The sequence below is a fragment of the Pristiophorus japonicus genome, chromosome 22 (genome assembly GCF_044704955.1).
Source record: "Pristiophorus japonicus isolate sPriJap1 chromosome 22, sPriJap1.hap1, whole genome shotgun sequence".
In the NCBI taxonomy this organism is placed as follows: Eukaryota; Metazoa; Chordata; class Chondrichthyes; family Pristiophoridae; genus Pristiophorus; species Pristiophorus japonicus.
In genome coordinates this window covers 70,281,902-70,504,532 of record NC_091998.1, presented here as the reverse complement: position 1 = coordinate 70,504,532, position 222,631 = coordinate 70,281,902, and the positions used below count along the sequence as shown (strand labels likewise).

The following is a 222,631-nucleotide window of genomic DNA, read 5'->3' as shown; positions in this document are numbered from 1 at the left end:
TGTAATGTGGGAAACGTAGTGGCCAATTTACACACCACAAGATCCCACAAGCATCAGTGTGATCATGACCAGGATAATCTGTTTAATGATGTTGATTGAGAGATGAATATTGGCCACGGAAACCAGGTAGAACTCCCCTGCTCTTCACAATAGCGCCATGAGATCTTTTACGTCCACCTGAGAGAGCAGATGGGGCCTCGGTTTAACGTCTCATCTGAAAGATGGCACCTCCGACAGTGTAACACTCCCTCAGTACTGCCCCTCCGAAAGAGCGGCACTCATTCAGTACTGCCCCTCCGACAGTGTGGCACTCTCTCAGTACTGCCCCTCCGACAGTGCAGTGCTCCCTCAGTACTGCCCCTCCGACAGTGTGGCACTCCCAGTACTGCCCCTCCGATAGTGCGGCACTCCCTCAGTACTGCCACTCCGACACTGCAGCGCTCCCTCAGTACTGCACAGGAGTGTTTGTTTGGAATGTGGGCTCAGGTCCCTGGAGTGGGACTGATACAGGGCTATGGGGTATTGTTGAAACTACAGTCTGGTGTTTTATTTGATCCGTTACCTTATTCTGACTCCATTTTGATTCTCTCCAGTATCTGCACATGAAATGGCCCCTGTTGGACGTACAGGCGGCTGGCTGCCTCAAGGACTCGCCATCTCCCGTGCACCTGGTGAGTAGCGGCAAACGATCCCGTGTCGGTGGGAGCAGCGAGCGATGTGATTGGCCTGCCCCGTCGGCGGGGGCAGCGAGCGATGTGATTGGCCTGCCCCGTCGGCGGGGGCAGCGAACGATGTGATTGGCCTGTCCCGTCGGTGGGAGCAGTGAGCGATGTGATTGGCCTGCCCCGTCGGCGGGAGCAGTGAGCGATGTAATTGGCCTGCCCCGTCGGCGGGCGCAGCGAATGATGTGATTGGCCTGTCCCGTCGGCGGGAGCAGTGAGCGATGTGATTGGCCTGCCCCGTCGGCGGGAGCAGCGAGCGATGTAATTGGCCTGCCCCGTTGGCAGGAGCAGCGAGCGATGTGATTGGCCTGCCCCGTCGGCGGGAGCAGCGAGCGATGTGATTGGCCTGCCCCGTCGGCGGGAGCAGCGAGCGATGTGATTGGCCTGCCCCGTCGGTGGGAGCAGCGAGCGATGTGATTCGCCTGCCCGTCGGTGGGAGCAGTGAGCGATGTGATTGGCCTGCCCCGTCAGCGGGAGCAGTGAGCGATGTGTTTGTCTGGAGCAGCCCATTCATTCCAGGGGGGAAGGATCCGGAGGAAAACTGTGGCCGACAGTTCGTGTGAGAAAGTGTGAGGTCATCCACTTTGGACCTAAGAAAGATAGATCAGAATATTTTTAAATAAGGTGAAGCTCGGAACTGTGGAGGAACAGAGATTTCAGGGTCCAAGTACAGAAATTACTCAAAGGCTAATGGAATGTTGGCCTTTATTGCAAGAGGGCTGGGATACAAAGGGGCAGGTGTTATGTTGCCGTTTATATAAAGCTCTGGTCAGACCACATCTGGAGTAACTGCGTCCAGCTCTGGGCACTGCACCAGAATATCACCAGGGTTAAAATGGCACCATTAAAGGGCTGAAAGAATTGCATAGACTCTGCCTGTGTTCCCTCGCGTTTCAAAGATTAAGGAGGGTTGTAATCGGGGTGTTTACGATGAAAGAATTTGATCGGATAAATTGAGGGAAAGTGTTTCCTCTGGTGGGGAAGTCCAGGACAAGGGGCAGAACCTTAAAATTGGAGCCCGGCCGTTCAGGGGTGATATGTGAAGGAGTGCGTCCTGACAAAGGGCCGTGGGAATCTGGAAACTCTCCCAGAAAGCTGCTGAGGCCGGGGGTCAATTGAAAATTTCAAAACTTAGGTTGATGTTTTTTTTAGGTAAGGGTATTGAAGGATACGGAATCAAGACGGGGAGATTGAGTTAAGATGCAGATCAGCTTCCCCTCTCTCTCTCTCCCTCCCCCACCGTAGGAACAGGAGGAGGCCATTTAGCCTCTTGATCCTGCTCCACCATTCAGTGAGCTGAGACTGACCTGTGGCCTTTGTCCCAGAGAGGGAGTGCAGCGAAGGTTCACCAGACTGATTCCTGGGATGGCGGGACTGTCTTGGGTCGACTAGGCCTGTATACGCTGGAGTTTAGAAGAATGAGAGGGGATCTCATTGAAACGTATAAAATTCTGACGGGGTTGGACAGACTGGATGCGGGAAGGATGTTTCCTCCGGGCTGGCAAGTCTAGAACAAGGGGTTACAGTCTCAGGATATGGGGGAGGAAATTTAGGACCGAGATGAGGAGAAATGTTTTCACTCAGAGGGTGATGAATCTGTGAAATTCTCTACCACAGAAGGGTGTGGAGGCCAAGTCACTGAATATATTTAAGAGGGCGATAGATAGATTTCTAGACACAAAAGGTATCAAGGGGTATGGGGAGAAAGCGGGAATATGGTGGTGTTATAGAGGATCAGCCATGATCATATTGAATGGTGCAGGCTCGAGGGGCTGAATGGCCTACTCCTGCTCCTATTTTCTATGTTTCTATGTTTATCTCTTTGCCCCTCGCAGGAGATCACATGGCTCTGGGTGGTGTGGACTGTAAAATGTTGCCTCTCTCTCGCCCCCCCCTTCTCTCTCGCCCCCCCTTCTCTCTCGCCCCCCCTCTCTCTCGCCCCCCCTCTCTCTCGCCCCCCCTCTCTCTCGCCCCCCCCTCTCTCTCGCCCGCCCTCCCTCTCGCCCGCCCTCTCTCTCGCCCCCCCTCTCTTTCGCCCCCCCCTCTCTTGCCCCCCTCTCTCTTGCCCCCCTCTCTCTCGCCCCCCTCTCTCTCTCGCCCGCCCCTCTCTCTCTCGCCCCCCCCTCTCTCTCTCGCCCCCCCTCTCTCTCTCGCCCCCCCCTCTCTCTCGCTCCCCCCTCTCTCTCGCCCCCCCCTCTCTCGCCCCCCCCCGCTCTCTCGCCCCCCCTCTCTCTCGCCCCCCCTCTCTCTCGCCCCCCCCTCTCTTTCGCCCCCCCCTCTCTTGCCCCCCCTCTCTCTCTCGCCCCCCCTCTCTCTCTAACCCCCCCTCTCTCTCTCGCCCCCCCTCTCTCTCTCGCCCCCCCTCTCTCTCGCCCCCCCCTCTCTCTCGCCCCCCCCTCTCTCTCTCGCCCCCCCCTCTCTCTCTCGCCCCCCCCTCTCTCTCTCGCCCCCCCTCTCTCTCTCGCCCCCCCTTTCTCTCTCGCCCCCCCCTCTCTCGCTCGCCTCCCCCCCTCTCTCGCCTCCCCCCCTCTCTCGCCCCCCCTCTCTCTCTCGCCCCCCTCTCTCTCTCTCGCCCCCCCTCTCTCTCTCGCCCCCCCTCTCTCTCTCGCCCCCCCTCTCTCTCTCGCCCCCCCTCTCTCTCTCGCCCCCCCTCTCTCTCTCGCCCCCCCCTCTCTCTCGCCCCCCCCTCTCTCTCTCGCCCCCCCCTCTCTCTCTCGCCCCCCCTCTCTCTCTCGCCCCCCCTCTCTCTCTCGCCCCCCCTTTCTCTCTCGCCCCCCCCTCTCTCGCTCGCCTCCCCCCCTCTCTCGCCCCCCCCCTCTCTCGCCCCCCCCCTCTCTCGCCCCCCCCCCCTCTCTCTCTCGCTCTCCCTGTTGGATTTACACAGAGCTGCCTTTAATTGGTTCCCGCAGGCTGGGATGATCAAGTGTGAGGGATTCTGGTTCATTTCCAGCTGTTGTTGATCTATGGAGTGGTGTTTATCATTCGTGTCTGTTGCTGCTTGTGAAGTGATTGGAGACCCTGTAGTCGACCTGTCGAACATTGGGCCTCTGCCCACTGCAAGATAGCAAAGAGAGAGGGTGATATAGAGGGATGGAGACAGAGGGGCTGGGTGGGAGCTGGGGGGAAGGGAGAGAGAGCTGATGGGAAAGGGAGAGGTGTTTCTGGTCAGTGGGCCGAGAGGTGACCTGACGTTGGGTACTTGCTGACTGCCGTTTCTTGTCCCTATTTGTGTCCTGCAGACTAACAGGTTGCCTTTGGTGCAGCATCCTCACCACATGCACCCGCTCACTCCCCTCATCACCTACAGCAACGAACACTTCTCGCCCGGGAATCCCCCGCCTCACCTGTCGCCCGACATTGACTCCAAGACCGGTGAGTCCGTTATTCCGCCTCCAGCTTTAGCTTTCCCGCAGCCCTGACGCCATCTTGATTCTCCACTTTCTTTCTCATTCTGGCAGGGCTCCCACGGGTCCCTCCGCACGTGGAGCTGGCTCCGTATTACCCGCTGTCTCCGGGCGCCGTGGGACAGATCGCTCACCCGCTGGGCTGGGTCATGCCGCCGTAAGTCGCTTTGTTACTTTGCATTTTTGCCTGCTGTCAGCAGCTATTTTGCCTTTGTCCCGTCGTCGGGGGTTGGAGTGATGGGTTGTATTGACTGCGATCATGTTCCACGCCCCCACTTGGGCACGCACCATCCCTCCAGGCAACCGGGGGGCGGGGGGGCGGTTATTGGGTCAAATCCAGGCTGACACTCCCAGTACAGTACTGAGGGAGTGTCGGAGGGGCAGTACTGAGGGAGCGGCGCACTGTCGGAGGGGCAGTACTGAGGGAGCGGCGCACTGTCGGAGGGGCAGTACTGAGGGAGCGGCGCACTGTCGGAGGGGCAGTACTGAGGGAGTGTCGGAGGGGCAGTACTGAGGGAGCGGTGCACTGTCGGAGGGACAGTACTGTGGGAGCGCCGTGGTGCCAGGGGGGGAAATGGGGGTCGGGGAGGGAATGGGGGTTGGGAGAGGAATGGGGGTTGTGGGAGTTAGGGAGTTGGGGATCGGTGGGGAATGAGGGAAGTGGGGGGTCGATGGGGAGTGGGGAGAATAGGAGTCGGGGGGTATGGGGGTCAGGGGAATGGGGGCCGCGGGAGAATGGGGGTCAGTGGGTAGTGAGGGTCGGGAGAGTGGGGGGAATGGGGGTCAGTGGGGGTGGGGGTCGGGAAGGGCGGTCGTGCTGGGGGTGGGGTGTGTGATTTATTGCCTCTGTCTCTGGCGTGATGCAGGCCTGGACTCTGGCCGCTCACTGATGTTGTTGTGTCCCAGGCAAAGTCCGCCACTTTACCCGATTGCAGCAGCAAGTTTCCGGCCTACCTACCACACCGCACTGGCTGTCAACGCCTCCATGTCCAGGTGGGTGCAAGGTTCTAGATTTTGTCTTTTACTTGTCAGTCCTCCACTCCAGCCGGTGAGTGCAGCTTTACTGTCCCCTGCGCACAGTGCGGGGAGAGTGTAGCTATACTGCCCCCTGCGCACAGTGCAGGGAGAGTGCTACCACTGAGCCTAGGCTGGCACCCGAGAATGTTGGAGAAATTAGAATCGGAGGACTGGGACCGAGAGCTGGAGGAGGTTTGGGTGGGTCGAGCCCATAGGGTGGGGTACCTGGAATGGGTGGGAATCAGCGAGGTGAGGAAGAGACGTTAAACCAGGCCCCGTCTGCTCTCTCAGGTGGATGTGAAAGAGCCTATTTTGGAGACGAGTCGGGGAGATCTCCCCCAAGGCAAGGATGCAGAGCTTTTAAAGCAAGAGCCAAGATGGTTTTGGGCTTCCCAAGTTTAGCTGGATGAAGTTCTGGCCAATCGAATGAGCGTCACACTGACCAACAGAAGACATTGTTTCTCTATCCTGTTCACGTACCTTCGTGACTGACCTCTCTTCTCTGGCAGGTTCTCTCCTCACATGGTCCCACCACCACACACGTTACAAGCAACTGGAATTCCTCATCCGGCTATAGTAACGACGGGCATCAAACAGGAGCGAAATCACAGCCAATCCAGCCCCAGCGATGCCTCGTAAGTACTGCCATTCCTTACTTGCTAAGATAAGTTTCTAAAGTTAAGCGGTAAATGGAATCATTTGCGCATTCTATCCATTGGCCCAGATTTGGGGGTTCATGGGTCAAGGGGGATGTTAAAGGTCAGATGTAAAAAAGGCTGAAGTCTCCGTTGCCATGATGGTGGCCATTCTCTGAAAGGAGGATTCTTTCCCTCCAATGGACTACCTGATACATTGGGTCCATTGGGATTCTGTACAATGGGAGTGAATGGGAAGGGGTTGGGTCCATTGGGATTCTGTACAATGGGAATGAATGGGAAGGGGTTGGGTCTATTGGGATTTTGTACAATGGGAATGAATGGGAAGGGGTTGGGTCCATTGGGATTTTGTACAATGGGAATGAATGGGAAGGGGTTCGGTCCATTGGGATTTTGTACAATGTGAATGAATGGGAAGGGGTTGGGTCCACTGGGATTGTGTACAATGGTAATGAATGGGAAGGGGTTGGGTCCATTGGGATTGTGTACAATGGGAGTGAATGGGAAGGGGTTGGGTCCATTGGGTTTCTGTACAATGGGAGTGAATGGGAAGGGTTGGGTCCATTGGGTTTCTGTACAATGGGAATGAATGGGAAGGGGTTGGGTCCATTGGGATTCTGTACAATGGGAGTGAATGGGAAGGGGTTGGGTCCATTAGGATTCTGTATAATGGGAGTGAATGGGAAGGGGTTGGGTCCATTGGGTTTCTGTACAATGTTCTTGTTCGTGCTCTGGTAAGTGAAGGAGAGTGTGCGGATCGAGATGAGTGCTGGAGGGGATGAGCTGGGTTTATGGATCCCTGGATGGAAGGTCCCTCCTTGCCTTGGCCTCCTCATCTTGATGCGCCCCTGTGTTTGTTTCAGGAAAGCCCTTGCGGTGAAGAAGGAGGACGAGAAGAGGAAGCCTCACATCAAAAAGCCGCTGAATGCGTTCATGTTGTACATGAAGGAGATGCGGGCTAAGGTTGTGGCAGAGTGCACACTGAAGGAAAGTGCCGCGATTAACCAGATCCTGGGGCGCAAGGTGAGTCATAGCCAGGGCCTCGTGGATCACAATGGGGGCTGGGCATGGAATCTGGTTGGATTTCCGACCAATGACAGTTGCCTACTGGCCCCTGGTCACTCCTACACATTATCACTTTTAAGATGTTTTACAATTAATTTTGTTTCCCTATCGTAAGTTGGAGACCGAGGGGAAATCGGAACGGGAAGTTTGGGCTGTGGTGGGTAGGGGATAAGTTTACTCAGTTGCTGTCCCATGTTGCAACACTCTTTCTGTACATTTTCAGCTCCCATATATTTTACAGTTTAAGATGCCTTGTGAATCTCGGTAAGCTTTCAGTAAAGTGCCCCGGGTAACACAACAACTGCTGTGTAAAATGATTAGATGCTTCTATAGGGTTGTTCTTTCACGCCCCCCCCCCCCCCCCCCCATCCCGGTAAACTGTAGACTTGCCTTGGGTTTAAAGTATGAAGCAACGGTGATATAATACACACAGTAATAGTAAGGATCCTCTGTGTTAGCCGTGGCCCAGTGGGTCTCTCTCTCGCCTCTGAGTCAGAAGGTTGTGGGTTCAAGTCCCACTCCAGAGACTAAAGCACAAAATCCAGGCCGACACTCCTGAAGGAGTGCTGCACTGTCGGAGGGGCAGTACGGGAATGCCCAAAGTGGAGGAAGAGCATCCGGGAGGACGCTGAGCACCTCGAATCGCGTCACCGAGTGCATGCAGAAATCAAGCGGAAGGAGCGTGCGGCAAACCAGTCCCACCCACCCGTTCCTTCAACCACTGTCTGCCCCAACTGTGACAGAAACTGTAATTCCTGCATTTGGACTGTTCCGTCACCTGAGAACTCACTTTGAGTGGAAACAAGTTTTCCTCGATTTCGACGGACTGCCTATGATGATGATGATGATGATGATGACTGGAACGGTAAGTTAGTGGTTAAGTTACGGGACCAGTAATCCAGAGGCCTGGACTAACAATCTGGAGACGTGAGTTCCAAACCCAACACGGCAGCTGGGAAAGTTAAATTCAGTTGATGAATAACACGCCAGTACCAGTAATAGTGACCATGAAACTATCGGATTATCGTAAAACCCATCTGATTCACTATTGTCCTTCAGGGAAGGAAATCTGCCACCCTTACCCGGTCTTGGCCTATCTGTGACTCCAGCCCCACAGCAATGTGGCTGACTATTAACCACCCCTGAAATGGCCCAGCGAGACACTCCGTTGTAACAAACCGCTACAAGAAACAATAATAAGAATGAAACTGGACGGACCACCGGGCATCGACCTCTGCACCGGCTCCGCACATGACAATGACACACCCAGCCCAGGCCACCCGGCAAAGCCCTCCTCGCCAACATTTGGGGACGTGCCACAATTGGGAGAGCTGCCCCACAGACTGGTCAAGCAACAGCCTGACATAGTCATACTCACAGAATGAGACCTTTCAGCCAATGTCCCAGACTCCTCCATCACCATCCCTGGGTATGTCCTGTCCCACTGGCAGGACAGACCCACAAGGGGTGGGAGCACAGTGGGATACAGTCGGGAGGGAGTGGCCCTGGGAGTACTCAACATTGACTCCAGACCCCATGAAGTCTCATGGCTTCAGGTCAAACATGGGCATGGAAACCTCCTGCTGATTACCACCTCCTGCCCTCCCTCAGCTGATGAATCAGTTCTCCTCCATGGTGAACACCACTTGAGAGTAGCAAGGGCACAGAATGTACTCTGGGTGGGGGACTTCAATGTCCATCACCAGGAGTGGCTCGGTAACACCACTACTGACCGAGCTGGCCAAGTCCTGAAGGACATAGCTGCCAGACTGGGCCTGCAGCAGGTGGTGAGAGAACCAACTCGAGGGAAAAACCTACTTGACCTCGTCCTCACCAATCTACCTGTCGCAGATGCATCTGTCCATGACAGCATTGGTAGCAGTGACCACCGCACAGTTATGGTGCAAATATAAGGCAGTAATAGTAGGGGATTTCAATTACCCTAATATTAGCTGGGATAGAATTAGTTTAGCTAGTATGTTGCAAGCCCAATAAGGGAGGGGGCAGTTCTGGACTTAGTTTTAGCGAATGAAGCTGAGCAAGTGGCCGGGGTATCAGTGGGAGAGTATTTTGGCGGTAGTGATCATAATTCAGTTAGATTTAGGGTAGTTGTGGAAAAGGACAAAGATAGACCAGGAATAAAAGTTCTCAATTGTGGGAAAGCCAATTTTACCAAGCTGAGATGTGATTTAGCCAAAGTGGACTGGAAACAGCTATTGGAAGGTAAACCAGTGTCAGAGCAGTCAAGGAGGGGGAAAGGGATAGACCGAGTAATTACTGGCCGGTCAGCCTAACCTCGGTGATGGGAAAATTATTGGAGAAAATTCTGAAGGACATTTAGAAAGACACGGATTAATCTGGGACAGTCAGCACGGATTTGTTAAGGGAAGGTCGTGTCTGACTAACTTGATTGATTTTTTGAGGAGGTAACCAGGAGGGTCGATGAGGGCAGTGTGTATGATGCATTGTATATGGATTTTAGCAAAGCTTTTGATAAGGTCCCACATGGCAGACTGGTCACAAAATTAAAATAGGATCCAGGGCTAAGTGGCAAGTTGGATCCAAAATTGGCTGAGTCAGGAAGCAAAGGGTAATGGTTGATGGGTGTTTTTGTGTCTGGACGGAGGTTTCCAGTGGGGTTCCACAGGGCTCAGTACTGGGTCCCTTGCTTTTTGTGGTATATATCAATGATATAGAGTTGAATGCAAGGGCTATGATTACAAAGTTTGCAGATGATACTAAAATCGGGCGTGTGGTTGATAATGAAGAAGAAAGCTGCGGACTGCAGGATGATATCGATCAACTGGTCAGGTGGGCAGAACAGTGGCAAATGGAATTTAATCCGGAGAAGGGAATACACATTAAATGGTAGGGCACTGAAGTGTAGAGGAACATATGGACCTTGGATTGCAGGTCCACAGATCCCTGAAGGTAGCAGATCAGGTGGATAAGGTGGTTAAAAAGGCATACAGAATGCTTGCCTTTATTGGCTGAGGCATAGAATACAAGAGCAGGGAGTTATGCTTGAACTGTATAAAACACTAGTTAGGCCACAGCTAGAGTACTGCATGCAGTTCTGGTCACCACATTACAGGAAAGATGTGATTGCACTCGAGAGGGTACAGAGATTTACGAGGATGTTGCCTGGACTGGAAAATTTTAACTATGAGGAAAGATTGGAGGGGCTGGAGTTGTTTTCTTTGGAACAGATGAGGCTGAGGGGAGATCTTATTGAGGTTTATAAAATTAGGAGGGGCCTAGATAGAGTGGATAGGAAGGGCCTAGTTTCCTTAACAGAGGGGTCAACAACCAGGGGGCATAGATTTAAATAATTGGTAGGAGGATTTGAGAGGATTCGAGGGGAAATTTCTTCACCCAGAGGGTGGTGGGGGTCTGGAACTCACTGCCTGAAAAGGTGGTGAAGGCAGAAACCCTCACCACATTTAAAAAGCACCTGGATGTGCACTCAAAACACCGTAACCTACAGGGCTACGGACCAAGAGCTGGAAAGTGGGATTAGGCTGGGTAGCTCTTTGTCAGCCGGCGTGGACACGATGAGCCGAAATGGCCTCCTTCGATGTTGTAAATTTAGTTGATTCTATGATTCTGCAGACGAAGTCCCGTCTTCATAATGAGGACACCCTTCACCGTGTTAGCACTACCACCGTGCTAAATGGGATAGATGCAGAACAGACCTAGCAGCTTAAAACTGGGCATCCATGAGGTACTGTGAGCCATCAGCAGCAGCAGAATTGTATTCCACCACAATCTGTAATCTCATGGCCCAGCATATCCCTCACTCTACCATTACCAGCAAACCAGGGAACCAACCCTGGCTCAATGAGGAGTGCAGAAGAGCATGCCAGGAGCAGCACCAGGTGTACCTAAAAATGAGGTACCAATTTGGGGAAGCTGCAACACAGGACTACATGCCTGCGAAACAGCGGAAGAAGCATAGTATAAACAGAGCTAAGCGATCCCACAATCAACAAATCAGAACAAAGCTCTGCATTCCTGCCACATTCAGTCGTGAATGGTGGTGGACCATTAAACAATTAATGGGAGGAGGAGGCTCCATGAATATCCCCATCCTCAATGATGGCGGAGCCCAGCACGCAAGTGCAGAAGACAAGACTGACGCGTTTGCAACCATTTTCAGTCAGAAGTGCCAAGTGGATGATCCATCTCGGCCTCCTCCTGAGGTCCCCACCATCACAGAAGCCAGTCTTCATCCTCTACGGCTGAGCGCACTGGATATAGCAAAGGCTATAGGACCTGACAACATTCCGGCTCTCGTGCTGAAGACTTGTGCTCCAGAACTAGCCGTGCCTCTAGCCAAGCTGTTCCAGTACAACTACAACACTGGCATCTACCCGACAATGTGGAAAACTGCTAGGTCTGTTCTGCACAAAAAGCAGGACAAATCCAATCCAGCCAATTACCGCCCCATCAGTCTACTCTCAATCATCAGCAAAGTGGTGGAAGGTGCTGTCGACAGTGCTATCAAGGAGCAACCTGCTCACCAATAACCTGCTCACCGATAACCTGCTCACCAATGCCTAGTTTGGGTTCCGCCAGGACCATTCGGCTCCAGACCTCATTACAGCCTTTGTCCAAACTTGCACAAAAGAGCTGAATTCCAGAGGTGTGGTGAAAGTGACTGCCCTCGACATCAAGGCAGCATTTGACCATGGCACCAAGGAGCGCCAGTAAAACTCAAGTCAATGGGAATCGAGGGGAAATGTCTCCTTGGCTGGAGTCATACCGAACACAAAGAAAGGTGGTTGTTGGAGGTCAATCATTCCAGCCCAAAGACATTGCTGTAGGAGTTCCTCAGGGCAGTGTCCTAGGCCCAACCATCTTCAGCTGCTTCATCAATGACCTTCCCTCCATCAGAATGGGGATGTTTACTGATGATTGCAGTGTTCAGTTCCATTCACAACTCCTTGGAAAATGAAGCAGTCCATGCCCACATGCAGCAAGACCTGGACAACATTCAGGCTTGGGCTGATAAGTGGCAAGTAACATTTGCATCATACAAGTGCCAGGCAATGACTATCTCCAACAAGGGAGAGTCTAACCACCTCCCCACACGTTCAACGGCATTACCATCGCCAAATCCCTCACCATCAGCAGCCTGGGAGTCAACATTGACCAGAAGCCTAACTGGACCAGCCATATAAATACTGTGGCTACAAGAGCAGGTCAGAGGCTGGGTATTCTGCAGCGAGTGTCTTGCCTCCTGACTCTCCAAAGCCTTTCAAGAGTGTGATGGAATACGCTCCACTTGCCTGGATGAGTTGCTGCTCCAGCAACACTCAAGAAGCTCGACACCATCCAGGACAAAGCAGCCGCTTGATCGGCCCCCCATCCACCACCTTCAACATTCACTCCCTCCACCACTGGCGCACCGTGGCTGCAGTGTGTACCATCTGCAAGATGCACTGCAGCAACTCACCAAGGCTTCTTCGGCAGCACTTCTTTAAGTGCATGAGAACACCACCACCTCCAAGTTCCCCTCCCAGTCACACACCATCCTGACTGGGAAATATATCGTCCGTTCCTTCATTGTCGTTGGATCACAATCCTGGAACTCCCTCCCTAACAGCACTGTGGGAGCACCTTCACACAGACTGCAGCGGTTCAAGAATGCGGCTCACCACCACCTTCTCAAGGGGCAATTAGGGATGGACAATAAATACAGTCCCTGCCAGTGACACCCACATACCGGAACAAATATATATTTTTTTTAAGTATTGAGGGAGTGCTGCACTGTCGGAGGGGCAAGACTGAGGGAGTGCTGTACCATCGGAGGGGCAGGACTGAGGGAGGGACATCATTGAGAGAGCACTGCACTGAGACTTTTGGATGAGATGTTAAACTAAGGCATTTAAAGAAGAGATAGAGTGCTCTCCCATCTTAGCTAAGATTTATCCCTCAACCAAAATCATTGAGATGCCCACATATTCCACCCCTCTCCCTGGCGTTTTTTTGGATGCATGGCCCCTTTGATGGGCTGCACAGGTGAAATTTCACATTTAAGGAGCCGGTCCCAGGCTGCGCTGGACTGGTAGACACCTTGTAGACCACAAGGCTACACAACTAGAGGGACCATTGCTTCCTGGCAACTTTCTGAGGCTGAACCCAACTGTTTGCAACCTTAACGTGCTATTTGACACTGAGCTGAGCCTCTGACCCCATGTCCTCTCCATCACCAAGACCACCTCCATAACATCGCCTGACTCTGTCCTTGCCTCCGATCATCTCCAGCTGAAACCCTCATTCATGCCTTTGTTACCTCTGGACGTGACTATTCCACGCTCTCCTATCCGGCCTCCCACCTTGCACCTTCCATAAACTGAGCTCATCCAAAACTCTGCTGTCCGTATTCGAACTCGCACTAAGTCCCTTTCAGGCTGTGCTCGCCGATCTACATTGGCTCCCAGTCTGGCAACGCCTCCATTTTAAAATTCTCATTCTTGTTTTCAAATCCCTCCTTAGCCTCGCTGCTCCCTATCTCTGCAATCTCCTCCAGCCCAGAACCCTCCCAGATCTCTGCGCTCCTCCAATTCTGGCCTCTTGCCCATCCCCCGATTTAATTCCCCCACCATTGGCGGCGGTGCCTTTGGCTGCCTGAGCCCCAAGCTCTGGAACTCCCTCTCTAAACCTCTCCATGTCGTTACCTCTCATTAAAAGCTATCTCTTTGACCAAGCTTTTGGTCACTTGTCCGAATATTTTGATGGCTCGGTGTCAAATTTTGTTTGATAATCACTTCTGCGAAGCACATTGGGACATTTTACGACATTAAAGGCACTATATAAATGCAAGTTGTTGTTACGTTTGTATTTCGTTTGAACTTGGGGCAGGTTTCTGACTGCAGCTGGTCTTAGTACACCAGTCTGTGTTAATTGGAAGTCGCCTTGTATCATGGGTGTGGCATGCTGGGCCCAGACTGCACCTGTACTGGGGGGGGAGAGGGGTGGGGGCGGGAGTGAACGGATGGAGACCGATTTGTGTGCTTTTCCTGGTGAACTGTCTCGTTGTGTCCCCTGACAGTGGCACGCTTTAACCAGAGAGGAGCAGTCAAAATATTACGAGCTTGCGAGGAAAGAACGGCAACTCCACTCTCAGCTGTATCCAGGATGGTCGGCAAGGGACAATTATGTGAGTATCCAGCTCGTGCTCCCCCCCCCCCCCCCCTCGCCGTTCCCCCTTTGTTGTGTATGCAATAACTCAATAGACTGAACACTGTAAACTAACACAGGTACAAACCTGGCTCTGCTTTATTAGGGCCCAAAGTGATTACATTACAAGATGGCTGGCCTTTTATACCTGGGCCACACACACGTGCGTACAGCCCAATGACCTCCGACAGTGACGACATCTGGTGGCTAGTAAACCCAAGCCTACATACATGAAAATATCCCCCTTTAAGATATTAGTAACAGTCTTTTTACAAATTGAGATGGTCCGGGGCTTTCTGCTCCCGAGTTGATCGTCTCAGTTCAACTCCAGCCTTGGGCGAGTGTTCTGAGTCTGTTATGACTGGGGGCTGGGGCCGATCTGATGGGAGTGGCAATGACCATGTCAGTGATTGAAAGTCCAGATTTATTGATGACAGCGGAGTCCTCTGATGACTGAGGGGAGGTTGGTTGGTCACTGATTGTGTCTTCCTCAGACTGTTCCGGTTCATCCGTGTGCCACAGCTTTATCTGATCGACATGTTTCCTGCATGTCTGCCCATTCTTGAGCTTGACGATAAACACTCTGTTACCCTCCTTGGTCGTAACAGTACCGGCGATCCACTTGGGACCTTGACCATAATTCAGTACATACACAGGATCATTGATAGAAATATCGCGTGACATAGCAGCGCGATCATGATCCCTTGCTGACTTTGACGTCTGTATTCGACACAATTATTCAAGTCAGGGTGGACAAGAGAGAGCCTGGTCTTGAGACCTCTCCATCAATAGTTCAGCAGGGGAGACTCCAGTAAGCATGTGGGGTCTTGTCCTGTAACTAAGCAATATGCGTGACAAGCGAGTCTGCAGTGAACCTTGAGTTACACATTTCATATTCTGCGTGATGGTTTGGAACGCACGCTCTGCTTGTCCATTGGATTCGGGTTTGAATGGTGCTGACCTCACATGTTTGATACCATTGAGTTTCATGAACTCTTGAAACTCCATACTGGTGAAGCAAGATCCGTTGTTGCTTACAACGATGTTGGGCAGACCATGTGTAGCAAACATGACATGAAGGCTCTCAATGGTAGCTGTGGATGTGCTGGATGACATGATTATACACTCTATGCACTTGGAATATGCATCCACCACAACTAAAAACAGCTTTCCCAGGAAGGGACCTGCAAAGTCGATGTGGATCCTGGATCATGGTTTAGATGGCTACGACCATAGACTCAGCGGCGATTCCGCTGGTGCATGCAAGTGTTGCACTGATGCACACTTGATTCCAGAGCGGAGTCAATTCCAGGCCACCATACCTGAGACCATGGCTTTCATCATGACAATACCGGGATGCGTGCTATGTGGATCATGCACAAATTTCTCTGCTTTTCTTGGGCATAACAACATGATTACCCCACAGTAAACAATCTGATTGAATGGATAGTTCGTCTTTGCGATGGATGTAAGGTTTGGTCTCCCCACATTTGCTTGGATATGGCAGACTAATCATCACTAAGGATACAATGTTTCACAACCGATAATATCGGGTCCTGGCTGATCCAGGTCTTAACTTGTTGGGCCGTGACAGGGGTTCCTTCACTTTCAAAAGCATCCATGACTAACAGTCGGTCTGCCGGTTGTGGCGTCTTCACCTCCGGTGTGGGCAACGGCAGACGGTTCAATCCATCGGCACAATTCTCAGTGCCAGGTTTATGGCGAATGACATAATCATAGGCAGATAATGTCAGCGCCCACCTCTGGATGCAGAATGATGCGTTGGTATTGATACCTTTGTTTTCCGAAAACAATGAAATGAGTGGCTTGTGACCTGTTTCCAGTTCAAACTGATGCATCGTTTTAACCCCATACACAGGCTAGTGCTTCTTTCTCTACCATGCTGTAGGCTCTTTCCGCCTTTGACAAACTTTTTGAAGCATATGCAACAGGTTGTAATTTGCCGGACTCATTAGCTTGTTAGAGCAAAGCAGATTAGTGGCTTTCTCAAAAGCTCTGTCTTGAGATGCACCCCAAACCCAGTTGTCGCCTTTGCTAAGCAGCATGTGCAGTGGCTCTAATAAGGTGCTCAATCTAGGTAAGAAATTACCGAAGTAGTTGAGTAGAGCAAGGAACATTCTGAGGCTTGGGTGCATTTTTGATGGCCTTGGTTTTCGAGTCCGTAGGCCTGATACCGTCAGCAGCAATTTTCCTCCCCAGGAATTCAACTTTCGGTGCCATGAAGACACACTTCGAGCATTTCAGTCTGAGTCCCACTTTGTCCAGATGACGTAGAACCTCTTCCAGGTTGTTCAGATGTCCTGTGACCAGTATGTCATCTTGGAACATGACGGAGTCACGACCTGTGACCAGTATGTCATCTTGGAACATGATGGTTCTGGGAACGGACTTCAGTTGACTCTCCATGTTCCTCTGAAATATGGCTGCAGCCGAGCGAATTCCAAAAGAGGACCTGTTGTAGATAAACAGTCCTTTATGAGTGTTGATGCACTCTTTGACGTGTCGACCAACTCCTGTGTCATTTAGGCTGACATCAGATCCAGTTTTGTGAACGACTTCCCCCCGGCTAGCGTTGCAAACAGGTCATCAGCCTTCGGTAACGGGTATTGATCCTGTTTCGAAACTCGGTTGATCGTAACCTTACAGTCTCCACAAATCCTGACAGTGCCATCACTTTTCAACATGGGAACAATGGGGCTGGCCCATTCGTTAAATTCGACTGGTGATATGATCCCTTCACGCTGGAGTCTGTCCAGTTCGATTTCGACCCTCATCATGTACGTAACTGCCCGAGCCTTATGATGGACGGGTCTTGCATCCAAGTCCACGTGGATCTGTACCTTGGCTCCCATGAAATTGCCAATGCCTGGTTCAAACAGCAAGGGGAACTTGCTCAGCACTTGAGCACATGGAATATCCTCCTCCGACGACTACGCTTTGATCTCGTTCCAGTTCCATTTGACTTTTTTTCTAACCAGTTCCTGTCGAGCATCGTTGGACCATTTTCTGAAACAATCCATAACGTAAATCGTGAACCGCACCATCATACGACACCTTGATTACTGCACTGTCAATCACTGTTATGAGTTCTTTAGTGTACGTACGCAACTTGGCATTGACTGGACTCAGCTTAGGTCTCACAGCCTTAGTACCCCACAGCCTGTCGAATGTCCTCTGGCTCATTATTGCTTGACTCACACCCGTATCCAATTCCATCGATATTGGCACACCATTAAGTTTTACATTAATCATTATCGGTTGGCTCTATGTTAGGAATGAATACAGTCCATACACTTCCTCCTCTGGTACCTCGGATTGCATCTCCAGATCCGCGCTAGACTGGTCATCATTCTCCACATGGTGTGTTGCAGCAAGCTTGCTCAGTTGCGGACATATGCCCTGGAGATGCCCCACTCTCAAACAGCCTTTACAAATATACTGTGTAAACTGACACTGATGATGCCGATGATTTCCCCCACAGCGCCAACACGGTGATATCGGATTCATTCCCGTTGGCGGACTTTGAGCAGCCACAGGTTTTGTGTATGCAGTCGAGTAGGCCCTGCCATATGCAGCTCTGCCAAACGACGATACTATCTTGTTTACAGTACTTGCCGAGTTCCGATTTTTCAATGATACCTGCTTTAAGCTTTTGTCTGTCGTCATGCATGATTGGGCAATTGTGATGGCCTTGCTCAAATCCAGCATCTCCACTGCCAGTAGCTTACCCAGGATCACCACATGGTTGATGCCGATTACAAAAATCCCGCAGCATGTTTGCCAACGCAGTTTTGGACTTGCACGGTCCAGCTAGATGTCTTAGGTTGGTAATGAATTCCGATACATCCTGGCCCTCAGAACGAACGTGCATATAGAATCGATATCGAGATGATGATGCCTTCATGTGGTTTGAGATGGTCACGTACCAGAGCACGTAATATTTCATAGTCCTTGTCCGTTGGACTTAAGAGCGAGAGGAGATTCTTTGAGTCCATAGATTTTCGGACCGCGAGGAGGACCGCCTGACGTTGAACTGCGTTGGCCTTTTTCTCCATTTTGTTGGCCACGAAGTACTGGTTCAAGCGGGCTACAAAGTCTACCCAATCTTCTCCCTCCAGAATTCCAATTGTGCTCATTTTTACATGCGAAGGTTCTTGTTACCTTGTCGCCAAATGTTGTGTATGCAATAACTCGATAGACTGAATACTGTAAACTCAAAACAGGTACAAACCTGGCTCTACTTTATTAGGGCCCAAAGTGAGTACATTACAAGATAGCTGGCCTTTTATACCTGGTCCACGCACACAGCCCAATGACCTTCGGCAGTGGCGCCAGTGGCTAGTAAACCCAAGCATACATACATGACATTCCCCCTCCCTGTTCCCTCTCGCTGTTCTCCTCTCTTCCCCCCCCCCCCCCCACCCCATCCCCGGCCTCGCTGCGCACATCCTCTTCCCCCTCGCCATTGTCCGTTATCTGTGGAAGTGTGCGCGACTGACCTGGGAATATTTGTTTGACAGGGGAAGAGGAAGAAGAGGAAACGGGACAAGCAGCAGACAGAGACGGAGAGTCGAGGTGAGTTCTCTGCTCCCTGGGGCTCAGCATGGTTCCGTGTGTGTGGCTGAGGACTGGTATAATCGAGAGCTTGTTCACTTGGTGTCTGAGCTGGAGCAAACCAGCGCTGTGCAACAAGCTGGCTACAAAACAGAGAGTAGGGGTTAAAGGCAATTCCTGAGTTTGGGAACTGGTGTTCCACAAGGGATCGGTGCTGGGACCTTTGCTGATCACCATTTACATTAATGATTTGGACTTGGGAATAGGAAGTACAATTTTAAAATTTGCGGACAGCACCAAATTGGGGTGTAGTTAATACAGAGGACTGAGTTAATACAAAACATAGGAAGACATTAATAAACTTGCAGAATGGGGGTGTAATTGGCTAATGAACTTCCATGTAAATAATTGCAAGGTAATACATTTTAGTAGAAAAAATAAGGAGCCCACAAATTCCTTATTTTTAAGTGTCTAAATGGGGGCACGGAACAGAGATCTGGAGGTGCAGATAAACAGGTCACTAAAAGTAGTGATGCTGCAGGTTAGTAAGGCCATAAAGCTGACGATACAAAGATGGGAGGAAAAGCAATGTGTGAGGAGGACACAAAAAATCTGCAAAAGGACATAGACAGGCTAAGTGAGTGGGCAAAATTTTGGCAGATGGAGTATAGTGTTGGAAAGTGCGAGGTCATGCACTTTGGCAGAAAAACATCAAAGAGCGGGACCTGGGGGTCCTTGTGCATGAAACACAAAAGGTTAGTATGCAGGTACAGCAAGTGATCAGGAAGGCCAATGGAATCTTGGCTTTTATTGCAAAGGGCATGGAGTATAAAAGCAGGGAAGTCTTGTTTCAGCTATACAGGGTATTGTTGAGGCCACACCTGGAATACTGCGTGCAGTTTTGTTTTCCATATTTACAAAAGGATATTCTTGCTTTGGAGGCAGTTCAGAGAAGGTTCACTAGGTTGATTCCAGAGATGAGGGGGTTGACCTATGAGGAAAGGTTGAGGAGGTTGGGCCTCTACTCATTGGAGTTCAGAAGATTGAGAGGTGATCTTGTCGAAACATATATGATTATGAGGGGGCTTGACAAGGTGGATGCAGAGAGGATGTTTCCACTGAAAGGGGAGACTAGAACTAGAGGGCATGATCTTAGAATATGGGGCCGCCCATTTAAAACTGAGATGAGGAGAAATTTATTTTCTCAGAGGGTTGTAAATCTGTGGAATTCGCTGCCTCAGAGAGCTGTGGAAGCTGGTACATTGAATACATTTAAGACAGAGATAGACAGTTTCTTACCCGATAAGGGAATAAGGGGTTATGGGGAGCGGGCAGGGAAGTGGACCTGAGTCCATGATCGAATCAGCCATGATCTTATAAAATGGCGGAGCAGGCTCGAGGGGCCGTATGGCCTACTTCTTGCTCCTATTATGTTCTAAAGCACTGGGTTAAGAGCATAGAAATAGGAGCAGGAGTCGGCCATTTGGCCCTTCGAACCTGCTGCGCCATTCAATAAGATTATGGCTGATCTTCTACCTCAACTCCCCCTCCTCACACCTCCATATCCTTTGGTTCCCTTAGTAGCCAAAAATTTATCGATCTGTCTTTCCTGTACTCAATGACTGAGCATCCACAGCCCTGTGGGGTAAAGAATTCCACCCAGGGAAATAAGCCCTTGCTATTTACTATATCCAGGCCACTCAACATTTTATACACCTCAGTGAGGTCTCCTCTCAGCCTCCTCTGTTCCAAGGAGAGCAAACCCAACCTATCCAATCTGTCCTCATAACTAAGATTCTCCATTCCAGCCAGCATCCTAGTAAATCTCCTCTGCACCCTCTCCAGTGCAATTACCTCCTTCCTATAATACGGCGACCTGAACTGCATGTAGTACTCCAGCTGTGGCCTAACCAGTGTATTATATAATTTAAGCATAACCTCCCTGCTCTTGTATTCTATGCCTTGGCCAATAAGGGCAAGCATTCCGTATGCCTTCTTAACCACCTTATCCACCTGGCCTGCTACTTTCAGGGATCTGTGGACAAGCACTCCAAGGTCCCTTTGTTCATCTGCACTTCTAAGTGGCCTACCATTTAAAGTGTAAACCCTTTCCTTATTAGCCCTCCCCAAGTGCATCACCTCACACTTCTCTGAATTAAATTCCATTTGCCACTGCTCTGCCCACCTGACCAGTAGATTGATATCCTCCTGTAGCCCATGACTTTCCTCTTCATTATCAACCACACAGCCAATTTTAGTATTGTCTACAAACTTCTTAATCATACTCCCTCTATTCAAATCTAAATCGTTGATGTATACCACAAAAAGCAAGGGACCCAGTAGTGAGCCCTGTGGAACCCCACTGGAAACATCCTTCCAGTCACAAAAACATTCAGCAATCATTACCTTTTGCTTCCTACCTCCAAGCCAATTTTGGATCCAACTTGCCACTTTGCCCTGGATCCCATGGGCTTTAACCTTCGTGACCAGTTTACCATGTGGGACCTTATCAGAAGCTTTGCTAAAGTCCATATACACTACATCGTACGCACTGCCCTCATCGACCCTCCTGGTTACGTCCTTGAAAAATTCCATTAGGTTAGTCAAACACGATCTTCCCTTAACAAATCCGTGCTGACTGTCCCTGATTAATCCTTGCCTTTCTAAATGCAGATTTATCCTGTCCTTCAGGATTTTTTCCAATAATTTTCCCACCACTGAGGTTAGGCTGACAGGCCTGTAATTACTCGACCTATCTATTGTAAGTGGTTTCCCTTCGGTGTTTCCGACATCCCCCCACATTACACTAGTTCTAGGCCTGGTAGTGATTACTGTACTGAACAGATGAATGAGTCATCGTCAAATATCTCGGTCCCAACCGGCAATGTTTTATTAAAGCTAAACACACACCTGCACCCAGTAAAACCACACAAATTGTAAAACAAACAAATGCAGTATAATACACAATGTGGCCTGTCTAACAGGCCCCTAACGCGAAGTACCCACGTATAAACCCCCCCTCTTTAAACCCTTAAGAATTTGGTTGGGAGAATGCATGCTACCCCCTCACACCGTGGCAGTGATCTTAAAAGATGTGTGCAGAAATGCTCACCGATTTCACTGGCTTACTTGCTGCTGATTCCGATGAAAAGGTGTCTCTTCTGGTTTCTTCTCTCCATCACAATACGGAGGATTGGATTCTTGTCGGGGTGAGGCAAGAGAGAGAGCTGTGTCCACGTGGCATGCTTTTATATCCCAAGTTCGTTTCCCATTTCAGGCTGAATAAAGTTTGTATTGAGGCTTCCTGTGGGTGTGTCTTCTACTTTTACCCAATAAAGTTCCTTGTTTTCGAGGCTTCCTGTGTTTGAGTCCGGTGATGGGTTTTCGCTTCCAGGCAGTCTGGGCTTAATGGCGCTCTCTTGTTCTGGTAACTCATCCAAGAAATCATTGATTGACGAGGTCACCTTGCCTAACAATGGACTCCATTAGCCCACCTCCTGCCTTATGTTGGCCATTGTCATTCCAGACTCCCTGCCCATCATTCTAAGTCCAACATGGAGCCACACCTGGGCCCCTCCCACAAACAGTTTCCAGCTTTCTTTCTGCGGTGAGAAAAATATTAAACGCTATGTCCAGACAATGTCCAATAAATCCTTGGGGGTTTGATGCGTCTAATCCTTACAGTTCCTCCTATGATATTTCAAGAGTCTTATCAAACATATAACATCCGCTGGTGAGCAAGCATCGTGGTTCCCAACTGATCCTATCTCCTTTTACTTTTAAAACACCCCGAATATACATCTCCGAAATACAACTGTGCGCATACATACAGAAAGTTACATTCAAGGTTCGTTAACTACGGCCTCCCATTGACTCTGGAGTGCCTGACTTCTCCTTTTACAAGAAAAACACAACAGGATTATCGCAATCAAAAACTGTACAATGACGAGAGCATGTGAGCATATCCGGATCCACGGAGGAACCTCCACACACTTGCCAAGGTCCCACCAGGGCAGGGCATTTACCCCTTTAATTCTTTCCCGTGTCCCGGTTCATCTGTTCCAGTGTGAAATGTTTTTGGGATAGCTCGAGTGCCTTTAATAACGTTCTTCCGTGATCCGGCAGAAAAGGAATATGGTAGCCGAACTTGGTAATGTACTGTTGCAGGTTCGGGATCGTGGCGTTTACCGTAATGTGTACCGTGGATGACTCTGTGATTGGAATATTACGTTCCTGTGCCACTTGAACTTCGGCGTGGGGTTTGAAGCAGAAAGTGCTGGTGGTGACCGGACACCAAGTGTCCCGGTGCACTCGATACCGGTCCACACTCGCGGTTACGCAGTATGTCCCATCGCCCGTATACGCTACCTGAGGTGGAACGTGGCTCTGGGCCCTCACCTCCATGGTGCAGTTGATGGGCTCTTGACTCTCGGATTCAAACCGGCACTCTGGCCGATCGAACGCGTTCAAATGCTGGGGCACAATATGACGTGTGCACTCCTGCTGTGGCACCCCTTGAGGTCAGTGCCGGTCATGGCGTGCTCCCATTTTATAACAAATGGTGGGACTGCATGATACAGCATGTGCACCCCTTCCCGTCTGACCCCAATGTTCTCCACCCGGTATACCGGCGCTGGTTGTGATGTCCCGCCCATTACCGGCATATGCAACACTATATATCCATGATTATGTGGTTGGACCGACGGCAATCCCCTGGGACTGGGTAGGCTTCGGAGGCTAGATGGAGCTGAGACGGACTCATTGACTTACTGTGCAGGCTGAGCGCTGCGAGGTGCCCGTTGCTGATCCATGACGGAGCGTGACCTTGCTGGAGGTCCTCTAAATTACTGCACCCCTCGCTCAGCAACCAGGCACCGTACAACACGCACACTTTCTTTCATGCTGCCTGCGTCGAGGCATTCCTGTCCTCCTGTATTAATGCATTTACAGTCTTTGCGTGTGTCTCCAGCTCTGCAATAACCTCCTTTAAATGAACAGTCATTGCCCGGTCTTCCTCTAACTACGGCCACCTCCCCCAGGATTTTCCGCAGCTGGTCCTTTAAACCACTGATCTGCATCTGCAGCTGCACATTGTCCATTTTGACGAGAGATGTACCCGCACTAAATGCCGTCGCGACATCATTGAACACCCCTCGCCTCTGCTTCCCCGGACCAATGTTATCCCTCACTCCCATATCGTCCAATCTTTCCCGACTACCATCCCCGTAACTGAGTTCAAAGAACTGGCGGAACATTTCTTTAATAAGCACCTCATACAGCTGCTCAGTTTCTTTTGGACACCACTCGGGCAGAAGTGCCCCGGTTAGGTTTAAAATGACTGACACGACCGCGTAATGCACACCCTGGAATAAAACCTTTGCAGTCAGGACTAACACTAAGCCATTCCCTGGCCTGGTGTAGTGGCTGGACACCTAACTTCTGTCATCTGTACTGGTGGACAGGGGCTTTCTCTTGTGAGCGACAAGCTCTGTGGCATTTATTGTGTTGGGAGGGTCTGGGATCACGCAGGAGTCCATAATCCGATCCCATCTAATCCCAGCCCCGGCGTCCTGCCATTGCCTCGAAAAGGCAATCGACACACCTGCAGGGCAGATCCGCTCCGACCCCCACATACACACACACATTTCCTGTTCCCCCTCCCACCACTTGTCCCAGCATACTTCCACTCCCCCCTTTGACCCCGTGATCTGTCGGTACGTTTCGTTCCCCAGTCCGCTGTCTGGTTCCCCGTGTCCTGACTCAATGTCCTGAGCCACCACTGTCCCAGGGGAATGTGTCCCTTGCACTTCAAGCATACGCGCTTACCCTCGGTCACCCCAACCCGTGTGTCTGTGACCTTCAGTCTGGGACACGGTATGGAAGCCACGCCGTATGTGAACCCGGCGTGGCCGGAGTATTTCGTCGAATTCGACCCCAGCCACCCTGGCCACCTTCCCTCGTGGAAGTCGGCTGCCATCCTGTCCGCGTCCCCTGTCCTAGCCCCCTGTGCCATGGTGGGTCCGTTCCCCCCAGTACATCCATAGAGGCGTCCCCCTCCTGCTGTACCCTGTTCCGGCTAAGCTCCAAAGAACGATTACTAGGGTTGTCTCCATTTTTCTCTCGACTCCCTGTGAAGATATAAACAACCACCTTTCTGTGAGAGGGTATACCTCCACAGGTCTGGCTTCATCAAAAATACAGTCTGTAAAACATGAAACTGAGAAGGAAACTATATACATCGCCACCCGTCTCTGGGTGGCCCCGCTAGGTCTCTACGACCGTGGGCCTTTTCCGGCTCCTCGACGGTGTGTCAGGAGGTGACCCCGGCGTTCTCGGACGTGAGATCCTGCTACTCCTCCTAACCACCACCAGCACGGGCTCCTCACTGTCCCAAACTACGGGAGGGAGACCCGCGTCACCACGCGGTTTACAGTGCCTTGGTGCATCGTTCTGTTTCTTGTTCTTTCCCCCGGGTTAAACAACTTGCTCTGGTTCACATGGAACCACTTTGTGCGCCTCGGAAGCTTAACCGCGTACACCATGGGACTGGCCTTATCTACGATGCTGTAGGGTCCCATGTACAAAGGCTCAATCGTGCCCACCCGAACGTAATTGCGGACCATGACCTGATCCCCTACCTTCGTGGGTTCTCCGGGACTGGAGCAACAACTGCTTCCCCATGTTGCTGGCAGCCTGCCAATGAATCTGTTTCAAGTGCTCGAACAGATTCTTGACAAACTTGTCCCGGTTTACCTCTCTCACCTGCCCCGCTGTGAGAACTGGCATCAGAACATGGGTGGGCGTGCGCACGACCCTACCAGTCCTGAGCTCATGCGGGGAATACCCTGTGCTTCTGGAGAGGCTGGCTCGGACCCCCATCAGGACAAACGGCAGGACCTCAACCCACTTTTTCGGGGACTGTCCTGTTTCCTTCTGCAGCCTTTCTTTGATGGTCCGATTAAGTTGCTCAACAACCCTGACTGAGGGTTGTGAGCCACATGCCATTTCCCTTCTACCCCTAGCACTTTCAAGGTAGCCTGCATGACCTGACTGTGAAGTGGCTCCCCTGGTCGAACACCACGATCTGCGGCAGTCCCCACCTAGAGAACACTTCCCTCACCAAGATCCTTGCCATCGCCAACGCTGTGGCTGATCAGCAAGGGAAGGCTTCAACCCACTTTGAGAAAATGTCCACTAGGACCAAGCAGTACTTGTAACAGCCCCCCGCTTTGCGGTGGGCAATGGCCCGATGTAATCGACCTGTACTGACTGCCATGGTCCCTCTACCCTTCTCGTGTGTCCCATGGGAACATTTCTTTTCTGGGGATCGGGGTTGTTCGTTGCGCACACCAGACAGTCCGCTCAAAAATCGTGAACATCCTCCTTCAGTTGTGGCCACCACCCTGCCTGTTCTACCATCTGCCAAGTAGTCTCTGGCCCTGGATGTCCCACTCCTGGGCCCCCGTGGGCTGTCTGGAGGAATTCCCTCTGGTGCTGTTCTGGGACTACCCACTGATCTCCCCTAAAAAACATTCCCTCCTTTTAAAGTAATGCCAGCTACCCCGAATGGCCCTCTACCTTTTCTCCCCTAGCCAGCTGCTCCAGGACAACCTTGAGGACGAGATCCTGTGCCTGGACTTTCCTCAAGTCCGGGGCCAATGCTACCCCTACCCTCCCTTGTGTTCCCCCTTTGTCCCGGATCGCTGCTATTGGGCTGGACCCGTAAGGGTTCCAAAACTCTCCTGTTTTGGCTCCCTCCTTGGCTGACTCATCGGCCTTTTGGTTGCCTTCCCCTGTGGGCTCTGTCTTGGAATGGGCCTTTACTTTATGAATGTAATGGCCTCCCTGAGTTCCCGTGGCCTCTAAGATCCTTTGGTTGCTAAGGGCTTCCAGTCTGCGGATGTGAAACCGTTAAGAGACCAGATGGCCAAGTATTTGGTGCACGAATTGCACGTGAACATGGAATCCGAGCAGACGGTGTATGGGGTCGGGAACTCGTCGGTGTGGGTAATGACGTACACCACCGCCTACAGTTCGGTGTGCTGAGCCCTCAGGGTGCTCGGGAGTTTAATGGCCCTTGCAATGCCTGCCATCGGGTCATAAATCCCACACCTGATGAAACGCTCCCCTGCTACCACCAAACTAGATCCGTCGACATATATTTCGTGGCCCGTGGGGTGTAACCCAGCCCAAAAATCCTATGTCTATGTCCCATACTCCCTCTAATGAACACTTATGGACCGTCCCTGCATAGATCAGGTTAGCTGCCAGCTTGGGCTCACACAGGCATTGCGCACTCAGATTCATCTGTGAGAGCAATAAGATCCAGCGAGCAACTGCTCCCTGTGCTGTCCTTTATCTTCCCATCTAATAACATCTGAGTGGGGGTAAAGTGGGTCAGTCGAACGATCTGAGATGACCCCATGAAGAGCTGGGAGTGCTTCACGACCCAATGCGTGGCAAGGGGATGCCTCTTGCAATTGGAGTACCCCCGTTCTACATCTGTGAGCACGCTTGAGGAGTAAGCCATGGGCCGCAGCTTGCTGTGCCGCTCCTGGAGCAGCACCGCGCTCAAACTGTCCCCGCTGGCTGCTACTACGGAAAAGAAGTCCTCCCACCATTGATCGCCCCGAGTGCGGGTGCAGGTCTCCCTTGGGACGATTGAACGCGGCCGTGCAGTCCTCATCCCACTCCCATCTGAATCCCTTGCGGAGGAGCCGAAGTAGAGGGGCTGCCGTGGCGGCGTAATCCTCGATAAAATGCCTGCAGTACCCGGTGAGCTCCAGGAAGGATTCACCCCTGTCACGGTCGTGGGGGCTGGTAACTCCTGTACCCCCTTCCATTTGGCCTTGTCTATAGCCCTTTCCCCAGCCCGTACCGTCAGCCCGAGGAAGTTGACTTCCTTCTGACCGATTTGAGCTTTCTTGGGATTGACCTTGAACCCAGTGTTCTTCAATAGTTCCAGCAGCTCGGCCAGCAGCGGACTATGCTCCTCCCCTTGTCTGAGAGCAAAAGCAAATCGTCCATATACTGCACCAACTGCTGGGGTCTGCTAAAACCCTTTAAACTGTTGGCCATACACTGGTGAAAAATGCAGCGGCTGTTGTGGAAACCCTGGGGAAGGCACGTCCAGGTATACTGTTGCCCTTTAAATGTGAAGGTGAACTTGTACTCCTCTCTTTTGAGGGGAATTGACCAGAACCCGTTCGATATATCCAGCATCGTGAATGTGGTCGCGGATGCTGGAATGCTCCCTATCAGCCGCGACAGTGGGCGCGCAAGCTGGGATGTTCATGTTGAGCATCCGATAGTCGATGGTGGCCCTCCATAGAAACATAGAAAATAGGTGCAGGAGTAGGCCATTCGGCCCTTCGAGCCTGCACCATCATTCAATATGATCATGGCTGATCATTCACCTCAGTACCCCTTTCCTGCTTTCTCTCCATACCCCTTGATTCCTTTAGTCGTAAGGCCCATATCTAAATCCCTCTTGAATATATCTAATGAACTGACATCAACAACTCTGCGGTAGGGAATTCCACAGGTTAACAACTCTCTAAGTTTCTTCTCATCTCAGTCCTAAATGGCTTACCCCTTATCCTTAGACTGTGTCCTCTGGTTCTGGACTTCCCCAACATCGGGAACATTCTTCCTGCATCTAACCTGTCTAATCCTGTCAGAATGTTATATGTTCCTATGAGATCCCCTCTCATCCTTCTAAACTCCAGTGAATACAGGCCCAGTCGATCCAGTCTCTCCTCATATGTCAGTCCTGCCATCTCGGGAATCAGTCTGGTGAACCTTCGCTGCACTCCCTCAATAGCAAGAAGGTCCTTCCTCAGATTAGACAACCAAAACCAAGGCCCTGTACAACTGCAGTAAGACCTCCCTGCTCCTGTACTCAAATCCCCTAGCTATGAAAACCAACATGCCATTTTCCGCCTTCACCGCCTGCTGTACCTGCATGCCAACTTTCAATGACTGATGTACCATGACACCCAGGTCTCGTTGCACCTCCCCTTTTCCTAATCTGTCACCATTCAGATAATATTCTGCCTTCCTGTTTTTGCCACCAAAGTAGATAACCTCACATTTATCCACATTATACTGCATCTGCCATGCATTTGCCCACTCACCTAATCTGTCCAAGTCATCCCGCAGTCTCTTAGCATCCTCCTCGCAGCTCACACCACCACCCAGCTTAGTGTCATCTGCAAACTTGGAGATATTACACTCAATTCCTTCATCTAAATCATTGATGTATATTCACGTCAATACATTATCCCCAGTACCATGTGCTTTAATTTTGCACATCAATCTCTTGTGTGGGACCTTATCAAAAGCCTTTTGAAAGTCAATACACCACATCAACTGGTTCTCCCCTGTCCACTCTACTAGTTACATCCTCAAAAAATTCTAGAAGATTTGTCAAGCATGATTTCCCTTTCATAAATCCTTGCTGACATGGACCGATCCTGTCACTGCTTTCCAAATACGCTGCTATTTCATCCTTAATAATTGATTCCAACATTTTCCCCACCACTGATGTCAGTCTAACCGGTCTATAATTCCCCGTTTTCTCTCTCCTTCCTTTCTTAAAAAGTGGTGTTACATTAGCTACCCTCCAGTCCATAGGAACTGATCCAGAGTCTATAGAATGTTGGAAAATGACCACCAATGCATCCACTATTTCTAGGGCCACTTCCTTAAGTACTCTGGGATGCAAACTATCAGGCCCTGGAAATTTATTGGCCTTCAATCCCATCAATTTCCCTAACACACTTTCCTGACTAATAAGGATTTCCTTCAGTTCCTCCTTCTCACTAGATCCTCTGTCCCCTAGTATTTCCTGAAGGTTATTTGTGTCTTCACCAAAGTATTTGTTCAATTGGTCTGCCATTTCTTTGTTCCCCATTATAAATTCACCTGATTCTAACTGCAAGGGACCTACGTTTGTCTTCACTAATCTTTTTCTCTGCACATATCTATAGCAGCTTTTGCAGTCAGTTTTTATGTTCCCAGCAAGCTTCCTCTCATACTCTATTTCCCCCCTCCTAATTAAACCCTTTGTCCTCCTCTGCTGAATTCTAAATTTCTCCCAGTCCTCAGGTTTGCTGCTTTTTCTGGCCAATTTATATGCCTCTTCCTTGAATTTAACACTATCCTTAATTTCCCTTGTTAGCCATGGTTGTTGAGCCACCTTCCCCGTTTTATTTTTACTCCAGAACGGGATGTACAATTGCTGAAGTTCATCCATGTGATCTTTAAATGTTTGCCATTGTCTATTCACCATCAACCCTTTAAGTATCATTCGCCAGTCTATCCTAGCCAGTTCAAGTCTCTTACCATCGAAGTTACCTTTCCCTAAGTTCAGGACCCTAGTCTCCAACTTAATAAAGAATTCTACCATATTATGGTCACTCTTCTCCAAGATTGCTAATTAGTCCTTTCTCATTACACAACACCCAGTCTAGGATGGCCTGCCCTCTAGTTGATTCCTCGACATACTGCTCTAGAAAACCATCCCTAATACACTCCAGGAAATCCTCCTCCACCATATTGCTATCAGTTTGATTAGCCCAATCTATATGTAGATTAAAGTCGCCCATGATAACTGCTGTACCCTAATTTCTTGTTTGATGCTGTCCCCAACCTCACTACTAATGTTTGGTGGTCTGTTTACAACTCCCACTAGCGTTTTCTGCCCTTTGTTATTCCATAGCTCCACCCATACAGATTCCACATCATCCAAGCCAATTGCATTAATTTCCTCTTTAACCAGCAACACTACCCCACCTCCTTTTCCTTTCTGTCTATCCTTCCTGAATGTGGAATACACCTGGATGTTGAGTTCCCAGCCTTGGTCACCCTGGAGCCATGTCTCCATAATGCCAATTATATCATATTTATTAATAGCTGCCTGCGCAGTTAATTCGTCCACCTTATTACGAATACTTCTCGCATTGAGGCACAGAGCCTTCAGGCTTGTCTTTTTAACACACTTTGCCCCTTTAGAATTTTGCTGTAATGTGGCCCTTTTTGCTTTTTGCCTTGGGTTTCTCTGCTCTCCACTTTCTTGCCAGGGACCATGATTCCCACTCTCAATCCCCCTGCTTCTCGCTACCCTATACGCTGTCTTAATATCCTTCAGTTGCCCTCCAGCCTGTTTACTTTACCTGCTAGACGAGGGTCTCCTCCCGGCGACCAACTCCTTGAGCTTGGCCTCTGTAACCTGACACTGCAGGTACTCCCCGGTGTTACGGGAGATTTCCTCCTGAGTGTGCCTCTCCTGCTTTTCTTCGCTCAATACATCTAAAAGCCTCGATCCTACCACGGCCCTTGTGGCTGACTGCCCCTCGGACTCTGAGCTCTGCCTTAAGCCACCAACTTGCTCCCTAAGCAGTTGGACTTGCTTCTGCAGACACAGGAGCCAGATGGCCTTTTCTTTTGCCTTTTTATGCCCCTTACTCCCCGTCCACTCAGCGGCTTTGTCCTCCGGACTCTCAGCCCGCAAAAGGTCTAGTACCCACTGTTGTGTTACCTTAACTTTCCCAAAGTTACATTAGGAAATCCTAATCCTCTTTGCTGATCTCTTGGCCTTAATATCTTCCATAACTCTCTGTTCAGTACACCCAGGTCCTGCCGCAGTCACCAATTCTGTAAGTGGTTTCCCTTAGGTGTTTTTGACGCATCCCCATGTTACACTAGTTCTAGACCTGGGAGTGATTACTGTACTGAACAGATGAATGAGTCACAGACAAATACCTCAGTCTCAACCGGCAATGCTTTATTAAAGCTAAACACACACCCTGGTGTGTAAAACAAACAAATGCAGTACAATACACAGTGTGGCCTGTCTAACAGGCCCCTAACGCGAAGTACCCGCGTATAAACCCCCCCTCTTTAAACCCTTAAGAATTTGGTTGGGAGAATGCATGCTACCCCCTCACACCGTGGCTGTGATCTTAAAAGATGTGTGCAGAAATGCTCACCGATTTCACTGGCTTACTCGCTGCTGCTTCCGATGAAAAGGTGTCTCTTCTGGTTTCTTCTCTCCGTCACAATACGGAGGGTTGGATTCTTGTCGGGGCGAGGCAAGAGAGAGAGCTGTGTCCACGCAGCATGCTTTTATATCCCAAGTTCGTTTGCCTTTTCAGTCTGAATAAAGTTTGTTTTGAGGCTTCCTGTGGGTGTGTCTTCTGCTTTTACCCAATAAAGCTCCTTGTTTTCGAGGCTTCTTGTGTTTGAGTCCGGTGATGGGTTTTCGCTTCCAGACAGTTTAGGCTTAATGTCTCTCCATTGTTCTTGTAACTCATCCAGGTATCACTGATTGACGAGGTCACCTTGCCTAATAATGCACTCCATTAGCCCACCTCCTGCCTTATGTTGGCCATCGTCATTCCAGACTCCCTGCCCATCATTCTAAGTCCAACATGGAGCCACACCTGGGCCCCTCCTACAAACAGCTTCCAGCTTTCTTTCTGCGGTGAGAAAAATATTAAACACAATGTCCAATAAATCCTTGGGGATTCGATGCTTCCAGTCCTTATACCCTTTCTCCCTTCTTGAACAAGGCTACCGCATTAGCAGTCCTCCAGTCCTCTGGCATCATGCCTGAATCCAAAGAAGACTGGAAAATGATGGTCAAAGCCTCTGCTATTTCCTTTTTTGCTTCGCTCAACAGCCTGGGATGCATTTCATCCGGGCGTGTGGACTTATCCACATTCAAAGTCGCTGAACCCTTTAATACCTCCTCTCTCAATATATTTATTTCATCCAGAATATCACACTCCTCCTCGATAGCAATATCTGCATTGCCCCTTTCCTTTGTGAAAACAGACGCAAAGTATTCATTAAGAAGCATACCCACATCTTCCGCCTCCACACAAAGATTACCCTCATGGTCCCTAATAGCCCTTTATTTAGTTATCCTCTTGCTCTTAATATATTTATACAACATCTTTGGGTTTTCCTTGGTTTTACTTGCCAAGAATTTTTCATGCTCTCTCTTAGCATTCCTAATATCTTTTTTAATTTTACCTCTGAACTTTCTATATTCCTCCAGAGATTCTACAGTATTTAAATGTTGGTATATAACATAAGCTTCCCTTTTTTCTTTATCCTCCACTGTAAGTCCCTAGACATCCGAGGAGGCACTAGAATTATTTTTCCCACCCTTTTTTCTTCAAGGGCACATGTTTAGCCTGAGCCTTCCGGATCTCCTCCTTGAATGCCTCCCACTGTTCTGACACTGATTTACCCACACGTAGCTGTTTCCAGTCCACTGTGGCCAAATCACTCCTTAACTTAGCAAAATTAGCTTTTCCCCAATTTGGGATTTTTATTCCTGGTCGATCCTTGTCCTTATCCATAACTACCTTGAATCTGAATTATGGTCACTGGCACCCAAGTGCTCCCCCACTAATACCCCTTCAACCTGCCCAGCTTCATTCCCCAAAACTAAATCCAAGACCGCCCCCTCCCGTGTTGGGCTTGTTACATACTGACTAAAAAAATTCTCTTGAATGCATTTTATACACCTTCTATATACACCCTCTATATGCACCCTCTATACCCTTCACACTAAATTTGTCCCAATCAATATTGGGAGAGTTGAAATCCCCTACGATTACTGCCCTATGGTTTTTGGACTTCACAGAAATTTGCCGACATATTTGCTCTTATATCTCAAAGTCTGTGGAGAGAGGGTTCAGGAGCTTGTGCGAGGGAGTTACGTGGAGCTGGGTGTCAGTTCCTGTGTTTAGTTTCGATGCTTGTGTCTTGCTGCACTAACCCTCTCTCTTTCTCTCTCTCTCCCCTTCTCTCTCTCTGTACCCCACTCTCCCCCTGCGACCCGCTCGCTCCTCCTGCGCCCCGCTCGCTCCCACTTCTCTCTCTCTCTCTCCCCCTGATCGATCTCTCTCTTCCCACAATCTCTCCCTCTTTATCCCCTGATCTGCCTCTCTCTCTGCCCCCCTCTCTCTCTTCCCCCTCTCTCTTTCCCCCTGCTCCCTCACTCTCTTTCCCCCCTCCCTCTCTTTCCCCCCTCCCTCTCTTTCCCCCCCTCCCACTCTTTCCCCTTTCCCTCTCCTTCTCCTCCCTCTCTCGCGCCCTCCTCCTCCCCGTCTCTCGCGCCCTCCCCCTCCCCGTCTCTCGCGCCCTCCCCCTCCCCGTCTCTCGCGCCCTCCCCCTCCCCGTCTCTCGCGCCCTCCCCCTCCCGGTCTCTCGCGCCCTCCCCCTCCCCGTCTCTCACGCCCTCCCACTCCCCGTCTCTCGCGCCCTCCCCCTCCCCGTCTCTCGCGCCCTCCCCCTCCCGGTCTCTCGCGCCCTCCCCCTCCCCGTCTCTCCCGCCCTCCCCCTCCCCGTCTCTCCCGCCCTCCCCCTCCCCGTCTCTCGCGACCTCCCCCCCCCGTCTCTCGTGCCCTCCCCCCCACCGTCTCTTGCGCCCTCCCCCCCACCGTCTCTCGCGCCCTCACCCCACCGTCTCTCGCTCCATCCCCCCGTCTCTCGCTCTACCCCCCCCCCCGTTTCTCGTACCCTCCCCCTTCCCCGTCTCTCGCTCCCTTTTCCCCGTCTCTCGCTCCCTCCCCCCCGTCTCTCGCTCCCTCCCCCCATCTCTCGCTCCCTCCCCCCCGTCTCTCGCTCCCTCCCCCCCGTCTCTCGCTCCCTCCGCCCCCGTCTCTCGCTCCCTCCCCCCCCGTCTCTCGCTCCCTCCCCCCACGTCTCTCGCTCCCTCCCCCCGTCTCTCGCTCCCTCTCCCCATCTCTCGCTCCCTCCCCCCCGTCTCTCGCTCCCTCCCCCCCCGTCTCTCGCTCCCTCCCCCCCGTCTCTCGCTCCCTCCCCCCCGTTTCTCGCTCCCTCCCCCCCGTCTCTCGCTCCCTCCCCCCCGTCTCTCGCTCCCTCCCCCCCGTCTCTCGCTCCCTCCCCCCCGTCTCTCGCTCCCTCCCTTCCGTCTCTCGCTCCCTCCCCCCCGTCCCTCGCTCCCTCCCCCCCCGTCTCTCGCTTCCTCCCCCCCGTCTCTCGCTCCCTCCCCCCCGTCTCTCGCTCCCTCCCTCCCCCCCGTCTCTCGCTCCCTCCCCACCGTCTCTCGCTCCCTCCCCCCGTCTCTCGCTCCCTCCCCCGTCTCTCATGCCCTCCCCCCCCCGTCTCTCGCGCCCTCCCCCCCCCGTCTCTCGCTCCCTCCCCCCCCGTCTCTCGCTCCCTCCACCCCGTCTCTCGCTCCCCCCCCCCCCACCCCGGTCTCTCGCTCCCCTCCCCTTCTCTTGCTGCCCCCCGTCTCTTGCGCCCTCCTCCCCCATCTCTCGCGCCCTCCTCCCCCGTCTCTCACTTCCTCTGCCCCCGTCTCTCGCTCTCTCTGTCCCCTCCCCGTGCATTCAGTTTGTGACGTCCATTGGTAGTCACTGCAGGTAACTTCCTCTCCCTCAAACCACTAATCAAACTGTGATTGGTCTCTGGTTTTACCACTCCAGGGTCAGAGTGCACCATTGGCGCACGACCCAGCAAACTGTACCACTGGGGCTTGACCCTCCCGGGCTCTACCAATGGGACTTGACTGCCCCCCCTGGACTGTACCACTGGGGCTTGAACCCCCGGACTGTACCACTGGGGATTGACAGTCCCCCCTCCCCTGGTCTGTACCACAGGGGCCCGACCCCCCCCCACTGGGCCTCGAACCCCTGGACTGTACCTCCACCCCCGACTGTACCATTGGGGCTTGAAACCCCCCCCCCTCCGCTTCATGGGATTATACCACTGGGGCTCGCCCCCCCACAGGACTGTATTATGGGGCTCAAGCCCTCCCAGACTGTACCACTGGAGCTCGACAAACCCCTCGCCCCCTATCTCGGTGGAGGCCGCCACACATTCCTTGGTTAGCCATTCATTAGGATGTATTATTGCTGTGTGCGCGACGGTGTGTGACAGGAATGAAACGCAGTGTGTACTGTTCAGTGTGTGCAGTTGGTGATGGTGTGAAACGCGGTGTATACTATGCATGTCAGTGCGCCTCTCTCGGTTCTGAGCTTCCCTCTGATGAACCCTCCTTCTCTTCCAGATCTGTCCCTCCCAGTGTCGCGTCGGAGGCTGAAGTGCGCCCAGTACCTGCGGACGGATGGGAGCTGTGCCCTGCCCGTGTCTGCTGCTGGCAGTGTCTTGGACTCACCACCTTCCCCATCCACCCTGCACCTGCTGCCGGACCCCCGGGCCTCCGAGCAGGCCCAGCCCCTGGCGCTCACCACCAAATCTGAGCCCACATCCAAGCTCAGCGCCCTGCCCGCCACCATCCCAATGCCAGGGGGTGCCACCTCGTGTGCCAGCCTCGCTGAGAGCAGCCCCTCACCCAGCGCACGCCACCTCTCCTACACTGCCATTCCCACCTTCCTGCTGACTCCGCCCTCCTCGGTGGAGGCCGCCACGCATTCCCATCATGCTTTGCCCGCCATGCAGACGCAGCCATTGTCCCTGGTGACCAAATCGGCGGAGTGACCCTGTGACCCCGTGTACAGCCTATGTCTCAGACCCCAGTCCTTCCACAGAGTTTTTAAAAGATGTTCTTCGATGCTGGTCAATATTTGACCCAATTTTTATATTGAAAACTGTAATATGTTTTTTAGTTTCTGCGCTGGAGTGGGTGGGGAGGGGAGGGGAGGCGTCTCCATGATGACGGGTGTCTCTCTCTCTCTCTCTCAGTTTGAACGCCCCAGCTTCATTCCAGTACATGTGTTTGAGGTGATTTGTGGAGGTGCCCTTCAATATTCCCTTCGAGCTGCGCGGCTGTGCTGGCTGCTCACCGCCCTTCACATAGTTGATTCTGCGCATGCACAAACATTTGAATGGGTCGTGCAGGAGGCAGTGCTGCTCATGGAGTTGTGTTGGTGCCCCTCGAATCTCACCTTCCCTGAGTGTGAGGGTTGGGTTTAATATTCTGGGGGGGAAGGAAGGAGGGGCAGGGTGGGGGGAAGGGAAGGAGGGGCAGGGTGGGGGGAAGGGAAGGAGGGGCAGGGTGGGGGGGAAGGGAAGGAGGGGCAGGGGTGGGGGGGAAGGGAAGGAGGGGCAGGGTGGGGGGGGAAGGGAAGGAGGGGCAGGGTGGGGGGGAAGGGAAGGAGGGGCAGGGTGGGGGGAAGGGAAGGAGGGGCAGGGTGGGGGGGAAGGGAAGGAGGGCAGGGTGGGGGGGATGGTGGGGGGCAGGAGAGTCGGGGGGGCTGGAGGAGGGGCGGATGAGGTTGGAGGGGTGGATGGGGGAGGAGGGGCCGGGGGGAGGGAAGGAGGCTGGAGAGGCGGTGGGGCGAGGGCCGGTTGCGGGGTAGGGGAGGGACGTGGGGGGGAGGGGGGGGACGTGGGGGGGAGGGGGAGGGGTGTTGGGGGAAGGGCCTAAAGGGCCTAAAGGGGAGGGACGTGCAGGGGAGAGGTGTAGGGAGGTGGGGATGGGGGAGAGGTGTGGGGGGCGGGGCGTCTGGGGAGGGAAGGAGGAGGCGGGGAGGGATGTGGGGGTGGGGTGTAGGGGAGGGAAGGAGGCTGGAGGAGGCGAGGGGGGAGGGGCATGGGGGGTGGTGAGCTGGGATGGGGAGGGTGTAGCGGGAAGGGAAGGAGGCTGGAGGGAATGGGGGGAGGGGCGGAGTGGAGGATGGGCCTGGATGGGGGAGGGTGGTGGGGGGGGGAAGGAGGCTAGGCTGCGGGGGGAGGGTTTGGAGGAGGGGAGGGAGGAGAGAGCCCTGCTCATCTGTTGCACTAGCGAGACAATCATGCTGCCACTGAAACTGACACTTCTCCCTCCCAGCCGGCAGCTCCTTGTTTTTTAAAATGAAAGAAGTGTTTGACACGTGAACAGGTTATAAATGCGAAGTTTCTGGGTGAAGCTGAACCTTGACGATGAGGCCCCTGACTGCCCAGCATGGTACTGAGCCAAGCAGACCCACGCTGGGTCCACTGGTCTTAGCCTGCAGTGGACAATCACCTTTGCTGCTGCATTGGGTCGGGGCAAAGAAATCCCGTTTTCCAGAGATGTCGGGGATCGGGCTTGGTGGCGATGCCCCCATAGTCGAATAGCCTGTCGCCACTTTCCACGCTCACAGAATGTGTAGTGATGAGCAACAATGCACCACTTCCCAGTGTGAGTCACTGCTGTGTTGAGGGGCACCCATCACCCGTCATGTTGGGTGGCTCAGTCCTAAGAGTGGAATTCCCAAACTGAGGCAATGCTCCTTTCCCACTTTGAGCACAGAATTTGTCTTTAATATAGCTCGTCAATAAGAAGGACATTGGGGGAAGGTGAATAGGGTCCAACCGACCCCCACCTGATCCTCCACTTCCTGTCCACTCGTCTGCAACAGCCTCTCCTCCTGTTGTGCTTTTTAAATTTTTGCTTTGATTAAAAAAAATGTATAAATTTTTCTGCATAAACATATTGTATATGAAAAATTCTTTGTATTTAGGGTTTTTACAGATCTAACGTTAGCGTTTTACTGTTTGTGGGAAACAGAAGTTTCTAGAATGTGTGAGATGTGTAAATAAACAGGCAACACGTGTAAATTTTGGGGTTGGGGGGAAAGTGAAGATTCTCTGAATAAAATAGAGTTTCCCTTTGCCTTTGATCTCCGAGCCCGAGAGTTAGTGATTGTGGGCTTAACCCTGGAGTCTCCAGGAATTAAACTTTCATCTCAAGGTCAGAAGAAATCACGGGCATAAAAAAAATTACATGTTCATTTTTTTGAACACTTTTAAAATTATTGTTATAAGTATTGGAGAATTGGGGGCGGGGGAAGGCTGTTTGACCGGGTGGGGCAGTTAGAGGTGGGAGGTCATGTGATGAAACCTCCAGGAATACGTCCCATCAGGGTTGGCGACCAGAGTGAGGGGGCAGGAACAGAGTCTACCATTCCGGAATGATCCTTCCTGTTTCGGTGAGGGGGGGGGGGGGAGGAATCGCGGTGTCGCCGTGTTCAAGGGGAGTGGTTTCTGTGTCGCTGTGTGCAAGGAATGGGGACTTGGTGTCTGAGGGGCGGGATTCTTGGTGTTCCCCCATCTGAAGCTGTGTTGACTCTGAAGGTGGCAGCGGGAGGGAATGTCCGGCTCGCCCCATGTCAGTGGTCAAAAGGATGAGGAGAGGCAGGCCACATGGTTTCACAGGAGGTAGATTGCACTCAACGAACCACCTTTGTCCATTGAGGATATTACCCGTCGAGGTGAACTTTAGTCGATTTAATGGACCTCGACGTTAGTAGGTCTTTGACCGAGAACTACGAGGAAATGACGTCATGGGTTGAGACATGGACGCGAAGGGAATCAAATGGGTTGAATCAGCCTGTATAAGGGGAACAACATCTACAAGGAAAGAGTTAACTACTGGATACAGAAGGAAGAGTCTGGGTTTGCAGATGACCCCAAAGGGGGATGGCCATGAACAGTGGTGAACAAGTGGTGCCTCTGTGGGCAAGTTGAGAGGCTGGGCAAGCACGTGGCAGATGTTGTTAATGAAGAAATCGTGAAAGTACGAAATAGGGAAAGGAAACACAGTGGAGAGAACAAATCGAATCTTAGAATATATCGGTCGCGGGATTGAGACACGTCCCAATAAGTGATTGTTTGTACATCCACACATACATTATTCTTGTTTCTCTCCAACCTCCCACAACAGGACAATGAGATTGGGTTGTGAGGGCCCTGGGGATGTTACATTGGCTTCAAGGTGACCTAATTGTCAAGGGAGCAGATACCCTGGATCCCAGAAAGGAAGAGGAGAAGCATCGATCATCAGTGTCCTGATCTACCAGAGCTCTCAGAGTGCACCAACTGAATCGCCCCCAACAATCCTGCAATCCTTACATTCACCGTCCAATTGCCTTCCTTCAGTCTCGCCTCACGAGTCTCTGATGGGTCAGAAGTGGGTTTGTTCGCTGATGACTGCACAGTGTTCAGTGCCGTTCGCAACTCCTCAGATAATGAAGAGATCCATGCCCACATGCAACAAGACCTGGACAACATTCAGGTTTGGGCTGATCAGTGGCAAGTAACATTCGTGCCACACAAGTGCCAGGCAGTGACCATCTCCAACAAGCGAGAGTCTAACCACCGCCCCTTGACATTCAACAGCATTACCATCGCCAAATCCCCCACCATCAACATCCTGGGGGTCACCACTGACCAGAAACTTAACTGGACCAGCCACATAAATACTATGGCAACAAGAGCGGGTCAGAGGCTGGGTATTCTGCGGCAAGTGTCTCACCTCCTGACTCCCCAAAGCCTTTCCACCATCTACTAGGCATAAGTCAGGAGTGTGATGGAATACTCTCCACTTGCCTGGATGAGTGCAGCTCCAACACTCAAGAAGCTCGACACCAACCAGGACAAAGCAGCCCGCTTGATTGGCCCCCCATCCACCACCTTCAACATTCACTCCCTCCACCACCGGCGCACCATGGCTGTAGTGTGTACCATCTACAAGATGCACTGCAGCAACTCGTCAAGGCTTCAGCAGTACCTCCAAAACCAGTGACCTCCAGCACTAGAAGGACAAGGGCAGCAGGCACATGGAGGGGTACCAGGAGGTAGTGGTGTTCCCAAGTCCCACACTATCCGCTGGGTCAAAATCCTGGAACTCTATCCCTAACAGCACTGTGTGAGTACTTTCACCACACAGATTGCAACGGTTCAAGAAGGTGGCTAACCACAACCTTCTCAAGGGCAATTAAGGATGGGCAATAAATGCCGGCCTTGCCAGCGAAACCCACAACCCATGAACGAAAAAAAAATGATTGATGAATTCCTGTCAGCGAGTTCAAAGTGTCCAGGCTGGTCGGAGTGTGTCACTGCTGCCTGCCTTTGTGCTGAATTCCGAAGCTTGCCTCCTGAATGGTGAGATGATCAGTGTGAACAGCTGGAAGCTGTTGCGGAGACCTCCGTTCCTCATGTCTCTTGCAGCTCAAGGGCCCTTGTGTTATCTCCATTCTGCTAACCTTCCGGCTTTCTTCTGAACTGTTCCTTTAATGTGGAGTCATAGACCAGCCTCTACTCTTCAAACACTTTCTCGGGACTGATGAAGGGGAAGTCATAACGGGGAACAAAGAAATGGCGGACCAATTGAACAAGTACTTTGGTTCGGTATTCACTGAGGAGGACACAAACAACCTTCCGGATATAAAAGGGGTCGGAGGGTCCAGTAAGGAGGAGGAACTGAGGGAAATCCTTATTAGTCGGGAAATTGTGTTGGGGAAATTGATGGGATTGAAGGCCGATAAATCCCCAGGACCTGATGGACTGCATCCCAGAGTACTTAAGGAGGTGGCCTTGGAAATAGTGGATGCATTGACAGTCATTTTCCAACATTCCATTGACTCTGGATCAGTTCCTATGGAGTGGAGGGTAGCCAATGTAACCCCACTTTTTAAAAAAGGAGGGAGAGAGAAAACAGGGAATTACAGACCGGTCAGCCTGACATCGGTAGTGGGTAAAATGATGGAATCAATTATTAAGGATGTCATAGCAGTGCATTTGGAAAGAGGTAATATGATAGGTCCAAGTCAGCATGGATTTGTGAAAGGGAAATCATGCTTGACAAATCTTCTGGAATTTTTTGAGGATGTTTCCAGTAGAGTGGACAAGGGAGAACCAGTTGATGTGGTATATTTGGACTTTCAGAAGGCTTTCGACAAGGTCCCACACAAGAGATTAATGTGCAAAGTTAAAGCACATGGGATTGGGGGTAGTGTGCTGACATGGATTGAGAACTGGTTGTCAGACAGGAAGCAAAGAGTAGGAGTAAATGGGGACTTTTCAGAATGGCAGGCAGTGACTAGTGGGGTACCGCAAGGTTCTGTGCTGGGGCCCCAGCTGTTTACACTGTACATTAATGATTTAGACGAGGGGATTAAATGTAGTATCTCCAAATTTGCGGATGACACTAAGTTGGGTGGCAGTGTGAGCTGCAAGGAGGATTCTATGAGGCTGCAGAGCGACTTGGATAGGTTAGGTGAGTGGGCAAATGCATGGCAGATGAAGTATAATGTGGATAAATGTGAGGTTATCCACTTTGGTGGTAAAAACAGAGAGACAGACTATTATCTGAATGGTGACAGATTAGGAAAAGGGCAGGTGCAAAGAGACCTGGGTGTCATGGTACATCAGTCATTGAAGGTTGGCATGCAGGTACAGCAGGCGGTTAAGAAAGCAAATGGCATGTTGGCCTTCATAGCGAGGGGATTTGAGTACAAGGGCAGGGAGGTGTTGCTACAATTGTACAGGGCCTTGGTGAGGCCACACCTGGAGTATTGTGTACAGTTTTGGTCTCCTAACCTGAGGAAGGACATTCTTGCTATTGAGGGAGTGCAGCGAAGGTTCACCAGACTGATTCCCGGGATGGCGGGACTGACATATCAAGAAAAACTGGATCAACTGGGCTTGTATTCACTGGAGTTCAGAAGAATGAGAGGGGACCTCATAGAAACGTTTAAAATTCTGACGGGGTTAGACAGGTTAGATGCAGGAAGAATGTTCCCAATGTTGGGGAAGTCCAGAACCAGGGGACACAGTCTAAGGATAAGGGGGAAGCCATTTAGCACCGAGATGAGGAGGAATTTCTTCACCCAGAGAGTGGTGAACCTGTGGAATTCTCTACCACAGAAAGTTGTTGAGGCCAATTCACTAAATATATTCAAAAAGGAGTTAGATGAAATCCTTACTACTAGGGGAATCAAGGGGTATGGTGAGAAAGCAGGAATGGGGTACTGAAGTTGCATGTTCAGCCATGAACTCATTGAATGGCGGTGCAGGCTAGAAGGGCCGAATGGCCTACTCCTGCACCTATTTTCTATGTTTCTATGTTTCTAAGTTACTGTGATTCCCTCCTCTTTCCCACACAAGAAGCAAGAGTTAAATGTTGCAAGAGTAAGGAGCCTCCCACCCTGTCCTGCCTCTTGAAGGTCCGAGTCTCGCTGGGCGAGAGCTCTCTGGGTGCTGGTTTACCATGTTACCCGTTTCAGTGGGTATAATGTTAAAAACTGTGCACTATCCTCTATCACGATGCACGATCCTCTGTCTCCCTCTGCACTATCCTCTGTCTCTCTCCGCACTATCCTCTGTCTCTCTTTACCATCCTCTATCTATCTCTGCACTCCCCTCTGTCTCTCTCTGCAATATCCTCTGTCACTTTCTGCATTATCCTCTGTCTCTCTCTGCACCATCCTCTGTCACTCTCTGCACCAGCCTCTGTCACTCTCAGCACGATCTTCTGTCTCTCTCTCTGCACTATCCTCGCTCTCTGCACGATCCTCTGTCTCTCTCGGCACTATCCTCTGTCTCTGCACAATATTCTGTCTCTCTCTGCACAATCCTCTGTCTCTCTCTGCACGATCTTCTGTTTCACTCTGCACTATCCTCTCTTTCTCCGCACTATCCTCCGATTCTATCTGCACGATCTTCTGTGACACTCTGCACTATCCTCTGTCTCTCTTTACCATCCTCTGTCTCTCTCTGCACTACCCTCTGTCTCTCTCTGCAATATCCTCTGACTCTCTGCACTATACTTTGTCTCTCTCTGCACGATCCTCTGTCACTCTCTGCACTATCCTCTGTCTCTCTCTGCACTATCCTCTGTCTCTCTCTGCACTATCCTCTGACTCTCTCTCTGCACTATCCTCTGTCTCTCTGCATTATCCTCTGTCTCTCTGCACCAATCTGTCTCACTGCAATATCCTCTGTCTCTCTGCACTATCCTCTGTCTCTCTCCACAGTATCCTCTGTCTCTCTCTGCACGATCTTCTGTCTCACTCTGCACTACCCTCTGTCTCCCTGCACTATCCTCTGTCTCTCTCTGCACTATCCTCTGTCTCTCGCGGCACTATCCTCTGTCTCTCTGCACTAGCCTCTGTCACTCTGCACGGTCCTCTATCTCTCTCTGCACTACCCTCTGTCTCTCTCTGCAATATCCTCTGTCACTTTCTGCACTATCCTCTGTCGCTCTGCGCTATCCTCTGTCTCTCTGCACCAATCTGTCTCACTGCAATATCTTCTGACTCTCTGCACGATCCTCTGTCTCCCTGCACTATCCTCTGTCTCTCTTCACTATCCTCTGTCTCTCTCTGCATTATCCTCTGTCTCTCTCTGCACTATTCTCTGTCTCTATCTGCACGATCTTCTGTCTCTCTCTGCACCATCCTCTGTCACTCTGCACTATCCTCTGTCACTCTCTCCACTATCCTCTGTCTCTCTCTGCAATATCCTCTGTCTCTCTCTGCACGATCATCTGTCTCTCTCTGCACTACCCTCTGTCTCTCTCTGCACCATCCTCTGTCACTCTGCACTATCCTCTGTCACTCTCTCCACTATCCTCTGTCTCTCTCTGCAATATCCTCTGTCTCTCTCTGCACGATCATCTGTCTCTCTCTGCACTACCCTCTGTCTCTCTGTACTATCCTCAGTCTCTCTCTGCACTATCCTCTGTCTCTCTCTTCACCATCCTCTGTCTCTCCCTGCACTATCCTCTGTCTCTCTCTGCACTATCCTCTCTCTCTGCACCATCCTTTGTCTCGCTGCACTATCCTCTGTCTCTCTCTGCACTATCCTCTCTCTGCACTATCCTCTGTCTCTCTTTACCATCCTCTGTCTCTCTCTGCACTATCCTCTGTCTCTCTCTGCACTATCCTCTCTCTCTGCACCATCCTTTGTCTCGCTGCACTATCCTCTGTCTCTCTCGGCACTATCCTCTGTCTCTCTCTGCACTATCCTCTGTCTCTGCACCATCCTCTGTCACTATCTGCACTATCCTCTGTCACTATCTGCACTATCCTCTGTCACTCTCTGCACTATCCTCTGTCTCTGCACTGTCCTCTGTCTCTCTCTGCACTATCCTCTGTCTCTCTCTGCACTACCCTATGTCTCTCTCTGCAATATCCTCTGTCACTTTCTGCACTATCCTCTCTCGCTCTCTGCAATATCCTCTGTCTCTCTGCACCAAACTGTCTCACTGCAATATCCTCTGACTCTCTGCACTATACTCTGTCTCTCTCTGCACGATCCTCTGTCACTCTCTGCACTATCCTCTGTCTCTCTCTGCACTATCCTCTGTCTCTCTCTGCACTATCCTCTGTCTCTCTCTGCACGATCTTCTGTCTCTATCTGCACTATCCTCTGTCTCTCTGCAATATCCTCTGTCACTTTCTGCACTATCCTCTGTCTCTCTGCATTATCCTCTGTCTCTCTGCACCAATCTGTCTCACTGCAATATCCTCTGTCTCTCTCCACACTATCCTCTGTCTCTCTCTGCACGATCTTCTGTCTCACTCTGCACTACAGTCTGTCTCCCTGCACTATCCTATGTCTCTCTTCACTATCCTCTGTCTCTCTCCGCACTATCCTCTGTCTCTATCTGCACGATCTTCTGTGACACTCTGCACTATCCTCTGTCTCTCTGCACTATCCTCTGCCTCTCTTTACCTTCCTCTGTCTCTCTCTGCACTACCCTCTGTCTCTCTCTGCAATATCCTCTGTCACTTTCGGCACTATCCTCTGTCGCTCTGCACTATCCTCTGTCTCTCTGCACCAGTCTGTCTCACTGCAATATCCTCTGACTCTCTGCACTATCCTCTGTCTCTCTCCACACTATCCTCTGTCTCTCTCTGCACGATCTTCTGTCTCACTCTGCACTACCCTCTGTCTCTCTGCACTATCCTCTGTCTCTCTTCACTATCCTCTGTCTCTCTCTGCATTATCCCCTGTCTCTCTCCGCACTATTCTCTGTCTCTATCTGCACGATCTTGTGTCACTCTGCACTATCCTCTGTCTCTCTTTACCATCCTCTGTCTCTCTCTGCACTATCCTCTGTCTCTCTCGGCACTATCCTCTGTCTCTCTGCACTAGCCTCTGTCACTCTGCATGGTCCTCTATCTCTCTCTGCACTACCCTCTGTCTCTCTCTGCAATATCCTCTGTCACTTTCTGCACTATCCTCTGTCGCTCTGCGCAATCCTCTGTCTCTCTGCACCAATCTGTCTCACTGCAATATCCTCTGTCTCTCTGTACTATCCTCTGTCTCTCTCCAAACTATCCTCTGTCTCTCTCTGCACGATCTTCTGTCTCACTCTGCACTACCCTCTGTCTCTCTGCACTATCCTCTGTCTTTCTCTGCACCATCCTCTGTCTTTCTGCACTATCCTCTGTATCTCTCTGCAATATCCTCTGTCACTCTCAGCACGATCTTCTGTCTCTCTCTCTGCACAATCCTCTCTCTCTGCACTATCCTCTGTCTCTCTACACTATCCTCTGTCTCTCTGCACTATCCTCTGTCTCTCTCTGCACTATCCTCTGTATCTCTCGGCAGTATCCTCTGTCACTCTGCATGATCCTCTGTCTGTCTCTGCACCATCCTCTGTCTCTCTGCACTATCCTCTGTGTCTCACTGCACTATCCTCTGTCTCTCTCTGCACCATCCTCTGTCTCACTGCACTATCCTCTGATTCTCTGCACTATCCTCTGTCTCTCTGCACTATCCTCTGCCTCTCTCTGCACCATCCTGTCTCTCAGCACTATCTTCTGTCTCTCTGCACTATCCTCTGTCTCTCTCTGCACTATCCTCTGTCTCTCTGCACTATCCTCTGTCTCTCTTCACTATCCTCTGTCTCTCTCTGCATTATCCTCTGTCTCTCTCCGCACTATTCTCTGTCACTATCTGCACGATCTTCTGTGTCACTCTGCACTATCCTCTGTCTCTCTTTACCATCCTCTGTCTCTCTCTGCACTATCCTCTCTCTCTCTCGGCACTATCCTCTGTCTCTCTCTGCACCATCCTCTGTCTCTCTGCACTATCCTCTGTCTCTCTCTGCACTATCCTCTGTCTCTCTCTGTACCATCTTCTGTCTCTCTGCACTATCCGCTGTCTCTCTGCACAATCCTCTGTCTCTCTGCACCAATCTGTCTCACTGCAATATCCTCTGACTCTCTGCACTATACGCTGTCTCTCTCTGCACTATCCTCTGTCTCTCTGCACTATCCTCTGTCTCTCTGCACTATCCTCTGTCTCTCTGCACTATCCTCTGTCTCTCTCTGCACCATCCTCTGTCTCTCTGCACTGTCCTCTGTCTCTCTGCACTATCCTCTGTCTCTCTCTGCACTATCCTCTGTCTCTCTCTGCACCATCCTCTGTCTCTCTGCACGATCATCTGTCTCTCTCTCTCCACTACACTCTGTCTCTCTGTACTATCCTCTGTCTCTCTCTGCACTATCCTCTGTCTCTCTCTGCACTATCCTCTCTCTGTGCACCATCCTCTGTCTCGCTGCACTATCCTCTGTCTCGGCACTATCCTCTGTCACTCTGCACTATCCTCTGTCTCTCTCTGCACTATGCTCTGTCTCTCTCTGCACTATCCTCTGTCTCGCTCTGCACCATCCTCTGTCTCTCTGCACTATTCACTGTCTCTCTCTGCACTATCCTCTGTTTCTCTCTGCACTATCCTTTGTCACTCTCTGCACTATCCTCTGTCACTCTCTGCACGATCCTCTGTCTCTGCACTGTCCTCTGTCTCTCTCTGCAATATCCGTTGTCACTTTCTGCACTATTCTCTCTCCCTCTGCACTATCCTCTGCCTCTCTGCACTATCCTCTGTCTCTCTCGGCACTATCCTCTGTCTCTCTCGGCACTATCCTCTGTCACTCTGCATGATGCTCTGTCTCTCTGCACGATCTTCTTTCTCTCTGTGCTATCCTCTGTCTCTGTCTGCACCAATCTGTCTCACTGCAATGTCCTCTGTCTCTCTCTGCACTATCCTCTGTCACTCTCAGCACGATCTTCTGTCTCTCTCTCTGCACTATCCTATCTCTCTGCACCATCCTCTGTCTCTCTGCACTATCCTCTGTCTCTCTCTGCACTATCCTCTGTCTCTCTCGGCACTATCCTCTGTCTCTCTCTGCACAATATTCTGTCTCTCTCTGCACTATCCTCTGTCACTCTGCACAATCCTCTGTCTCTCTCTGCACGATCTTCTGTCTCACTCTGCACTATCCTCTGTCTCTCTGTACTATCCTCTGTCTCTCTCTGCACTATCCTCTGTCTCTCTCTGCACTATCCTCTCTCTGTGCACCATCCTCTGTCTCGCTGCACTATCCTCTGTCTCTCTCGGTACTATCCTCTGTCACTCTGCACTATCCTCTGTCTCTCTCTGCACTATGCTCTGTCTCTCTCTGCACTATCCTCTGTCTCTCTCTGCACCATCCTCTGTCTCTCTGCACTATTCACTGTCTCTCTCTGCACTATCCTCTGTTTCTCTCTGCACTATCCTTTGTCACTCTCTGCACTATCCTCTGTCACTCTCTGCACGATCCTCTGTCTCTGCACTGTCCTCTGTCTCTCTCTGCAATATCCGCTGTCACTTTCTGCACTATTCTCTCTCCCTCTGCACTATCCTCTGCCTCTCTGCACTATCCTCTGTCTCTCTCGGCACTATCCTCTGTCTCTCTCGGCACTATCCTCTGTCACTCTGCATGATGCTCTGTCTCTCTGCACGATCTTCTTTCTCTGTGCTATCCTCTGTCTCTATCTGCACCAATCTGTCTCACTGCAATGTCCTCTGTCTCTCTCTGCACTATCCTCTGTCACTCTCAGCACGATCTTCTGTCTCTCTCTTTGCACTATCCTCTCTCTCTGCACCATCCTCTGTCTCTCTCTGCACTATCCTCTGTCTCTCTCTGCACTATCCTCTGTCTCTCTCGGCACTATCCTCTGTCTCTCTCTGCACAATATTCTGTCTCTCTCTGCACTATCCTCTGTCACTCTGCACAATCCTCTGTCTCTCTCTGCACGATCTTCTGTCTCACTCTGCACTACCTTCTGTCTCTCTGTACTATCCTCTGTCTCTCTCTTCACCATCCTCTGTCTCTCTCTGCACTATCCTCTGTCTCTCCGCACTATCCTCTGTCTCTATCTGCACGATCTTCTGTGACACTCTGCACTATCCTCTGTCTCTCTGCACTATCCTCTGTCTCTCTTTACCTTCCTCTGTCTCTCTCTGCACTACCCTCTGTCTCTCTGCATGAGCCTCTGTCACTCTGCACGAGCCTCTGTCACTCTGCACGGTCCTCTATCTCTCTCTGCACTACCCTCTCTCTCTCTGCAATATCCTCTGTCATTTTTTCTGCGCTATCCTCTGTCGCTCTGCGCTATCCTCTGTCTCTCTGCATCAATCTTTCTCACTGCAATATCTTCTGACTCTCTGCACTATTCTCTGTCTCTCTCGGCACTATTCTCTGTCTCTCTCTGCACCATCCTCTGTCTCTCTGCACTATCCTCTGTCTCTCTCTGCACTATCCTCTGTCTCTCTCTGCACTATCCTCTGTCTCTCTCTGTACCATCCTCTGTCTCTCTGCACTATCCTCTGTCTCTCGCTGCACAATCCTCTGATTCTCTGCACTATCCTCTGTCTCTCTCTGTACCATCTTCTGTCTCTCTGCACCACTCTGTCTCTCTCTGCACTATCCTCTGTCTCTCTCTGCACAATCCTCTGATTCTCTGCACTATACTCTGTCTCTCTGCACTATCCTCTGTCTCTCTCTGCACCATCCACTGTCTCTCTGCACTATCCTCTGTCTCTGCACTATCCTCTGTCTCTCTCTGCACTATCCTCTGTCGCTCTCTGCACCATCCTCTGTCACTCTCTCCACTATCCTCTGTCACTCTCTCCACTATCCTCTGTCTCTCTCTGCACTATCCTCTGTCTCTCTCTGCACTATCCTCTTTCACTCTGCACGATCCTCTGTCTCTCTCTGCATTATCCTCTGTCTCTCTCTGCACCATCCTCTGTCTCGCTCTGCACTATCCTCTGTCTCTCTCTGCACCATCCTCTGTCTCTCTCTGCACCATCCTCTGTCTCTCTCTGCACTATCCTCTGTCTCTCTCTGCACCATCCTCTGTCTCTCTGCAATATCCTCTGCCGCTCTGCACTATCCTCTGTCTCTCTCTGCACCAATCTGTCTCACTGCAATATCCTCTGACTCTCAGCACGAACTTCTGTCTCTCTCTGCACTATCCTCTATCTCTCTCTGCACGATCTTCTGTCTCTGTCTGCACTATCCTCTGTCTCTCTGCAATATCCTCTGTCACTTTCTGCACTATCCTCTGTCTCTCTGCATTATCCTCTGTCTCTCTGCACCAATCTGTCTCACTGCAATATCCTCTGTCTCTCTGCACTATCCTCTGTCTCTCTCCACACTATCCTCTGTCTCTCTCTGCACGATCTTCTGTCTCACTCTGCATTACCCTCTGTCTCTCTGCACTATCCTCTGTCTCTCTGTACTATCCTCTGTCTCTCTCTGCACTATCCTCTGTCTCTCTCTTCACCATCCTCTGTCTCTCTCGGCACTAGCCTCTGTCACTCTGCACGGTCGTCTATCTCTCTCTGCACTACCCTTTGTCTCTCTCTGCAATATCCTCTGTCGCTCTGCACTATCCTCTGTCACTCTCTGCACTATCCTCTGTCACTCTCTGCACTATCCTCTGTTACTGTCTGCACTATCCTCTCTCTCTGCGCTATCCTCTGTCTCTCTCCGCACTATCCTCTGTCTCTATCTGCACGATCTTCTGTGACACTCTGCACAATCCTCTGTCTCTGTCTGCACGATCTTCTGTCTCACTCTGCACTACCCTCTGTCTCTCTGTACTATCCTCTGTCTCTCTCTTCACCATCTGTCTCTCTCTGCGCTATCCTCTGTCTCTCTCCGCACTATCCTCTGTCTCTATCTGCACGATCTTCTGTGACACTCTGCACTATCCTCTGTCTCTCTGCACTATCCTCTGTCTCTCTTTACCTCCTCTGTCTCTCTCTGCACTACTCTCTGTCTCTCTCTGCAATATCCTCTGTCACTTTCTGCACTATCCTCTGTCGCTCTGCACTATCCCCTGTCTCTCTGCACCAATCTGTCTCATTGCAATATCCTCTGACTCTCTGCACTATACTCTGTCTCTCTCTGCACGATCCTCTGTCACTCTGCACTATCCTCTGTCTCTCTCTGCACTATCCTCTGTCTCGCTTGGCACTATCCTCTGTCACTCTGCACGATGCTCTGTCTCTCTGCACGATCTTCTGTCTCTCTGTGCTATCCTCTGTCTCTATCTGCACCAAACTGTCTCACTGCAATATCCTCTGACTCTCAGCACGATCTTCTGTCTCTCTCTGCACTATCCTCTGTCACTCTCAGCACGATCTTCTGTCTCGCTCTCTGCACTATCCTCTCTCTCTGCACCATCCTCTCTCTCTCTGCACTATCCTCTGTCTCTCTCTGCACAATCCTCTGTCTCTCTCGGCACTATCCTCTGTCTCTCTCTGCACAATATTCTGTCTCTCTCTGCACTATCCTCTGTCACTCTGCACAATCCTCTGTCTCTCTCTGCACGATCTTCTGTCTCACTCTGCACTGCCCTCTGTCTCTCTGTACTATCCTCTGTCTCTCTCTTCACCATCTGTCTCTCTCTGCACTATCCTCTGTCTCTCTCTGCACTATCCTCTGTCTCGCTTGGCACTATCCTCTGTCTCTCTCTGCACGATCTTCTGTCTCTCTCTGCACTACCCTCTGTCTCTCTGCACTATCCTCTGTCTCTCTGTACTATCCTCTGTCTCTCTCTCTGCACTATCCTCTGTCTCTCTCTTCACCATCCTCTGTCTCTCTCGGCACTAGCCTCTGTCACTCTGCACGGTCGTCTATCTCTCTCTGCACTACCCTCTGTCTCTCTCTGCAATATCCTCTGTCGCTCTGCACTATCCTCTGTCTCTCTCTGCACCAATCTGTGTCACTGCAATATCCTCTGACTCTCAGCACGATCTTCTGTCTCTCTCTGCACTATCCTCTATCTCTCTCTGCACGATCTTCTGTCTCTGTCTGCACTATCCTCTGTCTCTCTGTACTATCCTCTGTCTCTCTCTGCACTATCCTCTGTCTCTCTCGGCACTAGCCTCTGTCACTCTGCACGGTCGTCTATCTCTCTCTGCACTACCCTCTGTCTCTCTCTGCAATATCCTCTGTCACTCTGCACGGTCGTCTATCTCTCTCTGCACTACCCTCTGTCTCTCTCTGCAATATCCTCTGTCGCTCTGCACTATCCTCTGTCTCTCTCTGCACCAATCTGTGTCACTGCAATATCCTCTGACTCTCAGCACGATCTTCTGTCTCTCTCTGCACTATCCTCTCTCTCTGCACCATCCTCTCTCTCTCTGCACTATCCTCTGTCTCTCTCTGCACAATCCTCTGTCTCTCTCGGCACTATCCTCTGTCTCTCTCTGCACAATATTCTGTCTCTCTCTGCACTATCCTCTGTCACTCTGCACAATCCTCTGTCTCTCTCTGCACGATCTTCTGTCTCACTCTGCACTGCCCTCTGTCTCTCTGTACTATCCTCTGTCTCTCTCTTCACCATCTGTCTCTCTCTGCACTATCCTCTGTCTCTCTCTGCACGATCTTCTGTCTCTCTCTGCACTACCCTCTGTCTCTCTGTACTATCCTCTGTCTCTCTGTACTATCCTCTGTCTCTCTCTCTGCACTATCCTCTGTCTCTCTCTTCACCATCCTCTGTCTCTCTCGGCACTAGCCTCTGTCACTCTGCACGGTCGTCTATCTCTCTCTGCACTACCCTCTGTCTCTCTCTGCAATATCCTCTGTCGCTCTGCACTATCCTCTGTCTCTCTCTGCACCAATCTGTGTCACTGCAATATCCTCTGACTCTCAGCACGATCTTCTGTCTCTCTCTGCACTATCCTCTATCTCTCTCTGCACGATCTTCTGTCTCTGTCTGCACTATCCTCTGTCTCTCTGTACTATCCTCTGTCTCTCTCTGCACTATCCTCTGTCTCTCTCGGCACTAGCCTCTGTCACTCTGCACGGTCGTCTATCTCTCTCTGCACTACCCTCTGTCTCTCTCTGCAATATCCTCTGTCGCTCTGCACTATCCTCTGTCTCTCTCTGCACCAATCTGTGTCACTGCAATATCCTCTGACTCTCAGCACGATCTTCTGTCTCTCTCTGCACTATCCTCTATCTCTCTCTGCACGATCTTCTGTCTCTGTCTGCACTATCCTCTGTCTCTCTGCAATATCCTCTGTCACTTTCTGCACTATCCTCTGTCTCTCTGCATTATCCTCTGTCTCTCTGCACCAATCTGTCTCACTGCAATATCCTCTGTCACTTTCTGCACTATCCTCTGTCTCTCTGCATTATCCTCTGTCTCTCTGCACCAATCTGTCTCACTGCAATATCCTCTGTCTCTCTCCACACTATCCTCTGTCTCTCTCTGCACGATCTTCTGTCTCACTCTGCACTACCCTCTGTCTTTCTGCACTATCCTCTGTCTCTCTCTGCAATATCCTCTGTCACTCTCAGCACGATCTTCTGTCTCTCTCTCTGCACTATCCTCTCTCTCTGCACTATCCTCTGTCTCTCTGCACTATCCTCTGTCTCTCTCTGCACTATCCTCTGTATCTCTCGGCACTATCCTCTGCCACTCTGCATGATCCTCTGTCTCTCTCTGCACCTTCCTCTGTCTCTCTGCACTATCCTCTGTGTCTCGCTGCACTATCCTCTGTCTCTCTCTGCACCATCCTCTGTCTCTCTGCACTATCCTCTGCTTCTCTCTGCACCATCCTCTGTCTCTCTGCACTATCCTCTGTCTCTCTGCACTATCCTCTGTCTCTCTGCACTATCCTCTGTCTCTCTTGCACTATCCTCTGTCTCTCTGCACTATCCTCTGTCTCTCTTCACTATCCTCTGTCTCTCTCTGCATTATCCTCTGTCTCTCTCCGCACTATTCTCTGTCACTATCTGCACGATCTTCTGTGTCACTCTGCCCTATCCTCTGTCTCTCTTTACCATCCTCTGTCTCTCTCTGCAGTATCCTCTGTCTCTCTGCACTAGCCTCTGTCACTCTGCATGGTCCTCTATCTCTCTCTGCACTACCCTCTGTCTCTCTCTGCAATATCCTCTGTCACTTTCTGCACTATCCTCTGTCACTCTGCGCAATCCTCTGTCTCTCTCCACACTATCCTCTGTCTCTCTCTGCACGATCTTCTGTCTCACTCTGCACTACCCTCTGTCTCTCTGCACTATCCTCTGTCTCTCTCTCTCTGCACCATCCTCTGTCTTTCTGCACTATCCTCTGTATCTCTCTGCAATATCCTCTGTCACTCTCAGCACGATCTTCTGTCTCTCTCTCTGCACTATCCCCTCTCTCTGCACTATCCTCTCTCTCTGCACTATCCTCTGTCTCTCTGCACTATCCTCTGTCTCTCTCTGCACTATCCTCTGTATCTCTCGGCAGTATCCACTGTCACTCTGCACTATCCTCTGCCTCTCTCTGCACCATCCTCTGTCTTTCAGCACTATCCTCTGTCTCTCTGCACTATCCTCTGTCTCTCTCTGCACTATCCTCTGTCTCTCTGCACTATCCTCTGTCTCTCTTCACTATCCTCTGTCTCTCTCTGCATTATCCTCTGTCTCTCTCCGCACTATTCTCTGTCACTATCTGCACGATCTTCTGTGTCACTCTGCACTATCCTCTGTCTCTCTTTACCATCCTCTGTCTCTCTCTCTGCACTATCCTCTCTCTCTCTCGGCACTATCCTCTGTCTCTCTCTGCACCATCCTCTGTCTCTCTGCACTATCCTCTGTCTCTCTCTGCACTATCCTCTGTCTCTATCTGTACCATCTTCTGTCTCTCTGCACTATCCGCTGTCTCTCTGCACAATCCTCTGTCTCTCTGCACCAATCTGGCTCACTGCAATATCCTCTGACTCTCTGCACTATACGCTGTCTCTCTCTGCGCTATCCTCTGTCTCTATGCACTATCCTCTGTCACTCTGCACTATCCTCTGTCTCTCTCTGCACTATCCTCTGTCTCTCTCGGCACTATCCTCTGTCACTCTGCATGATCCTCTGTCTCTCTCTGCACCATCCTCTGTCTCTCTGCACTATCCTCTGTCTCTCTCTGCACCATCCTCTGTCTCTCTGCACTATCCTCTGTCTCTCTGCACTATCCTCTGTCTCTCTCTGCACTATCCTCTGTCTCTCTGCACGATCATCTGTCTCTCTCTGCACTACACTCTGTCTCTCTGTACTATCCTCTGTCTCTCTCTGCACTATCCTCTGTCTCTCTCTTCACCATCCTCTGTCTCTCTCTTCACCATCCTCTGTCTCTCTCTGCACTATCCTCTGTCTCTCTCGGCACTATCCTCTGTCACTCTGCACTATCCTCTGTCTCTCTCTGCACTATGCTCTGTCTCTCTGCACTGTCCTCTGTCTCTCTCTGCACCATCCTCTGTCTCTCTGCACTATTCACTGTCTCTCTCTGCACTATCCACTGTTTCTCTCTGCACTATACTTTGTCACTCTCTGCACTATCCTCTGGCACTCTCTGCACGATCCTCTGTCTCTGCACTGTCCTCTGTCTCTCTCTGCACTATCCTCTGTCTCTCTCTGCAATATCCGCTGTCACTTTCTGCACTATTCTCTCTCCCTCTGCACTATCCTCTGCCTCTCTGCACTATCCTCTGTCTCTCTCGGCACTATCCTCTGTCTCTCTCGGCACTATCCTCTGTCACTCTGCATGATGCTCTGTCTCTCTGCACGATCTTCTTTCTCTCTGTGCTATCCTCTGTCTCTATCTGCACCAATCTGTCTCACTGCAATGTCCTCTGTCTCTCTCTGCACTATCCTCTGTCACTCTCAGCACGATCTTCTGTCTCTCTCTCTGCATTATCCTCTCTCTCTGCACCATCCTCTGTCTCTCTGCACTATCCTCTGTCTCTCTCTGCACTATCCTCTGTCTCTCTCGGCACTATCCTCTGTCTCTCTCCGCACTATCCTCTGTCTCTATCTGCACGATCTTCTGTGACACTCTGCACTATCCTCTGTCTCTCTGCACTATCCTCTGTCTCTCTTTACCTTCCTCTGTCTCTCTCTGCACTACCCTCTGTCTCTCTGCACGAGCCTCTGTCACTCTGCACGGTCCTCTATCTCTCTCTGCACTACCCTCTGTCTCTCTCTGCAATATCCTCTGTCATTTTTTCTGCGCTATCCTCTGTCGCTCTGCGCTATCCTCTGTCTCTCTGCATCAATCTTTCTCACTGCAATATCTTCTGACTCTCTGCACTATTCTCTGTCTCTCTCGGCACTATCCTCTGTCTCTCTCTGCACCATCCTCTGTCTCTCTGCACTATCCTCTGTCTCTCTCTGCACTATCCTCTGTCTCTCTCTGCACTATCCTCTGTCTCTTTCTGCAACATCCTCTTTCTCTCTGCATGATCCTCTGTCTCTCTGCACTATCCTCTGTCTCTCTCTGCACTATCCTCTGTCTCGCTTGGCACTATCCTCTGTCTCTCTCTGCATGATCTTCTGTCTCTCTCTGCACTACCCTCTGTCAATCTGCACTATCCTCTGTCACTCTCTGCACTATCCTCTGTCACTCTCTGCACTATCCTCTGTCTCTGCACTGTCCTCTGTCTCTCTCTGCACTATCCTCTGTCACTCTGCACAATCCTCTGTCTCTCTCTGCACGATCTTCTGTCTCACTCTGCACTTCCCTCTGTCTCTCTGTACTATCCTCTGTCTCTCTCTTCACCATCTGTCTCTCTCTGCGCTATCCTCTGTCTCTCTCCGCACTATCCTCTGTCTCTATCTGCACGATCTTCTGTGACACTCTGCACTATCCTCTGTCTCTCTGCACTATCCTCTGTCTCTCTTTACCTTCCTCTGTCTCTGCACTACCCTCTGTCTCTCTCTGCAATATCCTCTGTCACTTTCTACACTATCCTCTGTCGCTCTGCACTATCCTCTGTCTCTCTGCACCAATCTGTCTCACTGCAATATCCTCTGACTCTCTGCACTATCCTCTGTCTCTCTCTGCACGATCTTCTGTCTCTCTCTGCACTACCCTCTGTCTCTCTGTACTATCCTCTGTCTCTCTGTACTATCCTCTGTCTCTCTCTGCACTATCCTCTGTCACTCTGCACAATCCTCTGTCTCTCTCTGCACGATCTTCTGTCTCACTCTGCACTTCCCTCTGTCTCTCTGTACTATCCTCTGTCTCTCTCTTCACCATCTGTCTCTCTCTGCGCTATCCTCTGTCTCTCTCCGCACTATCCTCTGTCTCTATCTGCACGATCTTCTGTGACACTCTGCACTATCCTCTGTCTCTCTGCACTATCCTCTGTCTCTCTTTACCTTCCTCTGTCTCTGCACTACCCTCTGTCTCTCTCTGCAATATCCTCTGTCACTTTCTACACTATCCTCTGTCGCTCTGCACTATCCTCTGTCTCTCTGCACCAATCTGTCTCACTGCAATATCCTCTGACTCTCTGCACTATCCTCTGTCTCTCTCTGCACGATCTTCTGTCTCTCTCTGCACTACCCTCTGTCTCTCTGTACTATCCTCTGTCTCTCTGTACTATCCTCTGTCTCTCTCTGCACTATCCTCTGTCTCTCTCTTCACCATCCTCTGTCTCTCTCGGCACCAATCTGTCTCACTGCAATATCCTCTGACTCTCAGCACGATCTTCTGTCTCTCTCTGCACTATCCTCTATCTCTCTCTGCACGATCTTCTGTCTCTCTCTGCACTATCCTCTGTCTCTCTCTTCACCTGCCTCTGTCTCGCTCGGCACTAGCCTCTGTCACTCTGCACGGTCGTCTATCTCTCTCTGCACTACCCTCTGTCTCTCTCTGCACTATCCTCTGTCTCGCTCTGCACTATCCTCTGTCTCTCTCTGCACCATCCACTGTCTCTCTGCACTATCCTCTGTCTCTCGCTGCACTATCCTCTGTCTCTCTCTGCACTATCCTCTGTCGCTCTCTGCACCATCCTCTGTCACTCTCTCCACTATCCTCTGTCTCTCTCTGCAATATCCTCTGTCTCTCTCTGCACTATCCTCTTTCACTCTGCACGATCCTCTGTCTCTCTCTGCATTATCCTCTGTCTCTCTCTGCACCATCCTCTGTCTCGCTCTGCACTATCCTCTGTCTCTCTCTGCACCATGTCTGTCTCTCTCTGCACCATCCTCTGTCTCTCTCTGCACTATCCTCTGTCTCTTTCTGCAACATCCTCTTTCTCTCTGCATGATCCTCTGTCTCTCTGCACTATCCTCTGTCTCTCTCTGCACTATCCTCTGTCTCGCTTGGCACTATCCTCTGTCTCTCTCTGCATGATCTTCTGTCTCTCTCTGCACTACCCTCTGTCAATCTGCACTATCCTCTGTCACTCTCTGCACTATCCTCTGTCACTCTCTGCACTATCCTCTGTCTCTGCACTGTCCTCTGTCTCTCTCTGCACTATCCTCTGTCACTCTGCACAATCCTCTGTCTCTCTCTGCACGATCTTCTGTCTCATTCTGCACTTCCCTCTGTCTCTCTGTACTATCCTCTGTCTCTCTCTTCACCATCTGTCTCTCTCTGCGCTATCCTCTGTCTCTCTCCGCACTATCCTCTGTCTCTATCTGCACGATCTTCTGTGACACTCTGCACTATCCTCTGTCTCTCTGCACTATCCTCTGTCTCTCTTTACCTTCCTCTGTCTCTGCACTACCCTCTGTCTCTCTCTGCAATATCCTCTGTCACTTTCTACACTATCCTCTGTCGCTCTGCACTATCCTCTGTCTCTCTGCACCAATCTGTCTCACTGCAATATCCTCTGACTCTCTGCACTATCCTCTGTCTCTCTCTGCACGATCTTCTGTCTCTCTCTGCACTACCCTCTGACTCTCTGTACTATCCTCTGTCTCTCTGTACTATCCTCTGTCTCTCTCTGCACTATCCTCTGTCTCTCTCTGCACTATCCTCTATCTCTCTCTGCACGATCTTCTGTCTCTCTCTGCACTATCCTCTGTCTCTCTCTTCACCTGCCTCTGTCTCGCTCGGCACTAGCCTCTGTCACTCTGCACGGTCGTCTATCTCTCTCTGCACTACCCTCTGTCTCTCTCTGCACTATCCTCTGTCTCGCTCTGCACTATCCTCTGTCTCTCTCTGCACCATCCACTGTCTCTCTGCACTATCCTCTGTCTCTCGCTGCACTATCCTCTGTCTCTCTCTGCACTATCCTCTGTCGCTCTCTGCACCATCCTCTGTCACTCTCTCCACTATCCTCTGTCTCTCTCTGCAATATCCTCTGTCTCTCTCTGCACTATCCTCTTTCACTCTGCACGATCCTCTGTCTCTCTCTGCATTATCCTCTGTCTCTCTCTGCACCATCCTCTGTCTCGCTCTGCACTATCCTCTGTCTCTCTCTGCACCATGTCTGTCTCTCTCTGCACCATCCTCTGTCTCTCTCTGCACTATCCTCTGTCTCTTTCTGCAACATCCTCTTTCTCTCTGCATGATCCTCTGTCTCTCTGCACTATCCTCTGTCTCTCTCTGCACTATCCTCTGTCTCGCTTGGCACTATCCTCTGTCTCTCTCTGCATGATCTTCTGTCTCTCTCTGCACTACCCTCTGTCAATCTGCACTATCCTCTGTCACTCTCTGCACTATCCTCTGTCACTCTCTGCACTATCCTCTGTCTCTGCACTGTCCTCTGTCTCTCTCTGCACTATCCTCTGTCACTCTGCACAATCCTCTGTCTCTCTCTGCACGATCTTCTGTCTCATTCTGCACTTCCCTCTGTCTCTCTGTACTATCCTCTGTCTCTCTCTTCACCATCTGTCTCTCTCTGCGCTATCCTCTGTCTCTCTCCGCACTATCCTCTGTCTCTATCTGCACGATCTTCTGTGACACTCTGCACTATCCTCTGTCTCTCTGCACTATCCTCTGTCTCTCTTTACCTTCCTCTGTCTCTGCACTACCCTCTGTCTCTCTCTGCAATATCCTCTGTCACTTTCTACACTATCCTCTGTCGCTCTGCACTATCCTCTGTCTCTCTGCACCAATCTGTCTCACTGCAATATCCTCTGTCTCTCTGTACTATCCTCTGTCTCTCTCTGCACTATCCTCTGTCTCTCTCTTCACCATCCTCTGTCTCTCTCGGCACCAATCTGTCTCACTGCAATATCCTCTGACTCTCAGCACGATCTTCTGTCTCTCTCTGCACTATCCTCTATCTCTCTCTGCACGATCTTCTGTCTCTCTCTGCACTATCCTCTGTCTCTCTCTTCACCTGCCTCTGTCTCTCTCGGCACTAGCCTCTGTCACTCTGCACGGTCGTCTATCTCTCTCTGCACTACCCTCTGTCTCTCTCTGCACTATCCTCTGTCTCGCTCTGCACTATCCTCTGTCTCTCTCTGCACCAATCTGTCTCACTGCAATATCCTCTGACTCTCAGCACGATCTTCTGTCTCTCTCTGCACTATCCTCTATCTCTCTCTGCACGATCTTCTGTCTCTGTCTGCACTATCCTCTGTCTCTCTGCACTATCCTCTGTCTCTCTGCACTATCCTCTGTCTCTCTGCACTATCCTCTGTCTCTCTCTGCACTATCCTCTGTCTCTCTTCACTATCCTCTGTCTCTCTCTGCACTATCCTCTGTCTCTCTGCATTAGCCTCTGTCTCTCTTCACTATCCTCTGTCTCTCTCTGCATTATCCTCTGTCTCTCTCCGCACTATTCTCTGTCACTATCTGCACGATCTTCTGTGTCACTCTGCACTATCCTCTGTCTCTCTTTACCATCCTCTGTCTCTCTCTGCACTATCCTCTGTCTCTCTGCACTAGCCTCTGTCACTCTGCATGGTCCTCTATCTCTCTCTGCACTACCCTCTGTCTCTCTCTGCAATATCCTCTGTCACTTTCTGCACTATCCTCTGTCGCTCTGCGCAATCCACTGTCTCTCTGCACCAATCTGTCTCACTGCAATATCCTCTGTCTCTCTGCACTATCCTCTGTCTCTATCCACACTATCCTCTGTCTCTCTCTGCACGATCTTCTGTCTCACTCTGCACTACCCTCTGTCTCTCTGCACTATCCTCTGTCTCTCTCTGCACCATCCTCTGTCTTTCTGCACTAACCTCTGTATCTCTCTGCAATATCCTCTGTCACTCTCAGCACGATCTTCTGTCTCTCTCTCTGCACTATCCTCTCTGCACTATCCTCTGTCTCTCTGCATGATCCTCTGTCTCTCTCTGCACCATCCTCTGTCTCTCTGCACTACCTCTGTGTCTCACTGCACTATCCTCTGTCTCTCTCTGCACCATCCTCTGTCTCACTGCACTATCCTCTGATTCTCTGCACTATCCTCTGTCTCTCTGCACTATCCTCTGCCTCTCTCTGCACTATCCTCTGTCTCTCTGCACTATCCTCTGTTTCTCTCTGCACCATTTTCTGTCTCTCTGCACTATCCTCTGTCTCTCTGCACTATCCTCTGTCTCTCTCTGCACTATCCTCTGTCTCTCTCTGCACCATCCTCTGTCTCTCTGCACGATCACCTGTCTCTCTCTGCACTACACTCTGTCTCTCTGTACTATCCTCTGTGTCTCTTTACCATCCTCTGTCTCTCGCTGCACTATCCTCTGTCTCCCTCGGCACTATCCTCTGTCACTCTGCACTATCCTCTGTCTCTCTCTGCACTATCCTCTGTCTCTCTCTGCACTATCCTCCGTCTCTCTCTGCACCATCCTCTATCTCTCTGCACTATCCTCTGTCTCTCACTGCACTATCCTCTGTTTCTCTCTGCACTATCCTTTGTCACTCTCTGCACTATCCTCTGTCACTCTCTGCACTATCCTCTGTCACTCTCTGCACGATCCTCTGTCTCTGCACTGTCCTCTGTCTCTCTCTGCACTATCCTCTGTCTCTCTCTGCAATATCCGCTGTCACTTTCTGCACTATTCTCTCTCCCTCTGCACCATCCTCTGTCTCTCTGCAACATCCTCTGTCTCTCTGCACTATCCTCTGTCACTCTCAGCACGATCTTCTGTCTCTCTCTCTGCACTATCCTCTCTCTCTGCACTATCCTCTGTCTCTCTGCACTATCCTCTGTCTCTCTCTGCACTATCCTCTGTATCTCTCGGCACTATCCTCTGTCACTCTGCATGATCCTCTGTCTCTGCACCTTCCTCTGTCTCTCTGCACTATCCTCTGTGTCTCGCTGCACTATCCTCTGTCTCTCTCTGCACCATCCTCTGTCTCTCTGCACTATCCTCTGCCTCTCTCTGCACCATCCTCTGTCTCTCTGCACCATCCTCTGTCTCTCTGCACTATCCTCTGTCTCTCTGCACTATCCTCTGTCTCTCTGCACTATCCTCTGTCTCTCTCTGCACTATCCTCTGTCTCTCTCTTCACCATCTTCTGTCTCTCTCGGCACCAATCTGTCTCACTGCAATATCCTCTGACTCTCAGCACGATCTTCTGTCTCTCTCTGCACTATCCTCTATCTCTCTCTGCACGATCTTCTGTCTCTCTCTGCACTATCCTCTGTCTCTCTCTTCACCTGCCTCTGTCTCTCTTGGCACTCGCCTCTGTCACTCTGCACGGTCGTCTATCTCTCTCTGCACTATCCTCTGTCTCTCTTCACTATCCTCTGTCTCTCTCTGCATTATCCTCTGTCTCTCTCTGCACTATTCTCTGTCACTATCTGCACGATCTTCTGTGTCACTCTGCACTATCCTCTGCCTCTCTCTGCACCATCCTCTGTCTCTCTGCACTATCCTCTGTCTCTCTGCACTATCCTCTGTCTCTGTGCACTATCCTCTGTCTCTCTCTGCACTATCCTCTGTCTCTCTTCACTATCCTCTGTCTCTCTCTGCACTATCCTCTGTCTCTCTGCACTAGCCTCTGTCTCTCTTCACTATCCTCTGTCTCTCTCTGCATTATCCTCTGTCTCTCTCCGCACTATTCTCTGTCACTATCTGCACGATCTTCTGTGTCACTCTGCACTATCCTCTGTCTCTCTTTACCATCCTCTGTCTCTCTCTGCACTATCCTCTGTCTCTCTGCACTAGCCTCTGTCACTCTGCATGGTCCTCTATCTCTCTCTGCACTACCCTCTGTCTCTCTCTGCAATATCCTCTGTCACTTTCTGCACTATCCTCTGTCGCTCTGCGCAATCCACTGTCTCTCTGCACCAATCTGTCTCACTGCAATATCCTCTGTCTCTCTGCACTATCCTCTGTCTCTCTCCACACTATCCTCTGTCTCTCTCTGCACGATCTTCTGTCTCACTCTGCACTACCCTCTGTCTCTCTGCACTATCCTCTGTCTCTCTCTCTCTGCACCATCCTCTGTCTTTCTGCACTATCCTCTGTATCTCTCTGCAATATCCTCTGTCACTCTCAGCACGATCTTCTGTCTCTCTCTCTGCACTATCCCCTCTCTCTGCACTATCCTCTCTCTCTGCACTATCCTCTGTCTCTCTGCACTATCCTCTGTCTCTCTCTGCACTATCCTCTGTATCTCTCGGCAGTATCCACTGTCACTCTGCACTATCCTCTGCCTCTCTCTGCACCATCCTCTGTCTTTCAGCACTATCCTCTGTCTCTCTGCACTATCCTCTGTCTCTCTCTGCACTATCCTCTGTCTCTCTGCACTATCCTCTGTCTCTCTTCACTATCCTCTGTCTCTCTCTGCATTATCCTCTGTCTCTCTCCGCACTATTCTCTGTCACTATCTGCACGATCTTCTGTGTCACTCTGCACTATCCTCTGTCTCTTTACCATCCTCTGTCTCTCTCTCTGCACTATCCTCTCTCTCTCTCGGCACTATCCTCTGTCTCTCTCTGCACCATCCTCTGTCTCTCTGCACTATCCTCTGTCTCTCTCTGCACTATCCTCTGTCTCTATCTGTACCATCTTCTGTCTCTCTGCACTATCCGCTGTCTCTCTGCACAATCCTCTGTCTCTGTGCACCAATCTGTCTCACTGCAATATCCTCTGACTCTCTGCACTATACACTGTCTCTCTCTGCACTATCCTCTATCTCTCTCTGCACGATCTTCTGTCTCTCTCTGCACTATCCTCTGTCTCTCTCTTCACCTGCCTCTGTCTCGCTCGGCACTAGCCTCTGTCACTCTGCACGGTCGTCTATCTCTCTCTGCACTACCCTCTGTCTCTCTCTGCACTATCCTCTGTCTCGCTCTGCACTATCCTCTGTCTCTCTCTCTGCACCATCCACTGTCTCTCTGCACTATCCTCTGTCTCTCGCTGCACTATCCTCTGTCTCTCTCTGCACTATCCTCTGTCGCTCTCTGCACCATCCTCTGTCACTCTCTCCACTATCCTCTGTCTCTCTCTGCAATATCCTCTGTCTCTCTCTGCACTATCCTCTTTCACTCTGCACGATCCTCTGTCTCTCTCTGCATTATCCTCTGTCTCTCTCTGCACCATCCTCTGTCTCGCTCTGCACTATCCTCTGTCTCTCTCTGCACCATGTCTGTCTCTCTCTGCACCATCCTCTGTCTCTCTCTGCACTATCCTCTGTCTCTTTCTGCAACATCCTCTTTCTCTCTGCATGATCCTCTGTCTCTCTGCACTATCCTCTGTCTCTCTCTGCACTATCCTCTGTCTCGCTTGGCACTATCCTCTGTCTCTCTCTGCATGATCTTCTGTCTCTCTCTGCACTACCCTCTGTCAATCTGCACTATCCTCTGTCACGCTCTGCACTATCCTCTGTCACTCTCTGCACTATCCTCTGTCTCTGCACTGTCCTCTGTCTCTCTCTGCACTATCCTCTGTCACTCTGCACAATCCTCTGTCTCTCTCTGCACGATCTTCTGTCTCATTCTGCACTTCCCTCTGTCTCTCTGTACTATCCTCTGTCTCTCTCTTCACCATCTGTCTCTCTCTGCGCTATCCTCTGTCTCTCTCCGCACTATCCTCTGTCTCTATCTGCACGATCTTCTGTGACACTCTGCACTATCCTCTGTCTCTCTGCACTATCCTCTGTCTCTCTTTACCTTCCTCTGTCTCTGCACTACCCTCTGTCTCTCTCTGCAATATCCTCTGTCACTTTCTACACTATCCTCTGTCGCTCTGCACTATCCTCTGTCTCTCTGCACCAATCTGTCTCACTGCAATATCCTCTGACTCTCTGCACTATCCTCTGTCTCTCTCTGCACGATCTTCTGTCTCTCTCTGCACTACCCTCTGTCTCTCTGTACTATCCTCTGTCTCTCTGTACTATCCTCTGTCTCTCTCTGCACTATCCTCTGTCTCTCTCTTCACCATCCTCTGTCTCTCTCGGCACCAATCTGTCTCACTGCAATATCCTCTGACTCTCAGCACGATCTTCTGTCTCTCTCTGCACTATCCTCTATCTCTCTCTGCACGATCTTCTGTCTCTCTCTGCACTATCCTCTGTCTCTCTCTTCACCTGCCTCTGTCTCTCTCGGCACTAGCCTCTGTCACTCTGCACGGTCGTCTATCTCTCTCTGCACTACCCTCTGTCTCTCTCTGCACTATCCTCTGTCTCGCTCTGCACTATCCTCTGTCTCTCTCTGCACCAATCTGTCTCACTGCAATATCCTCTGACTCTCAGCACGATCTTCTGTCTCTCTCTGCACTATCCTCTATCTCTCTCTGCACGATCTTCTGTCTCTGTCTGCACTATCCTCTGTCTCTCTGCAAAATCCTCTGTCACTTTCTGCACTATCCTCTGTCACTCTCAGCACGATCTTCTGTCTCTCTCTCTGCACTATCCTCTCTCTCTGCACTATCCTCTGTCTCTCTGCACTATCCTCTGTCTCTCTCTGCACTATCCTCTGTATCTCTCGGCACTATCCTCTGTCACTCTGCATGATCCTCTGTCTCTGCACCTTCCTCTGTCTCTCTGCACTATCCTCTGTGTCTCGCTGCACTATCCTCTGTCTCTCTCTGCACCATCCTCTGTCTCTCTGCACTATCCTCTGCCTCTCTCTGCACCATCCTCTGTCTCTCTGCACCATCCTCTGTCTCTCTGCACTATCCTCTGTCTCTCTGCACTATCCTCTGTCTCTCTGCACTATCCTCTGTCTCTCTCTGCACTATCCTCTGTCTCTCTCTTCACCATCCTCTGTCTCTCTCGGCACCAATCTGTCTCACTGCAATATCCTCTGACTCTCAGCACGATCTTCTGTCTCTCTCTGCACTATCCTCTATCTCTCTCTGCACGATCTTCTGTCTCTCTCTGCACTATCCTCTGTCTCTCTCTTCACCTGCCTCTGTCTCTCTCGGCACTCGCCTCTGTCACTCTGCACGGTCGTCTATCTCTCTCTGCACTATCCTCTGTCTCTCTTCACTATCCTCTGTCTCTCTCTGCATTATCCTCTGTCTCTCTCCGCACTATTCTCTGTCACTATCTGCACGATCTTCTGTGTCACTCTGCACTATCCTCTGTCTCTCTCTGCACTATCCTCTGTCTCTCTCTGCACCATCCTCTGTCTTTCTGCACTAACCTCTGTATCTCTCTGCAATATCCTCTGTCACTTTCTACACTATCCTCTGTCGCTCTGCACTATCCTCTGTCTCTCTGCACCAATCTGTCTCACTGCAATATCCTCTGACTCTCTGCACTATCCTCTGTCTCTCTCTGCACGATCTTCTGTCTCTCTCTGCACTACCCTCTGTATCTCTGTACTATCCTCTGTCTCTCTGTACTATCCTCTGTCTCTCTGTACTATCCTCTGTCTCTCTCTGCACTATCCTCTGTCTCTCTCTTCACCATCCTCTGTCTCTCTCGGCACCAATCTGTCTCACTGCAATATCCTCTGACTCTCAGCACGATCTTCTGTCTCTCTCTGCACTATCCTCTATCTCTCTCTGCACGATCTTCTGTCTCTCTCTGCACTATCCTCTGTCTCTCTCTTCACCTGCCTCTGTCTCTCTCGGCACTAGCCTCTGTCACTCTGCACGGTCGTCTATCTCTCTCTGCACTACCCTCTGTCTCTCTCTGCACTATCCTCTGTCTCGCTCTGCACTATCCTCTGTCTCTCTCTGCACCAATCTGTCTCACTGCAATATCCTCTGACTCTCAGCACGATCTTCTGTCTCTCTCTGCACTATCCTCTATCTCTCTCTGCACGATCTTCTGTCTCTGTCTGCACTATCCTCTGTCTCTCTGCAAAATCCTCTGTCACTTTCTGCACTATCCTCTGTCACTCTCAGCACGATCTTCTGTCTCTCTCTCTGCACTATCCTCTCTCTCTGCACTATCCTCTGTCTCTCTGCACTATCCTCTGTCTCTCTCTGCACTATCCTCTGTATCTCTCGGCACTATCCTCTGTCACTCTGCATGATCCTCTGTCTCTGCACCTTCCTCTGTCTCTCTGCACTATCCTCTGTGTCTCGCTGCACTATCCTCTGTCTCTCTCTGCACCATCCTCTGTCTCTCTGCACTATCCTCTGCCTCTCTCTGCACCATCCTCTGTCTCTCTGCACCATCCTCTGTCTCTCTGCACTATCCTCTGTCTCTCTGCACTATCCTCTGTCTCTCTGCACTATCCTCTGTCTCTCTCTGCACTATCCTCTGTCTCTCTCTTCACCATCCTCTGTCTCTCTCGGCACCAATCTGTCTCACTGCAATATCCTCTGACTCTCAGCACGATCTTCTGTCTCTCTCTGCACTATCCTCTATCTCTCTCTGCACGATCTTCTGTCTCTCTCTGCACTATCCTCTGTCTCTCTCTTCACCTGCCTCTGTCTCTCTCGGCACTCGCCTCTGTCACTCTGCACGGTCGTCTATCTCTCTCTGCACTATCCTCTGTCTCTCTTCACTATCCTCTGTCTCTCTCTGCATTATCCTCTGTCTCTCTCCGCACTATTCTCTGTCACTATCTGCACGATCTTCTGTGTCACTCTGCACTATCCTCTGCCTCTCTCTGCACCATCCTCTGTCTCTCTGCACTATCCTCTGTCTCTCTGCACTATCCTCTGTCTCTCTGCACTATCCTCTGTCTCTCTCTGCACTATCCTCTGTCTCTCTTCACTATCCTCTGTCTCTCTCTGCACTATCCTCTGTCTCTCTGCACTAGCCTCTGTCTCTCTTCACTATCCTCTGTCTCTCTCTGCATTATCCTCTGTCTCTCTCCGCACTATTCTCTGTCACTATCTGCACGATCTTCTGTGTCACTCTGCACTATCCTCTGTCTCTCTTTACCATCCTCTGTCTCTCTCTGCACTATCCTCTGTCTCTCTGCACTAGCCTCTGTCACTCTGCATGGTCCTCTATCTCTCTCTGCACTACCCTCTGTCTCTCTCTGCAATATCCTCTGTCACTTTCTGCACTATCCTCTGTCGCTCTGCGCAATCCACTGTCTCTCTGCACCAATCTGTCTCACTGCAATATCCTCTGTCTCTCTGCACTATCCTCTGTCTCTCTCCACACTATCCTCTGTCTCTCTCTGCACGATCTTCTGTCTCACTCTGCACTACCCTCTGTCTCTCTGCACTATCCTCTGTCTCTCTCTGCACCATCCTCTGTCTTTCTGCACTAACCTCTGTATCTCTCTGCAATATCCTCTGTCACTCTCAGCACGATCTTCTGTCTCTCTCTCTGCACTATCCTCTCTGCACTATCCTCTGTCTCTCTGCATGATCCTCTGTCTCTCTCTGCACCATCCTCTGTCTCTCTGCACTACCTCTGTGTCTCACTGCACTATCCTCTGTCTCTCTCTGCACCATCCTCTGTCTCACTGCACTATCCTCTGATCCTCTGCACTATCCTCTGTCTCTCTGCACTATCCTCTGCCTCTCTCTGCACCATCCTCTGTCTCTCTGCACTATCCTCTGTCTCTCTGCACTATCCTCTGTTTCTCTCTGCACCATTTTCTGTCTCTCTGCACTATCCTCTGTCTCTCTGCACTATCCTCTGTCTCTCTCTGCACTATCCTCTGACTCTCTCTGCACCATCCTCTGTCTCTCTGCACGATCACCTGTCTCTCTCTGCACTACACTCTGTCTCTCTGTACTATCCTCTGTCTCTCTCTGCACTATCCCATGTCTCTCTCTTCACCATCCTCTGTCTCTCTCTGCACTATCCTCTGTCTCTCTATGCACTATCCTCTGTCTCTCTCGGCACTATCCTCTGTCTCTCTGCACTATCCTCTGTGTCTCTTTACCATCCTCTGTCTCTCGCTGCACTATCCTCTGTCTCCCTCGGCACTATCCTCTGTCACTCTGCACTATCCTCCGTCTCTCTCTGCACCATCCTCTATCTCTCTGCACTATCCTCTGTCTCTCACTGCACTATCCTCTGTTTCTCTCTGCACTATCCTTTGTCACTCTCTGCACTATCCTCTGTCACTCTCTGCACTATCCTCTGTCACTCTCTGCACGATCCTCTGTCTCTGCACTGTCCTCTGTCTCTCTCTGCACTATCCTCTGTCTCTCTCTGCAATATCCGCTGTCACTTTCTGCACTATTCTCTCTCCCTCTGCACCATCCTCTGTCTCTCTGCAACATCCTCTGTCTCTCTGCACTATCCTCTGTCACTCTCAGCACGATCTTCTGTCTCTCTCTCTGCACTATCCTCTCTCTCTGCACTATCCTCTGTCTCTCTGCACTATCCTCTGTCTCTCTCTGCACTATCCTCTGTATCTCTCGGCACGATCCTCTGTCACTCTGCATGATCCTCTGTCTCTGCACCTTCCTCTGTCTCTCTGCACTATCCTCTGTGTCTCGCTGCACTATCCTCTGTCTCTCTCTGCACCATCCTCTGTCTCTCTGCACTATCCTCTGCCTCTCTCTGCACCATCCTCTGTCTCTCTGCACCATCCTCTGTCTCTCTGCACTATCCTCTGTCTCTCTGCACTATCCTCTGTCTCTCTGCACTATCCTCTGTCTCTCTGCACTATCCTCTGTCTCTCTCTGCACTATCCTCTGTCTCTCTCTTCACCATCCTCTGTCTCTCTCGGCACCAATCTGTCTCACTGCAATATCCTCTGACTCTCAGCACGATCTTCTGTCTCTCTCTGCACTATCCTCTATCTCTCTCTGCACGATCTTCTGTCTCTCTCTGCACTATCCTCTGTCTCTCTCTTCACCTGCCTCTGTCTCTCTAGGCACTCGCCTCTGTCACTCTGCACGGTCGTCTATCTCTCTCTGCACTATCCTCTGTCTCTCTTCACTATCCTCTGTCTCTCTCTGCATTATCCTCTGTCTCTCTCCGCACTATTCTCTGTCACTATCTGCACGATCTTCTGTGTCACTCTGCACTATCCTCTGCCTATCTCTGCACCATCCTCTGTCTCTCTGCACTATCCTCTGTCTCTCTGCACTATCCTCTGTCTCTCTGCACTATCCTCTGTCTCTCTCTGCACTATCCTCTGTCTCTCTTCACTATCCTCTGTCTCTCTCTGCACTATCCTCTGTCTCTCTGCACTAGCCTCTGTCTCTCTTCACTATCCTCTGTCTCTCTCTGCATTATCCTCTGTCTCTCTCCGCACTATTCTCTGTCACTATCTGCACGATCTTCTGTGTCACTCTGCACTATCCTCTGTCTCTCTTTACCATCCTCTGTCTCTCTCTGCACTATCCTCTGTCTCTCTGCACTAGCCTCTGTCACTCTGCATGGTCCTCTATCTCTCTCTGCACTACTCTCTGTCTCTCTCTGCAATATCCTCTGTCACTTTCTGCACTATCCTCTGTCGCTCTGCGCAATCCACTGTCTCTCTGCACCAATCTGTCTCACTGCAATATCCTCTGTCTCTCTGCACTATCCTCTGTCTCTCTCCACACTATCCTCTGTCTCTCTCTGCACGATCTTCTGTCTCACTCTGCACTACCCTCTGTCTCTCTGCACTATCCTCTGTCTCTCTCTGCACCATCCTCTGTCTTTCTGCACTAACCTCTGTATCTCTCTGCAATATCCTCTGTCACTCTCAGCACTATCTTCTGTCTCTCTCTCTGCACTATCCTCTCTGCACTATCCTCTGTCTCTCTGCATGATCCTCTGTCTCTCTCTGCACCATCCTCTGTCTCTCTGCACTACCTCTGTGTCTCACTGCACTATCCTCTGTCTCTCTCTGCACCATCCTCTGTCTCACTGCACTATCCTCTGATTCTCTGCACTATCCTCTGTCTCTCTGCACTATCCTCTGCCTCTCTCTGCACCATCCTCTGTCTCTCTGCACTATCCTCTGTCTCTCTGCACTATCCTCTGTTTCTCTCTGCACCATTTTCTGTCTCTCTGCACTATCCACTGTCTCTCTGCACTATCCTCTGTCTCTCTCTGCACTATCCTCTGTCTCTCTCTGCACCATCCTCTGTCTCTCTGCACGATCACCTGTCTCTCTCTGCACTACACTCTGTCTCTCTGTACTATCCTCTGTCTCTCTCTGCACTATCCTCTGTCTCTCTCTTCACCATCCTCTGTCTCTCTCTGCACTATCCTCTGTCTCTCTATGCACTATCCTCTGTCTCTCTCGGCACTATCCTCTGTCTCTCTGCACTATCCTCTGTGTCTCTTTACCATCCTCTGTCTCTCGCTGCACTATCCTCTGTCTCCCTCGGCACTATCCTCTGTCACTCTGCACTATCCTCTGTCTCTCTCTGCACTATCCTCTGTCTCTCTCTGCACTATCCTCCGTCTCTCTCTGCACCATCCTCTATCTCTCTGCACTATCCTCTGTCTCTCACTGCACTATCCTCTGTTTCTCTCTGCACTATCCTTTGTCACTCTCTGCACTATCCTCTGTCACTCTCTGCACTATCCTCTGTCACTCTCTGCACGATCCTCTGTCTCTGCACTGTGTCTCTCTCTGCACTATCCTCTGTCTCTCTCTGCAATATCCGCTGTCACTTTCTGCACTATTCTCTCTCCCTCTGCACCATCCTCTGTCTCTCTGCAACATCCTCTGTCTCTCTGCACTATCCTCTGTCACTCTCAGCACAATCTTCTGTCTCTCTCTCTGCACTATCCTCTCTCTCTGCACTATCCTCTGTCTCTCTGCACTATCCTCTGTCTCTCTGCACTATCCTCTGTCTCTCTCTGCACTATCCTCTGTATCTCTCGGCACTATCCTCTGTCACTCTGCATGATCCTCTGTCTCTGCACCTTCCTCTGTCTCTCTGCACTATCCTCTGTGTCTCGCTGCACTATCCTCTGTCTCTCTCTGCACCATCCTCTGTCTCTCTGCACTATCCTCTGCCTCTCTCTGCACCATCCTCTGTCTCTCTGCACGATCACCTGTCTCTCTCTGCACTACACTCTGTCTCTCTGTACTATCCTCTGTCTCCCTCGGCACTATCCTCTGTCACTCTGCACTATCCTCTGTCTCTCTCTGCACTATCCTCTGTCTCTCTCTGCACTATCCTCCGTCTCTCTCTGCACCATCCTCTATCTCTCTGCACTATCCTCTGTCTCTCACTGCACTATCCTCTGTTTCTCTCTGCACTATCCTTTGTCACTCTCTGCACTATCCTCTGTCACTCTCTGCACTATCCTCTGTCACTCTCTGCACGATCCTCTGTCTCTGCACTGTGTCTCTCTCTGCACTATCCTCTGTCTCTCTCTGCAATATCCGCTGTCACTTTCTGCACTATTCTCTCTCCCTCTGCACCATCCTCTGTCTCTCTGCAACATCCTCTGTCTCTCTGCACTATCCTCTGTCACTCTCAGCACAATCTTCTGTCTCTCTCTCTGCACTATCCTCTCTCTCTGCACTATCCTCTGTCTCTCTGCACTATCCTCTGTCTCTCTCTGCACTATCCTCTGTATCTCTCGGCACTATCCTCTGTCACTCTGCATGATCCTCTGTCTCTGCACCTTCCTCTGTCTCTCTGCACTATCCTCTGTGTCTCGCTGCACTATCCTCTGTCTCTCTCTGCACCATCCTCTGTCTCTCTGCACTATCCTCTGCCTCTCTCTGCACCATCCTCTGTCTCTCTGCACCATCCTCTGTCTCTCTGCACTATCCTCTGTCTCTCTGCACTATCCTCTGTCTCTCTGCACTATCCTCTGTCTCTCTCTGCACTATCCTCTGTCTCTCTCTTCACCATCCTCTGTCTCTCTCGGCACCAATCTGTCTCACTGCAATATCCTCTGTCTCTCTCTTCACCATCCTCTGTCTCTCTCTGCACTATCCTCTATCTCTCTCTGCACGATCTTCTGTCTCTCTCTGCACTATTCTCTGTCTCTCTCTTCACCTGCCTCTGTCTCTCTCGGCACTCGCCTCTGTCACTCTGCACGGTCGTCTATCTCTCTCTGCACTAACCTCTGTCTCTCTTCACTATCCTCTGTCTCTCTGCACTCTCCTCTGTCTCTCTTTACCTTCCTCTGTCTCTCTCTGCACTACCCTCTGTCTCTCTGCACGAGCCTCTGTCACTCTGCACGGTCCTCTATCTCTCTCTGCATTACCCTCTGTCTCTCTCTGCAATATCCTCTGTCATTTTTTCTGCGCTATCCTCTGTCGCTCTGCGCTATCCTCTGTCTCTCTGCATCAATCTTTCTCACTGCAATATCTTCTGACTCTCTGCACTATTCTCTGTCTCTCTCGGCACTATCCTCTGTCTCTCTCTGCACCATCCCTGTCTCTCTGCACTATCCTCTCTCTCTCTCTGCACTATCCTCTGTCTCTCTCTGCACTATCCTCTGTCTCTCTCTCTGTACCATCTTCTGTCTCTCTGCACCACTCTGTCTCTCTCCACTATCCTCTGTCTCTCTGCACGATCCTCTGTCTCTCTGCACCAATCTGTCTCACTGCAATATCCTCTGACTCTCTGCACTATACGCTGTCTCTCTCTGCACTATCCTCTGTCACTCTGCATGATCCTCTGTCTCTCTCTGCACCATCCTCTGTCTCTCTGCACTATCCTCTGTCTCTCGCTGCACTATCCTCTGTCTCTCTCTGCACAATCCTCTGTCTCTCTCTGCACAATGCTCTGATTCTCTGCACTATACACTGTCTCTCTGCACTATCCTCTGTCTCTCTCTGCACCATCCACTGTCTCTCTGCACTATCCTCTGTCTCTGCACTATCCTCTGTCTCTCTCTGCACTATCCTCTGTCGCTCTCAGCACCATCCTCTGTCACTCTGTCCACTATCCTCTGTCACTCTCTCCACTATCCTCTGTCTCTCTCTGCAATATCCTCTGTCTCTCTCTGCACTATCCTCTTTCACTCTGCACGATCCTCTGTCTCTCTCTGCATTATCCTCTGTCTCTCTCTGCACCATCCTCTGTCTCGCTCTGCACTATCCTCTGTCTCTCTCTGCACCATCTCTGTCTCTCTCTGCACCATCCTCTGTCTCTCTCTGCACTATCCTCTGTCTCTTTCTGCACCATCCTCTTTCTCTCTGCATGATCCTCTGTCTCTCTGCACTATCCTCTGTCTCTCTCTGCACTATCCTCTGTCTCGCTTGGCACTATCCTCTGTCTCTCTCTGCACGATCTTCTGTCTCTCTCTGCACTACCCTCTGTCTCTCTGTACTATCCTCTGTCAATCTGCACTATCCTCTGTCACTCTCTGCACTATCCTCTGTCTCTCTCTGCAATATCCTCTGTCTCTCTCTGCACTATCCTCTTTCACTCTGCACGATCCTCTGTCACTCTGCACAATCCTCTGTCTCTCTCTGCACGATCTTCTGTCTCACTCTGCACTTCCCTCTGTCTCTCTGTACTATTCTCTGTCTCTCTCTTCACCATCTGTCTCTCTCTGCGCTATCTTCTGTCTCTCTCCGCACTATCCTCTGTCTCTATCTGCACGATCTTCTGTGACACTCTGCACTATCCTCTGTCTCTCTGCACTATCCTCTGTCTCTCTTTACCTTCCTCTGTCTCTCTCTGCACTACCCTCTGTCTCTCTCTGCAATATCCTCTGTCACTTTCTACACTATCCTCTGTCGCTCTGCACTATCCTCTGTCTCTCTGCACCAATCTGTCTCACTGCAATATCCTCTGACTCTCTGCACTATACTCTGTCTCTCTCTGCACGATCCTCTGTCTCTCTGCACTATCCTCTGTCTCACTCTGCACTATCCTCTGTCTCTCTCTGCACTATCCTCTGTCTCTCTCTGCACTATCCTCTGTCTCTCTCTGCATGATCTTCTGTCTCTCTCTGCACTACCCTCTGTCTCTCTGTACTATCCTCTGTCTCTCTGTACTAGCCTCTGTCTCTCTGTACTATCCTCTGTCTCGCTGCACGGTCGTCTATCTCTCTCTGCACTACCCTCTGTCTCTCTCTGCACTATCCTCTGTCTCGCTCTGCACTATCCTCTGTCTCTCTCTGCACCAATCTGTCTCACTGCAATATCCTCTGACTCTCAGCACGATCTTCTGTCTCTCTCTGCACTATCCTCTATCTCTCTCTGCACGATCTTCTGTCTCTGTCTGCACTATCCTCTGTCTCTCTGCAAAATCCTCTGTCTCTCTGCACCAATCTGTCTCACTGCAATATCCTCTGTCTCTCTGCACTATCCTCTGTCTCTCTCCACACTATCCTCTGTCTCTCTGCACTATCCTCTGTCTCTCTCTGCACCATTTTCTGTCTCTCTGCACTATCCTCTGTCTCTCTGCACTATCCTCTGTCTCTCTCTGCACTATCCTCTGTCTCTCTCTGCACCATCCTCTGTCTCTCTGCACGATCACCTGTCTCTCTCTGCACTACACTCTGTCTCTCTGTACTATCCTCTGTCTCTCTCTGCACTATCCTCTGTCTCTCTCTTCACCATCCTCTGTCTCTCTCTGCACTATCCTCTGTCTCTCTATGCACTATCCTCTGTCTCTCTCGGCACTATCCTCTGTCTCTCTGCACTATCCTCTGTGTCTCTTTACCATCCTCTGTCTCTCGCTGCACTATCCTCTGTCTCCCTCGGCACTATCCTCTGTCACTCTGCACTATCCTCTGTCTCTCTCTGCACTATCCTCTGTCTCTCTCTGCACTATCCTCCGTCTCTCTCTGCACCATCCTCTATCTCTCTGCACTATCCTCTGTCTCTCACTGCACTATCCTCTGTTTCTCTCTGCACTATCCTTTGTCACTCTCTGCACTATCCTCTGTCACTCTCTGCACTATCCTCTGTCACTCTCTGCACGATCCTCTGTCTCTGCACTGTCCTCTGTCTCTCTCTGCACTATCCTCTGTCTCTCTCTGCAATATCCGCTGTCACTTTCTGCACTATTCTCTCTCCCTCTGCACCATCCTCTGTCTCTCTGCAACATCCTCTGTCTCTCTGCACTATCCTCTGTCACTCTCAGCACGATCTTCTGTCTCTCTCTCTGCACTATCCTCTCTCTCTGCACTATCCTCTGTCTCTCTGCACTATCCTCTGTCTCTATCTGCACGATCTTCTGTGACACTCTGCACTATCCTCTGTCTCTCTGCACTATCCTCTGTCTCTCTTTACCTTCCTCTGTCTCTCTCTGCACTACCCTCTGTCTCTCTCTGCAATATCCTCTGTCACTTTCTACACTATCCTCTGTCGCTCTGCACTATCCTCTGTCTCTCTGCACCAATCTGTCTCACTGCAATATCCTCTGACTCTCTGCACTATACTCTGTCTCTCTCTGCACGATCCTCTGTCTCTCTGCACTATCCTCTGTCTCACTCTGCACTATCCTCTGTCTCTCTCTGCACTATCCTCTGTCTCTCTCTGCACTATCCTCTGTCTCTCTCTGCACGATCTTCTGTCTCTCTCTGCACTACCCTCTGTCTCTCTGTACTATCCTCTGTCTCTCTGTACTAGCCTCTGTCTCTCTGTACTATCCTCTGTCTCTCTGCACGGTCGTCTATCTCTCTCTGCACGGTCGTCTATCTCTCTCTGCACTACCCTCTGTCTCTCTCTGCACTATCCTCTGTCTCGCTCTGCACTATCCTCTGTCTCTCTCTGCACCAATCTGTCTCACTGCAATATCCTCTGACTCTCAGCACGATCTTCTGTCTCTCTCTGCACTATCCTCTATCTCTCTCTGCACGATCTTCTGTCTCTGTCTGCACTATCCTCTGTCTCTCTGCAAAATCCTCTGTCTCTCTGCACCAATCTGTCTCACTGCAATATCCTCTGTCTCTCTGCACTATCCTCTGTCTCTCTCCACACTATCCTCTGTCTCTCTGCACTATCCTCTGTCTCTCTCTGCACCATTTTCTGTCTCTCTGCACTATCCTCTGTCTCTCTGCACTATCCTCTGTCTCTCTCTGCACTATCCTCTGTCTCTCTCTGCACCATCCTCTGTCTCTCTGCACGATCACCTGTCTCTCTCTGCACTACACTCTATCTCTCTGTACTATCCTCTGTCTCTCTCTGCACTATCCTCTGTCTCTCTCTTCACCATCCTCTGTCTCTCTCTGCACTATCCTCTGTCTCTCTATGCACTATCCTCTGTCTCTCTCGGCACTATCCTCTGTCTCTCTGCACTATCCTCTGTGTCTCTTTACCATCCTCTGTCTCTCGCTGCACTATCCTCTGTCTCCCTCGGCACTATCCTCTGTCACTCTGCACTATCCTCTGTCTCTCTCTGCACTATCCTCTGTCTCTCTCTGCACTATCCTCCGTCTCTCTCTGCACCATCCTCTATCTCTCTGCACTATCCTCTGTCTCTCACTGCACTATCCTCTGTTTCTCTCTGCACTATCCTTTGTCACTCTCTGCACTATCCTCTGTCACTCTCTGCACTATCCTCTGTCACTCTCTGCACGATCCTCTGTCTCTGCACTGTCCTCTGTCTCTCTCTGCACTATCCTCTGTCTCTCTCTGCAATATCCGCTGTCACTTTCTGCACTATTCTCTCTCCCTCTGCACCATCCTCTGTCTCTCTGCAACATCCTCTGTCTCTCTGCACTATCCTCTGTCACTCTCAGCACGATCTTCTGTCTCTCTCTCTGCACTATCCTCTCTCTCTGCACTATCCTCTGTCTCTCTGCACTATCCTCTGTCTCTCTCTGCACTATCCTCTGTATCTCTCGGCACTATCCTCTGTCACTCTGCATGATCCTCTGTCTCTGCACCTTCCTCTGTCTCTCTGCACTATCCTCTGTGTCTCGCTGCACTATCCTCTGTCTCTCTCTGCACCATCCTCTGTCTCTCTGCACTATCCTCTGCCTCTCTCTGCACCATCCTCTGTCTCTCTGCACCATCCTCTGTCTCTCTGCACTATCCTCTGTCTCTCTGCACTATCCTCTGTCTCTCTGCACTATCCTCTGTCTCTCTCTGCACTATCCTCTGTCTCTCTCTTCACCATCCTCTGTCTCTCTCGGCACCAATCTGTCTCACTGCAATATCCTCTGACTCTCAGCATGATCTTCTGTCTCTCTCTGCACTATCCTCTATCTCTCTCTGCACGATCTTCTGTCTCTCTCTGCACTATCCTCTGTCTCTCTCTTCACCTGCCTCTGTCTCTCTAGGCACTCGCCTCTGTCACTCTGCACGGTCGTCTATCTCTCTCTGCACTATCCTCTGTCTCTCTTCACTATCCTCTGTCTCTCTCTGCATTATCCTCTGTCTCTCTCCGCACTATTCTCTGTCACTATCTGCACGATCTTCTGTGTCACTCTGCACTATCCTCTGCCTCTCTCTGCACCATCCTCTGTCTCTCTGCACTATCCTCTGTCTCTCTGCACTATCCTCTGTCTCTCTGCACTATCCTCTGTCTCTCTCTGCACTATCCTCTGTCTCTCTTCACTATCCTCTGTCTCTCTCTGCACTATCCTCTGTCTCTCTGCACTAGCCTCTGTCTCTCTTCACTATCCTCTGTCTCTCTCTGCATTATCCTCTGTCTCTCTCCGCACTATTCTCTGTCACTATCTGCACGATCTTCTGTGTCACTCTGCACTATCCTCTGTCTCTCTTTACCATCCTCTGTCTCTCTCTGCACTATCCTCTGTCTCTCTGCACTAGCCTCTGTCACTCTGCATGGTCCTCTATCTCTCTCTGCACTACCCTCTGTCTCTCTCTGCAATATCCTCTGTCACTTTCTGCACTATCCTCTGTCGCTCTGCGCAATCCACTGTCTCTCTGCACCAATCTGTCTCACTGCAATATCCTCTGTCTCTCTGCACTATCCTCTGTCTCTCTCCACACTATCCTCTGTCTCTCTCTGCACGATCTTCTGTCTCACTCTGCACTACCCTCTGTCGCTCTGCACTATCCTCTGTCTCTCTCTGCACCATCCTCTGTCTTTCTGCACTAACCTCTGTATCTCTCTGCAATATCCTCTGTCACTCTCAGCACGATCTTCTGTCTCTCTCTCTGCACTATTCTCTCTGCACTATCCTCTGTCTCTCTGCATGATTCTCTGTCTCTCTCTGCACCATCCTCTGTCTCTCTGCACTACCTCTGTGTCTCACTGCACTATCCTCTGTCTCTCTCTGCACCATCCTCTGTCTCACTGCACTATCCTCTGATTCTCTGCACTATCCTCTGTCTCTCTGCACTATCCTCTGCCTCTCTCTGCACCATCCTCTGTCTCTCTGCACTATCCTCTGTCTCTCTGCACTATCCTCTGTTTCTCTCTGCACCATTTTCTGTCTCTCTGCACTATCCACTGTCTCTCTGCACTATCCTCTGTCTCTCTCTGCACTATCCTCTGTCTCTCTCTGCACCATCCTCTGTCTCTCTGCACGATCACCTGTCTCTCTCTGTACTACACTCTGTCTCTCTGTACTATCCTCTGTCTCTCTCTGCACTATCCTCTGTCTCTCTCTTCACCATCCTCTGTCTCTCTCTGCACTATCCTCTGTCTCTCTATGCACTATCCTCTGTCTCTCTCGGCACTATCCTCTGTCTCTCTGCACTATCCTCTGTGTCTCTTTACCATCCTCTGTCTCTCGCTGCACTATCCTCTGTCTCCCTCGGCACTATCCTCTGTCACTCTGCACTATCCTCTGTCTCTCTCTGCACTATCCTCTGTCTCTCTCTGCACTATCCTCCGTCTCTTTCTGCACCATCCTCTATCTCTCTGCACTATCCTCTGTCTCTCACTGCACTATCCTCTGTTTCTCTCTGCACTATCCTTTGTCACTCTCTGCACTATCCTCTGTCACTCTCTGCACTATCCTCTGTCACTCTCTGCACGATCCTCTGTCTCTGCACTGTCCTCTGTCTCTCTCTGCACTATCCTCTGTCTCTCTCTGCAATATCCGCTGTCACTTTCTGCACTATTCTCTCTCCCTCTGCACCATCCTCTGTCTCTCTGCAACATCCTCTGTCTCTCTGCACTATCCTCTGTCACTCTCAGCACGATCTTCTGTCTCTCTCTCTGCACTATCCTCTCTCTCTGCACTATCCTCTGTCTCTCTGCACTATCCTCTGTCTCTCTCTGCACTATCCTCTGTATCTCTCGGCACTATCCTCTGTCACTCTGCATGATCCTCTGTCTCTGCACCTTCCTCTGTCTCTCTGCACCATCCTCTGTCTCTCTGCACCATCCTCTGTCTCTCTGCACTATCCTCTGTCTCTCTGCACTATCCTCTGTCTCTCTGCACTATCCTCTGTCTCTCTCTGCACTATCCTCTGTCTCTCTCTTCACCATCCTCTGTCTCTCTCGGCACCAATCTGTCTCACTGCAATATCCTCTGACTCTCAGCACGATCTTCTGTCTCTCTCTGCACTATCCTCTATCTCTCTCTGCACGATCTTCTGTCTCTCTCTGCACTATCCTCTGTCTCTCTCTTCACCTGCCTCTGTCTCTCTCGGCACTCGCCTCTGTCACTCTGCACGGTCGTCTATCTCTCTCTGCACTAACCTCTGTCTCTCTTCACTATCCTCTGTCTCTCTGCACTCTCCTCTGTCTCTCTTTACCTTCCTCTGTCTCTCTCTGCACTACCCTCTGTCTCTCTGCACGAGCCTCTGTCACTCTGCACGGTCCTCTATCTCTCTCTGCACTACCCTCTGTCTCTCTCTGCAATATCCTCTGTCATTTTTTCTGCGCTATCCTCTGTCGCTCTGCGCTATCCTCTGTCTCTCTGCATCAATCTTTCTCACTGCAATATCTTCTGACTCTCTGCACTATTCTCTGTCTCTCTCGGCACTATCCTCTGTCTCTCTCTGCACCATCCCTGTCTCTCTGCACTATCCTCTCTCTCTCTCTGCACTATCCTCTGTCTCTCTCTGCACTATCCTCTGTCTCTCTCTGCACTACCCTCTGTCTCTCTCTGCACTACCCTCTGTCTCTCTGCACTCTCCTCTGTCTCTCTTCACCATCCTCTGTCTCTCTCTGCACTATCCTCTGTCTCGCTCCGCACTATCCTCTGTCTCTCTCGGCACTATCCTCTGTCACTCTGCACGATAGTCTGTCTCTCTCAGCACTATCCTCTCTCACTCTGCATGATCGTCTGTCTCTGTCTGCACTATCCTCTGTCTCTCTCTGCACTATCCTTTGTCTCTCTCTGAAATATCCTCTGTCACTTTCTGCACTATCCCCTTTCTCACTGCAATATCCTCTGACTCTCTGTACTATCCTCTGTCTCTCTGTACTGTCATCTTTCACTCTCTGCACTATCCTACCTCTTATATCTCAAGTAAATGAATGTGACTGAGTACTGTAGACTTGAGTAAGTGTGAGCTTAGTTCTTTTATTCTGACTCCAGAGTGCTGGCAGAGCATGGGAGTCCTGCTTACATACCATGCTTCCAAGGTGTGCTGGGATCCCTTGGGACTCCAACAGATGCGCCCTCTGGTGATGGGAGAATGCTGGTTACAAAGTGTTGCATAGTTAACATCCCCCAAAAGTCAACAGTACACTTCTTTACAGGGTGAGATGATCTGGGGCTTTCCGCGCCCTAGTCAATCGTCTCAGTATAAACACAGGTGAGTTGGTTGGGCCTTCGCTGGGCTGCTATGGAGCTGGCCTTGCTGGGCTGCTGGGGATAATGAGTTCCACTTCGTGGTGAACCGTGATGTCGGTTGCCACTTGTGTGTGTATCGGAGGGTCGAAGTTGGTGGTGTCTTCTTCAGGTTGCTTGTAGCTGTCTGTGAATCGCAGTTTTGTTTAGTCCAAATGCTTTCTGCAAGTTAGTCCATTTGCAAGTTTGACCTCAAACACCCTACTCCCTTCTTTGGCTACGACAGTGCCAGCAAGCCATTTGGGACTATGTCCATAGTTGAGTACAAATACAGGGTCATTGACTTCAATATCGCAGAACAAATTTACGCGATAATGGTACATGCTTTGTTGATGCTGCCTGCCCTCGACATGATCATGGAGATCAGGGTGGATGAGAGAAAGCCTTGCTTTGAGTACCCTTTTCATGAGCAGTTCGGCGGTGGGAACCCCGGTGAGCGAGTGGGGTCTTGTGCGGTAACTGACCAGGACTCGGGACAGGCGGGTCTGCAGGGAGCCTTCCAACACGTGTTTCAAGCTATGCTTGATGGTTTGGACTGCCCGTTCTGCCTGGCTGTTAGATGCAGGCTTGAACGGGGCAGATGTGACGCGCTCGATCCCATTGCGGGTCATGAATTCCTTGAATTCAGCACTGGTAAAGCATGGCCCATTGTTGCTGACAAGGATATCAGACAGGCCATTCGTGGCAAACATGGCTCATAGGCTTTCGATGGTGGCAGTGGACGTGCTTTCAGACATTATTACACACTCAATCCATTTTGAATAAGCATCCACAACAACCAAAAACATTTTGCTTAGAAACGGGCCAGTGAAGTCAATGTGGATCCTAGACCACGGTTTGGAGGGCCATGACCACAAACTTAGCGGTGCCTCCCTGGGTGCATTGCTCAGTTGAGAGCAGGTGTTGGATTGGTGCACGAAAGACTCCAAATCTGAGTCTATGCCAGGCCACCACACATATAGCTGGCTATAGCTTTCATCATTACTTTGCCTGGGTGGGTACTGTGTAGGTCGCGTATGAACGTTTCCCTGCCTTTCTTATGCAAAACCACGCGATTACCCCACAAAAGACAGTCTGCCTGTATGGACATTTTGTCTTTGTGCTGCTGGAACGGCTTGATCTCTTCATGCATCTCCACTGGAACACTGGACCAGCTCCCATGGAGGACTCAGTTTTTTACAAGGGACAGTAAAGGATCCTGGCTGGTCCAGGTCCTGATCTGGCGGACTGTAACGTGTGACTTTTCATTTTCAAATGCATCCATCACCAAGAGCAAGTCTGCAGGCTGTGCCATTTCCACCCCGGTGGTGGGCAATGGTAGCCGATTGAGAGCATCAGCGCAGTTCTCCGTGCCTGGCCTGTGGCAAATTACATCGTTATATGCAGACAGCATAAGCGCCCATCTTTGGATGCGAGCAGAGGCATTGGTATTAATAACTTTGCTCTCTGAGAATAGCGTTATGAGCGGCTTATGGTCAGTTTCTAACTTGAACTTAAGCCCAAACAGATACTGGTGTATTTTGTTCACCCCGTAAACACATGCCAGAGCTTTTTCAATCATGTTGTAGGCGCTTTTGGCCTTGGACAAACTCCTGGATGCATAAGCGACCGGTTGCAATGTTTCTGATTCGTTTGCTTGCTGTAACACACACCTGACCCCGTACGAAGACGCATCGCAAGCTAACACTAAACATTTACATGGGTCATATAGACAAGCAGTTTGTTGGAACATAACAGATTTCTGGCTTTCTCAAAAGCAGTCTCGTGATTTCCCCCATACCCAGTCATCTCCCTTGCGTAGCAACATATGTTGAGGTTCTAGCAAGGTGCTTAACCCGGGTAGGAAATTACCAAAATAATTGAGGAGTCCCAGGAACGACCACAGCTCCATCATGTTTTATGGTCTCGGCGCGTTCTTGATGGCCTCCATCTTGGCGTCGGTGGGTCTGATGCCGTCTGCCGCGATTCTTCTCCCTAAGAACTCGACCTCTGGCACGAGGAAAATACACTTCAAGCATTTCAACCTGAGTCCCACACGATCTAGCTGACTTAGAACCTCTTCCAGGTTCTGCAAGTGCTCGATGTGATCAATATGTCGACCTGGAAAACCATGGTGCACGGAACGAACTTTAACAAACTCTCCATGTTCCTTTGGAAAATAGGCGCGGCCGATCGAATCCCAAACGGGCATCTATTGGAGATGAACAAACCTTTGTGCGTGTTGATGCAGGTGAGGCCATTTGAACATGCCGCCAGCTCCTGCCAGCGTCGCAAATAGGTCGTCTGCCTTGGGTAGCGGGTACTGGTCCTGCAGCAAAAAACGGTTAATCGTTACTTTATAGTCCCCACAAGTTCTGACTGTGCCATTGCCCTTGAGAACCAGAACAACCGGACTGGCCCACTCGTTGAACTCAACCGGCATGATGATGCCCTCTAGTTGCAGCCTGTCCAGCCCGATCTCCACCTTTCTTGCATCATGTATGGCACCGCACTTGCCTTGTGGTGGATGGGTCGTGTACCGGGAACCAATTGGATCTGCACCTTTGCCCCAGAGAAATTTCCGATGCCTGGCTCAAACAACGACGGGAATGTCATGTATTCAACTGTCATTGTAACCCATGTATAAACTGACCTAAGTTGTTCACCGTGAGAACATTGACCACTAGGTGGTGAACTTGTGGGAGACACTGCTAACCTGAACTTTCAAGTATAAAAGGGGAAGCTCCACCCACCTTCATCACTTCAGCGCTGGCTAATAAAGGTAACTGGTCACAGAGTGACCTTCTCTCAAGTATGGGCCTCGTGTGCATTTATACTGTCTCGTAAGGACATATTATTGGCGATGAGAAACTGGGATTTAAACCACGCGAGCATGGCCACTAGCAGCACAGACGAGAGGTACTGTGTCGGTGATGATTGGGATGATTTTATTGAGAGACTACAGCAAAGTTTTGTCACTAAGGAATGGTTGGGACAGGATTCGGCCGACAAACGCAGGGCTCATGTCCTGACGGTTTGTGGATCAGGGCGTACTCCCTGATGAAGGACCTTCGAGCGCCAGAGAAGCCGGCGGATAAGACTTTTGAAGAGCTCAGTAACTTGATCGGGGAACACTTTAAACCAGCGAGCAGCATGCACATGGCGAGACACCGGTTTTACATGCACCGGCGGCGAGAAGGGCAAAGCGTTCCAGACTTCGTGGCAGATCTCCGGCGACTGGCGAGCCTATGTAAGTTCCCAGATGCATGCAGAGCGGAGATGCTGCGAGACTTTTTTATTGAGGGCATCGGGCATGCTGGGGTTTTCAGGAAACTGATTGAGACCAAAGACTTGACCCTGGAAAAGGCGGCTTTGATGGCCCAGACATTTATCTCAGGGGAGGAAAAGACCAGAATGATGTTTGACAAAAATCTTGGTTTAAATGCAGCAAATGGACAGGGAGTCAACATTGTTAACACAGCACACAGTTCTCCAGGCAGACAGGGGCCATTGGACATGCCCGAGCATGTAGTCGAACCCAAGGGGGAATTCAACAGAGACAATGGCTAGCTGAATGACGATTCATGCCATCGCAAGGGACAATGTAGCCAGTAATGGGGCCATCAACACCTGTCAATGGTGCGCTTAAGGATAGTTACAGAGACAGTCACAGACGATCGACTGGTAATGGACCTTTTGTTTCCAACAACGGCTCATGCTGGAGGTGTGGAGGCAAACACACAGCCAGAGCTTGCAGATATCAGCAATATACCTGCAGAAACTGCAACGTCAGCGGTCACTTGGCGCGTATGTGCAGCCAGGTTGATGTACGAGGAGGAAGGGCCCGATGTAAGCCCTACGAAGCCAAATGGACACTGGGTAAATCACTGGAAGCTGAAGTTCAGCGAGTTCATGTGGAGCACATATACAGTTCATACACCAGGACGCCACCGATAATGATGAAAGTGCTCCTCAATGGCATCCCGGTATCAATGGAGCTAGACACGGGGCCAGCCAGTCACTGATGAGAATCAAACAGTTCGACAAGTTGTGGGCACCCAAGGCCAGGAGGCCAAAATTATTGCCAATTGACACACAGCTACGGACATATACAAAGGAGATCATTCCGGTGCTAGGCAGCGCCACGGTAGTCGTGACCCACAAAGATTCGGAGAACAGGTTGCCACTCTGGATTGTACCAGGGGACGGTCCCGCACTGCTAGGGAGGAGTTGGCTGGCTGTCATGAACTGGAAATGGGGCGATGTCAATGCAATTTCTTCTGTGGAGCGAATATCATGCTCACAGGCCCTGGACAAATTTGACTCATTATTTCAACCCGGCATTGGTACTTTCATGGGGACCAAGGTAGTGATTCACATAAACCCGGACGCCAGGCCAGTACACCACAAGGCCAGAGCGGTGCTGTACGTGATGCGGGAAAAGATAGAAGGCAAATTGGTACTCCTGTTGAGGGAAGGCATCATCTCGCCAGTCGAATTCAGTGACTGGGCGAGCCCAATTGTGCCGGTGCTCAAGGTGGATGGGTCGGTCAGGATATGTGGTGATTACAAGGCCACCATCAATCGGGTGTCACTCCAAGACCAGTACCCGCTACCGAGAGCGGAGGACCTGTTTGCGATGCTATCCGGTGGAAAACTTTTTTCAAAATTGGAACTGACCTCAGCTTACATGACCCAGGAGCTGGCGAGTGATTCGAAGAAGCTGACCACCATCACGACACACAAGGGGTTGTTTGAGTACAACAGATGTCCATTTGGGATTTGCTCGGCCACCGCGATCTTTCAACGAAATATGGACAGCCTCCTCAAATCGATTCCAGGGACAGTGGTTTTTCAAGACGACATCCTCATCACGGGTCGCGATACTGAAGAACAATTCCGCAACCTGGAGAAGGTGCTACGCAGACTGGACCGGGTAGGTCTACGACTGAAAAAGGCGAAGTGCGTCTTCCTAGCTCCAGAGGTAGAATTCCTGGGGATGAGGGTAGCAGCAGACGGGATCAGACCTACAGCATCCAAAAGAGAAGCGATCCAGAGAGCACTCAAACCCCGTAACACGATGGAGCTGCGTTCATTCCTGGGGCTCCTGAACTATTTTGGTAACTTTCTTCCCAAATTGAGCACACCGTTAGAGTCGCTACATGTGCTCCTACGCAAAGGTCGTGAATGGGTCTGGGGGACAGCCAGTAAAGGGCTTTTGATAGAGCACGCAATTTGTTATGCTCCAACATTCTGTTAACGCTATATGACCCATGTAAGAAACTTGTTTGAACGTGCGACGTGTCATCCTATGGGGTCGGGTGTGTGTTGTAGCATGTTAATGCCAAGGGTCAGTTACAGCCGGTAGCTTATGCCTCCAGAAGTCTGTCCCAGGCAGAACGGGGCTACGGGGCTACGTAGAAGAGGAAGCGCTTGCATGTGTATATGCTGTAAAAAAAAATGCAAAAGTACCTGTTTGGCAGGAAATTTGAGCTGGAGACAGATCACAAACTATTAACGTCCCTTTTGGCCAACAACAAGGCCATAAATACAAATGCATCAGCCCGCATACAGAGGTGGGCACTCACGTTAGCCGCCTATGACTATACAATTTGGCACAGACCGGGCACCGAAAACTGTGCCGATGCGCTCAGCAGGCTCCCACTAGCCACCACTGAGGGGGCAACCGAGCATGCTGCTGAGATGGTCATGGCTGTTAAAGCTTTCAAAAGCGAAGGCTCACCTGTGACAGCCCGTCAGATTAAAGTCTGGACAAATAGAGACCAGCTACTGTCTTTAGTCAAGAAATGTGTCCTGAAAGGGGACTGGGCAGCCATGTATGGGGCATGCCCTGAGGAATTCAAACCATTTCACAGGCGCAAGGATGAACTCTCGATTCAGGCCGATTGCCTACTATGGGGAAACCGAGTAGTCATGCTCCAGATGGGCAGAGAGATGTTCATCAGAGAATTCCACATTGAGCACCCGGGCATTGTCATGATGAAGGCAATTGCCAGGTGACACGTTTGGTGGCCAGGGATAGATGCAGACCTGGAACTTTGTGTTCGCAGGTGCAACACGTGTGCCCAGCTGGGCAATGCGCCCAGGGAAGCCCCCCTTAGCCCCTGGTCCTGGCCCACCAAGCCATGGTCATGCATCCATGTGGACTACGCAGGTCCTTTCATGGGAAAAATGTCTTTGGTTGTAGTAGATGCCTACTCCAAATGGATCGAGTGTGACATTCTCAAGTCAAGCACATCCTCTGCCACGGTAGAAAGTCTACGGGCAATGTTCGCCGCCCATGGTCTACCAGACGTCTTGGTCAGCGACAATGGCCTGTGCTTTACATAATTGAATTCCAGGACTTCATGGCAGGAAATGGTATCAACCATGTCAGAATGGCACCATTCAAGCCGGCCTCAAACGGCCAAGCAGAACGTGCAGTGCCGATAATCAAATAGGCGATGCTCAGAATCCAAGGGGGTTCTCTACAAAGCCGCTTATCACGCCTCCTGTTGGCCAATAGATCCCAACCACACTCACTCACGGGGTCCCACCCGCAGAGCTGCTAATGAAAAGGACGCTCAAAACCAGGTTATCCCTTATACACACCACCATGAAAGAAATTGTTGCGAGCAGGCGCCAGTCACAATGTGACTACCACGACAGGAATGCATTGATGTATCGATGTCAATGACCCTGTCTTTGTCTTCAACTACGCTGCAGGGCCTAAATGGCTCGCAGGCACTATGATTGCCAAAGAGGGGAATAGGATTCTGGTAGTTAAAATTACCAATGGACAAATCTGCTGCAAACACGTGGATCAAACAAAAAGGAGGTTCAGCAACCCCACAGAAGAAGCAGAGGAAGAACACGATGTAGAGTTCACTCCTCCACAGGTGACCGAACACCGGAACCAAATGGAGGAGAGCCCAGTCACTGTGGGCAGTCCAGATAGGCCTGAGGCACCGCAAACAGCAGACACTCAGGCCAGTGCCCAACAACCGGAGCCCCAACTCAGGCGCTCTACAAGGGAGCGTAAACCACCAGAGAGACTTTGGGGGGGAGTAATGTCATGTAATCAACTGTCATTGTAACCCATGTATAAACTGACCGAAGTTGGACACCGTGAGAACATTGACCACAAGGTGGTGAACTTGTGGGAGACACTCCTAACCTGGACTTTCAGGTATAAAAGGGGAAGCTCTACCCACCTTCATCACTTCAGTGCTGGCTAATAAAGGTTACTGGTCACAGAGTCACCTTCTTTCAAGATGGGCCTCGTGTGCATTTATACTGTATAGTAAGGACATATTAGGGAACTTGCTCAAAACCTGGGCACATGAGACGTTGTCGACACAGTTTGGGACTATCTCCTGGTACAATCCATAATGGTATTTCGTGCACCGCTCCATCATAGGAGACTTTTACTGCTGCACTGCCAATTATAGGGATCAGCTCTTTGGTGTAAGTTCTCTGCTTGACATGAATAGGACTCAGCTTGGGCCTTTGTGCCTTGTTGCACCACAGCCTCTCGAAGGCCTTTTTGCTCATGATAGACTGACTCGAACCCATGTCCAATTCCATGGATACTGTAATTCTGCTCAGTTCAACTTTTAACATGATTGATGGACATTTTGTGGTGAAGGTGTGTACCCCGTACATTTCTGCCTCCTCGGTTCGAGTCTCTAGTTCAGTTTAATCCGCCATGGATCGGTCTTCCTCTGCAACGTGGTGGTTTGCAGGGTTTGCAGCTCGTCTGCACATTTGCTGGAGGTGTCCCATTGTTCCACAGCCTTTGCATGCATAGTGTTTGAAGCGGCATTGATGGGCTTGATGATTACCTCCGCAGTGTCAACAAGATGTTAATTGCCTCGCATTCATACTTGATGGTGGACTCTGAGTCATCTGAGGTCGTGCAGCTGCAGGTGTGTATGTTCTGCCATTTGCATTCCTGCCTGAAAACGACGTTACTTTGTGTACAGTACTTGCCGATGCATCTTTATGCTGCGAAATTTGTTTGGTTTTATCACTGGTGGACATAAATGCCTGGGCTGTCGTTATGGCTTTGCTCAGCTTTGGTGATTCAACAGTGAATAGTTTGCAAAGCACAAAAAAGTCTCTTAGCATTTGCTCCAGGAATCCATCAAATTCACAATGTCCTGTAAGGCGCCTTAGTTCGGCGACGTAACTCACCACTTCCTGGCCTTCAGACCGTTGACATGTATAAAATCGATCACTTGCCATCAGAATGCTCTCCTTCGGATTTAGATGCTCCTGGACCAGTGTACACAGTTCTTCATACGATTTGGTTGTTGGTTTCACTGGAGCAAGAAGATTCTTCATGAGGCCATAGGTTGTTGCCCCGCAGACGGTGAGGAGGATCACCCTTTGTTTGGCAGCGTTCTCATTCCCTTCCAGCTCGTTGGCCACGAAGTATTGGTCGAGTCGCTCCATGAAGGCTTCCCAATCGTCACCCTCTGAGAATTTCTCCAAGATACCAACAGTTCTCTGCATTTTCACGTGATGGTTCGTTATCTATTACTCATCGCCAGTTGTTATGTCTCAAATAAAGCAATGTAACTGAGTACTGTAGACTTGAGTAAGTGTGACCTTAGGCTCTTTATTCTGACTCCAGAGTGTTGGCACAGCATGGGAGGCCTGCTTATATACAGTGCTCCCAAGGGATGCTGGGATCCCTTGGGACTCCAACAGATGCGCCCTCTGATGGCGGTAGAATGTTGGTTACAAGGTGTTGCATACATAACACTATCTCTCTGTGCACTATCCTCTGTCACTTTTTGCTTGTGCACCTTCACCACACGGACCAAGGAAGAAGGACCACCACCACCATTTTCTTGGGGCAACTAGGGAAGGGCTATAAACGCTGACCTGGCTAACAATGCCAACATCCTGAGTGAATTAAAAATAAATGTGTTAGCTGCATAAATTCATCTGAAATACTTGGCAGGTCGATTTGACTAAATAGATCATTTTATCACTTCCCTGTCCATTGCCCATTTCCCTCCAAACATTATTATTTCACACACACATTAACCTTCACTACGATAAATGTCAGCCTGGTTACACCATGGGGTCACTGGGTCATGCTCTCCAATCTGGGTTCTTGATAGGTTGGAAATGCAGCAACATAAACTCAGAAAATATCTCCCCCAACCCCCACCCTAAGGGAAACAAATCCACCGCCTTTTGAGGCTGCATCAGAGTTAGGTACGTGTTGAGTGCTCAATTCGAAAGAAAGAGGTCTTGGGGAATCTCCAATAGATCGTCTTAGTCATAGCTCAGTGGATAGCACTCTCCCCTCCAAGTCAGAAGATTGTGGGTTCAAGTCCCACTCCAGAGACTCGAGCCCCATAATCCAGGCCAACACTCCCAGTGCAGGAAGGAGGGAGCGCCGCATTGTCGGAGGGGAGGTACTGAGGGAGCACCGCACTGTCGGAGGGGCAGTACTGAGGGAGTGCCGCACTGTCGGAGGGGCAGTACTGAGGGAGCGCCGCATTGTCGGAGGGGCAGTACTGAGGGAGCGCCGCACTGTCGGAGGGGCAGTACTGAGGGAGCGCCGCACTGTCGGAGGGGCAGTACTGAAGGAGCGCCGCACTGTCGGAGGGGCAGTACTGAGGGAGCGCCGCACTGTCGGAGGGGCAGTACTGAGGGAGCGCTGCACTGTCGGAGGGGCAGTACTGAGGGAGCACCGCATTGTCGGAGGGGCAATACTGAGGGACCTCATTGTCAATGCTTACTCTTGTTGATAGGAGGCTCCTGAGATATGGGAAGTGGTCCACGTTGTCCAGGGTCGCACCATGGATCTTGATGACTGGGGGACAGTGTTGTGCGGTAAGGACAGGTTGGTGGAGGACCTTTGATTTGCTGATGTTTAGCGTAAGGCCCATGCTTTTGTACGCCTCAGTAAATACATCAACTATGTCCTGGAGTTCAGTCTCTGTGTGTGCGCAGAAGCAGGCGTCGTCCGCATACTGTAGCTCGACAACAGAGGTTGGGTGGTCTTGGACCTGGCCTGGAGATGGCGTAGGTTGAACAGCTTCCCACTGGTTCTGTAGTTTAGTTCCACTCCAGCTTGTCGACTGCGAGGTGGAGCATGGCAGCGAAGAAGATTGAGAAGAGGGTTGGGGCGATGACACAGGCGTGTTTGACCCCGGTCCGGACGTGGATTGAGTCTGTGATGGATCTGTTGGTAAGGATCACGGCCTGCATGTCGTCGTGGAGCAGGCGGAGAATGGTGACGTACTTTTGGGGGCGTCCGAAACGGAAGTGCCAGTGCAGCCTTTGGCCGCCTGAGGAAGAGAGTGTTTGAAGATCAGGACCTCAAAACTGCCACCAAGCTCATGGTCTACAGGGCTGTAGTAATACCTGCCCTCCTGTATGGCTCAGAAACATGGACCACGTACAGTAGACACCTCAAGTCGCTGGAGAAATACCACCAACGATGTCTCCGCAAGATCGTACAAATCCTTTGGGAGGACAGACACACCAACATTCTCGACCAGGCCAACATCCCCAGTATTGAAGCACTGACCACACTTGATCAGCTTCACTGGGCAGGCCACATAGTTCGCATGCCAGACACGAGACCCCCCAAGCAAGCGCTCTACTCGGGACTCCTTCACGGCAAATGAACCAAAGATGGGTAGCGGAAACGTTACAAGGACACCCTCAAAGCCTCCCTGATAAAGTGCAACATCCCCACTGACACCTGGGAGTCCCTGGCCAAAGACCGCCCTAAGTGGAGGAAGCGCATCCGGGAGGGCGCTGAGCACCTCGAGTCTCGTCGACGAGAGCATGCAGAAATCAAGCGTAGGCAGTGGAAAGAGCGTGCGGCAAACCTGTCCCACCCTCAACGACTATCTGCCCCACCTGTGACAGAGATTGTGGTTCTCGTATTGGTCTGTACAGCCACCTAAGAACTCATGTTAACAGTGGAAGCAAATCTTCCTCGATTCCGAGGGACTGCCTATGATGAAGCGCAGACAATGCTGTAATGAAGGAAACGAGGCAGCCGATTTGCACGCAGCAAGCTCCCACAATCGGCAATGAGATACTGAGGGAGCGCCGCATTGTCGGAGGGGCAGCACTGAGGGTGCGCCACACTGTCGGAGGAGCAGTACTGAGGGAGCACCGCACTGTCGGAGGGGCAGTACTGAGGGAGCGCCGCACTGTCGGAGGGGCAGTACTGAGGGAATGACGCACTGTCAAAGATGCCATCTTTCGGATATTAAACTGAGGCCACGTCTTTCCTCTCAGGTGGATGTAAAAGATCCCCTGCACTTTTTTGAAGAAGCAGTCAGAAAGGGTTTAACCGTCCCTACCCTGATTGTGCTGATAGCTCTGCTTAAGATGAACTACTGCAGCACAGACTGGGGATGGAATTCATTGCTCAGGAGCCGGTTGCTGCCAGTTTCATAACATAGGCAGTGTTGCACTGTTGTAGTGCTGCCTTCCTTTGTTGAGAGGATGGAGATTGGAGAGCAGATATTGTGGGTGCTCAGGCTGTGCAGTCCAGTCCAGTGCAGTGCTGACTCCAGTCCGGGTTCTGCGGCCGCTGCTACCACCTGCTGGTGCGACAGGAGAACTTCGAATTAATCCCGGAAGGAGAATCGCTGCGGCGACCTTTGTCTCTCCCCGTGCCCGGTTGGGCGCAGCTCTCCCGCGATATTGGCCGTCGCCCAATCTGCGCTGCGTAGCTTGATTGCTACTCACTGCGCATGCGTCCTGGCGCTCATTCTGTCGATGCGCGGGGCCGGCGATGGCGAAGAAACGGATCAACAAGGTAAGCGAGGCCGAGGAGGAGCCGGCCCAGCCCCCAAACCCACCTCCCCGGGCCCCCAAAACCCTCCCCGGGCCACAACCCCCCCCCCCCATCCCTGGGCCTCAACCCCTCCCCCCGGGCCCCCAAAACCTTCCCCGGGCCACAACCCCCCCTCCCCCCGGGGCCACAACCCCCCCCTCCCCCCGGGGCCACAAACCCCCCTCCCCCCGGGGCCACAAACCCACCCCAACCCCCCACCCGGGGCCCCCAAAATCCCCCCCCGGGCCACAGCCCCCCCCCCCAACTTCCAACCACCCGAACCCCCCACCTGGGGCCCCCAACCCCTCACCCGGGGCCCCCAATACCCCCCCCAGGCCACAGCCCCCCCCAACTTCCAACCACCCGGGGCCCTCAACGCCCCCCCAACCCCCTCCGGGGGCCCCCAACCCCCCCTGGGGCTCCCAACCCCCCCAGGCCACAGACCCCAAATCCCAGGCCGGCCCAGTGATCCCGCCCCTCTTCCATTCACACCCTAGAGGCGAGCAGAGGATCAGAGGGCGAGGTCAGGGGTCACGGTGGAGGGATGGGGGGACTCGGGGTCGGAATTGGGGGAAAGTGGCCTGCGATGGGGCGAGTGGTTTCCCCCCATTCTCTTCACCCACCGTGCCTTCAGCTGCCTGGACCCTAAGCTCTGGAATCCCCTCTCTAAACCTCCCTTCTCCTAAGGGACCTATGTACCCATCCAAATCTCTCCCCTTGTAATCTAGAGGCCTGACTAATAATCTGGGGAAGGTGAGTTTAAATCCCACGGTGGCAGTCTGAGAATTTTGAATTCAGTTTTTTAAATCTGGAAACGGGTCCGGTAGCATTGTGGTTATGTTAGTGGGGAGTAATCCAGCTGTCTGGACTAATTATCCAGAGACGTTAGTTCAGGTCCCACCACGGTGGCTGGAATTTAAATTCAGTTAAATAAATCTGGAATAATAAGCTAATATCAGCAATGCTGATCATGAAACTATCTTGGTAGTCTGTCGTATCCAACAAAGACGTTGATGTGCTAATCACCAATGGCATGTGTCTTCAAGTGGCTGTATAGGCAAATTCTGGATGCACATAGTCTCTTGCACGTCGGACAAGGGAAGTTCGATGTGCCTGATGCTGACAGTGCTGCCACCTGATGTCGTCTATCTCTAGTGTCCCGCAGGCGTTGACATCGGCTTTCTTCAAAGATCTGGCAGGCAGTCCTCGTGAGGGTTCGCCACTGGATTTTATTAGCTGCTGTATTCTCGAGGTCTTTTGGTCGGATGCCACAGTACTGGAGGTTAGCCTTGATGCAATCTTTGTCGCGCTTGCGGGGGCGCCCCTGGTGTCTTTGACCTTCACAGAGCTCGCTGTGAAGAAGCTGACGAGGGATCCTTGACTCATCCATTTTGGTGACATGTCCAGCCCACTGGAACTGGGCTCGCATGATCATCACCTCGAGGCTAGTTGCTTGTGCTCTCTCCAGAACCTCAAAGTTTGACACCCAGTCTTGCCAGCGTATGTGGAGTATAGATCTGAGACTGCGCATATGAAAAGCTTCCAACTTTTTGATGTGATGCCTGTAGGGTGTCCAGGTCTCACATCCATAAAGGAGAGATGAGAGAACGACTGCTCTATACACCAACAGTTTAGTTGACAGTCGGATGTGGTGGTGACTCAACACCTTAGTGCGCAAGCGACCAAGTGCCTGGCTGGCTATACAGATCCTTGCATCAGTCTCCTTGTCCAAGGACCCATCACTTGATACGGCGCTTCCAAGGTAACTTGAAGCTGTCCACTGACTTTAGTTGTATACTGCCGATGGAGACTGTGGGAGCAGGTGCTGTGGTGCCAGGGGCAGGCTGATAGAGAACCTCGGTTTTACTAAGGCTGATGGTTAGGCCAAACAATTCTGTTGCCTCAGCAAATTTGCTGAGTATGAATTGTAGGTCACTCTCCTTGTGTGCCATAAGGGCGCAGTCATCAGCAAAGAGTGCCTCTAGGATGAGTCGTTTCCGTACTTTGGTCCTTGCAGCAAGGCGGCGGAGGTTGAACAGTGAACCATCTCATCGATATTTCAGGTAGACCCCAAACTCCAAGTCTTTTATGGAATAGTTCAAGACGCAGGTAAAGAATAGGTTGAACGGAACTGGAGCGAGTACACAACCTTGTTTCACTCCATTTGAGATGGCAAATGGGGCCGCGGTTGTGCCGTCTGAGAGCACTTCACCTGTCATGTTGTCATGAAACAGCTCAATGATGTGGACAAACTTCCTTGGGCACCCAAGTTTCGTCAAGATTGACCACAGCGCTGCTCTGTTGAGAGTATCAAAGGCCTTAGTGAGGTCAATAAATACAGCGTACAGGTCCATGTTCTGCTCAATGCACTTCTCCTGCACTTTTGTGAGTGCTGTGCTCCGACCAGGTCGAAAACCACATTGTGTTTCTGGAAGATTTACTTCTAAGACACTAGCTATGAGTCAGTTCAATACTATGCGGGTGATGATCGTCCCAGCAATGGACAGAAGCGATATTCCCCTGTAGTTGCCACAGTCTGCTTTGTTGCCCTTGTTCTTGTAGAGGGAAACTATCATAGCGTCACGGAATTCCTGTGGCATGTCTTCATCTTCCCAGATGCTAGTTATTATGTCATGAAAGGCCTCGAGAGTTGCTGGGCCTGCTGCCTTGTAGATTTCAGCAGGGATTCATTTCATCCTTTCCTGGAGCCTTTCCAGTACTCATCTGGTTGATGGCTTTCTTTACTTCGTCCATTCTGGGAGGAAACATAGAAACATAGAAAATAGATGCAGGAGTAGGCCATTCAATGAGTTCATGGCTGAACATGAAACTTCAGTACCCCCTTCCTGCTTTCTCGCCATACCCCTTGATCCCCCGAGTAGTAAGGACTTCATCTAACTCCCTTTTGAATATATTTAGTGAATTGGCCTCAACTACTTTCTGTGATCAAGATCTTCTTTGATAGGTTGCTGGGCTATGGAGTCAAGTGCTTCTTCATTCACTGTTGAAGGTCGATTAAGAAGCTTACTGAAGTGTTCTATCCACCTCTGATTTATGCCAGTCCTGTCTTTGATCAAAGTGCTGCCATCTGCTGAAAGGAGTGGAGTAGTGCTGGGTTTTGATGGTCCATAGACTGACTTGATGGCGCTGAAGAACATCTTGGGATTGTGAGTTTCAGCATAATGTTCCACTTCCTCTGCTTTCGTCTGCCACCATTTATCTTGCATCTGGTGAAGGTCTCGTTGTGCCTTGCTCTGCATGTGTCTGTAGCAGTCCCTCTTGGAAATTGAGGAAGTGTCATTTTGCCATTCTCGGTATGCTTTTTCTTTTCATCCAGCGTCTTGCAGATCTCAACGTTGTTTTCATCGAACCAGTCTTGGTGTACCTTCTTTTTAAGTCCAAGAGTTGTCTTTGCTGAGTCTGTCACCATCTGTTTGAGCTCTGTCCACTTCTGTGTGGTGTTGCCGATGAGCGGTCCGTGAGACATCAGCCTGTTATCGAGGTCATCCTGGAACTGCTCACAGTAGCACTGATGTTTCAGCCTAGCTGTGTTAAAGGCACTTCTGCTCGGTTTTGGACGCTTGCGCTGAAGTGGAGCAATGTACAGCTGGAGAGTGGATCTGACTAGACGGTGATCTGTCGAGCATTCTGCTCCCCGCATGGCTCTTGTGATTTTTTACATCCTTGATGTCACCCCTTCTTACAATGACATGGTCTATCATGTGCCATTGCTTAGACCTGGGGTGCATCCAAGTTGTTTTGTACTTGTCGGCCTGCCTGAATAGAGTATTTGTGATAGTCAAGTCGTTCTCTGCGCACGTACTCAAGAGGAGGAGGCCATTACTGATTAATTTTCCTGTGCCGTGCTGCCCAATGACTCCCTTCCAGCGCTTGCTGTCTTTTCCAGCTCGTGCGTTGAACTCATCCAGGATGATCAACTTGTCCCCAGCAGGTGTGGACCTGACCAGTCTGTCTAGATCTTCATAGAACCTCTCTTTCATTTCATCGGAGCTTGGAAGGGTGGGTGCATAAGCACTTATATTGGTGATGTGGCGCTTGGCATTCAGGGGGAAACGCAGTTTCATAAGTCTTTCGTTAATCTCTTCAGGCAGATTCGGAAACTGTTGCATAAGAGAAGTCTTCACTGCTATGCCAACTCTGTGGATCCTATTCTCAATCTCTGCCTTGCCTTTCCAATAGAAGGTGTAGCCGCTACCTAGTTCACTCACGCAGCCCTCCTCTGCAAGTCTTGTCTCGCTCAGAGCCGCTATATCGATGTTATAACGCTGCAGCTCTCTTGCAATAAGGCAGTCCTTCTTTCCGGTCTTGTAGTGTCAGCTCTGTCTAAGAGTGTGCGAACGTTCCATTGTCCGAGAAGAAGTTTTCTTGTGTTATGAATTTTTCGACTGTTGCTGTATTTTCGACTACAGAATGGGTTGAACTGCCAGCCATGGTATACTGGCCAGTTGATAGAAGGGCAGGCAATGTTTGGGCCACCTTTTCTAGGCCCCTCCCTTATAAAGGGTGAGCAGTGCTGTCCGAAGAGGGCTGCTCAGTCGCCGGGGTGCTGCCGGGTTCTTCTGCTGCCCTGGATACAGAGTCGAATGACCACTTGCCCACAGGCCGCCTACGTGCAGGTTTGAGGCTACGACTCCCAGTGATCACCTCCCCATGTCGCTTCTCCCCTCCCCCATCGCTGCAGGACTTGGTATGCTGGATGATGGTTAGCACAAACCTGTGCAGAGATGCTTTTAAAGTGGGAAGGCCGGTGCACAGGGGCAGTCCCACACTCTCCTCCGCAGAAGCCGGGTTTCAGTGGCCCAAGATTTGGTACAACTGAAGACTTCGTTGGCTGCAGTGGATGGCCATGACGCCTTTTGTGCTCTGCCATGCCCTATACACTCCACAGTGCATTGCTGTTCCACCTTCATGGCCGTTGGATCAAATGTGATTTCCTCCGCCCAATCCACCGCAACAGACTTCACATGCTGGGGTGAGCAGGTCCCGAAAGTCACCGAGGGATAATACCCATCGGCTATCCTCATCTGGTTTAGCCTGCCTGTCGAAGCAGTTTACCGGGGTGTGGCCGCTGTGCATTCTACAGCTACTTGGAGCCACAGATGAGAGTTGGATGCCAGGTGGGGACCAAGGCAGAGGAACTACTCCGAAGAGTAGTGTAGGGGTGTCTGGGAGGGGTAGCACCTGGGGTGTAGGGGTGTCTGGGAGGGGTAGCACCTCTGACAGTGGACTTGATGAAACTATCAGATTATCATAAAAACCCAGGGAAAGAAATTTCGCACTTACCCGGTCTGCCCAATATGTGACTCCAGACTCGCAGCAATATGGTTGACTCTTAACTGCCCTGTGAAATAGCCTAGCGAGCCACTCAGTTGTACAAAACTGCTACGAGAAACAACAATAATAATAAAACCAGACGGACCACCCGACACCGGCTTCGGACACGACATTGGCACACCCAGCCCAGTCGACCCGACAAAGTCCTCCTCACGAACATCTGTGGACTTGTGCCAAAATTGGGAGAGCTATAAGGCAGACTAGTCAAGCAACAGTCTGACATAGTTATAGTCATACTCACAGAATCATACCTTTCAGCCAATGCCCCAGACTCCTCCGTCACCATCCCTGGGTATGTCCTGTCCCACTGGCAGGACAGACCCACCAGGGGTGGGAGCACAGTGGTATACAGTCGGGAGGGAGTGGCCCTGGGAATCCTCAACATTGGCTCCGGACCCCATGAAGTCTCATGGCTTCAGGTCAAACATGGGAAAGGAAACCTCCTGCTGATTACCACCTCCCGCCCTCCCTCAGCTGATGAATCCATTCTCCTCCATGGTGAACACCACTTGGAAGAAGCACAGAGTAGCAAGGGCACAGAATGTACACTGGGTGGGGAACTTCAATGTCCATCACCAAGAGTGGCTCGGTAACACCACTACTGACCGAGCTGGCCAAGTCCTGAAGGACATAGCTGTCAGACTGGGCCTGCAGCAGATGGTGAGAGAACCAACTCAAGGGAAAAACCTACTTGACCTTGTCCTCACCAATCTACCTGTCCAGATGCATCTATCCATGACAGCATTGGTAGCAGTGACCACCGCACAGTCCTTGTGGAGACCAAGTCCTGTCTTCACACTGAGAACACCATCCATCGTGTTGTGTGACACTATCACCGTGCTAAATGGGAGAGATTCAGAACAGATCTAGCAGCTCAAAACTGGGCATCCATGAAGCGCTGTGGGCCATCAGCAGCAGCAGAATTGTATGCTACCACAATCTGTAACCTCATGGCCCGGCACATCCCTCACTCTTCCATTACCATCAAGCCAGGGGACCAACCCTGGTTCAATGAGGAGTGCAGAAGAGCATGCCAGGAGCAACACCAGGGTTACCTAAAAATGGGGTGCCAACTTGGGGAAGCTGAAACACAGGACTACATGCATGCTAAACAGCAGAAGTAGCATACTATAAACAGAGCTAAGTGATCCCACAATCAATGGATCAGCTCAAAGCTCTGCAGTCCTGCCACATCCAGTCATGAATGGTGGTGGACCATTAAACAACTAACTGGAGGAGGAGGCTCTATGAATATCCCCAACCTTAAGGATGGCGGAGCCCAGCATGTGAGTGCAAAAGACAAGGCTGAAGTGTTGCATCTTCAGCCAGAAGTGCGAGTGGATGATCCATATCGGCCTCCTCCTGAGGTCCCCCAATAACACAGAAACCAGTCTTCAGCCAATTCGATTCACTCCACATGATATCAAGAACCGACTGAGTGCACTGGATACAGCAAAGGCTATAAGCCCCGACAACATCCCGGCTGTCGTACTGAACACGTGCTACTGAACTAGCCGCGCCTCTAGACAAGCTGTTCCAGTACAGCTACACCACTGGCATCTATCCGACAATATGGAAAACTGCCCAGTTATGTCCTGTTCACAAAAGCAGGACAAATCCAATCCGGCTAATTACCGCTCCATCAGTCTATTTTCAATCATCAGCAAAGTGATGGAAAGTATCGTCGACAGTGCTATCAAGCGGCATTTACCATTAAGCTGCTCACCAATGCCCAGGTTGGGTTCCGCCAGGAGCACTCTGCTCTGGACCTCGTTACAGCCTTGGTCCAAATATAGACAAAAGAGCTGAATTCCAGAGACGAGGTGAGAGTGACAGCCATTGACATCAAGGCAACATTTAACTGAGTGCGGCATCAAGGAGCCCTAGTAAAATTAAAGTCAATGGGAATTGGAGAAAAGTCTCCACTGGCTAGATTCACACCGAGCACAAAGGAAGATGGTTAGAGGTCAATCATCACAGTCCCAGAACATAGCTGCAGGAGTTCCTCAGGGCAGTGTCCTAGGCCCAACCATAGAATCCTAGAAATTTACAACACGAAGGAAGCCATTTCGGCCCATCGTGTCCGCACCGGCCGACCAAGAGCTACCCAGCCTAATCCCACCTTCCAGCTCTCGGTCCGTAGCCCTGTAGGTTACGACACTTCACGTGCACGTCCAAGTATTTTAAAAATATGGTGAGGATTTCTGCCTCTACCACCCTTTCAGGCAGAGAGTTCCAAACCCCCACCACCCTCTGGGTGAAGAAATTTCCCCTCATATCTCCTCTTAAACCTCCAATTACTTTAAATCTATGTCTGCTGGTTGTTGACCCCTCTGCCAAGGGAAACAGGTCCTTTCTATCCAGGCCCCCCATAATTTTCTACACCTCAATCAGGTCTCTCCTCTGTTGCAAAGAAAACAGACCCAGCATCTCCAATCTTTCACCATAGCCAAAATTCTCCAGTCCAGGCAACATTCTTGTAAATCTCCTCTGCACTCTTTCCAGTGCAATCACATCTCTCCTGTAATGTGGTGACCAGAACTGCTCACAGTACTCCAGCTGCGGCCTAACTAGTGTTTTATACAGTTCAAGCATAACCTCCCTGCTCTTGTATTCCATGCCTCGACTAATAAAGGCAAGTATTCTATATGCCTTGTTAACCACCTTATCTACCTGGCCTGCTACATTCAGGGATCTGCGGACCTGTACTCCAAGATCCCTTTGTTCCTCTACACTTCTCAGTGTCGTACCATTTAATGTGTATTCCCTTTCCTTGTTAGACTTCCCCAAATGCATTATCGCACAGAATTCCATTTGCCACTGTTCTGCCCACCTGATCAGTTGTTTGATATCTTCCTGCAGTGAGCAGCTTTCTTCCTCATTATCAACCACACGGCCGATTTTAGTGTCATCTGTAAACTACTTAATCATACCCCCAACATTCAAGTCCAAGCCATTGATATATCACAAAAAGCAAGGGACCCAGCACTGAGCCCTGCGGAACCCCACTGGATACAGACTTCCAGTCACAAAAACACCCATCAACCATTACCCTTTGCTTCCTGCCTCTGAGCCAATTTTGGGTTCAACTTGCCACTTTGCCCTGGATCCCATGAGCTTTTACTTTTGTGACCAGTCTGCCATGTGGGACCTTAACAAAAGTTTTGCTAAAATCCATATACACTACATCATACACACTGCCCTCATCGACCCTCCTGGTTACCTCCTCGAAAAATTCAGTCAAGTTCGTCAGACATGACCTTCCCTTAATAAATCCATGCTGACTGTCCTTAATTAATCCATGTCTTTCCATATGAAGATTTATCCTCTCCCTCAGGATTTTTTCCAATAATTTTCCCACCACCGAAGTTGGCTGGTGGGCCTGTATTTATTCATTCCTTTTCTCCCTTTTTAAACAAATGTACAACATGAACAGTCCTCCAGTCCTCTGACACCACACCTGTAGCTGGAGAAGACTGGAAAATGATGGTCAGAGCCTCTGCTATTTCCTCTTTTGCTTCTCAACAGCCTGGGAATTTATCCACCTTCAAAGCTGCTAAGTCCCTTAATACTTCCTTTCTCACTATGTTTATCTCATCTAATATTTCACACTCCTCCCTCATTTCAAAGTATGCATCGCACCGCTCTTTTGTGAAAACAGATCCAAAGTATGCATAAAGAATCATACCCACATCTTCTGCCTCCACACACACATTTCCTCTTTGGTCTCTAATAGGCCCCACTCTTTCTCCTGTTATCCTATTGCTCTTAATGTATTTATAAAACATCTTTGGGATTTCTCTGATTTTTATTTGCCAACATTCTTTCATGCTCGCTCTTTGCTTTCCTGATATCTTTTTTTAATTGCACGCCTGCACTTCTTATACTCCTCTAAAGTTTCTGCAGTGTTGAGTTCTTGATATCTGTCATAAGCTTCCCTTTTATTATTTATCTTACGCTGTATGTCCCTTGAAATCCAGGGAATCTAGATTTTTAGCCCCAACCTTTTTTTTAAGGGAATATACTTGCTCTGTACCCTCAGGATCTCCTCCTTGAATGCCCCCCGCTGCTCTGACACTGATTTACCATCAAGTAGCCGTTTCCAATCCACTTTGGCTAAATCCCATCTCAGCTCGGCAAAATTGGCTTTACCCCAATTGAGAAATTTGTTTCCTGGTCCACCTTTGTCCTTTTCCAGAACTACCCTAAATCTTACTGAATTATGATCACTAGCACCAAAATGCTCTCCCACTGATACCCCTGCCACCTGCCCCTCTTCATTTCCCAAAACCAAGTCCCGAACCACCCGCTCTCTTTTGGGCTTGTTACATACTGGCTAAAGAAGTTCTCTTGAATGCATTTTAGGAATTTCGCACCCTCTGTACCATTTACACGACGTTTTTCCTGGTTAATATTAAGGGCTTTGAAATCCCCCACTATTACAGCTCTATAGTTTTTTCACTTCGCAACAGTTTGCCCACATATTTGTTCTTCTATCTCCCTCTGACTGCTTGGGGGTCTATAGTACACTCCCAGCAGTGTGATCGCCCCTTTTTTGTTCTTCAATTCAACCCATATGTCCTCGTTTGATGATCCCTGTAACATACCATCCCTTCTCACAGCTGTAATTGTTTCCTTAATTAATACTGCAAACCCCCCTCCTTTTTTACCCCCTCTCTATCCCGTCTGAAAACCCTGTTGCCAGGAATGTTGAGCAGCCATACCTGCCCTTCATTCAGCCCTGTGTCAGTAATAGCTATAATATCGTACTCCCAAATGTGCTCTCAGCTCATCTGCCTTATTCCCTATACTCCTTGCATTGAAGTACATACCGTTTAGTGATGTGCCAAACTCCCTTGTTTATTTTCCAGACCTTGTTTCCTCTGTCTTCCAAATTCACTTTTCATCTTTCTGCTGCCCAATTCCTGCTTTGCTTCTCTCCCCACTGAATCCATTCTCCAGTTCCCATCCCCCTGCCAAGCTAGTTTAATCCTTCCTCAACAGCACTAGCAAACCCCCCCCCTCCCCCCAGGTGAGGATATTGGTCCCAGCTCCGTTGACGTGCAACCCATCCAGCTTGTACAGGTCCCACCTCCTCCAGAAACGGTCCCACTGCCTCAGAAATCTAAAGCCCTCCCGCGTGCACCATCTCTACAGACACGTATTCATCTGCTCTATCCTACTATTGCTGTACTCACTAGCTCGTGGCACTGGTAGTAATCTGGAGATTACTACCTTTGAGGTCCTGCTTTTTAATCTTCTAGCTCGCTAAACTCTGCCTGCAGGACCTCATCCCTCTTTCCACCTGTGTCATTGGTACCGATATGTACCCCGACCTCTGGCTATTCACTCTTTCCCCCCCAGAATGTCTTGCAGCTGCTCGGTGACATCCTTGACCCTGGCACCAGGTAGACAACATTCCATCCTGGAGTCACGTCTGCAGCCGCAGAAACGTCTGTCCCCCTGACTCAAATCCCCTACCACTATTGCTGTTCCATTCTTCTTCCTCCCGCCCCCCCTCCAGTGCAGCTGAGCCACCCGTGGTGCCGTGGACTTGGCTCTGGCTGCACTCCCCAGAGGCTCCATTGCCCTCACCAGTACTCAGAACAGAATACTGGCTGGAGAGCGAGTTTTTTTTTGCCAATTCTTGTCAGATCAACTCCAGCGCCAAAGATCACTTTGCGCTATTTACACTTGATCTTAGCCAAAAGGCCGAGAGGGGAAGCTGCACCGTTCCTGGATACACTGCAATACCAGGTCGGTGCGTGGAGTGGACGGAGCAAGCCCCTTTTCCATCTCCCTGTTCCAAAAAACAATTCAATATTTGGTCCCCATAGGGGATATTAAACTGATAAGAACAGATACTACGCGAGATGGACTCTGGGGACTCCTACACTACCTGCCTAGTCGTCGTCTTCTGTCTGCTGGTCACCCACTGCCTCTCTGCCTGCACATATTTAAGCTGCGGGGTGACCACTTCTAGAATCGTGCTATCCTTGACATTCTCAGCCTTGCGGATGCATCGCAGTGACTCCAGCCGCCGCTGAAGCTCCAAAACGCGGAGTTCAAGTTGCTGCAGCCGGTGACACTTCCTGCACATGTGGTCGTCCAGGCTATGCGAAGCATCCGGGACTTCCCACATGGCACAGGATGTGCACTCCACGGGACTGAGCTGCCCTGCCATGCCTTTAGTTAATAGACTCAGAACGACCCAACAGAAATAAACTTTAAAACTTAGTAAAACACACCCAGCAGCCACTCACCAATCAGCTCTTGCCCTCTATTTTATAGACTACGAAATACTTAGCAGAAAAGAACTTAAAAACTTATCCTCATTAATTAAATTTTTTTTTTAAGTTTAGAAATATCTCTTGTCTATGTTTACTTTGTAAATCGTGGCTCTTAAATTACACCAATGCCCCAAGGTTAAAAACAGAGAAATAGAGAAATACTCACCAACCAACCAGCTAATCACTTATCTGCTTTCCTGAGATGTCACACCTCTCGGCTCGTGCTGCTTCTGGCTCTGGGCCTCGCTCCTCCCGCCGCTGGGCTGCTTTCTTCTTTGGCCTCGGGCACTGCTCCTTTATCCTCCCGCCGCTGGGCTGCAGTGGGAGGATAAAGGATCTTTAGCTGCTTCATCAATGACTATCCTCCATCATGATGTCAGAGTGGGGATGTTCAGTGCCATTCGTAACTTCTCAGATAATGAAGCAGTCCATGCCCACATGCAGCAAGACCTGGATGACATTAAGGACACAATGGGCCGAATGGCCTCCTCCTGTGCTGTAAATTTCTATGACCAGAAATTGAGCTGTATCAGCCACATAAATACTGTGGTTACAAGAGCGGGTCAGAGGCTGGGTATTCTGCGGCGAGTGTCTCACCTCCTGACTCCCCAAAGCCTTTCCACCATCTGTGAGGAACAAGTCAGGAGTGTGATTGAATACTCTCCACTTGCCTGGATGAGTGCAGCTCCGGCAACACTCAAGAAGCTTGACACCATCCAGGACAAAGCAGCCCAATTGATTGGCACCCCATCCACTACCTTAAACATTCACTCCCTCCACCACAGGCGCATCGTGGCTGCAGTGTGTACCATCTACAAGATACACTGCAGCAACTTGTCAAGGCTTCTTCAGCAGCACCTCCCAAACCCACGACCTTTACCCCCCCTAGAAGGACAAGGGCAGCAGACGCATGGGAACAAGGCGCGCAAGTCGAACACCATCCTTCATCGTCGCTGGGTCAAAATCCTGGAACTGCCCCGTAACAGCACTGTGGGAACACCTTCACCACACGAACTGCAGCGGTTCAAGGCGGCGGCTCATCACCACCTTCTCGAGAGCAATTGGGGATGGGCAATAAATGCCGGCCTGGCCAGCGACACCCACATTCCATGAGCAAATTTTTTTTTAAATTCTGGTCTCAGTGAAATTGACTCTGGAGCTGTCGGATTGTAAAAACTCAACGGGTTCACTAATGTCCTGTAGGCAGGAAACCTGCCGTCCTTACCCGGTCTGGCCTATATGTGATTCCAGTCCCACAGCAACATGGGTGACTTTTAACTGCCCTCCGCAATGGCCAATTGGTTCTATCAGACTGCTTTGGTTCTAGAAGGCCCATCAGCACCTTCTCATGGCAACTAGGGATGGGAAATAAATGCCGGCCTTGCCAGTGACTCCCACAACCTGGGAAACGGTACAATTCTCAGTGCATTATAAGCCACCAAATGGTGGAGATCTGCAAACCGTTGAGAGAGATATGCAAGGTCAAGGAGGCAATAGCACCGGGTGATTCTCTCTCTTCCCAGATAGACTAAAATTAAGGTCATGGTGACCGTTTTTTGGAATGGATTCAGAACTGCTGCTGAGACCTGTGTGTGGTTCTTGTCCAACAAGGAAAGCAGAATTGCTTCAATTAGTTCTGAGAGATGAAGTGGGGCAAATAACTGATGAGAGTAGGAGAAGATTTGTGACCACAACATCGGTTCAGTGTAAGAATGGCAAAGGCCAAGGTACGGGTGTTGGACTGGGGCCATGGGAAAAAGCCTCTTTTGTAGTAAAGGGGCCTTTAGGGCAGAGTGACTATAATATGTGACCGAAGGCTGCACTGGCACACTGAAGGTGGTGTTGTATTTCGTTATCGATGTCTGCCCTCGCTTACAGAAAAACTCCCAAAGTATGGAAAGTGGTCCACGCTGTCCAAGGTTTCGTCGTGGATCTTGATAATTGGGGGGCAGGTTGGGAGAGAACCTTTGCCTTACAGATGCTTAATGTAAGTCTCTCATACGCTTCAGTGGAGGTGTCAATGATGGTTTGGAGTTCGGCCTCTGAGTGTGCACAAATGCAAGCGTCATCTGCATACTGTATTCAATGACAGAGGTTGGAACAACCTTGGTTCTGGACTGGAGGCAACGGAGGTTGAACAATTTCCCATTCATCCTGAGACATAGACTATGTACAGCAGGCACCTCAAAGCACTGGAGAAGTACCACCAACGCTGCCTCTGCAAAATCCTGCAAATTCATTGGCAGGATAGGCGTTCTAAAGTCAGTGTTCTCTCTCAAGCCAACATCCCCAGCTTCGAAGCATTGACCACGCTCAATCAACTCTGATGGATGGGCCACATTGTCCGCATGCCTGTTGCAAGACTCCCGAAACAAGCGCTGTACTCCAAGCTCCGTCACGGCAAGCGAGTCCCAGAAGGACAGAGAAAACACTTCAAAGACACCCTCAAAGCCTCCTGGAAAAAATGTAACAGCCCCACCGTCTCTTGGGAAACCCTGGCCCAAAACCATTCAAAATGGAGGAGAAGCATTCGAGAAGGTGCTGAACACTTCGAGTCTCTTCGCCGGGAACACGCGGAAGCCAAGTACAAACAGCGGAAGGAGTGTACGACAAACCAAGCACCCCACCCACCCGTCCCTCCAAACACCACCTGTCCCACATGTGACAGAGTCTGTAGATCCCGCATGTACTCATCAGCCACCTTAGAACTCACTTTAGTGTGGAAGCATCATCGTCATAGACAGTCCCTCGAAATCGAGGAAGACTTGCTTCCACTCTAAAAGTGAGTTCTTGTGACTACAGTCCAATACGGGAATTACAGTCTCGGTAACAGGTGGGACAGACAGTCGTTGAAGGAACGGGTGGGTGGGACCGGTTTGCCGCACGCTCCTTCCGCTGCCTGCGCTTGGTTTCTGCATGCTCTCAGCGATGAGACTCGAGGTGCTCAGCGCCCTCCCGGATGCACTTCCTCCACTTAGGGCGGTCTTTGGCCAGGGACTCCCAGGTATCGGTGGGGATGTTGCACTTTATCAGGGAGTCTTTGAGGGTGTCCTTGTAACGTTTCCTCTGCCCAGCTGGGGCTCGCTTGCCGTGTAGCAGTTCCGAGTAGAGCGCTTGTTTTGGGAGTCTTGTGTCGGGCATGCGGACGATGTGGCCCGCCCAACGGAATTGGTTGAGTGTGGTCAGTGCTTCGATGCTGAGGATATTGGCCTGGTCGAGAACATTGACGTCATCCTCAACTGCGTAAGCAGAAGCAGAATGGCGGAGCAGGCTCGAAGGGCTGAAAGGCCTACTTGTGTCCCTATTTCTGATGTTATGAGCAGTGGGTGTGGGACTAATTGGTAGCTCTTTCAAAGAGCCAGCACAGGAATGAGGGCCAAATGGTCATGTGCTGTGCTGTGCCATTCTATGGTATTGGGACTTTTTTCACTGAAGGAGATAGTGAAGATTTATTTTTTTTAGAGATTTATAAAGTGCTGACAGTTTCTGCGGATGGACGGAACCCCTCCAGCCTGAGTAATGTTACCGCGCATGTGTGGACAATTGCGACGGTGCTGGCGCGCATGCGTTTACGGAGCGGCAGGGGATCAGTGACCTCAGCGCGTTGTGCGGCGCGGTGGGGCATACGGCCGGCGGGGATGGCGAAGAGGCGGATCCTGAAGGTGAGGGGCCGCGGGTGAGGGGAGTGAGAGCCGGGGGGAGCGGGCCCGAGGTTTCGGGCTAGGCTCGGCCCGGCCGCCGCCGCCGCTTCCCGGCCAGCCTCTCGGGGCCCGAGCCCGGCCCGACGGCACCGAAGCGGGCAAACAGGCTCGGCTGGGCAGCCGCCTGAGGGCCGAGGCAATGGGCGGCCGGAGCAAGGCTGTATCGGCAGGGGGAGGTTGGATGGAGAGAGGTTGGAGGGGGGGGAAGAGAGGTTGGAAGGGGAGAGAGGTTGGGGGGGAAGAGGTGGGAAAGAGAGGTTGAAGGGGTGGGTGGGGGGAGAGGTTGGAGGGGAGGGTGGGGGGAAGAGCGATTTGGGGAGGTTGGGGGAGGGGGACGAGAGATTTGTGGGAGGGTTGTGGAGGAGAGAGAGATTTTGCGGGTGGGGGGGGCTTGGGTTGGGCCTCCAGTTTAGAATTGGAGTTTGATTGCGAAGAATGTTGTGCTTGAGAGCATCGAGATGAATGCACAGCCTTCCATTGTTCCAGAAATCACTCCAATGCCCCAGGAATGTGAACCCTTCACTCCTGTGCCTGCCTTGAAACTGCCAATTAACTTTCTGAAACTTCCTCCTTCATCCGCCCAGCATGCGGCAGACGTAGCAGACCGGAGATTTTTAATCTAGTATCCAACTCCTTAAACCTCCTTTGAATCTATAGCTTGTGACCCAGTAGAATGGCACAACTGGATACCCTCGAGCTGGGTGTGGAGTGAATGTGTGTACCATCGTGTATCCAGCAACACATCAGCATCAAGTGCCAGAGAATTGAGGTTGTGTGGCAGAAGAGCACTGTGCTTGCACAGCAGTTGGCCACAGAGAGGATGAGGGATTGCTGGATCGGACTGTGCAGAACAGGGTCTCCCAAACAACGATGCTGGATAGTCCTGGACACAGGGATAGCATAGAGAGAGAGAGAGACACACACACACACACACAGACGCGTGGTGATCATCTACAGGGGCGGCAGAAGGAAAGACTTGCATTTATTTTGAGACTTTCACAACCTCGGGATGTCTCCAAGCTGTTTACAGCCAATGAAATATGTTTGAAGTCACTGTAGTAGTTTGCAAACAGCAAGATACCAAACAGCAATGTGATAATGGCTAGATAAGCTGTGTCTAAGTGTTGGTTTGTTGGTTCTGACGAAAGGTCATCGACCTGAAACTTGAATTCAGTTTCTCTCCACAGGTACTGCCTGACCCGCTGAGTATTTCCAGCATTTTCTGTTGATATTGCAGATTTCCACCATCGGCAGTATTTTACTTTTGTAAGCTGTTTCTCAGTGTTGATTTGAGGGATAAATATGACCATGGGGAACTCCCCTGCTGTTCATCAAAATAGTACAAATGGGATCTTTTATGATAAATAGATTCCTCTTAAAATGAAACAAAGTTAAAAGTGAGGCAAATGATAGTGAGGGCCAATGATAAGTAAAGATCAGGAATAGAGACCAAGCTTTTGGTTCACTGTCTTAATATCTCCTCCTTTGGCTTGGTATCACATTTTGTCTGATTATGCTCCTGTACTGTGGGACGTTTTACTATGTTAAAGGCACTATATCAATGCAAGTTGTTGCAGGGGGAAGGGACAAGGGAAATTAGAAGGCTAAAATAGAACCTAAGCAAAGTCTAGCAGAAAATAAATATGTTTTTTTATAAGTATATAAAAAGTAAAAGAATATTTAAAGATTGAATAGCCCCCCCCCCCCCTCCTCATGGTTGAAAGATGGAGTTTAGTTGTCGAGGTTGAAGATATGGTGGCGATATTAAATATTTTACTCCAGAATTTTACAATTGTTATGGATAATGGTAGGGAGGGATTTGGTTGTGAAATATTACATAGTATGTAAGAAGTCAAACGAGAGAGGAATCAGTGCAGGATCCAGTAATGCGAAATGAACCAGAGCAGGTAAGAGAAATAATCGTCGGGGGATATCCAGGCAACAGCGATCGTCATGGGACATAGAAAATAGGTGCAGGAGTAGGCCATTCGGCTCTTCGAGCCTGCACCAACATTCAATATGATAATGGCTGATCATTCACCTCAGTACCCCTTTCCTGTTTTCTCTCCATACCCCTTGATCCCTTTAGCCGTAAGGACTCCCACTTGAATATATCCAATGAACTGGCATCAACAACTCTGTGGTAGGGAATTCCACAGGTTAACAACTCTCTGAGTGAAGAAGTTTCTCCTCATCTCGGTCCTAAATGGCTTACCCCTTATCCTTAGACTATGTCCCCTGGTTCTGGACTTCCCCAACATCGGGAACATTCTTCCTGCATCTAACCTGTCCAGTCCTGTCAGAATTTTATATGTTTCTATGAGATCCCCTCTCATCCTTCTAAACTCCAGTGAATACAGGCCCAGTCATCCAGTCTCTCCTCATATGTTAGTCCTGCCATCCCAGGAATCAGTCTGGTGAACCTTCGCTGCACTCCCTCAATAGTAAGACTGTCCTTCCTCAGATTAGAAGACCAAAACGCAACACAATATTCCAGGTGAGACCTCACTAAGGCCCTGTACAACTGCAGTAAGACCTCCCTGCTCCTATACTCAAATCCCTTAGCTATGAAGGCCAATTTGCCTTCTTCACCGCCTGCTGTACCTACATGCCAACTTTCAATGACTGATGAACCATGACACCCAGATCTCGTTGCACCTCCCCTTTTCCTAATCTGCCGCCATTCAGATAATATTCAGCCTTCGTATTTTTGCCACCAAAGTGGATAACCTCACATTCATCCCACATCTGATCATGCAACGTCAGTACCCCACTCCTGCCTTCTCTCCATACCCCTTGATCCCTTTAGACGTAAGGGCCACATCTAACACACTTTTGAATATATCCAACGAACTGGACTCAACAAACTTTTGTGGTAGAGAATTCCATAGGTTCACAATTCTCTGGGTGAAAAAGTTTCTCCTCACCTTGGTCCTATATGATTTACCCCTTATCCTTAGACTGTGATGCCTGGTTCTGGATTTCCCCAACATCGGGAACATCCTTTCTGCATCTAACCTGTCCAATCCCGTCAGAATTTTATATGCTTCTATGAGATCCCCTCTCATTCTTCTAAATTCCAGTGAATATAAGCCCAGTCGATCCAGTCTTTCTTCATATGTCAGTACTGCCATCCAGGGAATCAGTCTAGTGAACCTTCGCTGCACTCCCTCAATAGCAAGAATGTCCTTCCTCAGATTAGGAGACCAAAACTGCGCACAATATTCAAGGTGTGATCTCACCAAAGCCCTGTACAACTGCATCAAGACCTCCCTGCTCCTATACTCAAATCCTCTCACTGTGAAGGCAGACATGCCATTTGCTTTCTTAACTGCCTGCTGTACCTGCATGCCTACTTTCAATGACTAGTGTACCATGACACCCAGGTCTCGTTGCACCTCCCCTTTTACTAATCTGTCACCATTCAGATATTCTGCCTTCCTGTTTTTGCTACCAAAGTAGATAACCTCACACTTATCCATATTATACTGCATCTGCCATGCATTTGCCCACTCACCTAACCTGTCCAAGTCACCCTGCAGCCTCTTAGCATCCTCCTCACAGCTCACACTGCCACCCAGCTTAGTGTCATCTGCAAACTTGGAGATATTACATTCAATTCTTTTGTCTAAATCATTCATGTATATTGTAAATAGCTGAGGTCCCAGCACCGAACCTTGAGGTACCCCACTGCCTGCCATTTTGAAAAGGACCCGTTTATTCCTACTCTTAGCTTCCTGTCTGCTAACATCTAAGCAATAGCGATAACATCATGAGATTTAAAATAATGATTAACAATGAGACAATAGATTAGTAAAAAAACTGATTTTGAGGGGATGAGAATGGAATGAGGGAAACTATTGACAAAGAGAGAACGCAATAAATCTACAAAAGGATATAGACAGGCTAAGTGAGTGGGCAAACATTTGGCAGATGGAGTATAATGTGGGAAAGTGAGGGGCTATCCATTTTGGCAGGAAAAATAAAAAAGCAACTTATTATTTTAATGGAGAGAAATTACCAAATGCTGCAGTACAGAGGGACCTGGGAGTCCTTGTGCATGAAACACAAAAAGTTAGTGTGCAGGTACAGCAAGTAATCAGGAAGGCAAATGGAATGTTGGCCTTTTTTTGCAAGGTGCATGGAGTATAAAAGCAGAGAAGTCCTGCTACAACTGAACAGGGCACTGGTGAGGCCACACCTGGAGTACTGCGTACAGTTTTGGTCTCCTTATTCAAGGAGGCATTACTTGCATTGGAGGCAGTTCAGAAAACGTTCACTAAGTTGATTCCGGAGAGGAAGGGGTTGACTTATGAAGAAAGGCTAAGCAGGTTGGGCCTATACTCATTAGAGTTTAGAAAAATGAGAGGTGATCTTACTGAAACATAAAAGATATAAAGTGGATGCAGAGTGGATGTTTCCATTCATGGGGGGGATTAGAACTAGGGGGCATAGTCTCAGAATAAGGGGTTGCCCATTTGGAAATGAGATGAGGAGGAATTTCTTCTCTGAAGGTCGTAAAGTTGTGTAATTCTCGGCCCCAAAGAGCTGTGGACTTGGGATCATTGAATATATTTAAGGTGGAGATAGACAGATTTTTTAGCGATAAGGGAGCGAAGAGGTATGGGGAGCGGGCAGGGAAGTGGAGCTGAGCGCAAGATCAGATCAGTCAATGGGCTGGATTTTCGAAAAGTTTGTGACCGGATTCTCACCGCGATTTGACTCTCCGCGGCGAAAACCCTGTCGCAAACCTGGGCGGGATCCTCGGCTACCTGTTTGCGGCGGCGGCAGGGAGAGGTGCGCCGACGCGCAACGATGCGGATTGCGTTTGTGTCGGACTTTCAGCTCTCTCCCAACCTGTATGTCACGCCCAGAAAAACGACAGGTCAAACCTGTCTGTGTAGTCCTGCCAGCAGCGGTAAGTATGAAAACTTGCAAAAAAGGTACGTTAAAGTTTTTATTTATTTACTTTTTTCTCAGTGACCATAATTCAGTCAGATACAAGTTAGTTGTGGGTAAGGACAAGGATAGACCAAGAATAAAAGTCCCAAATTGGGGAAAAGCTAATTTTGCTAATTGGAGGAGTGATTTGGCCACAATGGACTGGAAACAGCTACTTGTGGGTAAACCAGTGTCGGAATAGTGGGAGGCATTCAAGGAGGAGATCCGGAAGCTCAAGCCAAACATGTGCCCTTAAAAAAAAAAAAGGGTGGGAATAACAATCCGAGTGCCCCTGGATGTCTTGGGTCACATCGCACGTAAAGGTTGCAAAGGCAGTTAGGGAATGGGTGACCATCAGGAAGAGCAGGAGTGGGAAGGTAGTGCAGGAGTCCCCTGCGGTCATCTCCCTCCAAAACAGATATACTGATGGGGGAGATGGTTCATCAGGGGAGGGCAGCAGCAGCCAAGTTCGTGGCACCATGGGTGGCTCTACTGCACAGGAGGGCAGGAAAAAGAGTGGGAGAGCGATAGTGATAGAGGATTCTATTGTAAGGGGAATAGATAGGCGTTTCTGCAGCTGCAATCGACACTCCAGGGTGGTATGTTGCCTCCCTGGTGCAAGGGTCAAGGATGTCTGAGCGGCTGCAGGACATTCTGGAGGGGGAGGGTGAACAGCCATTTGTCGTGGTGCATATAGGTACCAATGATATAGATTTAAAAAATGGGATGAGGTCCTACAGGCTGAATTTAGGGAGCTCGGAGTTAAATTAAAAAGTAGGACCTCAAAGGTAGTAATCTCAGGATTGCTACCAGTGCCACGTGCTAGTCAGAGTAGAAATAGCAGGATAGTTAAGATGAATACGTGGCTTGAGGAATGATGCAAGAGGGAGGGATTCAAATTCCTGGGACATTGGAACCGGTTCTGGGGGAGGTGGGACCAGTACAAACCAGACGGTCTGCATCTGGGCAGGACCGGAACCGATGTCCTAGAGGGAGTGTTTGCTAGTGCTGTTGGTTTAAACTAATATGGCAGGGGGATGGGAATCTATGCAAGGAGACAGAGGGAAGTAAAATGGGGGCAGAAGCAAAAGATAGAAAAGAGATAAGTAAAAGTGGAGGGCAGAGAAATCAAAGGCAAAAGTCAAAAAGCGCCACATTACAAAATAATTTTGAAAGGACAAAGAGTGTTTTTAAAAAAAAACAAGCCTGAAGGCTCTGTGTCTCAATGCGAGGAGCATTCGTAATAAGGTGGATGAATTAACTGCGCAGACAGCTGTTAATGGATATGATGTCATTGGGATTATGGAGACGTGGCTCCAGGGTGACCAAGGCTGGGAACTCAACATCTAGGGGTACTCAATATTCAGGAAGGATAGACAGAAAGGAAAGGGGGGTGGGGTAGCGTTGCTGGTTAAAGAGGAGATTAACGCAATAGTAAGGAAGGACATTGGCTTGGATGATGTGGAATCTGTATGGGTAGAGCTGCGGAACACCAAAGGGCAGAAAACGCTATGGGAGTTGTGTACAGACCACCAAACAGTAGTAGTGAGGTTGGGGATGGTAGCAATACGGTGGAGGAGGATTTCCTGGAGTGTATAAGGGATGGTTTTCTAGACCAATATGTCGAGGAACTAACTAGAGAGCTGGGTGTTCTGTAGTGAGAGGATTAATTAGCAATCTTGTTGTGCGAGGCCCCTTGGGGAAGAGTGACCATAATATGGTAGAATTCTTCATTGAGATGGAAAGTGACACAGTTAAGTCAGGGACTCCGGTCCTGAACTTGAAGAAAGGTAACTTCAATGGTATGAGACATGAATTGGCTAGGATAGACTAGCAAATGATACTTAAAGGGTTGACGGTGGATAGGCAATGACAGACATTTAAATATCACATGGATGAACTTCAACAATTGGTGTAAAAATAAAATGGGGAAGGTGGCTCAACCGTGGCTAACAAGGGAAATTAGGGATAGTGTTAAATCCAAGGAAGAGGCATATAAATTGGCCAGAAAAAGCAGCAAACTTGAGGACTGGGAGAAATTTAGAATTCAGAGAAGGACAAAGGATTTAATTAGGAGGGGGAAAATAGAGTGAGAGTAAGCTTGCAGGGAACATAAAAACTGACTGCAAAAGCTTCTATAGATATGTGAAGAGAAAAAGATTAGTGCAAACAAATGTAGATTCCTTGCAGTCAGAATCAGGTGAATTTATAATGGGGAACAATCAAATGACAGACCAATTGAACAAATACTTTGGTTCTGTCTTCACTAAGGAAGACACAAATAACCTTCCGGAAATACTAGGGGACCGAGGGTCTAGCGAGAAGGAGGAACTGAAGGAAATCCTTATTAGTCAGGAAATTGTGTTAGAGAAATTGATGGAATTGAAGGCTGATAAAGCCCCAGGGCCTGATAGTCTGCATCCCAGAGTACTGAAGGAAGTGGCCCTAGAAATAGTGGATGCATTGACAGTCATTTTCCAACATTCCATAGACTCTGAATCAGTTCCTATGGAGTGGAGGGTAGCCAATGTAACCCCACTTTTTAAAAAGGAGGGAGAGAAAACGGAATTATAGACCGGTTAGCCTGACATCGGTAGTGGGGAAAATGTTGGAATCAATTATTAAAGATGTAATAGCATTGCATTTGGAAAGCAGTGACAGGATCGGTCCAAGTCAGCATTGATTTATGAAACTGAAATCATGCTTGACAAATCTTCTAGAGTTTTTTGAGGATGTATCTAGTAGAGTGGACAAGGGAGAACACCCGGTGGATGTGGTGTATTTGGACTCAAAAGGCTTTTGACAAGGTCCCACATGAGATTAGTATGCAAACTTAAAGCTTATGGTTTTGGGGGTAATGTATTGATGTGGATAGAGAACTGGTTGGCAGACAGGAAGCAAAGAGTAGGAATAAACGGGTCCTTTTCAGAATGGCAGGCAGTGACGAGTGGGGTACTGCAAGGTTCAGTGCTGGGACCCCAGCTCCTTTACAATATACATTAATGATTTGGATGAAAGAATTGAATGTAATATCTCCAAGTTTGCAGATGACACTAAGCTGGGTGGCAGTGTGAGCTGTGAAGAGGATGCTAAGAGGCTTCAGGGTGACTTGGACAGGTTAGGTGAGTGGGCAAATGCATGGCAGATGCAGTATAATGTGGATAAATGTGAGGTTATCCATTTTGGGGGCAAAAACACGAAGGCGGAATATTTGAATGGCGGCAGATTAGGAAACGGTGAGATGCAACGAGACCTGGGTGTCATGGTTCATCAGTCATTGAAGGTTGGCATGCAGGTACAGCAGGCGGTGAAGAAGGCAATGGTATGTTGGCCTTCATAGCTCGGAGATTTGAGTATAGGAGCAGGGAGGTCTTACTGCAGTTGTACAGGGCCTTAGTGAGGCCTCACCTGGAATATTGTGTTCAGTTTTGGTCTCCTAATCTGAGGAAGGACGTTCTTGCTATTGAGGGAGTGCAGCGAAGGTTCACAAGATTAATTCCTGGGATGGCTGGACTGTCATATGAGGAGAGACTGGATCAAACTGGGCCTTTATTCACTGGAGTTTAGAAGGTGAGAGGGGATCTCATAGAAACGTATAAGATTCTGATGGGACTGGACAGGTTAGACGCGGGAAGAATGTTCCCGATGTTGGGGAAGTCCAGAACCAGGGGACAGAGTCTTAGGATAAGGGGTAGGCCATGTAGGACTGAGATGAGGAGAAACTTCTTCATCAGAGAGTTGTTAACCTGTGGAATTCCCTGCCGCAGAGAGTTGTTGATGCCAGTTCATTGGATATATTCAAGAGGGAGTTAGATATGGCCCTTACGGCGAAGGGGATCAAGGGGTATGGAGAGAAGGCAGGAAAGGGGTACTTAGGGAATGATCAGCCATGATCATATTGAATGGCGGTGCAGGCTCGAAGGGCCGAATGGCCTACTCCTGCACCTATTTTCTATGTTTCTATGTTTACCTTTCCTTCATTGTTCATGGGTTTATATGTAACCATCAGGGCTGCTGACCGAGGGCCGTGTGGCTCTTTTTCAGCCGGCACGGACACAATCGGCTAAAATGGCCTCCTGCACTGTAGATTTCTATGTTTCTAGGTCTTTAAAATTCTTTATACGTGGAACTCGCTACCACAGGGAGTAGTTGAGTCGAGTATTTTAGATGCATTTAAGGGGAAGCTAGAGAAGCATATTAGGAATAGAAGGTAATGCTGATAAAGTTAGACGAGGAAGGATGGGAGGAGGCTCGAGTGGAGCATAAATGTTGCCATGGACTGGTTGAGCCGAATGGCTTGTTTCTGTGCCGTATATTCTGTGTAATTGATTTGGATTTGCAAAACACCTTCGATAAGGTACCGCACTGTAGACTCATGACTAAGGTCAGGGGACAGTTAGCTGAATGGATTGAACAGAAAACATATAAACTTAAGAATTAGGAACAGGAGTAGGCCATCTAGCCCCTCGAGCCTGCTCCGCCATTCAACAAGATCATGGCTGATCTGGCCGTGAACTCAGCTCCACTTACCCGCCCGCTCCCCATAATCCTTAATTCCCTTATTGGTTAAAAATCTATCTATCTATTTGAATACATTCAATGAGCTTGCCTCAACTGCTTCCTTGGGCAGAGAATTCCACAGATTCACAACCCTCTGGGAGAAGAAATTCCTTCTCAACTCGGTTTTAAATTGGCTCCCCCGTATTTTGAGGCTGTGCCCCCTAGTTCTAGTCTCCCCGACCAGTGGAAACAACCTTTCTGCCTCTATCTTGTCTATCCCTTTCATTATTTTAAATGTTTCTGTAAGATCACCCCTAATCCTTCTGAACTCCAACGAGTAAAGACCCAGTCTACTCAATCTATCATCATAAGGCAACCCCCTCATCTCCAGAATCAGTCTAGTGAATCGTCGCTGTACCCCCTCCAAGGCTAGTATATCCTTAAGTAAGGTGACCAAAACTGCACGCAGTACTCCAGGTGCGGCCTCACCAATACCCTGTACAGTTGCAGCAGGACCTCCCTGCTTTTGTACTCCATCCCTCTCGCAATGAAGGCCAACATTCCATTCGCCTTCCTGATTACCTGCTGCACCTGCAAACTAACTTTTTGGGATTCACGCACGCCCGGCAACCAAATTTTAATTTGATTTTACGTTTTAAAGTTTAATTTATTTTAATTGCCGGTGCTTTTAGTGTCCCCCTCCCCTTTTATAGGGGGCACTGGAAAAAGGAAATAATTTGATTTTAGTGCCCAAAAAAAACCAAAAAAAGAAAGAAAAAAGGGCCTTGTAAATGTCTGGTGTGTCATCCAGGTCGGGTGGCACGGATAAATGTTTTATGTTTTGCAGGTAGACTCTAAAAGAGTTTCACGCAAAAGGACCCCCAGGTCCCTCTGCACCGCAGCATGTTGTAATTTGTCCCCATTCAAATAATATTCCCTTTTACTGTTTTTTTTTCCATGGTGGATGATCTCACATTTTCCGACATTGTATTCTATCTGCCAAACCTTAACCCATTCGCTTAGCCTATCTTAATCTCTTTGCAGCCTCTCTGTGTCCTCTACACAACCCGCTTTCCCACTAATCTTTGTGTCATCTGCAAATTTTGTTACACTACACTCTGTCCCCTCTTCCGGGTCATCTATGTATATTGTAAACAGTTGTGGTCCCAGCACCGATCCCTGTGGCACACCACTAACCACCGATTTCCAACCCGAAAAGGACCCATTTATCCCGACTCTCTGCTTTCTGTTAGCCAGCCAATTCTTGATCCATGCTAATACATTTCCTCTGACCCCGTGTACCTTTGTCTTCTGCAGTAACCTTTTGTGTGGCACCTTATCGAATGCCTTTTGGAAATCTAAATACACCACATCCATCGGTACACCTCTATCCACCATGCTCGTTATAGCCTCAAAGAATTCCAGTAAATTAGTTAAACATGATTTCCCCTTCATGAATCCATGTTGCGTCTGCTTGACTGCACTATTCCTATCTAGATGTCCCGCTATTTCTTCCTTAATGATGGCTTTAAGCATTTTCCCCACTACAGATGTTAAACTAACCGGCCTATAGTTTCCTGCCTTTTGTCTGCCCCTTTTTTAAACAGTAGGCGTTACATTAGCTGCTTTCCAATCTGCTGATACCTCCCTAGAGTCCAGAGAATTTTGGTAGATTATAATGAATGCATCTGCTATAACTTCCGCCATCTCTTTTAATACCCTGGGATGCATTTCATCAGGACCAGGGGACTTGTCTACCTTGAGTCCCATTAGCCTGTCCAGCACTACCTCCCTAGTGATAGTGATTGTCTCAAGGTCCTCCCTTCCCACATTCCTGCGACCAGCAATTTTTGGCATGGTTTTTGTGTCTTCCACTGTGAAGACCGAAGCAAAATAATTGTTTAAGGTCTCAGCCATTTCCACATTTCCCATTATTAAATCCCCCTTCTCATCTTCTAAGGGACCAACATTTACTTTAGTCACTCTCTTCCGTTTTATATATCGGTAAAAGCTTTTACTATTTGTTTTTATGTTTTGCGCAAGTTTACTTTCGTAATCTATCTTTCCTTTCTTAGTCATTCTTTGCTGTCGTTTAAAATTTTCCCAATCTTCTAGTTTCCCACTAACCTTGGCCACCTTATACGCATTGGTTTTTAATTTAATACTCTCCTTTATTTCCTTGGTTATCCACGGCTGGTTATCCCTTCTCTTACCACCCTTCTTTTTCACTGGAATATATTTTTGTTGCGCATTATGAAAGAGCTCCTTAAAAGTCCTCCACTGTTCCTCAATTGTGCCACCGTTTAGTCTGTGTTCCCAGTCTACTTTAGCCAACTCTGCCCTCATCCCACTGTAGTCCCCTTTGTTTAAGCATAGTACGCTCGTTTGAGGCACTACTTCCTTACCCTCAATCTGTATTACAAATTCAACCATACTGTGATCACTCATTCTGAGAGGATCTTTTACGAGGAGATTGTTTATTATTCCTGTCTCATTGCACAGGACCAGATCTAAGATAGCTTGCTCCCTTGTTGGTTCTGTAACATACTGTTCTAAGAAACAATCCCGAATGCATTCTATGAATTCCTCCTCAAGGCTACCCCGTGCGATTTGATTTGACCAATCGATATGTAGGTTAAAATCCCCCATGATTACTGCCGTTCCTTTTTTACATGCCTGCATTATTCCCTTGATTATTGTCCGCCCCACCATGAAGTTATTATTTGGGGGCCTAATAAACTATGCCCACCAGTGACTTTTTCCCCTTACTCTCTCTAATCTCCACCCACAATGATTCAACATTTTGTTCATTCGAGCCAATATCATCTCTCACAACTGCCCTGATATCATCCTTTATTAACAGAGCTACCCCACCTCCTTTCCCTTGTCTATCCTTCCGAATTGTCAGATACCCCTGTATGTTTAATTCCCAGTCTTGGCCACCCTGCAACCACGTTTCTGTAATGACCACCAAATCATACCCATTTGTAATGATTTATGCCGTCAACTCATTTACTTTATTTCGAATGCTGTGTGCATTTAGGTAGAGTGTTTTAATACTAGTTTTTAAACCATGATTTTTAGTTTTGACCCCTCCTGCAGCCCCTTTATATTCATACATATTGTCCCTTCCTATCACCTTGTGCATAGCATACTGGCTGCAAAAGAGAAACGGAGGCAGCTACTTGGAGTGGCAAGTGGTGTTCCACAAGGATCAGTGCTGGGACCACTGTTGTTCACTTGCACTCGAGAATTTGAAGTACAAATTTTTTAATTTGCGGACCATGCCAAATTGGGAGTGTAGTTAATACAAATAGGACTGCAAAATCTTAATACAAGATGATATTAAACTTGCAGAATGGACATGTAATTGGCAAATTAATTTCAATATAGATAATCATAAAAATGTACAGCACAAAAGGAGGGCATTCGGCCCATCGTGTCCGTGTCAGCCGACAAAGAGCTATCCAGCCTAATCCCACTTTCCAGCACTTGGTCCATAGTCTTGTAGGTTACGGCACTTCAAGTGCATATCCAAGTACTTTTTAAATGCTATGGGGATTCAACACCCTTTCAGGCAGTGAGTTCCAGAACCCACCACCCTCTGGGTGAAGAAATTTCCCCTCAAATCCCATCCAAACCTCCTACCAATAGTACTCTAGCTGTGGCCTATCTAGTGTTTTATACAGTTCAAGCATAACCTCCCTGCTCTTATATTCTGTGCCTTGGCTAATAAAGGCAAGTATTCCGTATGCCTTCTTAACCACCTTATCTAATTGCCCTGCTACTTTCGGGGATCTGTGGACCTGCACTCTAAGGTCCCACTGTTCTTCTACACTTCAGTGTCATATCATTTAATGTGTATTCCCATGCCTTGTTAAATGTATTACCTCACACTGCTCTGAATTGAATTCTATTTGCCACTGTCTGCCCATCTGACCAGTCCATTGATATCTCCCTACAGCTTTCTTCTCCATTATCAACCACACAGCCAATTTTTGTATCATCTGTAAACTTCTTAATCATACCCCCTGCATTCAAGTCTAAATCAGTGATATATACCACAGAAAGAAGGGACCTACTGCACACAACTGGAAACAGCCTTCCAGTCACAAAAACAATAAAAGTGCAAGGTGCATTGGTAGGGACAATAAGTAGGCCAAATATCACAAATCGAATAACAAGAGTTTAAATGAGGTAGAGTAGCAAATAGATCTAGGGGTACAGATACTCAAATCACTAAATGTGATGCAGGTTAATAAGATCATAAAAAATAAAACCAAGCACTAAGATTCATTTCCAAAGCCTCCCCGGGCCCGATGGCCGCCCCCTGTCTGTTCCATTTTTTCTGCTGGCATTTGCTCACACATGCGCTGTCAGTACCGGGCTTCATGATGGTGCGCTTGCGCCTGTCGGCAGTGCGCATGCGCCTTGGAGTCAGTCGGAGCGAGGCCGGCCGGGGATGGCGCTGAGGCGGATCCAGAAGGTAAGCGAGGACGGCGGTCCGAGTGAGCCGGGCCCGAGGTAGGCCCCACCCGCCTGCGGCCTCCAGCTTCTCGTTGCGGCACTTGGGAGCCGCTTCCAGGCTGATTAAAGCAAAGTTGCGACAGCGCCGAGCGGAGAGCTGGGCCTGGGCCGCCTGTGAGGGTGAGGGAGCTGCTGTATGCCGCCCTGGGCGGCTTGTTACCGGAGATCCGGCCGGGGCCGCGCCCCCACCCCTCTTCCCCCCCCTCTCCATGGGCCTCTCCCATCTCTGCACCCCTCCCCAGGTGGCTCCCCGGGCCGTCCCGTCCCCCTTCCCGGGCCGTTTTCCCCCCGCCCCTCTCCCCGGGCCGTTTCTCCCCTCCCCGGGCCGCCCCCCCCCCCCCACCCTGGGCCTCTTCTCCCCCCCCCGTCCTGGGCCTCTTTTCCCCCGCCCTGGGCCACTTCCCCACCCTCGCCTTGGGCCTCTCCCCTCGCCCTGGGCCTCTCCCCCCACCCTCGCCCTGGGCCTCTTCCCCCCCCCCCCCGGGCCTCTCTTCCCCCCCCCTGGGCCCCTCCCCCCCCTGGGCCTCTCCCCCCCCCCCCCCCCCTGGGCCTCTCCCCCCCCCTGGGCCTCTTCCCCCCCCCCCCCCCCTGGGCCTCTCTTCCCCCCCCCCCCCCCCCCGGGCCTCTCCCCCCCTCGCCCTGGGCCTCTCTTTCCCCCCCCCCCCCCCACGCTCGCCCTAGGCCTCTCCCTACCCTCGCCCTGGGCCTCTCTTCCCCCCCCCCCTCCCTCGCCCTGGGCCTCTCCCCTCCCCCCCCCCCCCCTCGCCCTGGGCCTCCTCCCCCCCCCCCTCGCCCTGGGCCTCTTTCCCCCCCCCCCCCCCCCCCCGGGCCTCTTCCCCCCCCCCCCCCCCCCGGGCCTCTTTCCCCCGCCCTGGGCCTCTACGCGCCGCCCTGGGCCTCTCCCCGGCCCGTGCCTCGCCCCTCTCCCTAGGCCACTTCCCTCCCCGGACCGGGCCTTTCTCTTTTTCCCCCCCCCTCCTCTCCCCTGGTCGTCCCTCTCCCCGGCCGCCGAACCCCGCGTCCCGCGTCACCCTGGGCCTCCCCCTCTCCCCGGGCCCCCAGCACTGGTACAGGAGCCGGTTACATAGCCCAAAGCCGACAGGAGATATTTGTCTCCCGGTTACATGTTAAATCATGTGTGTGTGTGTCCCAGTTCCGTTTGGTTAAAGTGAACACTGGCGGTGCAGGCTCTTGTGTTCTTAAAGAATCCATTTTGTGGACAACAAGTTCCCACAAGCAGTAGAACAAAAGCAAAATGCTGGAAATCTGAAATAAAAATAGAAAATGCTGGAAATATACAGCCGGTTAAGGCAGGTGAATGGAATTACATGCAGATCAGCGATGTTTAATTGAAATGCAGAACAGACTCGAGGGGCTGAAAGACTTCCTCCTGTTCCTAGGTGACTGGAGCGCTCCCTCGCTACTGCACTAAAGGGGCTTGAACCTACAAGGTTCGAACTTGGGCGAGAGTTCTATAGCAGCTGAGCCAAGCTAACACATATCTGAAGAAAATACAATCACAAGCATATGAAAAATGATGATCCATCCAGTCTGTCCCACATAAATGTGATGTCTTGTGCATCACAATGCAGATAAGCCGTGAGGACTAATGTGAACAGTGTATTGTAGGATCCTCGTCTTGTTTCAAACAGTAACATATCCTTTGTTCGTTAGGCAGCGATATTGTGAATTTAAAACAACTACTTCAGTTGCTTTCAAAAAAAAAATAATTTTGTCTCTGGAGGGAAAGGGAGATGAGACACACACATCCGTCCAAAGATAGCTGCTGCGTTCAAGATGACTGGCCATTCCCCCCGGCGCTGTTGATAATGCTTTTAATTGAATGACATCAGTAGTTATCTTGAGGTTGCGAGATGTTCATGCAATGCAAGTCTGAAGCTTGTATTCGAGCCCAGATTAATATGGAGTACGGGTACTGATAACAGCTGGACACACCAGAATGTTCAGGAACCTGAATGGCAAAAGTAATGAGACAAAGTGGCAAAGAACTCATTTAGTCTTTTTTGCTGAACCCTGTATCTTGAGAGCCGCTCCTAAATTAAGTCTGCATGTTTTAAGTTTGTTTTTTATTCTTCAGGAATACCAGGACTTGGAGCGTGACCCTCCAGCACTGTGTTCAGCAGGTCCAGTCGGAGATGACTGTAAGTACATAGCGTTATGGAGTATGTTTCTTGTGTGGTGTTCAGTCATGGCTGAGGGTTTCGTTTTAAATATCACTGTTTTAAAATATACTCAATGGTAACAACAACTTGTATTTATGTAGTGCCTTTAATGTAATAAAATATCCCATGGTGCTTACCTGGAATGAGGAGTTACAGTTGTGAAGAAAGGCTTGAAAAATTGGTGCTTTTTTTTCCTCCTGCCTTTCCTGACTGGAGAAGATGGATAGGCGGAGAAACTTTAATGGAGGATTTCAATGAAAGCTAATAATGAAAGGTTGTTTCCACTGGCTGACTAATCAGTCTCGAGGGGATTATGGTGAGAAGGACAAAGTTAGAAGAAACTTTCACTCGTGGTATCTGAACAAGTTTCAATTTAAGACATGATGGTGTGACATTCAGTGACCCATGATTGTCAATCAGAGAAAACGCAGTTTCATAATGACACAAAAATTGACACATAGCTAAAATTTGGCTGATAAATCACTTCCTCCAGCTGTCTTTTACCTTCATTCATACGCTAATTCTTTTTGTGTACTTACTCTCTTTCCTCTCTCGAACTGTTGTGCACTTTCCACATTGTTAATATGCAACTCGTTTCTATCTTGCTCTTGTACATTTCTCCTCCCTTCTGTCACATATCTCCTTTTGTATATCTTGCTTTACGTATATACTCAATATTTCTCTGACTTTTTCAAGAGTTGGACCGGGGCAGAGGTTTAGGGAGGAAATTCCAGAGCTTTAGAGCCTTGGCAGCTGAAGGCACAGCCACCGATGGTGGAGTGATTAAAATCGGGGATGTTCAAGAGGCCAGAATTGGAGGAAAGGTCTCGAATGGAACATAAATGCCTGCATGGACACTTTCTGTGCTGTATACCCTATGAATGATTCTGTGATTATAACTGTCAGGCTGTTGCTTGACCAGTCTGTGGGACAACTCTCCCAGTTTTGCCACAAGTGCCCAGATGTTTGAGAACTTTGCAGGTTCGACTGGGTCTTTGTCGTGTCCGAAGCCAATGATGAGACGTCTGTCCGGTTTTATTCTCATTGTTTCTTGTAGCGATTTGTTACAACTGAGTGAAATGGCCCAGCGAGACAGGGCAGTTAAGAGTCAACCACATTGCTGTGGGTCTGGAGTCACCAGATAAGGACGGCAGAATTCCTTCCCTAAAGAACATTAGTGAACCAGATAGGTTTTTACATGGTCACCATTACAGATAGCTCTTTATTCCAGATTTATTTAACTGAATTTAAATTCCACAGCTGCCATGGTGGGATTTGAACTCGTGTCTCTGGATTACTAGTCCACTAACATAACCACTATACTACCGTTCCTGGTTGAATGTCGGAGGTCAACCAGGAATGCGTTAGAATAGTCGAGTCTAGAGGTAACAAAGGCATGGATGTGGTTTTCAGCAGCAGATGAGCTGAGGCAGGGATGGAGTCGGGCAATGTTCCAGAGGTGGAAATTGGCAGTCTTCGTGATGATTGGAAGCTCACCTCAACAACAACCCAGAACCAGGGGACACAGTTTAAGGATAAGGGGTAAGCCATTTAGGACTGAGATGAGGAGAAACTTCTTCACTCAGAGTTGTTAATCTGTGGAATTCCCTACCGCAGAGAGTTGTTGATGCCAGTTCGTTGGATATATTCAAGAGGGAGTTAGATATGGCCCTTATGGCTAAAGGGATCAAGGGGTATGGAGAGAAAGCAGGAAAGGGGTACTGAGGTGAAAGATCAGCCATGATCTTATTGAATGGTGGTGCAAGGGAATGGCCTACTCCTGCACCTATTTTCTATGTTTCTATGCAGAGCCTAAACCCCAGAACCGAGGCCGTTCCGCATTCCTGAATTTTCCCAACTTTCAATTTGCTTTCTGAAGTCACAAATCTGGAAACACCCAGACCCAGGTTCGGCTATTTCCGGATTTTGGAACATAGAAACATAGAAATTTACAGCGCAGAAGGAGGCCATTTCGGCCCATCGAGTCCACGCCGGCCGACAAAGAGCCGCATGGCACTTGGTCAGCAGCCCTGAAGGTTACATATAAACCTATGAACAATGACGGAAAGGCAAAGAGCACCCAGCCCAACCAGTCCACCTCACACAACTGCAACACCCCTTATACTGAAACATTCTATACTCCACCCTAACCGGAGCCATGTGATCTCCTGGGAGAGGCAAAAACCAGATTAAAAATCCAGGCCAATTTAGGGAGAAAAAAATGTGGGAAAATTTCTCTCCGACCCATCCAGGCGATCGACACTAGTCCAGGAGATCACCCGGGCCATATTCTATTCCCTGCAGTACTTACCATTATATCTGTGCCGTCCAACAAAAGTTCATCCAGTCTAATCCCAATTACCAGCTCTAGGTCTGTAACCCTGCAGGTTACTGCATTTTAAGTGCCCATCCAACCATCTCTTAAAAGTGGTGAGGGTTTCTGCATCCACCACTCATCCAGGCAGCGAGTTCCAAATCCCCACAACCCTCTGTGTAAAGAAGTCCCCCCCTCAAATCCCCTCTAAACCTTCCACCAACCACCTTAAAACTATGCCCTCTCGTAATAGACCCCTCCACCAATGGCAATGGACCCTTACTATCCACTATGTCCAGGCCCCTCAATATTTTGTACACCTCAATGAGGCCCCCTCTCAACCTCCTCTGTTGCAATGAGAACAAACCCAGCCTATCCAATCTGTCCTTATAACTAAGATTCTCCATTCTAGGCAGCATCCTAGTAAATCTCCTCTGCACCCACCTTATCCACCTGGCCTGCTACTTTCAGGGATCTATGGACAAGCACTCCAAGGTCCCTTTGTTCATCTACATTATTAAATGGCCTACTGCTTAATGTGTATACTTTTTCCTTATTAGCCCTTCCAAAGTGCATCACCTCACACTTCTCTGAATTAAATTCCATTTGCCACTGCTCTGCCCACCTGACCAGTAGATTGATATCCTCCTGCAGCCCGTCACTTTCCTCTTCATTATTAACCACACAGCCAATTTTAGTGTCATCTGCAAACTTCTTAATCATACTCCCTATATTCAAATCTAAATCGTTGATATATGCCACAAAAAGCAAGGGACCCAATACTGAGCCCTGCGGAACACTGGAAACATCCTTCCAGTCACAAAAACATCCATCAGTCATTACCCTTTGCTTCCTGCCTCCGAGCAATTTTGAATCCAATTTACCACTTTGCCCTGGATCCCATGGGCTTTAAGCTTCATGACCAGGCTACCATGTGGGACCTTATCAAAAGCCTTGCTAAAGTCCATATATACTACATCGTACGCACTACCCTCATCGACCCTCTTGGTTACCTCCTCAAAAAATTCAATGAGGTTAGTCAAACACGATCTCCCCTTAACAAATCCGTGCTGACTGTCCCTAATTAATTCTTACCTATCCCTTTTTCACTTCTTAAACAAGGGTACTACATTAGCAGTCCTCCAATCCTCCGACACCATGCCCATATCCAAAAAGGACTGGAAAATGATGGTCAAGGCCTCTGCTATTTCCTCTCTTACTTCGCTCAACAGCCTGGGATGCATTTCATCCGGGCCTGGGGACTTAGCTACTTTCAAAGCTGCTAAACCCTTTAATACTTCCTCTCTCACTATATTTATTTCATCCAGAATATCACACTCCTCCTCTGTAGCAGTATCTGCATTACCCCTTTCCTTTGTGAAAACAGATGGCAAGTATTCGTTAAGAACCCTGCCAACATCTTCTGCCTCCACACAAAGATTACCCTCATGGTCTCTAATAGGCCCTACCCTTTCCTTAGTTACCTTCTTACTCTTAATATATTTATAGAACATCTTAGAGTTTTCCTTAATTTTACAGGCCAAGAATTTCTCGTGCTCTCTCTTAGCATTCCTAATATTCTTTGTAATTTTGTCTCTTAACTTTCTATATTCCTCTAAAGATTCTATAGTCTTTAGCCGTTGGTATATGACATAAGCGTCCCTTTTTTTCTGAATCCTCCCCTATAAGTCCCTACACATCCAGGGGGCTCTAAAATTATTTTTCCCAGCCTTTTTCTTCAAGGGCACATGTTTGGCCTAAGCCTTCCGGATCTCCTCCTCAAATGCCTCCCACTGTTCCAACACTGATTTATCCACACGTAGCTGTTTCCAGTCCACTGTGGCCAAATCACTCCTTAACTTAGCAAAATTAGCTTTTCCCCAATGCGGAACTTTTATTTCTGGTCTATTCTTGTTCATATCCATAACCAACTTGAATCTGACTGAATTATGGTCACTGGCACCCAAATGCTCCCCACTAATACCCCTTCAACCTGCCCAGCTTCATTCCCCAAAACTAAATCCAAGACCGCCCCCTCTCGTTTTGGACTTGCTACATACTGACTAAAAAAATACTCTTGAATACATCTCAAGAATCCTGCACCCTCCATACCCTTCACACTAAATTTGTCCCAATCAATATTTGGATAGTTAAAATCCCCTACTGTTACTACCCTATGGTTTTTAGACTTCACAGCAATTTGCCGACATATTTGCTTCTCTATCTCCTTCCCACTGTTTGGGAGTCTATAATACACACCTGGCAGTGTTATCACCCCTTTTTTATTTTTCAGTTCGACCCATGTGGCCTCATTTGATGATCCCTCCAACATACCATCCCTCCTCACCGCTGTAATTTCTTTAATCAGTACCGCAACCCCCCCCCCTTTTTCCCCCCTCTCTATCTTGTCTAAAAATCCTGTAGCCAGGAATATTGATCTGCCAAACCTGCCCTTCTTTCAGTCATGTTTCTGTAATGGCTATATTGTCAAACTCCCAAGTGTCTACCTGTGCTCTTAGTTCATCCGCCTTATTCGCTATACACCTTGCATTAAAGTTTATACCATTCAGCACAGGAAGATCTCCTTGCTTACTAAACACTAAGTCCTGTTTCCTCTGTCTTACAGATTTGATTTCTAGATTCTTGCTATCCAACTTCTGCTTTACTTCCCTCCCTTTTGAATTCGTTCTCGGGTTCCCATTCCCCTGCCAAGCTAGTTTAGACTCTCCCCAACAGCAATAGCAAAACTCCCCGTGAGGATATTGGTCCCGGCGCTATGGAGGTGCAACCCGTCCGGTTTGTACAGGTCTTATCTCCCCCAGAAGTGGTCCCAATGTCTCAAGAATTTAAAGCTGTCCCTCCTACACCAATTTTCCAGCCACGTGTTCATCCTCTCTATCCTTCTATTCTTATACTCATTAGCACGTGGCACTGGTGGTAACCCGGAGATTACTACCTTTGAGGTCCTACCCTTTAATTTTCTTCCTAGCTCCCTAAATTCTCCCTGTAAGACCTCATCCCTCATTTTACCTATGTCGTTGGTCCCGATATGGACCTCTAGCTGTTTACCCGCCCCCCCCACAGACTGCCCTGCGTCTGCACTGTGACATCCTTGACCCTGGCACCAGGGAGGCACAAAACCATTCGGGAGTCACGTCTACGGCCGCAGAAACACCTGTCTGTTCCCCTAACTATAGAATTCGCTATCACTAAGGCTTTTTTGTTCTTCGTCCCTTCCCCCTGTGTAGCTGAGCGACCCATGGTGCCTTGGAATTGGCTCTGGCTGCACTCCCCAGAGGCATCATCGTCTTTACCGATACTCAGAAGTGAATATCGGTTTGAAAGCGAGATGGACTCGCGGGGGGACTCCTGCACTACCTGCCTAGCACACTTACTATGTCTGGTGGTTACCCACTTCCCCTTTGCCTGCACACCTTTAAGCTGCGTTGTGCCTACCTCCTGAAACGCGCTACCCACGTAGTTCTCAGCCTCGCGGCTGCATCGTATTGACTCCATTCCAAAACGCAGAGCTCGAGCAGTTGAAGCTGGAGACACCTCCTGCACACATGGTTGTCTAGGCTGCACGAAGCGTCCAGGACTTCCCACATGCCGCTGGATGTGCGCTGCACTGCCATCCCTCTAGTTAGCCTTATCTAGTTTAAAAGCTACTTAAAAAGAAATCGAGAAAAGAGAACTCACCTCACCGACCTCTGTGGCCTCTCGAGCTCCAAGCTCCCAAGCTGCTTAAAAAGGAAAGGAAGTGGGGGAGGGGTCCCTGCCGAGGAGGTTGTCGGGCGGACCGGCAAGGAGGCCCCAGGTAAGGGCAGCGGCGGGTGGGGCCCCGAGATCGGTGGGTCCGGATTCTGGAACATTTTACGGATTCCGGACGACCCTGCCGCCAATTGTTCCGGATTCTGGAACTCCAGGTTCTCGACGCTGCACCTGAACAACAACCTGTATTTATATAGCACCTTTAACGCAGTAAAACGTCCCAAGGCGCTTCACAGGAGTATTATGAGATAAAAAAATTTGACACCGAGCCGTGTAAGTAGAAATTAGCACAGGTGACCAAAAGCTTGGTCAAAGAGGTAGGTTTTAAGGAGCGTCTTGAACGACGAAAGAGAGGCGGGGAGGTTTAATGAGGGAGTTCCAGAGCTTGAGACCCAGGCAACAGAAGGCATGGCCACCAATGGTTGAGCGATTATAATCAGGGATGCTCAAGAGGGCAGAATTAGAGGAGCGCAGACATCTCTGAGCGGGGGCTGGACGAGATTTCAGAGATACAGGAAGGGGCGAGGCCATGGAGGGTTTTGAAAATAAGGATGAGAATTTTGAAATCGAAACCAATGTTGGTCAGCGACCCCAGGGAAGATGGTTCTTGGTGCGAGTTAGGACATGGGCAGCTGCGTTATGGATCACCTCTGGTTTACTTGGGGCAGAATGTGGGAGGCCAACCAGGAGTGCATTGAATAGTCAAGTCTAGAGGTAACAGGTGTGGATGAGAGCTTCAGCAGCGGATGAGCTGAGGCAGGGGTGGAGCCGGGCGATGATACAGAGGATACATAGGTGGTCTTCGTTAAGCTGCGGATATGTGGTCGAAAGTTCATTTCAGGATGAAATATGTCACCAAGATAGGGAACAATCTGGTTCAGCCTCACAATTGCCAGAGAGGGATGGAGTCGGTGGCTGGGGAACGGAGTTTGTGACGGAGACCGAAGACAATGACTTTGGTCTTCCCAATATTTAGTTGGAGGAAATTTCTGCTCATCCAATACTGGATGTTGGACAAGCAGCATGACAAAGTAGAGACTGGAGGGGTCGAGAGAGGTGCTGGTGAGGTAGCTGGGTGTCGTCAGAGTACATGTGGAAACGGACGCTGTGTTATATTGCATCAATACAGATGACAATAATACTGATGCATCCTGTTAAATTCGGTACATTGGACACACTTGATTATGATCTAGTCGGTGAGGCCTTCAAATAAAACCTTTATTAAAGACATTAAAAAATGAAGGACAACTTGGTGTAATCATGTTATTGTGAAGTGTATAATTAAAAAATATATTTTTCAAGTCCAAATTTAGACAGCAGAAATCTGTAATTGTGTGGGAAATGGGGGATGAGAAAGTGCTCAGTTAATGTTGTGGGCAATGTGTGGGAGGCATTGGGGGAGTGAGTGACTGGGTTGCACATGCAAAACCTATTCTAGGTGTGGACTTTTGGAGTTATGGGAATAGGTTCACTCACGAAATGTGACAGAAATGTGATGACGGAATTATGTAGGTGCAAGATATTATATAATATATATTTATATTAATATGTATGATGCTCAATTACACTTCTTTAGCCAGCGATATCAATGTTGTATATTCAGGGAGTCAGCTGCAGGATCTATGCACAGCATGCTACTGCAGCACTGTCTATTGTTTCCTGCATCTATTCCATTATAACTTCCTATGCTCATAATTGTAACAGAAACTGCCTATATAAACTTGTCGCACTGTAAATACACCCCCTCACCAGTGAAGGCGCCATGATGCCACCATCGTTGGCACTATGGGTGTTGACATTGGAATCAAGGGCCAAATATATGGCTGTAAAATGGGGTGCAACTCACCTTGATCTGCTCTGGTCCAATTCCGGCCCGCGTCGGGCCTCCATTTCCCCGCGCACAACACAGGAGACGGACCAGTATAAATAATGTTTGCTGCCCTTTCTGTCAGTCATTCCTGAAGTCCTGTGTATCAGGGCAGATTGGTAAGATACTAGGAAATGTTGGTATTCAGAAGGATTTGAATGTTCTTGTACGCAATCACAGAAAGTTAACTTGCAGGTACAGCAAGCAATTAGGAAGAAAATTATATGTATAATGCAAAGGGGTTGTGTATAAGAGTAAGGAAGTCTTCCTACAATTGTACAGAGCTTTGGTGAGCGCACACCTGGAATACAGTGCACAGTTTTGTCTTCCTTATCTGAGGAAGGATAGACTTGCCATATAGACGATACAACGAAGGGTCACCAAACTGATTCCTGGGATGAGAGGGCTGTTCCATGATGACAAACTGAATCGGTTGGGCCTATATGAGAGAAGATTGAGAGGTGATCTCACAGAAATGTATAAAATTCATAGAAAGCTTGACAGGGTAGATGCTGAGAGGCTGTTTCCCCTGGTTGGCAAGTCTAGAATTAGGGGTCATAATCATGTGATAAGTGGTTGGCCATTTAGGACTGAGGTGAAATTTCTTTATTCAGAGGGCTGTGAATCTTTGGAATTCTCTACCCCAGACCTGTACCCACCTGTACTGTACCCCAATGTTATACAGTGACAGACCTGTACCCACCAGTACTGTACCCCAGTGTTATACAGTGACAGACTTGTACCCACCAGTACTGTACTCCAGTGTTATAGTGACAGACCTGTACCCACCAGTACTATACCCCAGTGTTATACAGTGACAGACCTGTACCCACCAGTACTGTATCCCAGTGTTATACAGTGACAGACCTGTACTCACCAGTACTGTACCCCAGTGTTATACAGTGACAGACCTGTACCCACCAGTACTGTACCCCAGTGTTATACAGTGACAGACCTGTACCCACCAGTACTGTACCCCAGTGTTATACAGTGACAGACCTGTACCCACCAGTACTGTACCCCAGTGTTATACAGTGACAGACCTGTACCCACCAGTACTGTACCCCAGTGTTATACAGTGACAGACCTGTACCCACCAGTACTATACCCCAGTGTTATACAGTGACAGACCTGTACCCACCAGTACTGTACCCCAGTGTTATACAGTGACAGACCTGTACCCACCAATACTGTACCCCAGTGTTATACAGTGACAGACCTGTACTCGCCAGTACTGTACCCCAGTGTTGTACAGTGACAGACCTGTACTCGCCAGTACTGTACCCCAGTGTTATACAGTGACAGACCTGTACTCGCCAGTACTATACCCCAGTGTTATACAGTGACAGACCTGTACCCACCAGTACTGTACCCTAGTGTTACGCAGTGTTTCTATGAGAGAGGTGTTTAGGAGGAGGTGAAACCTTGGGGGGGGGGGGGGGGGGGGCAGGATGTTGGAGAACGACAAATAGAGAACAGGAATGAAGAAAGTAATTGCTGAACTTGGGAGAGAAACCACCTGACACACTTCTTTCTTTCACAGATTTCCATTGGCAAGCCACGATCATGGGGCCAGTAAGTACCCTCCCTCTCTCTCTTTGTACAAAGTGCCTTTTGCTGTCGGCTGATGTTTTTGCTGATCCCTTTCTTCTGTTTTACTATAGAGTGACAGTCCTTACCAAGGTGGTGTCTTCTTCCTGAATATCCACTTCCCCTCCGATTATCCTTTCAAACCACCCAAGGTAAGGGCTATGGCTTGGCATTTTAACCAGTGTTGCTTTCGTCAGTGTGCTAGAGGGAATAACCGTCTCATTTTCCCTCCTCTCTGTAGGTTTCATTTACAACAAAGATCTATCATCCAAACATTAACAGTAATGGAAGCATTTGCCTCGATATTCTGCGCTCACAATGGTCCCCGGCTTTAACACTGTCGAAAGGTAAGGGCGGCCTCTGTGCATTGACCCGGGGTTATGGGGTCGAGCAGGGGTCATCAGACTCGGTGGGTAAACGCTCCTCAATCCCATTTTTTGCTTACTTAGCTGTTCTTAGCCAGGGTGACATTTGGAATGGGACTCTCGGCCCTGGTGCTAGGTCAGATGAACAATGGCCTGGTGTCCTGCTGCAGGCCAGTTAGTGACCCTGTGTGCACCTCGGCTAAGGGCAACATTGGTTTTGCCACCAATGTCCTCCGTTGTCAAAGAGCGAACTAAACTGATCCTGTCGTTAACTGCTGCCGGTATCCGAACTCTCACCCATCATCCCTGTACTCGCTGACCTACATTGGCTCCTGATCGGTAGTGTCTCAATTTTAAAATTATCATCCTTGTTTTCATATTCGTCTACGGCCTCGTCCATACCTTTCTCTGTAACCTCTGCCATCCCTACAATCCTCAGATATCTGCACTCCTCCAACTCTGGTCTCTTGTGCATCTCCCACTGCCTTCGCCCTACCATTGGCGGCCGAGCCTTCAGCTGCCTAGTTTCTAAGCTCTGGAATTTCCTCCCTAAACCTTTCCATCTCTCTTCCTCTTTCTGCTCCTTTAAGACGCTCCTTAAAACCTGCCTCTTTGACCAAACTTGCTTGTCCTAATATCTCCTTATGTGGCTCGGTGTCCATTTTTGTCTGATAACGTTCCTATGACGAGCATTTGGACATTTTACTATGTTAAAGGTGCTATATAAATGCAAATTGTTAATGCCATATTTCTGGCACGGGCAGTGATCCTCATCGGCAGTCCCTCGGGATCGAGGAAGACTTGCTTCCACTCCTGAAGTGAGTTCTCTGGTGGCTGAACAGTCCAACACGAGAGCCACAGACCCTGTCACAGGTGGGATAGACATTCGTCAGGGGAAGGCAGGGTGGGACAGATTTACCACACGCTCCTTCCGCTGCCTGCGCCTGACCTCTTCACGCTCACAGCGTTGAGATTCGAAGAGCTCAACGCCCTCCTAGATGCACTTTCTCCACCTCCGGCGGTCTTCGGCCAGGGACTCCCAGGTGTCAGTGGTGATGTTGCACTTCACCAGGGGAGGCTTTGAGGGTGTCCTTGTAACGTTTCCGCTGCCCACCTTTGGCTCGTTTGCCATGAAGGAGCTCCGCGTAGAGCAGTTGCTTTGGGAGTCTTGTGTCTGGCATGCGAACTAAGTGGCCTGCCCAGCGAAGCTGATCGAGTGTGGTTAGTGCTTCAGTGCTGGGGCTGTTGGTGCACCTGTCCTCCCAGAGGATTTGCAGGATCTTGTGGAGACATCGTTGGTGATGTATCTCCAGCGACTTGATGTGTCTTCTGTAAGTCGTCCATGCCTCTGATCCATACAGGAGGGCGGGAATTGCTACAGCCATGTAGACCATGAGCTTGGTGGTAGGTTTGAGGGCTTGGTCTTCGAACACTCTTTTCCTCAGGCGGCCGAAGGCTGCAGTGGTGCACTGGAGGTGGTGATGAATCTCCGCATCAATGTCTGCCCTTGTTGACAAGAGGCTCCCGAGATATGGGAAATGGTCCACATTGTCGAGGGCCGCACTGTGAATCTTGATGACTGGGGGGCAGTGCTGTGCGGCGAGAACAGGCTGGTGGAGGACCTTTGTTTTACGGATGTTAAGCATAAGGCCCATGCTTTCATGTGCCTCGGTGAATACATCGACTATATCTTGGAGTTCTGTCTCCGAATGTGTGCAGACGCAGGTGTCATCCGCGTACTGCAGCTCAACGACAGAGGTTTGGGTGGTCTTGGACCTAGTCTGGAGGCGGCATAGGTTAAACAGCTTTCCACTGGTTCTGTAGTTTAATTCCACTCCGGCGGGGAGCTTGTTGACTGTGAGGTGGAGTATGGCAGCGAGGAAGATTGAGAAGAGGGTTGGAGCGATGACGCAGCCCTGTTTGAACCCGGTTTGGACACGGAATGGGTTTGTAACGGATCCGCTGGTAAGGATCACAGCCTGCATGTTGTCGTGGAACAGGCGAAGGATGTTAACAAACCTTTGGGGGCACCCAAAATGGAGGAGGACGCTCCATAAGCCCTCATGGTCGACGGTGTCAAAGGCCTTTGTAAGATCGAAAAAGGCCATGTCTCAGGGCTGGCGCTGCTCCTTGCGTTTTTCCTACAGTTGTCGTGCTGCAAAGATCATGTTCGCACGAAATCCGCACCTTGACTCCGGGAGGAGCTCCTCGGCCACAGGGAGAAGACGGTTGAGGAGGACTCTAGTGACAGCCTTCCCAGTGGTTGACAGCAGGGAGATTCCCCTGTAGTTGCCACAGTCAGATTTGTTCCCCTTTTTAAAAATGGGCACCATCACTGCATCTCTGAGATCGCCTGGCATGCTCTCCTCCTTCCAAATGAGAGAGATGAGGTCATGTATCCACGCCAACAGCGCCTCTCCGCCATATTTTAGCGCCTCAGCAGGAATTTCATCCGCACCCATAGCCTTGTTATTCTTGAGCTGTTTTATGGCTTTGCTGACCTTATGAAGCATTGGGGTTTCACTGAGGTGGTGGCAGGTTGCATGCTGCGGGATGGAGTTGAGAACACTCGAGTCAAAGGCAGAGTCTCGATTGAGGAGATCTTCAAAGTGCTCCTTCCAGCGGGGCCCTGACAGCCTCGGTGTCCTTGATGAGTGTTTCCCCGTTCTTTGCCGGGGTGGGGTGGGGTCTTGGGAGTTTGGACCGTAGGTGGCCTTGACTGCAATGAAGAAACCGCATATGTCGTGGCTGTCGGCCAGTTGTTGTATCACCTGCACTTTCTCCATCCACCACTTGTTCTTTAGGTCCCGGGTTTTTTGTTGGACCTCAGCCTTGAGCCGTCTGTAACGTTGCTTTGCTGCTCCCGAGTTGGGTTGTTGCTTGAGGTTTAAAAATGCTTTGTACTTACGATCTATTAGTTCTGGGATCTCCTGATTGTTTTCATCAAACCAGTCGTGGTGTTTTCTGGTTGAGTGACCAAGTGTCTCTTCACAGGCACTGGTTATAGAGGCCTGGAGGGCAGACCAAGTGCTGTGGGCATTCAGCATCTCAGGGCCATCAAGGCATGCCAGATTGACTGGGAAGCGCTTTCTGTATAGGGCTCTTTTAGTATTAATTTTTTTGTGGCACTGCTTCTGCTGTACCCTCTGCTTTGGGGCAATGTTAATATTGATGATGGATCGGATTAGGCAATGGTCCATCCAGCAGTCAGCTCCCATCATGTGATCCAAAGTAGGGCTCGCAGCTTATTTCCTCCTCCTGTTTTCCTAACTCCCCTTACACCTCTCCCCAGAGCTGCCCATATCCTTATTCACAGCGACCCAGCTCATCAGTTCATGGCCAGAGAGTGAATCTCAATCATCCACACACGGAAGGTACTGGAAGTGATTCATTTCTTGTTTTTATCCCTATGAAATATAGAGGTTAGATAGAATTCAATATTAAAAATATATCTCCACATGCCTATCTGTATAACTTGAGATAGCGTGGTGTACCGTGTGGAGAAGGAGTGAGCCTGATCCCTTGTGTTAGATGGACTGAGTTACGAGAAAGAAGGCAAATGAAAAGGGGCTTTCATAATATGAGATAGTAAGTCGAGTAGAAAAGGCCAATCCTGGACACATTCAAACTGGGAAAAAGGCAAATTCAGTCCTTCACCCGGAGCGATTAATACCGGCATTACATTCCAAGCAAAAATTGTTCGAGGCTGTAGTGGGACCCTAGCTCTCTTTAAAATGATATAAGTTGATGGGCAAAATGTCTTTTGTACCCCGTGTGCAATTCCAGGCCCCACACGTGGGATCTTTGAGTACATCGCTACATAAGTGCGAGATACTGTGGTGGGATTGTTGACGGAGGTAGGTTCACTGCTGCTCTCCTATACGTGCCCTGCTGGGGAGAAGGCGAGACACTGGGGTTAGGAGCCAGAGTTCAGCCTCTCTTACACAGCACATCAAAGAGGCTGGTAAACTCACAGCCTCGCAATCGAGCTAACGTCCCCTTTAAGTTTACTTTCTCCTCCAGTGGGAGTGCAGGCACCCAGCAGTGGCATTGATATGTGTGGGGAATCACAGACGGACCGTGTCCCATCACCCTGTGGGGAATCACAGACCGACCCATGTCCCATCACCCTGTGGGGAATCACAGACCGACCCGTGTCCCATCACTCTGGTTAATCACATCGACCCGAGTCCCATCACCCTGTGGGGAATCACAGATCGACCCGTGTCCCCTCACCCTGTGGGGAATCACATCCCGACCCGTGTCCCCTCACCCTGTGGGGAATCACATCGACCCGTGTCCCATCACCCTCTGGGGAATCACAGACAGACCCGTGTCCCCTCACCCTGTGGGCAATCACAGACCGACCCGTGCCCCTTACCCTGTGGGCAATCACATCGACCCGTGTCCCATCACCCTGTGGGGAATCACATCAACCCGAGTCTCCTCACCCTGTGGGGAATCACAGACCGACCCGAGTCCCATCACCCTGCGGGGAATCACATCGCCCGAGTTCCATCACCCTGTGGGGAATCACAGACCAACCCGTGTCCCATCACCCTGTGGGGAATCACAGACAGACCCGTGTCCCCTCACCTTGTGGGGAATCACAGACCGACCCGTGTCCCATCACCCTGTGGGGAATCACAGACCGACCCGTGTCCCATCACCCTGTGGGGAATCACATCGTCTCGTGTCCCATCACCCTGCGGGGAATCACTGACCGACCCATGTCCCATCACCCTGCGGGGAATCACAGACCGACCCGAGTCCCATCACCCTGTGGGGAATCACAGACCGACCCGTGTCCCATCACCCTGTGGGGAATCACAGACAGACCCGTGTCCCCTCACCCTGTGGGGAATCACAGACCGACCCGAGTCCCATCACCCTGCGGGGAATCACAGACCGACCCGTGTCCCATCACCCTGTGGGGAATCACAGACCGACCCGAGTCCCATCACCCTGCAGGAAATCACATCAACCAGAGTCCCATCACCCTGTGGGGAATCACAGACCGACCCGTGTCCCCTCACCCTGTGGGATATCACAGACCGACCCGAGTCCCATCACCCTGCGGGGAATCACAGACCGACCCGAGTCCCATCACCCTGCAGGGAATCACATCGACCCGAGTCCCCTCACCCTGTGGAGAATCACAGACCGACCCGAGTCCCATCATCACCCTGCGGGGAATCACATCGCCCGAGTTCCATCACCCTGTGGGGAATCACAGACCGACCCATGTCCCATCACCCTGTGGAAAATCACAGACCGACCCGTGTCCCATCACCCTGTGGGGAATCACATCGTCTCGTGTCCCATCACCCTGCGGGGAATCACAGACCGACCCATGTCCCATCACCCTGTGGGGAATCACAGACCGACCCGAGTCCCATCACCCTGTGGGGAATCGCAGACCGACCCGAGTCCCATCACCCTGTGGGGAATCACAGACCGACCCGAGTCCCATCACCCTGCAGGGAATCACATCGACCCGAGTCCCATCAGCCTGTGGGCAATCACAGACCGACCCATGTCCCATCACCCTGTGGGGAATCACATCGTCTCGTGTCCCATCACCCTGTGGGGAATCACAGACAGACCCGTGTCCCCTCACCCTGTGGGGAATCACAGACCGGCCCGAGTCCCATCACCCTGCGGGGAATCACAGACTGACCCGTGTCCCATCACCCTGTGGGGAATCACTGACCGACCCGAGTCCCATCACCCTGCAGGGAATCACATCAACCAGAGTCCTATCACCCTGTGGGGAATCGCAGACCGACCCGAGTCCCATCACCCTGTGGGGAATCACAGACCGACCCGTGTCCCCTCACCCTGTGGGATATCACAGACCGACCTGAGTCCCATCACCCTGCGGGGAATCACAGACTGACCCGTGTCCCATCACCCTGTGGGGAATCACAGACCGACCTGAGTCCCATCACCCTGCAGGGAATCACATCGACCCGTGTCCCATCACCCTGTGGAGAATCACAGACCGACCCGAGTCCCATCAGCCTGTGGGCAATCACAGACCGACCCATGTCCCATCACCCTGTGGGGAATCACATCGTCTCGTGTCCCATCACCCTGTGGGGAATCACAGACCGATCCATCGCCCTGCGGGGAATCTCAGGCATTGGATCGAGGCTGGTGAGTATTCCTGCTGAGTCATGAATCTGTGGAATACAATGTGCTGTTAAGTAACCTGTTATGTCCCTTTGTCCCTCAGTTCTTCTGTCTATCTGTTCGCTGCTTTGTGACCCAAACCCTGATGATCCTTTGGTACCAGAGATTGCACACACCTACAAATCTGACAGGGAGAAGTAAGTATTGAGGAAAGCAGCTCATCTTAGGACTAATTAGCCCCCTATTTGCTGCACAGGTTGGAGTTTGCGTGGGAGCTAGCAGAGTGGGTTTCATGGATGAGTGGATGTAAATGCGATTTTAGTTTCAGCTCTGCTTTCAATCTCTTATATTGAATCTTCCATCAAGGCCCCTTGACTGGACAGGCTGCTTCTTCCGATCTTGTCCCATCCTTTCACAATGTTTAAACGCTTCTATCGCAATGTTCTAATGGACAAAACCCCAATTCCTCAGTTATAGAGTTCACAAAGGTACACCTTGAATACTGGATTCAGTTTGGGTCTTCTGGCATAAGGGAAACGGCCCAGCTCTGGGAAGGATGTAGGGAAGGGCCCTGGAGCTGAGTTAAGAAGAATGGTTGGAAAAACATGGACTCTTTGATCCTGAATGGAGGTGGGTGAGAGGCACCTTGTACCTAAAGGTCAATAAAGTACAGATTCAAAGTTAACGCTGACTTAGACCAAGTGGACTTGGGGGCATATTTTGGGGGAGGCAGGTTGCAGGTGGGGAGGGCGGCTACAAGTAAGGGGCTTTCCCGATTTGGGGGAGGGGGGCAGGCTTCAGGTGAGGGGGAGACTTCCGGATTGCAGGTTTCCGGATGGGGGGCGGGCTCCAGATGGGGTTTTCTGGATTGGTGGGGGGGCCTCTGTATTTGCCCTGTGTTGGTGTCAGAGTGACGGTCACGAATTTCAAGCTGCCAATAATTCTCTCTCTCTTTCTCTTTAGGTACAACAAACTGGCCAGAGATTGGACAAACAAATATGCAATGTAAAAGTGGCAAACAAGAAAAAAAAACTCCTTTACATAATCTGGAATGCAAAAATAAACGCTGGCTGCAGTTTTATGGAATCCCATGTGCCATTCACAATGAATTTTATACTTGGTGATGGGCAAGGGGCTCTCTGTGTCTGAATGCTGAGGCATTCTATCCCTGGTTCGAGCAGTCGGCCTGCCATATATGGATGTGTATTTTGAAATATACATATATATATTTCTTTTTTTTTTTAAATCGCCAGTTTCTGTGGCCGCAGTCAAATGTTCGCTGGTCCCCAGCATTTACCAGTCACAGAGGGAGGGAGAGCAACTCCATAAGTGTTTTTTTTTGGAAATGTGAAGCTTGTTTTTCTGCTCTATTTATGCTGTCTGCAGTGCATCCTGTAGAGTGAGTGGTTTTTTATATATAGATGATATACCTGTCTGTATATACACACATAGAAACGACAGAGCCTCTTGAGCAGGGTTTTAGTGAATAGTGCGATTCATGCCTGTGTGTCGACACGGTTGCTCCGCGCCTGCTGAACTTTGCTGAGAATGAAGGCTCCTTTGCAGATACATACTGGTGTGGGGCTTCTGGCCTGGCTCCCATCTACTTACAAAGCAGTTTGTTTTGAATTATCCTCCCCTTCTCTTCGCCCCCCCCCCCCCCCCCCGCGCCAGGTTACCTCCATTGGGATGCTGCTCCCTCGACCCGGGGTGTATGGGCTCCGCTGGTGCCGGCGCCCCCGGATCTCTTGCCACTCTGGTTGGCAGCGGGTGGTTCAGTTGTTGCCTCGTCCCGTCTGCACCTGCTCGCTCTCCAGCGCAGGCCACGGGCTGGTGATTCTCCCCCGCTCCCCCAATCCCTGAGACCGGGAGTCTTGTGGGGCTAGCTCACTTGAGTTCCAGCGCAGAACCTGGGAACTTCCTCATTTGTTAACTTCTGCCTCACTGTTCGCAGCCATTAGGAATACACAATATGTTTTTAATCGTCTTTCCTCAGCACCCCCCTGCCCCCAAACAGCATGCTGCAAACGGCAGAACTACTGCACCAGTCTGATGGGTGCGCTCGAGATTCCCGACTAGTACTGTAGCCCATGCTCGCTCGTAAATGGACTGGTGCTATCCTTAGCCCATTATAAATTGAAGCTTTACAGTCAATCAGCAGAGGAGACTTTCATTCCATTACCCTGGGCGAGCTTGGAAACCAGATCCGAAATTAGATTAGTGAATGCTGGTGGGCTCAATGACTATAGGATCCATCGGCTTTCCAGCAACAGCCACTGGGCAGCAGCCAGGTCAGTGTCTGAACTTCCCTGTACCCAACCGCTGGAGCACTGGAACATATTGTCACCCCAGCTGAGGCCTAACTCGGCAGAGAGTAAGATCAAAGAGAGAAAAAAGCTGCAATGACTTCTGGGATCTCACTGGTCTGAGCACATCAATGCACCCGTGTTGCAAAGGCCTGAGGGAGGGAGCTTGCCATTGGTCCCTTTTGGTTTTACCAACCTTTGAACTTCAGCTGGCGGGGCTAGTGAGAGCAGTGGCCACTTGGACAGTGTTTAATTCTGCAGTAATTTCAGTCAAGGACCTTGTGTTTCATTGCTTTTAGAATTAGGGTGGTTTCATTGCTGCCTGTGGCCGTGAGCCAGCTGGCGTCTAGCCCAGGATGGCCAGGTTGCCTCACGAGGGTAACTCCCAGCAATAGTACACATACACTGCATCCCTTCCCGTATGTGCAGGATTCGAAGTGAGTTTGTAAATGAGGCCACTGTATTGAATCCGTGCCTGCCGCACTTTACCTGTGTGCAGTCACGCCCGCTCAATCAGATGCAGGCTTCAAGGCAATTTGTACACTCCTTTACAAACTGTAACGTATTCTTTTAAAATGACAAACTAGGATTTAGAATGGAAAAGATCAAATATACATGGTTTTTAAGTTTAAAAAATGACGGGGTTTAACACAGCTTTCACTGAATGATCTAGCCTCTTTTGTCAGTACCATGTAGTGTTTTGTCTTTTTTAACAGTATGTTTGAATATGCAAAGTCCTTTCCTACGCTGTGTGAATAAATTGGTGGCTGGTTTCTGCTGTAACTTGCTCATTGTCTTTGTTTAGGAGAAGCATTGACCCTCTGGGCCAGGAACGTGGGCCATTCGGTGTCTCTGGGCTAGGAACGTGGGCCATTCAGTGTCTCTGGGCTAGGAACGTGGGCCATTCAGTGTCTCTGGGCTAGGAACGTGGGCCATTCAGTCTCTGGGCTAGGAACGTGGGCCATTCAGTGTCTCTGGGCTAGGAACGTGGGCCATTCAGTGTCTCTGGGCTAGGAACGTGGGCCATTCAGTCTCTGGGCTAGGAACGTAGGTCATTCAGTGTCTCTGGGCTAGGAACGTGGGCCATTCAGTCTCTGGGCTAGGAACGTGGGCCATTCAGTGTCTCTGGGCTAGGAACGTGGGCCATTCAGTGTCTCTGGGCTAGGAACGTGGGCCATTCAGTGTCTCTGGGCTAGGAACGTGGGCCATTCAGTCTCTGGGCTAGGAACGTGGGCCATTCAGTCTCTGGGCTAGGAACGTGGGCCATTCAGTCTCTGGGCTAGGAACATGGGCCATTCAGTGTCTCTGGGCTAGGAACGTGGGCCATTCAGTGTCTCTGGGTTAGGAACGTGGGCCATTCAGTGTCTCTGGGCTAGGAACGTGGGCCATTCAGTGTCTCTGGGCTAGGAACGTGGGCCATTCGGTCTCTGGGCTAGGAATGTGGGACATTTAGTCCCTGGGCTATGAACGTGGGTCATTCAGTGTCTCTGGGCTAGGAACGTGGGTCATTCAGTGTGTCTGGGCTAGGAACGTGGGTCATTCAGTGTCTCTGGGCTAGGAACGTCGGCCATTCAGTCTCTGGGCTAGGAACGTGGGTCATTCAGTGTCTCTGGGCTAGGAACGTGGGCCATTCAGTCTCTGGGCTAGGAACGTAGGTCATTCAGTGTCTCTGGGCTAGGAACGTGGGCCATTCAGTCTCTGGGCTAGGAACATGGGCCATTCAGTGTCTCTGGGCTAGGAACGTGGGCCATTCAGTGTCTCTGGGCTAGGAACGTGGGCCATTCAGTGTCTCTGGGCTAGGAACGTGGGCCATTTAGTCCCTGGGCTATGAACGTGGGTCATTCAGTGTCTCTGGGCTAGGAACGTGGGTCATTCAGTGTCTCTGGGCTAGGAACGTGGGCCATTCATTCTTGGCTAGGAACGTGGGTCATTCAGTGTCTCTGGGCTAGGAACGTGGGCCATTCAGTGTCTCTGGGCTAGGAACGTGGGCCATTCGGTCTCTGGGCTAGGAATGTGGGACATTTAGTCCCTGGGCTATGAACGTGGGCCATTCATTCTTGGCTAGGAACGTGGGTCATTCAGTGTCTCTGGGCTAGGAACGTGGGCCATTCAGTGTCTCTGGGCTAGGAACGTGGGCCATTCATTCTCTGCTAGGAACGTGGGCCATTCAGTGTCTCTGGGCTAGGAACTTGGGCCATTCAGTGTCTCTGGGCTAGGAACGTGGGCCATTCAGTCTCTGGGCTAGGAACGTGGGCCATTCGGTCTCTGGGCTAGGAATGTGGGACATTTAGTCCCTGGGCTATGAACGTGGGCCATTCATTCTTGGCTAGGAACGTGGGTCATTCAGTGTCTCTGGGCTAGGAACGTGGGCCATTCAGTGTCTCTGGGCTAGGAACGTGGGCCATTCATTCTCTGCTAGGAACGTGGGCCATTCAGTGTCTCTGGGCTAGGAACTTGGGCCATTCAGTGTCTCTGGGCTAGGAACGTGGGCCATTCAGTCTTTGGGCTAGGAACGTGGGTCATTCAGTGTCTCTGGGCTAGGAACGTGGGCCATTCAGTCTCTCTGGGCTAGGAACGTGGGCCATCCAGTCCCTCTGGCCATAATTTTCCAAAGTTCTTTTGATTTTGATTGGAAAATTGCAAATGACACTATTATTTCTGGAGGGAGGGGGAAATCAAGTAACTCGCTAGTTTAATGTTAATTGTGGGAAAGTTACTGGAAAATCTCATCCCGGACAGAGTGACTGAGCAGTTGGACAAGTATCAGCTGAATAAAGAGAGGGTGGATTTATGAAATGTCGGTCTTGTCTGAAGAGTCTAGTTGAATGTTTTGAGCAGCTCACTAGTACGTTGGGTAGGGGGATGTCTCTGAATTTTATCTATATGAACTCCAGAGTTCAGCACCAGGGACTATTGGCAAGAATCAAAGTGCATGGAATCGGAGGTACCCTTGTGGCATGGATCAGTAATTGATCGGGGCGTAGGAGACAGAGTCGGGATAAAAGGAATGTTCTCTGGTTGGTGGGATGTGACATGGTGTTGCCCTGGGATCTGTACTTGGGCATCAGCTTTTCACCATGTTTTATCAATGATTTGGATGAATGAATAGAGAGTTGTAGAGACACCCAGTTAGGAAGCACGGTAAGTTATGTAGATGGGAGCCAGAAGTTACGAAGTGAGGGGGTAAAACTGACCGTTGGAGTTCAATGTGGGGAAGTGTGAGGTCATCCACTTTGGGTGCACAAAAGACAAATTGAACATGCCCATAATGATGAGAGACGAGGAGTTGTGGAGGAGCAATGCTCAGTCACTCTGTCCCTGATGAGAGATTCCAGTAACTTTCCCACAATTAACATTGTGGACGAATTAACTGCACAGATAGCAGTTAATGGATATGATGTAGTTGACATCACAGAGACATGGCTCCAGGGTGACCAAGTCTGGGAACTCAACATTCAGGGGTATTCAACATTTAGGAAGGATAGACAGAAAGGAAAAGGAGGCGGGGTGGCGTTAAAGAGGAAATTAATGCAATAATAAGGAAGGACATTGGTTTGGATGATGTGGAATCGGTATGGGTGGGGCTATGGAATACCAAAGGGCAGAAAACGTTGGTGGGAGTTGTGTACAGGCCATCAAACAGTAGTAGTGAGGTTGGGGACAGAATCAAACAAGAAATAAGGGATGTGTGCAATAAAGGTACAGCAGTTATCATGGGCGACTTTAATCTACATATAGATTGGACTAACCAAACTGGTAGCAATGCGGTGGAGGAAGATTTCCTGGAGTGTATTAGGGATGGTTTTCTTGACCAATATGTCGAGGAACCAACTAGAGAGCTGGCCATCCAAGACTGGGTGATGTGTAATGAGAAGGGACTAATTAGCAATCTTGTTGTGCGAGGCCCCTTGGGGAAGAGTGACCATAATATGGTAGAATTCTTTATTAAGGTGGAGAGTGACACAGTTAAATCAGAAACTAAGGTCCTGAACTTAAGGAAAGCTAACTTCGACGGCATGAGGCATGAATTGGCTAGAATAGACTGGCAAATGATACTTAAAAGGGTTGACGGTGGATAGGCAATGGCAAACATTTATAGATCACATGGATGAACTTCAGCAATTGTACATCCCTATCTGGAGTAAAAATAAAACAGAGAAGGTGGCTCAACTCTGGCTAACAAGGGAAATTAAGGATAGTGTTAGATCCAAGGAAGAGGCATATAAATTGGCCAGAAAAAGCAGCAAACCAGAGGACTGGGAGAAATTTAGAATTCAGCAGAGGAGGACAAAGGGTTTAATTAGTGGGAAAATAGAGTACGAGAGGAAGCTTGCCGGGAACACACAAACTGACTGCAAAAGCTTCTATAGAATGTGAAGAGAAAAAGATTAGTGAAGACAAACGTAGGTCCCTTGCAGTCGGACTCAGGTGAATTTATAATGTGGAACAAAGAAATGGCAGACCAATTGAACAAATACTTTGGTTCTGTCTTCACGAAGGAAGACACAAATAACCTTCCGGATGTACTGGGGGACCGAGAGTCGAGTGAGGAGGAGGAATTGAAGGATATCCTAATTAGATGGGAAATTGTGTTGGGGAAATTGATGGGATTGAACGCCGATAAATCCCCGGGGCCTGATCATCTGCATTCCAGAGTACTTAAGGAAGTGGCCCTAGAAATAGTGGATGCATTGGTGATCATTTTCCAACAGTCTATCGACTCTGGATCAGTTCCCATGGACTGGAGGGTAGCTAATGTCACACCACTTTTTAAAAAAGGAGGGAGAGAGAAAACGGGTAATTATAGACCGGTTAGCCTGACATCAGTAGAGGGGAAAATGTTGGAATCAATCATTAAGGATTAAATAGCAGTGCATTTGGAAAGCAGTGATCAGACCAAGTCAGCATGGATTTATGAAAGGGAAATCCTGTTTGACAAATCTTCTGGAGTTTTTTGAGGATGTAACTAGCAGAGTGGACAAGGGAGAACCAGTGGATGTGGTGTATTTGGACTTTCAAAAGGCTTTTGACAAGGTCCCGCACAAGAGATTGGTGCGCAAAATCAAAGCGCATGGTATTGGGGGATATATACTGACGTGGATAGAGAACTGGTTGGCAGACAGGAAGCAGAGAGTGGGATAAACGGATCCTTTTCAGAATGGCAGGCAGTGCCGCAGGGCTCAGTGCTGGGACCCCAGCTCTTTACAATATACATTAATGATTTAGATGAAGGAATTGACTGTAATATCTCCAAGTTTGCGGATGACATTAAACTGGGTGGCGGTGTGAGCTGTGAGGAGGACGCCAAGAGGCTGCAGGTGACTTGGACAGGTTAGGTGAGTGGGCAAATGCGTGGCAGATGCAGTATAATGTGGATAAATGTGAGGTAATACAGTTTGGGGGCAAAAACACGAAGGCAGAACATTATCTGAAGAGAAAATAGGTGCAGGAGTAGGCCATTCGGTCCTTCGAGCCTGCACCGCCATTCAATAAGATCATGGCTGATCATTCCCTCAGTACCCCTTTCCTGTTTTCTCTCCATACCGTTTGATCCACTTAGCCGTAAGGGCCTCTTGAATAGATCCAATGAACTGGCATCAACAACTCTCTGCAGCAGGGAATTCCACAGGTTCTCAACTCTCTAAGCGAAGAAGTTTCTCCTCATCTCGGTCCTAAATGGCCTACCCCTTATCCTAAGACTGTGTCCCCTGGTTCTAGACTTCCCCAACATCGGGAACATTCTTCCAGTGCAGTCCTGTCCAGTCCCGTCAGAATCTTATACATTTCTATGAGATCCCCTCTCATCCTTCTCAACTCCAGTGAATAAAGGCCCAGTTGATCCAGTCTCTTCTCATATGTCAGTCCAGCCATCCCGGGAATCAGTCTGGTGAACCTTCGTTGTACTCTCCCAATAGCAAGAACGTCCTTCCTCAGATTAGGAGACCAAAACTGAACACAATATTCCAGGTGAGGCCTCATTAAGGCCCTGCACAACAGCAGTAAGACCTCCCTGCTCCTATATTCAAATCCCCCAGCTATGAAGGCCAACATACCATTTGCCGCCTTCACCGCCTGCTGTACCTGCATGCCCACTTTCAGTGACTGATGAACCATGACACCCAGGTCTCATTGCACCTTCCCTTTTCCTAATCTGCCGCCATTCAGATAATATTCTGCCTTCGTGTTTTTACCCCCAAAATGGATAACCTCACATTTATCCACATTATACTGCATCTGCCATGCATTTGCCCACTCACCTGCAGCCTCTTGGCGTCCTCCTCACAGCTCACACCACCACCCAGTTTAGTGTCATCCGCAAACTTGGAGATATTACACTCAATTCCTTCATCTAAATCGTTAATGTATATTGTAAAGAGCTGGTGTCCCAGCACTGAGCCCTGCGGCACTCCACTAGTCACTGCCTGCCATTCTGAAAAGGACCCATTTATCCCGACTCTCTGCTTCCTGTCTGTCAACCAGTTCTCTATGCACGTCAGTACATTACCCCCAATGCCATGCGCTTTGATTTTGCACACCAATCTCTTGTACGGGACCCTGTCAAAAGCCTTTTGAAAGTCCAAATACACCACATCCACTGGTTCTCCCTTGTCCACTCTGCTAGTTACATCCTCAAGATTCGTCAAGCATGATTTCCCTTTTATAAATCCATGCTAACTTGGTCCGATCCTGTCACTGCTTTCCAAATGTGCTGCTATTTCATCCTTAATGATTGATTCCAACATTTTCCCCACTACTGATGTCAGGCTAACCGGTCTATAATGACCCGTTTTCTCTCTCCCTCATTTTTTAAAAAGTGGTGTTACATTAGATACCCAGTCCATCGGAACTAATCCAGAGTCGATAGACTGTTGGAAAATGATCACCAATGCATCCACTATTTCTAGGGCCACTTCCTTAAGTACTCTGGGATGCAGACTATCAGGCCCCGGGGATTTATCGGCCTTCAATCCCGTCAATTTCCCTAACACAATTTCCCGCCTAATAAGGATATCCTTCAGTTCTTCCTTCTCACTAGACCCACTGTTCCCTCGTACATTCGGAAGGTTATTTGTGTCTTCCTTTGTGAAGACAGAACCGAAATATTTGTTTAATTGGTCTGCCATTTCTTTGTTCCCCATTATAAATTCACCTGAATCCGACTGCAAGGGACCTACGTTTGTCTTCACTAATCTTTTTCTCCACATATTTATAGAAGCTTTTGCAGTCAGTGTTTATGATCCCTGCAAGCTTCCTGTCGTACTCTATTTTCACCCTTTTAATTAAACCCTTAATCCTCCTCTGTTGAACTCTAAATTTCTCCCAGTCCTCAGGTTTGTTGCTTTTTCTAGCCAATTTATATGTCTCCTCCTTGGCTTTTACACTATCCTTAATTTCCCTTGTTAGCCATGGTTGAGCCACCTTCCCCGTTTTATTTTTACTCCAGACAGGGATGTACAATTGCTGAAGTTCATCCATGTGATCTTTAAATGTTTGCCATTGCTTATCCACCGTCAACCCTTTAAGTATCCTTTGCCAGTCTATTCTAGCCAATGCACGCCTCATACTGTCGAAGTTACCTTTCCTTAAGTTAAGGACCCTAGTTTCCGGATTAACTGTGTCACTCTCCATCTTAATCAAGAATTCTACCATATTATGGTCACCCTTCGCCAAGGGGCCTCGCACAACAAGATTGCTAATTAGTCCCTTCTCATTACACATCACTCAGTCTAGGATGGCCAGCTCTCCAGTTGGTTCCTCGACGTATTGGTCTGAAAAACCATCCCTAATACACTCCAGGAAATCCTCCTCCACCGCATTGCTACCAGTTTGGTTAGCCCAATCAATATGTAGATTAAAGTCGCCCATGATAACTGCTGTACCTTTATTGCACACATCCCTTATTTCTTGTTTTGATGCTGTCTCCAACCTCACTACTACTGTTTGGTGGTCTGTACACAACTCCCACTAACGTTTTCTGTCCTTTGGAATTCTGCAGTTCCACCCATACCGATTCCACATCATCCAGGCTAATGTCCCTCCTTACTATTGCATTAATTTCCTCTTTAACCAGCAACGCCACCCCGCCTCCTTTTCCTCTCTGCCTATCCTTCCTAAATGTTGAATACCCCTGAATGTTGAGTTCCCAGCCTGGGTCACCCTGGAGCCATGTCTGCGTGATGCCAATTACATCATATCCGTTAACTGCTGTCTGCGTAGTTAATTCGTCCACCTTATTCCGAATACTCCTCGCATTGAGGCACAGAGCCTTCAGGCTTGTTTTTTTTAACACATTTTGCCCCTTTAGAATTTTTCTGTAATGTGGTCCCTTTTGTTTTTTGCCTTGGGTTTCTCTGCCCTCCACTTTTACTATTTTTTTTTCTATCTTTTGCTTCTGCCTCCATTTTATTTCGCTCTGTCTCCCTGCATAGGTTCCCATCCCCCTGCCATGTTAGTTTAACTCCTCCCCAACAGCACGAGCAAACACTCCCCCGAGGACATTGGTTCCGGTCCTGCCCAGGTGCAGACCGTCCGGTTTGTACTGGTCCCACCTCACCCAGAACGAGTTCCAATGTCCCAGGAATTTGAATCCCTCCCTCTTGCACCACTCCTCAAGCCACGTATTCATCTTAGCTATCCTGCGATTCCTACTCTGACTAGCACGTGGCACTGGTAGCAATCCTGAGATTACTACCTTTGAGGTCCTACTTTTTAATTTAGCTCCTAGCTCCCTAAATTCGTCTCATAGGACCTGATCCCGTTTTTACCTATATCGTTGGTACCTATATGCACCACGACAATTGGCTGTTCTCCCTCCCTTTTCAGAATGTCCTGCACCCGCTCTGAGACATCCTTGACCCTTGCACCAGGGAGGTAATGTACCATTCTGGAGTCTCGGTTGCAGCCGCAGAAACGCCTATCTATTCCCCTTACAATCGAATCCCCTATCACTATAGCTCTCCCACTCTTTTTCCTGCCCTCCTGTGCAGCAGAGCCACCCCCGGTGCCATGAACTTGGCTGCTGCTGCTCCCCCTTGATGAGTCATCCCCCTCAACAGTACCCAAAGAGGTGTATCTGTTTTGCACTGGGATGACCGCAGGGGACCCCTGCACTACCTTCCTTGCACTGCTCTTCCTGCTGGTCACCCATTTACTATCTGGCTGTGTTTCCTTTACCTGCGGTGAGACCAACTCACTAAACGTGCTATTCACGTCATTCTGAGCAGCGTGGATGCTCCAGAGTGAATCCACCCGCAGCTCCAGTGCCGCAATGCGGTCCATCAGGAGCTGGCGGTGGATACACTTCCCGCACACGTAGTCGTCCTTCAAGAAGCTCCTTAAAATATACTTCTTTGACCAAGCTTTTAGTCACCTGCACTAATTTGTACTTATGCGGCTCGGTGTCAAATTTGTATAGCGTAATACTCCTGTGAAGCACCTTAGGATGTTTCACTATGTTAAAAGTGCTATATAAATACAAGTTGTTGTTGGCTCTTTGGCTATTGATTGCCCCTATGTGGCATTGCGTTCCCCAAACATAAACACCCGTATTTAGTCCTTCCAAAATGCTGCTCTCTATACTTTTCATTCTTTTTAACATTGACCTCTGCAGACAATCCCCCAAGACATGCAGTCTCTCATTTGATGCCTCCACATTGAGTTGACTGAGCTGCCCGGATCGCTCATGCAGCAGGGGAAGATTTACATCTGTTCCTGCAGCTGCCACTTTCTCCTTGCTGCCCAGCAATGAGTGGGCGCCTCTGAGATGTTGCTGCACTGTAGGGCAGTGGACTCCACTAAACCTGCCATCTGCCGCACAGCCTGGGAGAGGCCTCACAGATGTGTGTTCTGCCAACATCCTTCTCTACATCATCCGTTTGTTTTACAGTTCAGGGTCTGACTTGTCTTTTGACTCTGTTCAACTTCATCAGACTCCACTTCCACATCTACATCCTAAAGAAGAACGTAAGAAATAGAAGCAGGAGTTGGCTATTCAGCCCCTCGAGCCTGCTCCGCCATTTGATAAGATCATGGCTGATCTGCGACACTAACTCCACTTTCCCGCCCGATCCCCATACCTCGATTCCTTTAGTGTCCCAAAATCTATCTCGGCCTTGAATATTACTCAATGACTGAGCATCCACAGCCCTGTTGGGTACAGAATTCCAAAATCTCACTTTGGCTTCTTGGTGCTCTGTCTCACCCCGGGTCAATCGCTCGATCACTATCCCATTGAGTGAGAGTCTCTGGGCTAGAGGTGAGGTGAATTCGAGTTATGTTCAACTCGAGGTTCAGAGATTCCCATATTTCCATCCCCCACCTGCCTGAGTTGAAGAGTTATTACCATTACTTCCTCTTCAGATGGTATCAGACCCCAGCTGCTGACACTGTCCATCCTGGTATATCTTCTGCGCAGGGCCAGTGCACAGTGCCAATTGGCTGCTGCAGCAACAATAAACAAGAACAACAAGCAACACCTTGCATTTATGCAACCTATATTGTCAATGCGCTTAACAGAAGTCCATCCGGCAGAGCATCTGACAACAAGCCATGGGAACAGGAGCCGGGAGTGGCCGCGGGGGGCGCTATTTGCGGAGGGCGGCCGCGGGGGGCGCTGTGTGTGGAGGGGCCGCGGGGGGCGCTGTTTGCGGAGGGCGGCCGCGGGGGGCGCTGTGTGCGGCGGACGGTGGGCCCGGGAGCGGCCGTGGGTTATTTTTTTCCCCGAGGCCTGAGTTGAGGATCCGGCCTCAGAGTGCGAGGAGCAGCGCGCGGCTCCGGCCTCGGGCTCGATGTGTTGCCGCGGTAGCGAGCGGGACCTGCAGAGCTCGGCCCGGCGGATGGGCGCCTCCCTCCTGCTGCAGCTGTCGGCCCACGAGCGGGAGCTGGACCTGGTTTTTCTGGACCACAGCTACGCCAAGCCCTGGAGCGCCCACCCGGAGGCCAGCAGCTCCCGGCCGGCCCGCCTGCTGTTCGTCACCCCGCGGAGGCACCCGGACAGCAGCAGGTGAGGCCCGGGGAGGGAGGGAAACCCGACCCCGGACCCACGGCCCACTCCTCCGCTCCCCAGCCCCCCACGCTCCTTCTGGGCCCCGTGCTCCCCGCTCTCTCTCTTCCCCCCCCCCCCCCCCCCCCCGAGCGACGGGATTGGACAGGTTAGATGCAGGAAGAATGTTCCCAATGTTGGGGAAGTCCAGAACCAGGGGACACAGTCTGAGGATAAGGGATAAGCCATTTAGGACCAAGATGAGGAGAAACTTCTTCACCCAGAGAGTGGTGAACCTGTGGAATTCTCTACCACAGAAAGTAGTTGAGGCCAGTTTGTTGGATATATTCAAAAGGGAGTTAGATGTGGCCCTTACAGCGAAAGGAATCAAGGGATATGGGGAGAAAGCAGGAATGGGGTATTAAAGTTGAATGGCGGTGCAGGCTCGAAGGGCCGAATGGCCTGCTCCTGCACCAATTTTCTGTTTCTATATGGCCCCTCGAGCCTGCTCCGCCATTCAATATCATGGCTGATCTTCGACCTTGACTCTCTTTTTTTCTGCCCAGTGCATTAAGGGGAAGCTCGATAAAGACGAGGAAGAAAGGATTAGAAGGTATGCTGACAGGGTGAGATGGAGAAGGGTGGGAGGAGGTGTGTACAGAGCATAAACAGCAGCAGCTCTACTTTCTATGTAATTTTATGTAACCTTTGATGGGAAAGTTGCTCAGTCGCCCATGACAGTTCCAGAATGTTCCACCTTGTGTTGGATTGCCACCCTTACCAGTTATCTCTGTTTAATGGTGGGATACTCTCCTGGACTGCTGTGTTTTGCAGTGAGTGTGATGTGACTGTGGATGTGGAGACGGTAGTTCCGACGCCAACCCCACTGTACGATAACCAGAAAGCTCGGAGTGTGATGAACGAATGTGAGCGCCATGTCATTTTCGCGAGGACAGACACAGACGCTCCTCTTCCCCCTGACGACTGGGAGGACCACATCAACAGGTAGGAACCTGCCGCATTGAACGCAAACAGCGGGAGTGCAGTTTGTCGATTAGATGTAGACTGTAGACAGAAGCCCGTTTTGTTGCCTAGATTTTTAGTTCCGTAGTCTCCATGTGGGAAGTATCTAGAACCATGCTAAATATAAGAATATTAGAACATAAGAAATAGGAGCAGGAGTAGGCCATATGTTAAACATATGTATCTGAAGCAAAAACCAAATGTTCCCAAGTTTGAAAGTTGAGTGTTACCGAGAAATGGTCAAAAACAAAGAAAAACATAAAAATGGTTGCTATGGACTTTCTTTTCCGTAGCAACGGTGACATATCAGAACAACTGCTAAATTTTAAGCATGGATAGTGTAAGAATTGGTAATAAGAAGTATTACTGAGGTCTGGATGCATCATATACATAAATCTTAAGTTTTGTTTCCTTATCCGTTGCCAAGAAAGAAATTACCATAGCAACCATTTATTTCATACACATTTAGTGACATTTCAGACGGGCACTTGCACTCATTTGGCAACCATATAATTATACTAATAACAGTAAAAAAACAGAAGTACTGAAAAAACAAAATAGATCTGAAAAAAAGTTAGAGGCTGAAAAGGAATACATGTCTATAAATCATCACCGGAATACACGGTGTCTGCTTCCTCAGCCCTAGCAGTCTCGGGCAAAGATGCAACATTCTTAAAACCTACACACCAGCAGATATCGGTGCAAGGTAGATTGTTGAGAAGATGAGCACCTTCCTTGTGCACACTGGGTCTTTTTACATGAACAATTTGCAAGCTCCATTACACTGGCGGGTGCCGGGGGAAGTGTCCATTACACTGGCGGGTGCCGGGGGAAGTGTCCATTACACTGGCGGGTGCCGGGGGAAGTGTCCATTACACTGGCGGGTGCCGGGGGAAGTGTCCATTACACTGGCGGGTGCCGGGGGAAGTGTCCATTACACTGGCGGGTGCCGGGGGAGGTGTCCATTACACTGGCGGGTGCCGGGGGAGGTGTCCATTACACTGGCGGGTGCCGGGGGAGGTGTCCATTACACTGGCTGGTGGATGCTGGGGGAAGTGTCATCCAGTCTGACCAGTACATTAAGTTTCCACCCATGGTCCTTTGGACTTGGGATTTCCGGCATGTTCTCAAGACATCACTTGTGAATTTTAGACTGGTAATTGGCACGCTGTATATGCTTGTACAGTGAGTGAATCTTTACTTGCTGGCAAGCACTTCTCTGCATAATTTACGATCTTGGACATTTGACATCTGGCTTGGTTCAACATGCATCCAGTCTGCCCGTAGAGTTCGCAAGTGTCTACCTCTCGTTCTTCACAAAGGGATTGTGAAACAGCAAATGAGGTCCCTAACTGCTCAAATGTCGAACAGTGCTCTTTGCTGGCGATGAGGACTTTGGCCGATTTCACCTTCCCCATTCCATACCGAGCACTCACTGAATCACATCCTGAAAAACTGTGAAACCCTGTGAGAGCAGCACATACATCTTCCCCAAAGTGATCAACCCCAAAGTGATCAAAGATGCGATGAACATCTATTGTATGCATGTTGTTTCCTCTTCCTGTGCGAGAGTAGAGCTCGGCATCAACGTCCTTGCAGAACACCAGCACAGTACAAGGACATCAGTGTCAGGACTGCTTGACATGCTCACTGGAACTGACAGCAACTGAAGCAGTAGTCATGTGTCTGCTGCTTCCTGGTTGGAGAACAGTGCTGGGATTGGTACCACCTCCACATCTGTTTTGCTGTCATTCTGATGTATAACATGACGTGGACCATATAGAGTAGACACCTCAAAGTGCTGGGGAAGTACCACCAGCGCTGGCTTCGCAAGATCCTGCAAATCCACTGGGAGGATGGACTTTGATCCCCAGCATCGAAGCACTGACCACACTCGACCAGCTCTGTTGGGCGGGAGACATCGTCCGCATGCCCTACATGAGATTCCCAAAGCAAGCGCTCTACTCGGAACTCCTACACGGCAAGAAAGCCCCAGGTGGGCAGTGGAAATGTTTCAAGGATGCCGTCAAAGCCTCCCTGATAAAGTGCAACATCCCCACCGACACCTGGGAACCCCTGGCCAAAGCCTGCCCTAAGTGGAGGAAGAGTATCTGGGAGTGCGCTGAGCACCTCGAGCCTCGTCGTCGAGAGCATGCAGAAACCATCCGCAGATAGCGGAAGGAGAGTATGGCAAACCAGACTCCTCAACCACTGTCTGTCCCACCTGTGACAGAGACTGGAATTCCCGTATTGGACTGTTCAGTCACCTCAGAACTCACTTTTCGAGTGGAAGCAAGTCTTCCTCGATTTTGAGGAACTGCCGATGATGATAGCATGACACTCACTTCCAAGTCCAACAAAGAGTGTTACATCATCAATAATCTCCTTTGCAGACTTGCACCATCTTTCAGAGAGGAACTGGAGAAGATTTTCCTTGTCACCGCAAGACAGTAATTTTGTCCACTGCTTTGGAATTTTCTGGTCAGGAGAGAAGACTTTGGTGATTTGTGTTCCTCCAACTGACCTCTGTCCCCTTTCACCACTTTTGATGCTTTTGGTCTTGTATCTGTCTGGAACAAAGTGGATCCATCTTTGCGTGACTCGCAAGAACTTTCAGTACTTGGTCAGCAAACTGTCCAAATGTTGATTGATTCAATTCATGAAACCACAATGCCATAGCATCCCACACCATGTTGAACCACTTGGGATCCCATCAATGGTAGGGGGTGGGTTGTCCTCGAGGAAGTGTAAGAGTTTGGCTTTGCTTGTTCTGATGAGTGATCTATCATGATTAGCTAGAGGCAAGGGCAGTGGTATGAACCAGCATCTCGTCGATGGCCACTTTTCTCATTTCCAACAACTATTAGTGTGGCAAACAAGTTCGATCTGCTTTCAGAGCAATCTCTCTACCCTTTATTTTTGTTATGGTAAATTGTCCTGAGTCCTTGACAAAAATCATGAATGCTTGCTCTCCCTTTTCTTCGTCCTCTGTAAGGTCTTTGACTACAAGTGCTGATGCAACTTGGCCTGCGAGTCTTTCTGGTGCAATAACCAGCTCCAGATCTCAACTTTCGATGGCATTCTCTGCAATGTTAGCTTCTCTAGTTCCAGTAAATTTCCACTGATGAACACTCATGAAAAATTTTATCCAGCTAGAGTCTGAAAGAAATTGTTGCTTTTGGCTCCCGCAACTACACGCATGCAGCACGCCATTATTTTGGGGCATGCAGTCACTATTCTAATCGATCTAGTACAGAGATCGTGATTGGCTGATTTTGCGGTACTGACAAATGCAGCAATTGTGATTGGTCAGTTAAGTAACTTGCAATTACGTCATCACTCTGGGTTTTGATGAGATTTCTCCATATTTTCGAATGAAAATTTCTGCAGAATGTTCATTTTTTGAAGATGGGAACATTGATTTTTGTGATAAGTAGTCCCTAAATTAATATTGGTGTGAATATGAAGTACTTCCACAGGGGACTACAGAAAAGCATATTTTTGAGACTCGGCCCATGGTCTAATGGCGTTCCTGTCACTACAGCGCTGTACGTTTGTGCAGTGAGACTCACTTGAATTTTAAATCAGCTGATCCAATGTCAGAGCTGCTTTTAGGGTGTTTAGGCCTAGTTTAGATTGTGTTGTATCTGGGCAGAACCTCTCTGGATGCAAATGCTTCTTTCAGTGTGGGTTAGTTGTGCCAGTGCAATCACTAGCGTAAAATATCTTTTAAAAAGGCTAATGGGATGTTGGCTTTTAGCTCAATAGGGCTGGAATACAAATGGTATGTTCCAGCTGTGCAGAGCTCTGGTTAGACCCCCATCTGGAGTCACTGCATTCGGGTCTGGGCACCGCACCTTCGGAAGAATATATTGGAGGGGGTGCAGCGCAGATTCACCAGGATAATACTGGGTCTAAAAGGGTTAAATTGTGAGAACAGGTTTAATAGACGAGGCTTGTATTCTCTCGAGAATAGAAAATGAAGGGGTGATCTAATTGTGGGATTTAAGAGAGTTAATCCATACATTCCCTGTCTCCCCGTACGATCCGTGCCACCCCTGTCTCCTCTCTAGGTTGGGGTGGACCGTCGCTCAGAACAAACTGTTCAACAAGGTGGTGAAGGCACTGCATTCGGACAGGTTGGCGAGACTGGCGAACGAGGGGGTGAGTACTGCGTGGTGACTGAGCCTCGGCTGATGTTGACCACAGCTGGAATGCCAGGTGACGGGCGAGGTTGACTGGACCTTGGGGGAGGGGAGTCTGCCCGGGAGGTGAGAGTCTGCAGGGTGGTGGGGTGCTATCTGTGTGGTTTGCAACGGCCGAGGCAGGCCATATGTTACCCAGCTGATGGGCGTCGGTCGCTGATGGGATGGGGGAAGGGCCCTCGTCACCTTGCTGCTGGTTGGTCAAAAGCAGGGTGTTGGGGGCAATCATAGTTTAATAATCTGCATGTACTGGTAAACTCGGGAGATGGCTGGGTATCTTTACTGACTGTCTTTTAAGAGTGGTACAGAGAAGGTCCCAAGTTCCATCCCTGGTCTCAGCATGTGTGGCATTAGAGGCACTCGATTAGCCTCCGTGCTTTGGTCTGGGTTCGGGGAGTTGGCCGCAGGGCTTTCTGATCACTCTCCAGTTACCCTGCTGGAAATCGGCTGGGGACAGAATTGTGCTGATCTACAATGTCCCCAGGTCGAATAGCAGCCTGGTCATCACCCAGACTCGCGCACGAAGAACAGGTTGGCAGGTGGGAGAGCTGCTGACGTCTCCTCAGCTCTCTGGCAATACTCGCTCCCGGAGTTCTAGTGACGCGCCGATTGGGACAATGCGAAACTAAAGCTCTTTTATTCAGGCCAGCAACGAGCCGGTGTTGCGGAGGATCGCAGTGGACAAGTGTGCTCGGCGCATTCGCCAGGCCCTCGCCAGCCTGAACTGGGACACCAAGTTAACACAGTGGCTACACACGACCCTGGTGGAAACCCTGAGCCTGCCCATGCTGGCCGCTTACTTGGACGTGCTTCAGACCCTGAAATGCAAGGTACGGGCGATTCTGCACTGGGGTCTGGGGTAGGGGCCAATTCCCGCTCCCCATCCTGCCCCCCCATACACACACAGTCCCACTCCCCCGCTCCCCATCCTGCCCCCCATACACACACAGTCCCACTCCCCGCTCCCCATTTCTATGGCACCGTTTCCACAGGACATCACAAAGTGCTTTGCACCCGATGAAGTACTTTTGAAATGTAGTCACTGTTGTAATGTAGGAAACGCGTCAGCCAATTTGCGCACAGCAATCTGATAATGACCAGATATTCTGTTATATTGATGTTGATGGGGATAGCTCCCAGAACAACGGGGCAAACTCCCCTGATCATTTTTGAATAATGGCCGTGGGATCAGGGCCTTCGTTTAGCGTCTCACCCGGAAGTGTCTCGAGTGAGACTTGAACCCATGACCTTCTGACTCCGAAGCACGAGTGCTACCCACTGAACCACAGCTGAAACTTGCGCATTACTCAAAGCCCAATCACACAAAGGGATATAGACAGGCTCAGTGAGTGGGCAAACATTGGCAGATGGAGTATAATGTGAGAAAGTGTGAGGTTATCCATTTTGGCAGAAAAAATAAAAAAGCAAATTATTTAAATGGAGAAAAATTACAAAATGCTGCAGCACAGAGGGACCTGGGGGTCATTGTGCATGAAACACAAACAGTTAGTATGCAGGTACAGCAAGTAATCTGGCCTTTATTGCAAGGGGATAGAGTATAAAAGCAGAGAATTCCTGCTACAACTGTACAGGGTATTGGTGAGGCCACACCTGGAGTACTGCGTACAGTTTTGGTCTCTGTATTTAAGGAAGGATATATTTGTATTGGAGGCAGTTAAGAGAAGGTTCACTAGGTTGATTCCGGAGATGAAGCGGTTGCCTTAAGAAAAAAGGCTGAGCAGGTTGGGCCTATACTCATTAGAGTTCAGAAGATAAGGGGTAAGACATTTAGGACTGAGATGAGGAGAAACTTCTTCACTCAGAGAGTTGTTAACCTGTGGAATTCCCTACTGCAGAGAGTTGTTGATGCCAGTGCATTGGATATATTCAAGAGAGAGTTAGATATTGCCCTTATGGCTAAAGGGATCAAGGGGTATGGAGAGAAAACAGGAAAGGGGTACTGAGGTGAATACACCTATTTTCTATATTTCTACGAATCAGAGGTGATCTTATTGGGACATATAAGGGGGCCCGACAAGGTAGATGGAGAGCATGTTTCCACTCATGGGGAATCTAGAACTAGGGGGCATAGTTTCAGAATAAGGGGTCGCCCATTTAAAACTGAGATAAGGAGGAATTTCTTCTCAGAGGATTGTAAATCTGTGGAATTCGCTGCCCCAGAGAGCTGTGGAAGCTGGGTCGTTGAATATATTTAAGGCGGAGATAGACAAATTTTTGAGCGATAAGGATTATGGGGAGCGGGCGGGGAAGTGGAGCTGAGTCCATGATCAGATCAGCCATGATCTTAGTGAATGGCGGAGCAGGCTCGAGGGGCCAAGTGGCCAACTCCTGCTCCTATTTCTTATGTTAAAAGCAATTAAAGGTCGTGATGTTTGAGCCTTCCCCCACTCCATGATCCAGATCAATGCACCCAGTGCAGTACTGAGGGAGTGCCGCACTGTCGGAGGGGCAGTACTGAGGGAGTGCTGAGCTTTGCCTTCCATCTGAAACATCCTTTCTGTCTGTCTCTGTGTCTCGTACATCTTCACTACCCTTTGCCAGCCCCCTATTAACCTACCTTATGCCTCTTGTCATCAATCTACCTAACCTTTCTGACAGTGTCCCAGCCCCTCTTTAGGTACAGCACATCTAGTTGGTACAGGCCACCCATAAACCTTAAAACCCTGCTTTCTACACCACACCCTTAGGATTTCTCTCATCCTCACTGCTACAAACCAGGGCACCTGTATATTCCCCGTTGGTCCTTGCTGAGCTCCCTGACTGTATTTGGTTCTGGATTGTGTTGGCTTGCTGCCCTGTTCTCTGGATGTGTTTTCCTACAGGTCCCAATGCTGATCGATAAAATGATCATTTCCTCCACTGCGAAGTCGGGGGCTGCTGGGGCTGAAGCCTTGTCACTGCTGTTGAAACGGCCATGGGATCCTGCGGTGGGAGTGCTGTCCCACAACAAGCCTGTAAGTCATTTATGTTGGGTATAAAGCTCTCTGCTGCACGAAGGGGTCCTGAGGTTGGGAGCAGGTGGCGAAGAGGTGTCCCCCTGTTGTTTGGAACAATGTGTGTTGCATTGATGTGGAGTGAAGTAAGCGTGGAGCAGCTCGAGTAAATCAGTAGAGGGGTTCATTCTTAGACATTCATTCGCAGGATATGGCCGTCAGTGGCAAGGCTGGCATTTATTGCCCAGGTTTCCCTTGACAAGAACGTGGTGGTGAGCCTTCTTTTTGAACCGCTGCAGTCCGTGTGGTGAAGGTGCTCCCACAGTGCTGTTAGGGAGGGAGTTCCAGGGTTTTGACCCAGCGACGATGAAGGAACGGCCGATATATTTCCCAGTCAGGATGGTGTGTGACTGGGAGGGGAACGTGGAGGTGGTGGTGTTCCCATGCACCTGCTGCCCTTGTCCTTCTCTGTGCAGGTCGTGAGTTAGAGTGGAAGAAGGAGCCTGGTTATTAAAGTTGATGAATCTCTGGCCACAATAGAGACACACGGCTATTGTAAACACAGGATATGTTGCCAGGGTGATATACAAAAGAAATACTAAATTAGCCTGTATGCCTGTAGCATAGTGTTCAGTTTGGGTCTCCTCGTGATGGATGATATAACGGTTCAGAGGAGCGCCAGTTGACTGATAGCGAGTTTAAAGGTCACGGTAGGCTGAGAGCTGGGGCTTCATACACTAGAAAAGCATAGATGGAGTATAATGTTGGAAACTGTGAGGTCATGCACTTTGGCAGAAAAAAATCAAGGAGCAAGTTATTATTTACATGGAGAAAAATTGCAAAGTGCTACAGTACAGCGGGACCTGGGGGTACTTGTGTATGAAACACAAAAGGTTAGTATGCAGGTACAGCAAGTGATCAGGAAAGCCAACGGTATCTTGGCCTTTATTGCAAAGGAGATGGAGTATAAAAGCAAGGAAGTCTTGCTACAGTTATACAGGGCATTGGTGAGGCCACACCTAGAATACTGCATGCAGTTTTGGTTTCCATATTTACGAAAGGATATACTTGCTTTGGAGGCAGTTCAGAGAAGGTTCACTTGGTTGATTCCGGGGATGAGGGGGTTGACTTATGAGGAAAGGTTGAGGAGGTTGGGCCTCTACTCATTGGAATTCAGAAGAATGAGAGGTGATCTTATCGAAACGTATATGATTATGAGGGGGCTTGACAAGGTGGATGCAGAGAGGATGTTTCCACTGAAAGGGGAGAGTAGAACAAGGGGGCATAATCTTAGAATAATTTAAAACTGAGATGAGGAGGAATTTCTTCTCAGAGGGTTGTAAACCTGTGGAATTCACTGCCTCAGAGAGCTGTGGAAGCCGGGACATTGAATAAATTTAAGACAGAGATAGACAGTTTCTTAACCGTTAAGGGATTAAGAGGTTATGTGGAGCGGGCAGGGAAGTGGACCCAAGTCCATGATCAGATCAGCCATAATCGTATTAAATGGTGGAGCAGGCTCGAGGGGTCGTATGGCCTACTCCTTCTCCTATTTCTTATGTTCTTTGATTTCGTGAAGATTGGATTGAGGTCTTTAAAATAATCAAAGGATTAGATTGGCTCCATGAGAATGCTATTTGAGTTAGACAGGTTAGAGAGGATCAGGGACATGTGTACAAGTTATGTAAGGATTGGTCACAGAGTGCGGTGGGTGTGGGGCTGAGGGCAGGGGGAGGGGCCGGGGGGGCTGAGGGCAGGGGGTGAGGGGCCGGTGTCACTAGCTATAGTTGGCTCTGTTTACAAACACTACACTTGGCTCTGGCTGCACTGCACAGATGCTGCCTCCTGTGGGTGTATTCAGGACTATAGACGTTACTCTAAGCCTATTTTAATGCTGCTGCTTCCTCCTGCAGAGTAAGATCCCAGGTTCTCCACTGCTGCTCATTGCTCCCAGTGGACCTACAAATAACATGACGTCTGCGTCGCGCAGGAATCGCTTCTGGTTATCCCAGCTGTCTTGTTTGGGAAAGGTTTGTTGTGGCGAGTGTGTGTTATAATGACTCTGTGAAGGCACTTGTTGTGCTTATTACTGGGCAAGTTGTGCTGTGATCTAGATTCTTGTGTTCGGCCCTGTGGTGTCTGCACGCAGTCTACTCATTGGCAAAATTATTGATAAAATAAATTCCAAATGGCTGATTTTGAAAATGGAACAATATAAAATCGTCTGGGGTGCGGGGGGGAGTGGTGCTGCGGGTGGAGGATCGGCTGCCGGTGAGAGATTGGGTGGGATGGGGAGAGTGAGGCCTGGGAGGGGCGGAGTCTATGGCCAGGATGGACAGCGGACTGGCTGCTGGCGAGCGATTTGAGGGGAGGGAAAGAGAGGGAGAGAGCGCGAGCGCGGGGCCAGCGTGGGGTGAGAAGAGAGGTGTCAGCGGCCGATGAGAGATTGGGGGCGGCAGTCTCACTTGAAGAACGATAAGAATGTGGAAACAGTAACCGCTGGTTCACCAGCAGTCCCGTTGGTTGTTGGAAGAAGCGTTTGTTCGCTGGGTAGCTCTGGTCTACTCTGGTGCTGCGACTGTTAAATGCTTTGCCGTGCTGGCTGCTTGCAGAGCTTTGATTGGTGTTTCTTGTGCTACAGGTTGTCCCGGTCACCATGCACATTGTAAATGGGGGTTCAGGAGTGAGCGTGGCACAGTGTCTGGAGCACATGATCGCAGCTATCCGAGCAAAGATCCTTGAGGTAGGTCATGTGATACACCAGGAGTTACAGAAACAAAGAATTTTGACACAGCACTCGGCCCTTTTACATCATCCCATATGTCTGCTCTGTACCCTCACCATGGTGTTCTAAATCCAGCGTTTGTGTTTGATACGGGATCCACACTGTTGCCATCACCTGTCTCCCTGCCTCCACTGCCCACCTTGTTTCTCTCGCCCTGCTCCTGGCCCTGTGTGTTTACTGGGATAGGGTCTGTGATAGAAACCTGGGATGAGGGCATTGAGATGCCAGGATGACTGCACAGTATTCAGTTCAATTCACAACTCCTCAGATAATGGAGCAGTCCATGCCTGCATGCAGCAAGACCTGGATGACATTCAGTCTGGGGCTGATAAGTGACGAGCAGCATCTGTCACACAACAAGCGAGAGTCTAACCACCTCCCCATGACATTCAACAGCATTACCATCGCCAGCTCCCCCACCATCAACATCTTGGGGTGACCATTGACCAGAAACTTTGCTGCACCAGCCACATAAATACTATGGCAACAAGAGCGGGTCAGAGGCTGGGTATTCTGGCCACCATCTACAAGGCACAAGTCAGGAGTGTGATGGAATACTCTCCACTTGCCTGGATGAGTGCAGCTCTAACACTCAAGAAGCTCGACACCATCCAGGACAAAGCAGCCGCTTGATTGGCTCCCCATCCACCACCTTCAACATTCACTCCCTCCACCACCGGCGCACCGTGGCTGCAGTGTATACCATCTACAAGATGCACTGCAGCAACTCCCAAACCCGCAGCCTCTACCACCTTGAAGGACAAGGGCAGCAGGTGCATGGGAACACCACCACCTCCACGTTCCCCTCCGAGTCACACATCATCCTGACTGGGAAATAGATCGGCCGTTCCTTCATCGTCGCTGGGTCAAAATCCTGGCATTCCCTAACAGCTCTGGGAGCACCTTCACCACACGGACTGCAGCGGTTCAAGGTGGCAGCTCACTACCACCTTCTCACGGGCAACTAGGGGTGGACGATAAATGCCGGCCTCGCCAGCGACACCCACATCCCACAAAGAATTTTTAAAAAGCCTCCAGACAGGGTTGAATATTGGTCAGGTATCAGTGAGCTCACAGTTGCACAGTGCGGATTGTAATCCATTTCTCTCTTTCAGCTGCAGACTCACTTTCCGAGCAGACCGATTGTGCTGATTGGGTGGAATGTCGGGGCTCTCGTTGCTTGCCACGTAAGAAACCTGAGCCGTTGCTATCCGGAATTCAGTCTTTCGTAGATTGTTGACTGCAGGCTAGCCGCGCATCTCTGGGCCCTGACCGCTACTGTCAGAGATGAAACACCAGTACTTCTCACAGAGAAACATCCCATAACTTCACAACAGCAAAATCGGCAGAGAGTCAGAAGTGAAGGAATTGTGGGCGGGGAGCAAAGTCACAGTCAGTGAGCAAAGCGGGAAGAGGTGACCCGCCCCCAGGACAGGACTGGCGGAACGGGCAGTAATCCCGAGTCCGGGAATGGGATCGGGCAGTAATCCCGAGTCCGGGAATGGGATCGGGTAGTAATCCCGAGTCTGGGAATGGGAACGGGCAGTAATCCCGAGTCCGGGAGAGTGGGAATAGGCCATAGTTGTGCCCTGTAATCGGAGGTGTACAGATGAGAACCTGGGATTGACTCGACACACTGACCTCCACCCGAGAAACGCTGGGGCTGAGAATCCCTCCCGACTGCGTGGACGCGAGTCTGACCATGTGAACGTTCACCTCCGATACAGAAAATAGACGGCCATTCCGTCTGTAAGCCTGTACACTGTATGGGCAGGCTCTGGGGCCATCCTGAGGCAGTCTGTCGCTACCGACACCTCGCATTCCAACACTTGTTATCCAATGAGAATCACGGAATAACCTGACTGTTTGTTTTTCCCTCTCCTCCCAAACCCATGTGCACTGATAATGATTGTAACACTCCCACTTTCTGTGCAGTGCCGTTTCTGTCTGTGTGTATCTGGCGGTAGAAGGAATACACACGTAAATTGGGACAACACAAAGTATCCACCAGACGTGTGTTTGTAAAAGTTTTTTGTTGCATTCATGTAGCTCCTTTCACAACCTCCGGACATCCCAAAGTGCTTTACAATCACACAGGCACTGTCGGAAACACGGCCTAACGTTTGTTTCTGTGCAGGTCTCAGTGATGGAGTTTGTGTCAGCTGTTGTATGTCTCGGGTTCCCTCTGCTCACTGTTGAAGGACCGAGAGGGGTAAGTGTCAAATTATTAGAATTTTTTTTTTAAGTGGTGAATTTTTGTAATAAGCGTTGGTGCTGGAAAATGTAACATTTATAAAAAAATTCACAAAACACTCCCAGAGCAGGTAAGGGGGTTAGATACAGAGTAAAGCTCCCTCTGTACTGTCCCATCAAACACTCCCAGGGCAGGTACAGCATGGGGTTAGATACAGAGTAAAGCTCCCTCTATACTGTCCCATCAAACACTCCCAGGGCAGGTACAGCACGGGGTTAGATACAGAGTAAAGCTCCCTCTATACAGGCACAGCATAGTATTTCCTACTCCGTCAATGTGAGTTCTCTTTGTCGTAACAGCCATCACTGAGTAAGATTACTGCCTTAATGGGACATTCTGTGCTGAGGATCTCTATTGGGTCAGATGGGAATTGAGAATACTTCACTCTTTGAAGAAGGGGCATTTCCACCAACAGATTTGGGTGACTTCATCTCATCAGCCTGGGCTTGATGTGAAGTGAGGTGTCAGAGGTTAAAGGTCAGCATGTAGTCCTATTCTCAGGAAAGGTCCAGTTTGATCGCTGACCCCTGCTAATCTTCTCATCTCTCGGACAGTTGGCTGGGAGTATTTGACTAGGTTCTCAGCATTACCTGCACCCAGACTGTCCCAGGCCAGGACACCCTGCACCCAGGCTGTCCCGTTCCCGGCCAGGCCAGCTGTTCATCAACAACAACAACTTACATTTATATAGTTCCTTTAATGTAGTAAAACATTCCAAAGTGCTTCACAGGAGCGTTCGACACAAATTGACACTGAGGCACATAAGCAGATATTAGACAGTTGACCAAAGGCTTGGTCAAAGAGGTAGGCCCAAAGGAGAGAGAGGTAAAGCGGCGGAGGGATTCAGGGCGGGAACTCGAGAGCTTGGGGCCCAAGCAGGTGAAGGCACGACACCCCTATATTCTCCGACAGGGAATATTTAATGATTCAGGTAGCGTTTGAGGACCAGCCTCCAGTTTGTTATGGTGACATTAAGTATTCTGACTTTTCTCCATCAGGATGTTGATGACCCGTTGCTGGATATGAAGACCCCTGTCCTGTTTGTGATTGGACAGAACTCGGTGCAGTGCAGCACTGACGCCATCGAGGATTTCCGGGAGAAGCTTCGAGCCGAAAACAGTATGGTGATAGTTGGAGGCACAGACGACAATCTCCGGTACATTTGACGTCTAATGCATCCCCTTCTGTGGCTCAGTAACTTGCCTGAGTAAGAAGATTGTCCAAAGACTTGAGCACCTAATCCAGGCCGACACTTCCAGTGCCAGTGCTGAGGGAGCGCCGCGCTGTCGGAGGGGCAGTGCTGAGGGAGCGCCGCGCTGTCGGAGGGGCAGTGCTGAGGGAGCGCCGCGCTGTCGGAGGGGCAGTGCTGAGGGAGCGCCGCGCTGTCGGAGGGGCAGTGCTGAGGGAGTGGCATTAGATCTGCCTGCAGTGCTTCACCGATCTTTCATTCCATAAGACTGATCCCAGGAGAGCTCGATACTGTTCTAATTCACACATGGAGTAATCGTATAATTCCAGTAAGGAACAGGAACTTCGAGCAAATTCCTCCAACGCACTCTTTCTCTCTTTTCCCTCCTTCCCCCTCCCCCCCAAGCCCTGACATGGTGGGGAGGGGTGGAAACGAGCGTCTGTCTGTGGAGTGTGGGTGGGCAGTGTAGGGAAGAGAGGGTGTGCCCGGGGTGGTGGTGTGTTTGGATTCACTGTGTTTCTTCACTGCAGGATCAGCAAAGCGAAGAAGAAAATGGAGGGTCTGACGCAGAGCATGGTGGACAGGTGTATCCAGGTACGTGGCACACACTGCCACACCATCACTCACACGTAGTCTTCTGACGCTCAAGTGTGTAGACTAGGCCTATATTCTCTCGGGTTTAGAAGAATTGAAACAGAAAAAATTCTTACAGGGCTTGACAGGGTAGATGCAGGGAGGATAAGGGGTCGACCATTTAGGACGGAGCTGAGGAGAAACCTCTTCACTCAGAGGGTGGTTTATCGTTGGCATTCTCTGCCCCAGAGGGCTGTGGAGGCTCAGTCTTTGAGTATATTCAAGGCAGAGATTGATAGATGTTGGGATATTAAGGGAATCACAGGATATGGGATAGTGCTGGAAAGTGGAGTTGAGGTCGAAGATCAGCCATAATCTCATTGAATGGTGTGGAGCAGGCTCGAGGGGCCCAGTGGCTGACTCCTGTTCCTATTTCTTATGTTAAGTAGACTCTGACACACTTGTGCTCTCGTACTCTTGTGCACACTCACTTTCACTATTACAATTATGCACTGACTTTCGTCACTCACACCATTGCTCTCACACAGACACACGTCTTCTTTCTTATGCAGCGCACATATTATGACAGAACTACGCCAGAAGAGTCTGCTTTCGTTCTCCCTCCTCGGGTCAGTGCTGCAAGACAATGAGCAATGAGAAATTATTGACCGTAACATGCACTTTGCGGATCTTTAAAATGCAGGATGAAATTGGCGATTTCCTCACCGGTGTCTTGACCAAGACTGAAACGCAGTCGGGGGTTGAAGTCAAGGATGGGGATGCGGACAAGAGAAAGCGATGTCGGGATGCGCGCAGGGACTTGGCCTTCGAGCTTCCGGAACGCAGCAGCCGCCCTGCGTCTCCCTTCAGCCGAGTGCCAGCCTCTCCCTCTGGCTCTGAGGTGAGTTAATCTATAACCATGTTCACCCATCACCCCTGTGCTCGCTGACCTACATTGGCGATGTCTCCATGGCCTTGCCTCTCCCTGTAACCTCCTCCAGCCCTACACCCCTCTGAGATCTGAGCTCTGGCATTCACTCCTTAAAGAGTCTCCTTAAAACTTGCCTCTTTTCTGTTGGAATTTCGCTTTCTGAGACTCAGTGCAAGCTGTTGCCCAGTGGAACCAGGCTGGGCACCATTTTAACCGCGGGGACTTTGTGTTGCAGTGTGGTGCAATGGAGGCGTTGCAGAGCAGAGCTATTCAGGTGGGAATGGAGGGAGGGCTCGACAGTGCCTTGCAATGGGGAGGGCGGTACATACGAATTGAAGGTGTTTGTACAGTGAGGGTCGTAGTGTGGGGATCGCTGTACAAGCAGCCAGTATTTTGCCAGCTCCCTGGTACCAAACAGTAAGATCCCAGGTTTGATCCCATGGCCTGCGCTGTTGGTCGATGACGGTCCCAGCATTGGGTTGCTGCACCACCCCTGGGATAGGGAGGGGGGCTGGGCCAGGGTTTGCTGCATGCTCTGTGTGTACGGACACATCGGTGTCAGCGTGGCTCAGTGGGTAGCAGTTTCGCCTCTGAGCCAGAGATTGTGGGTTCAAGATGCCTTGAAGAGACGAGCCCACAATCCAGGCTGACACTCCCAGTGAGGGAGTTGTTCCCAGTGTCCTGCCAATATTTATCCCTCAACCAACATCACTAAAAACATCTGGTCATTTATTACATTGCTGTTGGGACCTTGCTGAGTGCAAATTGGCTGCTGCATTTCCTACATTACAACAGTGACTGCACGTCAAAAGTATTTCATTGGCTGTAAAGTGCTTTAGGTTGTCCTGAGGTCGTGAAAGGCGCTATAGAAATGCAAGAATTTGTATTGAGAGGGGACTGGGCTGTGCTGCACCACAGTACCTTCCCATCACACTCCCTAACCTGTACAGCAGCAAGGAGTTTAAGGGAGGGCAAGGGGAGTGAAAGAGCAGGGATTAGAACCTCAAGAGGGCCATGTTTTGTAAATCTTCCTTCCCTCTTTCGCAGGGAACGTCCAGTGTGTCGAGCAGCCCCAACTCCAGTCCGAAGACCAAGAGCTCGTCCTTGTCCCCTGCCCAGAAGGCCAGCCTGATTACAGCCACTGCCACCGCTGCCAGCCAGTCACCCAGCCTCTCTGCCCAGTTCACCCATTTCCTCAAACAGCACATGCAGAAGACAGGCACAGTGCTGACCCAGAAACAAGTTCAAGGTAACTCGCTGTAGCTAAAGGTAGCTCAACAATTGGTCGGTGATATGTTGAGTTTCAGGGAGGAGTGTGCAATCACTGGAGTTCAGAAGAATGAGAGGGGATCTCATAGAAACGTTTAAAATTCTGATGGGTTTAGACAGGTTAGATGTAGGAAGAATGTTCCCAATATTGGGAAAGTCCAGAACCAGGGGTCACAGTCTAAGGATAAGGGGAAAGCCATTTAGGACCGAGATGAGGAGAAACTTCTTCACCCAGAGAGTGGTGAACCTGTGGAATTCTCTACCACAGAAAGTTGTTGAGGCCAATTCACTAAATATATTCAAAAAGGAGTTGGATGTAGTCCTTACTACTAGGGGGGTCAAGGGGTATGGCGAGAAAGCAGGAATGGGGTACTGAAGTTGCATGTTCAGCCATGAACTCATTGAATGGTGGTGCAGGCTCGAAGGGCAGAATGGCCTACTCCTGTACCTATTTTCTATGTTTCTATGTTTCTATCCTTGATCGAGAGCGGTGAGGCTATTCGGAAAGGAGCGACATCACTGAACGGCACACCTATACTCAGCACTCGCGTTTCGGCACCGGTTCTCCATACTGTCCCTGTGAGTCCTGCCTCCACCTGTGCGCAGTGCTCTCCCCGCGGTGCGCTCCCCCTCTCTCTCTCTCCCACCCCCCCCCTCTCCCCGCCGTGCGCGCGCACATCCTGTGTCACAGCCTGTTTGAATGTTTTTAAAAAGTCAATCTATAACAGCATTCCTTTTAGCAATTTTAATGGTAGAGCGAATGTGAGAACAATGGAACTTCATCTAGTCTCTATATGAACAATACGTCTAGGGAACGAATAAACATTTGGCTGAAGCACTTGCTGTACCATAAATAAAGCTTGTAGCACAGAGGCAAAGGCTGAAAAGATTATAAGGTGTGGCCTCAGATAAATGGCAAACTGTGTATTACATAAGCAGAGGCCAAGATTGTATTACACTACAAGATTAGATCCCGGACCCCTTTAACCTCGGGGTGTTCGAGGGTCCAGAGCAATACAGTCACATCGATCGCAGGAGCTGGTAACTCCAGGACTTGTGGTATTCTCTGATATCAGAGAGCGTTCTCGGAGGTAGTCAGAGCTTGGGAACCAGGTTGTATTATTTGCATGTCGTTTAATATCAATGGAAGACCAAATCAGCCATTGTAATAAAGCTTGTTATTATAAAAACAACTCTCGCGTGAATCATAAGCGGAGTTATTGTTGCAGAACTAACAACCCGTTGTTCCAACGGTAGCCACTAAGAAATCCGCTAATGTGGCCCCTCCCCCCTCGCGGCCCCTCGGCCTGTGTCGTCCTCCGTGGCCCTTGCCTCTTCCTCCCCCCTTGGTCTGTGTCTGCCCCTCCCCCCCCCCCCCGGCGCACTGTGTGTCCCTCCACAGTGCTGTCAGTGTGCCTAGTTCTTGTCTGTTTTCCACCTGTGTTTGTATGCTGTTAGTTGGGTGGCTTTGCAAACTGCTGGTGCTGATTTAGTCTGGGGCAGAGTCTCCTTAGGCTGCGAGCTGGAACTGTGCTTTGTGAAATGAGTCGAGACACTTAACCCAGGGGCATTTCAGCCCTGGGAATTTTTTAATGCAGCGAGTTGTTGTGAATGCATGGCTTGAAAGGATGGTGGAAGAAGATTCAATAATAACTTTCAAAAGGGAACTTGAAGGAGAAATATTTTCAGGGCTATGGGGAAAGAGCAGGTGAGTGGGTCTAATTGGAAAATTCTACCAATGATGAGCCGAATAGCCTCCTGTGCTGTATCATTCAACCAATCGCGGAGCAGCCAAGCTCCCAAGGTCTGTATGTTAACTGCCCGCAGATCATAAGTTTAACTTTGAGTGAATGAATCTGTGTGCGTGTCTGAGACTTATAGATGGGACTGGAGATCTTGTGATCTGCTAATTGACCTGTGATTGATTCCAGCTCAGTTTGCTGCTTTTCTGAAACAAAACATGTTGGTGAGGAAGAACTTGAGTCCATCCAGCTCATCCTGTGTCTTTGGTAAGTCTGTCTCCTCTCAGTCCCTCGGCCATCCAGTGCCCTTCCCCGTACATCCCTCAGTATTGTGCTGCACATACTGTTCCATCCACACCGTTTGCTTGTTACTGGAGCTGGGATTTAGCAGTGTTATCATTCAGTTTAGCAAAACCTGAAAATAAGTCTGGGGAGGTACTTGGCGGATTTGGTATCATGTAAAAAAAAAATAGTAATGGAGAAAATAATGCAACTTAACAGGCAAATCTCCAGGACCTGATGGTTTCTGCTCTCAGGTATTAAAAGGAACAGGTGAGGAAATGGCAAATGCTTTAGTCATAATTTTCCAAAGTTCTCATGATTTGGGAATTGTGACTATTAGATTGGAAAATTGCAAATGACACTCCCATTATTTAGAGGGAGGGAGAAACCAGGTATTGTCAATTGAAGGAAAGCTACTAGAATCTAACATCAGGGCTGGCCTCCCACATTCTACTCTATGTAAACTAGAGGTGATTCAAAACTTGGCTATCTGTGTCCTAACTCGCACCAAGTCCTGCTCACCCATCACCCCTGTGCTCGCTGACTTACATTGGCTTCCGGTTAAGCAATGCCTCGATTTTAGAATTCTCTTTATAATTTGATAAATGAATTTATTGGGCTCTTAAGTAGAGCTACAATTCAAATACATGTACTCGAGAAAGGAAAATCTAACTGAACATAAGAACATAAGAAATAGGAGCAGGAATAGGCCATTTGGCCCCTCGAGCCTGCTCCGCCATTCAATAAGATCATGGCTGATCTGATCCTGGCCTCCACTTCCCTGCCCGCTCCTCATAACCTTTGACTCTGGAGATGAGGGGGTTGACTTATGAGGAAAGGTTGAGTAGGTTGGGCCCCTACTCATTGGAATTCAGAAGAATGAGAGGTGATCTTATCGCAACATATAAGATTATGAGGGGGTTTGACCAGGTGGATGCAGAGAGGATGTTTCCACTGATGGGGAGACTAGAACTAGGGGGGTAGTTTCAGAATAAGGGGTCACCCATTTAAAATGGAGAGAAGAAATTTCTTCTCTGAAGGTTGTAAATCTATGGAATTCGCTGCCTCAGAGAGCTGTGCAAGCTGTGTCATTGAATAAATTTAAGACAGAGATTCTTAAGGGGTTATGGGGCAGGGAAGTGGACCTGAGTCCATGATCGGATCAGCCACGATCGTATTAAATGGCGGAGCAGGCTCGAGGGGCTGTATGGTCGACTCCTGCTCCTGTTTCTTATGTTGACTCCCTGATTGTTCAAAAATCTGTCTATCTCCACCTTAACTATATCCAATGACCCAGCCTCCACAGCTCTCTGGGGTAGAGAATTCCAAAGATTCACGACCCTCAGAGAAGAAATTTCTTCTCTCCGTTTTAAATGGGTGACCCCTTATTCTGAAGCTATCCCACCTAGTTCTCGATTTCCCCACGAGGGGAAGCATCCTCTCTGCATCTACCCTGTCAAGCCCCCTCAGAATAAGATCACCTCTCATTCTTCTAAACTCCAATGAGTACAGGCCCATCCTGCTCAACCTTTCTTCATATGACAATCCCTTCATCTCAGGAATCAACCTCGTGAACCTTCTCTGAACAGCCTCCAATGCAAGTATATCCCTCCTTAAATAAGGAGACCAAAACTGTACGCAGTACTCCAGGTGTGGTCTTACCAATATCCTGTACAGTTGTAGCAGGACTTCCCTACTTTTATACTCCATCCTCCTTGCAATAAAGGTCAACATTCCATTTGCCTTCTGTAAGATTTATAAGATCTGTCAGAAGAGACCTGTCTGTGACCACAACAAACCACGCTGGGTACAGGTATATTGCAACTAAGCACAACAGATTGTATTACTTCCAGTACAAAAAAATGTTACTTAACAAGGCGATAGATAGTCTGTTCCTTGAAACCTCAACGGTAGCCCACTGAGTTGACTGGGGCCCTCTCTTGCTGTGTTCTGTTGACTGTAGTTCTTCTCCAGTCTTCCTCTGTGTTTGCGCTGCCTCCAGAATTCAATAACTCTTACTTTATACCTTTTTCCTCCCAGTCAAATGCTGAGAGTCTTTGACCTATGTTATCTCTATCTCCCCTCCCTTTCTGTGGCAGAAATCACTTCTCTCAGAGCTGTTATACAGACAATTTCACACACAGTTCATTATTAAGCTTGGCTTTGCAAAATGATGATAAATGGTACATGCTGCATACCTTTATATTACTGATTTTATATTCTGGCCTTGACTATTCGAGTTCTAAATGAAGCTGTTTCAGCAGTTACTAAAAAATGGTTAACATAATATTGGCTCAATTTACCATGATGCTTTACTGCTCAGTTTTTACCATGACTAACTAAGCTTACGCATATTTTACTTACTTTTATGTAACAATTAAACAAAAGCATTATTAAAACATTATCCCAATATGCAGGTAAGTTTTATATTACACTTCCTGATTACTTGCTGTACCTGCATGCTAACTTTTTGTGTTTCATGTACAAGGACCCCCAGGTCGATCTGTACTGCAGCATTTTGTAATCTCTCCCCAAATAATTTGCTTTTTTATTTTTCCTACCAAAGTGGATAACCGCACATTTTCCCACATTATACTCCCATCTGCCAGATTATTGCCCACTCACTTCGCCTGTCTATATCTCTTTGTAGGTTCTTTGCATCCTCCTCACAACTTGCTTTCCCACCTATCTTTGTATCATCAGCAAATTTGGCTATATTACACTCGGTCCCTTGATCCAAGTCATTAATATAAATTGTAAATAGTTGAGGCCCCAGCACCGATCCCTGTGGCACCCCACTAGTTACTGTTTGCCAACCGGAAAATTACCCATTTATCCCGACTCTCTGTTAGTTAGTCAATCCTCTATTCACGTTAATATATATCCCCTAACCCCGTGAGCTCTTATCTTGTGCAGAAACCTTTTATGTGGCACCTTATTGAATGCTTTCTGGAAATCCAAATACACGACATCTACTGGTTTCCCTTTATCCACCCTGCTCATTACATCTTCAAAGAACTCGGAACAAATTTGTCAAACATGATTTCCTTTTCATAAACCATGCTGACTCTGCTTGACTGCATTATGATTTTCTAAATGTTCTGCTACTACTTCCTCAATGATGGACTCCAGCATTTTCCCAATGCCAGATGTAAGGCTAATTGGTCTATAGTTTCCTCCTTTCTTAAATAGGGGCGCTACGTTTGCCGTTTTCCAGTCCGCTGGGACCTCTCCAGAATCTAGGAATTTTGGTAGATTACAACCAATGCATCCACTATCTCTGCAGCCACTTATTTTAAGACCCTAGGATGCAGGCCATCAGGTCCAGGGGACTTGTCTGCCTTTAGTCCCATTAGTTTACCTAGTACTTTATCTCTCGTGATAGTGATTGTTAGTGTCTTCTACTGTGAAGACCGATAAAAATATTTGTTCAATGTCTCCAACATTTCCCCATTTCCCATTATTAATTCCCCTGTCTTATCCTCTAAGGGACCATCATTTACTTTAGCAACTCTCTTCCTTTTTATATACCTCCTATTGTCTGTTTTTATATTTCTTGATAATTTACTCTCATAAGCTAACTTTTTGTCATTTTTTAGTCGTCCTTTGCTGGTTTCTAAAAATTTCTGAATCCTCTGGTCTTCCACTATTCTTTGCAACATTGTATGCCTTTGTTTTCAATTTGATACCATCCTTTACTTCCTTAGTTAGCCACGGATGGTTCATCCTTCTCTTAAAGTCTTTCTTTCTCACTGGAATATTTCTGAGAGTTATGAAATAGCTCTTTAAATGTTTGCCACTGTTTTTCTAAGGCTTACACTTTAATATATTTTCCTAGTCCACTTTAACCAACTCTGCCTTTATAGCTTTGTAATTAACTTTATTTAAGTTCAGGACACTAGTTTGAGACCTAGCTTTCTCACCCTCAAACTGAATTTGAAATTCTACCATGTTATGGTCACTCTTCTCAAGAGGATCCTTCACTACAAGATCATTAATTAATCCAGACTCGTTGCACATTACCAGATCTAAGATAGCCTGCTCCCTGGTTGGTTCCACAACGTATTGTTCCAAGAAACCATCCCGCATACACTCTGTGTCAACTCTTCCTCAAGGCTTCCTTTACCAATTTGATTTGTCCAATCAATATGAAGATTAAAATCGTCCATGATTATTAGAAACATAGAAACATAGAAAATAGGTGCAGGAGCAGCCCATTCAGCCCTTCTAGCCTGCACCGCCATTCAATGAGTTCATGGCTGAACATGAAACTTCAGTACCCCCTTCCTGCTTTCTCGCCATAACCCTTGATCCCCCGAGTAGTAAGGACTTCATCTAACTCCCTTTTGAATATATTTAGTGAATTGGCCTCAACTACTTTCTGTGGTAGAGAATTCCACAGGTTCACCACTCTCTGGGTGAAGAAGTTTCTCCTCATCTCGGTCCTAAATGGCTTACCCCTTATCCTCAGACTGTGACCCCTGGTTCTGGACTTCCCCAACATTGGGAACATTCTTCCTGCATCTAACCTGTCTAAACCCGTCAGAATTTTAAACGTTTCTATGAGGTCCCCTCTCATTCTTCTGAACTCCAGTGAATACAAGCCCAGTTGATCCAGTCTTTCTTGATAGGTCAGTCCCGCCATCCCGGGAATCAGTCTGGTGAATCTTCGCTGCACTCCCTCAATAGCAAGAATGTCCTTCCTCAAGTTAGGAGACCAAAACTGTACACAATACTCCAGGTGTGGCCTCACCAAGGCCCTGTACAACTGTAGCAACACATCCCTGCCCCTGTATTCAAATCCCCTCACTATGAAGGCCAACATGCCATTTGCTTTCTTAACCGCCTGCTGTACCTGCATGCTAACCTTCAATGACTGATGTACCATGACACCCAGGTCTCGTTGCACCTTCCCTTTTCCTAATCTGTCACCATTCAGATAATAGTCTGTCTCTCTGTTTTTACCACCAAAGTGGATAACCTCACATTTATCCACATTATACTTCATCTGCCATGCATTTGCCCACTCACCTAACCTATCCAAGTCACTCTGCAGCCTAATAGCATCCTCCTCGCAGCTCACACTGCCACCCAACTTAGTGTCATCCGCAAATTTGGAGATACTGCATTTAATCCCCTCGTCTAAATCATTAATGTACAATGTAAACAGCTGGGGCCCCAGCACAGAACCTTGCGGCACCCCACTAGTCACTGCCTGCCATTCTGAAAAGTACCCGTTTACTCCTACTCTTTGCTTCCTGTCTGACAACCAGTTCTCAATCCACGTCAGCACACTACCCCCAATCCCATGTGCTTTAACTTTGCACATTAATCTCTTGTGTGGGACCTTGTCGAAAGCCTTCTGAAAGTCCAAATATACCACATCAACTGGTTCTCCTTTGTCCACTTTACTGGAAACATCCTCAAAAAATTCCAGAAGATTTGTCAAGCATGATTTCCCTTTCACAAATCCATGCTGACTTGGACCTATCATGTCACCATTTTCCAGATGCACTGCTATGACATCCTTAATAATTGATTCCATCATTTTACCCACTACTGAGGTCAGGCTGACCGGTCTATAATTCCCTGTTTTCTCTCTCCCTCCTTTTTTAAAAAGTGGGGTTACATTGGCTACCCTCCACTCCATAGGAACTGATCCAGAGTCAATGGAATGTTGGAAAATGACTGTCAATGCATCCGCTATTTCCAAGGCCACCACCTTAAGTACTCTGGGATGCAGTCCATCAGGCCCTGGGGATTTATCGGCCTTCAATCCCATCAATTTCCCCAACACAATTTCCCGACTAATAAAGATTTCCCTCAGTTCCCCCTCCTTACTAGACCCTCTGACCCCTTTTATATCCGGAAGGTTGTTTGTATCCTCCTTAGTGAATACCGAACCAAAGTACTTGTTCAATTGGTCTGCCATTTCTTTGTTCCCCGTTATGACTTCCCCTGATTCTGACTGCAGGGGACCTACGTTTGTCTTTACTAACCTTTTTCTCTTTACATACCTATAGAAACTTTTGCAATCCGCCTTAATGTTCCCTGCAAGCTTCTTCTCGTACTCCATTTTTCCTGCCCTAATCAAACCCTTTGTCCTCCTCTGCTGAGTTCTAAATTTCTCCCAGTCCCCAGGTTCGCTGCTATTTCTGGCCAATTTGTATGCCACTTCCTTGGCTTTAATACTATCCCTGATTTCCCTAGATAGCCACGGTTGAGCCACCTTCCCTTTTTTATTTTTACGCCAGACAGGAATGTACAATTGTATTTCATCCATGCGGTCTCTAAATGTCTGCCATTGCCCATCCACAGTCAACCCCCTAAGTATCATTCGCCAATCTATCCTAGCCAATTCACGCCTCATACCTTCAAAGTTACCCTTCTTTAAGTTCTGGACCATGGTCTCTGAATTTACTGTTTCATTCTCCATCCTAATGCAGAATTCCACCATATTATGGTCACTCTTCCCCAAGGGGCCTCGCACAATGAGATTGCTAATTAATCCCCTCTCATTGCACAACACCCAGTCTAAGATGGCCTCCCCCCTAGTTGGTTCCTCAACATATTGGTCTAGAAAACCATCCCTTATGCACTCCAGGAAATCCTCCTCCACCGTATTGCTTCCAGTTTGGCTAGCCCAATCTATGTGCAAAGTCACCCATTATAACTGCTACACCTTTATTGCATGCACCCCTAATTTCCTGTTTGATGCCCTCCCCAACATCCCTATTACTGTTTGGAGGTCTGTACACAACTCCTACTAACGTTTTTTGCCCATTGGTGTTCTGCAGCTCTACCCATATAGATTCCACATCATCCAAGCTAATGTCTTTCCTAACTATTGCATTAATCTCCTCTTTAACCAGCAATGCTACCCCACCTCCTTTTCCTTTTATTCTATCCTTCCTGAATGTTGAATACCCCTGAATGTTGAGTTCCCAGCCCTGATCATCCTGGAGCCACGTCTCCGTAATCCCAATCACATCATATTTGTTAACACCTATTTGCACAATTAATTCATCCACCTTATTGCGGATACTCCTTGCATTAAGACACAAAGCCTTCAGGCTTGCATTTAGCCTAAGAGCATCAGAATTAAAGCAGGAGTCGGCCATCCGGCCCCTCGAGTCTGCTCCACCATTCAATAAGATCATGGCTAAACTTCTTCTTCAACTCCACTTTCCCGCCCAATCTTCATAGACTCCAAAAATCTATAGATCTCAACCTTGAATGTACTCAATCCACAGCCATCTGGGCTTGGGAATTCCAAAGACTCACAACCCTCTGAGTAAAGCTGTCTCCTCATACTAGTCCTGAATGGTTGATCCCTTATCTTGAGACTATCACTCCATGACTCTCCAGCAAGGGGAAACAACCCTTCCGCATCTACACTGTCAAGCACGCTAAGAATTTTATACGTTTCAATGAGATCACCTCTCATTCTTCTAAACCCTAACGCTAACCCGCCTACAGCGCCTTTCATGATCTCTGAACTTCCAAGCGCTTTACAACCAATGATTTAGATGAAGGAATTGAATGTAATATCTCCAATTTTGCAGATGACACTAAGCTGGGTGGCGGTGTGAGCTGAGAGGAGGATGCTAGGAGGCTGCAGGGTGACTTGGACAGGTTAGGTGGGCAAATGCATGGCAGATGCAATATAATGTGGATAAATGTGAGGTTATCCACTTCGGTTGCAAAAACAGGAAGGCAGAATATTATCTGAATGGTGACAGATTAGGAAAAGGGGAGGTGCAACGAGACCTGGGTGTCATGGTACATCAGTCATTGAAAGTTGACATGCAGGTACAGCAGGCGGTGAAGAAGGCAAATGGCATGTTGATCTTCATAGCGAGAGGATTTGAGTATAGGAGCAGGAAGGTCTGACTGCGGTTGTACAGGGCCTTGGTGAGGCCACACCTTGAGTTTAGGTCTCCTAATCTGGGGAAGGACATTCTTGCTATTGAGGGAGTGCAGCGAAGGTTCACCAGACTGATTCCCGGGATGGCTGGACTGACATATGAAGAAAGACTGGATCAACTAGGCTTATATTCACTGGAATTTAGAAGAATGAGAGGAGATCTCATAGAAGCATATAAAATTCTGACGGGATTGGACAGGTTAGATGCAGGAAGAATGCTCCCGATGTTGGGGAAGTCCAGAACCAGGGGTCACAGTCTAAGGATAAGGGGTAAGCCATTTAGGACTGAGATGAGGAGAAACTTCTTCACTCAGCGAGTGGTTAACCTGTGGTATGGAGAGAACGCAGGGGTGGGGTACTGAGGTTTAATGATCAGCCATGATCTTATTGAATGCTGGTGCAGGCTCGAAGGGCCGACTGTCCGACTCCTGCACCTATTCTCTGTGTCTATGACCGTGCAGTTACTGTTGCAATGTAGAGAAACGCAGCAGTTAACTTACACAGCAAGAGCCCACAAACAGCAATGTGATAACCAGATCATCTGTTGTAGTGATGTTGATTGAGGGATCTTTAACATCCACCTGAGAGGGCAAAAGGGGCCTCGGTTTAACGTCTCATCCAAAAATCGGCACTTCCGACAGTGTGGCGCTCCCTCAGTACTGCCCCTCCGACAGTGTGGCGCTCCCTCAGTACTGCCCCTCCGACAGTGGGGCGCTCCCTCAGTACTGCCCCTCCGACAGTGGGGCGCTCCCTCAGTACTGCCCCTCCGACAGTGCGGCGCTCCCTCAGTACGGCCCCTCCGACAGTGCACGCTCCCTCAGTATTGCCCCCCCCCCACCGACAGTGCAGCACTCCCGCAGTTCTGCCACCCGACAGTGTCGGCCTGGATTATATGCTCAGGACTCTGGAATGGAACTTGAATCCACGACCTTCTGACTCGGGTGAGAGTGCTGCCCACTGAGCCGTGACTCTTGTCAATCAACATTAAATGAGAGGTGTTTTGGGTGGTGCAGCTTTCATTTTTCTGTTGTTCTGCGCTTTTACACCAGTTATTGACGTACTCTCCATAATTTCAGTGCCTGTGTCCTCTGAGCAGCAAGACCTGGCAGAGAAGGAGGACATGAAGAGCCAGCTGAAAAGGCGGCAGACATTGAGCCCAACTCAAGTAGTCTCCAAGCCCGCAAAAAGAGCCAAGATCAAAGTCACCATCCTGTCCCACGGAGACACAACCGCTGCTGCCGTGCCCTGTGCTGGTGCCAAGGAGGGTAAGCAGATATCTCACCAGCCGGCTTTATTCCACAGACCCATTCCATCGGAGACTAGGACAGCAACTGGCCCGAGAGAGAGGGGAAACATAGAAAATAGGTGCAGGAGTTAGATCCTTCGAGCCTGCACCACCATTCAATAAGATCATGGCTGATCATTCCCTCAGTACCCCTTTCCTGCTTTCTCTCCATACCCCTTGATCCCCTTAGCCGTAAGGGCCATATCTAACTCCCTCTTGAATATATCCAATGGACTGGCATCAACAACTCTGTGGCAGGGATCTCCATAGGTTAACAACTCTGAGTGAAGACATTTCTCCTCATCTCAGTCCAAAATGGCCTACCCCTTATCCTAAAACAATGTCCTCTGGTTTTAGACTTCCCCAACATCGAGAACATTCTTCCCGCATCTAACCTGACCAGTCCTGTCAGAATCTTATATGTTTCTATGAGATCCCCTGTCATCCTTCTAAACTCCAGTGAATAAATGCCTAGTTGATCCAGTCTCTCCTCATATGTCAGTCCAGCCATCCCTGGAATCAATCTGGTGAACGTTCACTGCACTACCTCAACAGCAAGAACATCTTTCCTCAGATTAGGAGACCAAAACTGAACACAATATTCCAGGTGAGGCCTCACTAAGACCCTGTACAACTGCGGTAAGACCTCCCTGCTCCTATATTCAAATCCCCTAGCTATGAAGGCCCACATACCATTTGTCGTATTCACCACCTGCTGTACCTGCATGCCCACTTTCAGTGACTGATGAACCATGACACCCAGGTCTCGTTGCACCTCCCCTTTTCCTAATTTGCCGCCATTCAGATAATTTGCCTTCATGTTTTTGCCCCCAAAATGGATAACCTCATATTTACCCACATTATACTGCATCTGCCATGCATTTGCCCACTCACCTAACCTGTCCAAGTCACCCTGCAGCTTCTTGGCGTCCTCCTCACAGCTCACACCGCCACCCAGTTTAATGTCATCCGCAAACTTGGAGATATTACACTCAATTCCTTCATCTAAATCGTTAATGTATATTGTAAAGAGCTGGGGTCCCAGCACTGAGCCCTGCGGCACTGCCTGCCATTCTGAAAAGGATCCGTTTATCCCACTCTCTGCTTCCTGTCTGCCAACCAGTTCTCTATCCACGTTAGTACATATCCCCCAATACCATGCACTTTGATTTTGCACACTAATCTCTTGTGCGGGACCTTGTCAAAAGCCTTTTGAAAGTCCAAATACACCACATCCACTGGTTCTCCCTTGTCCACTCTGCTAGTTACATCCTCAAAAAAATTCCAGAAGATTCGTCAAGCATGATTTCCCTTTCATAAATCCATGCTGACTTGGTCCTATCCTGTCACTGCTTTCTAAATGCGCTGCTATTTCATCCTTAATGAATGATTCCAACATTTTCACCACTACGGATGTCCGGCTAACCGGTCTATAATTACCTGTTTTTCTCTCTCCCTTTTTTTAAAAAGTGGTGTTACATTAGCTACTCTCCAGTCCATAGGAACTGATCCAGAATCGATAGACTGTTGGAAAATGATCACCAATACATCCACTATTTCTAGGGCCACTTCCTTAAGTACTCTGGGATGCAGACTTTCAGGCCCCGGGGATTTATTGGCCTTCAATCCCATCAACTTCCCTAACACAATTTCCCACCTAATAAGGATATCCTTCAGTTCCTCCTTCTCAATTGACCCACTGTCCCCTAGTACATTCGGAAGGTTATTTGTGTCTTCCTTTGTAAAGACAGAACCGAAGTATTTGTTCAATTGGTCTGCCATTTCTTTGTTCCCCATTATAAATTCACCTGAATCCGACTGCAAGGGACCTACGTTTGTCTTCACTAATCTTTTTCTCTTCACATATTTATAGAAGCTTTTGCAGTCAGTTTTTATGTTCCCTGCAAGCTTCCCCTCGTACTCTATTTTCCCCCTCTTAATTAAACCCTTAGCCCTCCTCTGTTGAATTCTAAATTTCTCCCAGTCCTCAGGTTTGTTGCTTTTTCTTGCCAACTCATATGCCTCTTGGTTTTAACACTATCCTTAATGGTTGAGCCATCTTCCCCGTTTTATTTTTACTCCAGACAGGGATGTACAATTGCCGAAGTTCATCCATGTGATCTTTAAATGTTTGCCATTGCTTATCCACTATCAACCCTTTAAGTATCCTTTGCCAGTCTATTCTAGCCAATTCATACCGTCGAAGTTACCTTTCCTTAAGTTCAGGACCCTAGTTTCCGAATTAACTGTGTCACTCTCCATCTTAATAAAGAATTCTACCATATTATGGTCAATCTTCCCCAAGGAAGATTGCTAATTAGTCCCTTCTCATTACACATCACCCAGTCTAGGATGGCCAGCTCTCTAGTTGGTTCCTCGACGTATTGGTCTGGAAAACCATCCCTAATACACTCCAGGAAATCCTCCTCCACCGCATTGCTACCAGTCTGGTTAGCCCAATCAATATGTAAATTAAAGTCGCCCATGATAACTGCTGCACCTTTATTGCACACATCCCTTATCTCTTGTTTGATGCTGTCCCCAACCTCACTACTACTGTTTGGTGGTCTGTACACAACTCCCACTAACGTTTACTGCCCTTTGGAATTGCGCAGCTCCACCCATACCGATTCCACATCTTCCAGGCTAATGTCCCTCCTTACTATTGCATTAATTTCCTCTTTAACCAGCAACGCCACCCCGCCTCCTTTTCCTCTCTGCCTATCCTTCCTAAATGTTGAATACCACTGGATGTTGAGTTCCCAGCCTTGGTCACCCTGGAGCCATGTCTCCGTGATATCAGTTAACTGCTGTCTGTGCAGTTAATTCGTCCACCTTATTCCGAATACTCCTCGCATTGAGGCACAGAGCCTTCAGGCTTGTCTTTTTAACACACTTTACCCCTTTAGAATTTTTCTGTAATGTGGCCCTGTTTGTTTTTTGCCTTGGGTTTCTCTGACCTCCACTTTTACTATTCTCCTTTCTATCTTTTGCTTCTGCCTCCATTTTATTTCCCTCTGTCTCCCTGCATAGGTACCCATCCCCCTGCCATGTTAGTTTAACTCCTCCCCAACAGCACGAGCAAACACTTCCCCTAGGACATTGGTTCCGGTCCTGACCAGGTGTAGACCGTCCGGCTTGTACTGGTCCCACCTCCCCCAGAACCGGTTCCAATGTCCCAGGAATTTGAACCCCTCCCTCATGCACCACTCCTCAAGCCATGTATTCATCTGAGCTATCCTGCGATTCCTACTGTGACTAGCACGTTGCACTGGTAGCAATCCTGAGATTACTACCTTTGAGGGCCTACTTTTAAAATTTAGCTCCTAGCTCCCTAAATTCGTCTCATAGGACCTGATCCCGTTTTTACCTATATCGTTGGCACCTATATGCACCACGACAACTGGCTGTTCACCCGCAGGACATTCTGAAAAGGGAGGGTGAACAGCTAGTTGTCAGGGGGTGTGGGTGTGGGAGGAGGAGGGGGTGTGGGAGGAGCAGGGGGAGGGGGTGTGGGAGGAGCAGGGGGAGGGGGTGTGGGAGGGTCAGGGGGAAGGGGGTGTGGGAGGGTCAGGGGGAAGGGGGTGTGGGAGGGTCAGGGGGAGGGGGTGTGGGAGGGTCGGGGGAGGGGCTGTGGGAGGAGCAGGGGGAAAGGAGTGTGGGAGGGGGAGGGGGTGTGGGGAAAGGGGAAGTGGGAGCGCGTGTGGGAAGCACGATTGAGGAGAAGCAGGCGGTGCCGAGGAGGAGTAGATCAGGCAGAGTGTTGACTCAGTGTCATTGGGTTGATGGAGACGTTTGATTTATTTTCACTCCTGGCAGGTGGGGCTGGGAAACCCTTGACGTTGTCGGTCAGTCAACCGGGGCCTGGCACCAAGGAGTTGACAGGATTGCTCACAGGTCAAAGGTGAGTGCAGGCTCCTGTGGAAATGTGAATGCCAGAAGTTTGTCCGGGTGTCCCCAGTAGTTTATCTGCAGAAAGCTGTAGCTGCCTCTTCCTGACACTGATGTGGAGTCGAGCTTCATGCTGGAAGGTGGGCACGACCAGCCGAAGTACCAGAGGGGCAATGCATATAGAAGAGCAGGGAGTGTGAAAGTGGCCTCATTTCTCACCCCTTTGCAAGGTGGGCATTTAATGCAGCATCTGTTTTAAGGGTGGGCCAATTGAATAAACGTTGGAAGGTTTGTTGGTATTTATTGACCTCCGGGTCCTAGGACTGGTTCTATTAATAAATTCAGAAGCACAGCCTCCAGTCTTAAAAACCCATAAAGGAGCCATTTTTCAGTTGCATTGTTCCAAATCTACCCACCCTGTTTCAACAAATAGCAATCTGCTGCAGCACTGAGTGTAGTGTGCTCAGTGTCTCTGTCTCTATCACCAGCACTGACTGCAGTGTGCTCAATGTCTCTATCTCCAGCACTGACTGCAGTGAGCTCAGTGTCTCTATCTCCAGCACTGACTGCAGTGTGCTCAGTGTCTCTATCTCCAGCACTGAGTAGTGTGCTCAGTGTCTCTGTCTCCAGCACTGTGTAGTGTGCTCAGTGTCTCTGGTCCCAAGTTTCCACATGATTTGCGCCTGATTTTTAGGAGCAACTGGTGGAGAACGGACTATCTTAGAAATCGCAATTCTCCACATTTTTTTTTTCTGCAGTTCTAGTCAGTTAGAACAGTTTCACTTTGGAACAGAATTTTTTCTTCAAAAGGGGGCGTGTCCGGCCACTGACGCCTGATTTCAAAGTTTCCACAGTGAAAACGTACTCCAAACTAACTTAGAATGGAGCAAGTGAAGATTTTTGTAGAACTGAAAAAACCTTGTCTACACATTAAAAAAATCAGACGCAGGTTACAAATTAGGCGTCAGAACGAGGTGGGGGGGGGGGGAAGGGAAGTCATTAAATTCTATAATAAATCCTTATTTATACTTATACAAATATTATACAAATAAATCCAACCTGAATAAACATTTATAAGCAAAGAAAAGATTAAATAAACCATCTTCCTACCTGTGTGAAAGTGCTTCAGCCAGGGAGAATGGTGCAGGAAGCCTCTCAAAACGAGGCAGCCGTTCGTTCCCGCGGGGGGGGGGGGGTGAAGAGAGAGGAGGAGGAGGCAGCCGTTCGTTCCCGCAAGGGGGGGGGGGGGGAGGAGGCAGCCGTTCGTTCCCGCAAGGGGGGGGGGGGAGGAGGCAGCCGTTCGTTCCCACGGGGGGCGGAGGAGGAAGCCGTTCCAGACGGCGGGCGGGGGGGGAAGGAGACCGTGAGAAGGCTGCAGGAAGCCTCAAGTTCAGCAGCCATTTCCCGACGGCAGTGGGGGGGGGGAGGCCGTCGGGAAACGACTGCCTCAACTTTCTGAGGCTTCCTGCAGCCTTCTCACTGCTGCTAGAAGCCTCAGTGCTAATGTGCTGATGGCAATGTGCTTTTATTAAAAAATTAAACAAAGAACTACAAAAATGGCCGAGTGCCAATGTTTCCTTCACACTGCGCATGCGCGAACGCTCCAACACACATGCACAGGGTTGCCGGCAGGAAAAAAACTAATTTAAATGGTACCCGCCCCCTCCCACTTACAAAATTGGCGCGAGTGGTAGGCTCCGCCCCCCTGGGCGCCGCGCCAAGCAGACAAGGAGCTGCAGGGCGCTCCAGAATCGCGCGTTTTTTTTTCGGCGCCATTTTCGTCACGAAAAATGGGTGCCCAGTTCGGAGGGACGCCCGTTTTTTATCGTGTGGAAACTTGGGGGCTCTGTCTCCAGCACTGAGTGTAGTGTGCTCAGTGTCTCTGTCTCTGTCTCTGTCTTTCTCTACGCTGGACCCTGACCACACTCAGTGCTGGAATCACCATACGCTTTGGCATGACTATTAATCTCGAGTTTCGGAAATGGCTGCACCCATCGATCTGACCCATATACCTGCACTAATCACGCTCCCTTTCCCTGCTCCAAAAACTGTCCCTGATGTCTGTAAATTATGTGTAAAATTGGAATGTCACTTTCCAGGAATGTAAGAAGCAGGGTGGTGCAAGGTCCGTGCCTCGGCATACACTAATTATGGGGGCAATATGCAGTGCTATGGGGAGTGTGCACAACATAAGAATTAGGAACAGGAGTAAGGCATTCAGTCCCTCGAGCCTGCTCCGCCATTCACTAAGATTCTGGTTGGTCTGTTTCTGTGCCATATGGCTGAACTTCTTGCTCAATTTCACTTTCCCACCCAATCTCCATATCCCTTGATTTCTTTAGAGTCCAAAAATCTATCTCTCAGCCTTGCATAGACTCAACAACTGAGCATCCATGGCCCTCTGGGGTAGAGAATTCTAAAGATTCAGAACCCTCTTGAGTGAAGAAATCCTTCCTCATCTCCGTTTTAAATTGCCGACCCCTTATCGTGCATCTATGCCCCCCTAGTTTTAGACTCTCCAGCCCGGGGGAAACAACCTCTCAGCATCTACTCTGTCAATCCCCCTCAGAATCACCTATCCTTTTTGTAAACTCCAGAGAGTATAGGCCCAATACACTCGGTCATAGGAAAGCCCTCTCATCCCAGAAATCGTCCACAATGCCTTCAAGGCATGTATGTCCTTTCTCCGATAAGGAGACCAAACTGTGCACAGTACTCCAGGTGTGGTCTCAACGAAGCCCTGTACAGTTGTAGCAAGACTTCCTTACTCTTCTACTCAAACTCCCATGCAATGAAAGCCAACATGTCATTTGTCTTCCTAATTGCTTGCTGTACATGCATACTAACTTCCTGTGTTTCCTGTACGAGGATACCTAAATCTCTCTCTGAACAGCAACATTCAATAGTGTCCCACCATTTAAAAGTATTCTGCTTTCTATTCTTCCTATCAAAGTGAACAAACTCATTATCCCACATTATACTCTATCTGCCACTTATTGCCCACTCACTTTTCCTGTCTATATCCCTTTACAGGCTCTTTGTGTCCTCCTCACAGCTCACTTGAGTAGGACTAATTGGATTGTTCTATCAAAGAGCCAGCACAGATGCAATCGGCCGAACGGCTTCCTGTGCTGTAAGACTATGATTCTGTTAGTGATGTTTCCTCCCTGGAACACTGACACAGGTTGAAGCTGGGCGAAATCTAGTGGGAAGTACTGAGGTGAGTCCCTGGCCTTCAGCCCTGGCTTCACCGAGGGGCCGGGGTACTGGTGGAGGTTAGCTGAGTTGTAGCTGGGCTGAAGGCTGTATCTAGTTACAGGAGCTGGGCTCTGTGCAGTGGACAGTCAGGCCTACACTACAGGATAAAATTACTTTCAGCTGGCCTCCGTTGATGCTGATCCCTTACTGCAATCCTTGTGGTGAAGGTGCTCCCACACATGAACCTTCCAGTAGGACACTGGGCTGCAGTCAGGCCTCCGATCAGCTAACTCGGAGGGACAGGCCTGCACCAAGTTGTACCCACGGTGTGACATTTAGACATGAGGCGTGGCTCAGCGAGCAGAACACTCGCCTCTGAGTCAGAAGGTCATGGATTTGATCCCACTCCAGAGACTTGAGCACATAATCCAGGCTGACACTCCAGTGGAGTACTGAGGGAATGCTGCACTGTCGGAGGTGCCGTCTTTCGAATGAAACGTTCAACTGAGGCCTCGTTTGCCCTCTCGGGTGGACATAAAAGATCCTATGGCACTATTTGAAGACGAGCAGGTAGTTCTCCTTGTGTCCTGGCAAATATTTGTCCCTCAACCAGCATCACTAAAACAGATGATCTGGTCATTATCGCATTGCTGTGGGAGCTTGCTGTGTGCAAATTGGCCGCCGCGTTTCCTACATTTCAACAGTGACTACCCTTCACAAGTACTTCATTGGCTGTAAAGCGCCTTGGGATGTTCTGAGGTAGTGAAAGGCACGATAGAAATGCAAGACTTTCATATGATGATGACTTTATCTCCTATTCTCTCTCTGTCTCTCTGCCCTTTCCCTAGATCAGCCTCTGTGGACACGTTCTCTAGTTGCCCGAGCGCAGTAACCTCAACTGCTCTGCCCATCAGCACAACAGCCAGTGCCTTCCATAGCATTCAGGCCAGACTTGTAGCTGCACCAGGATCCGCTGTGCCACAGCAGCCTCATTCTGGCCCTGTCACAACACCAGGTACTTAGTCTGTGTGTTCCTTCATTCCTTCCCTTCCTTTCAAGTAAATAAGCAGAAACTGTTTCCAGTGGCAGGAGGGTCATTACCAGAGGATACAAGTTTATGGTAATTGGGAAATGAACCAGAGGGGAGATGCGAAAAAAATTCTGCAGCGAGTTGTTGTGATTGGGAGCGCGCTGCCTGAAAGGGCGGTGGGAGCAAATTCAATCGTAACTTTCAAACGGGAATTGGGTAAATATCTGAAAAATAAAACAAATTGCCGGGCTGTGAGGAAAGAGCGGGGAGTGGGACTGATTGGATAATTCTTTCAAGGAGCCGGCACAGGCTCGATGGGCCGAATGGCCGCCTCCTGTGCCAAGATTGTATGATTTGCTGCTAACACTGTCTCCTCATTGGAGTCCAGTGCCGGACACATTCCGGTATCTTGTCAAGTACAAGCCAGTGAATTTGGGTTGATCATTTCACGAGGAAAGGAATGACAGACGAGCCCGATCCTGAATGTGCCCACACCAATCAGGGTTTGTCAGGTGGCCTGTTAACCAATGCAACACTCCCTGTCCTGGGATATGTTAACTAGTTGATGATGTCTGCCTAGCTCTGAGTGCTGAGATCTGTGGGGAGTGTGGGCCCAGTCACCATTACCGTCAGTGTGCAGATTTCCTGGCGCGTGTGGGACGATCAGTCTTGAAGAATGAACCTGCAGAAATGATCATCTGCCTTTAATCCTCTTCCCTGTATTAATGAGTATTACCTGATGAGGTGTCCATATGTATGCAGCACGGCAAATGCAGAGTTGTGGTGAGGAGCACAGGGGCCACTCTGCCAGAGCAGTGTCTGTGAAGCTGCAGTTTGGCAAGGTGGCATTGATCCTTGCAGCATATCTTCATTTAAATGTATGAATCTTATCCTGACTCGAGACCCAAAGTGGTCATAGGATGGTCAAAACATTGTAATTCTCCCTGCCGCCCTACTCCTCCGATAGGAGTTTCTTTTTGCTCACGGCCATTCTCGTATCGCGCTGGATTGCTGAGTTTTGGGCCATGCATTGCACTGAGCCTGATCGCATTGCACTGAGCCTGATCACATTGCCAGTCAACGAGTGGATTGTGACAGGAGGCAGTGATTAGCAATCGGGGTGAGGAATCACGGCTCACTTGTTTCCCTCTCCCGAGCTTGGGATAGTGAGGTTAGTGGCGCTGCCATTTAACCGCACACAGGGCAGGAATGGATGCCAGGACTGTGTGGCTGTGTTTATACCCTCACGCTTTTGCTTTCCTTTAAGATCAGTAGCCGCACACAAGTTTTACGGAACCCAGTCACTGATGTCTTGGTTTGTGTTCAGGGACTCCGTCTGCAAGTAGCCTGCTCCAGGGGTTGAGCTTCAGTCTGCAGGACATTGGAACAAAGGCCCCCAGCCTGTCCTCTGCCAGCCCAGGCCAGGTACAGTACACTTCACCTGCACAACATCTCGCACCTTGTAGACCGTCGCGTGGAGAGACAGGGTTGAGAGGTGATAGAATTGCTGTTTTTAGCATTCTAAAGGGGCTGGATAATATCGACTATGATGAGCCGTTTCACGTTGTCCAGAACAGTAGAAACAGGACACGGCCTGCGCTTGAAGGGGGTTAATTCAAAACTAATCCGCGGAAACAATATTTCAGTGAGCGAGTGGCCAATCTATGGAACAGGCTCCCTCAGGAGACGTTGGAAGCAGTTATTATTGATCATTCAAATGCAAATTCGATAGATTTATTTCAAAAATTAGTATTTTGGTATCTAGTATATGAGTAATGTGAGCCGTGCTGTGTGGTGAACCGTAGCAAGCTCGGGAGGAACGGGACTGTGGACCTGTGGTTCCCAACACTTGCCACCGAGGATTTTCCTCGCCTTATGTCTGGGTCTGTGGTCGACTCTGATAGAGAGTGATCGCTGTGATTGGTCAACAACTCCATTCTTGTTGCATCAGCGACAACCAGGATGGGAGAAGGTGAACTAGATGAAGCTTGGTCTTTCTTGGTCCGGCAATTCACGGGTTCCTAACTGGTGGGGGCGGGGGTAGTTTACGGGGAGCCAGTGATGGTGGGGTGAGGGGGGGGGTAGACGGCTGGAGGGGGCAGCCAGTGGAGGGGGAGGGATGGGGATCCAATGGGGGGGGGTGAGGAGTTGTGGGAAGCCACTGGGTGCGGGAGGATGAGGCGTCAGTGGAGGGGGGGTTGGGGTGAGGTTTGTGGGCAGCTACTGGAGGAGGTGAGGGATGAGGTACCAGTGGAAGAGAGTATATGGGGAGCCAGTGGAGGGGAGGGGTGGTACGGGGAAGGGGAGGCGGGGGGTAGCCAGCAGACGTTTGGAGATAGTACGAACTCCAAGCATCCAGTTGGCATCGCGATAATCTGGGCTCGCCCCTTTTCGTGCTGCCATGTTTTCAGGCCTCTCTGCTTGTGATGCGATCGGTTCCTGTGTTTCGCCTCAATGTTTCAGAAACTGTCATTCACAGACCCCGAGTGTGAAGAGTTCGGCCTGCACCCTGGGCCCAGTCACCACAGCAGTAAATCCCGTTGTCCGCACAGTCAGCGCCTCGCCCGCACTGGGGTTCCTAGGTGGGACCGGGAGCACCAAACCTACTGCCATTCATCAGCTGTTGGCCAACGGAGGACTGGGCAAACTGATGAGCAGCTCGTCCACCCCAGCAGGTACTGCATTGCCTTTCGCCATCTCGGGACGTCCTAAGTGCTTCACAGCCAATGAAGTATTTTTGCAGTGTGCTCAGCATTGTAATATAGGAAGCGGGGTAGCCAATTTGCAAATAGCAAGATCCCACAAATGATTTTTGCTCCTCTTTGAATAGTGGCCGTGGGATCTTTTACATCCCCCTGAGAGAAAGCAAATGGGGCCTCGATTTAATACTCCATCCAAAAGACCTCCGACAGTGCGTCACTTCCTCATTACTGCCCCTCTGACAGTGCTGCACTGGCGTGTCAGCCTGGATTATGGGCTCAAGTCTCTGGAGTGGGGCTTGAATCCACGACCACTGACTCTAAGGCAAGAGTGTAAGATGAGCTCTGTCCTTGTTAGATCTCTTAATTTCCAATGAAATACGAACTCCGATGGTAGTTTTAACTTTTTAATCTCGGCAGAGAGCAACAAACTGCTGGCTAATTGCCAGTTTCTTTGTCTTACTGAGACACATGGCCAAAATGGCTGTATTTATGCCTGGATCAATTTACAGAAAAGAACTCGCCTTCTTTGACCTTATTGGCTTAATTGAAAGTCTTTTAACGTTTTATTGGCTCGCTACCTAAGGTCCGAAAATATCAAGTTGATTGATGAGTTAATGCAACATGCCGAACTGCATGTAGCAGCCTTGACTTGGGGGTCTGTGAATTTTCAGAGTCTGTCTAAATGAGCCTGTTTGAATTCTCTATCAATCCCCCCTTTGATTCTTTCACAAACTGAATCATAAAACTTCAGGTATCACTGGTTAAACATTCTACAAAATAATTTTATACATGTTAATAGAGTTTCCTTCTAAAATTTGTTGATGTGTTTCGCCACATGTCCGGACAAATTTACACCAACCCGAGTTCCATCGTGGCCACAATGGAAGTCTGGTTTTAGTAGGTTAATTAACCTTATTCCAATTTAATCCAAATCAATATCTTAATTCAACCAGTAAACAACCTTTCCTTAAGCATGACATACCCCTGTGCCACGTACAGACAGTCTGCTGGGACCTGCAAGATGTCTCACCTGCGGGACAGCAGCTACAGCCGCCTGGTCGCAACAACATTTAATCAACATAAACAAACAATATAAAAGTAAAAGGTAATTTACATGTAGTTCCCTTGGTACTCTACTATTTCCCTTTGGTGCAGAGGGTCGGCTAGTAAGAAGTAGGCCAATGCCTAGAATATCTACAATCAATACATTTTATACATTTTCTCAAAAAGTAATTGTCCTTATTAGATTTCAGCTTCAGTTACGGGTGCTCGTTTAACGTGTGAAGCGTGGATCCAGGCTTTCTTTCCTTGGACTTTAACAGCTGCCTGGGTGGTCAATAACACTTGATAAGGTCCCTCCCACTTGGCACCCAAAGGTTCTTTATGCAACTTTTTCACATGGACCCAGACTCCCGGGATGATGTCGTGTCCTCCTTCGGGTGGATTACCCCAAGCTGCCGATACCTGTCGGGAAACAGAACTAATAGCATTGGTTAAGTTCTGACAGTATGATAACAAAGTGTCATTCATTAAGTGAACATCAGCTTTCCGTAAATCGATGGTTCCTGGCATCTTCCTGTTATAATTTCAAATGGGCTTAGACCTGTAGTTCTGTTCGGGGTTGCCCTAATGCTACATAGCACTATTGGTAGTGCCTGGGGCCATGGTGTTCCTTCTTGGTGGTATTTGGCAAGCCGTTGTTTCAGAGTTCGATTCATTCGCTCTACTTGTCCTGATGATTGTGGATGATAAGGACAGTGTAAATCCCACGTAATGTTCAGTAACCTACAGACTTCTTGGCAGACAGAACCTGTGGTTCTTCTGAGTCACTGCTACTCGGGACTCCCCATTGGGGAATGTAATCCTTACACAAGACCTTTGCAGTGTGATTGGCTGTGGCTCTTTTAGTTGGGACAGCTTCTACCCATCTAGAGAATCTGTCGACCATGACAAGAATGTTAGTGTATCCTTGGCATGAAGGAAGAGATATATAATCAACCTGCAGATGCTGGAATGGTCCGACAGGGGCAGGGGGGCCTCAGTTGGGGCATTACTGTGATGGGCCCAGAATTATTTTTCTGGCAGACCACACAGGTCTGTTACCAGCTGGGCATGTTTTTTAAATCCCCGACCCCACCAGCTTTTCTGGAACCGTGCCGTCATCTGTTGTGAGGCCAAGTGTCCCCACGAGTGGATCTGTTGGGCTAAAAAAGGCATAAGCGCTTGTGGCCCGACTGGCTTGTTGGTAACTCTTTGTCTCCAGACACCATCTTCGCATAGCTTAATTCTTGCCTCAATCCATGTCCATTTTTCCTCTCGGGAGCACTCGCCTTGCATTGTTTGAAGGTCTCGTGTCAGAGTCCTGAGTGCTTTCAATCTGCACATCTGTGTTGGTTCTTCTGGAGGAACGCCCTGTGAGGCGGCATCTTTAGCTGCCTGGTCGGCTAGGGCATTTCCCTGTGCTTCTGTGGTATTTTCCTTGGTATGGGCCTTACACTTCAGGATGGACACTTCCTGAGGTAATTGTATGGCCTCCAGTAAGTCTCGGACTTCTTTTCCATTTCGGATAGGTGTACCAGCAGCAGTGAGGAATCCTCTTTTCCGCCATAACATACCAAAGTCATGAGCGACTCCAAAAGCATAACGCGAATCTGTGTAGACATTAGCTGTCTGTCCTTCTGCTATTTGACATGCTTCTGACAGGGCCCGTAACTCGGCCTGTTGTGCTGACGTTCCTAAGGGTAAACATCCTTTTGCCACTACCTCATATAAGGTTGTAACTGCCTATCCTGCTTTTCTGGTACCATTGTCAACAAAGGAGGAACCATCTGTAAACAGGATGAGGTCTGGGTTGTGCAGAGGCTCCTCTGCTGCTAAGGCTGCTTCTTCTGTTTCTTTTAAAATCTCCACGCAGTCATGCTCTTCACATTCTCCCCCCTCTTGCTCCCTCGATTCTGACATCGGGAGCATAGTTGCGGGATTAACCGGGCTGGCCCGGACGATATGGAGATTAGGAGCTTCCAAAACTGCTGTCCAGCGGGTCCATCTTGCTGCTGTCACCTGAGACATTCTATTCATAGACAGCAAAGTGTGTACGGTGTGGGGACACTTGACAATCAGCTTTTGGTCGAGGACTAGACCTGCAGTGATCATTACCGCTCGACATGAAGCTTCCATGGCCCTTAGGCAACTTCCCCATCCGAGGGCTACCACATCCAGTTTTGCCGAATAATAGCCAATTGGTCTTTGCCGATCTCCATGTTCTTGTGTCAGTATAGCTGTCATATATCCTCCTTTCTCTGAACAAACAGGGTAAATGGCTTACCACTGTCGGGGATTCCCAGAGCCGGTGCCGAATACAAAGCCTTTTTCAAACTCAGGAAGGCCTCTTGCTGTTCTTTAGTGAGGGTGATGGCTTCTTTAGAGGCACGTTTCCCATTTAAAATATCATTCAGTGGCTGAGCAAGCTGTGTGAAGGAGTCAATCCAATTTCTGTTAAAGTTACACAATCCCGAAAAAGATCTTAGTTCCTGAATAGTGGTGGGTTTTTTAGCAGCCCGAATGGTTGCAGTTCTATCCTGGGTAAGTTCTCTGTGAAATCTTTTGTCCCAGGTATACAACCTCTTCTTGGGATATTTGTGCTTTGTCGATGCTGGCTTTATGTCCTTTCAGCCGAAGGTGATCCAGCAAAGCTCGTAAATCACGTTCATGCTGTTCTTCCGTGTTTGAAGCTAGCAGGATATCGTCTACATATTGGATGACTGTGGATGACAGAGGAGGTAATTCTCGCAAATGGCTTTGTAAAGCCATTTGGAATACCGTAGGGCTGTTGTGGAAACCCTGTGGTAACCGGGTCCAAGTATACTGTTGTCCTTGGACCGTGAAAGCAAACCACTGTCGAACCTCCGGTGCCAGAGGCACCGACCAAAATCCGATGGCCATATCTATAACCGAGAACTATTTATGTTCCGGTTTGAGGGCATTAAAAATGGTGGAGGGATCTGCGACCAAAGGAGCCTTTTGATCAATACACTGGTTAGCTTTCCTATAATCGACAGTCAAACGCCAAGTCTCATTAGATTTCTGTACCGGCCACACGGGGCTATTGGAGGAGCTATGCATTTTAATAAGCACCCCTTGTTTCTCCAATTGCTGAATAACCGGTAAGATTCCCGCGATGGCAGTTGGACTGATGGGATACTGTTTAGTGCATGGAGGCTTGGTCCCTGTAAATGACGTAGGCTCCATCTGGAGTAGGCCACAATCGTTCTTATCTTTAGCCCATATCGGGTTCCTTCAATTCTTCTTTCTTCAAAGTTCTAATTGACCATGTCACCCGACCATCCTCGAAATGCAATGATGAATCTATTTGGATTAGAACGTCCATTCCCAAAAGGGGTTGATCTACTGGGCCTATCCAGACCGGCGTGGTTAGTTCATGTGGACCCAGCCCTATAAGTACCAGTGTTGTCCTTTTAATTTCCATTTTATGGCCCTCAACTCCATAGGCTGTACGTGCCCTACCATCCAACGGCAAAAAGTCTCCATATTGTAGGGGTAAGCATGTTAATTCCGCCCCTGTGTCTAAAAGACAGTCCACATCCTTATCGCCCACCCTCAGTTATATATAGCCCATCTCCCCTTTGTTGTATTAGTGCGAGGAGGGGGCCAGGGTGGGCTCTAATCGTTTTTTGCTATCCCAAGTAACTCCTTCTGTTGTTGTATTGTCAGTCGCTTAAATGCTTCTATGAGGTCGTTATCTTGTGACAAGCTTGGCTTGTTGGCTGAATTGTATCCCTGGCTGCGTCCTCTTCCCCAGCCACGACCTTTCTGTTTTGCCCTGCACGTCTTGGCCCAGTGACCACAATAATGACATTTTCCGGGTAATTTTCCTAATGACTGTTTATCGGAATCCTGGGATTTCCATCCCATAGCCTGTACAGCTTCCGCGGACTTTAGCTCCCATATCCCGATCTAATTGGTTACATCGATCCACCAATGCTGCAAAGGTAGTTCCTCTACCTTCCCAGTCCGGTAACACTACCTTAAGCATTTTGGACAGTTCTGGCTTTAGACATGCCACAAAAGCTACTTTCAGGGGTCCAAACGCTTGTTCATCCATTTCCTCATCCGTATTATTCATACCCGAATGTTCTAGCCACGTGCTCGATAAACCGCTCGTCATACTCCAGGACCTCCTCTGTTCCTTTCTGTTGGCAGGCTGCAATTTTTCCCCAGTCTGTCTTAGCTGGACTGAAGGCTTGCAGCCAGTGTTTAATCGCCTCCCATCCTGCGTCTAATTCTTGCTCATTCTGCCCCAAAGCTTCATCTACCTTGTCGTGCAATTTTCTTCCCTGTGTTTTTGGCACCATTATGGTCAAAATTTGCACTCCGTCCCAGGGATGAAGTTGATATATATTTCTTAAGCGGTCCAATTGGTCCCACGTTTTTGGTCCCACGTTTTTACTCCCCCTTTCTTTGGATTGGGCAATTCCTTGGACCATTTATCAATTTTCTCTGGGTCTGCCGGATCATGAACTAAATATTCTTCGTACACCCTTCTCTTTTGTTTTTTTGGTTCCGCCCTCATCCACAGTTTCTTCTGATTTGACTACAACTCGTCTTTTTTTAAACAGGGCAAAGCGCATCCCTAATTCTTCATCATCCTCCGACACTGTATTGTCGGAGGATTCAGAGACCGTATCTATTCCTCGGTCGTGTCTTCGGGTTTGCGCTTTTAATTTATCCAAACATGGGTACCCTGGGAATTGATCAATACATTTTCCTTTTCCTATTACTGTCTCTTGACCTAATGATTTTTTTCCATTCTTTAATTTCACCTTTAAGATCTTTAACTTCCGCTTCCAGCTTTTCAAGTTCAAGCTTTTTCTGTCGCAGATGCATGCACAAACAGCTTGCAATTGATCCTTTGTACTGGTCTGTTCTCGATCATGTTGGGAACGCATTATAATTTCATTCCGGTTTCAAATCTGGCCCATAACCGCTAGGGACCATCTAGTTCGCTCTTTATTTTTTATACGGGTCGTTTTTCCCCAGACCCTTTTAATCTCGTCCAAGGACCATTGTCCTTTGGAGGTTCCGTACTTTTGTTCGATCTTAATACAGGTTTTAGATAAGTTGAATTGTTGCTCTATGTATTCTTTCAACTGTTCGAGAATTAAATCTGAAGAAACTACAGGTGGTGCCTGCCCACCTTTAACAGTTGTAGGCAATTCTTTGCCCTTTTCTCCTGCTGCCATTTCTTTACTGAGTTCTTTACTGGGGTTTCGAGTCGTAGGCCTGCTAGCCGATCAATAGGTCGGTGATTAATTAACTAACACACCGCTGAAGTTTAGACGTCTATGGGACCTCGAGCTGACTACCAACCGGAGGGTTCGCAAACCGGAGGCTTTCGGAATCGCGTAGAAGGAGAGGCGAATTTAGATTTTGACCGAGGACATTTTTTTTTAAAAAGAGGAGTCCTTACCTCAAAATATATAGGTCCGATGTCCAAAATTCAGTTTCTTTCCTCAGCGATCCTGTTCGCAGCGCCAAAATTGTTAGATCTCTTAATTTCCAATGAAATACGAACTCCGATGGTAGTTTTAACTTTTTAATCTCGGCAGAGAGCAACAAACTGCTGGCTGATTGCCAGTTTCTTTGTCTTACTGAGACACATGGTCAAAATGGCTGTATTTATGCCTGGATCAATTTACAGAAAAGAACTCTCCTTCTTTGACCTTATTGGCTCAATTGAAAGTCTTTTAACGTTTTATTGGCTCGCTACCCAAGGTCCGAAAATGTCAAGTTGATTGATGAGTTAATGCAACATGCCGAACTGCATGTAGCAGCCTTGACTTGGGGGTCTGTGAATTTTCAGAGTCTGTCTAAATGAGCCTGTTTGAATTCTCTATCAGTCCTGCTGTGTGGCCCTGATTTGCCATTTGTACATTTATCCTTCATGTTCTCCAGGTGTGAAGCCTGCGACCGCCATCACTGTGACCCTGAGGACACAGGCCAGCCGCGTGCCCACTGTGAGCCAGCCCGGTACAGTCAGCGCCATGCCCAGCCTGTGTAACACGGCAGGCAGCCTGGGCCTCAACCTCGAGGAGTTGGAACAAGAGGTCAAAGTGCAGGCGGCCCAGAATCAGCAGGTGAGTGTCCGTGAGCCTTGTCCTTTCCAAAAACTGCTGGGAAATGTCATTCTTTAACAGCAAGCTGGGAGGACGGAGCAGTTTACTGTGCATTAAAGGCTTGCTTCTACAGCGAGCCGGATACTGGAGATTCACAACAGGGCCCTCGCCATCTGTAAACAAAAAGGAAAGATTCATGTTTCAAGTGCAAGTATTTGAAGAGATTAAAAGTTTTGCAAGTCACTAAAAGCTAGGACAGCTACAAAAAATAATTTTAAAAAGGAATGGGATGTTGGCTGTTATCTTGAGGGTGCTGGAAGTTATGTTCCAGCTGTACAGAGCTCTGGTTCGATCCCACCTGGAGTCACTGCGTTCAGTTCTGGCCAACGCAACTCAGGAGGGATGGAGTGGCCTGGGAGGGGGAGCAGTACAGATTCATCAGAATGCTACCGGGGCTAAAAGGGTTAAATTACGAGGATAGGTTGCATTCCCTTGAGTATAGAAGATTAATCGATGTGTTTAAGATGATTAAAAAAGTTGATAGGCTGGAGAAAAGTATTTACTTTGGTAGGGGAGTCCAGACTGAGATTGATGCAGTTTTATAAAAGTGGGTAAATGGTGTGGCGATACAGATCAGTCATGATCTGGTGGAAAAAGCTCGAGTGGCTGAATGGCCACCTTCTGTGTAACAGGTTCGGGACAGGGGGAGGCGGTCATTTTGAGGCCGTGTCTTGTTAACGTTGACTCGCAGAAGGGAAGCTTGAGATCTCTGCTGTTGGGGATGGAAGCTCCAGTACCCATATGTATTGACTGTGATATTGGTGTGGTCAGGCCAGATGGCATGTAGTATAAGTTGAACGTTCCCCCAGTGGTTTACCTCTGATCCCGTTTCTCTCTCTCTCTCTCTACAGTGCTGTGACTCTCTGCTGTCAGTCCCGAGCTCCCAAGGCACCAGTGCAGTCAATCAGACCAAACCAATCACACCAGGGGACATGTGCAAAGGTCAATCCCCTGTGGAACCGGGTCCAACTCCCCAGCCTCCATCCACAGCTATAGGTGAGGCCAGTCACAGTGGGCAAATAGTAACATTGAGATTGTGCTGTGTGTCCGTATCTTCATTCCACAATAACTGTTAAGGTTATCAATTCTATTGGACATCACTGATGCTGTTAATACATACTCTGGTAGAAGGGTCTGTTGCCCTAGTAAATAATAAAAGGATATAGAAGCACTGGAGAAAGTGCACAAAATATTTACTAGAATAATACCAGAACAGAGGGGTTATAACTATCAGGAAAGACTCAGGGTGATCTGCTCAAGGTGTTTACAATTATGAAAAGGGTGTAGTGGGGTAGATGTTTCCACTTGTGGAGGACGAGCAGGACTAGGGGCCATAAATATAAGACAGTCACCAATAAATCCAATAGAAAATTCAGGAGAAACTTCTTTACTCAGATTGTGGAATAGGGAATTGATGCATTTAAGGGAAAGTTAGATAAATACACAAGGAGTAAAAGGATATGTGGCTCGTGTGGACCATGAACTAGTTGGACCAAATGGTCTCTTTCTGTGCTGTACACTCGATGGAATAGGGTACCTCTGCCTGATCAGTTATTACTCGGTCCGATGAAACCTTGCCGCTCATGTAGGAGTGAAATTAGAGACAATCTGACTACCACCACAGAACTGAACTTCCCACGACGAATGCCTGAGAATATGGGGCAGAATGCACACCAGTGTACCTGTTGCAGGCCCGGCCGCATCGATCGAACTGTCCAATATAGAGAGTATTTAGATCTGTGTTTGCTAACTTCTCTCTCCTGTTCTTTTCCAGTTACTACAAGTCCAACAAAGACCCTTTATGTGATGTCTGATGCAAAGATGTCTGCCCTCACCAAGTCCATTATCACTCCGCTCGAAGCCTCCACTCCAAAGTCACTGGGGATCCCGTCCTCGAACATAGGTGGTCCAATGCTGACCCCCACCATCGCCAGCTCCACCTGCACCGTGATGCTTTCCAAAGTGGGGCCTGTCCTCCCGAGCTCGAAGACCGTGATCCTCACCTCGGCCAAGGAAAGATTCAGCCTCACAGCACCTCTCGCCAAGACCCCAGGCTCACGGCCCAGCAACACTGTCACAGAGACCCTGGGCAAGGTGCCCTCTGTGATGGACCAAGGCAGCACCATCATCCACACCACAGAAACTCCCTGCCCCACGGGTAGCCTGTCGCCCAGTGCATCACCGACTCTCCTTACCCCACACAGCAAATAACCTCTGTTGGACAACTCACAGCGATGGGAAACTTGTACAATGCCATTTTCTTTTTGCTTGTTCCTTACTTTTGTAATGTTTTGTTTTGGTTCTTAGAAAAAGTGCCATAAAACATAAGGAGCATTTACTGTTTCCTCCCCCTTCCTGATGTGACTTCAGTCAATTGTTGGGTGATTCTGTCCTAACCCAGGCCAATTGCACCCAGGGGAGAATCCAAGACCCTAATTTACAGCATTCTTCAGCGCGATCCTCTGAGAATTACATAACTTGAAATAAAGACCAGGAAACCAGGCTTTAAGAGGTACATTTTATTTGTAATATTTTATTCAATACAGTGGTAAACCACTTGGAGTGTTAAATGTTGGGTCCTGAACCATTGCCATCTGATGAAATGTACCCACATTCAGTGCTGGTGGGGTATCAGCTTGTAATGAGCTCCACAGGAGGGGCAGCGCTGAGCATCTCCCTCATGCAGCCAGAACCAGATGACTGCAGTGTTGTCCTCCTCACCTACAAAACAAATTCCACCATTAAGGGGAACACACAAGCCCCTTCACAGGGGGGGCACTAAAACCAGCAAATTAAACTTAAATGATCAAATTAAAATTGGTTCCTGGGAGCGATGATGCACTCCAGTCCCTCCGGCGCCCACCTCTCACGGAAGGCCGCGAACATACTGGTGGATACCGCGTGCTCCATCTCCAGGGACACCCTGCTGCCCATATAACAGCTGAAAGCAATTTCTGGATAAAAGGCCACTCACATCGGTTTCAGACCAGCAGCACGTGTAACTGCTCCTGGAACTGGGAAAGGTAGTAGAGAGTATTCAATCACCTCCCTGACTTGGACCTTGTAGATGGTGTAAGGGCTTTGTCAGGAGCAATGTTTCCTGTAATTTGTGGGGGTGGTGTGGCCCCTTTAAGGCCATTCAAATTATTGCACATGCGCAGATTTTGCCATTAGAGCACCATGGAGTCGGTTGCGTGGGACCTGCACACAGCTGCGTGGCCACGAACACTGGTCAGATGGCAAGTCACTCGACACAGAATACCCAGCTTTTAACCTCATAGCCACAGAATATATGTGGCTGGTCCACTTTTGTTTCTGGTCACTAGGGATGGGGGGGGTGGGAGGGGTGTGATTGACAATGTCAGGGAGATGGTTCGACACTTGGGTGACACAAATGTTACTTTCCACTCCAACCCAAGCCTTGCTGCATGCGGTTACAGACTGCTTCATTATCTGAGGAGCTGCAAATGGATTCGAACCCTGCAATCATCAGCCAACATCACTTCAGACCTTATGTTGGAAGGAAAGTCTTTGATGAAGCTGCTAAGGATGTTTGGGCTTAGGACACTACCCTGAGGCCGAGCTGATTGGACTCCGATAACCACAACCTGTACTTACACACACAGCCTACAAGCCTCTTGGTAGTGATAGACGGTACAATGTGAGGATCACCCTTGGTCCCAGCATATTCCTTGGGCTTCAGTACATTGAATGGATCCTAAAGGAAACAAGATCAGAGTCAGTCATCGTCCAGTTGATGGAGTCCAGCTCAATACTGTCCCCCTGGCCACTCTGTGGAAGAGCACGGTGAGGTTGCAAAGAGTCTAAATTTAGCCTCAAGCCATGGCATATTCCATCCCACAGGTCAACTCCCCGAGATAGGGCCCCAGACACCCTGCATGACCTTCAATAGGAATGGCCTAGCCTTAGAAAACACTGCTTGGGCAGCAACTGACCTGAGCCCAGTCACTTAAGTATGTAGGATCAGTGAGGGGTCAGGAGATTGGAGCAGACTCTGTCCAATTTGTAATCTGTCTCATCCATCTGGCACGTAGTAATCAGACAGGGCCCTTAAAGGACCAGGCCACCAGTACCTCTGCCGTAGCAGCAGAATGATCATAGCATGGTTGAATTTCAAATGGAGGATGAGAAAGTTGGATCTCAAACCAGCTTAAACAAAGGAGACTACAAAGGTATGAGAGCAAAGTTGGCTAAAGTGGACTGGAAAAATAGATTAAAGTGTAGGATGGTTGATGAACAATGGTGTACATTTAAGGAGATATTTCACAACTCAAGAAAAATATATTCCAGTGAGCAGGAAAGGGTGTAAAAGAAAAGATAGCCATCCATGGCTAACTTAAGAAATAAAGGACGGTATCCAATTAAAAATAAGGGCATACCAAGTGGCCAAAATTAGTGAGGACAGAAGATTGGGAAACTTTTAAAAGCCAGCAAAGAATAACACAAAAAATGATTAAGGGAACTGGCACAAAATATTTTTTTTTAAAAATAGCAACAGTTTCTATAGGTAAATAAAAAGGAAAAGAGTGGCTAAAGTAAATGTTGGTCTATTAGAGGATGAGACCGGGAATTAGTAATGGGGAACATAGAAATGGTAGAAACTCTGAACAAATACTTCAAGTGCATCCCAGGCTGTTGAGCGAAGTAAAAGAGGAAATAGCAGAGGCCTTGACCATCATTTTCCAGTCCTCTTTGGATTTGGACATGGTGCCAGAGGATTGGAGGACTACTAATGTAGTACCCTTGTTTAAAGGAGAAAGGGATAGGCCAAGTAATTATAGGCCTGTCAGCCCAACCTCAGTGATGGGAAAATTATTGGAAAAAATCTACATCTGGAAAGGCAAGGATTTGTTAAGGGAAGATCGTGTTTGACTAACCCGATTGAATTTTTTGAGGAGGAAACCAAGAGGGTCGATGAGGGTAGTGTATATGGACTTTAGACTGGTCATGAAGGTTAAAGCCCATGGGATACAGGGCAAAGTGGCAAGTTGGATCCAAAATTGGCTTGGAGGTAGGAAGCAAAGGGTAATGGTTGATGTGGGGTTCCGCAGGGCTCAGTACTAGGTCCCTTGCTTTTTGTGGTACATATCAACGATTTAGATTTGAATAAAAGGAGTATGATTAAGAAGTTTGCAGACAATACTAAAATTGGCTGTGTGGTTGATAATGAAGAGGAAAGTCATGGGCTGCAGGAGGATATCAATCTACTGGTCAGGTGGGCAGAGCAGTGGCAAATGGAATTTAATTCAGTGAGGTGTGAGGTGATGCACTTTGGGAGGGCTAATAAGGAAAGGGTACACACATTAAGTGGCCTACCGCTTAGTGTATAAGACCCTTGGAGTGCTTATCCACAGAACTCTTTTCGGAGGAAACGAAAACATTAAATCGTGCCCCCCCCCCCCCCCCCCGATCTGGGGGACGCACCAAACATTTACAAGGCTTTTTTTTGTGTTTTTTTTTAAAGTTTTTTTGGGGGCACTAAAATCATATTTTTTCTCCAAGTGCCCCCTATAAAAGGGGAGGGGGACACTAAAAACACCGGCAATTACAAGAAATTAAACTTTAAAACATAAAATCAAATTAAAATTTGGTTGCCGGGCGTGATGATGCACTCCAGTCCCTCCGGTGCCCACCTCTCGCGGAAGGCCGCGAGCGTACCGGTGGACACCGCGTGTGCTTGTCCACAGACCCCTGAAACTAGCAGGCCAGGTGGTTAAGAAGGCATACCTTTATTGGCCGAGGATTAGAATATAAGAGCAGGGAGGTTATGCTTAAATTGTATAATACTTGGTTAGGCCACAGCTGGAGTACTGGTCGCCGTATTATAGGAAGGACGTGATTGCACGAGAGAGCATGCAGAGGAGATTTACCAGAATGCTGCCTGGAATGGAGAATCTTAATGAGGACAGATTGGATAGGCTGGGTTTGTTCTCATTGGCCAACAAAAGGTCATCCAGTCTAATCCCAATTACCAGCTCTAGGTCCATAATCCTGCAGGTTACTGCACTTTAAGTGCCCATCCAACCATCTCTTAAAAGTGAGGTTTTCTGCATCCACCACTCTTCCAGGCAGCAAGTTCCAGATTCCCACAACCCTCTGCGTAAAGAAGCCTCCCCCTCAAATCCCCTCTAAACCTTCCACCAACCACCTTAAAACTATGCCCTTTTGTAATAGACCCCTCCACCAATGGAAATAGGCCCTTACTGTCCACTATGTCCAGGCCCCTCAATATTTTGTATACCTCAATGAGGTCTCCTCTCAACCTCTATTAGAGAACAAGACCGGGAATTAGTAATGGGGAACATGGAGATGGCAGAAACTCTGAAGAAATATTTGAAAAGCATCCCAGGCTGTGAGTGAGGTAAGAGGAAATAGCAGAGGCCTTGACCATCATTTTCCAGTCCTCTTTGGATCTGGGCATGGTCCCGGAAGATTGGAGGACTGCTGATGTAGTACCTTGTTTAAGGGAGAAAGGGATAGGCCGAGTAATTACAGGCCTGTCAGCCACACCTCAGTGGTGAGAAAATTTGTTGGCCGGCACAGATATAATGGTAATTACTGCAGGGAATCGAATATGGTCCGAGTGATCTGGACTAATTATCATCACTTGAATGGGTCGGAGAAGAATTTTCCCAGATTTTTTCTCCCTAAATTAGCCTGGGTTTTTAATCTGGTTTTTGCCTCTCCCAGGAGATCACATGGCTCCGGTTTGGGTGGAGTGTAGAATGTTTCCGTATAAGGGGTGTCGCAGTTGTGTGAAGTGGACTGGTTGGGCTGGGTGCTCTTTGCCTTTCCGTCATTGTTCATAGGTTTATATGTAACTTTCAGGGCTGCACGGCTGTTTGTCGGCCGGCGTGGACACGATGGGCCGAAATGGCCTCCTGCGCTGTAAATTTCTATGTTTACAGTAGAGGACACTAAAAATATCCCAAAAGTGGGTAGTCAAGGGGCTATGGGAGGAGGAACTTAACACAATCACAATCACTAAGGAGGTGGTACTCAGTGGATAAATCCCCTGAACCTGATGGCTTGCATCCTAGAGAAGTAGAAGTAGGGATAGTGGATGCATTGGTTGTAATTTACCAAAATTCCCTGGGATTCTGGGGAGGTCCCAGCAGATTGGAAAACTGCAAATATAACATCTTTATTTAAAAAAGGAGGCAGACAAAAAGAAGGAAACTATAAACCAGTTAGCCTAACATCTGTGGTTGGGAAAATGTTGAGGAGTCCATTATTAAAGAAGCAGTAGCAGGACATTTGGAAAAACATAATTCAGTCAGGCAGAGTCAGCATGGATTTATGAAGGGGAAATCTGCTGGAATTCTTTGAGGATGTAATGAACAAGGTGGATAAAGGGGAACCAGTGGATGTGGTGTATTTGGACTTCCAGAAGGCATTTGACAAAGCGCCACATAAAAGGTTACTGCAGATAAAAGTTCACGCGGTTGGGGGTAATATATTAGCATGGATAGAGGATTGGCTAACTAACAGAAAACAGAGTGTTGGGATAAATGGTTCATTCTCAGGTTGGCAATCAGTAACTAGTGGGGTGCCGCAGGGATCAGTGCCGGGACCCCAGCTATTTACAATCTATATTAATGACTTGGAAGAAGGGACTGTGTAATGTAGCCAAGTTTGCTGACGATACAAAGATGAGAAAAGCAAAGTCTGCAAAAGGACATAGACAAGCTAAGTGAGTGGGCAAAAATTTGGCAGATGGAGTATAATGTTGGAAAGTATGAGGTTATGCACATTGGCAGAAAAAAAAATCAAAGAGCAAGTTATTTAAATGGAGAAAGATTGCAAAGTGCTGCAGTACAGCAGGACCTATTTGTGCATGAAACACAAAAGGTTAGTATGCAGGTACAGCAAGTGATCAGGAAGGCCAATGGTATCTTGGCCTTTATTGCAAAGGGGATGGAGTATAAAAGCAGGGAAATCTTGCTACAGTTACACAAGGTATTGGTGAGGCCACACCTGGAATAGTGTGTGCAGTTTTGGTTTCCATATTTCAGAAAGGATATACAGTTGAGCGTCCCGAATCCGGCAACCTCGGGACCATGGCCGAGCCGGTTTTTATGTCTTTCCGGACTTCCGAATATGTTTCTGACGTCCGAAATCCAGAAACACCCGAGCCCAGGTTCGGGTATTTCCGGATTTCGGAACGTCAGAAAAGGGAGGGGTTGATCTCCGAAGAGCTGTTCGGGTTGTCGGCCCCGTCTGTCGGTCGGGGCCCAGCCGTCGAGGGGTTGTTTGGGCGGAGCCCCGCTGCTGAGGAGGAGTTTGGGCGGAGCCCCGCCGCCGAGGAGGAGGAGTTTGGTGGTTGGCCGGTGAGGAGGCCCCGAGGTAAGGGCAGCCGCGGGGCCCCGAGGTCGTGGATTTGGATTCCAGAACATTGTACGGATTCCAGAACATTGTACGGATTCTAGACGACCCTGCCACCAATTGGTCCTGAGCCTGGAATATTCCAGATGCTCAACCTGTACTTACTTTGGAGGCAGTTCAGAGAAGGTTCACTCGGTTGATTCCGGAGATGAGGGGGTTGACTTATGAGGAAAGGTTGAGGAGGTTGGGCCTGTACTCATTGGCATTCAGAAGAATGAGAGGTGATCTTATCGAAACATATGAAGATTATGAGGGGGCTTGACAAGGTGGATGCAGAGAGGATGTTTCCACTGATGGGGGAGACTAGAACAAGGGGGCATAATCTTAGAATAAGGGGCCGCCCATTTAAAACTGAGATGAGGAGGAATTTCTTCTCTGAGAATCTGTGGAAGCTGGGTCATTGAATAAATTTAAGACAGAGGGATCGACAGTTTCTTAACCGATAAGGGGTTATGGTGAGCGGGCGGGGACACTTCCCCGAGTCCATGATCATATTAAATGGCGGAGCAGGTTCGAGGGGGCCATGTGGCCTACTCATGCTCCTATTTCTTCTGTTATGTTAGTAACACACACTGCCGAACTGCCCGTAGACACCACTCCACACCTCGTATATTAACTCTATAATTAACCTCACTGAGAATTGGCAAAGAGTTCCTTACGTACCTTTCCGGTTTTCATAGCTTGCATGATAATCTTTTCCAATCCAGTGGCCTGTTCTTCATCAGTCGGGATACCTGTAGTTCAAAGGGGAGAGCACACCCATTAAAGAGACGGGGATAGCCAAGTGTTGAATTCACCCGGCAATGGCCTGGATGGCAGCTGAACCGCAAGCTCCTGTTTGGCTCCAGAACACTCTGGCTCCTTGCCCTGCTCCATTCAATTCCTTTTTCACCTTTTCCCCATCAAAAAGAGGACACTGGCGTAACACACCAGTTCAAAGGGTAGGGGTTAAGCAAACCTTTCTCGCACCTGTTACTTAGAAGTGACGGGAAAGGAGTTTTGAGCCTTAGCCCCCAGCACAAGGGAGCTTTGCACTAACCAATCCTGTACCTGCCCTGGGAGTGTTTGTTGGAACAGTGTAGAGGGAGTTTCACTCTGTATCTACTCTGGGAGTGTTTGATGGGACAGGATAGAGGGAGCTTTACTCTGTATCTAACCCCCTGTACCTGCCCTGGAAGTGGTTGATGGGACAGTGTAGAGGGAGCTTTACTCTGTATCTAACCCCCTGTACCTGCCCTGGGAGTGTTTGATGGGACAGTGTAGAGGGAGCTTTACTCTGTATCTAACCCCCTGTACCTGCCCTGGAAGTGGTTGATGAGACAGTGTAGAGGGAGCTGGTGGGGAAGGTTTTGATTACGATGACTGGTTTTTGAGACAACAGACTCATAGACAAGAAAGAAAACTCACGGCCCATGATCAAGGATTAGTGACTGTGCCGCAGATCACAATCCACATCAACTCAAAACACTCAGGCAAGCCCACCCCTTCATGCAACTCAAAAAGGTGAAAAAAGCATTCGGCAAATCAAAATTCCCTCCTCACGTTGCAGTGGCTTAGAATCAGAGACAACCATTTGGCCCCTCATGCTCTTCAGCTGGAGTGGGCTGCTTCAATTGCTATCCTTTCCCCATATCCTTATTCAATTCCTGCTTCAATAATGTTAGTCTCTGCCTCAATCGCCTTGTGCTAAAAGGTTCCCCATTCCTTCTAACCTCTTCTTCATTCCTCTCGTGAGTGGCCTCAGACTGTGTCCTTGTTACCGATTAACCAAACAGTGGGAACAATCCTTGTGTTTACCCTCAAAAACATTTTGGCCTTTTGAAAGCCTTTATTACATCTCCTTAATCTTCTCTGACCCAGTGAGAAAGATCCTAATTTTCAGGCTGCACATTGCAACGATGACCTCAGTGCAAGTAGCACTGTAGTCACCTTACTATCGAACAGTTGCAACGTCTCCCAGTCCCACTGAGCTGGCCGTGGAAGCCTGGGCAACACACCACCTTGTCTCTGTTGAATTTAGTTTGGAAAGGTTTGGTTTCAGCTGAATAAATTCTGAATCAGAAGCTGAGATTTGAGTGCATCTGCAGTGTGAGATAATGGTACCATCGCCCAGAGATCAAAGCTTGGATATCCCTAGTCGAACCAACATCTTGTATCCAGCTGTATTTGAAGGGTTTGTCTTGCCCAGGCGGACTGTCCCAATATTTCTCATCCTATCATTTTTTATCTACCCCAAGCTGAGGATCAATTGCCAGCTGGGAATCCCAGTTAGAGCTCTGAGACCTCTCTAGACTCCCACCGAAGGGTCAGGAATACCAGCCCAGTGTCAGGTGGGTGGATGGGTGAGAGCAATGGCAGTGAAGGCATATCCTGTTGCACTCTCCACTGTGGGTCCTAGGAAAAAACTGAGCCGGTGGGGGTCTCAGTTTTGATGCTGTCACCCTCATGTTGATTTCTGGATTCTTTTCCCTCAATCTGGTTCAGCGAAATCACTGAGTCGAACACTGTTACTGCTTATAACAAAGCAGATTTTATTTTGAAGATTTACTGGCCGGGACTTATCAGACAGAAGGAATGCTCTCTTGATAGCGCACCCACTTCCTACGGACAAGTGCCGTTACATTGTGAAGGCACACAGTTATACATTTTCGGTACAAGATAACAAGATACAATTAGAGTGACATCCTAGTTCAGCCTATCCCCTTTGATCCCTCCTTCTCTTTGTCCACTCGTAAGCCGACTTCAGTATGGTCTGTTTTTCCCAAAGAACTTTCTCACACTTTGCTCAAATAACTTCCTCAGGCATTGCTTCTAAATGTTACAATTTTACTGGCATGACTAGTAACTTAGACCTTGAGAATCTGTTAATTGTGCTGATGTTGTAATATTTGCAGTCTGACATTCTTTGTTATTCTCCCATGATTTCTTTGTTCAATTTCACTTTCTCTCTACATTTTCCCACATTCTCAACTTCAATGTCTCTGTACATTTTCAAACATTCATATTCTATACATTTTCAAACATTCACACTCAAACACCAATAACGGAGCCAATTGCAAAGTCTGGGGAAACGTCAGCAGAGCTCAGAGAATCAGACACTGCTCCTTCGTCTGACCCCCCGCTTTGTGTCTCACAGCCGCCGGTGTCAGGCACAGACCACAGCTAGAGAATCAAGCACACCACACTTCTCCATTGCTGGCGATCAGCCCGCCCAGGTTAGAAAGCTCGGCAAAACGCAGCAAACCATACCAAGTCTACAGCCACAGCACTACGGTTAATGAAGAGCAAGATTAGCTGCCAATCAAAAGCTCTTGATCCCACTGACCTTTTTATTCCTCTCATCCACAGCCAGTTCCAGTTCCTGTAAAAGCCCATTGGTAAAACATCCCATTAATCAGACTGCTCGGTAATGGACCCAGTGTCTTTGTCGATTGATAGCTGAGTCCATGCCAGGCTCCCCAACCTCTGCCAATGAGTACTGACAGCAGAAACCATCCCACCCAGCGGCATGCACCTTTCTTCCAGCACTTCCCCCTTCGACTATTCAATTCCCTTTGAAAGTTACTATTGAATCTGCTTCCATCACCTTCAGGTAGTGCGTTCCAAATCACAATTTGCTGCATGAAAAAAATGTTTCATGTCGACTCTGCTTCTTTTGCCAATGACCTTAAATCTGTATCCTCTGATTACACCTCCTGCCACTGGAAACTGTTTCTCCTGATTTACTATCAAAAGCATTCATGGTTTTGAACACCTCTATTAAACTTCTCTGCTCCATGGAGAACAACCCCAGCTTCTCCACGTAACTGAAATCTTTCATCGCAATACCATTCTTGGAAATCTCCTCTGCATCCTCTAAAATTGGCTACAATACTCCAGCTAAGGCTGAACTAGTTATTTATAGTGAACTAGTTGTTTAGAATAACTTCCTTGCTCTTCAGAGAATCAGAATCTTAGGACACAGACGGAGCCATTTGGCCTGTCGTGCTTGCGCTGGTTCTTCGAAAGTCCGTATGTGCTCAGTCTCACATCCCCGCTTTTTGTCCCTGGAAGTTTCTCCTCAAGTACATGTCCAACTCCCGTTTAGAATTATTGATGGAATCAGGTTCAACCACCTTTTCAGGTACAAGGTTCCAGATCCCGACAACTTTGTGAAAAAACTTTCTCCTCTTCCCTCGAGCTTTTTCCAATTATGTTTATTTCACACTCTACAGCCAATGAAATACTTTTCGCGTGTAGTTGCTGTTGTAAAGCACTTTGAGATGTCCGGTGGTCGTAAAAGTCACTATATAAATGCAAGTCATAAAAACATAAGAAATAGGAGCAGGAGTAGGCCATTTGGCCCCTCGAGCCTGGTCCTCCATTTAGCATCATGGCTGATCTGATCCTGGCCTCAACTCCATTTCCCTGCCCGCTCCCCTTACCGTTCAAAAATCTGTCTATCTCCACCTTAAATATATTCAATGACCCAGCCTCCACAGCTCTCTGGGGTAGAGAATTCCAAAGATTCACGATCCTCAGAGAAGAAATTTCTTCTCAGTTTTATATGGGCGACCCCTTATTCTGAAACTATCCCTAGTTCTAGATTCCTTCACGAGGGGAAACATCCTCTCTGCATCCACCCTGTCAAGCCCCCTCAGAATCTTGTATGTTTCAATAAGATCACCTCTCATTCTTCTAAACTCCCAATGAGTACAGGCCCAACCTGCTCAACCTTTCTTCATATGACAACCCCCTCATCTCAGGAATCAACCTAGTGAACCTTCTCTGAACAGACTCCAATGCAAGTATATCCCTCCTTAAATAAGTAGACCAAAACTGTATGCAGTACTCCAGGTGTGGCCTCACCAATACCCTGTACAGTTGGAGCAGGACTTCTCTGCTTTTATACTCTATTCCCCTGCACCCAGACCAGCATTCTTAAGTCTTTATTTTGAAACTATGACCTCTGGTTAATGACCCACCTGGCAGAGGGAATTTTTTCTCTATCGAAGTGTCAGCTGTGGCTCAGTGGGAAGCACCCTCACCTCGGAGTCAGAAAGTTATAGGTTTGAGTCCCATTCCAGGAACTTGAGCACATAAATCAGCGCCGCACTGTCGGAGGGGCAGTGCTGAGGGAGCGCCGCACTGTCGGAGGGGCAGTGCTGAGGGAGCGCCGCACTGTCGGAGGGGCAGTGCTGAGGGAGCGCCGCACTGTCGGAGGGGCAGGGCTGAGGGAGCGCCGCACTGTCGGAGGGGCAGGGCTGAGGGAGCGCCGCACTGTCGGAGGGGCAGTGCTGAGGGTGCGCCGCACTGTCGGAGGGGCAGTGCTGAGTGAGCGCCGCACTGTGGGAGGGGCAGTGCTGAGGGAGCGCCGCACTGTCGGAGGGGCAGTGCTGACGGAGCGCCGCACTGTCGGAGGGGCAGTGCTGACGGAGCGCCGCACTGTCGGAGGGGCAGTGCTGACGGAGCGCCGCACTGTCGGAGGGGCAGTGCTGACGGAGCGCCGCACTGTCGGAGGGGCAGTGCTGACGGAGCGCCGCACTGTCGGAGGTGCCGTCTTTCAGATGAGACGTTAAACCGAGGCCCCATCTGCTCTCTCAGGTGGACGTAAAAGATCCCATGGCACTATTTCGAAGACGAGCAGGGGGGTTATCCACGGTGTACTGGCCAATATTTATCCCCCAATTAACATCACAAAAACAGATTATCTGGTCATTATCACATTACTGTTTGTGGGAGTTTGCTGTGCGCAAGTTGGCTGCCGCAGTTACCATATTACAACTGACTGCACTTCAAAAGTACTTAATTAGCTGTAAAGCACTTTGAGACATTCGGTGGTTGTGAAAGGCGCTATAGAAATGCAGGTCTTTATCTACTCTATCAAATCCTCTTATTTGAAAACCTCTATTAGGTCACCTCTTAACCTTCGCTATGCCAATGAGAACCGTCTTAACTTTTCCAACCTCTCTGCATCCGCGAGACAGAGCAATGTGGATAGCACGTTGCGAGAGGCGGTCACCCCACAGCTTAAGAGTGTGCAGGCCGATAATGTTTGGGTGACCCCTGGACGAAGAAGAGGACTAGGCAGGTAGTGCAGCAGTCCCGTAAGTCCAACTCGCTCTCCAACCAGTACTCTGATGGTGGCTCTGGGGAGTGCAGCCAGGACCGGGGGGTGGGGGGGGGTGGGATGGGGAGGAAAAAGAATGGAAGAGGTAAAGCAGTAGAGATTCAATAGTCAGGGGAGCAGACAGGCATTTCTGCAGCTGCAGACTTGACTCCCTGGTGCCAGGGTTAAGGATGTCACTGAGCGGCTGCAGGGTATTCTGGGGGAAGAGGGTGAACATAGAAACATAGAAAATAGGTGCAGGAGTAGGCCATTCGGCCCTTCTAGCCTGCACCGCCATTCAATGAGTTCATGGCTGAACATTCAACTTCAGTACCCCATTCCTGCTTTCTCGCCATACCCCTTGATCCCCCTAGTAGTAAGGACCTCATCTAACTCCTTTTTGAATATATTTAGTGAATTGGCCTCAACAACTTTCTGTGGTAGAGAATTCCACAGGTTCACCACTCTCTGGGTGAAGAAGTTCCTCCGCATCTCGGTCCTAAATGGCTTACCCCTTATCCTTAGACTGTGACCTCTGGTTCTGGACTTCCCCAACATTGGGAACATTCTTCCTGCATCTAATCTGTCTAACCCCGTCAGAATTTTAAATGTTTCTATGAGGTCCCCTCTCATTCTTCTGAACTCCAGTGAATACAAGCCCAGTTGATCCAGTCTTTCTTGATAGGTCAGTCCCGCCATCCCGGGAATCAGTCTGGTGAACCTTCGCTGCACTCCCTCAATAGCAAGAATGTCCTTCCTCAGGTTAGGAGACCAAAACTGTACACAATACTCCAGGTGTGGCCTCACCAATGCCCTGTACAACTGTAGCAACACCTCCCTGCCCCTGTACTCAAATCCACTTGCTATGAAGGCCAACATGCCATTTGTTTTCTTAACCGCCTGCTGCACCTGCATGCCAACCTTCAATGACTGATATACCATGACACCCAGGTCTCTTTGCACCTCCCCTTTTCCTAATCTGTCACCATTCAGATAATAGTCTGTCTCTCTCTTTTTACCACCAAAGTGGATAACCTCACATTTATCCACATTATACTTCATCTGCCATATATTTGCCCACTCACCTAACCTATCCAAGTCGCTCTGCAGCCTCACAGCATCCTCCTCGCAGCTCACACTGCCACCCAACTTAGTGTCATCCGCAAATTTGGAGATACTACATTTAATCCCCTCATCTAAATCATTAATGTACAGTGTAAACAGCTGGGGCCCCAGCACAGAACCTTGCGGTACCCCACTAGTCACTGCCAAAGGTCGTGGTCCACATCGGAGCAATGACATGGGCAGGAAGAGGGATGAGGTCCTGCAGGCAGAGTTTAGGGAGCGAGGAGAGAGATTAAAAAGCAGGACCTCAAAATGTAGTAATCTCCGGATTAATCCCAGTGCCACGAGCTCGTGAATTCGGAAACAGGAGGACAGACCTGATGAATACGTGGCTGGAGAGATGTTGCAGGTGGGAGGGCTTTAGTTTCCCGAGACATTTGGACTGCTTCTTGGGGAGGTGGGACCTGTACAAGCCGGGACCAATATCCTCGCTGGGGGGGTTTGCTCGTGCTGTTGGGGAGGGTTTAAACTAGCTTGGCAGGGGGATGGGAACCTGAGAATAGATTCAGTAGGGAGGGTAGTAAAGCTGGAATTAGAAAGCAAAAATAAAGAAAGTGAGTTTGAAGGAGGGAGGAAACAAGCAGGAAAAAAGGGTAAAAAAAAACAAATTTAAAGGCACTTTGTCGAAATGCACGTAGCATTTGTAACAAAATAGATGAGTTGACGGCACAAATGGGTATGACTTGATAGCCATTACAGAAATGTGGTTCCAAGGTGACCAGGACTGGGAATTAAATATTCAGGGGCACTTGACAATCCGGAAGGACAGACAGACAGAAAGGAAAAGGAGGTGGGGTAGCTCTATTGATAAAGGATGGAATCACTGCAATAGTAAGAAACGATATTGGCTCAAATGATAAGGATGTTGAAACAGTTTGGGTGGAGATAAGGAATAATAAGGGGAAAAAAGTCACTGGTGGGCGTAGTCAATAGGCCCCCTAACAGTAGCAACTCTGTTGGTCGACATATAAACCAGGAGATAATACGGGCTTGTAAAAAGGGAACAGCAACAATCATGGATGATTTTAACCTCCATATTGATTGGACAAATCAAAGTAGTCAGGGTAGCCTTGAGGAGGAGTTCATAGAGTGCAGAAGGGAGCAATATGTAAAGTAACCAACCAGGGGGCAGGCTATCTTGGATCTGGTCCTGTGTAATGAGACAGGATTAATATCCTCTTGGAATGAGTGATCATAGCATGATTGAATTTCAAATTCAGATGGAGGGTGAGAAAGTGGGATCTCAAACCAGCGTACTAAGCTTAAATAAAGGAGACTATGAAGGCAGAGTCCTGAACTTAAGGAAAGGTAACTTCGATGGTATGAGACGTGAATTGGTTAGGATAGACTTGCAAATGATACTTAAAGGGTTGACAGTGGACAGGCAATGGCAGACATTTATAGATCATATGGATGAACTTCAACAATTATACATCCCTGTCTGAAGTAAAAATAAAACGGGGAAGGTAGCTCAACCGTGGCTAACAAGGGGAATTAAGGATAGTGTTAAATCCAAGGAAGAGGCATATAAATTGGCCGGAAAAAGCAGCAAACCTAAAGACTGGGAGAAATTTAGAATTCAGCAGAGGAGGACAAAGGGTCTAATTAGGAGGGGGGAAATAGAGTATGAGAGGAAGCTTGCAGGGAACATAAAAACTGACTGCAAAAGCTTCTATAGATATGTGAAGAGAAAAAGATTAGAGAAGACAAATGTAGGTCCCTTGCAGTCAGAATCAGGTGAATTTATAATGGGGAACAAAGAAATGGCAGACCAATTGAACAAATACTTTGGATCTGTCTTCACTAAGCAAGACACAAATAACCTTCCAGAAATACTAGGGGTTCGAAGGTCTAGCGAAAAGCAGGAACTGAAGGAAATCCTTATTAGTCAGGAAATTGTGTTAGGGAAATTGATGGGATTGAAGGTCGATAAATCCCCAGAGCCTGATAGTCTGCATCCCAGAGTACTTAAGTGGCCCTAGAAATAGTGGATGCATTGGTCATCATTTTCCAACGTTCTATTGACTCTGGATCAGTTCCTATGGACTGGAGGGTAGCTAATGTAAAACCACTTTTTAAAAAAGGAGGGAGAGAAAACGGGTAAATATAGACCGGTTAGCCTGACATTGGTGGTGGAGAAAATGTTGGAATCAATTTTTAAAGTTGAAATAGCAGCCCATTTGGAAAGCAGTGACAGGATCGGTACAAGTCAGCATGGATTTATGAAAGGGAAATCATGCTTGACAAATCTTCTAGAATTTTTTGAGGATGTAACTAGTAGAGTGGACAAGGGAGAGAACCAGTGGATGTGGTGTATTTGAACTTTCAAAAGGCTTTTGACAAGGTCCCACAAAAGAGATTAGTGTGCAAAGTTAAAGCACATGGTACTGGGGGTAATGTATTGACGTGGATAGAAAACTGGTTGGCAGACAGGAAGCAGAGTCGGAATAAACAGGTCATTTTCAGAATGGCAGGCAGTGACCAGTGGGGTGCCGCCGGGCTCAGTGCTGAGACCCCAGCTATTTACAATATACATCAACGATTTAGATGAAGGAATTGAATGTAATATCTCCAAGTTTGCAGATGACACTAAGCTGGGTGGTGATGTGAGCTGTGAGGAGGATGCGAAGAGGCTGCAGGGTGACTTGGACAGGTTAGGTGAGTGGGAAAATGCATGGCAGATGCAGTATAATGTGGATAAATGTGAGGTTATCCACTTGGCAAAAACAGGAAGACAGATTATCTGAATGGTGACAGATTAGGAAAAGGGGAGGTGCAACGAGACCTGGGTGTCATGGTACATCAATCATTGGAGGTGGGCATGCAGGTACAGCAGGCGGTGAGGAAGGCAAATGGTATGTTGGCTTTCATAGCTAGAGGATTTGAGTATAGGAGCAGGGAGGTCTTACTGCAGTTGTACAGGGTCTTGGTGAGGCCACACCTAGAATATTGTGTTCAGTTTTGGTCTCCTAATCTGAGGAAGGACCTTCTTGCTATTGAGGGAGTACAGCGAAGATTCACCAGACTGATTCCCGGGATGGCAGGACTGACATATGAGGAGAGACTGGATCAACTGGGCTTGTAGCCACTGGAGTTTAGAAGAATGAGAGGGGATCTCATAGAAACATATAAAATTCTGACAGGATTGGACAGGTTAGAGGCTGGAAGAATGTTCCCGTTGCTGGGGAATTCCAGAACCAGGGGTCACAGTCTAAGAATAAGGGGTAAGCCATTTAGGACCGCGATGAGGAGAAATTTCTTCACTCAAGAGGGTGGTTAACCTGTGGAATTCTCTACCGCAGAAAGTTGTTGAGGCCAGTTCGTTAGATATATTCAAAAGGGAGTTAGATATGGCCCTTACGGCCAAAGGGATCAAGGGGTATGGAGAGAAAGCAGGAAAGGGGTACTGAGGTTGAATGATCAGCCATGATCTTATTGAATGGCGGTGCAGGCTCGAAGGGCCGAATGGTCTGCTCCTGCACCTAATTTCTATGTTTCTAAGTTGGCTAAAGTGGACTGGGAAAATAGATTAAAGTGTAGGACGGTTGATGAACAGTGGTGTACATTTAAAGAGATATTTCACAACTCTCAAGAAAAATATATTCCAGTGAGGAGGAAAGGGTGTAAGACAAAAGATAGCCATCCATGGCTAACTAAAGAAATAAAGGACGGTATCAAATTAAAAACAAGGGCATACAAAGTGGCCAAAACTAGTGAGAGGACAGAAGACTGGGAAGCTTTTAAAAGCCAGCAAAGAATGACACAAAAAATGATTGAGAAAGTGACAATAGACTATGAAAGTAAACTAGCACAAAATACAAACAGAGAGCAAGAGTTTCTATAGGTATATAAAAAGGAAAAAAATGGCTAAAGTAAATGTTGGTCCCTTAGAGGCCGAGACCAGGGAATTAGTAATGGGGAACATGGAGATGGCAGAAACTCTGAACAAATATTTTGTATCAGTCTTTACAGTACAGGACACTAACAATATTCCAACAGTGGATAGTCAAGGGGCTATAGGGGGGAGGAACTTAACACAATCACAATCAATCACTAAAAAGGTAGTACTCAGTAAGATAATGGGACTAAAGGCATATAAATCCCCTGGACTTGATGGCTTGCATCCTAGGGTCTTAAGAGAAGTAGCGGGAGGGATTGGTTGTAATTTACCAAAATTCTCTGGATTCCGATTGGAAAATGCAAATGTAACGCCCCTATTTAAAAAAGGAGGCAGACAAAAAAGCAAGAAACTATAGACCAGTTAGCCTAACCACTGTGGTTGGGAAAATGTTGGGAGTCCATTATTAAAGAAGCAGTAGAAGGACATTTGGAAAAGCAAAATTCAGTCAGGCAGAGTCAGCATGGATTTATGAAGAGAAAGTCATGTTTGACAAATTTGCTGGAGTTCTTTGAGGATGTAGCGAACAGGGTGGATAAAGTGGATGTGGTGTATTTGGACTTCTAGAAGGCATTTGACAAGGTGACACATAAAAGGTTACTGTCCACGGGGTTAGGGATAATATATTAGCATGGATAGAGGATTGGCTAACAGAGAACAGAGAGTCAGGATTAATGGTTTATTCTCTGGTTGGCAACCAGTAACTATAGTAGGGTGCCGCAGGGATCAGTGCTGGGACCCCAACTATTTACAATCTATATTAAGAACTTGGAAGGAGGGACTGAGTGTACAAAGATGGGAGGAAAAGCAATGTGTGAGAAGGACACAAAAAATCTGCAAAAGGACATAGACAGGCTAAGTGAGCGGGCAAAAATTTGGCAGATGGAGTATAATATTGGAATGTGTGAAGTCATGCACTTTGGCAGAAAAACATCAAAGAGCAAGTTATTATTTAAATGGAGAAAGATTGCAAAGTGCCGCAGTACAGCGGGACCTGGGTGTACTTGTGCATGAAACACAAAAGGATAGTATGCAGCTACAGCAAGTAATCAGGAAGGTCAATGATATCTTGGCTTTTATTGCAAAGGGGGATGAAGTATAAAAGCAGCTATACAAGATAGTGGTGAGGCCACACCTGGAATACCGCGTGGAGTTTTGGTTTCCATATTTACGAAAGAATATACTTGCTTTGGAGGCAGTTCAGAGAAGGTTGATTCCGGAGATGAAGGGGTTGACTTATGAGGAAAGGTTGAGTAGGTTGGGCCTCTATTTATTGGAATTCAGAAAAATGAGAGGTGATCTAACCGAAATGTATAAGACTATGAGGGGCGCTTGACAAGGTGGATGCAGAGAAGATGTTTCCACTGATGGGGGAAGATTAGAACTAGAGGGCATGATCTCAGGGGGGGGGGAGGGAAAGGGAGAGAGGGGGGGGAAGAGGGGGGGGTGGGGAAGAGAGGGGGGGGAAGAGGGGGGGTGGGGAAGAGAGGGGGGGGAAGAGGGGGGGGTGGGGAAGAGAGGGGGGGGAAGAGGGGGGGGGTGGGGAAGAGAGGGGAGGATGGGGGGGGGGGAAGAGAGGGGAGGGGGGGAGAAGAGAGGGGAGGGGGGGAGAAGAGAGGGAGGGGGGGAGAAGAGAGGGGAGGGGGGGAGAAGAGAGGGGAGGGGGGGCGGAGGGGGGGGAAGAGAGGGGCGGAGGGGGGGGAAGAGAGGGGCGGAGGGGGGGGAAGAGAGGGGCGGAGGGGGGGGAAGAGAGGGGCGGAGGGGGGGGAAGAGAGGGGCGGAGGGGGGGAAGAGAGGGGCGGGGGGGGGGAAGAGAGGGGCGGAGGGGGGGGAAGAGAGGGGCGGAGGGGGGGGAAGAGAGGGGCGGAGGGGGGAAGAGAGGGGCGGAGGGGGGGGAAGAGAGGGGCGGAGGGGGGGGAAGAGAGGGGCGGAGGGGGGGAAGAGAGGGGCGGAGGGGGGGAAGAGAGGGGCGGAGGGGGGGGGGGAAGAGAGGGGCGGAGGGGGGGGGGAGAGAGGGGCGGAGGGGGGGGGGAAGAGAGGGGCGGAGGGGGGGGGAAAGAGAGGGGCGGAGGGGGGGGGGAAAGAGAGGGGCGGAGGGGGGGGGGAAAGAGAGGGGCGGAGGGGGGGGGGGAAAGAGAGAGGAGGAGGGGGGGGGAGAAGAGAGGGGAGGGGGGGGGAGAAGAGAGGGGAGGGGGGGGAGAAGAGAGGGGAGGGGGGGAGAAGAGAGGGGAGGGGGGGAGAAGGAGAGGGGAGGGGGGGGAAGAAGAGAGGGGAGGGGGGGAGAAGAGAGGGGAGGGGGGGGGGAGAAGAGAGGGGAGGGGGGGGAGAAGAGAGGGGAAGGGGGGGAGAAGAGAGGGAGGGGGGGAGAAGAGAGGGGAGGGGGGAGAAGAGAGGGGAGGGGGGAGAAGAGAGGGGAGGGGGGGGGAGAAGAGAGGGGAGGGGGGGAGAAGAGAGGGGAGGGGGGAGAAGAGAGGGGAGGGGGGGGAGAAGAGAGGGGAGGGGGGGGAGAAGAGAGTGGAGGGGGGGAGAAGAGAGTGGAGGGGGGGAGAAGAGAGTGGAGGGGTCGAGAAGAGAGTGGAGGGGTCGAGAAGAGAGTGGAGGGGGGGGAGAAGAGAGTGGAGGGGGGGAGAAGAGAGTGGAGGGGGGGAGAAGAGAGTGGAGGGGGGAGAAGAGAGTGGAGGGGGGAGAAGAGAGTGGAGGGGGGAGAAGAGAGTGGAGGGGGGGAGAAGTGAGGGGAGGGGGCGGAGAAGATAGGGGGGGGGAGAAGAGAGGGGGGATGGGGGAGAAGAGAGGGGGGGATGGGGGAGAAGAG

General features: G+C 49.2%; 4 protein-coding genes and 1 pseudogene across 11 annotated transcripts; 3 read left to right on the top strand and 2 right to left on the bottom strand.

The window, feature by feature from the left end:
* The first annotated feature begins 598 nt into the window (after positions 1-598).
* LOC139234807 (transcription factor 7-like 1) lies at positions 599-36,497 on the top strand. Its single transcript, XM_070865502.1, has 9 exons — positions 599-671; positions 3,962-4,094; positions 4,181-4,283; positions 5,033-5,119; positions 5,653-5,778; positions 6,663-6,822; positions 13,922-14,029; positions 18,591-18,645; positions 35,678-36,497. Exons 1-9 carry the CDS (start codon positions 603-605, stop codon positions 36,106-36,108), a joined length of 1,272 nt encoding a protein of 423 aa, XP_070721603.1. The 5' UTR covers positions 599-602; the 3' UTR covers positions 36,109-36,497.
* Positions 36,498-92,857: 56,360 nt separating this feature from the next.
* LOC139235145 (ubiquitin-conjugating enzyme E2 D4-like) lies at positions 92,858-143,671 on the top strand. 5 transcript variants are annotated; one of them, XM_070866367.1, is made up of 7 exons: positions 92,858-93,025; positions 124,456-124,519; positions 134,036-134,067; positions 134,157-134,234; positions 134,324-134,429; positions 140,686-140,779; positions 141,546-143,671. In XM_070866367.1, the coding sequence occupies exons 1-7, from the start codon at positions 93,002-93,004 to the stop codon at positions 141,589-141,591; spliced, it is 444 nt and encodes a 147-aa protein (XP_070722468.1). In that variant the 5' UTR covers positions 92,858-93,001; the 3' UTR covers positions 141,592-143,671. The 5 variants fall into 5 exon arrangements, with proteins under 5 accessions (XP_070722468.1, XP_070722467.1, XP_070722466.1 ...); XM_070866366.1 differs by lacking the exon at positions 92,858-93,025 and adding an exon at positions 108,256-108,350; XM_070866365.1 differs by lacking the exon at positions 92,858-93,025 and adding an exon at positions 122,244-122,316.
* Positions 104,119-104,286, bottom strand: LOC139235239 (U2 spliceosomal RNA; annotated as a pseudogene).
* Positions 143,672-153,546: 9,875 nt separating the features above from the next.
* On the top strand, positions 153,547-202,805 carry kansl3 (KAT8 regulatory NSL complex subunit 3). Of its 4 annotated transcripts, XM_070866360.1 has the most exons (22): positions 153,547-153,890; positions 154,704-154,874; positions 158,966-159,056; positions 159,742-159,927; positions 161,941-162,072; positions 163,965-164,081; positions 164,693-164,794; positions 165,952-166,023; positions 166,974-167,048; positions 168,089-168,246; positions 168,810-168,873; positions 169,556-169,753; positions 170,831-171,032; positions 172,984-173,061; positions 182,080-182,268; positions 186,108-186,192; positions 190,226-190,392; positions 191,735-191,832; positions 192,887-193,082; positions 200,082-200,263; positions 201,154-201,298; positions 202,077-202,805. In XM_070866360.1, exons 1-22 carry the CDS (start codon positions 153,676-153,678, stop codon positions 202,511-202,513), a joined length of 3,360 nt encoding a protein of 1,119 aa, XP_070722461.1. In that variant the 5' UTR covers positions 153,547-153,675; the 3' UTR covers positions 202,514-202,805. The 4 variants fall into 4 exon arrangements, 3 of the variants coding, with proteins under 3 accessions (XP_070722461.1, XP_070722462.1, XP_070722464.1); XR_011588424.1 differs by lacking the exon at positions 202,077-202,805 and having other exon boundaries at positions 192,871-193,082; positions 201,154-201,239; XM_070866361.1 differs by lacking the exon at positions 201,154-201,298 and having other exon boundaries at positions 202,077-202,204.
* A 1-nt stretch (position 202,806) lies between these two features.
* LOC139235144 (cytochrome c oxidase subunit 5B, mitochondrial-like) lies at positions 202,807-221,080 on the bottom strand. The gene is made up of 4 exons (XM_070866364.1): positions 221,008-221,080; positions 209,372-209,442; positions 203,921-204,020; positions 202,807-203,023 (listed from the first exon to the last, which is right to left on the bottom strand). Exons 2-4 carry the CDS (start codon positions 209,393-209,395, stop codon positions 202,917-202,919), a joined length of 231 nt encoding a protein of 76 aa, XP_070722465.1. The 5' UTR covers positions 209,396-209,442; positions 221,008-221,080; the 3' UTR covers positions 202,807-202,916.
* Between the last annotated feature and the right edge of the window lie 1,551 nt (positions 221,081-222,631).

Excerpts from the sequence above, each read along its gene's own strand:
- LOC139234807 (XM_070865502.1), top strand. The coding sequence starts at position 603 with ATGAAATGGCCCCTGTTGGACGTACAGGCGGCTGGCTGCCTCAAGGAC. Across the intron at positions 4,095-4,180 it reads CGACATTGACTCCAAGACCG|GGCTCCCACGGGTCCCTCCG; the intron begins GTGAGTCCGTTA and ends TCATTCTGGCAG. Across the intron at positions 4,284-5,032 it reads CTGGGCTGGGTCATGCCGCC|GCAAAGTCCGCCACTTTACC; the intron begins GTAAGTCGCTTT and ends GTTGTGTCCCAG.
- LOC139235145 (XM_070866367.1), top strand. The coding sequence starts at position 93,002 with ATGGCGAAGAAACGGATCAACAAG. Across the intron at positions 134,068-134,156 it reads AAGCCACGATCATGGGGCCA|AGTGACAGTCCTTACCAAGG; the intron begins GTAAGTACCCTC and ends GTTTTACTATAG. Across the intron at positions 140,780-141,545 it reads TACAAATCTGACAGGGAGAA|GTACAACAAACTGGCCAGAG; the intron begins GTAAGTATTGAG and ends CTTTCTCTTTAG.
- kansl3 (XM_070866360.1), top strand. The coding sequence starts at position 153,676 with ATGTGTTGCCGCGGTAGCGAGCGGGACCTGCAGAGCTCGGCCCGGCGG. Across the intron at positions 153,891-154,703 it reads AGGCACCCGGACAGCAGCAG|TGAGTGTGATGTGACTGTGG; the intron begins GTGAGGCCCGGG and ends TGTGTTTTGCAG. Across the intron at positions 162,073-163,964 it reads TGCTGTCCCACAACAAGCCT|AGTAAGATCCCAGGTTCTCC; the intron begins GTAAGTCATTTA and ends TTCCTCCTGCAG.
- LOC139235144 (XM_070866364.1), bottom strand. The coding sequence starts at position 209,395 with ATGCAAGCTATGAAAACCGGAAAG. Across the intron at positions 204,021-209,371 it reads AAGCTATGAAAACCGGAAAG|GATCCATTCAATGTACTGAA; the intron begins GTACGTAAGGAA and ends TGTTTCCTTTAG. Across the intron at positions 203,024-203,920 it reads GAGGCTTGTAGGCTGTGTGT|GTGAGGAGGACAACACTGCA; the intron begins GTAAGTACAGGT and ends TTTGTTTTGTAG.